General features: G+C 42.0%; 6 protein-coding genes across 9 annotated transcripts; 3 read left to right on the top strand and 3 right to left on the bottom strand.

Moving 5' to 3' along the window:
• Positions 1-29839: 29839 nt before the first annotated feature.
• Positions 29840-100838, top strand: CABLES1 (Cdk5 and Abl enzyme substrate 1). 2 transcript variants are annotated; one of them, XM_063395458.1, is made up of 10 exons: positions 29840-30490; positions 63655-63726; positions 65970-66062; positions 72765-72842; positions 82664-82763; positions 84276-84432; positions 85225-85328; positions 94870-94976; positions 95938-96145; positions 97681-100838. In XM_063395458.1, exons 1-10 carry the CDS (start codon positions 29979-29981, stop codon positions 97819-97821), a joined length of 1572 nt encoding a protein of 523 aa, XP_063251528.1. In that variant the 5' UTR covers positions 29840-29978; the 3' UTR covers positions 97822-100838. The 2 variants fall into 2 exon arrangements, with proteins under 2 accessions (XP_063251528.1, XP_063251537.1); XM_063395467.1 differs by lacking the exon at positions 72765-72842.
• Positions 100839-114356: 13518 nt separating this feature from the next.
• On the bottom strand, positions 114357-170169 carry TMEM241 (transmembrane protein 241). Of its 3 annotated transcripts, none has more exons than XM_063395434.1 (15): positions 169995-170169; positions 166449-166495; positions 164609-164686; positions 160217-160298; positions 156961-157038; positions 155547-155569; positions 153831-153882; positions 152651-152699; positions 150598-150643; positions 149306-149341; positions 143033-143067; positions 141715-141784; positions 138922-139015; positions 118461-118525; positions 114357-115079 (listed from the first exon to the last, which is right to left on the bottom strand). In XM_063395434.1, the coding sequence occupies exons 1-15, from the start codon at positions 170064-170066 to the stop codon at positions 115019-115021; spliced, it is 888 nt and encodes a 295-aa protein (XP_063251504.1). In that variant the 5' UTR covers positions 170067-170169; the 3' UTR covers positions 114357-115018. The 3 variants fall into 3 exon arrangements, with proteins under 3 accessions (XP_063251504.1, XP_063251499.1, XP_063251514.1); XM_063395429.1 differs by having other exon boundaries at positions 155547-155572; positions 169995-170166; XM_063395444.1 differs by lacking the exon at positions 149306-149341 and having other exon boundaries at positions 155547-155572; positions 169995-170167.
• Positions 170170-174095: 3926 nt separating this feature from the next.
• On the top strand, positions 174096-185421 carry RIOK3 (RIO kinase 3). The gene is made up of 13 exons (XM_063395417.1): positions 174096-175036; positions 175780-175901; positions 176730-176875; positions 177004-177108; positions 177656-177765; positions 178480-178623; positions 179513-179640; positions 180532-180717; positions 181197-181356; positions 182340-182420; positions 182509-182598; positions 182905-183012; positions 184095-185421. The coding sequence occupies exons 1-13, from the start codon at positions 174968-174970 to the stop codon at positions 184194-184196; spliced, it is 1551 nt and encodes a 516-aa protein (XP_063251487.1). The 5' UTR covers positions 174096-174967; the 3' UTR covers positions 184197-185421.
• Positions 185422-187857: 2436 nt separating this feature from the next.
• On the top strand, positions 187858-204180 carry RMC1 (regulator of MON1-CCZ1). The gene is made up of 20 exons (XM_063395404.1): positions 187858-188119; positions 190753-190829; positions 191789-191873; positions 192238-192294; positions 193391-193477; positions 194687-194827; positions 196422-196525; positions 196988-197077; positions 197720-197825; positions 199091-199202; positions 200221-200265; positions 200651-200704; positions 201015-201143; positions 201481-201587; positions 202283-202402; positions 202568-202645; positions 202804-202908; positions 202994-203062; positions 203210-203435; positions 203979-204180. The coding sequence occupies exons 1-20, from the start codon at positions 187907-187909 to the stop codon at positions 204056-204058; spliced, it is 2085 nt and encodes a 694-aa protein (XP_063251474.1). The 5' UTR covers positions 187858-187906; the 3' UTR covers positions 204059-204180.
• A 145-nt stretch (positions 204181-204325) lies between these two features.
• NPC1 (NPC intracellular cholesterol transporter 1) lies at positions 204326-230869 on the bottom strand. The gene is made up of 25 exons (XM_063395391.1): positions 230615-230869; positions 223812-223934; positions 222461-222567; positions 221688-221863; positions 220636-220803; positions 219781-220030; positions 218624-218700; positions 217595-217965; positions 217032-217258; positions 216555-216655; positions 215543-215645; positions 214406-214595; positions 213825-214007; positions 213034-213148; positions 212090-212217; positions 211860-212000; positions 211198-211287; positions 210894-211084; positions 209996-210111; positions 209313-209442; positions 208422-208622; positions 207423-207654; positions 206260-206373; positions 205326-205488; positions 204326-204697 (listed from the first exon to the last, which is right to left on the bottom strand). The coding sequence occupies exons 1-25, from the start codon at positions 230690-230692 to the stop codon at positions 204615-204617; spliced, it is 3858 nt and encodes a 1285-aa protein (XP_063251461.1). The 5' UTR covers positions 230693-230869; the 3' UTR covers positions 204326-204614.
• Positions 230870-236608: 5739 nt separating this feature from the next.
• ANKRD29 (ankyrin repeat domain 29) lies at positions 236609-268811 on the bottom strand. Its single transcript, XM_063395379.1, has 10 exons — positions 268727-268811; positions 263016-263126; positions 261205-261303; positions 259221-259319; positions 252931-253029; positions 249968-250066; positions 244181-244279; positions 243616-243711; positions 242465-242563; positions 236609-241215 (listed from the first exon to the last, which is right to left on the bottom strand). Exons 1-10 carry the CDS (start codon positions 268745-268747, stop codon positions 241132-241134), a joined length of 906 nt encoding a protein of 301 aa, XP_063251449.1. The 5' UTR covers positions 268748-268811; the 3' UTR covers positions 236609-241131.
• Between the last annotated feature and the right edge of the window lie 550 nt (positions 268812-269361).

Here is a 269361-nt window from a genome sequence, read left to right as displayed (position 1 = left end):
CAGCAATAGTCATCACCTAGATTACAAAGGATTCTCCAGAGGTATTGTAAATTAATCTTTTCTAGCTGGGATAAATTTCCATACTTGCATTAGGAAAGTAAGATCATATAGTATCAGAGACAGGGTAATACCTACATAGGTAGGCAAATCAAAGATCACCGTAAGATCCGTAGCAGTAAAGAAGCTACAGAGTTGGGTTCAACCAGTGAGAACTCTTAAAAAGAGATCATAAAGCAACCAACTATTGAAATGCCTTAGGTAAAAATAAAATAATAGAAAGTACAGATACATCTGGGGGGTTATCTGTAGATATTTATATATAAAAATGTATCAATAATTTCTATTCTTGTACTTTATGTGTGAGTGTGAAAATATATTTATAAACTTGGTGGACAGAACCATTTAAATTCAGCTGTATTTATATAGGGATGGTGGCGGGTTCTGCTGGTGGAGAGGTTGTAGCATAGACCCAAGAACAAATGTGATCAATTGAGCTGTAACACTAAGGGACACAAAATCCTTTTAGGCTGAAATTACAGGCCTTGCAGAAAAGTAGAAGAAGGTATAACAGTAGGCACTGTCCCCATCCTACCTGCTTAATTGGTTTACTTGCTTCAGCATTTCACAGGGACATATCCTAAGGAATGCCAAAGGCATAAAGCCAAATAACAATGAAAGTCTTTAGTCATTTCCATATGTACTAATACATGCTGACAATAAATTTTTACAACGCTGTAAAATCATTTCTTGGAGCAGGCAAAGACCCCATGCCAAAGTAAGTCTGGTCTCCTGAATTTTTTTTTTTTTTAATTGAAAAAAAAAATTAACAGGTGCTGCTAAAAAGTGGAATTCATGCAGGTGTCTTGAAAATTGTTTTAGAAAAGCTCTTACATGCTCTGAATAAATATTTATCCATTAAAAAAGTTTTTAACTAGAAAGGGTAGAAGACTGCTTTTAACTAGGGAGAGCCTTTACACAGTAGAAGCTCTGTCCATCAAAAGAAAAGTGGAAGCACATTGCAATTTATCAAATGTAAATTTTGCTATGAAGTAGGCTGTTTGAGAAAGTTTCTGAAAGAAATAACTATAAATCCTATTTTAAGAACTATCAGAACAAACTTTATCAGTAAAAGTGAAAGGTAAAGTAAAAGATCAAACAATAATGGGAACGTTTAAAGGTAAGATGACAAGAAAAGATGGGATTTTGCAAGTGCCTGGGAACCTTTCTTTGCAGGATGGGTGGGCAGAGCTGTTGGCAACTGAAATGGCAGAAAAGGTCAATGATGAGGGTGTTGGCAAATGGACAGGACTGGAGTCTGCTCCCATGGGTTGGAAGGTAAGATGAAACTGCTTAGTCCCTCACTACAGCATGGGACATGACACTCAAACCATCTGCGGTGGTCAAGGAGAACAAAGTAACAATTCTGCCTTGAGGCTCTAGAAAAGATCCCAAGGAGATCAGTGGGCCTGCAGCTGATGAGTTTTACAGAGTCATGGGAACTGGGCTAATTAATAGGAGTATAACAAACAAGATTTTCAGACCTTTATAAATACCATATAAATAAAAGATGACACTTTTTACAGCTGCTGTTCTGATGGCCTTTGAAGGTGTCAAAGTATGATTTATCTGACAGCTCACAACTTGTCATTGTGCAAAAGAAGTTCTTTCCTAGAGGATGCCTGTTTAAAGCTACATGACACATTACAGTGGGGTTCTGCTGAGTACCATTTTATTCAGCCTATTTGTGTTCTGAGAAAGGGTGGAGGGTTAAAAGTCTGTTAAAGTATTCACTGAGCAAGTGGAACTGGGATGTAGGAGAGGGAGGAAATTGCAGAGCAGAACCCCTTCACACAGAAGAAGGGATGTGATGGATGCTGATAAAGTCATGAAGTGTGGAAATAGCAAGGATTGCTGTCCAAGGGCAGCAGGTTTAGTTACAAGAAGAAAGGAGCAGATTGTGTCTATGAGGATATTACTGCTCCACTAGAGGACAGTAAGGAACTGCTTTTGAGCTTGAAACTGTGTAAGAATTACTCTTTCTTACCCTTTGATAGTTGGCCAAATTTAAAAATTTAAATTAATTTTAAACTTGTAGCTCTCTTGTCTAGCTCTTCTAATGCCAGAAAAACTATTTTTCTTCATCTTGAAAAGCAGTATATCAATTGTAAAAATTAAGAAACAAGAATAGAAACAGAATGATTTCTCCACCAAAAATAAGAATAAATACCAGAAGTCTAAGCAACCTTTGTATACCAAAAAGATTATTGAAAATTATAAATTTAAAAAATGTACTTAAATATTTTTATTTGCAGAAGTTTCTAATTATGACTTACCTGCTTTTTTAGAATACTCTTGAAATAATATGTATCTTTTGCCCAGGAGGAATGGAAGAAAAAAAAGGAGTCAATCAGAGCCAGCAAGGAAAGTCTGCTTAAAAAATCACTTTAAATATTGTAACATTTCTAAGTATTGGCTATCTTTGTCCTCTTCATGGCATGGCAGCACATTGTAATTGCAGTCAGCTGCACTGTCAAGAGGAGTAGACTGTGTTCTTTGAGATTCGTGGGCTTTTCCACATCTGTTGGCAGTGGGGGAAAACAATTCAGATAAAAACCATAAGCTGAAGTAGGTTCCTGTCTTTGGAGGAGACCGGGACTAAACCCAATGTTTGTGAGCCAAATATTCAATGGCTTCTTACCTGGAGGCATTACCCAGAAGTTGAGAGTGGGAGAAATTTCATCAGGTGTATTGAAGTATGAGAATCCAAATGGGAATCTCTGAAGAGCAGTGCCTTTGGGCCGTGCATCCACCACCCGGCAGAACAGCCAGGATAGCCACAGCTGTCTTCTAGTTTCCTGTCCTTGTCTGGGACTATGTCTTAGGATTCATGCTGCCCCTTCTCATTTTATAAGAGAAAACTTAGTAATCGATGCTAGGATTTGTGCATCTTGCAGTTATGTAAATAAATACTGATCCAAGATTAGTCATGACTGGAAGAGCTTGAAGACTTGACATTCATGTAGTAGGTACCCCCAAAGAAACAATAATATCTAGGAACTCATCTGTTTGACAACATCAAAAACAACCCTCCCTGGAATAGGTTGAAAACTGGAATGAGCTTCTGAAAGTCAGTTTTTCGGAATTCAGATCAAGGTAAACCTCTCGGGTTCCAGCTGAGCTTATGGCGTGCTGGAGTACAGCACTTTCTGGTGATTCTTGGCATATATTCCAGCCAGTGACATCCAGACACTGGTGTGGCTCCAACAATTGTACAGCTTCAAGCTGGTGGCTTAGTGTCATTCCCAAAAACATAAAGATGGCAGAATCATGGCTTTAGCACTTCTGAAGTGCTAAAGTCCACTCTGCAAACAATCTCAGCCTGAAAAGGAGGCCTTTGATTTAAAAAAAAAAAAAAAAAGGTTTTTCAGGCTGCCTGGAGCACAGAAGTCAGGTAGTTGGTAAAATGCCCACAGGCAAGCTATGTTTCCTGCACTGCCTATGAGGCCAACTGGGTTGCTTTTAATTTGTTGTGCTTTTGAACTTTGCCTTTCTCATGTAGAAAGGATGAACGCCTTGTCTTTAATGAAGCAGAAGGGAAGCTATGTCTGTTTGCTAATAATTAGAAACTCCTGTCAAAAGGAAAAAATATTACAAGAGCAGAAAAATCATAGGCCAGAGAACAGAGGAGAGAGCAGAAGAAAGTGATGAGGTTCTTGCTGGTGGTACATCATGGGGTATCAGTGGACTCTTGTTTTTAGAAATAATAAATATCAGCCCTGATTCTCAAAGGAAGGGGTTTACTGTGTTCAAATAAATCGGTTATGGAGTATTTGGAAGAAGAAGCTGACACTTCCTTTGTTCTGTGTATCTCTCAGTGTGGAAAGACTGCTCAGTCTCATCATGGTCTGTCTTTGTTGTGTTCCTGCACAGAGCATAAGGTTTCCAGGAGTGCTGTCCTAACTATGAAGGAAATGGAGAAAGACACTGCAAAAATAAGCCCAAGGTTTACCTCATTGTAAGATGGTCCATGCTTCAGGTTTACTTTGTTTCAATAAAACCTCAATGTAGAATGTTTTCCTCAGAATTCCTCTTGCTTCTTTACTATGTGCACTGCAATTGGCATTCCTGTATGTCACCATATAAAAAAATTATGTGCTGTAAATCATAAATTATGTGCTGATAAAATGATAAAAACAGCCTTGTCCTCTGTGAATTATTTTGCAGGTTACAAAGTGACAGCACAGGTTGGGTTGTTGCATCTTAGAACAAGGATGTGCTGTACACAATTCATTTTGATCATCAAGTTCAAAATTATGATTCCTCTAAATATATGTAAATCTCCCCTCAATGATCAATATGAGGGGTTTTTTTCTGAATTGCAATTGTCTTGTGTCTCACTCCACACTTTTAAAAGCTTCTCCTCCTCTTCAGAATATTTTTTAGGATACATCTATGGCTGGACATGTGGCATCCTGGGCACAGTGCCTGAGGTGCAAGCACCATCACAGCAGAGCTAGGGACTTCCTGGGGTCTGGGGGGAGGTACTGTGTCACATTCACTGTGAAGAGAACCTCCACTCAAGGTCTCCCACACTCACCAATGGTGGAGATAACCCTGCCCAGCAGGAACTCTGAGAAGGACGTTTGAGGACCGCTTGTCCTTGGTGGCTTTTGTCTGCATTCCAGCTGCAGCCATGAACGAGGCTTGTCAGCCTCACTTACAGCCAGTGCTCCTGTTCAGCATCTCTTTAGGAAACTTGGTTGGAGCTTAAGGTCAACATGGGAGAAAGGTTTGTTCATTACAGATGGGAAGCTGATTTAAGCTAAAAGTGTGTATTTATTGGGAAAGCATCCTCAAACTAGAACATGCTATCAGATCAGGACGGTAACATTTAGTACACACTTTCCGTAAGTGACTGCACTTGGAACTAACCAATGCACCAACAAAGTTTGCAGTACAAACTGGTGACATACATGACATATTCAGACAAGAAAAGTGAGGAAAATATCCCCAGAAATAATTGCAGGAAATGTTCCATGTCTACCTCTATTCCACAGCATTCCACTGCTACAAAGATATCACACATGTGGTGATGATGCACATTAATATATTTCAGGTACTGTACCAGAATAAATATAATATTAACAACAATTTGGAAATACAGAAGATCTCCCTTTTTCCTCCTTTCTTATTTCTAAGTGCTCTACCCAGGACTTTAAACTTCAAAGTAGAGATCAGTTAGATTTTTGGTTTGGGTTTGTTTTTCTTTTCCTTTTTTGATAGTCACTAACTTTAATACTGTTTTGGATTAATTTATTTTCAGTTACTTAATACCTTACTTGGTATTAAGTGTATAAGTATACTTAATATACTTATACTTATACAACAAGTATATATACTTGTTGTCTTAAGTTCCTACTTAAGACAACAATTTCATGTGGAGAATGCTTTAATTAAAAAAATGTAGTGATACAAAGGACAAAAGCTTTATATGCCTGTATTCCAAAGGCAGTAGGAATAGGCAGGACACAGTGCTGTGGATCAGACACACATGAAACAAGAAACAGGGGAGACAAAATTCAGATCTAGTCGTCAGCTCAAATCCATATGGTGATAAAAGCTGTTCAGTTCCCTCACAGTCATAATTACCAACTCTATGAGTCTTTTTAGAACAGTTTTAAATAAAATGAGAATAAAATAAAGCTAGATAAGAAAGAAATAACAATTTAGGGGCCTTTAGGAATATGTTTTGTGTGCTTTACTTGTGCCCTTGGGTAAATCAGTTGTGGGAAAAGATAAAGAGATTAAACACAGTCTTTGAAATTACATTCCTAATGACTCACCATTTCAGAAAGCTTGGGAATTCTAAGCTGCAATTGAAAAGAAGCATAAAATGAAAAAAAAAAGCTAACATTATCTTGGATAATGTGTATCAGATAATGAGTTGATACTCTTTTAATGTTGAACAGATGTCCTAGAAGAGGCAATTATTTTAATTCAAATTTTCTTTTACTTAAGCCAGTTTGCAAAAACACAGGTACCCTCTCACACAAATGTAAGGATGAATATAATTAGAACCAAGATGCTAATACCTGCAAGTAAGAAAATCTACTTTTTTATTTCTATTCCACAGAAATATCCTGCATCTCAAATTATAGTAGTCATGCACTTTGGAATAAAATGGCAAAGTTTTCCATTAAATGAAATCAAAAATAATTGGGTTTGAAATATTAGACTTCTTGAAGTATTTCACTCTGCCCTAGAATTGAACTTATATCATTACTGTCAAATTAATAGAAGCAGGCAAGAAAGTCAAACTCATCACAACAACCCTCTCTGAAATCACTGTGCTCTTTATATGTGTTTCTAAAGTGTTTTGCTTGCTGGATATGAAATGAATACTTTCCAGCTTGCTAGCCTGCCAAGTACACTCCATTAATTGCTAATAGATCATTAAATGCTTGGCAAACCATTCAGAGAACCAATGGGACTTTTGAAGTTTAATCCTAATAATTTGACACTTAAGCAAGGAAAAAAGAAATGTAAAAAGTTGCAAAGAATATTTTTTTAGCCATACTTCCCTCTGCCTCTTTTTTGGTTAGTAATAGAGAAGCACATGAAATCATTGGAAATATGATTCTCTTCCTCTAAAACTTGTGTTGGAAGAGTTAACTGTTTAGGAGGGCTGTCAGAAAGCCTTTTCTCTTCCTCAGCCTCTGAGTATTGACAGAGAATATTTTTTTACCAAACCTGGAAAAGCATTATGCATTCCTGAGAAAGGAATTGCATTTATGTCTCATCTGCTCCATCTTCTGCTGTGGTTAGCAGAGAGCACTGAGCCAGGGGGGTCTGGGATTAGTGGCACTTACTGGTAGAGCTCTTCCAAAATGCCATTCACCAAGACTTTGTTAAGGCTCTTCTAAGGATAAGCAAAGGAGGCTTTTGTGAAAATTTTGTCAAAGACATTTAATGGCCATGTTGTTCTGATATAATATTGTGGAAATATATGACTTATTTCACAAGTCAAAAAATGTGATCAATATTTATTTCAAAAGACAGGTATGTGCTGTGGAGACTGGTGGTCTCCAGGCTGTGCCAGTTCTTTGAAGTTACTGCATGTATGATCTTCTCACAGAACTTGGTTCATTTATAAAAAGGCATTTATGTTAAAGCAAATGTGAACTGGCACTGAAACAATTGCTATTAAAATATATTTCCCTTTGCCATGTCAACAGTTTCCAGCTCAGTATATATAAAAATAGCTCTCATGGGCTTTCTCAGAAGAAAACTTCTGCAGAATCTGCTTATCCTATGACTGACCTGGGAAGGACATGAGAATAGGAACAATAAGATTTAAGGCATTTGTTACCCAGAGACACTACAAATTATTCCAAATGGGTCTGTAGATTTGACATTACCTATTCTAGGGGCTCTCACCCATGTCCCCAAATCCCATGGCAGCTCTTTTACACCCAGCAAAGACACCCATGAGCTGTACCATAGAGTCATTCTAGAGGGAACTCTGTTATGAGACTCACAAAACCAAATATTTATTCTTTCTGCCACTCTAATTTGCTACCTAGAGGTAGCACCTTGCTTTATTTCATTCAGCTCTTCCAAGTTCTAGATGCACATCCATTTCCAGGAACAAAACTGATGCTTGCCTGCCAAGGGCCATCGATGGCCTGCATTGCTGAAATGAATCTTTTCCTTCACAATTCCCTCACAATTTCACAAAAGTGAAATCTTCCCTCACAATTCCTCATCTCTCCCATAATTCTGATCTCAGGCTTTCAGCTCAGACTAACTTGAAGTGTTTTGAAAAGAGGATTTTATTTCAAGGGACAAGAGACTCAAGATGCTCTAAAATGTGATGGAGTTCAGCAATCAGAAAGCAAGGTGCTGTAATTCACATTCCACTGTAGAAAGCTCAGATATAGGTTGGGGCACTGGCAGAGGGCAACTCCCATGGAGGGAGTTTTGTGGGAAAATATTCCACTTTCTCAAAGAAGCATGTTAACTTTAGCTCCAAGACCATTTTGGTCTACTCTACTGCCACTTTCAAAACTCGTCTATTTGTATTAATCTACTCTGGTAGCTTTCATTGTGCTATCAGTGGCTGTTGAATCAAATGCTTCAAACTGACTTACTGAATTTTAAATCCTATTGCCTCTTTTGCTGTGTTTTTACACTCAGACAAAGGGAACTACATTTTTGTATAGATTTATGCTATACAGTAGTCAAGAATAAATCATGCAAGTGGAAAATATCAAGGACGGAGTGTAGAAAAGTAAAATAATGTGATTATGAAGGTGGCTGCTGTCTCTGCAGTCCTCAAGCAGAATATCTGTGGCTCTGCACATCTCTCATGTTTTTGAAAGCTTAAAAAAATCAAAAACATAAAAGACCTGCTACTCCTTGGCCATAGCTGAAGCTGAAGGGAAGAATTTTTCAGGGAGGATTTCCAAGCTCCCACTCACTAGCCTATTCAATTTTTTAAGGCTTTGGGATAGTACAGACTCATTTATTGCTCAGAAGTGGCTTGCATGTAACTTTATATCAAGGAGGTTTGATGAATTTTCAACATGTGAAATTCCAGTGTTTTCCTGGCCTACTGCCAGCACTTCTGAGCTCTTTCACTTTTACTACTTATGTGTGTGCAATTAGGTATTTAGGTTGTGTTTTCAGACCATTCCCCTTCCCTATTTTCATTGCCACAGTGCTTTTGAGGGTCCTGATCTCACCATCAAGCCCACGGTTGTTGTATCAACAAAGCTGCAGCCCCTAAAATCCAAAGATTGTATACATTTCTGCTTTTACTTAAGCAAAGCTTCTAAAGTAACCTGAGAGGGCAAAAAGGCTTTCATATGCCAGACCTAGTGTTGTTAGGTGAGAAAAGGTGGGGACACCCTGATAACCTCACTGGGGACATGATCCCTCCCTGCCCTTTGCAGGACTGTCCCAGGGAACCCTGAGCCCCATGGGCCAAGGGTGGCATCCATCGGGGTGAGACAACAGGAGAGGCTCACCTGAGGGGTTTGACACATTATGGGGTGCAGGGAAACAATGTCTTGGGATGCAACAAACTTAAATGGTGTTATGGGGAGGAATTAGAAGTGGCAAAAGGGAAGGATTGTGGTGGTTTGGAGAAAAATGAGTAGGCAAGAGCTAAGGGATATAAGAGACCAGTCAGTACCCTTGTCTGGCCATGCCCTGCACCCCATCGCTGCCATCTGTCCTGTCTGCTCATTAAACCATGTCCAGCTACATCCTTGGGTAGAGGCTCCCTACTGTTGCTGGCAGGCAGATGGAATAGGTGGCTTGGGAGACAGATATCAAAGCAGAAATAGCCTGGGCCAGATATTTCTCCATCCCTACCTGCAAAACAGCTGGAGGAGTCAGCTACTGATCCAGACCAAGCACAGGGGAGAGTGTGAGGTCCGGGACTCACTGTGAGGCCTGTCTGCAGGCGTATGTGCATGTGTGTGTGTGTCCAAAGATTGATGAGAGCATCCAGGGCCAGCTGCCAGGTAGGCTGGGTGTCCATGACTGGTTTACAGGAGGGGTCCACAGCCTTATGTGTGTATTTCTCTGTCTGTGTTTGTGTGTTTATATTTGTCCCTGCAACTGAGTGGGGCTGGAGCCCTCTGGGGGCTCGTGTGCCCCCCAGGTGCCAGTAGGTACTGGATGGATTGGATATATGAGGAGAGCTCCTGCCCCCATGGTGTGTCTGTATGTACCAGCACACAGGCCTTTGTGTGGATCAGACACAGAGGGGGACAGGACTAAAACCCTTGTGCTCCTTGTGCAAGTGCTGTGTTTTCAGGTGTGCTGGTGTGGGCTGGGATAGAGTTGGTTTGTTCAGTGAAGCTGGTGCGGGGCTGTGTTTTGGATTTGAGTTGAGAAGAGTGTTGAAAACACAGGGATGTTTTTGTTCTGGCTGAGCAGTGCCTACACAGAGTCAAGGCCTTCTGTGCCCTCATGGCACCCTGGCATCAGGAGGCTGGGATGCACGAGGAGTTGGGAGGGCTCAGCTGATCCCGACTGAGCAAGGGTGTACTCCAAACCACACAGCATCATGCTGGGCATACAGAGCTGGAGAGGAAGGAGGAAGGGAGGGATGTTTGCAGTGATGGAGTTTGTCTTCCAAGTCACCATCAGGTGTGATGGAGTCTGGCTTTCCTGGAGGTGACTGAACACTCACTAGGTGGGAGTGAGAGAGCAGCTGAGCTGCCAGCTGGGATTAAACCACAACACCGGGTCGTGGTGTGTGGCCACATGTGTACAGGGTTTGTGTGTGTGCCTATTTGGAATCCATCCTCAACCTGCCTGCAGACTGTTTTTACCTGCTGGGCTGCTGAATCCAGCGACCTCCAATCCCACATGCCCAGGTCTCTGCTCTACTGAATGCAGCAGAATGAATGAGTGGCCTGAAGTCTGATATTTACTGAGTTTTAGTTTCTAAATGAAGGATTTTTTCTTATACAGGGAAGGCTTACAGGCACATGGGGTCTACCTTGTCCCTGCTGGTGGCTGTTAAAGGACCTGTACAGGAAAAAGTAATTTCTGACTTCTGCACAGCCACCATCCAAAACTTAGAGAAACAAATTATGGAGGAGAAACTCTTAGCTGTCATTAGTGTAGAAGTTGTAGCTTCTCCCATCAAATTTAACTGATGCAAGACCATGCCTCCAGGATGGCCACACCTGTGGGTTTCATTCTCTCGTGCTGTAAGGGATTGCACAGCTTCCAGCACAAGATCATAAGACACATGACCTGGGGCTGCAGGTCTCTCCCACTATCCAGTTACCAGGAATTTTCCACCACCATAAGGAGGTGTCAGTGATAAAAGCCAACCTGAGAACCTTCTCAGCGTCAGCGCTGACCACACTAATAAATCATTTAGCCCAGCACCTTCTGAGTACCAGCCCTAAAGCAGCAATATTTACATACGTTTCTCCAGCCCATGCCCAGATGGTCTCTGACTGTTTATGCTCCAAGAGAGCTCTCAGCATGAACAAGAAGTGCCCTGGGTGGGGGAACAGCTCAGACTTTTCACATGGACAGTTCGCATGGTTAGCTTTGAGTACTAAACAGTGCAAAGAGTATTTCCTACGAGTCTGGGAATTCTGACCTAATTCTAAACAAGTATGTGCTTGCTCCAAGCACCAAAACCATGAATAAGCACAGTAAAACCCTTCTTCTGAAAGCAGAGTGATGGAAAGCTTTCAAATTCTTTAAAATCCCTGAGACCCCATTAAAATTCCCTTTCTGACTCCTGTGTTGTGGTATCAGGCAGAAATGTCACCTCAGCACCTGCTAGGATGACAGGCTGGGTTGGCTGTGCTGCTGCTTGGAACACCTGACCCCCCGCCCAGCTGAGCAGAGTCAGGAAATTGTACAGGTGATGCCTCATGTCCTGCCACCAGGATAACACACGACACAGTGGAAGCAGGTCAGCCTTATCTCCTTGTCTGCCTTTTAGTCCCAAGTGAGACAGTTTCTCTCTGAAAGCATTGCTAAGTGTGAGTTGGTCCACACTGTCACCTTCCCTTAAAAAGGAACCATTTTTAAAGCCATGCATTGATACAGGGCAGTCCCATCAAAGGAGATGAATGCACAGATGGGGCTGTGACATGGTCCTGTGCTGGAGGCTTCAGTTCCAGCCCTAGGTTAAAAATAAAAGAAAAGAAGCATTAATTCCTGATTTCTAATGTTTTCCATGAAAGAGGCAATAGCAAACAAACAAACAAAACCTCAAATCAACCAACAAAATAAACAAACAAAAAAAAATCGACACACGGAAAACACACAGAACCCTCTGCCAAAAACAACAACAGGAAGGAACATGTCAGTTCCATAGGGCTGGTTTGGAGGTGTCCTGGAGGCAAGCTTGGGTTTACCTGATGTTGTTTGCAAGTTGTGCACACAACATCATTTGGCCTTCTCTTTCTCTGTGTTATCATCTCCTGTTAGCTTCTGTTGGAGCTGTGCTTCTGCAGGTGCTTTGATAGGCAGAAAGCTCACTCAGAGTCCTGCCTGCAGGATGGTGACAGGCATCTGTCCCCATCTGTACCACACTGGATTGACATCACCTCCCACATGCAGCTATGACCATGCTACAACAAAGCAGGAGCATCCTCTGCCTCCAGCAGCTGTTCCAGCAGTGTGAATACATCTCAACATCACAGGCCCTCAGCAGACACCACTTTTCAGCCCCCACTGACATATCCAGCTCCTAGATGGGTGTGAGTTAGGATTTAATTCCACCCAACAGCCTCATGATAAGAAAAGAGAAAACTTAGAGGAGCATAGTAATTTAAAAGTCATAACACAGAAACAGTGGATAATGCACCAGCTGCATGGACTAACATGGAGCCCAGAACAACACTGCCAGGGCCCAATACCACCATGTGATTTTCCTTGCAAGTCTTTTGTCACATTGTGCAGCACTTTGCACCCCTTTGCAGACTGGTCCCCCTTTTTCAAAAGACACCCATCTCCCTGGCTTGTGCCTGTATCCCCAATCTCCTCTCTAATGCCAGAGCACTTCTACCTTGCCTGAACTCTCTTCTCTGAAACTGGGAAGGAGAAAGACCTATCTCTTCCCATGCTTAGATAAGCACTTCCCTCTTCTTAGTTCAGTTTCTTGAGACAGCAGAGCAGCCATGAACATGGGGTCAGGGGGTCACAAGGACAGGGGAGGGAGGGGAGGAAGGTTTTGCACAGCAGCAGATGGGCACTTGTAGCTTCCAAGGAGGAAGCATAGGTCCTCCAACACAGGAGGAAACAGCAGCACAGACAACACTGCGTGATGAACTAACCACAGACTCCCTTCTCCATCCTCCTGTGCCACTTGTGGAAACAGGGAGAGAAATTGTGAGTGAAGTTAAGCCCAGGAAGAAGGGAGGGATGGGAGGAAAGTGTTCTAAGACTTGGATTTTATTTCTCATTACCCTACTCTGACTTGATTGGGAATAATTAATTTCCTGGAATCAAGTGGGTTTTGTCTGTGATAGTAGTTGGTGCGTGATCTCTCTGTCCTTATTTTGACCCCTGAGTTTTCTGTATACTTTGTTACATTTTTTCTCCCCTATCCAGCTGAGGAGGGAGGTGTTAGGGCATCTTTGATGCACTCCTGGCATCCAGCCAGGGTCAACACACCACAGCCTCTGACTATGCATGCTGTAAGAAAAGGAACAAAGATCTCTCTAGCCTCTACCTAATATTCAGTCTGCTCCCTCAGCAGGTAAATACTTCTGGAGCAGGGATTTCTAAAGCGTGTGCCAGGGAGACGGACAGTGAATCATACAGGTCAAAGTAAGCGATCAATACCGTGACTCAAATGCAAAATGGTCTGGCATGATCTGTTCCACACCAGTGCCCTGAGCATCCATGCATGCTGCAGGGACAGCCTTCCTCACTCAGAGACAGACCCTGACAAACCTCCCCTTTCACCTGGGTTGAAATTTTAACAATGGAAGGCAGCTTCAAGGTTTGGTCTATATGCTTAAAGGTGGTAGTAGGAAGAGCAGCTGCACTAAACCACTCCTGTGACTTGAAGAAAGAGTCTAGAAAAAAAAAAAAAAAAAGCGCAACAAGTGTGGCAAGCTGTTTCTTCTGCAGCACAGCATCCCAGATTCCTGAAGTTCAGAGATTTCTTGTACCAGAGGTTTTTCATTGGACTATTATCTGAATATACAGCTTGCTCTCACCCTCCATGGAGGAGGGAGGCTTGTTCCCATGTGAAATAAGCAGATATCTCAGTGGAAGTAAACAAAATATCTACAAGGGGCTCTGCCATCTCATATGCTCATCAACATCCCACCATCCTGCCCAATGCTTGTGCAGCTTAGGGTGAGCTAAAGCTGTGAGTCAATAGCAGGATCTCTGTACTGTGCATTAAAGGAAATATTTCCATATTTTCCTTTCAGATTGTGTTGAGATTGCCTCTGTGTTGTGGGCCTGACTTGGTAATGCTTGCTCACAGCAGAAAAGATCCAAGTGTCAGGTGAAGTCCCTCCTAGGTCTCGCTTTAGGTCCCTCAAGCAGAAGGGATGAGCCGTAGTCCAGCAACCACTTGAAGCCAAGGAGATGGAGCAGGCCAGCCAGCAGAAGCTGACAGTATCACAATGACTTGTGACCCACCTGGAGGTCCCAGGAGGATCTCAGGAGGTACAATGTTCAGTTGTAGATAGGTACTTTTCTCTCTGACAACCACAGTGCCAGCTTGGGGCACTGCTGCTTTCTACCAGCTGAGCTAATGTTACAAATATAGACTGTTTCCTTGAAAAATCCTCAGGAAAAGCAATCTCCTGCCATTATGCTGAGGAGGAGGAGGATGCAGTCCCCAGAGAAGCCCTGCTGGCAGCTGAAATCTGTTCACCAGAGTACCAGCTGGATAGGACAGGCAGGGGAGGAAGAGGGTTTCCTACAGCCCTTCGTCTCCTCATTTTGGCACATGCATGGCTCCAGACACAGCCTTGGATCTGTGAAGGCTAAAATTTGGTTTTAATCACATCTCTAAGAGAATATAACAAAAAGCTGTTGGAATATTTGTTTGCAGTATGAATAACTAATGAAGTAAATACCAAACCAAACTGAAACTGTTGCAATTACCCACTGTGTAACAGAGATTTTGGTTCACCATCACAGTACTTTTAAATAAGGGGGTTATCTGCACATAAATTGTAAGTATTATTTAGAAAGGGAGTAAACCTAAAACAACTTGATTTGCTCTAGGAACACATTCTGGAAGTCAAATTTCTATTTATTTACAGACAACCAAAATGAAAATATTATGTCTATTTTCATGTGGCAGGCTTAGAAAACAAAAACGGTCACAGGAAAAGCATTTGTGATGGAAAGTTACTGTCCTCTCACTGGGACTGCTCAGACTGTGAGAAGGAAAGGGGAGGGGAGAAATATATATATGTGTGTGTGTATATATAGATGTATATATTTATCAATATATATTTAGTGTGTGTTTATTTATATATATTTATGTAGAGAAGAAAGAATCACAGTCTTGGGAGAAACCAATATGAGTATTTTTAGTTAACATGAGAATAAATAATACCATTTCTTAGGCTGGAAGGGAGCAATGTGTGCACACATCTCTGGTGGGAACTGGAGGCCTGAACTATTGTAGTTTTGATGATGGCACAAATGGAAGACAACTAAATCCAGGCTCCAGTTGCCACCACAGCTCATGTCCTGAAGACAAGGAGGGTAGCTGGGTATGGATAAGCATGAGTGGAGGGCACAGTACTTCCCCAAATCTCCCATGAGAAGCCTTCAGGGGAGATACATGTTCTATGAAGACCTTACACACTGCACTCCGTGAAAAGTGACTGTTAGGACAATTATCATACTTGTCTTCTTCCCCTGTAATAAAGAGCATCTCTAGGAGAGAGAGACAGAGAGGGGGAGAGACAGAGAGAGAGCAAGCAGGTATCTCACTCAAACTCTTTTGTTCTGCTGCACCCTGCACTTCCCCAGCTTTGGTTAAGCCAGTCCCAACAAACACCAGCCCTGACCACGCTTTTCTCTCCATCTCCCCCAGGGGCTCAGCCCCTCTGTGAGGAAAGGGAAAGAGACAGGCTGTGGCCCATAAAACCAGCATGTCAAAACATCAGCCAGTGCTTTTCTAAGCAAAAAGGAAGAGCCATTGGATCCTGGCCAGGGTGATGCTGGGGGCCCACGCGCACACACGGACACGGTGCCACCTGCCCGGGTGGGTGTGCAGTGGGGCAGGCAAACCTCACGTGCAGCGATGCTGCCTGGCTTGTGGAGAACAAAACCCTCCACCAGCTCTTCCAGAAAAGAAAACAAAAGCCTTGAACAAACCATCCCTGGGCCGTTTCAGCCAGCAACAAAGCTAACAAGCAAATCAAACAGAGAAATATCCCAGCAGACTTCAACTGGCTGAACAAACAAATGGAGAAACTCAGGTTCCAAAGACCAGGGGAGCTGGGTTATGAAACAAGATTTTTGATATAAAAGGAAGCTTACAGCTATCACTGGTGATTAGACACGGAAGAGAAAGGTCACTCTGGGTGTTAGACCACACTTCACACACACACAGAGGTTATTCAATCAATATTTGTCCTGGAATCACATGCAGCAGAAAAAATTTCAAGTGAATGGTCAGCAGAATTTAATGCTTGCATTCATTCATGTTGTGCTCTTGGATGAATATGTGTTTTCATATCTAGTACAACCTAAGCTTTCAAATCCAGGAGGTTTTTAATCAAAATACAGGAAAATCTTGGAATTAAGCACTACATTTGTATATGCCTTTCAATTAAATTTTCAGCAGGACAGGAATACCCTACTTATGATTTTAAATAGGCATCTGTCATAGGAGGGAGATTGTTTGAATCTCCTAGTTCTGGAACTGACTAACAGGAAAAATAATTTAGTTAAGGCTCCAGAAAGACAACACTATCCACAGAAACCTCCCCAGGGCAGAAGGGAAGGACTTATTCCTGCCATCACTGTGTTCTCCAGCCATGCTGCTGCGCTGGCATTAGAGGTTTTATTTAGGGTCACAGCAGTAACAGCGGGAAGATATTATCCTCTGATGAACAAGCAGCTGTTACCCCCTGCCTTTGTGAAAATGATGAGCTCACGTTGAGGATACTGTTGCCTTGAATCATGATATTTTTTATCCCCCTGTGAGTTTGTCACAACAGATTGTTTGCTTATATTTGGACCAGAAGGCCATGGCTCAATTTTCTCCCCTCAGTGAGAGTTACAGGAAATTTGACCGTAGGTGCCCTAACCATGGACTTTAGCATTTGGGTGCAAATAACGATGATTAAAACACAAACAAAGCAAAACAAAGACAAAACCCAATCCTCTTGCCTAGTGACTTAATTACAAAATATTTGTGAGGCACAGAAGAACATCCAGTTTGGGTTATGATACACCTGATGGGTGGCATTCAGAAGACTGTCACAGAGGACTTAGGGGATGCCTCTAAGTCCTTCAAATACTGTCAGAGTGTGACTGAAGTAAGATATCAGTGCTCTCTAAGATTGCCTAGGGGTTAACTTCAGCTGCACAGGGACAGCTTTGGAGAGGAGAGGCCCAGTGAACATCACAGAGAGTTATTGAACAAAGGCAAATACAGGGTGGCTGCTTCAAGGCAGAGGCTTTCAAGGAGAAGTTTATTTTAATATCCTAGCTGGAAATTCACTGGAAAAACAGCTCCATCAGCCCTGGTCAGGAAGAATGACAGGGAAGAGATTATGTTCCTCTGGCAATCGGTCCTGATGAAGCTCCCGTGCTCCAGCACAGGACAAAGCATTGCCACGTCCTGCATCCGGGGCTGTGCTTTCTTCCTCATGCAGCTAACACAAAAGAAAAAAAGCAGTAAGTTGGTCTCACTGGGTTAAGGATCGCATTGGGGGACTTCAAACAGCCAGCTGAAATCATCTGCTGTGCACGCAGTGCCACTCTGCTGCCACCAGAGATGCTGCAGGAGGGCAGGGGCCTGAGCAGGGAGCAATGCCCAGGCCAGGGACCACGTCCTGTTTCTCCTGCAAACCATTTTTCTTCACCTGCGCCCCTCCTCCCCTCTAAAAACACCCTGATGACCCACGCTGGGCTTGGCTGAACAGGGAGAGGAAACTCCCTACTCAAAGCAGGACACCCTGGCACAAAGCAGGGTTTACCCTGCAAATGGGCTGGCAGGTTTCACGTGGGGATTTGTTCTTTCTAGGTTTCACCCACACGAGGCTATTGATTTTATATTTTGTAACACTTGTACGGGAATAGTCAAAGTGAAGAGAGGAAGGAAAGATCATCCATGCATTCATGGATGTGATTTGTTACTCTCAGAGCTTTGGTTCTCACTCTGGCACTGAGCACTGCAGTGCCCTGTCTCACTGGTTCTCTGCCTCTACATTGGGGCAAAACTGTACAGATTCAGGCACAATTAAAATGATGTTTCATGAGAGTGACTCGATGCTCTGTCATGTATTTCCTTAAATAGCCACAGATTTGGCCTAAAACTACTTGGCTTGATGTCCTTCAGAAATGTCCACTTCAGAAACAATTGCAAGCTGAATTTGAGCATTTGAAGTTCTGGGACCGATTACCCCACATGAATTTGTCTTCCTCTTACCTTTATGGGCCATCATCCTCCTGCTTCTCTTTGCAGTCCAGGTATTCTTTTTACAGAGCAATAAAAACAACATATCCCTCACCTATCTTGTTCTTTTGGCAAGCAAACACTAAAGGCTCAAGACCAGCAGATGGCTGTTCAAACAAATTCAGGTCTTATCAAGCCTAGAAGGGATTGACACACCCATGTTTTCACTGTGTGGCTCTCCTATGAGCTGAAAGGGTTGTTCTGAAGACAGAAACTACAAATTGTTTTTTCCAAGGGCAGAGTATGCTTCATGATAGAGTATCAAATACTGCATTTGGTCCACTGAAATGCTGATTAGGTGTCAGACAGTTTAAAATTCCTACGCATTCTTAAGAAGAAAAATAGGGAGAGGTAATAACGTCGTTACTAGAGCAGCATGAAATTTAAACCAGGAAATTCCTTGATGTTAGAAAGAGGAATTTCAACACTAATTGAAGTTCTGCCATTTTTAAACATTTCTCTATAGCCTGTTCCTCTTCACTTTTTTCCTCACAAACATGCTTACACCTCCCAAACTACACAACCACTCAGGTGAAACTGTACAGGGAGGTGGCACCTCAAGGCCTCTCGTGAGCCGCTGAGGTGGCCAAAAACACCTCTACCACATAAATCAGTGAAGACAGCTCCTGAAATGTGCTTCAAGTTTCACAGCACCAAGTGTCAATCCTACCACATCATGACCAGAAACCTCCTTGAATGTTTTTACTGGTGCCTTAAACATAAAGGTTCCTTAGGCCCCTTAGGGTTTTTTTCTTAGGGTCTCCTCACCACCCTCCTCCCTAAGGGTGACAGGAGAAATGGCACTCACAAATGGCCCCCACGCCTGTAGCACATTAATGTCTCACCCTGGCCCCTCAGAACCTCAAGTGGGGTGCAAGAGAAGCTGTATTTATGTAAGAGCAGCAGTGAGGCAAAACAGGGCCACGTGAGCAGAGATGATACAGATGAACCAGGACTAAGAACAGAGCTAGAGAAGATATTTGAGCAGTGGTTAAGAGAGATCTTATCTTGGAGTGATAGGACCTTGACGGGAAGACACATCCTTGTTTCATTTCTTTCCATAAGAAAACTGGTACTTCTGCACTCCTAGTACTGGATAGAACATAATGAGAGCACACTTGGAGTTTCATTTACAGATCTACTCTTGATGTACAGGATTTCCAACTCCAGTTAACTGTGTATTTCCCCCAACTTACAATCTTGCCTTGAAATCTGAGTTCCAGTCTCCCTCTAACTTCCAGTCCATTCATTCATTACCTGATGGCAAAGAACTGCAGGTGAAGTTCTGTTTCCCTCATATCACTTACAGACATAAAAACTACTTTGCTGGCAACTGTAGCAGCTTGGAGTTAAAAGTAAAGCACAGATATCTTTGATCAGCTTCAGATCAGGGAATGAACACTCAGAATATAGATTCAAATAAGTATTCAGCTAGCTGCGGCAATCGCTCTGGTCTCTGGTCAGCTGAATGCTTTTCTTCCTCGGAATCTATTCTTTTCAAGAGTTGTAGAATATCCCAAGTTGGAAGGGACCTACAAGGATCATTGAAGTACAACACCTGGCCCTGCACAGGACACATCAAGAATCACTCCATGTGCTTGAGAGCATTGTCCAAATGTTTCCTCAGCTCTGTCAGGCTGAGTGCTGTGACCACTTCCCTGGGGAGCCTGTTCCCACCTCTGGGTGAAGAACTGTTTCTAATATCTAACCTAAACCTCCCTAACACAGCTTCATGCCACTCCCTTGGGTCCTGGTTACCAGAGACAAGAAAGAGATCAGTACCTGCCCCTCCATTTTCCCTTGTGTGGGAGCTGTACACTGCTATGAGGTCTCCCCTTAGCCTCCTCTTCTCCAGGCTGAGCAAGCCAAGTGACCTCAGCCTCTCCTCGTACAGCTTCCCCTTGGGTCCTTCCCCGTGGCGTCTCCTTTGGATGCTCTCTAGTAGCTTTGTAGCTTTCATAGGTTGTGCTGCCCTCACAGGGCTCGAGGTGAGGCTGTCCCAGCACAGAGCAGGACAATCCTTGCCCAACTGGAGACGCTGTGTCTGATGCACCCCAGGACACAGCTGGTCCTCCCGGCTGCCTCATGTCCAACCTGCCATCAACCAAAGCCTTCATGTCCCTTTCCCCAGTGCCTCTCTGCAGAGCTTCATTCCTGTGTGCACACAAATCCAGGGTTGCCCTGTTCCAGGTGCAAAATCCACCACTTGCCCTTGCTGAACTCCATGCACTTGGTGATGCCCAGTCTGATGTCGCTCCATTCACTGTACCCCTTTGCACCCCACCTGTGAGCAGCTGCTGCTCACCCACCCCATGACGTGTTCATAATATCCAAGAGAGCTCTGAAGTTCCAGGCTTTTCTTCTACAAGCATTGCTCCCACTACAAGTCAACATTAAGTCAACATAAAACACTTAAAATACACAAGACCTTGTTTTTCAGAAGAGATCTGCATTTAAGACAAACATTAACATAAAGCCAGACTCCAACGTGCTCCCTTCCACAGAACAGTACTTAAATCAAGCAGTAGTCTCATTAAAGCAAATGGGATTCCTCCTGCAGTAAGGTGCTTTCCAAAAGGGATAGCATCACTAGGCTGCAGCTTTGACAAGTAACACTGTGGTTGCATGGAGGTAGTGAATAAGCTTTTACCACCTTGGATGTCCTAATTAGTCCTAATGATGGTTTGAATGTGACTGATTGCATCTTGCCTCATTGGCAGCGTAGAAAAGAACTATTTCAATTAGTTTTGAAAATGAGTGAATTTAGAATATTGCAGCATGCTTCATAATTCCAAAATATTTAATTTTGTGCTAAACACCAAGTTTTTAGGCAGGATTTATGCATTCCTGCTATAGAACCCTCTTGCTTTGAAGGAGCTTGTTCCCATAGGAACACAGTCACACTGGCCACATAGAGACAGCTCAAACATTTCCAAAATCAGTCAGCAGAATAATTCTGCTATGTATTCTACTGCTCTGGTTTGAGTGTATGTATTATGTCCTATTATATCTAGTTGGAATTACATGTCTACAGGGCAAAGTGAAAAAAAAAGAAAATATATATATATATACATATGCACAAACACACACACAGAGAATCAAAATCTTGTTAATTCTTTTTGCTGTGTAGCTGAACTATTTCTTTTTCTTTTCTTTTTCTCAAGGGACTGGCCCAAAAAACAGCCATCTCCAAACATATTGCAGTAAATTAGAACTAAATTATTCCTTTTTAGTTAGGAAGAAGGAATTACCAATGTGTCAAACATCCTAAAAGAGACATCTGCAGATGCACCAAGTACATACCAAGTGCCACACCAGGGGAGCTGTACCCTCCTGCTACATTGCCATTTCTTTCAGTTTCCTTTCTGACCCCTAGGTTTTATTTTTTCATAAGTTTTAGGATGGATCAGACAGGTTCTTTCCAGGTCTTACTCTTTCCAGGTCTTATTTCTTCAGAACTTAATGGATTTATCCTTTCCTTGGGGCTCAAGGAACCCTGAAATTTAGTCTTTCAAGTTGAGTGCCATCTCTCTCTTCCCTTACTTTCTTGAATGCTTCATTTATTTAACAGCCTCATTGATCTCAACATGAAAATTATTACACCGAGGTGCTATTTAATATGAGCAGAGAAAGCAGAAGACTTTGGATCTGTCTTGCCAGGGGATTGCCTTTCCATTTATGTAGTTTCCATTTGTTGCTAACAAAACTTTCCTGCCAAAACATTCAGAGCACAAATGTATCCTTTTTAGACCAATTTTTAGCAGCTTTAATTGCAATCAGACTATGTAAAACATGTACATGGCAAACTGTGCTTATTGGGGGTAGGATCGAGCTGATGCAATGGTAGCGACACATCCCCACCCCACAGGCAGCCCCTGCTCCTGGCAGACCCCACTGTGCAGCTGGGGCACCCATGGCATTCCTCTGGAGGTAAATTTGCTGCTCCTCCAGTGTGTGGCTGGACTCCCTCCCCTTGTAACACGAAGGCAAGCATGAGGATTTGGGAAGTGGAGGCAGCAGCCCCACATGAGCACCACAGCCACGGCCCAGGGCTGCAGGGAGCAGTGAAAGACCGCTGGAGGGCTGTGACGGCAAGCCTGTGATTTGACCTGGCTGATGAGAACTGCAGCCAGGCTCATGCCAGATCAGAGCTTACACTTCTGGGGAGAGAGAAGCTGCCCATCATCCTCCTCCCACCCAGACTGCAGCTGAGGTTGGAGCCATATTCCCCTGCCACCAAAGTCACTGCCATTTCACCTGCTTTCTCAGGAGCTCAGTCACTTGTGCCAGCTTTTCTGACCACCCTGGGACAGAGGCAGAGCTGACCTGGCTGGGTTTTATCATGTTGGAAATTTGCCAGTGGCAAATATTTAGCTGGGAATGTTGCTCAGGTGATCCAGGCAGGCCCTGTGCCCTATCCTGGGGGCTAGGTAAAGTGGCTGCAGACCCTTGGGACTCCCATGCAGGTGGCCCAAGGTGACAGACTGCAAGGATGCAAGCGCAGGTTTTATTTCTCCCCTCTGACTGCAAGCTTTCCACACCAACCTGCAATGAGCACTACCCTGAGGATCTTCCAAAGTTAAAATGGCTCTGAAACCTTCCCTGAAATTTGGAATGAACTAAGCGTGGTGCTCATGGGATATCGTGTGGCCTGCAGACCAGAAAATGCCACGAAGCTGAACACAAAAACCCAGCTTCTGCCACCAGAAGTTTTCCGTTTGCTTCCTTCATTTCCCTTGCAGTCACACTCCTTGAATATTTTCAAGAGGAGAAAAAAAAATCCTTTGAACATTTTTTTTCTTTTTCTTGGATAATAAATATTTCCAGTCAAGCTGAACTTGTAGAAGAGTCTCTAAAACACTTCACCAGCGTGTCCCTCTGGGAACTTTAGCTTCTATTTATTTGGTGTTTTTACTCACTGAAGACCGTGTCTGAGAAGGTGTCAACAGCATTTTCCTTCTCATCCAGCTCCTTGGTCTGACTGTCCTGTGAACTGGAGGCTTTTCTTACCCTCAGCAACCAGCAAACTGAAAAGACTTGCCGACATGAATGTTTCAGAAACCTGCAGCCTGTTTTAAAATTATCCCGAGGCAATTAAAAATTAACAGACTCTGTGACAAAGACGGATGTTCTTCCAGGCTTCCCTCTGAAATCTTAATGTCCAGTGATTCTATGCTTGATTCCAAATTGCCTCAGAATGGTAAAGAACGGGATAAATCATTGCTGTCACTTAATGCAAACCTTAAAACAGCTCTTCTTAGCAACGAGTCATTCTGTTCTACTGGAGTTAGAAGTTGATTTTTATTTACACCACTGCCTAAGGTGATTTCCAAGCCAACAGGACATTTGCCCATTCCTTGTCTCAATAAAGATGACTCCTTTTCGAACCTCACACCTATGTTAGCTTACTATGACACTGAAAAAACCCTAAAACCCAAACTCTGATTTCAAAGAAAACTGCAGGAAGACAAGGACAAACAGAAACAGGAGTTGTTTGCTGTACAAGAGCCCACAGTTTTTGTTTTTCAAGGGAGGGAGGAGCTATGTGGCCCTGTTCCCATTTAATCACTCCAGTAGGAGCCAGCAGGAGCCAGCAACAGCCACATTCCAGTTGCAGTTCCTACATGGCCACCTTCCTTGTTTTGTCGAGTTATCCTACAAGCTCACTGAGACATGGGACAGTATTTTGGCAGCACCCAGTAAAATGGAGCTTCCAGTTTAGTGTGAGTCTTTAAGGGATCCAATAGTATATAAAGCGAAAAAACAACAGCAACAGCAACAAAAAAACTCAAAACCAGCTTAAGTTGAATGAGAAACTTAAAAAATTCAAGGGTGCAAGAAAGCAGTGAGGAGGAATTCATGCTGAATGTGCAAGCCCTCAGCCCCCCTGCCATGTGCATGCATCCCACCCGAGGATGGTATTTTTTGCTCCTGCAGCTCCTTCCCGCTCCACATATGAACAGGCTGATCCTTCCTCTATCCATTTGTCCACTCTGCACCCAGCAGTCACCTCCAGCATGGCCCAGAGCAGCTGGGAACATCCCTCCCAACGATCCTGTAGTTCTGGGGACTGCATGTGCTCAGCCCCTTCAGCAAAGGAGAAAGCCTGGAGTTCACTCCATGAAGATTTATCCTCACAGGCACTGGCAGTTCTAGTTGCCAGGCAGCAATAAGTCCCTAGAGAGCATATGTGAGCTATGATTCAAAAGCCTTAAAACCGGACAAAGGTGGCTGGATTTTGACAGGAAGGGCACACTCTCTTCATTCCCCAGCCCCACCTCAGAGACAGAAGCCCACCTCCTGAATGCCTATCTCACTGTGGGGATGCTCAGGTATTTCAAAGGAGAATAAGAATTTCATAAGAATTTCTAACGTGGGCAAAGTGATGTTTTTCATGGTCCTGCCCTTGGAGCTCGCATAACCATTTTGACCAGTTTTCCAAGAAATGCTTGGCCTGAATCGGATCTAGCACAGATCTGACAATGAAAAATTTTAAGTGTCCTTAGTGAAGGTGCAATAAGTTGGAGTAATGATACAGAGGCCAGTTTTGACTTAGACTGCCCTAAATTCTTTAAGAGACAAACAACAATCAAATTGGCTCTACCACCCGTGTGTGCCCTACCAGCTTACTGATGATCTCAGGAACTCTTCAACACAAACACTAACACCATGCATGCCGCACCTCTGACATCCAAAATAATTGGCAGGTTGGGTGTCCTGACCATCCACACCTCAGCTGATCTGAGGAGACAGTCTCATCTTTGCTGAGGGCACCTGCTTCTGTGTGTGGGTCCTGCCCCACAGTCACACACACCCCTCCAACCATGATGTTCAGTGCTCACAGATTTCTCTCACCTTCCCACTACTGCATTTGAATTTGGTTTCATGTCAACTTGGCAATGCTGGCACCTACCCTGGAATGATGCAAGCAAAATTAGGTTCTTCACATAGAGGCGAGCGTGAAACAATCCTACCCAAGGAACACTGCTTTTCCAAGAAGGTGACACTCTTCTTAGTGTCAAAATTCTACTTTTCATTTAGCAAAAGTGACCCTTAACAAGCAAAACACTCAGGCTCCTGAAAAATCACCAGTGAAAAGCACAAGCACTTAGCATTTCCGAGAATCAGGCTAAATTTACAACAGACTGAAGGTTTGGGCCTGGCAGTAAAACAGGTCTTGCTATCCAGATGCAGTATTAGTCTTTTGTAAAGAATTTGTACTGTCTTTATCCAATTTCCATTCTTAACTATGGTTCTCAGTGAAATTTTTAAAACTCCCCCAACTTTTTTTCTGCCAGACACTCCTTCTAAACAGAAGGATTATTAAACTCACATTCCAAACTTTTCTCCAATGTTTCAACTGCTTTCCCCTTTTGAAGTGTAATTCTCCTCTGCAAAGTAAAGGAAAAAGAAAGTGTTTATAAAGATTGGATTTGGATTGTTTCTCCAAAGTCTTGCACAGCAAGATTAGAGTACTCACAGTCTATGGGAACCCTGCCTAGCCATGGGGATCTGATAGTGATATCCGAGACCACTGGTAATAATGATCTCTGTTCTCACCTACAGGAGCATTATCGCCAGACATCTTTGCTGAGCTTTGCATAACAGCATTACCTGACTGAGCCTGACAGTCAGAAAACAAGACTGTCAAAATTACAAGGAACAGTTGCATTTACTCCTTCTTCCCCTAGCTGTGTAGGTCCTGCAGCTCTAACAAGTACCAGTGACAATAAGAAACTTGGTTTTGTCCCCAAAGCAAGCAAGCACTGTGCAGAGGCCACTCAAGAATTAGTCTGGTGACTCACACTGGTGACTCAGGACCAGTTATTCCTGCGGAGTTAACTCTCAGTATAACACAAATCTGGCCTCTGACTCAAATCTGGGTGATGTTTTCAACTCACCTGCAAAGATTATTTTAAGCTTGGCCTGACAAACTACTCAGGACCCCAACTTCAGCTCAAGGTCTGCGGCCTTTTGGATTTTCCCATCCTGCTGGCCACACACTTGCCTTGCAGCAGCACTGCACTCACACCAGTTAAACTAAAGACAACATGAGGATTCTGCATGTGTTAACTTTCCTCTGAGGGCAGGTATGTAGAGGCACTGTTTCTCTAATCCCATTCCTCAGAATGGTAAGCTGCTGAGCTTTTGTTTTTGTCCAAACTCCGTCCACCCTCTTCAATCTCTATAAAGAAAGCCTCTCCATCATCCGTGTTAACAGGTCCCCCAAATTCCATGCTGCCTCTGAACACCCACAACCAATGAGCCTCTCTTGGCACACTGGGTGAAAAAGCCATCATGCTCCACCACTCCCATTACCACTTGTCATCTAACTGCTTACATAAGCCTGTGACCTCTGAAAAAACAACATTTACTTGCACTTGGGTAGAGCTGGTTGGTCGGAAGAGAACTTGGAGAAGGAAATGATTGAAAAAACAGTCACAGAAGCAAGCTTCCAGAATGTGCCTTTTTGGTTTTCCTTTCCACTTTGCTATTTCCTCTAGTCAACCGCTGCTTCCCCATCAAACAAAAAAGTTTCAACCAGCAAAATCAATTTGTTCAACATTTTCACATATCCTCCAGCACACAGGACTTCTATAGCTCATGCAACCACCTAAAGTTTTGTTAAGCACAGATCAAGAGGACATAAGGAACTGGGAAAAAAAATCACATTATGTTGTGCACATTAATTTAAAGTTGCTACTAAATGTATAAATAGGTCTAGAGAACTGGATATTTCTAACATGCCAATTATCTTTGTACTGTGGTACCCCACTCATTATCAAAAATAGCTTCACTTCAGACTGAAAAAGAAATTTTCTTCTTGTATGTGGCTTTCTCAAATGGGCTTATTTTCACTTGCAGTAGAAGGGATGTTTTAACCAACCTCCAGTGCAACTTTGGAAAAGACAGTACCCCCCAGAGGCAGCCTGTGCATATTAGACCACGAGCATCTGTTTGGGTCCATGGGAGTATTTAGGCTGGTGAGCACAGACAAGCTCTTTGCCAAGTGAGCTCAGCTGGATGAGCTAGGCCAGGAAAAACCTACGATCTACCCTGACCACTGTAACTTTGATGCAAGGAGGTTGATAGGCCCAACCACTCACATAAGTGTTCCTGATCGCACAGACTGTAACAAATGGTTCTGTAGAATTCCAGTGCCAAAATCAGTGGGATGCACAGGTGGACAAGGGAAGGGGTAACATTTCCCTCTGGGTCAGCTGTAGAGGAGCTCTAGAACAGAGGTTGTAGCTTCCTTTAAAATAATGCTTCCAACAGAAAGCAATTTATCCCATCACAAGAGTAATTTTGTGAAAGGAGTGCACACTTCTGCATTCATAAAAAATGTCCTAAGTTAAATCAACCTCTGGAACTTCATCTGGCATTTTGGTGGTGGCTCTCTTTCCCAGACCTGTGTACTGTGAGAAGCTGAATTTGGGAAATATACACCTGCACTTGCTTGCCATACAGACTTTTTGAGCTCTGGAGGAAAATAGACACTGTTGCTGCTGGCCCTCAGAAATGCAAGAGGAAAAAAAATCCCAGTGTATATCTCACTTGGTTCTAAGATGGGAGGCCTGAGTTTCACGACCTATTTACCATTTGGTAGTAGTCCTTGGAGCAGGGGTCAGCATTCAGGCTAGACAAGCTGTGACATTTTTCTGTGACCCAGGAGCCCTCTAAAATGTCCTGAATTCTATTAAAAGTGGTAGTCTCAAAAGAAGCCTGGAACTCCTCCATAGGAGCCAACTGCATCGGTGCCCTGACAACTCACTGGTTGCCACTGCAGGGACAATGTCTATGATCAGAAAAAGGCATTACCATCGAAGGAAGGTGGCAGGCCTGGAATTCCTCAGCCTTCCTCTCCAAAACAGAAGTTTGAAGGAGCCACTCTGCAACCACAGCGGTACAGAGCATCCTTCCAACATGGGACATGTCAGTCAGGCTTTTCTCTGGGGAGCACAGTTTAGCACTCTGGCCTATCCACTTTCCAAATGATGCATCCTTGACATGCCACAGAGACAGGCACAGAAGTACCCTCTGGTAAGAAAGACAAAATCAGTGTAAACCTCAAGAGAGCAGACTGAAAGAGAATGTCCATCTCAAAATAGTACTCACCTATGTCTCTAAGAAGGTGTGATCTGGAAAACATCTCTTTCATCCATCATTTCCCCTTCCCTCCCTCACTTCTTTCTGTTCAGGATACTGCCTGTGCAGTGTCCTTAACACAAGAGTAGCACATCCTAGAGATTTGATGCCTAAATTTGGGGGTTGTGGTACTCAGTGTTAGTAGAGGCCAAAGGTTCAGAAATAAATCCAAGCCACAGAACTCGATTCTAAAATCTTTGAATGTTCAAAATATCACTTTTGAGATACCTGGGTCCATAGCTTCCTCTAACGATGGGACAAGGTTCTCCTTTCTGATCGATCTTTTTTTTTTTTTTTTTTTAATCATCAAATTAGAAAAGTTTTGATAAAATTGTAGGGGACAGTAATCACAATATTTTGTGACAGTTTGGGATGGCTTGTGAATCATCCACCAGCTATAACTGGAGTGTAACACAAGCCATTGTAATGCTTTACGAAGAAGTGTGTGTTGCTATCCTGCAACAACCATATGTTCCTCTGTTTGCATGTATCTGTTATCCAACCCTTACATAAGCCGTTGATGAAATTATCATCACAGGACAAGCACACTTGTAGCACGCTTGAGTTGATCACAATAAAGTAAGGAAGGAATGAAGGAGCTTTATGCTGAGGTGGGACTGGCCACCCGCCCTCGCAAGGCGCAGCTGCAGCCGGAGGCAGCGTGCACACCTGCAGTCAGGTGCTCGACAGCCGTCACTTTGGGGACGACACGAGCGCAGATATTCGGGGATTGGGCTATATGTCCTTTGAGGAAAGGACAAAGTAAATGTGCTTTCTCTGGTGCAGGGGAGAGGGGAGGGTTGGGGAGGGAGTTGAAGGAAAGGCTGGGGAGGAGGTTGCTTTAATTGTTTAGGGAACCCGTGGGATGTTACTTGCACACACAGAGGCACTCGCACGCCTCACACTGCAGCAGGGGCAGCAGGGGCCGGGACAGCCCAGGCTGCCGCATCGCAGAACGCACCGTCGGCATTCAAGCGCATCCCCGGGGGCCGCTCCCCGTCCCCCACTGTCCTCCGTGCCCATCGGGCACTACCAGCGCCTGCCCTGGGCACCAGCCCCCACCGGGGAAAACCGGCAGAGCCGCTTGGCACGGCACGGCTGCGTCCCGGTGCCGCTCCCAGCGCTGCTCCCGGTGCCGCAGACGGGCCGGGCCGAGCCGCAGCCCCGGGTCCGGGGCGGTCCATGCCGTGCTCCGAGGGCCATGTGCCGAGTACTACGGGCACAGACTCCACCTTCCCCGGCTCCCGCCCGCCCCCACGCATCCAGGAAGGGAAAAAGAGGAGGAGGGAAGGGGGTGAAAGGGAAGAAAAAAAAAAAAACGAGAGAGAGGTTGAAAGGAGGGAGCTCGCCGAGACCCACCCTTCTCCCTCCTCCTCCGGGCTGCTGGCCGGGCTTTTGTTTTCCTCCAGCGCCCCGTTTCCCACACGTGATTGCCGTGTTATTGCACAGGGCGCTCGGCGGCGCGGCTGCTGCACCTATAAATACGGAGCGGGCGGGCGGCGGGGGCCCGGGGCAGCAGCGCGGCGCGGCCGGGCTGAGCGCACCCCCCGACACCCCCATGCCCCCCGCAGGCACCGCGGCGCCCATGCCCCGCCGCCCGCCCGCCTGACGGGCCGGCAGCGAGAGGCAGCGCCCGGCCAGCGCCGAGGGGAGGGGGAGCCGGCCGACAATGGCGGCGGCCGCCACCGCCGCCAGCCCCGGCAGTCCCGCCGCCGGGCCCCTGCCGCCGCCGGCGGAGCCCTGCCCCAGGAAAGCGCCGCAGCCGCCGCAGCTGCCGCCGCCGGCGCGCAGCGACCCCCGCCGCAGGCAGGCCGCGCTCTCCTTCCTCACCAGCATCTCCCTCGACGGGCGGCCCCCGCCGCCGGGCAACGACGGCCCCGCCGCCCGGCCCCGCCAGGCACAGCCGCCGCCGCGGCTGGGCAGCCCCCCGGCGGCGCCCGCCGAGCCCCCGGAGGAGGAGGACGACGACGAGGAGGAGGAGGACGCCTTCGCCGCGGTGCAGGTGCCGCCCGCCGCCTTCCTGGGCGCCGCGGCGGCGGGCAGCCGCGGCCGCCTCAACTCCTTCACGGCCGGGGTGCTGCCGGCGCCCTTCGGCCGCACCAGCCCCCAGGGCAGCATCGGCGGCAGCGGAGAGCTGGGGCAGCCCGGCCCCGCCGCCGCCTTCGAGCTGCAGCGGTCTCGGTAAGCCGCGCCGCGGGGATGAGGGATGCTCGGGATGCGGGGATAGGGGATGCGCTGGATGTCGATGGGCTCGGGAAGGGCTAGCACGGCCGCCGGGCGGCCGGGGGAAGCCGCCGGGACGGAGGCCCGGTAGCCGCGGGGCGGGAGCCTCCCTCCGCGGGGCCAGCTCCGCTGCCGTCCGGCCGGGCAGCAGCGGCAGGGATGTGCGAGCGAGCAGGGGCAGGTCGGCCGAGGTGCCCGAGCCTCCCGGGCGGCAGCAGCCGCTCGGGCCCGCCTGGGCGCGAGTGGCTGAAAGTTTCTGTGCCGCTCAGCAGTGCGGGCGTGCGGCTGCACAGCCGCCGTGCCCCGCCGCAGCCCAGCCCCGCTGCTGCTGTCACCCTGCTCTCCCCACTGGCGGTGGATTCAGCCCGCCGTGCTGCCGGTCCTGCAGACAGCAGGCTGGGAACCGGCTCTGAGTCAAGTGAGCTGTAGCCAGGTCTGGGAGCCCACAAGGGGGAAGGAGATCTTTGCGTCGAAATCCACGGGTTGCGGTGCGAGCGGCATGGTTAAAGCCGCGTCTCGCTACCACCCCTCAATAAGCTCTTTATCTCCACGCACTTTGTGTTCCTCTGGGTCGTTTCTTGCCTCCGGGTACTCTTTTGCCTTTTAATTCCCAAAGGAACAGCCTCACCTGCTTCAGCCCTCAAGCTGAGACTTATGGCTAAGAAAGTGCAATCATGTAAAAATGTGTAAATGCCTGTGGATACAAAATCACCTCCCTTCACTTCCTCAACCACATACTCAGATATCAAAGACGGAGGAGGGGAAGAAGCAGGGAAGAAGCTGGAGGAAATGACTGTGCTCCCCAAGCCCACATCGGCAGCCACTCCCACATTCCCCATTTGCCACACTCCCTCCTTGTTTCTCCCTTGGACAAATAGGTAGACTTTGAGTCACATGTTATTGCAAGGGTTTATAAGGGTAATTGAGCATGGATCGCTGTAGAAAAGTCCCTTTCAGAACCAACCAGCTTGGAGGAATTGGAGCTATTCCAGGAGAAAGTTATCTTAACTGCATGTCCCACTGCTGTGTGGGTTTTTTTTGTGGATGTATTTGGTTTTTCTTTTTTCCCTTACATCTGGTAGCTTTTTTGTGCCCTTTTCAGATGCTGTGCTAGAGGAAGCCCCACTTTCCCAAGCAGAATGCCTGCTGGTGGGTTACCACCCTTCTTCTCCCAGTCATGTGTCTCTCAGAACATTTTCTGCAATGACAACCCTCTATTTGCTCCATGGATCAACTGCACAGCCATGTCACACACACACACTCACACCCGTGAATTTCAGTCTGTGATGTGATTCTGCCCACTTGTGGGGGACAAATGACCCACAGATTATGGTGTGGGAATTACTTTTCTACTCTTGAACTTACCTGGCATTCAAGAGACTGGATTCTTTTCAACCTTCTACTTAGTAAGTTTATTATTGATGCAGAATTCCAGCATTACTTTTCTGGATTTCCAGGGATCATCCTTGGTTTTCCTTTCTTGCATGATCCTGTGCTTTGTCCTGGGAAGGATGCTTAGATATCACTGATATCACTTCACTTAGCCCTTCCACTTCCAGTCATTTTTTTCCCCTGCTCCTTTTTGCCACTTTCTGAACACTGTGCCACTTTCCTTCTGCAACCTGTGTGGTATGGTGTTTTGTTGTTGTTGGTTTTGGTTTTTTTAAGTATTAGTACATGAGAACAGAGTGGAGTTTTAAGAGGGAAAGGTAATTACTGTTCTTGTTTACAGCCTAGAAATCCAGAGTCTTGCGAGTTCAGTTGCACTGCTAGCGTGCAAACCAACTGAATGGATAGCCCAAGTCCATGGCAAGGGAAGTCACCTAAGGAAACCTTTCCAGGGTGCTCCTCCAGTCCTATAGCAGCTGTCATTTGTGCCATGTATTTTCTTGTGATACAGGCTGCAAGGAAAGTGCTGGTTTTCTCAGGCTGTTTTGTTTTCTTGAGAGCTAGATTTAGCTGTGGCAGAGACTTTGTATTACTCCACTGACAAGTGTGAGGCTCTCCATTGTGGCACTTGCTTAAAGCTGACACTGGTGTGGTAGAGCTCTGGGTAATGTCCCCTGCCTTTGCTGGCTGTCATGATGCTGCATGTGTGTGTCCGGGGCAGACTTTGGCCTGCCTTCAATAGATCTGTTTCTGTTCTGGAAAAGATATATATTTTTAAACACCAGGAACAGGCAGCTGCAGACCAGGGAGGTTGCACAGAGCTTTAGTGCCTCATCTTCTTAATGAAAAGGTGTGGTAGGAGCTCTGATTGCTGGGTTCACCCTTGGCTGCACAGAAGTTAAATCACAGGCATGCACCGGGCTGGCACAAGCCCAGGAACAGAGGGTTCGAGCAGCCCTTCTGCTGCTCTCTTAATGGAGATGAAGGAGCCAAATCCCCAGCACACAGCCAGCCCTTCTCAGGGTGACAGGGTGAAAGTCACAGCACCTGCCCAGGGACAGGCATTAGCTCATCTGAAGGATGATGCAGAGAGGAAAATCAGATTTTTTGGTAGTTCACATGTGCACTGGCTGCCTTTCCTCTTACCTTTCTGCTCTCCTTGCAGTGAGAGAGCTTGGGGAGTTTGCATGACAGACGAGTCCTCTGTGCTGAGACACATAAGTTACAATGTGAAACCTTTTTCTATGACAGTATCAGGCAAGACAGGTTGCCTTATGTTGTTATTTTTATTTAGTTTTCAGAAACCATTGTGAACATATAATCAGAGTTCCCTGGCTTTTTTGTTTGTGTTAGCAGTTTGTATAATTGCATACTAGTTTATATTTAACAAGGTTATCATTAATGTGGTTTGGGTTTGTGCTCTATGTGTATTCACAAGAAACAAGTGACACAAAAAAGGAACACGGAGCTTCTAGCTGCTTGGAGGCTAGTATGTAATTATATGTAAATGGCAAAAAATAGGCTTGTTCAGAAGTTGGCTGGTTGGTGCCAAAGGCTCCTGTCTTCCTGTAAAAGTAGCTTGTTTCAATTTGTGGTGATCAGGTGGACAAGGACATGAGTTTATTAGAACTAGGGCCAGTGTTTCTTTCATGTGAAATTATAATTCACTTCAATAGCATAATCTGAAATTAGTGATGAGTTCTGTGAAACCAGGTTTCAGCAACACTGCTTTAAAATAATTTCACATTCTGTGGATTAGGTGATTGTCCAGGTACCTGTTTTTCTATATGCCTAGAATTCTTGTTGCCACAGTTTCCTTTGGGAAAAGTATTGTTGTTTCCAAATGTGAAGTTTCCTTTTCCAGTGGCCCAGGTGATTAGAAACAAGCACATGCTTTTTTGTGTGTTGTTTGGTTTTGGAATCTTTTTTTTGTTTAGCTAAGGAACAAACTGGTGATTTGATTTGGAGTTCAAACATTGCTTACAGTTGCATTTGTCTGTGTCACCATGTCAGGTTTCAAGGCAGATGGGCAGGAGAATTCCTTCTGGGAGCAGCAGGTGCTGGGAAGCAAGGAGAGAGTTACTGCTGAGTAATCACTGGGGAGAGGTCCACTCGAAAGGACACTGAGGGTATCATGGTCCAAACAGAATTTACTGACACAATAAATCTCATTTCCTGAGTAATTCTAAAATTAGTTTACAGTTAGTAAAGTTTGTGAAAATTCAATTTATTTTTACCTATTAGGAAGGACAGAGCTATATTTGGCCTCAGTATTTACCTTCTGGAGAGAGGTAATGAAGAGAGATGCAATGAAGAGAGATGCTGCAATGGTTGACTTGCTTTGCTTTGCTTGACTTTTGTAGGGTTTGCAAAGTTCCATGTTAATGCTGGAGGAAGCCTCCAGGATGCTGTTTAGGGGTTGAATCCCGCCCATTAAGTATCTGTGGTGGAGGGCTGAGAGGTCAGAATCCAGTTCTCCATGGTCTTGGGCAGGCAGGCAGTGCAGTTTCAGCCCACAGCAGAAGATGCTCCAAAGTGAACACAGAAGAGACAAAAGAAGAGTCTCTCAGAAACAAGTGTCTTGTAGGCAGAGTCCTGAAACGGGAGCAGACCAAAGAGCTCAGGACACTGTCCACCCCGTAGGGCTATCCCAGCATCAGGAGGTGGCTTGTGAGCTGCTGAAAGCACATCAGCCCTTTTGTGTGTGATGGACACTCTGCTATTCACTGAACCTAAAGTCCTTTGGGCAGCCTGAATTTCAGAGTGATGTATACAAGCATAGCATGAAAACAGTGATTTAATGGTCTGGGAAGTCAGTGGGAAGTGCAGATGCTAAACAAAGTCTTTTCTTAGGTGTGTGACCTTGTGTACCACTGATAGCTGCTGGCTCTAAAGAAGGGGATGCTTACTGACCCCAGCTGTCACTTCAGGAGGCTGAATTCCTGTGCCACCCTGAAGGGGGCTGTTCAGCAGCAGGGTTAGGACTCAGGTAATGAGGGCTGTTGCAGCAGTAGCACAGAGTGTACAAGCTCCTCTGTGAGCCCATGTCCTTCGGCAGGAGCACGCTGGGGGGCTGGGTCCTCCCGCTCCCCAGGAGCTGTGCAGGGGCCGGCGCTGATGCTGCTGGGTTCTCTGAGCTGTGCACGTGCTGAGCGTGGCCAGCCCCACGTCACACAGGCTGGCTTTCACCACCACTGGTCTCTGCCAGCATTTCCCTTGTTCAGGGCACAGATGTCTGTGCCTCCCTCTGTCACTTCCTTTGGAACTGGTGGAAATGGGGTCATCTTCCAGGTGTTAGTTGAAGTGGTTGAGAAGCCATTGGAGTATGATGACACACAGATGGATGGGACACCGTAGATGCAGCAGCCTTGTTCCCTTAGTACACAAGCATTTAAAAACAAATCCCACAGAAATTTGCTCTGGCATATTTTAGGCTCTTATTATACTATTCAGTGAGCATCTCTGTCAGATAAAAAAGGTTAATATTCATCAGACAAGGAAAAAAAACCTTTGCTGTCAATTCTGAGGAGTAGAACAGTGGGACAGAACATGGTGTTCATGAGTGCTAGGGAATTAATTAGGGAGCTTCATAGAGGGTCAGATGCTGAGAGGCAGCTGTGTCTGCCAGAGCCTCAGGACTCTGCAGGTTGCAAAGTGAGGCAGCTTTAGAGCTGGACAGGTGAGAGGGATATATCTGGGTGGGTGCATATTAACCCCTGTGAGGAAACCTGAGCTGGGAACACATGAAAAGTCCTGTTTGTGTTGGCGGCCCTCACTGGCTACCAATTCAAAGCTTTCTAGGTCCAGCCATGCCATGGGAGGTGCTGTGGTTATACCACACAGGTGCTTGCCTGGTGTGCAGTGACCTCTCATTAGCTGTCAGGAGAGCAGAAGGAGCAAATTTCAGCAGGTTGGCTTATGTGGTGAGTGCATTTCCACTACCTGATCTTTCTTTTCACCTTTTCTCTACCAGCAAAGTTGCTGTGCAGGCAGCCAAACTGGATCTTTTCCTTAAAAGCCTGCTACACAGCTTTCATCTGTGCTACAAGAGTGTTGAAAGCACCTTGAAATGATGACGATTGGTAGCAGCTATGTGAGTCACTAGCCCTCCAGACCATCACTAAAACATAGTTCCATGGCAGATAAATAGGATAATGACAGATCATAGTTTGATGATAGCTTTTGCCTATGAAGTATGCTTTAGTCTGCAATTATTATGACTTTAAGAACTCTTCTAGGGGAAGATACTGCTTAGCTTGGAACAGTTCAAAACACCTAAAACACAAATATGAGATTGCCAAGTGTGCTCTCTAAAAAGAAAAAGAAAAAATCCTCTAGTAATTCTGTGATTTCCTTGTTTCAAAAAAGTAAATATCAGGTGGGCTGTCTGGAGACTCAGTAGTGCAAGAGAGTACGACTGAAGGTAAAGACGAGAAGCAGAACCAAATCTTGATTTATTAATTTTCTTTAATTTTTTTCTCCCTCTGATTTCAGCTGCACTACTCTTGTAGTGCAAGTTCTTCACTACCCAAATGAAAAGGCTCCTCTTCATAATTTAACCTAAAAATGCAGAAATTTGGGGTTATATGTTGGGACTTGGGTACACGGAATCTTCTGTAGGTACCAGCTCGTCCCTTGAGAAGCGTGGGAAACCAGATTCTATTTGCAAATGGGACAAGCTGGTGTCTACAGAAATCTATATGCAAATATCCACAGAATTCACCCCTGAACATTTGCCAGTACCTCTGAGGGTGTCCTCAGCCTTTATGATAAACTCTTTTCTGGACTCAGAATCGCTGTGGATGGCTGTGGGGCTGCCGCCACATACCAGACTTAGCAACGCAGCAGGTGCAGCAAGACACAGAGCTGGCTCTTTTCACAACTCAACTGAAAAAACCCTTGCCAGTTTGCTGTGAGAAGTATTCTTTCTAGAAAATGGAAATGACATAATTTGGCATATGGAGAGTATCTGCTTGCTGGCCTGCCGTTTGCAAATAACATGCTGAGAAATTTAAGGAATGGTATTTGTTTTCATAAGAAGGGCTTTTGGGGTTCATAAGAAATTTTGGGGTTGTTTTTGGTGTTTTGTTTTGGGGTTTTTTGCTGCAAGGGTAGGATAGAGAGCATGGTAGAGCATTTAGGAGAAGAAAATTTAATGGTAGTTGGAGAAAACGTAATGTACCAGTGGGAGACTTCTGGGACTCTTGGGATTTGCTTTTCAGTGTACAATATGTAGATTCAGGGGGATACATATTTAAGGAACTGTGAGATTCCTTTACAAGGGCTACTGTGTTATGTTCATAGCAACTGCTTTCCTGTCATCAATGCTAAATGTATTTTCTGTTCTCATGATGTATTTCAAAGCCAGCACTCCTTTTAGAAGCAGTGTTTCAGGGTGTTTGCCTAAGGAAAGTTTTCTGTTGTGGAAAACTGAGAAGTGAATGAGAAGTGAAGCAAAGGCTATCTTCTTTTCAGAAGAAGTTTTTTTTGTTTGTTTGGTTGGTTGGTTGGTGTTTTTTTTTGAAACCTTTCACCTCATCTATGAGCATAAAGTACAATTGCATGTTCTTAGCAAGCAGTGATGCTTCCCCCTGTGTTGTTATAGATCAGGCTAGCAATTTTGTGAAACTGAGGTTTGGGGAAAGATTCACTCACCACAACTGAAATATGTTTTACACTCATTGTCTTGGATGACAGAGGAAGGTATGTCCTCTCTGACAAGGGATCCTGAAAAGCCTGGGCTGTATGTTTACTTATATATAAAATTGCTCAGTTACATCAAGCACCAGTGTATGATGTTTTGCTAGTAAGTAAATCTCTGCAATATCAGGGATTTGACTCTATAGTATTGGTGGGATTAAAAAATGGAAAGCTAGAGAAGTTTATCATATTTTTTCAGTCAACAATGGATTTTGTTTTGGTGCTCCTAGAGGTAATCATATTACCAAGGCAAATATGATTAAGTTTTCAAATCTACATGCTGTCGAGGCAAATCAGACATAGGCACATCAGTTTATAGGTAAAGGCATTTAAAAGAAGCATAGATTTTCCTGCAAAGAAAAAAAAAATAATCCCCTTATTATGTAACAGGAAAAAAAATCTGCAGGGTGACATTATGATGACTTCTTTCTACACCATGTATCTGGAACTGAGCTGTATGAAACAAACAGGGATGAAGGACTTGAGCTTGCTTTTCCCTTTCTCCGGATTTTGGGTAGGATGCTGGGCACCAAGAATTTATCAGTGCCACTGGGTTAGCAACCTGCTTGCACTAAGCTGGTTTTTTTTTTCTGCCATCCATGTGCTGTCTGCTGTATGTGCCTTCACCCATGACTGTGCAGGTCATACCTGCAGATTTTTTTGTGTACACAAGGGACAGAGAAGTGATAGTGGGATGTGGTGGTGGTGCCAGTGCAGCCTCGGTGGGTACCAACCACAGGCACCATTGCTGTCCTTGTTGCTTGTGTCTTCTGCAGTGTGGGAAGGCTGGTGACAGGTTTCTCTCTATCCTCTCCCCTCTGTGGGGCATGTTTCCTGCAGGTGGCTGATAAGGGAATTGAATGGACAAATGTGGAAGGCTCCAGCATTTCCAGCGTCATTGTTTCTGGTAGGTCTGCCATGGGTGGAAGTGCAGGGAGATGTCCCAGCCCTCCAACAAGGTTGGATGACACAGAGGTTCATATACCAGAAACAGGAGAGGAGAAGGCAAGAGACCCCAAACTGAGCTCTCTCCCTTTTTGGTGGGAGGTGTACATGCTGGCACAGCGGCATGGGTTTAGTTTCATCACAATTGAAGGGTCAGATATTATTACCTTTGCTTTTTACAGAGATAACTCACAGCACTGCAGCAGTCTGCTGCCCACTGCAGCTGCTAGCAGAGAAATGGATTCTGCCCCCAGCTTTGTGGTGTGCCCTTAGAAGGGTGTAAGCAGCACAGCTTTGCCAACCTGCTTCAGAAAGAGGTCTGCTGAATCGGAGTTTCCTGGGTGCATGGTGCTGGATGAGGGGAGAGCAGAGCCTCACTGCCCCAAGGAGATGGGATGCCTTTGGCACTCAGAGAGGACCTCTGTGGCAGCTAGGGCATTGTCTGGTTTCATGCAGTACCCCCAGCACATGTAGGGATGGAGAAAGGGGGAGGTGAATGTCACATAAGGCCCTTTACCTTCAGGCGTGCTTGATCGCGTACGTACATTTGCGTATGCACAAATGCAGCCTGTACCTAAAGTTCATAAAGCTCTCATTGCTCCCTGATCACAAGGACATGTTCTAGGAACCTGCGCTTCCCAGCCCACTGTACTCAGCCCGAGTGAAGGGTGTAGCATAAAGCAGAAGCTAGATGTCAGCTGTGGTCTGAAATGTGTCTTGAAAATATCTTTCTGGAGTTTTAACTCGCCAGCTTTATTCCTTGTGTTTTGTCAAACTTTTATTTTCCTGTTTCTTCTGCACCTCTGTTAGTACAGATCCAACATAAAAGGAGCTGAATTTCCTCCTTTTCCAGTCAAGGTTGCAATCAGCTACACCCAGACAAATGCAGGGTGACAGAAGTATTGCCCACGTGTCCGTTGGGTGTGGTGGACGTGCACAATGGGGAGTGAAGTCCTCCTTAGGTGATAGCTACTTGAAAATGAAGACACCCATCTTGATCCTGTGACATGGGCACAGTTGAGGAGCTTTGGTAGTTGCAAGCATGCTCCCTAGTTCCCTGAATTAAGTGAATGATACCGTTTCTGACTGCAAAACATGGAGGTGTTTTTTGGATAACAGGCAGAGAGGCAAAGCAGCTTTCAGGTGCTACAGTGCAAAGTGCAGTTTGATCACGTAGGTAGGTGAGTCTTGCAGGTGCTGCATCAGGTTATGTAAAAAGGTGTGGAAAGCTCTCTGTCTGCTATTAATAGCCTTGGAAGCGTGGCCTTCAAAGCACAAACAGTTGTGTTCGTATTTTTAAAAATGAAGTTCACATAACCCTCTATCTTCAGCATTGTGGAACCTCCTTAATTTTATGAGGCTGTTTTGCTAAAGCAAAACTGGGTTTGATTTTTTAATTGGTGCTGTTCGCTGCTTTGTAGAATCCCATCTTTTAGCACAAGCTAATCTAGAAGAAGTGGCAGCTCAGAGGTGGTTGCTTAAAAAGGCAGAATTATTTACAGCAGAACACAAAGTGCCACTGTCAAGTGCCTCCATTGTGACCATTGAGATTTATTTGGAAAACCCGTATTTTTCCATGTGCATGACTTGCCTCAAGATAAAATATTCTTCTATTTTAGAAGGCATTCCAGGTACTGCAGAACTCGAGAGCAGCCTCGCAAGTAGCAAGTGTAGCAAGCACACATTTGTTTTAAGGAATTCATTGTCTGAGGCTTTTACTTCTGTTTGTTTTAAAGAGATTATTAGAAATCCTTGTTTCTTGTTTGTTCATTAGTTTCCTTATTGATTCCAGTCAAAGATAGTGCTAGGGTGCAACAGGGAGCAACTTTGAGCAGACGTGTTTGAAAATATAAAACGCAAATTGGATGGATTTGCCAGCACCTTAAACAGGCACTTTCAAGGCAGTATTTTCTGTTGCTGTCCTCGTGCTCTGTGGGAAGGTTGCATAGATGATGTGAATGGAAATGTATTTTCTCGCAGTGTGTTTGTGAGCTCGCAGGCTTCCTTCTCCTGAGAGATGTAGTGTTGCAGCAGGAGCAAGGATGTTTTTTCCAGTGCAGTACCAGTGCTGTGCTCACTGCTCTACAAAATGCCATCACTCCTCCATATTCCTTAGGAGCTAAACCCCAAGTCCTGTTTAGTGCAACAGGGCACTGCAGAAGGGTGTGGGTTGTAATTGGAATTCACTCTGTTGGGGAGAATGGGCTGAGAGCAAAGAGGCTGGTGTGAAAAAGCGCTGGTAAGCCACTGCCTGTTTGCAAAGATCAAGGCATCTGAAAATGAACAACCTCTGAATTAATTGCAGGGTTGCTCAGGTACAAATGAGAACAGGATTAGGCCTGTCTTTTCTATTTTAAGTGCAGAGGTACTATTTCCAACCCGTCAAGCGATTGCATATCTTGAATATCTTACTGGATAAATGAATGTGATAGCAACAGTCAAGGGTGGCACGGCCTTTGTGTAACTGGCAATTACCTTGCAGTCGTTGCGGTTCTTTGTTTTTTATGATTCCCCAGGAATATTTCAACATGGTTTTCTCTGGTTTTTGTTTGTTTGGTTGCTTTTTGTGTGTGTGTGTGTGTCGTTTTCATATGTTAGAAGAAACTATCTTTTGAGAGGCTCTTGACACTCACATCCACTTCCCCAAGATGAAGGGTTATGGTAGGGAAAACTTGACTTCACGTCCCTGGTGAACTGGGGAGGGATCTGTTTTCTTTTTACTGGTCAGTTGTGGACTCTCTAGATTTTCATTTTGTAATGTGGTAGATTCTGAAAAAATGGATATTGACTTTTTTTATTAAGTTGTTCACATTAACAGACATATTTCCTGTCTGTTTAGTGGAAAAGGTGAAACAGGAAAACCAAAATTTCAAAATTGTGTGCCACATGTTGATGGCAGTTTGTGAGCTTGATCAATGTAGAGGTCTGATGTCATACCCAGCATGGTTTTACCCTTGTCCAGGGCTTTTTTTAGATGTGAACATGCAGTGACTGAGGAAGTAGTGGTTTCTGTTTGTGTGGTCTGGCAAGGGGGGCTCATTTTTTTCATCAAAAGAAAATAAAAAGTGCCACTTTTATACAAAGTATAGCTGATTTCACTTTCAGTGGAAGCAATAAGGCAAAATTTTGCCTGTGACTTCTATTTAAGTGGTTACCAAATGAGCCTTCATGCTGTACCCCCCTAGAGATTTGGCAGGGGAACCACACCAAGGTTTTGCAGAGAGGGGGAGGGTGGTGGTCTTCTCTTGGTGCACTGTCTGCAGCTTCTCATCCTTGTGAGAAACACCGTTGTGTTTCTTCCTTATCCCAGCCAGACGCGAGTGGTGTTTGGGAGCACATCTCTGCATTTATCTGCTCTGACCCATCCAAGCACAAAGCCATTCCACTCTTTCCTCCATGTCAGACAAGCTCATTATTGTTCAGGTCTGAGGAGGGAAAGGGTGACAGAAGCAAAACAGCACAAGTTTTGCATAATTTGGTTTTTTTCCTGCTGCTGTGGAGGCCATGGCCCTCGTATAGTGGCACTTTGTTCAACCTTCTTCCTTTGCAGGGTCTTGTGGGAAGGACGGAAAATGCTGCGGGTTCTCGGGCAGTCAGCAACAGAAGTGCAGTTTTGGTTCCGTATCTGGACAGATTGTTAAAGTCCTGCTGCTTCAAAACGAAAAATAAAGGCATAGGATTCTCCTGTTTTCCAAACAGCAGTTAGCAGATCCTGCCAGGAGAGGAAATCTTCACAGTTCTCCTTGTTGCCCTGTCACAGGTAGCTGAGTGCTGCTCTGTTAGCACTTGCATCCCTCATTTTCCTTGTTGAATTTGTGGAGATGGTTTCCTGCTGTCGGGATCGAGTATCCCAACTACCACTGCTGGCAGCGCTACTCACTGCCCCACAACAACACCTGTGGGGAAGCCTCAGCATTGACTGCAAACCCCATGTCTGCTGCCCTCCCCACTGCTGCAGCCTCCTGAACCTTCTTGTCCTGGAAAGCATCACCACAGGCACATGGTGGTGACCATCACATCACTGGGCCGTCCCTTTCCCTGCTGACATTGTCCTGGCAATCTGCAGCGCCTGTTGGAGCGTGGCAGGGGGCTGGAGTTGTCACTGTGAGGGCTCAAACAATAGCTGTGTGTCTACATTATATTTCTTCTTATTAGTACAATCAAGAATGTTTGTTCTGTATTCATAGCTGTATTTATTCTTTGTGCATGAATAAGTTTTTCCGGTTGTTGAAGAAGTTTTCCTGTCGAGAACTGCAGCAGTTCTACTCCCAAATTTGTTGTTTTTTTTCTTTTCCTTAAAAACCTTCAAAGCATGTATGCTTGTTGTGGTTAGGTAAAAAATTAGTTCATATATTAAAAAGAAGGGAAGGAATACTCACTCCTAGGGCCTCTTTCTCTATACCCCTTCTCTCTCATATAAGTATAGAAAAGATTGTATGCATACAATCAAGTTCAACAAGTCCAAAAGGATGCTGAACAATTTGTCTTCCTGTGTTGTTATATTGTCATCAGGATACTATTTTCTTTGTGTTATTTACCCAGATATTACATTATATATCTGAAAGCTTTAAATTACCAAAAGTACTGTGCAAATACTGTGCAAAACTATGTTTCATGGGTTCCTACTTAAAGCAAAGAGAGAGAGATTTACAGGTGTACATTTACAGATGATAAAACGTAATATTTGGGGGAGGATTACTGTTTCTTTAATTGCCTGTCTGATATCCTTCTTGGAAGATTAAGTATTTTTGGTAGCAGCTTTGTGGTCTGTACCCTGTTGGCTTAATATCTGCCATAAAATGATGTAACTGTTACTGGCACAGGTAAAATTGAGCTTGTGTTCAGCTCCCCGGGAGGGTGTTGTGAATGAGAAACTGTTGTATATACATAATCCCATTAGTCAATATTGTTGTTCAAAATCCTTTTTTTTTCCCCCTTTCTTCTCTCACAACAAAGCTCCTAGGTCTGTGGTGAAGTGTTTTGTGACACATTTTTGAATGGGCCTTTTGCCCTGCATTCAGTTCTTAAATGCAAGAAGCTTTACCAGGAAACAAGAATCTCTTTCTTCTCTGTCTGTGTTTTTTCAGCTTGGGGCTGTGATGTTGAATATGCAGACAGACACACAAGTCAGATGATCTAAGATGTGTGATATTATGAGGTTATCCATTTCACATGATTAGTATCTGTACTGGAGTTGTTCGGTCTGCATTTCATGTCTGTGCCATCTAAATATGCCTTAATCCTTTTTAAGAGATAGATTTTGTGTGTTTTAACACACCCTCAAGGGTGTTATAAAGTAAATCTTCCTTGTATTATATTTAGTGCCATGTCTTGAAAGAGGCAATTTTTAAAATTAGCTTTTGTCATTGATAAAAGGCTGTATAAAAATAGAGCCTGATCTTGCAAACACTTGCAGATATGTTCAGTCTTACTTTTCCAGGTAATTTGTTGCCTTTGTCTCATAAAGACATTGCCTAAAATAGTCAAATTTGAGTAGTTTTGTAGTTTGATTAGAGCATGAGGCCCACCAGCTGAGGTTTCTGCAGAAGTGCATCATTAGTCATGCAGTTAACACCTTGGTTAAGAATACTGAAGTGCGTGAGTTTTTACAGGATGGGAAAAATTTATTGGTATAAGTAGTTCTTTGCACTACTAGGCCGGTATATTTTAAAATCCTAGAGGGAAAGTTTGAGATGTTCTTGTAAATGGATGTGTGCAATTAGTTCTTGTAATACTGAAAGCTGAATGTAGCCTGCGAGAATACTGGACACTAAATCTGAAGTCTGTGACAGAAAATCATTTTTATCCAAAGTAGGGTCAAAAGGGAATTTTTTTTCAAGGCACTTCATGCTGTATGTTCTTTTTACTGTACTTAATCTAAGAAGACACGATGAGCTGCTATCAAACTTTCATCAGCTGGTTTTACATTTAAGGGTTTTGTTGTCTGCGTAATGCTGCTTATAGAAGAAAGATTTTTTTTTTCTGCCTGGAGGTGCCTCTAGGTGATTTGGGGCAATTAAAGGGATTAGTGGCCGCAAAGCAGAGGCTCACTGAAGCAAATAGGTTCAAAATTCCAAGATTTTATTTCACAACCTAAAGAATCACCCTAAACTCAAATAGCTGGATTAAGCCAGCACAGAGATCTGCCTCTGCTCTCATATTACCCCACACTGAATTTTTTTCAGCCTTAGAAGTACACAGGTTAATTGATTGAATGGAGTAGGGGAGCCAGATTGATATTACCCATTTTCAGGGACTCAAACTTTATTTCTTTTCTTTCTGCATAAGATTTTAATATGTTTTTTTCATGATAGTTGGAGCATTAGCAACATTTCTGAGTCACATGACCTGATAAAGGGTCCCATGTCTCCTCTCCATCTTTGTGGCAGAGGAAGTCATTCCAGTATTTCCAGTTCCAAAGTCTTCCAATCTATGGTAGAAGCTTTTCAAAGTTAATGGAGTGTTGAGAAGAAGTGGAGATGCTCAGTCTAATCCCCTTGCATTCTGCCATTTTGACAAAGTTTCTAGCTTTCAAGATCAAAAAAATAAAAATTAGAAAGATGTACCCCTAAAGAGCTACATAACAGAAGGCAGAAAATAAGATTCATTAAGGATTCACAGAAATTCATGAATGTTTAATATGTTTTAGCTTTGTTTTTGTTGTTTAAACAGAGTCACAGGTCTCTCGTGCCTTCCACTTTCAGAGAATCAGCAATGAATACTGAATGCAGCATATACACATGCAGAATCCTTGTGTATACGTTTTTATGGAGATGAGGCTCTCTGGGAAATGCTGGATATCACCATGGAAGTGAGAACAACTGGGTGCATCCCAGTGCTGCTTTTAATGTCTGCTTTGGTCCTGCTCTCAAGGGAAGATGCAGCTGCTGGGGCAGCTCAGGTACCAAAATGTGCCCCAGGAGTAGGGAGGGCTGTCTGGGGAGCTGCCTCTGCACTGGCATCTCACACAGGAGGAGCCCAGGGTAAGGTAGATGTGAAGCTGGAAAACAAGCCAGCATGGCCTAATGATCAGCAGTGTGGTTGCTGAGTTTATAGGAGAAGGTGTAGAGAAACACAAGGGGAACCCGTGCATCCTTCTGGCTGTTTGACCCTGTTCTTGCATCCTCCACCCATCCAGTGGGATTTGAGGTTAGGGCCTGGATGTGTGGGCAGCTTTTGTTCTCTTCTCCTAGAAACTTGTGATACTGAAGTCCATCAGGAGGGACTTCTGATTTTATTTCTTTTTATTATTACCTTTCTTTTTCAGCAAGGCAGTTGCCTCTTGTTTAAAAAATGCCTTTCTTCTGCAGACCCAGGGGCACCATTGCCTGTCTCAAGGAAACCAGCTAGCTGCTCTGGGGCATGCCAAATCCCCAACAGGTTGTTAACCTGTTGTGAGATGGGGTGTCATCTCCTGCTGGACTGAGATGTTCAGATCAAGCTTGGAGCCTTTTCAGAATTGCCTGTTTTGTGGTCATACCGACAGCAGTGCCTGCGAGTAGCTCCCGCCTGCTCTTGCTGAAACTTGTTCCAACAGCAGCTGCTCACTTTGTGGTGGCTGTGGGGCTCACAGCTGCCCACAGGCCTGGCTTTGGGGGATCAATCCAGCTGTGTGGTGTCTGATTAAAATGCCTGGGTGTGGTTGACCTAGCAGTCTTTGACAATAACACATTTACTGACAATAGTAAAAGTACCTTGAGGACTGAGCAGTGGCACTGCAGGATTGTCCCAACAGGTAATATCAGGATGGGACAAACAGCTGCCCCTTGAACTCAAGAGGGGTTTTTTTAAGAATTTCTCTCCAGTTGTTGCTGTAATCTGTGAATTGAAATAAAGTTGTACCTCCTCCCGAATATTCATGAGATTAGGCAATTCCCTGGCCAACTTCCCAGTCCATAGCTTGGGAGGTTGGTGTTACTGAATTTCCTTTCATTTTTTATGTGTGTATGGTCTGTCAAATCATTTGCCCATGGAGTCAGAAGTTAGAGTGAGCATCTTTGAGATAAAGATAAATATTTTTGAAATTTAATACTTTGTTCTGTGGAAAGTTTAATGGACATTTTGCTATGCTCTGGAGTAGTTCACTGGGCCTCAAATGGGAATTAAAACTAAATGCTGGGAGTGACAATTGTCTTTGCATAGGATTCTGCAGTTCAGCAAAAGATGCTACTTCAGCACCCCAGCAAAACAGGCAGGGACGGAGTAGACGATTTGCAAGAGTAAAGGAGGATAAGGCTTTTTCATCCATCTTTTTCCAGGACAGAGGAAAAGAAAGTAGCTCCTGTTACACTCTCTGTATGAAGTGGAGATCAAAGCTTTCAGAAGAAATAGGTTGGAAAGGGGAAGCAGCTGTTTCCTTCTTCCTCCCACTTTCCTCTTCACTTCCCTGTCCTCCCTCACAGTTGGGAGGATCTCAGAATGATGCTGAGATTTGTGCTCAAGACTAGTGTTGTGGTGAGATGTGGATTCTGAGAGTGGTTGGGGGGTATGGCTTCATGTGATTTTTCCTACATATGCAGAAGTGCAGAGCTGGGGGCAACATTCCTGAAGCCTGCCCTAGGGAGGCGGGCTGTTGGGTGTCATCCTTGTGTTGCTCTGGGAAACTGAAATTTCATTGACATAAAAAAGTTCTCTTGACTGTTCCTGTCTAAGAATAGGATAATTTGGTGTTCCCTGGTGAAACCTTGCCACCTCCAAGTGTTTGACTACTTTGCAAAATACTTTGAAACCTTTTTTTTTTTCCTTTTCTGTCCTCCACTGGCTTGCCTGACAGCAGTGGCAGAGTACCTCCTGCTCCTCCTCTAGTTACAGCCTGGAACTAGTGGCTGAAACAATTTCTAGAGAATAAGATTGAGGGGTAATAGAGGATAGAGAACAGCATGGCCACGCTTTATATGTTATCTGTGATGCCTAACAGAGCTTTAATAGAAGACAGTTCTTCTCCACTGTCCTTGTGTCAGCGGGACACAGTACTACAAGAAAAAAAAATTGGATAAGTGAGTATTAATGAAATCTGTCATTAATTATCACCAGAGCAGACTGTGGAGAATTGGGTTGCATTTTCAGTGGATTTAAATATAACTTTGCTTATGCAATCCTGTTAAACATTGTTGAAGTATGTCACTGAGAAAGCTCATTATAATTGCTGCATAAAGATTACGACTTTTGGGGTAGATTAAAGTTTTAGCAGCAGTTGCCGTCTTTTTTGTGGCCACAACAGCAACCTGTTAAATTTGGAGCAGAGGGGGGGAGGCTGTGGGTAAGCCAGATTTTCTGTCTGTCTGGAAGCACAACATTTAAAGCTGTTAAGCCAAACCAGAGGAAACTCTGTGAACTTTTTTTCAGGAAGCAAAATTCTTCAGAAAGGAGGCATGTTCAAACAGTGGGAAACACTCTTTTGTTTTCCTGAGTATGTATCTTTTGTATCATATGTGCAGATGAATATGTATGCTTGTGTGTGTATAAAAAGAAAAAAAAATTAAATGAAACATTGGCTTCAGGCAAATCAAAATGCTCCGTTCCCCATGAAATAGGGGACTTTTTTTTTATTGTGCTGTGAATAGTGTCAAAAATAAAAGCAGAAAGTCGCATCTGGGTGTTCAAGGAGGCAGGGCTGCCTAGGCTCACAGCTTTGGTGTGCTGGGATGTGTCTGAGGGGGGTGATGTGCAGACACTGCCCTGCAGAGTATTTTATTCACCCCAGGCAGTGCTTGCTCCAACAAGACATCTGCCACTCTGAGTTAAAGCAATGTCTGCAGACCAATAGCTCTAACTAGACACAAGGCACCTGGTGTATCAGTGATTAAAAATAAGCAACATTATTGCTAGTTATTGTACGACTTGCTAGAAACCACTGTATAATAATGGTACATTTGCCATCAGATTAGGTCATGAAGCAGCTTTACTGCAGCTTGGAAAATTAGGATCAAAAATAGTCCTCTGATTAAAACTTGAGCTTCTGAAAGCTCTTCAGAGAAGAAAGATATGCAAATGCAGATGTATGGGAGAAATTAAGCAATCTGGTTATGCATGATTCTTGAATTTAAAGAGAGTAATTGATGTAACCACTGTGCTGCTCATTTCTCACAGTCACCCTGTCTTAATACAATTAAATGAAACATTGGAATAATTTGGAAATAAGTTGCTTAAAATACAATCCATAGTGGCTCAATACATTAACGTAGTGAACTTAGGAGTTTCTGTGGTCATGCAGCTGTTCTGCATGTACCAATGTCAACCTGCAACAGCAGTTTTCTTGAGTTAGATTTATGAATTTCTCCCACATTTAAAAAAACTCCAAAACTTTATCACATATTTATCAGCAGTCAAATAATTTCTCTTTAAAAGAACATTTGCTTTCTGATATCATCAGGAGTTGGTCTCCTTCTCCTTTGCCCTTTGCTGCAGCAGTATGATTCCATCAACCTCAGGGCATCCACAGGTCCCTCACATCCTGTCAGGCAGTGTTTAAATGCTGGAGAAAAAAAAGAATGTTTCAACCAATAGAAAAAAATTATTAAGTTCCAAAGATTGGATGTGATCAATATTAGCCACAAGCCTGTTTGGCATCTCTACTTGTTGAGCTTGAAGGAGCCCAGCTTGTTCCCTGTGAGTGTTTTGGATGCTGCTCACTGGCTGAGTTGAAGGAGGTACTCATAGCTGCAGTGGAGGAAAATGTGAGAGCAGCCAGCAGCTATGGGAGCAGCCTTCCAGGATACAGGAACAATTTGAGGATTGTTTTGTGCTGATCCCATTGAGGACAGCAGATCTTTTCCTCCCTTACCAAACCCAACAGAAGCTGATCACTAATTGTTTGTGTGCTTCCTTTACCTGGCTGGCTGCAGGAGGCCTTCTGCTGGTGTGATGCAGGGGGTGGTAGATGGCTGAAGAAGCGTGGTGCCTTTTGGTCACAGCATCAGCTTATTAGTATAAATGAGGCTGTTTTAAACCAGTTTGAAGCTGTAGTTTGCAGGAGGTTTGTGCAGGGGCTGACCTTTACTTGGCTCAATCTTACTTTGATGTCAGGACATTCTGCAGGTGTCCGAGGGTTAAGTTGTCCATGAAGACAGTTTCTCTGAACAGCAAGCCTGCAAGTTCTGCATGTAAGGTATCAGGGTTTGAGAAGTCTTGATGATACTCACTTTTTAAAACCTCATACCCCTTTTAGCCGAAATTCAGCACGTTGTTTGTTGACATCTGTTTAACTGATGTTTGTTTACACCTGGCCCCTGCCCAATTTTGTACATTAAAAGTGATGCTCTGTTGAAGCAGATGTTGCCTGTTGTCTGTGACATGGACTTGATTTATGCTGCTGGTGAAGGGCCATGATCATGGTGAATCCAGTTGCTCCCTGTGTAGCAGCTCCAGAAGCCTGAACCACCAATGAGTGTGGTCTTGGAGAGGAGCAAGGAATTACGTAGAACGTAAAATCAACTGATGATACAAACAAGCAGTGTGCAGTAGGATGTACCCCACACTCAAACATGATGTACCCCAGTCAGAGGTCAGCACAAGTCTTGTGCTGTTCAGAAAATTGCCACAGGCTCAGCTGGAAAGGGCAATGGTCCTGGCAGTGAGCATGCTCCTGCCTAGCTGGGGCAAATTCCCTTGCCTGTTTATCAGTGTTCTCAGGCTGAAAGGCTGATAGAAAGTGCTTCCTGATCAGCATGATAAATAGAATTTTGCATGATAATTATGTTTACAGCGGGACAGATGTACTAATAACATGTTCCCTAAAGACTTCAAATGAGCTATAAAAGAATCAAATCTCTGCTGAAAATGCTGGCAGCAGTATTATTAATTGTGTAAGTTACAGCTGATAATTGTCTTGTTTGATTTGAATGAGGCAGTCAGCTATTAATGGCTTGTGCTATGTAGTACCAAAACAGCAGACTGCGCAAAATTTGTCAGTCTGAATAATATAGTTGTATATTAGCAATGCGTCCTAATGGACTTACTCTGGTGGCTAGGGAAGGGAAGAAGTGTTCCAGTTAATTTCTAATGCTGTTTCATCTTTTCTATCAAAATACTTGCTTATGTGCCTTCAGGAAGAGAACTGGTTTTTCTTATCTACAAATTGGTTGATGTGAGACAATGCCTGCAGTAAAAAAACAAGCTGCCTTTGTGGTTATCGATGATTGAAATGGAGAATGACTAATTAGCTGTATTGTTCCACTTACCTTTTCCACAGTGGTGAAATGAATGAAAGTCTTACCCTTGATTTTTATGTGTGAGAGATCTGACTGTTGTGCAGATCTGTTACGGAGCATCCAAAAGTGTGCAGGGGCATAAAGATATACATACATATAATAGAGACATGACCTCAAAATCTGTTAGCAGTTAGCAGGCCTGATTTTTAAAATAGCAGTAAAATTAATTTCAAATCAGAAATCATAGTAAGTATTGTACCAGGTTTACAGTTAAATAAAGACCTTGTAGGTAACTAACCAAATTCAAAACCCCGCTGTTGCAAATTGAATTACTTTTTGTGACATCCTAATTCATTTGCATTCCCAAAGCACGTTTCATTCCATCTTGGGTAAGCTGAGCTGCAGATAATATCCCTGAGGGGCACAGTTCTCATAGTCCTAACCTACATCCTTGCTCTGGCTGATTAATCTGTAAATCCTTCAAAATTTCTCTCCCTTGCTATTACATCAAAGCATGCCTGAGTAAAAAACATGTGAGCAGAATCCTGAAATGTGTTCCCATAGCATGAGAAGGACTCTTTGTGTGTTTCATTAGGCCATACTTTGGGATTTTATTATGGGAAAACAGATAGTTGGTTTTCTAAAGAGTGTGAGATGTGTTCCTGGGTTAGCAAAAGAGAGCTGATGGTCTGGAAAAACTGCCTGGAGATGCTTTGTAAAAATTGTCCTTGGTTCCTTGTGACCTTTCATCAACTTAATTCATTGCTAATGAGCTGCAAATTCATTGCAGTTCGTTGCAGAGCTTTAAAATTGCCACTGAGTCAGATGACAAAGTGCCTTTTTTTATGTTATCAAGAAAAGTTCTCTGATTAAGGGAGGACTAGGCAGTAATGCAACTCTGAAAAAAAGTCACAGAACCTTTGTCTCTGAAGGCTGCTGGTGGAAGTGCAGATATTTTGAGAAGAGAAAGGAGGAGGCAGACCAGAAAAACTAAAAGTCTTCTATCAGCATAGGTTCTATCCATATGCCTGTTCACCCCAGGGAAATGGTAATGTGATTGATTTGTTCCACGTAAAGAGGCAGAGCCTTTAAAATCAAATATATCCATTTCTGCATTGACTTAGTGGGTTTTTTCCCTAAAGCCATTTAAAAAGTGCACGTATATAAAGAAATTAAACACCAACAAGGAAAAACACACGCACAAAAAGGGTCTCCACTAAAGAAGAATTAAATATATTTTTGCACCTACAGTCATGGCATTTGCCATCCCAAGGTCTGCCTGAGGTTGTACTTAGCATGGCTACAGTTATAGCCACAGCACTACTCTTCCAGACCTTGGAAATCACTCAAAGGGAGTCATTTCAGACTAAGTCAGCAGAATACACTCAGCTTTGAAAGAACCAACCACCACATCAGCCCAGGGTCCCATGCCAGGTGTTTTTCAGGTCTGCTGCTGTGATTTGCTCCTGTGCTTCCCAGATATTTGGAGACAGATGTCAGGCAGCCAGCTTTGACTGCTGGGAAGGTTTGATAATGTTGAGTGGCACTTCATGCCCTTCTGAATGCTTTTTAGTAAAGCTGTTGACAAGGGGAGGTCATTCATCAAGTGCGGGATTATGGAAGCCATCCATGCGTCTCCTGAGCCTCAGAAGAGGAGGAGGGAGATGCACTATGAAACTGCCTGTCCTGGGACTTTACAGTGATTTTTAGACTTTTTGCTCCTACCTCCTGTGTGTATAGAAGTCTTAAGTAATGTACAGGTTATGTAAACTCACCATAGCTTAGTGTTGTGTTGTTTGTTTGTGATGGGAGAGCCTGGTAACTCCGCTCCTCCAGACTTCCTGTAAGGTCAGGGTGTGACCCCGTTCTCAATTACTCATCTCTGCCAGGAGATGGGTTTGCAACTACAGTTAATTGTTGGTTATTTTGCTTTAATGATTGCTTTATCTTTTTATATGTACTATAGACTAGATCAGATTGAGGGCTCAATACACGTTTAAGTGGATCACTGTGAATGTTGAGGTTGGTCAGCCAACCTCTACCCTTCCACGCTGCATAATATGAATGCAGCGTATCATTTGGGTGTGCTGGTGAGACACTGAACGAGTTAGGAATCATCACTGAGGTTATTTGGTAGAGCAATCAGTGGTGCTTTAAGGAGGCTGCCTGCTCTTGCATCTGCCAGAGCTGCTGCCTCTGATCCTTCTGGCTCAGCATGAGGAAACCAAGACAGGGAAATATGGAAAAAGTGACATTTGTGTCCTGTGCTGCATTCTAATGTCAGTCCCCTAAACTGTCGTTGGCCAACTTTGTCACTATGACATGCTGTTTTGTCATTCTGATAATATAAAGTATCAGTAGACTCAGTCTAACAGAGTGCTGTGGCGTTTTTCCTCACTTTTGATGTGTTAATGAATCTGCTTTTAGAGTACATTAGAATAAAATATTGCAGTTGTAAGGGACCTGCAAGGATCATCTAGTCCAACTGCCTGACCACTTCAGAGCTGACCAAAAGTTAAAGCATTTTGTTAAGGGCATTGTCCAAATTTCTTGAAGTTTTTTGGTGGGTTTTCTCCCCCCCCCAAAACGATTGAAAACCGATATCTTGTTGCTGAGTATTTCCTAGCCAGCCAACTTGTTGGCACCCGCAGAAATTCAGTTCTCAATAATTACATAATTTACTAAGCAGGAGATTGCTGAGATCACATCTTATAACCCAGCACTGTGACAGTATGGGGGGAATATAAGAAAATAAAAGGCCATAAATTTGGGAACCTTCAAAGTCTGCATATCCAGCTGTTTGTGGGGTGGCAGAGCAGCATGTGTTGAGTGAGTGGGGATGGTACCTGGAAAGAGGCTGTTTTCACCAGTTAGGGAGGTGCTTTCCAGCCTCTGGCCTCTGCCAGTTGCCATGTGTGCTCTTGGGGGCGTATTGATCCTGGGAAAGGCAGTTCCTCAGCCTGCAGATGTAGGCTGCATTTGCCAAGTCAATGAAATGTTCATTAGGGTGACTGCTGGATACTCTCTGTTGTGAAATCAGGTGGGGAGGCTTCTTGGCCAGCTTCTCTAAATATCGGACACGACTGCACCCACCGTACCTTAAAAGAGAGCAATGATACAGCCACACAACCAAATGTACCCAGTGTCATGAGAATTCCTGCCATACTTCCTTACTGGAAGTAGGGGGAAGTGAGGGTTCCTTGTGGAGGTCCAATCTCTTAAATGTCACCTTTTAAACCACCATTAGTCTTTGTGCACCTGTGATAGGTTGAACCATGGTCTTCAGTCTGTAGCTGCTCTTTCACCTTGCAGAACTAAATGTTCACAATGGAGTAAACTGGTTTTTGAAAACATTTAAATTTTTATTTGAGTTCTGTACCAGGAGAGACTAACTTCAGACTGGGAATGAGCCAATTGTTGTAAGCCATGCTGAGCAAAGGAACTCAACAGAGAGAGAAGAAAATTATCTAACCCTCTGCTACCAGCAGAAACCCAGTGGCCAAGTTACAGGAAGGTATCGTACCCAGTCATGGTGGCAGAGATGGGGGGAAGGGGAGGATGTTTGCTCTTCCCAAAGTGAACAATGCTGAGTGGCTCCAGGATCTGTCCCTAGTGAGACAAGCAGGGAAGAACCGAGCTCTCCCCCTGCAAGACTCAGGTCCACAAGCCCATTGGTACATTGAAGCAGTCCTCCTGGACAGTAAGGATCTGCCTTTACCCTAATAATGGATCTTGTGGTACCGTGTTTGGAACGCGTCTCCTGTATTGCAAGTATGTTTCTTAGTAAAGCATAAGCAAATGCAATATTTTAAGTAAATACATATTTTTGAACTCCAAGGCCTTTGGCATTGAAACTGACTGTTTCAATGCATGTTGGTTCAACTGCATGAACCAACAAGTGACAAGGCATTAATTCATGTAGATGTAACAATATTTAAAATTAAGGCACTGGCCTGTTTCACCTTATCACAGATATCAAAACGTTAAGATGTCTAAGCTGCCAAATATGATAGCTGATCTCTGAACAATATACATTGGCTTGGTCTTCAGAAAAGAAAGGCCAGGGAAAGCAGGGCATTGACTGTTGGGTATGTAATGAGATGCTGGGAAAAGTGTCTGATCCCGAGGATGTTTGTAGCAAGTGTAGCCAGAACTAAAGGCAAAGTATGCACCAGTAAATGCTCAGATTGCCACCACCTGTGCCAGCATTCGTATCTCATGCCCGAAAGGCCTCATACTAATAAGCTTTCTTCTGTTCATTTGTTCTTTGTGCCCTGCTCACACAGGGGACTTTGCTTTCTCTGCGATGAACTCTATCCAGACCATTCAGTGTCTAGGATATATTATTTTAGCAGTGCAATTAATTGTACATTTGGATCTCCTCTAAGTCTAAGAATATTAAGATGCGAGATTGCAGAATATGTTCTCTCAGATAGCACATGTGTGTCTGGAAGCAAGACAGGGATAGGAGGTTGGGCTGTGGGTAACCTAAAAAAACACCTAAATGAAAGAGGAAAAGGCTGGAGGTTTTGCATGGTTATTGCATGGTTATGTATGCAGGCTAGAATTAAAGTCTTTTTTTCAGATGACTTAGTAGTGCATATCTGTGTTTCCATGTGTTCTGGTGTCTACTGCATGTAGCTTTGACTTGCAAGCGAGTTTCTTAGTTAATTACAGGACTTTGGATGTTGTGGAATACAACATTTTGTGATTTGATACTTTAGACACTTGCCCACACTCTTGGCAGTCTGTGATTTTCTCATATACTTGGTTTAAATGTTGATTCTTCATTTCCCTGGGTGCGATGCTTAAGGGAAAACACTACTTTTGAACAGAACTAAATATTCATTGTTCTGCAATGCACAGAATTTTGTCAGGGATAAGTGATACATGAAGAATCTGTTAGATTCATGTTAATCCAATGAAGGCTATTAGGGTGTGGGTTTTACTGTGACGAAAGGACATAAAGATAGACAGTTTGTATGTTCTTTACAGTGCTATTGTATCTGCTTTGGCAAGCATCCTTGTTTTCATAAGGTCAGATAATTAATCTTGTTGTTTGCTTCTTTCCCAGTTTTGAGTGTCTCTAATTAAGCTGGTGTCCATTGATGTCTTACCCTGATAATGTGTGTTAGGTTATGAGGTAAAGTATCTTCTGAAAATACAGCTGTGGCAGTGTTCAGGCATACTCAGAATAAATCACTGCACAGAAACCTTCTGAAAGCTATCACACTTCTGCAGAGTCAGTAAAGTGAAGACAGTGAATCTGTAAATCATTGGTTAAAGGTAACAGGATGCAGATTTTTGGCGCTTCAGCATCTGTGAGAGCTGTGCTGTCTTTAAATGAATCTTACTGAATTGTGGCTGTAGCTCCTCATTATGGCTTGAGCAGAGCCAACAGTATGAGGACTGGGCACAGAGGCAGCTTCCTGCAGAGGGAAGATAGCATCATTGAATCATGGAATCATTCAGATTGATCTTTAAGTTCATTGTGTCCAACCATTAACAAGCACTGCCAAATCCACCACTAAACCATGATGGTAGGTTTCAAACAAGATACATCTTTGGAGAATTGGGAATCCTACTGGGGAAGGTGCAAATTAAATGTTCCCCAGAGTTAACATGTGGTGATTGCTCTTCTCCCTAGACCAAACCCTGGGAGGTTTTTTCCTTCACTAGAGGTTTCTTGAAGTCTTGTCTTCTAGAAAGACTGATAGTGTGTCAAGTTAAATTGTGCATGATGCTAAAAAAGTCCCAAATTTCAAAATCCTGTTCTACCATAACTTCTGTTTTTCTGCACAGTTGCATGTACACATTCACACTATACAAATACTTTGTCAGTGAACAGCTTGCTACTCAGCACTTGTAGTGAAAGTTCCTTATCTCTTTGGAATGCTGGTAATCTTGATTTTATATTTGATTTAACCAGACTCAGATGACCTCTCTGGGGCATTGGGACAGGGCTGTGCTAGAATTTTGTGTGCTGTTTCAAGGATCACATGTGTAAAGCTACATAATAATATGTGAACAGAGCATTGTGTTGCATTGTGAAAGGTCAGTGGGATATTTCAGTATCATAGTGTTTATTTTCTTCATTGTTTCTTAACTTCTTTCCTCATTCTTACTTAACTCTTACTTGCATCCCACCTCTGGGATGGCAGTGTAAGAGTTTTTCATGTTGAGATGTTACCTGCAGACAGGTCAGGAGGCAGCAGTTCAAGTACTGTGTATTTCAGAGCTTCTGCCTTGGATATTGTGGGAGGGTGAGGCTTAGAGAAGGAGTTGGATGACCATATAGGTGAAATACTGAGTGCAGGGGGTATGCCTGGTTTAGGAGGAGTAGCAAGGAGCCATGTTCATGCCATAGCTCTCCTGTAACCTCTTTGTTTCTGTCCGTCTTCCTGCTTGTGCCCAAAAGGTTGCTGTTGACTGTGGAGACATTTGGCATGGCATTATTCTCCTAGTTATCACTAGATTTGAAGGTCTGTCTCCTTGCAGTGAATATCGCATGAAAGCAGGTTGTTGAGAGTCCTGCTAACTCAGGATCTCTGCTGCAAAGACTTTCTTTGCAGCCCACTGGAGAAAGCTGTGGTCTTTGTGTTAGCATCCTACCTGCACGTAGGTGACAGCTAAATGGGGGGCTCTTGGTATGTTCTCTGTGTGTCTGGGTTGGGCTGCTGAATTAACAAAATAACCCATTTTCAGCATGTGCCAGATGCTTTTAACTCCCATTGTGGGCAGCCTTAACAATACACTGTGCAGCGTGGAAGTCCTAAATGGAGTTTGATGTTCTTCGCAGATAATGGCTCTGCTGCGTAATTATGATAGCACACAATTAAAAAATGGCTTTATATCGCTTTGGGTAGCTCCTGGAAATTCTATTTCCCTTAATAATTTTCAATAGTCTCGGGGTTTGTTTTTCCTGTGTTTGTCTTCCTGTAATATTGGCAAAAGATAGGAAGAAAATGAGCTGGGACATAAGAATCCCAGTAAAAACTTCAGAGGGAGGGTGAGAGGTGACTCATTAGCGGGTCTTTCATCTGGGTTCATGCTGGGGCATGAAGTCAGGGGTCAGGAAGTGAATGGGGATTCGTTCACAGCTGATGTCTTGTATAATATTTCAGAAGAGTGTATTAATTGTCGCAGCTTAGCCTGGGAGTTTGGGCAGAGGCATTCCGCCGGCAGGCTGAGGAGGAGTTGGAGAGAAGTGGCGTTTAAGTTTCCCTGGAGTGACAAAGGGACTGGAGTTGCTGGGGACAGGGCATGGCCTGTGTCTGGCAGCTCTGCTTGTACCTGCTCCCCTGGCCCCGCAGGGGGAAGAGAGCCAGCAGCTGCACTTCTGTTCATACCCAAATCCAGCTCCAAAGGAGTTAGGGAAGAGAATGGCAAATGATAACTTACTCAAAACTCAGAGCAGCCTGCAAGATATGTTTGTAGCCATAATATTGTAATATATAATACAATATAGGCATGAATATATTTATTTGTTACTCTTAGTGTGGGTTGTTTTTTTTCATTCTTCTACATGGAAGCCTTAGATCACAATGAATAGTCTCCTTGTTTTCCTTTTACTGTTCAAGCTATTTTGGTGCTGGAAGGAACAATATGAAGCCCAAAAACACAGCCCTACTGGTGCTGTTCCCATAGAGGGTCAAGGTGATGCTCTGCCTGGATTGACCTATGGGAACTGCAAGTCCAGAGCATGCTGTGGTAGCTCCTCAGGGAGTGCTTGCAAAGGACAGGTTGGCTTTTGAGCAAGACCTCTTTGAGTCTGGAGCTGGCACCTTTCAGAGGGTGAATGGATGCAGAGGGAGACCCTTCACTTACATCTCTAGACAGGCGCTGAGGTGTCCTTACAGCTATCCTGATCTCAGTCCCAACTTCGAGTTTTATGATTGCTCTTTCCACTTGCCTTCTGCACCTATCCAGGGTAGTGTTTCTGTGTGTAGGATACATCTTTTGTGATGAAGGCACAGTGGAAATAAAGAATCCAGCATTTTCAAAGTGTCAAGCAGTCCTGTGCTATTCTGATGCTTCCAAGACACATTAGTATAGACACAGCTGTGATCAGAAGGTAACAGCCCAGAGGTTTCTGCCCCATGATTCTTGCCCATTTTTCCTGGCCACCTGAAGGGAAGAGGTAGCCCAGTGGACATGAGAACTGCCAGCAGTCTTCAGCTCTGGAAGTGTCTTTGTCCTCCCGAGTTCTCCCATCAGTGTTAATACACCCAGCATGTGTTCAGATGATTAACACTTGTGTGTCCCATGTCACTGCATCTCTGAAGGGATGCAGTTGTTCCAGACAAAGGGACAAAGCTTGTCCTGAAAGGGTGGGTTTTGTTCTGGGAGCCAGCAGTACCCACACTGCTGGCTTCAGCTGTTGCAGGTTTGTAATCCTGACAGAAGCAGAGGGAAAATTACACCCCAAACTTTCACAGAAAATAGTTGTATTTAAAATGCAGCTTTTTCTTCCTGATTTTGTAGCTGTGCTAGAAAGTCATTAGACATGGATTTGTCTTTCCTTATCTCTTGGATTATCATTGGCTTCCTTCCTTCCTTCCTTCCTGGATGAATTTATCCAGTGTTCTGATTGCAGCTCCTTCTTTTTTTTTTTTCTTTTTATCACCTCCTGTCTATGTGGCTTAAGATTTTGTGTGTTTAACATATCTGAGCTGAGTATTTTGCAGCAGCTGAGAGCAAAGATAATATTCCACTGATTGATGGGGTGGTTACAGTGAATATATTTGCAGTCTTCTTGCTTTGGCTATTTGCTGTTTTGGTTACAGACCTGTCTTATTTTACTTTTCCTTGTATTTAGTTCCTTTTTTTACCCTTGTATTTTATTTCATTTTTGCAACTGAGCCATGTATTAATCTGACTTTGGAGAGGGGAAACGAAGACAACATTTTAGCTTTTAAGAAACTTCCACAGAGATTCAGACAGCTGGTCAAAGATAAATCCAGTATGCAAGCCAGGGTCATGAGTATCTTAGAAAACAGCCATTTAAAATACCATGGCATCAAATGTCTCTTTAGTTTCTTTCTTTGGTCTGCACTTGGAATTTGATTGCAGGGTATTGGTTATTTCTGGGCACATGCATGGGGAACTGACAGCAAGGAAACACAAAAAATATTTTTGGTAGGTGTTAAAGGGGAAGTGATATTACGTGGTTTTCAAACAAAACAAGACTGTAAGTTGCATGAGACTGTGACCATTGTCCTATAGGGGCTGACCATTAGAACGAGGAGGTCATCATCTTTCCAGTGCTGAACTGCCTTTTTCTGTGTGCGTTGGCTGTGGGGAGTGAGGTATACCTAGAATGTGGTGATTAAACTAGGAGGAATTTTTTAAGGCTTTCTGTGGACTAGCAGAAATTAACATTTTTATTGAAACATCTTATTTGGTTATTAAGGGCAATTGTATTTTTGTGTGTTAGTTGACTGACATTTACTCTACAAAAGTTTTAAAGCATTTTATATTGAAATTGCATCTGCTTAGAGACCTACCCCAAAGCCTGAATCCTGTGTGAGTCACATAGTGCTGTTTTGTATTGTTCTGCATATATTCTTCCTCCACAATAGAACAATTTTCCCATAATTATTATTGAAATAGGGCATTTTTAAATACCAAGTAGGTATCAACACAGCTTTACATAAGAATAATGGTGATGTGTGATATAAAACAGTTTGGGTTATTTCAGTGCAAGTGTCTACATATACCAGCTGCTATAGCATGTTAATCAATTTTTGAAAAATAACCCTTTTAGGAGTTGTATAGACAAACCCTGGCTGCTTGCCTGAAGAGAGAGAGAGGATTAATTTAAATACTAAACACCAGTTGAGGTGATTAATTCTTAATGAAGTCAATGAAAAACTCCCAGGAAGACCCTTTCAAAAGCTTTGCTTTTCCAAAATTATTTTTTATCCCATGTGTGTGGCACAGGATGTGACTTTGTTCACAGCAGGTAGGTTCATTAGTTGGCATTTCTAGTATAATATCCAGCTGTGGAAAGCTTATAAAATACTGGTATTTAGGTCATCTTAATTAGGCCTTGAAATAGAGATTTAAGATAAAGTGGAATAATTGCACATCATTCATTACAGCCGAGCTTCTTCAGTGAAAAGAGAGTGTGATTCCTGGACAGTATGAACTGATTTCAACAGAGTTGTTCCAAATCTGCCTCTCCAGTGCTGCTTTGACGGTGCTGGGAGTTGAAGTGATTAAAACTAATAATTCTGGGGAGAGGTGAAAGATGTGGCAGTTTTCAGCTGGCTTGGGGGCTGGGCTGGATATCCTTGCTCTCACTGCTACCTGTGCCAGTACCTTCTATGCATGTTTTCTTCCTTTCTTCCTGGATGGATTTATCCAGTTACGCTTGTATTATGCTCTAGTTGAGAGGGAGCTCAGGTCTCAGTGCTCCTCTCCCAGGGTTGGGTGACCAAAGAGCTTTCCCCACTCCTTTGTGCTGACTCACTTGCCATGTAAGGCACCCAAAATCAGTACTGGTGAAAATCGGTGTGAGGTCTTTCATGCCGAGAGGGGTGGCAGTGATTCCCATCCAGCCTATGCTGCATTTGAGGTTAGCAAGCAAAAATCAGGAGGCAGCATCCCTGATGCCAGGTTTAAGAAGTTGAGACCAGCCAGGGAAGCCAGAGGACTCCAGCAGGCAACTGGATGAGCAGTGGGTGAAGTGCACATGTGTGTGTTCCTGCCACACTGCACTTCTGCCTTGTGGCAGATGCCAGTGTAGGATCTTCAAACCCATGTCTCACAAACCATTGGCAATGAAGTTGAGGATGGTGCATAACTTTGGGCAAGGAGACTCTCGTACAAAGGCTTCAGTGGCAGCTGGAATATGCACGTGGTGCTGTTCAAGCACCTGGCACCTCCAGGAAACACGACATGACTAATGTGATAGATTTCATAGGAAGAAGGTGGCAAGGTTGTACCGTTGCTTATCTCTCTGTGACTAACAACATGCCAAGTATGTCTTTTGGTGTTGTAACACCACAAGATGGGAGCGTGCCATTATTTGTGTTATTAAGCTAATGATGTATAAAGAGGTATTAAAAAGCCAACAGCTATCATCTGCCACGTCATCTACCAGTGGTGCTGGTAGCTGAAACATCCAGCTTTTTCTTATGGATCAGTGAAGCTGGAAAAGGAGGAGGAGCTCCCCCTGATATGAATTTCTCCCAATAAGAGCATTCCCGTGTCCCCTCTGATTATAGATGCTGCTGTGGGAGCACCCATAGGTGCAGGAGGTAGGTGTTTGGTCTCTTCTTTGTCTGTGCCAGCATATCCTGAAATGCAGACTTTTTTTTTTAGCATTTCAAAGGTGTATCCTATCTTATACCCGATCTTCTAAAATCCTAGTTTAGACAAACCCTGAGGGGATTTAGGTTTGCATATTTTTCCTAAGAGGATTATGCTTCACACTTAGTTGATCTGTAAATCGTTTGAGGGGTTTTCTGTGATTTTCTGAGGACAGAAAAAGCTGTGTGCCCATTCAAATTGTCCTGAAATGCATTCTGTGTGGGTCAGTGATAGAAATTTGGTGTTTGAATTAATAACAAATGGAATCACTGAAACTCAGGGGTATTGTGAACTGAAAAACATTTTGGTAATCAGATTTGCAGCACGGCTCCAGGAACAGTTGTAGCAGCACAACTGGAGGGGCAAGGGAATTGCAGGAAGGATTAGAAACTGCTTACACTGGCATCAGAGAAAACAGTTTATTGTGAAAATACAGCCCAGAAATAAATTAATGAGAGCCTTTCTAAGCATATAGGAGTGCTCATTACATTCTTGAAACTTTGCTTGCAGATCAAGGGAGTAAGGCAGCTCAGTGGGAATTGGGCAAGAAATAGTGCTAGTCTTTGAAGACTTGTATCATTCATGCTCATGAAGTGACTGGCGAGGTGCTCCGTGCCTCAGCCCTGGCCCTGGGGATGGATGGGTGCTGGCATAGCTCCTGCCAGCCGGGTGCTGGGGCACTGTGCCACGGCTCTGCTGGCTGCTGCAGCTGTTTTGACGCCCATCGACGACAGAGTAATTTCAATGACTGCCAGCCTAATTTCTCTTTATGTGCCTGTGGGTGGGCTGTGTGTTACACATTAATTTATGGTATTTGTGGTGGTTTGTGGAGGGTTGGGTGCACTCCTTGTTTTGTGCTGCTGTCAGGGTGTTAGGAGGTTGTGCGGTAGCAATGGCTGCTAAAACAAAGCCCGTACTGCAGCTTCTTCCCTGCCTGCTAGAACAGCCAGAAAGCCTGTAATGCTAAGATTTCCATAATTATTTCTTTGAAGGGGGAGGAAGGATGTGACTCAGACATAGGAAAATGGTTTGAAACAGCTTAGCTCACCTGTGCTGCTCATGGGGATAGTCAGAGCTTCTGTTTAAACTGCTGCTTTATGACCAGTGTTGCTGGCACTATCATTTTTCATCTCACTTCAGACACTCCTCACAGGAGCGATGAGATGAACATCATGGAGAAACGAGTGGCACTTGCTTGGTAGAAAGTGCAAGGAGCAAAGAGAAGTGTCCCCTGTGGCAGTGTGAAGGACAGGCAGTCTCTGTGGATCTACGTCTGCATTATTTTGTCAAAGCTCTGTACTTGTAGCCTTGCCAGCTGTATGCAGCACACGTGGGACTGTGTTAGATGGGTGTTAAACCCTTGAAGGAAGGGGAGCACAAACTGAGGAGGAGCTGTTGCGAAGCTGCAACTTCTGCTTCGCTGTAGCAGTTTGTAGGGAGTAGTTTGCTTCTGGGTGGAATCAAATAGGTTAAGATAAGCAGAAGGTAGCAATATTTATTAATATCCAAAGGTATGGCTTGGCTAGTGAAGGGTGGTTTGTGATCTTTGCGGAATAAAAGATCCGAGGACTTTTCTTGTGCCCTCTAATCCGCAGTGATGTTTGTGTTCTGCTTTCTCTGCAGACGTCGGCTCATCTCCCAGCGATCTTCTCTGGAGACTCTGGAGGACATCGAGGAGAATGCCCCACTGCGAAGGTCATTTTATTTACTCTCTCTCTGGCTTCTTGTCTGTAAAGCACATGCATGGACAGGCTTGCTCTCCCTCCTCACGCTGAAAAGTAGCTGGGTCTTCACATTAAGATATTCTTCATAGTGAATAAAAGTGTTGAAACTTCACACACCCTGCGAGGTGGTGGCTGATGAGAATTGCACATTCCCTGGCTTTAGGTCATTAAACAAAAAGGCAGTATTTAGATGAAATGTCAGGAATTAAAATACCAGATTTGATTAACAGAAAAGTTTAGTTGTCACCAAAATGAATGACTAGTCAGTAGTACCCGAACATCTGTGGTACATTTAAAAAGTATGTACAGATGATTTAATACAGTAAGTTTTTGAAGGCTAGTATTTTTAATGAATTTTTATGGTTTATTCTCTCAGAACATGCAAGCTTATTTCGGTTACCAGCGTTTCTGTCTGTGAGTTGGCTGGTAGGTTTGTGACTGCCACCCCACCAATAAATCTGCTCCCATCCTCATTATGTTGGCAGCTCCAGTGCGGTTTGGTTTGTGCATCTGGGAGACCACAGCTTTCTTCTCTGGGGACCACAGTAATTAGTCGCTAGGCAGTCCTCTGGGGTGATGGAAAATGGAGCAACTGCTTAACAGTTCAGAACCTGGCTGGTCAGTAATCTGACCAGCATGGAAAGCTTCCAGGTCAGCTGTTCGGCAAGACAGCAGCCTAAGTTTGCCTCTTTATCTTAGGACCTGTAATTCAGCTGGTTTATATTGGTGTTTAGCCTATATCCTTGTTTATCCACATGCAGATTGGCTGTCTCTCCCTACCTCGAAGCAAAGAATAGCAGAGGCTGTACCAATTGGCTTATTACCAAAGCTTGATTATTGTTACAAAGCTTACTGTTGCATGCTTACCAGCATGTTATGAAGTGTTCCCGTAAGTGATTCAAACATGTATAATTGGTAAAAGATATAAACAAAGTATGGTTTGCCAGGCAGTATTTTTACTTGCTGATTTGCAGAATTGGTGGTAGAATGTCTCTCTTGGTGCCATTTTCCTGTGAAGAAGCTAACAAGGCTAATTGCAGTCAGAGGGTGAGGGAATCTCAAGGGCTTTACTAGCAGGAGGAAGGCAGAAATGGCAGAGTGATGGAGTGCCCCTCCCGGGGTGTGCCCGTGCAGCACGATGGTGTTTGTGTACAGCGGCAGGGACTGGCACAGTGGTCTGTGGTTTCAGCCCAACATAATGACCTCTTGGGCTTGAGAAGCTGCAGAACTCCGCCTGTGCAGGGGAGAGGACAGAAAAGATAAGTTAGGGAGGCTTAGCACTGAGGGAGCGTGCTGGTGCCGTGCACTGGCAGAGGATGCCGGTGCCGTAGGTGCCACGGAGGATGCAGCAGGCGCGGTGCAGCCCTGGCTGCGCTGAGCACAGGGCTCATCCCCAGCGCCGTGAGCCCCGCCTGGCCCTGCAGCAGAGCAGCCTGAGATGGAGCAGAGAGCGCTCCACATGCGCTGTGGCTCCAGCTGATTAGAGAGAGCAAGGCTGGAAGGCGGGGGGAGGATATTGCTGCTTGTCTCATCTCTCCTCCCTCTGGCAATTTCTTTCTGTAACTGCAATTTATAAAGCGCATTCAGATGTAAAATAGATTTAAGGCTTAATGTTTTGAAGAACGATTATTTTTTTCCTGGGGTAGTTTATTTTATTTTCAGTTGTTTCGTATACTGTCAGGAATGTGAAAAGTAATATGTAGAGTTAAAATCAAACAGGAATTATCCTTACGAATAGGAGATTTTAAATCTTTCTAAAATTAAAGCATGAAAGAACTTTCCTCAATGACTCCTTAATCAATAGCTGAGGAGCATACAAGTGCGTGGGTGTTGGTGTGAGTGGAGAAAATTGCACGTTTACGAGGTTTTAGTTTGGTTTAATTTATTTTTCTTCTGAAAGCTTGGGCTAAGCTGTCATGGCAGATTACAGGAAGTTTTACTTTGCTGAGATTTTTTTATGATTTTTTTTTGCATGAAGGGAGGGGGATGTTGCCTTTTCTTATTATTATTTTAAATATTTTTTTTTGTTTGAGCTGTCACGTTTCCAGACTTATTGTCTTTATTGTTCTTGCTGATTCCTAGCACAGGGTGACTTGAATCATTTGTCTCGTCTTTCCTTCCTGCTTTTGTGTAGACTTCTTGGCGGTACAGCAGGGAACTGAGAACTTTTTTTTTCTTCTCCCTCCCCTCCCTTGCAACTGATTTATTTTTCAGATGTCGGACACTCTCAGGATCACCCAGACCAAAGAACTTTAAGAAGGTTCATTTTATCAAGAACATGCGGCAACACGACACCAGAAACGGCAGGTACTGTGCATGCAGAGGCAACTCATGGGATGTGAGGGAAGGGGCAGGATCAGCATCCCCCTGCAAGAGCACAGCCATTGCCACTCCCCACATATCTCCTGATGGTCTTTCAAATAATCTGTGAGGGTGCAGGCTGTAGTGCAGGCTCTGTCCCTCACGGAAGGACGTGTCAATGGAAGTGCTAGCCCATAGATTTTAAGACTTGTGTCTCTTTAATACAAATACCTGCATAAAAGGAAAATATGTGATGGTGTTGGAGTAAACTAGGCATAATTTGGTTGCATTTCTTCAAGGATGTTGCCAGGTTCTAAGTGTGAGAGGGGCACACAGCTCAACCTGCCTAGACCAGGTTTAGCAGTGGTTGAAGGATACTGCCAACATCTATTAGTGGATACAGCATGCTGGTAAGTGCACAGCCAAGGATGGTTGTGTCAAGATGAGGCATGGGATCGTAGATTCCATGGCAGATGTAGGAAGAAAGGCTTCCAGGGGGTGTGTGAGAGGTGCACCTGTGTCTGCAGCACGCCCTGAACTGGGATGTGCACTGCCCAGGTTGCAGCCATGGGCACTGGTGGGACCTGTACAGCAGCTATTGGCTGAGACCTGGCTCATTGCAAAGGCGTGGTGTGTCCATCAGCTGCAGCTGTAGCCATCAGCAAAATGGGTGCTCTATTGTGGTAGCATCCAGCTCAGAAGTGAGACTGACTCCTCCCTGCTTATGAAGAACATACCTGTCCTCTCTGATTTTTCCAAAAACAATTTCTGTGTGTGCCTCATGATTTTTTTCTTCTTGTTCTTCCAAATCTGAGTAGGTTTGAACTAGGCCACCTGGATTGATTGCTTGTAGACTAAACTATCCCCGTGGGAGTTGACCCTTGCGCATGCCTGTTCTTATAAAACTGCCATGGCTGAGGACCATGTATGCTCTGATGGATTGATTTGTGCCTGTAGCCTTGGATTTCCATCAGACATGGAACCACGTCAGTAGAAATTGTAGCGTTGCATTGAGCCACAGGTTTTATGAATTGAATTCTGATAGGTGGCTCAAGAAAAATTTTCTTCACCATTATTCTCACACATACAGTTGAATGCAGTGAAAGGTAGTAATCAACATAAATGTTGTACAAGGTGGCCCTGAGAGATTTTAGAAACAGCTTTTAGATCCAGCTTTTGTATCAAACAGACACGTGCAGAACTGTTGACTTGGCTATTGTCTAACTAGCTGCTGATTATTGTCTTTATAACAAATACATGTGCAATCAAACACTGAAAAGCAGCCCTTTAATTTTAGTCCATTTCGTACATAAGTAGGTGTATGCTCTGGGAATTTCTTACAGCAAAATATACTTACAAGGTATTATGCAAATTCCACAGAGAACAATTTCTGAGATGTGTATATAAAATCTAGGCATAAACTTGATAGAAATAATACCTGCAAAGGAATGAATAAATATTTGATTTGTAAACTCTTTTCTTCGTGTTTTGTAAAGACGTATTTGTAGCATATATGCAACATTTTACCTTAATTCAAAGATCAGTCATTATGTCTGACAATATAACTGAATATTTTTCTTGCTAAGAAAGCAGTGAGAAAGCTTCTGTTATTCAACTGGCTTCTTATCTTTATCAGCATACGCAGTTTTCCAGAATATTTCCACAATCATAATAAAAATCTCTTTATCTAGAACACAAATACAAGAATGAGAGACACAGTTTTGGCAATAGTTTTCATTCTATGTTCATAGAGTCACAATGATCCTAGCTAAAAATGAAATGCAGAGTTAATACTTTGTGTCATCCCTATGTCTAGCAGTAAGTAATTTGAGTGCAGGCTCTCTTTTTCCCAGCAGTCTGGATGTAGTCACTGGAGTTAATAGGCATTCTGGATGAGAAGGACCTCTAAAAATACAGGTGGATCTGCTGTATGTATTCATCCTAAAAACAGCAGTGTTTCTGAGTGCATTAAGATCTTTGGAGCTGGTGTCCTCCCCAGTTGCCTGTGACACAGAGCAGCACAGGTGTTAGATGGATAGAAAACCCTCCTGGGGCTCCTTGTCCCAGGTGGCTCAGCATGGTTGTGCAGGGTGCAGGTGCTGAGCTGGGCTGGAGTCAGGCTCTGAGCTCCCTCCAAAACCCCTGACCCTTCTGTCACAGCATGTCAGTCTTTCACTTAAGATGAGGAACCAGCTTTGAAAGCATCTACCCTGAGTATATTTTTGGGTGTAAATTTGATGTCTGGCCTTTAAAATAGCCAGTGCTTTCATAAATTGTTTTGCTGGCTTGTGACTGTCATGGCAAAAAAAGGCAGTGTGAGTGATAGCTCAGGGCTCCTCTCTGCAGTAGCTGCCCCTGTTTGCATCTCTCAACCTGTAAGGTGATGTGTCCTTGTCCTGTGGCACTGACAGCTCTTCCCCTCTCAGCCTCAGGGATGACACATGTTGAGCAGCAGTGCTCTGGGTCCAGCCTTCAGCAGTCCTGTGGCAAGGCAGGACCTGCTGAGGTTAAAATAAGAATTCAGCTTTTTAGCACAGAGAGAAAGCTCATACAGCAAAATACATGGACTAGAACTTAATCAGCAAGTCCTTGTAAAGCTTCCTGTTGATAGTTCTGATCGCTGGTTAAACTGGTTTCTTTGGATTTCTAGGTCATGGCTTGTTAAAGGAGTTAGAAAATTAGGATTTCAAGATTGTCTTAGCAAAGCAGGCTTGTAAAACAGCACAAAATAAAATTTCCCGTTTAAAGACAAAGACAAGTCAACCCTGACATAGCTCTAGCAAAGGTAGCCACCAGTTTTACCCACTTTACTCAGCAGGTTTATTGGTGATATCCTCCATAAACACTGAAGCAGAAGATTAGCAAAAATGAGCTGCTGAAATGGCAACCTGAGCCAGCTGAACACACAGTTTTACTGGTGAGGATGGGACAAGAACAACTCTAAAGTTATCATATATAGCAGGTATAAAAGCAGTAAAACAATGTTCCTCTCCCACCCCCATGCCACTGCTTTCTCAGTTTTTTGTTAGCAAACACATCTAAGTGAAGGCCAAACACCATCATGAAATGTCTCTTTTGCAGCTCTCTAAATTGCACACATATGCAGACTAAGAGGTTGATGATTGGCAGCACCCTCACAGTTCATAATAACTCTCAGCCACCTTCTAATCACTCTTGAACTTCTGAGACTCCAAAATCAGGGCTGCTGCCCTGACAGCATCCCTGGTTTGTGTGTTCACCTTTGTGTGCAGGGCAGCAAAGCCTTGGCAGCTAAAACTGGCATCAGTCAGGAATGAGAAAAGAGGCTGCAGTATTCCACATGTGGATGGTATATATGATGTGTGTATCACATTGCCTGATGACAGCCTTTTAGTGCAACACAATCAAACCTAAACAGATGCTGGGACAAGCAGACATTATTCTTCAAGTCTAACAAATTACTGATTCTGTTGAGAGCTTCAAGTGTTTTGCAGTGTACACTTCATAAAGAAGTTGGAAGATTAGCTTTTATATCCTTTGCACATTGTCAAAATTCTCTTGCAAAATAATGGTTGCTCTGAACCATAGCAATTAGTGCAACTTTTTGGTGAAATGTGAGAATTTAAGAATGAAAACCTTTTTGTCAAGTGGCTTTAAGCATGTCTAGATGGCACAATTGGAATCAAGGCACGTAAACACTCTCACACAGTTTCTGAGATAGCTCCTTCAGAGGTGTGCAGGATCGTAGATGCCTTTGTTGAGGAGCTGAAATCCAGGAAAATGCTTTTGTCCCATAAGCAATAATTTGATTTTCTTGAACAGCAATAGACTTACACCACAACTTCTTTTCCAAAGCATGCTTTGTGGCAAGTTTCTGGACTTTCTGCCCCAGCAAGCCATTGCAGGCCTTCAGGAATTTTTTTGCTTCCACGTGTGTCATCAGACCTACACATAAAATGCCATTTCATCCCTCCATGATGAGTATCTGACCACTGCTTTCCCTGCTTCCTTTCCAGTCCAGCTCCTAAAGCTGTTTTTCATCACTCTCCCTCGGCAGCTTTGCAGATGAGGTTTTGTGGCATCCTGGCAGTGGAGGCCGTGGGCTCCTCTCATGCTCTGCCTGGGAGATCTTTGTGTAAAGAGGGTCTGCTGGTTTATGGAAAAAGAGGCAATACTTGGGTCCCAAGGGGAAGAAATCTGAAAAAAACAGAGGCTGGGCTGGTGCTTTTTTATTTCCTTTCTTGTCTGATTCCTTCTGATACACACCGTTCTGTGGTAACTTCCTACTGTTGTCTTTGCTTGTGGACATGGAAGCACCAGTTTGTTTTTCTTTTAAGTATTAAGAGTTGAGTGGTATTTTTAGGGAGGTGCAGGGCGTTGGTGGAAGAGCTGTATTTCCAGAAGCAACCAGAGGGAGGGGGATAATATGCTTAGTGGGTACTGTGGTTTTCCGAATTCAAAGATGCTTTCTGATGTCAGCCTCAAAACCTGTGCCAAGTTTCATACATCAGCAAACAAGGCTTCCAGTGAACAAGCAAGCTGTTGTGAGTAGCAGCCATTCAGCAGTAAGCAGTGGCAAGCACAAAATTAATCATATGCCAGGGTTTTTTTGCTTGTGGATTGCTGTTCTCAAACGGGAAAAATTATTCCTCCCTGCTCTGTAACTCACTGCCACACCGTGAGACCATCTTGTAGGATCTGAGACATTTCCCTTAGGTAAGGAGTGAGTGTTACAGCATTCAGACAGCAATGAAATTGTACTTCATCTACTGCAGGAGAACTTCCTAAAGCTGCATGCATGTTTATTATTAGAAACCCTTCTTCATTAAAGGGTAAATCCCGCTTTGCTTTCAAGCGGGCTTTTAAAGAAGAAAATAGGATTGCTGTAACGGAGTAATCCAGGAGGAGGAAAATTGATCATTCTGCATTTTTCCAAGGATTGTGTGCAGCAGCTCTCTTGGGGAGCTAAACCTTTTCCAAGAATGATGACTAAGCTGGTCCCTTAAGGAAACAGTGTTCTAATCACAGTGTAACAGTATGAGATTCATAGGTGCGTGTGCTGGTTTTTAGACGGCAAAGAGCAAAAGAGCTTGCTCGGGTTTGTTGTATAGCTTTGAACAGTGCAGGACAAAGGATGAAAAATGCAGGTTAAATCCTCACAGACAGGTCTGTGGGACACAATGTCAGAAAAACCAATGCTGGAAAGCAGAGCAAGGAAGTGCAATAGCCCTGACAGCCAACATATAGTGGTAGGTCCTAGCATTTTCAGCACAATTGGAGATTTTTAGTAAAATATGAATAAATTCTAACACTAATCAGGTCAGAGAACATCAGAAATTGCTGTCACTCTGTCTTAGAGGAATTCGACATGGTGTAGCCTGTTAGCCAACTTTAGAGGGAAGAGGGGTCAGTTGTACAATGGTACAATTCTCCTGAAGGTAATAAGGGAAAAGGGTATATTTGTAAGCAGTTACTTATTGGCATTTTATATCTTAGTTCCTGACCAAGCTTCTCTTGGCTTCTTATAAGTCTGCATTTCCCAAAACTTCTAACTTAACTGCTGGCATTCTACTCTGTTTTATGGGAAGTGAGTCTTGACTTAAAGGTGGTTTTGATGTTGCTTAGTATGTCAGAGCTTGATGGCTGAAGGCAACAGTGTGGCTGTGGAACAGACAGGTTGCTCCAAGCTGTTTGATTTAAAGGAAATGAACTCTTATCAGAGCCAAAACCAGGACAGTATCACACAGTGACTTTGCAGATGTTGCAGAGATTTGGAGACTGGTTAGAAATACAAGGCATTTGCTCTAAGAGTGCCCTGGATTCTGAGATAAACTCTCTGCAGGCAGATGATGTATGATTTCATGTAGCCAAATCTTGGCTAGCTGCCTATGAGGAGCAAAGGCAAGCCACGCTTAGAGGAGGAGGGGTTCAGCCCTGACAATGACTGAGACAGATGTGGCAGGGAGCTGTGAGATCGGTTATGCCTGAGTGTCAATGCAACATCATAACCAAGAGGGCTAATGATTACTGAGCACAGGCTGGCAGAGTGTCAGGGCTAGACACTGATCTTAAAGGTGAGACAGGGAGATGTGCATCTTCTGAGGTCAAGGATGATGCCTGGACACCAAGAAACGTGATGGGGCAAAACTGGAGAAGACTCAAGGAGGAAGTTTGAAAACAGTGAAAGGATCTGAAAACTTAGGATGATAACAAACCTAGCCTGACTGATGGATGAAGCCTATTTCAGGAACAAGAAGCAGAGAGTTAAGTCCTTTGGTTTAGCAAAGAAAGGTGACAGCCAGCAGCCAGAGTGTGTATCAGTGGTAATTGTTGGTGTGTATCACCTGGGTTGCTGCTGAATTTGTCTGTTGACTTTCAGCCATTGTAGTGCACTGACAGAATGGTTCCATGCCTCTGTGGGTGGACTTCTTTCACGAGGAAAGCATCTGTCCTGGATCCCAAGTCTCATATTCAAGATAGTCTTCCTAGAAAACCTGTAGAGGGCTCTACTACTCATTCACTGCTCATTTGCTGTGGCACAGGCTTCAGCGCTTCTCTAAAGACTCTGTGGCACAATATCTGTGAGATGTAAAAGAGAACAGAGAAATCGTCCATTACGGAAGTTTTGTGATTGCAAATTCCTCAATGGTAACATCTATTGCTTTGCTTATTGTGGTGGGATTTTTAAATTTTAGTCTTTGATTTCTTTTATTTTCTTTTATATTTTAGAATAGTCCTTATCAGCAGCAGAAGATCCTTCTGTAGCATATTTTCAGTGCTGCCATATCGAGACTGTACCCAAGTCGGGTATGTATATCTATACATGTACTGCATAGTCTTTCTGGGCCTGCATGTAGACCTGATAAAAGACAACAGCATGATGGAGGCTAATGCTTTTACATGTCTGCTCTGAGAAGAGATAAATGCTCTTAGGTGTGTTTGCTTTGTGGACCATTACCAGGTTAAAACTACAGTTCTCAGTCCCCACTTTATTTATGTGTGTTGTGTATCTTTGATTATGAAGCTGGGGAAAACAACCCCATGAAATCAGTGTTCTTGAAAAAATGCACTTTTTTATTGTTTCTTCTGGCTTCACTCATCTTTGACAAAACTTTCATTGTATAAGCCATCTTAGCTTTCTTTTTCTCCCATGCAAACATGGTGCTACTGTATCTAGATTTCTAGAACTAAAGAAATTCTTGCATTTAAACAGAATACATTTTGATTTAATACTTTTAGTCACTGGTCAGATCATTCAGTCAGTGAAAACATTATTTTGGCCATAATGTTATTCAGGTTCATAGCAGCTGCCTCGCATCCCTTGACGTGCTGAGACACCGTAGCTCTGATAAAAAAGTTCCTTTGGAATGAATTAGTTCCCCAAAGACTGAGAAAGCTTTTAGCTCTTCCACTGAATCCACAGAAGTGGAAGAAACTGGATTTGGCTGGAAGACGTGTCCTGGCAGGCTCTGATGGCCAGCTGGGTGCCTTTAGAGGTGCAGTGCAAGGCTGGGATCAGCAGTGCTGGTGGGCAGCAGCTCTGGGACCCAGGGACAGCGGGGAAAAGCATGGCCACCATGCCCACTTGCCAGAGACCTGAGAAGTCCTTGTGGTTGACTCAGTGGCTGCAGAGCACAAAATGCATGGGAAATAGTCAGTTGATACACCGAGGGGGGTTTGAAAGATCCACAAATCATCTACAGTCAAATCTTTTCTCTGTATAAAAGACAAATTTGGCTTATATTTGTAGCCATCTATTTAGTTCTGGAGAATGATTTGTCACAATCTCCTTTTGCACCAGTAACTCAAAACAAAGGGGGATTATTTTTAATGCACAAAGGAAAGGAAGCACCTTTGTCAGAGGGTTGACTCTGTCTGCTCTCTCTTACAGTAAATTTTTTCCCTTAATTAAAGTGTGATGACACATCAGGCAAAATCTTGACAGACTGGCAGAGTTGTTCTTTGTTCTTGAGTACACTGTCATTCTTCTATGGTCATCATCCTGTGGAAATTGCCTCTTTATTGAAAATTGAACATATTTTGAAACTCTGATGACTGGTTATACCTTCCAAATTACAGCAGTAATGAGCCCATCTGCAAAACTAAATATTATTTCAGCATGTCATGTCTTGTACTGTGCTTGCACAGCAAGAAAGGCATGGGATGAGAAGGTAGCAAGTGCCAGTACACAACAATCCAACCCTGTTCCTTGGCTAAAAGGCCAAGATGTAAAAAAATGCCCTCTGTCTTCCTTCCAGAGCATCAGAGGAAGAGAGACACAATTCAGTGGCACCTTCTTCCAGGAACAGCTGGTGCAAAGAACAGATGAGGCACTATAGCATAAACTGTAGCCACTCTGTTCAGGCTGCACAGTGCTTGCTTACTTGCACATTTTGGATGTGAAATAGGCAGGGGGAGAGACACTGGATACTCCTGTGAAGTACTGTAATGACAGTGGCTTTGCTTTTAGCTTTGCTTTCTCTGAATCCCTGGATTGCTGATGTCTGTCCCTCAGTAAGATGTCCCAGCTGGTTTGTGTTCTGCAAATATCACTGAACAGGTAATGCAAAGAAACAGGTCAATGCAGGGAGCCATGGACACATCTGAAATTGGAACTGGAGAAAGCCTGGCAGGAGTGGGAGGGTAGGTTGGATGAGTAGGCAGGAGGAATTGTTCCGTGTGAGAGGAGCACATAGTGGAGCTGCTGCTGCTTCTTCAACTCACAAGCACTGTGGCCAGTGAGGAAATCTCCAGGCACAGCTGTTCTATGGAGGCTGCCAGCCCATGCTGCACTCGAGGCAGTGCAGAAGAGCTGTGCTCTACCAATGCCAGTAGATACAGTCTGCAGGAACAGATCCATTATAAAAACATGGTAAAGGCACTTTCTGAAGTCACAGCTCTGTGTACCTGTCCTGTGTGGATGGAGCAGCATCACCCCTCAGCAATGAGGTGTGAGAATTGGATTCTGGACTGTGGCCCTCACTTGCCTGCCCTCTATGCAGAGGTCAAACTACAACAACAAAATCCTTCCCCAAAACCCTCCAAACCATGTTTTTAAGTGGTTGTACCAATACAAATGGAGATCTGGGGAGAGAGCCATAGATGTACATGAGGGGATGAAGTTTGAGGTGCCCCTGGAATAAGTTTCCTAAATGCTTACTTTTCTTCCTCTGTCTAGACCAGCAGAGCAAATGTGAGAGCAGATATAACCAGGGGAAAACAGTGTAAGGAAAGCTGCAAGTCAGGAACTGAAGGAGGTGCTGAGCATCTTGCCTGCTGGCATTCCTTGCCCCACAGTATCTCTTGATGTTACAGCCCAAAGTCATCAGACCCTAGGCAGGGTTTAGTGGGGTGATGTGGTGAAGTGAAAACACTTGTAACAGTGTTCTTGACTCTGTTCTTAATTTTACAGATACACAGAAAGATTGTCTGAATGTTTGACTTTATGGCATACAAAGTCATTGTGTGATGCACAGGTTAGAGGCAAGTGCAAGTACTGCAGGTTTGGGTTGTGCAGTTGCCTCTCATTTTTCAACCATTGGAAACCTTCATGGATAAAGGGTTGCTCTTTCTTCTTTAAATATAATATTCCAAAAGATGTAAGATCTACTTCATAAATGGTGTTGAAGCTGCCTCGGTATCCACTTCATATCTTCCTTGCCACAGATAAGCATTAATCCCCATCTAGTTCTGTAGATGGGCAGAAAATTGGAGGTGTTGACCTCCCATTTTTATCAGAGGTGCCCCCTGCGCATCCCCTGAGCTGCTGTGGCACACGCCTCCTCTGTCAGAGGTTGGTCATCACTGTGGAAGCTCACAGCAAATGGAGTTGAGCCCTGATACTGTTCCACTTCCAGAACAGGGGAAGATGCCTCAGGTCAGCAGCAGGTAGCTGTCCTACCACACACACCCTCAGCACAGGCATGTGCACCCACATGCTGACCTGCTCTGGGCTGTGAGAGGATATTGATGTCATGGCAAACCAAAGAGTGAAGCCATTTGCAGATGGATTAAATAAGACTTGGAGGAATTATTCATTTGGAGATGGGCTCCAGATGGTTTGGGGTGAATTGGATTTCAGCCCTTTGAGACAGGAGACGGGGATCAGACACAGCAGATATTATCCTTTTAGCCATTAGGCAGGTCATGCTCCGGACACTGGAGTCCCTGAAGAGGAGCTGTTACAGCCAGACTCTCTGGGAATGTTCCTGAAGGTTTCAGCTCACCCCACTCCTCGGCGTGCTGTGCGCAAGGGCGTGCTGCAGACCCACCATGTGGCCCCAGCTAGGATGGAGAAGAACCAGGTTCAACTCTGTCTACCCTGGAAAAAGCAGATACCCTGGGCAGGGAAAAGGGAGCCTGTTTTCCCTTGCTTGTCTGTTCCTGAAGCTTCTCTAGGCACCACTTCTCCATCAACTCCCAAGGAGATGGTACAATTCTGGCAGTGCTCACAGATGTTGTTGAAGTTGCCCCACCTGGCCAGCAGGACGTAGTGGCCTTCAAAAATGGTCTGCATATGCTTGCAGCCAAGTGAGAGCAATCCAGTCCCCATTAGTATAGTCTAAGCAATTTCAGAAAAAGACAATGGCAATGTTTGTCCATCACTGTTAGAGGTATTATAAAGGAGGAAGAAGGTACTGTGTTGTTTTTCATCCCAAGAAAAAAGAAAGTATTGCAGTTAGTTGTGTTTACAGTTCTGATGTGTGCTTTGTTTTTCATCTTTGGCACGCACCATTATGCTTCATGATTTAAAAACATGTTTTGGAAAAGGCACTTTTTAGGCTTGTTTTTATCAATGGCAAAAGCATCCACGGATGAAATCGTACCTATTCTGGCAATATTTTTTGTGATGTTGTAATAACTCTTCTAAGAGCTTCCAAGTTGCTGTGAAGTCCTGTCCAGGAGATGAATCTGGAAGACCTGGAGGAGGAGGAGAGCTGGCAGTATGACACAAGTGCAGCACTGCAGCCTGGTTAGTCTTACATGGAGCACTCAGACCTGTGCTCACAGCGACTGACTGACAGCAGGGCTGGAGGTGATGAGCTACAGGACAGAAAACTCAGAGCATCAGATAGTGCACATCCTTATAAAGATGGCAAATTCACCTCATCTTTTATTCTTTGTGGCATTGAATTCATTAAGTGGTTAGAAAGGTACCTGCAGCAGGCATAGCTGCTGAATATTGCTGTCTTGACAAAAATACAGGTACTTGTCTGATGAAACTTGCCTCCAGCTAAGGGAAATAATGCAGTATGAGTAATCAAATGGATTGAAGTCCAGGAAACAGACCATTCTTCTGAAGTAAAGCAGCAAATCACTAGATAAAAAGAATTTGTGTCCTTCTCAGAAATGCTACTAACCAGCTTCATCCAGTTTCTAAAGATAACTCACCGCTGAATTTAACTTTAAATTTAACTAAATGCTGGCCAGAGCAATAATATGTTCAGTGATGCTAGGAGCAAGAGGTTTTCAATACCATCACCCCAAATAATATCTAACCAAAATGATTGATTAGTCCACAGACCTGGCATTCCCAACAGCCTTCTTTAGCTAAACTCTGCAGTCTTTGTTCATATTTAATGTTTAAACTGATAAGAAAATCATATGCAAAATGAGACGAAAAGAAGGACTCGTGGTTTTCTTGCTGCCATCAGTTATTTGGCAGGTTAGTGAGTGTGGAAAACAGGGCAATATTTACAGGAGAAATGAGAGCATCTAAACTGCCATATGGATAGTGCAATAAGCAGTCAGCAAAGCAGGATACTCTGTTACATTCTTCAGATGTGTTACCAAGTTCCTTGCTCTTCTTCCCCAACAGATTTTGTATGCAAGGCAGTTCTGATTAAGTCATCAATCTTGAGTGCTTTTCCTGAGCATTTATCATTCTGTAGGCCTGGGGAAGAACAACTATCTGGTTTTAGCCTATGACAGGGAAACAGAAATATCTCTGCATTTCTTTACCATTGCCCATTTGCCCTGCTTCTCACAAATGAACAAAAAATGAAACCAAGTACATATTAGCTTTACAGAAAGACACATACATCTGAAGCTTTTTTTCTCCCAATAGGACAGTTCAAAACTAATCATCTCATGTATGAATTATATAGAGCCACCATTGCTCATTCTTGTGACTTGCCCAGTTCCCTTAGATTGAAAATGACCAATAAATCTCCAAAAGCTAGTAAGTTTAAATTTTGGACTTCTACTCTGTGTTGGGCAAAACATCAGGAAAAGAGCTGGCATGCTGACAGCTAAATATCTTTGGAGAGAGAAAAAGGAGACTGGCCCATTAGAGCCATCTTTCCAAGAGGTTTTTTGCTCCTTCTCCCTGTAAATTGCAGCTGGAGTTATTCTGGCAATGCATTAGGATCTGAAAGCTCTTGATCAATTACAACAGGCAGTCTCAGGCAGCAGGAGATCTGCTGCTGGTCTGATTGGCAGTGCATCTTTTCCAGAGCTGTCATTGTCCTTGTCTCTATAAACAGAGATAATAAGTAGAAATTATTTACACTGACAGATGAGAATGGCATCTTTTTTTGATGTCTCATGAACCTCTTTTGCTTTTAGAATAAGTCTTAGCAGTGTGCGGGGGAATAGCTAAGCATAAAATACAGGCACAGAAGGCTGACATCTCTAAACAACAATTATCAGATTCCTTTTTGCAATGAGCAGAAGGCTTTTTCATGTATCTAGAAGTCTGTTTAATATTTCATGGACTCCTAAATTATTCACAGGTTAGAGTGCTCAACTGTTACTGTCATTTAAAGAGCAAGTGCCCAGCAGGAGTGTTGCATGGGACTTTGTAGATCATGTCAAAGCATAACATTTGGTTCATTAAAGAAGTGTTATACTTCCGAAGGTAACAGCATCCAATTTATACTCTGTTAATCCTGGCCTGGCTAATAAAAGAAATGATGAGATTGCTTGTTTTGATCCTTATCTATCTGCTCAGTAAAACTTTTCACCGTCTGAAAGCAAATCTGGGGTCCCATGTCACCTGATATGGTTCCAAGAAAATCTGTGAACTCTGTTAGATGGAGAAACTTTCATTTCTTTTTTCTTGGTAAGGGCTACCAGTCTGACTACTCATGAGACTGCTGGTCACATTCCAGTGCCAGAGACTTTCACTGCTGGTATTGAAGCCACTGCCTGATGGGTCCCCACTTGAATCCTCATAACCCCATTCAGACCAGGTCTCCTCTCCAGTTCAACCCCACGTTTCCCATGACAAAGTCTCAGATGTCTTGTTCCATAAAGCGATTTATTTACAGTGCAATAACACAGAAACAGCCTGAGCTGGTGCCCTTGAGGAGGATGCCCAGCCAAAAAAACCCCTGAGCTTTTATGCCCTTGCAATCTCCAGAAATCTCCTTTTCCTCCTGAGTCTTTGGCTCCTTCCCCCCTCTCTATGTCCACCCACCTTGCTGGCTCACTGGTTTTCTTCTCCCTTGTTACCCAAAAGGCTGCAGTTCCTGGCTCTCCTGTGTTCCCCTGTCCATTCACCTGGCTGGTGTCACCCACCATCACCCCCTGTGTTATCCCAAAGGCTGGCAGTTCATGGCCTCTCTTCTCAGGCTGCTGCCCAGAGCTCTGCACTTCAATCTGCATCTCATTCTGCAGCCTGTGAACCTGGCTAGCTGTACCCTGTGTATTCCTCAACACTCTGCAGTCATGGATAACTGAGACAATATGTTTAGTTTTGTGAGTAGTTTCTAACACTGTTCAGTCTTCCAGAAATGGTATCCATGAATAGAATATCTGGAGCGTGACATTGATGTAAATCAGGGTAACTCCCCAAACTTTATCAGAAACTGGGATCTAGTTTTTTGCCTCCTAATGAAATGCTATCCCTGATCTTCTCATTTTCTCAAGCTTTCCCTGCTTAAATAAAGTGGAGGTAGTAAAATTAAGTCCCCATGGTTTATTTTTGGTTTTGAGTGTCTACTTGAATTCCTTGAAGTTTCTTAAAAAGCACTTTTGGAAATAAAGCAGGAAAATCAAAACTGAGGAAGAGGAGGAAGGAAGTTTTCTTTACTTAAATGCTTCTTTGGCAAGGACTGCTGTTCCTTCTCTGCATTTTCTAAGCTCCGTTTACTACTGGATAGTGGTTTGTGCAGTTCCTCAGTCCCATCAGTAATGTAAATAACTTAAACACAGTGAAAGCTTGATTTGTTTTACCTGTCCTCCATATGCTCCTGTTTCATGAGAACCCTTGACTCTGGTGCCATGTAAGAACGTGTCCTAAAAAACCTGGTGGCAGTGGATGTCCACACTCTTGCAATGGCTGTAGCCAAACAACCGTCCTGACCCTTCCCCGGGCACGACTCACCCATGTGGAGAGGTGTAAGGGAAAGCATCCCCCAGATCTTTCCTAGTCACTCTTGGGATGTTGGGGCTGCGTGGAGGAAGCAGCTGTGCTGGATGGAGCTCCCCCCAGCAGTGGGCTGGCAGCCTTTGGGCTTGCTCTCCCAGCAAGAGCTTTGCCAAGACCTTCTTGAGCTCTTCATCTTTATTGGGGGTGAAGGAAAAAAAATAAATGCTTGTTGTGCAAAAAAATTTTATTAGCTTTTTGTTTATCATACTGATAGGGAACTCAAAAAGAATACAGTAAAGTTGCTTAGGAATTTCTTATGAGGTGTTAACCAAGATGTTTTGCCAGAGAGAGGATGTGTATAAGCCAGGATGAGCCTTTCCATTTATACATTCATAAGAAACTGCACATTGTTTAGTAAAGATTTTCCTCAGGAGAGGGAGTTTAATTCTCTGTTTTATGGACAGATTTCTTTCCAAACAGTAACACTTTATTACTCCATTTTACAACACAAGCAGTCATATACTTTCTAGAAATATAGAGCATATGTGGAGAAGGAGAACACCCCAACTGGCTTTTGCAAAACAGGGAGTGTTACTGCAGTGTTGTTCACAGGGTCCTGAAAGAAGAATCCTCTTTAGAAACATCAGAACGAGGGGGAAATGAAGGCATTAGTATCCACCGATCTTCAGCTAATGTCCAGGAATCATTCCTGTGTGTGCTCACACTTGCCAGCTCACCCTGCTCCCTGCTTCAAAAGCACTGATTTCTTTCCAGTCCTCAGAACTGCTTTTCATTTTTTAAAGCTGCTGACTCTTCAAAGAGTGGTGGATTTCCATTTGATGAATGGGAGAGTTATCTATCCATGTCTGTTAACTACATAGAAAATTTCTCCTAGACATGTTTTCAGACTTGTAGCAGCATTATTTCTTGCTCTGTGTCTGTAAGGTCTTGAATGAAAAGAAACCACACTGGTCGGATTTCAGGTCATTCAGATATTTGCTTTGATTTTGGGGTTTGGAGGCTTCCTGAGGTTGAGTGTTTGTTTCATGGATAAGACCTGCTGAAAAAGTTACAATTTGGCACTTATCTCTGTGAGAAGTAGTTCCCTTAAGCACTTTCTGCGCAGGAGCAGAGAGGCTAATACCATGCTTCTGACAGAGAGTTATTTTTACAAAATTATTAGTCCAACCCCTCAGTAACATGATATCAGGAAACAAGAATGATAATATGACACTGTGCTAAGTGAACTCCAATCAAGAAACTAAGAAGACTTTGTTGGGATTAGAAACTTGATACATTCTTTTCCTTTGTCACTGGAGCATGTTTTCCAGGAGATAGACGTGTTGGATTTTTCCATCAGTGAGTACATGACTTACTGGGGACTCAGGCATAGCCATGTTTCAGAGAAATAAAATGTGTGATAGGTTGGAGAGGAAAGAGGGTGTATTGTGTGTCACAGCAGGAGACAGCCCAGCCTGCAGCTGGGTGAAAAGCCTGCAGGCCTTCTCCTGGCCTCCATGTCAGCATCCCTCCCACATGGAATTTTGAGTGCACACTTGGATCCCAGCAGCAATTAGCCAGGAAAATATTGCAAGATAAGTGTTATGGAGTTTTATACAGGTGTCATTTGTGAAGCTCAGATTTGCTCCTAGTCTTTTTTACCTCTGCTCACATTTTGATCATGAGGCTAAAGCATGAGATACAGCCTGCTTGTCTCAGGCATCTCATTTATCTCCAAATGGAAGATGCCAGGTGGGTCAGTCCTTCTAAAGTAGATCCCCAAGTTTCCATTTCAGGGTCATGGAAAACTGGCTTTCTCCTGGCAGCCTCCAGCAGAAGGAGCACTGGGCTTTGGCCACTCTCCTGTGTTCTTGGAGGGGCAGGAATCCTTCCTGGAATGTTCCACAGGAAATCATCTGTTTCACATAGGGGAACGTGGGTGTGTGGTCTGGGAATGTGTATGCCTGCTGGATACAGGGCAGCCAAGTGTTCAGGCTGGATTGTTGTATCTCACGTGAAGTGTAAATGACTTCCAGCTCCTTCCAGTGCCGGGTTCTGTCAGAGGTACCCAGCGATGGGGAGCCTTACTCTGCACCACAGCCTGGGGTGTGAGCTGCAACCGTGAACAGCGTGGGGGTTTTCTCTGTAAAGTGTTTTAGACAACACAGGTGCTTCCCACAAGAAAAGTTGTCTGGTCTGTGCTTTGCGTTGGCATGTCTGGACTAATGCTGCACCTTATTTCAGCATCTGGTGGTGGAAGGCGAACAAGGCGTGTGTACTAAGAGCTGCTTCTGCTCTTCTTTCTGCTTCCCAGGGATATGAAGCTGGATGGTGGACGCCAGTGCCATTCTGCTGGAGTGTGTCTGAAAGAGATAATTGGTCTTGAAGGTGTGGAGCTCGGAGCAGATGGGAAGGTGGGGATGCTTCAGTTCCTACTCCCTTAGATCTTATGTTATAAGGGGAAAAAATGGCTTAACTAATAACAAGCACAAACATAACATGCAGTGTAACACAGTAGTTAAAGCACAGTATGTGCAACTGTAAATAAGCTTAGGAGAAATTCATGAGTACTGCCCAAGCTGTCAACTCAGACAGCTCTGTATCCTTGAAGAAATTTGCCTCTGGCAATATCTGAGTGTGTAAAGCATTACCAAATTACACAGCTTTCCCCTGGCTCTAGCAGGAGGTATCACTGCAGGGTATATTGTCAGGAGCTTGAGAATAATTTCTGGTCAGAATTGTAGCTGTAATTCTGTTGGCTTTCAATTGTGTTTAATAACATTTTGCTTAATATTTTTCCAGAGAGCAGGAAGACAGTGGCACAAATCTGATGAGTCTTTCAAAATCCAGGAGCTCATTCACTTGAATAGAATAAGAAAATAAGAATCTTTAGGGAAATGATCGATTTGAAAGAAATGCATAGAGGAGAGATGGTTTTAATCATAGAAGAAAACATTTCTTCCTGAAAGCCTGATTTACTTTCTACAGCTCAGTTTTATTCAGTCTGCTGTCATATATGTATTTAAAGGCCCTGGGTCAATGCTGCTACACATGTTGTGCTCACCTAACCAGGTGTCAGGCCAGACCACAGGCTGTAAATTCCTGAGGACAATCTGTCTGCTTATAAATAATGAAAGCTCACATGTTTTATTTGATACCTGTTCTGACCTCCTCGTAAACCAGTCCAGAGTCTCAAACTTGGTTTTTTTGCTTCAATGCAATGTTATTGTTGGAAAATGAGCCAACAAGAAGCAAGGCATAGATTTTTCTTGGCCAGGGGTACAAGCAGAGAATCAGTGCACTCTAAAAATAATTTTGTCACAAGTTACTCATTCACACTTAGTCCATGTTGGGGGAGTAGTAAATGATGTCCCACAACCATTGCTGTGAACTGGAGTTCACTTATTACATCAATAAGACTCTGCTAGACAAAGTCCTGAGAAAGAAAAATAGCAGAGAAAGTGCTTCAGTTTAGCAGTGTTTAAGTGATTTGCCTCTGGCAGCTGTGTGCTGAGGGACTCATATAGATGATACTTCAGTAAAGAAGCTGCTGAAATGTGCTACAGAAAAGACCCACTGGAAAAAACCTGACCAAACTGATATATTTTTAAATCTGACCCTTGAGTAGGATTTTGTAAATCCAGTGTATTAGAGCTTGTGTGTGTATGTGTGTGTTTGTTTTGCTGAAGAATGAATGCCTTTGCAAAAGCATTTTTTGCATGGATAAACTGACTGCACTGGAGCAAATGTAGGTGACTGGTTTTTATTCATCTGTGCCTAACTACTAAATCCAGAAAATCCTCCAATAATTTGGCTTCTCTTGCTTGCATTGGAATTGGAATGCACCAAAGGCATCCCACTGCATCCAGGCTGGGCTGAAAGTAACTGTGTGTCCATTCTGACTTTTGTTTTGTTTTGTTTTTTAGACTGTTTCTTATACACAGTTCCTATTTCCCACCAATGCTCTGGGGACTCGGAGGAACACGATAGATTCCACCTCATCTTTCTCCCAATTTCGCAATGCAAGCCATCGTAGCCTTTCTTTGGGAAGAGCTAACAGCACCCAGGGGAGCATTGATGCAGGTAACTTCTCAAGTAGCTTGCTTTAATATCCTTGGATACCCTGATGGTAGACAGTTATTGCAAAGGACTGACGTGTTTTAGTCCTCCCATCAGCTTAAATTAAATAAAATACAGTCTTCTGTTGTGGGTGAAGCACAATTATTCCATATTTGCTCAGAAAGCTTGCCTGTGGAGGATGGAAGTTAAATAAACAAGCACGTTGGTTGTATTGACAGCCCTGATGGCACCCAGCGTGCCTCCTCCTGTCATCAGCCTTGTTTGTTCCTCCTGCATCAGCCTTGTCCTTACCTTCCTTTGCTATGGAAAATTTACAGTGGCAACACAGTAGTCATAAGCTGAAGGTGTAAATTCCACTTGTGACCTTTGTGAGGCTGGAAAGGGCTGTGTTTACAAAACCAGACACAAAACATAAGCCAAAGCACTATATGCTTAAAATATTTTGGCATGATAAATGAAACAAATCAAAACATCTGCTTGAACAGATGAAAACTTGTTGCCGGGAATAAAAGTCACTGTGGAGCATTATATAATTCTGCAGTACTCTAAGCTCCAAATTCACATTTACCAGGTGATTTGTAAGCTCTAGGTCCTCTAAATCTTGGCAAATCATGTTAGTATAGAAAGACTTAGAGTTGTCAAGACTTGGAGCAATTTTTCATCTCTTTAAAAAATCTTGAATGGAGATAATATTGTGCATTATCTGTGAACTTGTTTGGCGCTTCTGTTAAATCTAGAGATTTCTTGATGTAATGAATCCTTTCAGAATTTCGTGTCTAAACTGTTCTTTTGTAGGTAGCGACCTGGGAGACTTTGTTGAATACGACCCAAATCTTTTAGATGATCCCCAGTGGCCATGTGGCAAACATAAGCGGGTTTTAATATTTCCTTCATATATGGTAAGTGATTCTGCATAGGACAGAGAAATTCCAGTAACAAAATCCTGATGGTTGAGGTTTCGTTTGGCTGTATTTTAAGAAGACTCTTATTTTTTTAATCTACTAATAAGAGCTGTTTGGAATGCTTTGTTCTAAATGACAGTTACTTCTCAAGACATGTTACAACAAACTCGTGGAGGTATTACAAAAGCAAACACTTTTATTACCACTGTATTTCATAAATGCTTTAGATGAAAGGCTTGTTTGAACAATGTGCTCATTCTCTGGCGTTCAGAGGAAAATTTATGCTTCCTCAAACTGGTACCTGTTACAAAACAGGAGGATACCCATTGGGGTTTTTCTGAAGTCATGAAGTTACACTGTGTTTTCATGCTAATCATTCACTCCTCTGAACAGCTTTGTTTCCCAGGCATTTATTTCACCATGGGCTAGTCCTTCCTTTAATTGCAGCAATTACAAGAAGAGTCTGTATATTTCTCACTATATCCAAACCCTTAACAATACAGACACATAACTGTTCCATGGTCTGTGGTCTAAATGTTTTGTGTGGTGAGAGACTTCTGCAGCCTATTTTTTGATTGCTCCAAGGCTGTAGATTATTTTGGCAGGACTGTTGCAAGATGCATTGCTATCATACACATGTGGTCATGTATCTGTCTCGATTATCCATCCAGAATAATAGTAGGCAGTAGGAAAAAGATTTTTTTTTAATCCCCAAAATGGTGACCTACTACTGTTATCTATATAGATACAGATTTGATAGGATTTGAAACACTAAGGTCTCAAGTGTTGCCCATGGTCTTGTTTAGTTTGGAACAGAATTCATTATTTAAGAAATGGCTGATGTATGTAAAGATACAGCCTTTGTATGTTCTCATGTGCCCCCCACCCCAGGGGTAATTTGATTTTTGGGTGCTCCTTCTTCAAAATAAGCTGTAAGTGTTTCATGTGGATTGAAGATTATCTCTTTGCTGGCAGTAATGTTCTGTATGTTGCACTCAGAGGCTTAATTGAGTTCTAAGGCTGTCTTTATGCTAGATTTTCAAATAGAAAGTCCAGAATGTCCTCTGCTTACTTGCTGCCAGTTTTCCTTTAAGGTTTGGCAAGTTAATTTTTAGCTGCCAACCCACAAAATGACAGCCTTTTATAGCAGCTACATCTGCGTGAAAAAATATTTGTCAGGTTTTGATATGGTTACTGTCATGGACAGGGAACTGTCTTCCCTCAAGGTGAAGGACATTGTTAGCCAACATCCAAAGGGAGCATAGCTCTAGCAGTCATGGCTCTGCTTCTGACCTTCCTCAGGCTGCCAATGTCTGCCAGGCAGTACAAGTCCCCTAGAATCACCTTTGATCCCTTTCTAACCTGGTGTTCTCATGGACATGGTTAATGAGTCAAAATGGGCAGCCAGGATGGCATCCTGCGAGTTCTCAATCCAGGAGTGGGTGTGCAGTGCCATTCTTCTCTGTAAGTTGGTGGACCACAGCATTTCAAAGTCTTATATTTGTACTTGTGTTGTAAAAAGGAGATGCCTGGGGATTTGACAAGGGGTATGACTAGATGCCATAAAGGTGAAAAATGGACTTCAAGGACAGTTTTTTAAATCAATGCCATTCTTTATCCAGAATATATTTGCATTGACAGGGATCTCCCTGCTTTTTAATTTTCTCTAAGAGTTAATTACTGCTGTGTCTGAAATAATGTCTTATTTGACATTGGGTTTTTTTCCGAGTTTACCTTCCAGACATCATTTCTTCAGCACTGCCTGAGGGTTTGTGTGACTCCCATCTCCCTTTCTGAAGGAAAGCACTAATCTAAGAATGGATTGAATGGATTCTTTTGTTGAGGGGGATCACAGGCAGGTGCCAGGGGCTCTCTTGGCCAGGGTTTTGCCTGCCCACAGCTGTGATGCTGTGCAGGTGCAGGAGCTGCACAGCTTTGCTAGAAGCTAAGGGGCTGATGGCTGTTCTTCAGTGCTCAGCCAAAAGATTTAGGATATAGGGTGCTGGTGCTTCCTTCAGCCAAGAGAAGGGAGAAAAAGTAGTGCTGGAGTGTCCTGGGAGCTTGCAGGTTAAGGAGGATTTTTCAGTTTAGGCAAGGTCTTGTGCATAGAGCTGAATATAAGGCCGTATTGGCTGTGTAGGAGAGTTTACTCACATCTGTTTTAGGCTTTCCTGACTCCACTGGCATTCCCTCCCCCTCCCCTTGCAGTTCACATCAGCGTGAGTAAGTGCATAATAGGCTTATAATTTCAAGTCGTTTTCTTCCCTCCCCAGTATAAAATCAGTGCACACTGCAATTAAAGCAAATTGCAGTCTGGGGCCAGCAAGAGACCTGTGGTCTTTCCTGACCATGCCCAGCCCCTGCAGCAGTGCCAGAGCTCTGCCAAAGGGGCGCAGAGGCCGGGAGCAGCCGCTGGGACTGTGGCTGCAATCGCCGCCTCTCGCAAGTGCAGCTGAGAGCGGCTCTGATGTCAGCGCCCAGCATTTCCTCATGCACAGAGAGCTGCAGCTTGTAATTAAAGTTTCGTTACTTGGCCAGGATTTAGCATTAATGCTTGACAGCTGCAAGCCTGTAGATATTCCCCTCACCCCCTGCTTATGGATGCCAGTGCAATTAATGGGGGGAAGGTGTGGAAGAGGAGTGGATGCTGGGCTGCGTCACTGCCTGCGGGATAGAGCTGCAGGCACTGATGTTACTCCCATGAGCCTGGATTGTGCTTTGCAGGGCAGGATTTCTCTGCTGGGAAAGCTCTCTTGAGGTCTGTGTGAATGCTGCATCAGTAGACACTGCAGGCTTTATCCTGAGGCATAGGACAGACAAAATGCGTGGTCCAGCTTGGAGTTTACTCAGAAATACATGCAACTAGCACTCTACGTGCTCAGTTTTTGTGGAGCCTGACTTTATCATCACTGCCATAGCCTGAGTTTATCATCACTGACATTGGCTTTATAGTCTTTTAATTTTACTGAGCTGAATTAGCCCTGACTCCTGGAGAGAAGTGTTAGCTGCAAGTCCTCAGCTGTTTTCAAGGAGGAGCTGAGCTTTCTCGCCAAGATAGCTCTGGGGAGGAAGAAGTGCTTTTGGTTTGGTCTAGTTTTGTGGTTTGGGTTGTTTTTTGGTTTTGGTTTGGGGTGGGGTTTTTTTGGGGTTTTTGTTTTGTTTTGTGTTTTGGGTTTTGTTTTTTGGTTTTTTTGTTGGTTTGGTTTGGGTGGGGGGGTTGGTTGTTTTGTTGTTGTTGTTGTGTGAGGTTTTTTGGTTTTGTTTGGGTTTGGGTTTTTTGGGGGGTGTTTTTTGGTTTTTGTTTTTTGGGGTTTTTTTGTAGTGAAGTCCCAGGCTTAACAGAGCATACATTTCCCTGTTGCATTTCTAAAACTAATACCCACAAATTGCCTGTCAGGGGCAATTCTGAAAATATTCTTCAATACTTTCCCAATACAAACTCTATGGCTTATGTTAATTGTATTAGTTGTATTTAAACTCTAGCCTGCCCTGGAGAAATTGTTTCATTTTGGGTTGTCTTTGTAGGAGAGTCTGCAATCTCTGCTGTAATATAAACAGTAAGAAATAGAAAAAAAATTCGTGCTGGGGGGTGGGGGGGGAAGGGAAACATCATGTCATGGTTAACAGATGTCTTCCTGGCTGATACTGCTAAAACAGGAATTCGTGCAGATTCTTAAATCTCTCTAGAACAGGAACTTTATCTACCAGAGTAAGCATTAATTTCTTTCTTCGAATCTCATGTAGACTAGCATAGGTACAGACTCATCAATGCCCCCCTGGTCTCTGCATTCTTTCCTGCAGAAACTCCTCCTGTGCTGAACTAGAAACCTCATTCTCAACAGGCTTGAGGCTGATCCTGCAGTGCTGCTTTTGTTGGTAACACAGAAGCACAGGAGCATGTTAGCTGGTCACTGTGCTGCCAAAACTTGCAGCAGCAGAAGAAAAGCCCAGATCAGTGGCAGGTTGACTTTGAGTGACCCTTCTGTAGCCTCAGCCCTGAAATATCCATCTATCTGCGCTCAAGGGATACATGTTGAATTAGGTTTGGGTACTGAACCACAATGTCAGTGTGTTGGTTTAATTATATAAAAACAAATTGACATCTCCACACCACTAATAAAAGAAGCATGTCACAAAATATCTGCAGAGCTGTTGCAGTGCTGCCTGCCAGGCTGCACTTGCCAGGTACTGTGTTAGTGGTGGGCACAGCCAGGCTGCATTACTTAATGTTAGTCCTCCAGTGTGATTTTAAAATTAGAACTGCTTGCTGCCCTGGCCCTTTGGTCTGACAAAAACCCTGCATGATGATACAATGCATTTGGTCTGTTCCCCTGTTCTGTCTTTCACAAGGAGCACCAAGGTCAGGCAGACTCCACTACTGCCAGCGTCCTCCAGTGCTGTCACCCTATTCTTTGAGCCACTTCTGTAGCTGTGTATTAAGTATCTCCAGACTGCTTTTTTATCAACTGCTGACCTTGTACCCAAAAGTCTCAGGGAGCAGAGGATAGCAGTGGTAGATAATCATACATAAATCCTGTGCTTTATGCATTTGATGCTATATTTGGCTGAGACTCCAATAAACAACAATTATGGGAATCATTCCAGAGTGTTAACAATATAAAATAAACTGGTTTCTATCCATGTGCTTATTTACGAAGAGGCAGTTTTGAGACTATTTGCCGTGTGAAATTCAAAATCTTTCAGTTTATGGTCCTTGAATGTTAATAACTTTGTAACAACATAAACGTCTTATTTTAGCCTTATCTTTTCCTTTTTTAGAATTTTATTTATAATTCAGAATCACTCTCATTTCCCATCGCAGTTTAAAGTCTCTTCTCTATCAGGTTTTCCTAGATGTATGCATCATAATCCATAAGTATATGAATTAGGTTACTGGCAGTTGATAGATTACATAGCTGGTCACCTATGGGATGCATTAAAGTAGTTGGATAGTGCAGAGTTTTTGACTTCTTTCCACTTCTTGTGTGGCCGAGAACTTATCAGTGACCGACCAAAAGTCTGTTTCAGATATCAGTCTTCTGTCTGCTCTCTGTGAAGTAGACTTATCAGGGGTACACAGTAACAACAGCTGAAGAGAGCCTATCATACATCTTTCGTTTTATTCACCTATTTTATTTTGATTTTATCCTTCTTAAGCTGAGAGATAGAGGCATCCAAGGCTAGATCATCTTTTACTGGTTGCATGCCAAAGTAGGATTTATTTTCAACAATATTTCATCCTGCCAGTCTTTCCAACCATTTCAGACATTCTCTCTCCTCTCGTATTTATGAAACTATATATACAGCTTTCCTGTGAGAAAGCAGCTGCTTGAAAACACTTGTGAATAACACACGAGCTGAGCTCCAAGTTCAAAACTGCCAGCCATGCAAAAAGTGTGCAGAGTAGAGACTTGGGCTGAAGCATTTATCATGCTGTCCAGGCATCTGTTAGCCACCATATATCAAGGCTTTCATTCGTCTTGTGCAGATTCCATCGCCAAAGTAAAATATACATACACAGATTGGTACACAGGGAATGTAACAGAGCCCACAAAAGGAATATTGCTGAATGCTGAACTGAAATGTGTTCCCTGCAAATAAGCTGTGAGAAACAAGACAGACGGTTCTGGATGACAGAAGTTAGAAACATTGGAGATTAGAGTATGAGAGAGACAGTTTAGTAGTTCCCAGTGCCTTGTTCATGTGTCTGACAGCTCTGGGAGTACAGAGTGGCTGCCTGGTAGGGGATAGTACTATGTATAAGAAAGGATGTTTGGATAGAGAAAAACTGTGCTCCTTTTAGGGAAATATTTGCAAACCCTTCATGAAATTTGGAGCATCAGTATTGATCTGAGCCCTGACCCAGGCAATACCAGAATTGTCCTGGACAGACAGTCATGGGTTTTTCTTCACATGGCAGCTTCAGGTGGGACACGCAGGCAGCTCAAACACAGTGGCCTAAAACAAAAAAGAAGCATAAATGCTGAGTAGGGAGCAGGCAGAGAAGGATGATGTCGTGTCCAGGCCCTCTCCTGTCAGATCCCAGATGGTCTTTCTGGGTTGCTGGACCAGCCCAGAGCTTTCCTGCACTCCCCTACTCGTGGGCAGGGGCAGCAGTGGGGGTTGCTGCTCAGTGGCAAGCTGTTTGCAGGGTGCATAAGGTGCCCTGGGCAGGATCAGCACTGGGGACCAAGATTTCTGTGTATCCTCGTGGGTGCTGTGCCCAGCAGCAGGGGTACTCAGGTGCCTGGTCAGAAACCATTTGAAAGGGTAACTGATTTGATCACTTAATAGATGCTAATCCAGCATGGCTTTTAAACTACCTCTCAACAGATATTCTTCAGGGGTATTTTCTGCCTGCCTCTCTGCTGGGCAGGGTCCTGTGTGCACAGGATGTATTTCTGTAGGTACCAGCTAGACAAGCAGCATCCTGTTCCTCAAAGTCCAGCTTCTGCAGCAGCTATGAAGGGAAAAAAAAATCAAGGGACAAAGAAAAAATCTTGCACATATCCTTTTCTTGAGAATAAGGGCAGTTAGCTGAACTCTCCAGCATGGCACTGACAAGATGAGACAGCTGCCTCAGAGCCAGTGTGTTCAAACATGCTGCCGTTATCCTGTTACATGAATCAAAACCAGCACACACCAGCTTTCATCTGGATTTCATTATTGTGATTTGTATCGTAGAGACTGTTGTCTCACAGGAAGCGGCAGCATTCAGAGTTGGAGAGGGGGAGATCCTTATCAGCAGGACAGAATTGACAAATCTCCGTGTTTAAAAATAACCGTACTCTTTACTGTTCTCAGTTTTAAGCTGTCTGCTTAGTCTCAAGCCTCTGAGCAGTTTGCTTTAAATGAAAGTTCTAAAAAGAGCTTTTCTCCTTCCAAAGAGAATTTAGCTGAATTCTGGCAAACCTCCCACAGGCTGGAGGAGTCCCAGGTCAAACAAGTCAGTGCCTGCAGAGCAGCTGTGGGGAAAGGTGCATCCCAGGGGCTGCTGCTGCTGCTGAGTGACAGAGCCCAGGGCTCGCTGTCCCTCTGCACAGTGGCCCCCAGAGCCACCCTGACACCACTCAGAGGTGAAAGCAGGTGAAACCTGCTGTCTGGAACAACTTCTATGCAGCCCCTCAGCTGAGCCCAGAGGATGGACAGGCCCTCCCTCCGCTGCTGGGCCCTTTCTGTTGGGAAGTGTTGTGCACATAAGCAAAAGGGGAAGATAACCTGGAGAGAGCTAAAGGCAAGTTAATTAAAATAAAACTATGAACAAAACAAACAGTGGGCAGTTAGGTTTTTAGTGAAGCATGAAATAAGGTGCCAGGTAGCTTTGCATGGTAACATTGACCTCACTATTTGTAGGATTGCCTGAGACAACCAAAAATACTGGTAGTTACTAAAATCATCTTTACATTTAATAGGATGTATCTGGTTAGTGCCTGTTAGCTCTGTAAGCAAGAGCAGCATGGACCCATGTTTCCATACCCTGAGCAGCAGACAGCAGTGGTCTAAATTAGATGTGGCTTGTTTCAGTGTCCTCTTGCAGCAGTACTGAGAGGAAGCCTTTTAATCCATAAAACTCCCAGCACATCTGTACTCTAGCAGCACCCAGCTTGCTGATGATCCTTTGGCAACAATACCAAGGAGAAGGCAGGCAGGCAGGCTGCAACATTCCAGGGAAAGAAAGGAAAAGGGGTAATTGTTAAGATCTTAATTCTTCTGCTTTAGAGGTCTGAACCCTGCCAGTGAGAAGAAGCATGTGAGAAGCTGTCTGCAGTGGAGAGTCACGGCTGCACAGTGAATACATACATCCTTCCAGCCTCAGCAGGGTTAAAACCAGGCAGGCCCACACATTCCATTGAAGGCTTTCCCACTGATCCTGGGCAGGGCTGGCTTCTCTTTTCCTCTCTTCCTTTTATTCAGGTGTGGCAGCACATTGCCTGCTTCAGCATCAAGGCAGCTTATGAATTTTTAACCTCAGGGGCACTGCACTGTCTGCCTGAACCTGCAGTCAGACTCATCCATACACATGCAGGGAAGCAGGTGTGGCTGGAGTGTTGATGTGGCAGAATGGCCCATGTTTTAAAACGTGTGCATGACCATAACAACACCCCAAGGCAAAAACTTGAGGTTTTCCTCTCTATTATGTTTGCCTCAAATACTGCTGGGCACTATTTAGGGGAAACACATGCTCTGCTCTGTTTTAAATTTCTAATAATTCAGTACCCTATCTCCTAAATAAAGTGCAGGAAAAGTTAGGTGTGTTTTACTCTTCTTCTCTGGGAAACAGAGAACAATATGATTGAATAAAGGGAATTGTCTGCTTTCTCTCTGGAGCCATTGCATTTTGTATTCCCCAAGCCCTTCCATATACTATTTTAATGATAGCTAAAAAAGCCTGAAAGCGTATTCAGTCAGTCTTTTTGGCTGATTCCAATTCCCATGAGGATATATTACAGCAGAGCTCCACCTTCTATAAAAGCATAACATGCAGCAAGGGTTTTGCAAGCATCTTTCCATCTCTGGTTGTTTGGTGTTAACAGCCGTTTGCCATAATACAGATTAATCAAAACCAGAAATTACAAGGGAACTATTATTTTATGAGCAGGAGAATGCACTGTGCTATCCACTGCTGCTCTCTTACACAGTTGAAGCTGGCAGGAATCTGGATGCTTGGGGACCAGGCTGTCCCCCAAGTGCCCAAGCTGGAACTCCCCTCCACTTCTGTCCAGTGGGAAAGATCTGCCAAAGCTTAGAAGAGAATTGACATTCCCAAAATAAAGGTTGGTTAGTTGTTGAACTGATAGATTTTGGCCAAGTGAATGGGGACAGAGGATTTGGAAAAACGCTATGTAAACAAAGACTAAGGGAACAAGAAAAGTGCTGGGCACCAACAGATGCAGGTGCTGTGTTGGCCAGGAGAACCCTCTGCAACTTGGGGAGATTCCTTAGGTTGTAACAAAAAGGAATAGGAAGCTCAAAGGAAATAGATTGTGCATTTTGAATGTTGTCCTGACTCTTTTGTCCATTTACTGCCTTAACTTACCACAGCATTACTGCCTTCCACTCTACTGAATGACATGTCATATAAGCTGATTACTTACTTTATCATAAATGTATGCTACAGCAGTCAAGCGTTTGTACCAGTGGTTTCTTTAAAGAATCAATTTGAGAGAAACTCACAGTAGGTCTCAGAACCACATGGAGGTATGCACCAAAATCTGGTCATCATATCAATTATTGTGATGAATTTTTTTTATTTTACAAGACTTCTCAGGTAGGTTTCATCCAGCCACATTTATCTTAAAATCACTCACAGCAATACTTGGAAGATGCTAACGAGGTATTTATTGTTCAAGGCTTGTGCTGAACAGGTCACTTGTTTTGTCAGTCACAAAGAAATAGTTGCCTTAGTTCAGACTGAATTTTCCTGTCTGCTGAAAGCATTGGGACTGACTGGCACTTGTTTGGTATTCCTTGTTTCTGGGAACCGAGTGATCTTCTTTGTTACAAACTAAAGGAGTAATTCTCTTATGACATGTTACAGACCACGGTCATAGACTACGTGAAGCCATCAGATCTCAAGAAAGACATGAACGAGACCTTTAAGGAGAAGTTCCCTCACATCAAGCTAACCCTCAGTAAAATAAGAAGGTACGTTGCAAAGCTCAATAAGGCCGCAATGTGATGCAGCTGTCTTACATGTCAGTGCAATCCCTGCTGTACATGGGGGGAAGCACAGCACTGATTGATCTTCCAGGAGCAGTGACCAGCAGAGGTGCAGAGTAAGTCAAAGGATTGCTTTGATTACTGGGATGACTAAACAGGATAGAGGAATGTGCAGACACGCACTTCAGGTGTCAAACACAGCATCTAACGAGATGAGGACGAGAGCTTGGCATGCACTGTATTAAAATACCCAGAAAAATAACACAACAGAGTCTCTAAGCTCATGGCTCTTGGCTTAAAAAGAGATGGAGGAAAGAGAAGTGCTGACTTCTGACAGAAGCTAAAAGAGTAGTTGGCTTCGCAGCAAAGTCTTAATATTCCATCTCTGTTTCTGGTGTAGCAGGCTAGACATATTGCTTCACTGAAGTAATGATAATTTCATTTGACCCTAGTGGCCAGGAGGACACTGAGCCACACTGCTCTGTAACCAGACAGTGCTGCAGTACGTGGACAGCACAGTCAGTTTGGATTTGACCAACCATAACCAGCAGGAAAAGCTGCATACAGAGCACAGTAATCAAAACGTTGCTACTAAACAAATGGTATGCAGTGTAGGACCTCCGATAAAATATTGTTGCTAAAATTGTCAGAGCATTTTTGGTTGCTTCTATAGTTTGACACAACTGTCTGTTGGGGGCAGTGAGGGGGAGGTGATGTAAAAATGTGCCATGAAATGTGCCCCCAAAACAGCATAAAGATATTTGCCCAGTAAATTATGTTTTCCTTTCCATTTGACTAAGCAGGATCTGCTTAGTCAAATGGAAAGGAAACAGGAAACAGTCAAAAGGATCTTGTTTTCAGAGATCTGAAAGCATGGCTCTTAGGGTGAAATTAGAAATGCTTTAAAACTCATCTCACAGCATACTTCTCTAATCTCTTTACTCAGCTTGAAGAGAGAAATGCGCAAGCTGGCTCAAGAAGAATGTGGTTTTGAAGAGCCCACAGTGGCCATGGCCTTTGTCTACTTTGAGAAGCTTGCTCTCAAGGGGAAGCTGAACAAGCAGAATAGAAAGCTTTGTGCTGGAGCTTGTGTTCTTTTAGCAGCCAAAATTGGCAGTGACCTCCGAAAGCATGAAGTCAAGCATCTTATAGATGTACGTATCCAGAGGACTCCAGTGTTCCTTCTCCATGAAGTGCCAGTGTGTGGTCTGTGCAAGCCTGTTTGTTTGTCAGTGAACATGCTCTCCTTTAGGCTTCCAGCTGTACAGCCAGCTAAATACCTTTTTTTGTTACACATTTTTGTGCAAATAGTAGTGATCAATGTCCTTGCCGAGGTATGGGAAGCTTGTTTGATGGGGTAGAAGGCCCTGGTGTCAGATACTCTGAGGTCTGAGGTGTATCTACCATCCTTCTGCCAATACAAGGCAACAGGTGAACCCTCAGGAAATTAATTTTGCTTTAATTATGTTTTTGAGAGTGTCAGTAAGGATTCTCCTTTGGGAGTTAAATGCAGATACTAATTTCAGATGGAGTCAAGTAGACATTTGTATTTCTTTTATCAAGTTCAGCTTTTGGGCAAGAAAACCTAAGGAAGTGTTCCCAATAGAACAGCTCACTCCAGATGTTTTTTGTAGAGTAAGGTGTTTGGTCTTCTACCCACTTCACATAAAAGAGGTAACATGGGGGTGTTATGCCATAATCTTCTGCAAGCACCAAGGTATCAATCTGATTTAATGCTACAGAAAGTCAGGCTGGTGTCTTGGTATGTGGCTACAACCAGCTCACTCAATGGAAGAGACATGGGATCGTGGATGGGGGGCAGGCCTGGACTCATGCCCTCCTCCACAGTCACAGAGCTGGGTTGACAGTCAGTTTGTTAGAAAGCCTTCTGAATAATCACCAAAAAAATCAGCCAAGTGGCAATTGGAAGATCTGGCCCCTCTTGCTATCTTGAAACATTGGTCCATCCAATTGAAAGTGGACCCACTGGGCAGAGAAGTAGCAAGCCAGGAAGATCCTAAGAGGGTGAGGGGGGAAAATATCCCTGAGCAACTGGTTGCCTACTTGTAGTATCCAAATCCAGTGAATACAGCAGAGCATATCGGAGGTTTAGTACATTACAGCACAAAAACAACTGTAAAACTCATCTCATCCCCCAAGGACAGCAGCTTCTATTACTCACTTCTTATGACACCTTCTGCCTCTGAGGCATTAAGATCAAATTGTGGCAAAATAATTTCCCCAACAGGGCGTTGTAGCACAGTCTAATGCTGAAAGGAAAACTAGAGATTTCAAGCAGTGCAGCAAATTTGCGGACAATTACAAGATACGTGTCTTCCATTACACAAGTGATTTTGATGTTTGATGAAGCCAGGAGTTTCCTGTTGCTGCAGTGGTGGTCACTGTGATCGTTTTGTATCTGCTCACAGTGGAATGAGTGAAGTGACGAATGTGTCAGAAATAGCATGGCTGGCTGAGCTCTGTGAGTTCACCTTCACAGTAAGGATTCGGTACATCCAGGTCACACAGCTCAGATTTACTAAACCTAGGGCCATGCAAGTCAATCAGGACACAAGTTTAATGACAGCAGCGTGCATGTTCTGAATGTCATTTGTGGGAAAACCCTAGAAAGGCAAACCCTCGTTCCATTTTTGTTAATTTCTTCTTTTCCCCTGGGCTGTGGTTGCAGAAACTGGAAGAGAAGTTCCGGCTGAACAGGCGAGAGCTGATCGCCTTCGAGTTCCCGGTGCTGGTGGCCTTGGAGTTTGCCCTGCACCTTCCCGAGCACGAGGTGATGCCGCACTACAGACGCTTGGTGCAGAACTCCTAGCGCTGGCTGCCCTGCGGGGAAGAGGCTCCCGACTGTTCCCGCCTGGCTCTCCCGAGCCGCAGTTACTACTGGAAATGCAAAATCAGACTCCCAACACTTCACTCTCTCTCCCCCACCAAAACAGTTTTTCTGGTTACAGGAAGTACTGCATCGACTCTCGGCTTTGACAAATTCGTGTATCGTTACTTTCTCAAAGCAGGTGAAGACTGAGCTGTTGGTAAAAGGTTCATGTGCTGAAACTGGGTGGCAACCGACCCTACCTGTAGGGACTACAGCTATAAAACAGGCAAAACTTAGAAGGGCAGCCTCCATGACCACCCCTCTCTCCATCACACAAACCCTGGAAGCCCACTGAGTGCATTCTCGTAGCGCTTTTTCTACAGACCTGCTGCAAATTCCAAGAGGACTTCTTAAAGTGAAAAAGCTTTTAAAGAAGATAACTTCACTGTGTCAAAAAGAATGTGCCAATCTATTTTTGTATCAGCAATTGAAAGTGCACTTTTTTCCTGTGGGGTATTTGTGTGTGTATCCGTGTGTGTGTGCGTGTGCGACAGCGAACTGATCTCAGTGCAGGTGGTTGGCTTAGCTGTTTCCAAGTGTATCAGTTACTGATGGTGAAGATCAAGGTGACCTTACATGTTTACTTCTTGAACAACGTAACTACTGGAAAAGTGATAAATGGGATCATTTTTGGACACATGGGGTTTTTTTATTCTCTGATATTTCCAGCATTGTACCTTTGAAAGGATTACACTACTACTACTGCAAGAGAAGGATCAGCAACTGACCTTAAGTTTTCAATCATGTTTGTGGTAAAGATGAAAGCATTAGTATAAGATTTCCATGTCATGTTTTTTAAAAATATCTTGTGTTAAGCCACATGCATATTTTTAACCTTCGCACTTTTCCCACTGTGGAGATGGTTAGACTTGCACTCTGTAGTGTTGTATTTCTGTGCTCTATGTTAGAGTGCGTAATAAGCACATTTATTGTGCTCTATCTTAAAACAGTGTTTTATTAAAAAAAAAAAAAAAGAGTAGGGCTCAGCAGTATAACGAGTGTCTTAAGGCTCCAGCAGCAGGGGCATCAGACATTATAGTTTTGGGGTTTTAATTAGGATTGACTGTGCAAAACCTAAAATCTGTACCCATTGAGATTCAGTTCCATTAGACATTGCAGTACTGGAGTTCTATGGTAAAACTTCTTGCAGCTTCCCTGGTTCTGGCTGGACACCCAGAAAGCTGAAAGGCTTTATCCAAGTTCCTGATGCTATATTCACACTAAGCTAATGCCATGCCGATGGACATTGTTCAATTGCTGTTATCATGTGGGATTCCACCCCTGTCCAATCTTCTCCTGTGCTGGTTCACTTAACAGGCCTTGCCCTCAACGTGCCCCACATGGATCCACTAAAGTCAAGTTATTACATTTGTGGTAATTTAAAAATAAATAATAGTCTCAACTGTGAGATATCAGCTGAAGCCTTACCTCTCTAAGTTTGGGAGTGCTTGCGCAGAGTATGGAAAGGGCCTGTGAGCAGAACGTAGAGAAGTGGGACATACCAGAGGATGCAAACACACTAATGCTTACTTTCTTTCACTCTTACTTTAATCAGTTTTATTATTTCCTTCATCTAGGCAAGGAAACATCCAGTTTCTTTACCAGTTTTGACTCCTTTTAATTCTAGTATGAAAAAAGCCTGCATACAATTGCTCTACAGGATCTGGAAAGGTTACACGTTGGGGTAAATGGGAATTTGTTTGATGCTATTTCTCTCCCCCCATTCTAAAGGGGAGGATGACTATGCTAGCTTACAGTTATTATTAATACTTACCTGATTACTGATATGGATACATTCCAGCAGGATTGGGGAGGAGGGCATGAAGAGAAAAGTGTGCACTTAAACCTTCCCAGTGTAATGTCCCATGTCTCTGCAACCCACGCATCACTCAGCCAGCTGCAGTGTGAGGGGAGGGGAGCCCTTGACAGCACTCTTATTCTCTCCTCCTCTTCCTCCTCCTAGCCCCCACACAGCCAAGGAATACTGGAGCCAAGAGCCTGGAGTGCACCTGAAGCATCTGGCTGCCTTTGCTGTTTTTTTCAGACCAAAAAAGCAGTGGGTGTAGTGGGGACCTGTGATGCAAAACAGTCTGTGGGTCAGCTAGGAGGGCTTCCACTCTTGGCCATATCCCTTTCCACCCAAATTGTGTATATACATTCAAAATTTGTTTCTGATCATGGAGATCTGTTTCTAATAGAGAGACCACTCAAGGCTAAGCAGAAGCTTTACCTTTCCACAAAGGCTTCTACCTTTTGCCTTCGAGTCTAATTTTTTTCTTATATTGCTTTATAGCATTGCAGGGAAAAAGCAAATTGTGATTGCAAAATGCAGACTAAAGAATGACAGTCTTACAGTAGTCTTTAGAGATGCTATTGAATCAAGCTGTCACATCTTTTGCCTTCTGTGCTGCTACCCAACCCTGATCTACAGTTTACACAGATTTCTGGGATGAAATCTGATTGCTGGAGACTTTCTGCTTTTCATTGTTACCACTGTTGTTTTGGGGGTGGAAAAGGGTTTCAGAGTGATGTTCAGTTACACATCGAATGTGAAATAAACACTTAAGGTGGTGATGATGTTGCACTGTTCAATTAGGAACGTATATAAAGCCATATGTTGCTAGATCTCAGAGCACAAAGCTTGGTCAGTACAATTATGATTAGGACAATGGGAGGATTTGCCTCCCTTTTCTGTCCAACCCTGGAAGAATTTAGGCTGAAGAGGTAGAGAAAATCTGTACCAAACAAAAATATGTTGATTATTTTCCTTTGTCTTACATTGCAATGAGTGTTGATTTACAAATAATTTTAGGTTCAACTTTAAATAGTTTGGGAAAATAATCCATTCCATATAACTTGTTCTGTTTTGAAATTATATACCGTACACTCTACCATGCAGAGTTTATTCCTTTTATAAAAAAATGAATAAAAGTTTTAAAAAAATTGAAAAACACAGACTCTTTTCCACCTGTGACAGTATGTAAAATTATTCTGTCTCTCATCTGTATGTGAAAAGGTGTTTGGTTTTGTTTCCCCCTGGGACACACAGCTGCTTATTAATAAGCCAGTGGTGGGATTGCCAAAGGACCCTGGCCATCTCCTGTTGTTCAGCTCCCTGCAGAGCCCTCACTTCATGCATTTTCCCTCCATCCAAGATCATAGCCTTCTTCCCAGACCGTTGTTTTGGGTTTGTTGGAATTTTAAGCCCTTCTTTTTTTGCAGCACCTGTAACAGCCAGAAGCAGGGTCTCTTGAGTCCCAGCTGTCAGTATGCCAGAGGATGAGGCACGGGCAGGCTCTTCAGCATTGTTCATATCTCATGACCCCTTGTTCACAGGAGAATTCAGAATATGACTTCAGTTTTGTCCAGGTGGTGGCAAAGCTGACATTCAGCCCACGTGCCAGCTGTAGTTCACAAGCAGCTGCTTCCTCTTTGGAGACTGAAAGCTGTGTTTTGGATTCATGTGTTGCACACCCAGTTGCTCACCATGTGTTTGCATTCAAGCTATGTTTTTTACACCTATGACACCCCCTACATCCAATGCCCATCTAGGTGGTCTCACCAAACATCCCCATTTACTTGTATTTTCATTCCATGTGAACAAAGTTATGGGAAAGGTTTGCCTCCCTACCTTTACCCATCACTCCAGAGACCCACAACTTTAAATCATATTTGTGACAATACAGGCATTACCATGATTTACACAGACTTCAGAACATGCAAACGTACAGAAAAATACTTGGCAATCATTTTCCTAAACTACTTTTTAACTTGCAATGGTGTGTTTGGGATACTTTGTAACATATCTAAATGGCACTAAACTTCATCTGATTGCTCCAGCCTCCTAAAATATAGAGCATGAGACTTGTGTGGAAGCAATGAGGAGTGGTTTGCTAAGAGATGATTGCACCTTCCTACGATGTTAAAGGATTTTGGCACCAGGCCCCATGATAAACATGTAAAAATACACAAACAAGGTAAAAGTAGTTGAGCGAGGCGAGAGACTGAGCAATCGGAGTAACAATGCCAACATCTTTAGCTGAGACTGAAATCTGTCCCAGGTTGCACCTTTGGGAATGGAGGAGAGTGTGGGAAGCAGACTTGCATTTAATTTGTTCATCTCCCATTGTAAAGTCTGTACTGAAGAGGGAGAAAAAAGAGGGGAAAAACCATCAGGTGCATGCTTTCACAGAATGCTGTATGCAAAGCAAAAAGGCCTTTGTGAAGTCCTAAACTGTGATGCTTCCCACTGACCTCATTTGAGCTTGTAATAGCCAGAGACCCCCACCTGAGGCTGGAATCTGATGTCCAGATGAGCTCAGAGGAGAGCTCTTCAGTCCCTGAAAGACACCAACAAACATACACCCTGCCCAGACCCCAGCAGCTAATACCAGGACCAACAGAGAGGCAGGAGAAGCAGTGCTTATAGCACGATACTGGGAAAGAGCCAGAACTGATCCTGCAAAATGGCTTGCACACCTTCAATGCAAGGCAGGAGTGGACCAAGAAGTTGCTGCTGACTTGAGCAGCAAACACTAAATATTGGCTGCAATCGTAAATTGCCCTTCCTACACATTCATCTGGCTTGTCCTACACTCCTTTCCATAATCTTGCTAAACATCATCTTAAGCCAGCTAGGACCCTTGCATCTGTTACACTGTTTAGACAGATGCTCCAGGTTTTAATTCCTCAAACCTGAAGAAGTCTTCCAGTTTGCAGTCAGATTTCACTGGTGACCAATTTCTACCTTGTTGAATTAATGTTAGTATTTAATCTAACTTGAAACTGAAATCTCTCCCCTAAGTGAACTCTGGGGCGTGGTACTCCTTAGCAGCAATCCTTAACGAAGTTCTGGAATTTAGTTAAGCAAGACACTAAAAGGAGAAAGTAGAGGCAAGAAAACCAATCCTCTCCCAGGGGCTTGCACGTGTAGTGGAGTGTTGTCTTGGTTAACAGCAATGGGTACGGCTACCTGGGAAGAAGCTGTGCAAATCGGGTTTTCAGAAACACTGATGCAAGACCTAAACTTGCCTCATTTTCAATGCAGCAGCATCCATGAGCAAGCCTTTATACCCTTCTTCCACCCAAAGGGGAAGTTTCCCTCTTCTCCATTGCTTCCCTTTTGCATCAGCTGGAGGGTTTTTACTCTTGAGAGTTAACTGGGAGAGCAAAGGACAAAGAGGCAGAAGGGCTTATTTACAAACCAGTATTAAATCACCCATGTTCAAGAACAAAGACTGGTTTACCAGGAATGGATTCTGTTCACTGATTAGAGGAATGCTGGGATTTTCTCAGATCGTAGACAGAGCTTTAGCTAAACTTTTCTTTAGTCCGACCTTCCAGCAAGGAAGGGTTTGGAGACATTTAGACTAACTTAAGCCACCTGTTCTTCCCTGTTGCTGTACCATTTACGTTGCCCATAGGGCTGAACTGTGCTGGGTTTTTACAAAGGACAAAGGTAGTGTTTCGCAGCACAAAAATGACAGGCACACCATCAGCTTTTAATCTCCCACACCAGAAGACTAAAAGAACCCTGCTCTGATCCCTAGATTTCTTCCCATCTGTTTGTGTATGAGGAATCCCTGGGAGTGCACTGGTCCGGCTCTTTCTCCTTAGCTTGCATTTCTCCAATCGTCATATACATCCAAATTAAAATAAAAAGGAGGTAAGATGGCAAATCTCAACATATTTATAGAGTGCTAAGAAAAGAGCAAGCTCACCAAACAGCAAGCACAAGGCTTTCAATGCTGGTTTGCTGCCTTCTTGCAAGGAGTGCTCGTGGCAGTCACTGGCTGGGGAAGCAGCACACTCGTGACGGCCTCCCCCAGCCCTTCACAATTCCACAGCTCTTAACTAAACAGCCACTCTGGGTGGGGAAGGGAAGATAACACCAGGAATAGATTCAGAAGAATTGCAGAGCTGAACAGTCTGACACGCTGTGTGAGGGAAGGAGGAATGGTTTGCAAAATTGTAAATATGCGGAAAACAACAGGAGACTGTGGCTTCTAGTGGTATTTTTTGTTGGCAAGCAAAGAAGCATGAATATTGGGGTGGGATTTTTGTTAAAAAAGATAAAAACCTAATGAAGAAACAGTAGCTGTAAAGTGTTAAAAAGACATATAATATGCTTTTATTTCTAAACTGCTCTCATCCCATTCAGTCAAAAATGACTGAATTGCCACCATCTGAGTTGGACCAATGGTCTAGATCGTGTTATTTCCCCAGTCCCTCCCCACTTGCCAGCACATCCGTAACCAGAAGCCTGAACCCTAGACACAGTCTTCATGTTGCCCTGCATGTGTGATTGAGAGCACAGCCTGTGAAGCAATTAACACCTGTCAATTAAACTGCCTCGTGCAGTCCTTTTTAATTGGGAAAAATGCAGTTCTGTCCCCAGTGCAGGGCAAGAGTGCATGGTGGACCTGGTTCCCACCTGGATACATTGGCTACCTCTTACTTGCCTGCTGGGATGAGACCTGGCTGTGCACCCACCCACACCCATTCAGCTTCCCTTGAAAAGGATCCCAGAGCACTGGCACAAAGGGATCTTCACCACAATTGTTCATGTAAACATTCCTAGAGGAAAAGGAAGAAGAAAGGAGAACTGAAGCAGTGACTACCCACTCACCATCATCATCATTATTGTCAGCATCATCTTCATCTCTTAAGAAGTGGCCTCTCTTCTCCCACCAGCTGTGAGAGGACTAAGAGGATGCTGAATGAACAGTGTGACTGAAATGCAACTATTAGAATCCTTCCTTCTGCCTTCAAGGTCTAAAGTGAGTTATTAGTCTGAGCTCCCACGATACAACCCAGGCACTGACTGCACCGCGGCTCCTCATGGAGCACAAGCATTTCAGCAAAACGCCAAAGCACAGACTCACACATTTGAGGTGGACAAAGTCCAACACATTTCCAAACATCAGTAGGTTGTGACAATTTCAGTTCCTTCTAGTTGTGAACATATTTTCTAGTCAAAGCTAGACTAAGTCCAGCTTAATAAGTAACCCCAAGACATTTACATCATTTACATGCAGATCTTCCAAATGAACAGCATGTTTCTGAGAGCTCAATATTTAATGCCATCTTCCAGAGTAACATCCTCCCATAAGCAGCAGAGACTATGGTATCAACATCTGGGGTGTTTCCATGGGCCAAGGTGACAGTGCACACAAAACCAACACCAGAACTGCAAAGTGCTCATCTCCCACAACAGCCCAAGAGATTCAGTAATGTTTTCTGAACACAAGGCTCTGCACACTGCCACCTGCCTACCAGGGCAGCCTGTGTATCTGTATAGAATGGAGGTGAATTAAGACAACAACCCACATAGAAGAAAAAAATGAAGAAAAAATTCTTTTTTTTTTTTTTTTTCTTTTTTTTCTTTTTTTTTTTTTTTTTTTTGTCTAGTACATAACCTTTCCTTTCCTCAAACCTGAGAAATATGCCAAGTCAGACCTGCATCAGTCAGTGAGCTTAGGAGGCATTGAATTCAGATGTACTTTCTAAGGAACATTTTTCAGATCACAGTTTAAACTATGGATCATGCAGATGGATTAAGAACTAGATCCCATTTCTTCTTTTATTCCTTGTTATGTGCTCTTCTCTTGACTGCTGCTGTTTACGCACCTTATTTTCCTTTTTTTTCCCTCCCTTTTTGTTCATCTTTTATTATTTCAATAAGCACAAAGATAAACAGAAAGAAGCTGAGGCAGTGCTGGGAGTTGGGTCTAGCTGACTCTTTCACATGGTGCATCCGGAGCTGCAGACTCCACCCTCTGTATGATTTATTTTAAAAGCCTGCTGTGTCCATTAATGGAAAATTGGACCCTGTTCAGGCTGTGATGGTGTCCATGGACAGGAAAATGGAAAGTTTCAGATTAAAGCTGCAGGAGACCAGGAAGAAAAATATCTGGAGAATTTAATTGATGGTGGCAGAGCAGTAATTGTAGACAAATATTAAAGAAATGGCAGCCTCTGACCTAAAGCAGATCCTTGGGTCACAAGGAGGGGAGCACAAACATCTTACAAGGCTACAGGGCTGCGAAATTAAAATGTTCTTCACCAGCAGGAAGTTCAAACATTTTGCAAAACTGAACACATAGGGTAGAACCACTATCACTGTGATGTTACATTTGCTAACCATCCAAGTTACTCACCACTTAAAGATGTGAGACATATCTGATGACACCCATCTGATTTGAGAAAGTGGTAGGAATCTGAGAGACATCATTCTGCAGTTTCATTAGAATAAACAGCTTTGAGAAGTCACCTTTACTGAAAACCTGATCAGACATTGGAGAAGCCAATGGAAAAGGCACATGGAAAACAATCTACACCTGGGTTGCTGCTGTCCATGGAGCAGAAGACAGTGAATCAATGAAGAAACTTTTCAAATCCCAACCAAGCTTAAAGCCCAGCAATGAGATTCCTAGGGGGAAAAATAAATACATTAAAAGCTGTAAAACCAAGCAGAATTGCAGCTTTCAAGCCCACTGTTTGATATAATAGCAATACTGTCCTCATATGATTTTTTTTTTTTTGCAGTTAACAGTGTAGCAATAAAGTAAAAGTATCACTGTAGTTATGGCTATTTATATAAGACTACTGTAGAATACAGTAGAAGGTGAAACCAGTATGATGAAATGGAAACTTAATGCATTCTACAATCACCTCCCACCCACCCCCCCCAATTCTAAAACCTTAAAGAATGCTCTAGCTGAAATCTCATGCCATGGTCTTGCTTTATTGTTTGTTTTAAAACTGTTACACGGAAAATGATGATAGAATTCTATAGCAGGAACATATTTTTGGAGTAGTCAAAAATATTTCAGGCTACTTGGTACCTTCCTATTAAGGCAAGACAGCCAAATCTCCAGCCCTTGAAAGAATTTGTCATGAAGTGAGTTCATGAAATCTCTCAGAGAGACCAACATGATTAAGAGCATGTTCCATTCTCTCCTTTCCCTAAGAATCACAAACACTTGCAAAACCTTTCCAGTCTTTACTTTTGTATGAAATTATTGCATGGACTGGGAGGTGGTGCAACATAATATTCCATCATTTTCCTCCTGCTAGCTAAAGTCACAGACTAAGAGATTCCCATCAGCACAGCCATCTGTTTACAGGAGCTGTATCTAGCCTGGAGCCCATACAAAGTGAAGAGAGGAACATGACTGATACAGCAGATTTAAATTGCATCAGTTTCAAAGATTTGGCTTGTTAGCTCACGGTGCAGAACACAGTACTAGACCCAAGTTACCTTTAGTCTAAATAACTCTCCCTGTTTCTCCACGATCTGTTGGAGCCCCAGATGTTGGCAGCAAGAGGTTACACAACCATCTCAGCTGTTTTCCACTGTATATACTTATTTAAAACTGACTTTCTATGGTTTCAAGGAAAGGTTTGAACCAGAATGTTGCCTTTGAGTCATGTTTTCAGAAACAAGAAGAGTGAAAAAACATGAGAGGGATTTTGAAGGGAAAGGCAAAGTTATTCTGCAGCTTTTACACTTATTTCTGTAGCAGGAGGTTAAAGGTTCCTCTGTCAAAATTTTCAATGGCACTGCCTTTGCAATTCAGCATTTGCTCTGGTGAGCTACACTGCTTCTCTCCAAACATTTCTGAATCACAGAGGGTTTGTTTTATGGGTTTGTTTGTTTGTTTTAACCCAAAAGAAAACACTATAGTTGAGTTTTTTCCATCTGAGAGACTGAGGTAAGCAACTTACCCATCCGGACGGCTATTCACTACAGGAGCCATTCAATTCTTTGCTCAGCAATTTTCATATTCCCTTTTGAATGCAGCTGAACCACATGAAATTCTGTTGTGTAAGGCTCTCCTTCAAAGTAGAGATTTATTTTCTTTGGTAACAGCTCATCAAGTCTTGAGGCTACAACCATCTGTGTTAGTCTCTGCACAGTCTGTTCTTATTCATCATCAATAATAAGACCAAGGAGCACCCATGCTGAAGACAGTGTGAACAGACAACTATAATAAAGAAATAAAAGCTGCCTTGCTGAAATGTTTAGCTTCTGTGTCTATCCTACATCCTAATTCTTTGACCATAACTGGAGACATCAAATGAGGGAAAACAATGAACTTCACCCAAAGGAACATAACGTTTGAAAGGAAGTTCAGCTATGTTTTCTGAGTGGCCATTATGGGAGTGATTTGCAGATCTCAGGCTTTGGCAGTGGGACAGTCGGCAGCAGAATGGAGAAGAGAAGAACTTGGATGCTGTTTGCTTCTGCCTGCTAAAATTTATTGTGTCTCTTACACTACAGCTATGGGGATGTTCTCTACTAGCTGCTGAAGCTTCCTGCACAAGTAGGGCGGGTTGTTCAGTGCTGGCACTCAATGCCTGCAGAGTCACATCATAGCAGCACCTCCAGCTTGATCTCCACTGACACTGAAATAGAGTTGTCACTTCTGTTGTTCAGCTTAAATGGAGAAACTCACTGTAAGGGCTGATCATGCTGAGTATCCTTGGCAACATGCTGATAATCTTTTTCCTGGTATTGGACTGCACACAGAGTTGCAGACTTATGGGCATGAAGGGTCTCAATTAAAATTTCTTCTGTCTGCCCAAACCTGAAGGAACTTAATTTGCTAACCTGTGAACTTGTGGTGGTAACTGGCATAGAGACCTCTTCCTGAGAAGGCAAAGAACAGACCAATTTCTAGGTGATCAGTAAGGGAGAAGTGACTCCTTAAGAGATGTTTTCCATGTTTGAAGGGAAGCTCATCCCTTGGTGTCCCAGAAGATGTGTGACAGAGAAACAGCAAAAATCCCTTTTGGTTCCTGTCTCTAGCCAGGGCTAGAGGGTCTCCACAGCTTTCAAAGGAAGGTCTGAGAAATATTTGCCTCGAGGCATTTCCCACCCCAGTCCATGAATGCTTTCTGCCTTTGCAATCTGCCTTTGCTAATTACAGCCACACAGTCCTCACAGCGGACATCTGCAAATCTCCAAAACATTTCTGCTTAACAACAACTTCATGCCTGAAACACAGTCCTTTTAGCAGAAACTCCAACCCTCTTGTTGGAGGGTGTCAGTGATACTTCTTCTGTGCTTATGCATGGCTCTCCACTTTTCCTTTCCATCTTCATTGCCTAATGACCCAGTTTCAATGTGAATAACTATTTCCTCCAAACAACATCAATCCTTCTCCTTATCAGTTTCAAAAGGGTTGTGCTGTTTGTTTTATTCAGCCAGCTTGCTCCAGGCAGATGCTGTTCTTACGGTATCACAAGGCACTAGTTGCCTGCAACTCCAGCATAAACAAACTTGTTGGTACACCAGCTTTGCCCATCAGCAGTGGCAGAGAAATCTGAAGTTTAAGTGTAAACAGGGATCAAACTCCTACAGGAAAATAGACCTGGTCTTTGATTCCCAAGCTGTACTGGCCCTCAAGTACTTGAACTAATATGAATCTTAGAGTAGAGCAACCACTCCTTCACCAGCCTCATCTATGAATGTGCAAGTTTTCCTTTCTCTCTAAGCGATGTTTGTCAGGAGTCATGAAAGGTGCAGGGCTGCTGATGGCGAACAGGAAGGAGAAAAGCTGGAGCAGTCACAGGGTGTCCCCCAGTCATATCTGTGAGTGCAGTTATGGGATTTCACCCATTGCCAGGCGGGGGCACAGAGAGAGAGTCACACCCATTTCATGATATTCTTCTGTATACAGCCTTCTCTACAGGGGCAGCAGGTTCACAGCTGAACAAGTTCTGGGCTACATGTTTTGAAATCTTAATGACAGAAGAAAAGACAAAATTTACTGATCATGGTCCCAGTGTGGCTTTCAATGGGGTTTTGTATACCATCAAACCAAGAATTTTTCGTGCCGGCTGGCTACTCCCAGATACTCTGGAAGCCAAGACAATTATTAAAAGGTAGAAGAGTAGTGTGTGACTCCTTCCCATCACAGATACTAAAGAGGAGGTAGACTCCCCATTTTGGTGTTCAAGAAGAGAGCATAACTTTTTTACCAGCATTATTATAAAAAACAGTCCATTTTCTAGAAGAAATCAAGGCTTACAGAATGGCACTTCAGTTAAAAAAAAGGGTTAAGCTTCTCAAACCAGGCAAATAATATGAAAATAGTTACACAACCTCCACTGACTCCTCCAATTCCTTTTTGGGACTAAACAGACATGTATTTGTAATACACCCTAATTAAAAAAAAAAAAGCAAAATAACAAGCCCACAAAGAAAAGTCCCAGCCCCCACCACCCCAAATCTATGAATAAGAAACACATTTTCAGAAGCAAATCTCATCCTATTTTATCTCCCTGTACAAAAGTATTTCAGCTTCAAATTTTTTCAGTCCTGCCCCCAATCTCCTTCCCCTCACCCACACCTTCTTTTCAAACCAAATGAGGCTGTCCCTGTGTCTATCCTCTGGAACAGGATTAAAGTTTCACACTGAGCCTGTCGCCTGGTTCACAGTAGCAGATGATCTGTTTAAAAGCTGTTCATTCAGCTCTGGGCAAGGCAAATTTGCCATGGAGTTTTCTTTAACCCACCATCTCCTTTAGCTTGCAGGAGCTGGAGGAAACCTTTCCTCAGCACTCAGTACAGCTCCCAGCAAGTCACTTTTCAACCATACTTAATAAAGCATCCTTTTCAAAGCATGTGCTATGTTGACATCACATTTCTTGAGTTCTTTAGATCTTCTTGTTTGAGGGTAGGAAACAAGGACATATATATGTGTGTGCATATATATATATTTTTTTTTTTCATCCACCAACTCAGACATAGGTGTTACAAAGAGTAATGGCAAATCAGAACTCTATCCCTTGCCAAATATTTTAACAGGTCCAGAGCTTCTTTTAAAAAAAATTTTAAAGGTTTTCCTATTGCTTTTTGCTAAGATCACTTGCTGTGCAGATTTTCAGCTGCTGTTGAAAGACTGGCATATATTCTCTGCCAACACAATAAGCAATTAGCAATAAGCAACAACAGATTCACTTCAGTGTTAAGCATCAGGTTCATTTAATTCATTTAATAACATTTTCTGCTGGAAGCTATGTTACAGCCACCAGATCCAGAAGATTGTTTCAAAACAGAATCCCTGTAGCCTGCATTTCTATAATCCACTTGTAGTCCATATCCAGCAGCTTTACTCTTTGAGCCTTCTTTTGATGCCACTTGGCTTTAAGTGGATGCTCTTTATGTTGAAGACCAGCCACATGCATGAGTCATGCCACTGCAGTGGATAATACAAGCCTTGCCCCAATTCCTTTGTAAGAAAATAAAAAAGACATTTGGCAAGTGTAAGCAAGGTAGGATCAAAAAGGTATGACATGATTCAGGACCACCTCTGTCAGTGGTTTGGTCAAAACCAGTAGATGTGAAAAGGGCATGAGGAGACAGCCTCCAGCACCTGCTGCCTCTCAGAAAAACCAGCACACTCCAGTTTTTCTCTCTAGTTTCATGTGTTGACAACACAAGAACAGTAAATTCCTTAAATAATGGATACTGATAAAACTGGAGTGTTTTGTATCAGCTGAGCTACAGACCCACCACTTTCCATTCAGGCATTAACAGGTGTCATTGCTTCTCTGCAACCTAAAGGATCTCCTCTTTCCTCAGAGCTGTGTGTTCTACACTTTGTATTTTTGTCTGACTGGAAAAAAGGTCAATTAGATATAAATGGTCCACCCTTGCGTATTCCTGCTCTAAATTACTTAACATGACTCTTCACTAGTTTTGCAAGAGCCATTTTAAGCTTGAATTTCTGAGGTTTCCTGCTTTGAAGATCACTTTAACAACCCTGAAGTGTGTTCTTTATTATGCAGCATCCCTCCTTCTGTGGCAGAGCTGAATGAAAGACCAGAGCACTGCTTTCTCAGGAGATCATCAGGTTTGCTCTACCCAACCCCCTCCAGTCCCCAACCTCTGCAAGCAGCCAGTAGAGCCTGCTCTGGCCACATTCTCCTCTGCTGCCACTGCCCGCTCACCCAGGGCTGTGAGGACCAGGGAGCCCAACAAGCTCTGTGTCTCTGCTCCCTTGGGTGCCACTGGTGGAAACATACACCTTCCCAAGGGCAGTGGTGGGGAGCCAGGGTCTTCTTGGTGCCCTCCCACAGCTGAGCTTTAGGTTTGTATGACCTGCTCTGCACTGGCAGCTGAGGTGTCATCTCAGGGCTTTGAAACTGCTGCAGGTCACCAATTCCTGTCTGGCATTCCCAGCCCAGCACACAGATGTTGAGAAAGGCACCTCTTGATTCAACAGCCACATGTTCCCCAAGGGCCTTCTCCCCCCCAGCTCTTGCCTTGCTGCAGGGCTGACCCTTTGACAGCTCACTGTGAGCAGCACTGAACAGCCCCTGGCTCACAGGAACCCCTCAGAGAGATGCCACACTGGAGCCTGGCTCTGCTGCTCCCTCTGCCACAGCCTGAGCAACAAGGGAGCCAAACGATGCCTTTAGCACCTCAGAACAACTCCAAATACACAAAGATGGATTTTGAAGGCCACTGAGTTCTATTTCCACCCTACTCTGAGTTTTCAGCAAGACTGATGAGCCTCATGCTGTTCTGCAGAGATCACCCTCACCTGAAGCAGGTGGGGTTGGTTCAGAGGGTACTGAACCAGTCATGTTTGACACAGGAGCCCAACTCCACTGTTATTGTGGTTCCTTGATTTGCTTATGTAGCAATCAGTTTAAACCTGCACTTTTTACTTGCCTCAAGCAGAATCTCAGAAATGCAAGCACATTGCACTAAGGCACAAAAAATGCAAGCAAAGGTTAAACAGTTCAGTTGTTTAACACACATAAGTGAAATAAAAAGGAGCTGCCTTACTACGTAGGGGGATACTAATGCACTATATGCAGGGACTGAATTCCCCCAGAGCCCAGAGAACATAAATGCCTGCTGCAGCCAAAGAAGCTTCCTGCAGGCACACCAAGATGCCCTCTGATGAAAGTGCAACAGCAATGCCGGCTGCTGGTTTGGGCTCTGCCTTTCCAGTGGGACCACCAACAAGAAAGCAAATGGGTGTTCTGCTTTGGTACAGCTATGAACAGCACAGGCAAGACAGAGGAAGAAAAACAAAACAGACCACAGCCTATCCTTGAGAGTTATGCAAGAAGAGAGGTACACAATGAGCTTTTCCCACAGCAAAGGTTCCAGCTACTATTGCAAAACCTCGGCAGTCACGCAGGGACTCTTCCATGAGGTCTTCTGGGGTCACTATTCACTTCTAAGTCAGCAGAAAGGTGGCACAGCAAGGATCCTACTGTATTGCCACAACTGGCTGGCAGAGAGAGTTCTCTGAGGAAAGCCAGAACGCTGCAGCCATCAGTGAGAGCAGTGTCTGAATTTACAGACTGGAATGCCATAAGGATCCATGGCTGGCTGTGGTATGGCTCTCTGGGTGTGAGTATGGGCCCAGCTCCTGCTCCCTATGTGGCTCATGCTGGTTTCAGGACTAGTGCTCAAGTTTAGGCACTTCTTTTTTCTTTTTTCATGTTTGTCCCTCTCTTTGCCCTTTCTTCCCAAACCTGAGTTTTACCACCTGGTAAAAAAAAAAAAAAAAAAAAAAAAAAAAAAAAAAAAAAAGCTCACTCCAAACTCAAATCAGAGTGGGACCCAACAACCACAGACAACATGCCCATATAAAGATATAAAGAGACCTTTTGTGATAAACCCAGTGAGATAAGCTTAGGTGCAATTGTAGGCCAGAGTAGTTCTCTTTCAAACTACAGCTTTTTTTAAAAATTTTTTTTTGAAAACCAACTAATCTTTATCTAAAACTCCTCAGTCACAGAAATTGTCTGCAATCATTTGTAAAATTTACCTTCAGTTATCCTATGGTGTTTTATTTGAAATGAAAATGTATCCATAATTTCAAGCCCATCTGGTGGAAATTGTTAGATTGAAGCAGATATGCCTCTGGTAACTGTAGCCTTGTAGAAACCCTGTGTCTTGTCTAACTAGTCACCCAGTTTCTACCTACAGAGAGATATGCACTTCCTAACACAGCTATCTATCCAAGAAGAATCATCTCTGTGAGGGCAAACTTTCCATTGACTATGAAGGAAACTTGATCAACTTAGGTCTAGAGACTACACTTTACATATCAAATATCATGTGAGACAAGTCCCTCTCCTCATTGAAGCTTTGTTATCAAGCTCCTTTTACCATGTAGACCTTTCCCACAGTATAAACTCATAGTTTAATATTACTTTCACATAGATTGCAGGCTTTAATATACCAAGACTAATTTCTAACAGTCATTAAGCAACCAGAAGTGAAATTATTTTAAGAACTCTTGAGATTAATTTCCTTACACTCTTTATGACATTCATTCAAGGTTCATGTTCTTTGTTTCCTCTTGCAATAATTTAAGAGACAAACCACTGCAGGGAACAGTTCATGTCCCTCCACCCCCTCCAGCTGACAAAAACTGGCAGAGTTCAAGAGAAATCTCAGCGAATGGAAGAGAAAAAAATTCACAAAGAGCAATCACTACAGATATAGAAATTTATTGCTGATTTTCCCTTTCTGCAAAGCTGTCAAACTGCCACAGTTCCAGAAGGGGATTATCTCCACAAGCCCCTTGGCCTCAGTCCCTGTGCCAGTTCAAAGAACATGATGACTAGAGACCTGTGTGTGGCAGCTTGCTGTTTACAGAACAGTTGGAGGCAAAATTCATCCTTCCAGATCCTGAATTTATGGCAGGATCTGGGCTCTGACATTGTTTGGTATGACCTGCTGTCTGCTTCAAACAAAAAAAAAAAAACAAACCACTGGGTGCATCCAGTGGGGAATGCTGCTTTTCCTGAGTTTAGTTCCCTGTGCAGGAAGCTGCTACTGAGTGGTGCTCACACAGAGCCATCAGCATGAGACAGTGCAGTTTTTCCTTTACCACGTCAATCTGATATAGTTTGTCTTGTGCTTTGAGGCAAAGGCTCCTTACCATCTTTGCCAGCTATGCTGCTCCCTTACCAGCACTATTAATAGCATAAGTTCTTTTCCTAATTAAAAAAAAAAATAAAAAATTGATCCCTTTCCTCACATTCAGTTGCACTTCTTCATTCCTGCAGCCGCTTTTTTTTTTTCATGATAGGGTCTCTAGGCTGCAAGTCAGCAGCTTGCAGGCTTTTCCAGCTGGTGAGATCTGGTTCCTCTTTATGTGCCTGTCCTCTCAGTGTAAACAAGCAATGCTTCTCCAACTCCACCGATCACAAGGCTGCAAACAAAGTATATCACAAATTTAGCATCATGCAAGTCCTTCTACTTGATACAAAAAGGTGTTATTTTATCTAAACACATTCCAACCTAGAGACAGTAACCCAGGTGATTTTTTCATGTGTCTTGCTAAGAAAATGCCGCAACCCAAAATATCTTATTTAAACAATCTCATCAGAAACTACCTTTCCTGTGTTTTAGGGCTGGTGGTATTCAGTGAAAACGCACAGAAAGGAATCTAAATGGAGAAGGCTGCCCCTAGTTACAAGAATAGCTGCACAACCCTACACTAGCAAGAACAGGAAAGGAAGGCAAGAGAGTTTGAAACTTATTAGCCTAATGATTCCCTCCTGCACTTTCTGTTTGTGTTCTGTCCTGAAAACTTGCAACTTGACAACATCAGGAGGAGATGTAAAGCCTAGCTTTTGCTGACAAGGTGAAATCTGGGAAAATCTTTTTGCTCCGGGGTGATCCTGTTGGCATAGTGAGGCCAGTAGAAATTCCTGTGCTTGCCTCTCTCGGTGAGGTGAAAGGAGCTGCCCCAGCCAAAAAGGCACATGGGCCCAAGCACTTCTCTCCTGTGCTGCTCACAGCACAGCTGGGGCACTAAGGCTGCTCCCCAAGAGTCAGCCTAGGAGCAGGGCTCCCAGTCAGGATGAGTGGCTCTACAGAAACCTTCACTGCAGCATGCTATCAACCACTCAATGCATGCAATAGTTAATAATCTCCAAGGCTCCTCTGTTATCTCTCACAGCTGACAGGAATATGGTGAGATGCCGACTCTTCTCCCCTTTTATAACAGTGCAAAGCTAAGTGTACTGACCTTTCATCTTAGCCCCATGGCTTAATTAGCTTATGAAACAGAAAATCTCCTTACTGAACTTTATAAACAAAACAAACTTCTGTTAAGTTCATGTCTCTGAGTACTCATTTTTTCCCCTTGGAAAAAAAAAGTATGTAAAGCTGAAGGCTCTTTAGTCTAATAGCATTACATTCACTTAAATCTTAGCTTTGGTGAGCTGTTTCAAAAGCCACATAATTGCCCTTGTTCCTGAGAGGAAAAAATATTGTATAACAACAGCACAACATCTTAAATTCCACAGTAAACAGCCCTGGAAAGGAGGTGCAGACAGTCTGTCACAGTCCACAGAATAGTTTTGGTGTGGAATTACCAACAAGGAGCAAAAGGCTGCAAGGGCTGCAAGCTACTCAAAAAGGGTCTAAACCACCGAGTCTGGTCACCTGCAATTGATAACAACTTCTGAGTGGGTTTTTTTTCTGGAGAGGGTTAACCCCCATGTCTTATTTCACCTCCAGTTATAAATACACCCTATGAATGAATTCCTTTGGAAGCTAAAGTTAGATAATATATTCATCATCCTAAAGGAAAAAAATCCCAAAATACTACATATGGAAGACCTAAAATCAACAGAGCCTTAGAAAATTTTTCCTGTTTCTATAGATGTGTTGTTTTCTAAATTTTTAACAGTGATTTTCAAAAATAAACCTATCTCTGACACACCATTCTAAAAATCAGACTGGCAAATATGTACAAAAGACAGAAAACTGCCCAGGCTGGTTCTGTAAAAAGATGTCTGCACCTGAACTACTCTTTAATATCACATATCTTACATCAGAGAAGAAGAATCCCTTTCTGAAGGATTTGAAATCTTGGGCATCCACATGCCCATGCAGTCCAAATTACTAGGCAAAGGGACACCATTGTTATATCTGTTCAAGATGAAGCAGAGCAAAAACCATGGCTAAATGCCAACCCTTGATTTTACCTTCAATTTACCATCTGGCAAATCCTCCAGCTTCTGTTTATAGTGGGGTGACAGCTAACTGCATTTACCCACCATTCAAAAATTAACATATGATATTGTCCATGACTACACTGGAGCAACACTAAAATCCTCAGTGATTAATGTTCTCATGAGTGCTTTGCAGCTGCTATCATCCAAGAAATTATTTCCAGACCTTGTTGATAAGCCAAGGCACTGCCAATGCACAAGCACTAACAGAATTAAAAAAAAAAAATAAAGGAAATTGTTTTCATTTTAAATTATTACATTTGAAGTGCAACAGTGGCCCAAGGGCTAAAGCAAATTTTCTATTAAACATACAGATATTCTCATCATGAATAGAAGTTTCAGTCCATGGTGGGCAGGTGGCATATGCGTCTGTGTGCTCACATTAAGAAAGGTACACATTAATAATGGTACATATTAATTCTTAGTGCACATGTCAGTAAATACAGATGTATAATGAAAGCCTGCCTCTGTAACACACATGACAGGCCTGCCCAAACACATGTAAAATACGGTGAAGAGCAGCAAGTTAATGGCCTAGACTAGGAGTGTTGTCAGTGCATCGATACCAGTTAAGCCTCTGACTGCACAGGCTGCATGTATTTCCTAGAGCTAAAAAAACACACAACTTGCTTTAGCATTTGAGACTATATGTGCCTAAAATACAGATAGGAATGCATATTCACACATAAGTAAATGAGGCCAGTCTGAACTGGAGATTCTCTTTTCTATAAGGCTCTTATCACACCTGAAGAAAGGATATGTTAATTCCATTCAGTGCAGAGCTGAATCTTTAGGATGGCAATCAAATTGAATGAATCATGAATCAAGTGGAAGAAAGGAAGCCTAAAGATTTTCAAAAATAAGTAGATTTTTATTTCCATTAACAAGTCTGTCCTCAGAGGCACATGTCTAACCCCACATTGAGATGTTATTTGCATGGCAGAAGCATTTAGGAACATCAGCCATGCTCTGTGATTCCCTTTCACTGTGTGCATACATAGACCAAAACCACTGCCTTTGAGCAAAGGAGTTGGCACTCTTTATATTACTACCTAAAAAATTCAGGTTAGGCAATTTGTATTCTGTGGCCACACTTTATAAAATCCAGATACGGCTTTGGAAAAAGTTTATTACCATTATTTTTCTCTGGTTTAATTTTATACATTCACAGCGCACAATGTGTTAGGGAAACTTGAATGCACCCTCTTGGTTAAAAAGATGCTGTCAGCAAACCTTGACTCCTGTGTTTTACTTCCAGTTCTGCCACTAAATTGCAGCATGACTTTGAATAGGTCATTTATTTGCCTGTTGGATCTATTTGCCTCACTGTAAAATGTGCTGAGTGAATTGTGGTGAGGCTTAATGTCCAAAATGTCCATGTTCTCCCACAGAGGCAGAAGAAACACTCTTCTATTACTGTACTGCATCCATCACTGCACACCTGGTTCTCCTTACATGCAAAATAATACTGACAGCAATAGAACCTGACATTTAAAAATATTTCCACATGAAGCACTGTGTGAAAATTCATCTTTACTGTTAAGCAAAAAGCCCATGTAGGCACTTACCAAGAAATTGTTAGTACATTGGCAGACATGACAAAGAAGAACGGTGATAAGCTAGCAGTGATAACCTGTTAAATTGAAAAGAAGGAAAATCACTTTGTGAACTTGTGATATCACAAATGAAAACTAAAATTCTTTTGGTGAAATTTAATTTCCATGTGTGCAGTCATATCTTCTTCTTTTAGTTGGAGAAGGTGGTATGATAGTCACACATCCCAGCTCGATTTTGACAACGACAGAACCCAGGACACAGCAGAAGCAGGGCAGGAACCAGAGCAGGGATCCCTTGTCACATATCCCAGCTGGCCTGGCCTAGAAGCCTGCTGGCTTTTACTTGTCGACAGCAGACTGGAGAAAGCAGTCAGATCCCAGGTTTGGAAAGTCTTTTATTTCTGAGGAAGACGAAAGTTTGAAATGTGTTCATAGGTGTATAAAAACCAAACAAAAATTAACAGGGTATAGGATTAAAAAAATCCAACACAACTTCAGTAAGTTTATGTTACAAATCTCTCGTTACCCCCAGGTGTCCTGGGAGCAACTAGAGACAAATGACTTTATATTTTCCGAGTGCTGATCCCAGAAACAGCTAAATCCTGACATACAATGGTCTGTAACAGATCCCTGCCTCAGCAGCTACGGAGCTACCACATCTGCAGCCCGCGTGCAGTTTTGGATGTTCTGCGGCCAGATGGATAATGTAAAATGGAAAGAGTTCAAAGAACAGTGACACAGTCATTAGATGGGGGGATTGATTTTCAGTCAACAGTTAGGATAAGCAATGCCTGTGGGAAAGGAAGACTTGGTAGTGGTTTACAAAAACTCGGGAAACACAAGCACTGAGGAATGAAAGGAACTATTTAGGTTAATACAAAATTGCCCACGGAAAAAGATGAAATTAAGAAACAAAACATTTAAACAATTATCAGCTAAGATTTCCTAATCATTGTTTGCCTAGATGACTCCCAGGGGAGACAGCAGAAACTTCATTATGTAATCTATTACTTGTTAAAGCATTTCTTCATGTGCAGTAGGGAAGCAAATGCCATTTCAGAGTAGATTCTGTACACCAGACTTGGACTAAGAGTGTGTTAGTCAATACCTGCTATATTTGTTACAATATTTTAAAAGGCAGGCTCTGAATCTGCCTGGAGTGTGATGAGTCTAGGATCACATGCAGGAGTGGCTGGTGAAGAAAGGAGGTTGTCTGTCCTCTCTCCAGCCCCACTCTATCAGTTAGGTGGAGAGGGGACAGCAACCTAAATGCAGCAGTGAGACCATGCAATGGCACGGGAGCAAAGCTGTTCAGTGGGGACTACACTAGGAGCACCTCCTCTGGCCTCTTTGGGGACGTTTCCTACTTTAGGGAGGTTCAGGTGTGCAGGTGGCTTTTTTCTTCCTAGACATTACCATGACTCCCACCATGACTGCTCTCCATGCACCTATAACCCAGGTCCCTGTCAGAGGAAATGAGGCAGGAGACAGACTGAATCCAGGCAGGATAACACATGACTGCAGACCCACTTCACCCTGCTCAGCAACCAAATTGCTGGTACCAATACAACCACAGACACACCTCCTGATACAGACTTATCTGACTTCAGTGTTTTCACACTGCCAGCCACAGCAGTGTACAACGCAGGCAATGCTGTGGAGCTCTAAGCCAACAGAAAAAGTGAGCTCCTACACCTAGGGAAAACCAAAGATATGTATCTACTCCTATAGCCTTGTATCTGCACATGTAGGCAAGCATACAACTTAACATATGTACCCAAAAGAGACTGACAGAGGACAAGGACAAGTCACACAGAGCTATGCTTCAAAACTCAAGATCATATTGCAGCTGTGCCAGTCTCATAGTTATTTGCAGCCAGAGAGAGCTGACACCTACTCCAAACAGTGGAAGTTAACTATTCAGGGGCTGAATCTTTCATGCACTTTACCTAAAACCAGCTGCAAGGCTGAATATCCATTAGTTCAAAAACAGTGCTCAAAATACATCTGCATCTTGTCCTAATGGGCTGGGTTCTCCCCTTACAAACAGTGCAGCAGATGCACTGACCTACAAGGAACCACTTCTCATTTACTTTGGTGTGAATGCTTGTGGAATTAACTGTACTGAGCTTATTTTAGGTTAATGCTAACTGATTACATAAAAATATACAATACCAATTACTGACCATGTAAACAGAAACTAACAAAGGATGGCAGTTGTGGTACGTACAGAGCACTCTTTTCTTTAAGCTCAATTCCTCAAAGAAACTGAAGTGCTGCATTTGAGAAGTGGCACAAGTTAAAGTTGTGTCACCCACTCCCTTGGTGAGTCCTGTTTATTAGAAACTTGAGAAGAGGCCAAGAGCAGAGAAACAGGCATTCAAGAAACCTCCGAAAACAGGCTCTATCGGAAACAATACACCATTCTACTGTGATCATCCCAAACCTCTGCAAAAATGCAGGCTGGAGCCTTTTGGACTATTATAGCTGAACACTGTTGTATTTTTGAGAAATTATGTAAGAGTCTCTCAGTGCCAAAGACAAACAAAATGTGGGTTGGAAGAGCGCATGAAGTAAGTGTGTGTAAGGAAAGAAAAAACAAATCACAAACAAACCAAAAGGAAAACATGTTGCTAAAATGTCTACCTTTGATGGTTTATCTAAAAGAAGAATCTGTTTAAAAATGAAAAACAAGTTTTCAGAGAAGCTAACAGTGTAAATTGTTCCAGGGGAAGACTCTAAATCCTAGGGATACAGTAGAGAAGGTAATTTTCCTTTAAGTACATTTCAGTAGTATCTGAAGTGTTTTAAGTGCACATTTAGTTTGAAAAAAACTCCCACCTACACTGATGTTCTGAACGGCCTTTAAAAAAAAAAACAAAACCAAAAAATAAAATAAATTCACAACAAGCTAAGTACAGTAATCTCTCTTTCTTCACTTTAAAGGTCACAGTTGTCCTCCTAGGCATTCGGATGCTTTAGTAAAAGGAATGATCTTTCAAGACAAAAGAAAGCAACTTAAAGGGCAAACTAAAGTTAATGATTTCCAAATATATTTTGATGCTGAATCTTTAATAGGTGGAAAGGAAAATTTTAATTAGCTATAATATACCTATTTTGAACAAAGCTCCCCAAGATTTTGACATACAGTCACTAATTCTATCAAATGATACAGGCTGGATGGTTGAGCACCAACTATTTTGGAAACAGGAATAGCTCCATGGATTCTGCCTACTTTTAAAGGAACTGTGACCAGTCAGTATTACAAAAGCTACTTTAAAAAAATTAATACCCTGAAATTTTCTTACACAATTCTGACACAGCTTTCCATGATTAGGAAAAAAATTCAAGCGTAGCACAACTTAACAAAACATTTCCATGTGAGCTGAAATTTTTCCTGAGAAATCATTTCAAACTCTTCCATGCATGAAAAATCAAATCAAAACAAAACCAAACCAAAACAACCTCCCCTCAGGATTTTTACTTAAAATAAATCATTCTGAGTTTATTGTGTCATTCCATTGTGCTGTGAAAACAAAATCCATTTTACAGGAACAATTTATTAACATGTATTTGCCTTGATTCCAGCTATTTCTGTAGTTCAAATCACTGAGTTATTCACAAGTAATTTTTAAGATTATCAAAAACCTTGACATTTCAAATTGTGCTTCCTACTTCAACCAAAACCAGTTCTAGTTCTTTACAATGTGTATCAGCATTGCAGGAAGTGTATCCTTGTAATGGATACTTCTGTGGGATCAGCTCTGAGGAGGGTGGGCTGATCTCCTCCACACAAGACATTGGGCCTGAACAGTCAGGTAACAAAACACATAAACATCAATACTCCAGTACAAGGGCTGAACAGGGACCAGGAGAAAAAACAGAGATCCACTCAGCCAGTTAGAGGTTTCAAACTTATTGGTTACAGGAGATTCCCAAATTGAGGCTGCACATAAAAGGTGAAAACTTCAGGTGTCCCCATTATTCTGGGAACCAGAGTCAGGCTAAGGTGCTATAAAACATTCCACACACTGCTATCGTTGCCATTTACATTTAACATGCTCCTATCAAGGACAACACAGCACTCAGCTTCAGGATCCAAAGAGATTCGTTCAATTCCAGAGCTCCAGAGTTTGCCCCTTACCAGGCTCAATTACTGGCAGCTAGAAAAACAATGGCATCATTGAAATGCTGGGTAACAGACTAAGATCCGTGAAGCAGAGATATCCCAGTGTGTGGAAGAACTTGTTGTGCAGCAGGGATAAATTCAGCACATAAATTCACCTTTGCACAGGAAAATAAAAGTAGGCATAGGAAAAACTGTGCTCCAATACGTTTGCCTTTTCTAAATCTGCTGTAGTGACTCCCAAGTGGAGGGAGGCACAATTATCACCAGCTTTAAAGGGTTCCTAAGGAACTTTGACAGACAGACCACTGCACAACTCATGACATGAATGTTTTCCTCCTTTCTGCCTATCACTTTATGGTCAGACAAGAAAAAATTTCCAAGAGAAAGTGAACTTTGTCTCATAAATGTTGTTTTAAGAGAATAGGGGGCAAATGGAATTTATTTTAGAATAAGAGATTAATTTAGTTTACAGATAACAAAATAAAAAATAAAGACCAGAGAATTTCTTGCTGTAGACCTTAAGAAGAGGCAAGATAACTATTGAGCCAGCTTCCCTGTTAGAGGTTTTTCTTGAATATGTAAAATCAGAAAACTCTGGTAAGTCTGACATGTGGCTTGAAAACAGGAGATGGCATCCTAAGGGTTCTTGGTCCTTGGCAATGCACAAGTTTGGGTCCTAGGAGACAGAGGAATGTGGAACTCTGCATTCTTTCCTGCCTTGCCTTCCCCACTGACCAGCTGTGGTTATACCACAGCCTCTGGAGTGTCCAATCTCGATTGGCTCAAACCAGACATCACTGCCCAGATAAAAGTGTCATTCTTGACCAAGCTGTCATGGATCTCTTTCATCCCTGACTTTACAATCACTTCAGAGAAAGGTTTTCAGGCTGCAGAAGCTGGCTGTACTGTAGATTTTGAATAACTAGCATTTCTGAGTTGTTCAGGGACATGTTGTTTATATAGCCAAGAACACAGATGAGGACATTTTCAAAATTTAGATTCTGATTTAATCTTTGTATCTGGAATGGAAAGATATGGTGGGGATTTAGTTCTGACATGACTATGATTTGTTAATATTACAACTCTACTTGTACATTCTATATAAAACTATGTTTTCTCTGAAACTTTTAAACTGCTAAGAAGTTAAATGTCATAGTTCTCACTGTGAAGTGAACACAGAATACTTTACAGAAGTTTTCTTTAGTTTGTGTACATAGAGCCAATCCTTGTAACTTCATTTTCCCAAATTGCCAAAACCTCTGTCCTTACAAAAATGTGTACTTTTTCCAAAGAGAGTGTTTTGAAACAGCTCATCAAGTTCAGTCACTCTTCAAAATAAATAATTCTATTTACCATCAAGTCATCTTCTCAAAACATAAGGAAAAAGATTCTGATGTACGTAACCTTTGTTTTCATTATGCTGTTGAAATTAAAGTAATATCAAGCTTTTTATAGACATAATATTTGTTTTGTCCCTCTTCTGCATGTTTTAAACAGCTGCTAAGATAATCATCAAAAATCACCAGGGAAATGGATCATTGTTAATGCCACTGAAAACAGCTACATCAATATAATCCAGTACTACCAAAAAGACAAAAATTACAGTAGGCAAACATCAATAACAACACATACTTTTTTTCTTGAGGGAGAGCCACTGAAATAATTTCTCAGATTTCAGAGTTACATGTCTTTTGTACATCTGTTTACTTCAGAGTAAGCATATGTAATAAGTGCACACAAAATGTTATGCCAGGATTGGAAATATGTCAAAAACCCCCAGAAGTCTTCAGAATAGAAAAAAAAAAAAGAGCAACTAATATTTTAATGCCATCATCTGTATTCATTAATTCACATTAATTTTCTAAGCTTTTAATACCATTTATCTTTGTTTACATACATTTTCTATCTCAGGTGGTCTACAAACCATTTCCATCTAGATATTCCCTGCTTTCCTTCATCCAAATTTAAGACAGCACAGCCAGATGGGTAAGTTCTCTGCACCTTAGCAAGAACACTTTCATTCACAGACATCCAGCAGCTACAGAACCAGATGAAGAGATGAAGGCAGTGAATAAGACAGCCAAACTCATGGAATAACACTGAGGGACTGGGATCTCCACTGTGCAAACCCTGACTGAAATGGTCCAGCATGTACTGACAAGTCTTTTTTGAAATAACTCAGACTTGAGAGATATTTATAGAGCAGGCGCTGACTGTGAGATTTCAAACTGCAGAAAGTCAGCAATGATCAGGGAGAGGCACCAATGACCACCTGTAAGCTCACTGATTGTGCAAGGCTGGCACTGTCACTGGAAATTTGCCATCAGTTGGCAGCAAAAATCCCTGCTAAAGATGACAAACATGGTACATATCCTCCCTCACAAGAAAGATAGGATGGGACTAGAACAAATGTCAAGTCTGATTGGATAACTGGCAATTAGGGCAGGGAATAAACAAATACAAACAAAGTGTGTAGAAAAGGTCCTCTATTTTTTCCTATGGTCATCAAACAAAATAAAGCACATTTAACAGCTGCAGATTTTTGCACAGGAAATATTTTCCATCGTGAGCAGAATTAAGCATCTGAATGAATCCTGCATGCAGAAACAGACCAAAATCCAAGTTACATTTGCTATTTAATTTTAGGTCAGCTTTGGGGATGATCTACCACAGAAATAAAAACTTCCCTGGAAGCGTTCAATTATATTGCCTATTGCAATGACAAAACTTTCAGTGAAATCATTAGAAGCTCAAAGACTTTTTACAATACCAAGGTCAATCTCTGGATGAAAAAGATAGAGCAAATTCAGGCAAAATTCCTCTGACCAACTCTCTTTCAAAGTCTTCTCTCCCTAGATATTCATTTAGTTGTATTAATCAATACAATGAAACAAAGTCTGAGACTCTTCAACTTTGTTCTGAGGGTTTGTTGTTACCAATTAAAAAGCAAGATGAAATTTGCTGCTTAATGTAAGGGCTTCAGGTGATAATGCAGCCCCTGAAGGAGCACCACTAATAAATCCACTGACAAGGAAGGGTTTCAATCAGCCACACAACTTTTTCCAAGGAAAGATAATGAAGCTTTAACCTTGAACCTTTAAAATAATGGTTCTTCCCAAAAGAAGCAGCAATGCCATGATCCTGCGTGAAGACCTGAGGAGCCCGAACAAGGGAAAGAAACAATTCAAAGGGAAATAGACTGGAGGAAAGGGGAAAGCAAAACAGGCTTCAATCTCAATTCTGCCCATTAGTTTAACACTAACTCGAGCACATCTGCAGTGTTGCTCTCAGCCTGACCGAAGTGCAGACATGGTCTGAGGGATTTCATCTCCTGACAGACTAAACTGGAGACTGTCAGTCTATGAAATCAGCAGACAATGCAAGGAGTTAGTGCATTACAGCATACCTAGGTGCACATCGCTCATAGGAGGACTCTGCTCTGCTCTTCTGAAGGAAGAAACCCCTTTAGAACCCTTGTGAAATACAAGTTGTTCCTTAGAGGACAACCCGGTGATGCTGGCACCATGGCAACAGTGGCACCATGGCAACAGTGACAATCAGTAACTTCATGATCCAGCTTTGATCCAGCCACACAGAAGTTTCTTCAGCTGCTGTAAATTTCTTTGAGAATGTTCATTTCATATTTGCCTAAATGCTTGCAAATCTTCTCTAAAGCATCTTTTTTTCTCAAAGGAGGTTTTGGTCACTCTCTTCTGCCCTTCCTTTATATTTTATCTTTCTTTTTTTTATGTATTTTTTAGCATTATGAAAGTAATGATGGCAAATTCCAAGAGTTGAGAGCACAATTAATTCCATGTATTGTGATCCAAAAGCCAGAATTTCAGCACACCTTAGCCATCAAATGCCTAATGATGATAAAACTTAGTTCTAGTGTAAATGAGTCTGTTTTTCATAGCAATAGATTCTTATAAAGCTTAAAATCACCTACATGTTATCTTTAAAATATAGAACATATTAAAAACAGAGGGAGAGGTTACATCAAATGACACACAATCAGCAACTTGACCTTGAAAATATTTACACAACAAAAGCAGGACAAAAGTTTACCTCTAGAAAAATCATCAGCTATTTTAGGGTGTTTTTTTCTTTTTTACATTACAAATACCTAAACCAATAACCTCTGTACTGCAGATAACTATTTCTATATATTAGGTTTTTGACTGTTATGGGAAAGTAGATGTCTTAATTAGCCCTAGTATGGGTTTAGGAGGAAGATAATCCTCTGCATTTCTGTGGCTAGGTACCTATATGCAGTTCCAGTATTTAAAGAATTAGGTATACATCCTCTGCTTTCTATCACATTTATGAAGATTTCTTTTCAATGCTGTTTTCTGTAAGTTCCTTTTGTTTCCAGGATTTGATGACCAATACAATCATGATGCTGATCCTGCAAGTGCAAGGTGGGACCAACAGATGGTTGCATCCTTAAAGCTTCCTCGAAGTCACTGAGCATCCTGTCTTACCAGATTACTACATGATCAATGTACAGTCCTTTCAGATTAATATGCTACAGGAGCTAGTTTTTCATCCTGAGCATCATGTGAATATCAAAAGAGCTGATGAACTGCTGTCTAACCATCATTTTTAAATTCCATATAAGACAGAAGTGGCCAAGCTATTGTGCTTGCACCTTATGCATCTCATCAGCAGTCTGGCTGCAGGAGAAAATGAACCATTAATGTTTAATTTCTTGCCTTTGAATCACTTCTAGAGGATCTTCTACCTTCACCTCTTTGAGGTATGTGGCACCTGTCTTACAGCTCTCAGCCTTACCAAGACTTTAAGGATAGCTCATAGATAGCCATTGTGACTTTTGGCCCTAATTTTCTTGTCTCTCCACTGTTGTTCTCTTTTTTAAACTTTACAACAGCCACCACAAAGATATGATGATTATTTTATGTTGCAGAAACCTCTTACAATGTTAAAGTACAGTCAGGAAAGAAGGATATGTGGATTAAAGAGTTTAAGCAATAGAATCTATGTAAGAAAAATCTCCTCTTATGAGAAACAGGATATCATGGTTATATTTACAATGATCAAAGAGGAACAAGGCAAGACAAGACTTTTCCTTTCCAACAAGACCTGCATCTATCACTTTATAAATGTATCTATATATGCATTCATATATAAATCTGTACTATATATACACACACCACAGAAATACATAAACATACATGACTGATGAGATAGGACTGAACTATTACAAGCACATTATCATTTATTCTGCTTTCCTCAAAAACAGTGAGACATTTAAAGAAAATCAAAGCTCTGCTTCTTGTAAAATACCACATTGGGTTGAAAATTATGGTAGGGATTTCTTTCTGAACATCAAGTAGCCACTTCACACTACCTTCACTCAGACATAAAGATCAGACTTTCTAATCAAAGAAAAAGCAAAAAGAAGAATCACTTGCCCTCTACTATTGGAGATAATGGCCAAAACATCCATTTCCCCTTCTAAGATTAAGAACTCAAGCAGTGACACCAATCTTCAGCCTATAACATAGCTGTAGTACAGAACCCAACTTTAACAGTACCTCTGCTCATATTTTAAATATTTCTCTTCAATGTGCCCATCTGCAATCCAGACACTGTTATTACTTTCAGAGTTCCTGTTTGAAGGACACAAAGGGAGCAGCCTGCACAATCCTTGTAATGGCTGTCCCTAAGCGTGTGCTGCTGATATGGAAACACGATCAGTCATGATTCCAACAGGAGTGTGCACAGGCACCAGCCTAACAGCAGCTGCTCAGGTCGCTTCTGCAAACAAAAGGCACAACCCATGCAGCTGATGCTTGGTCAAGTGAGGACAACAAAAGTCATTTCATGGGGGAAACAAGAAGGCCTCTTTATACCAAATAAATTTGATTTTCTTTGAATTTTTTTTTGCCCATTCTTGCTTCTTCACTAAATTTAAGACCCAACACCCCCTGTTTCTTGTAGATTTTTCATTAATTATAATGTTAAACTGGACTTTTCCTGTCTCTTTTCAGCCTGTCAAGGATTCTCTTTTGGTTGTATGCAGCCTCATTACTGCAAAGGCCTTAAATGGCTTCTGGCATTTGGCCTCTCCCCTGGAAACTCTAAGTTCAGAAGCTGACAGGGCAATGTGATTCATCATCTTGTTCATATTTTATGAATTATTAAATATTTGTGCAATAGAATAAGCATTTCAACAGCAACAACAACAACTGTAAAGTGTTCTACCTACTAGGACCACAGGCAAAAACTGGGTTTAATCAAGTATTGGATTGTGGCAGAGGATTTGGGAGAATTCATGATTCTCCCCTAATGCAGCAAGTCTGGCATCAATGGGCACATCAGAGAAAAGGAGGTATTTGTATCTTGACCTTAGTTGATACAAAACTTTCATCTCATGGCATGCAGGTTATCAATCTTTCCCTTTTTGTCCTAGAAAAAATTCCATATAATGTTTACTATTGCTGAAATTGTTCAGTCCCTGGAACCTTTTAAGCAGATCCAAACTTGTAAAAAATATACACCTCTCTTTACTTTTACTCAGTCTCAGTATTATCTTCTCTTTGAGACAGTGAATTTTACTGATCAGTAATATGGCACACTGTGTAAAACAATTACTTTTTCTATCTGTTTTGAGAAGTATTGATTTTGGGCACTAAAAAGTACTGTGGGCAGCAGTCAGCTGTACTAACCCTCTGTGCCACAAAATACTGTAATAAAATACATTTCATTTTATGTTAAGCTCACCAAGAGCTAGCCTTCTGGCATTTCAAGTTATTCTCATCTCATGAGACCATGAAGACAACTCAGATAAAACAATCATGATTTTTGTTGTCACATTTAAGTGGTGAATTTAACAGCCAAACTGACAGCTTCCTATGTATATCTGGCAAAAAAGGAACTGGCTCCTTGGGAAGGAATGAGCTCAGCATCTGCCCATGCCTGTCTTCTTCCCAAGTGCTGGATGCCCATGAGTGGGCATCAATCAGGAATGGTTACTGTAACTGCCTTGCAGGAGAGGCTGCACTTCCAAACTCCTCACAGGTGAACCACGACCTCCACAGCAGCAGCTCAGTGGTGGCTCAGCTGGCATGCGGGAGAAAAGATAAAGCTGGTTCCAGCAGACAGCGTGTACATTAGATAATACCTTCACAAAACAGACAGAAGCCTGAGAGCAGTAAATGCTCTCTGAGCAACCCGGGAATCCAACAGCAAACTTCTCCACACAGCTCAGGCAGGTGAACAACTGTGCACTCTGAAGTCACTGCCAAAACTGGCCCAAAGACCCAGATGGGGCCAAGCCCAAGACTGATGACTTCTGGAGCCCTTTGCTGTCGAGGGGGTGTTGAGTGGGATGCTGCACACATTCTCAGAGATTGCTCTTTCCATGCCAGATTGCCCAAAGTCTCATGCTGAGCACTGCAGACTGAGGCTATTCTCAGCTCAAGATCTGTGCGTTTCTTGAGTGCATCTTCAAATCCCTCCTTGCCCCCAGTGTCACAGCCGTAAGAGAACAGACCTTGTGCATGCTGCTTTTCTTATGTATGGAAAGCCCAAATGCTGCTGAAAAGGGTTCAAGTGGACTGTGAGAACCAACAAAGATGCCCAGCTTAAGGGGAATATTTTAGTGAAAAGAAATGCAATGCAATTTTCCATTGTTAAAATCTATAGACACACCTGAAGTGCCTATGTTCCCTTGTCAGCATTATCAGATGTAAAACATTTTTCTGTCATGACTAATTCAGAACTCTGTGGAGGATATCAGCAGTATCAAAATAACATAGGAAACTTTGGAATGCGTAATCAAGGTTATTTTTAAAAAATCTGTTAGCAAAAATAGCAAGTTTCCATCAACCTCTCTCCCAGATGACACTTACAGTTTTGGTATTTCTATGCATGTATAAAGTCCATTTCCTATTGTATTTCCCATCTCACAGCTCCTTTGGGAAAACCTAATTCATAAACAAACAATTCCCAGAGAAGATAACTAAATCTCCCTACTGACCCCTTTCCATACTACTCAACAATAATAACAGAGGCACAGTCTCTGTGTTGCCATTCTTTGGTGTGTTTATGCTGTTTTAGTAATGATGTAATGGAAAGAAAGTGACATGCTATTATTACTATTATTATGCTGAGGACTGCAAGGAAGAATTGGTTTTCTTCAAGGTTCTATTTTTCCATTTAAAAATGACAGCCTTTCCAGGGCTTTCTAACCATTAATTGCTACAAAAGGTCAAAATACTCCATCAGAAACTTTACAAAATGTGATACTTGAAAAAATGGTTTTTTAATAAACATTTATACAGCTGATCAATTTTGAGCAATGCCTTTTATGAGCAATGTCACAAGATTATGCACTGTGGGCCTCAGCAGTCTGTGTCCCATGCATGGGAAGACAGTGACAGAAGTGACTATAGTTCCTTTGGAAAAGAGCTGGGGAAGCCTCTGCAAGGCAGATCAATTCCCCTCTGGCCCTTAGAACAACCATCCACAGCAACATGCATGGAAAGAAAGCTGGACTCTGCCCTCTTCCTCTCCATGCTGGCTGTGTATAGGTCAGGAATGGCCCAGAGTCATCTCCTGAGATGGTCTGAAGCCTGTGTGACTTCCTTGAGTGCCACATATTTCAGGAACAGCACATGCCTTCCCTAGAGCTCTATGGCTGTTTGCTGGCTTTTGTTGAAAGTCAAAATCGAATCCTAAACAGGTGTACAGAACTGGACCGAGAAATGAATGCACTTGAGGTTTGGCAAAGAGTTGGTCTGACCTGGGGAGCAAGAGAAAGACACAGAGACCTGCTTTGGAGAGCAGCAGCTGGAGTTTCTGAAGGAAGCCACCTGAAGTGGGACACCCAGTGCCTATCATAGAGGTCAAGGCTCAAGATCTGTGAGACAGCCTGGAGACATCTCACCCATGACGGTATTTAAAAATCAACAGGGAACATTCTGAAAAGAACAGAGAACCAGTAAAGCACAAGAATGTGGCTATATCTTTTTTGTTTCTGGAAACCCAGCCTTTGCTAGCTTTGGAACCTTCTACATTAGTATGTTACAGAGTGCACAGCTCTCCCATGTAATTTTGGCATTTACATCAGTTCATTAGCAACGGAAATGACTTCCAAAACAGTTCTCATTCTTTTGACTTCTCTTTGTCACCATGATTCATCTCCTAGCCTTAGCTCTCCATATGCTAGTAACTCCAGGAGACTAAATAAAAACATGAGAGACTAGGAATCTATTATGCAAAGGAACAAATAAATCTGCATTTTCTGCAATTTAAAATTCTGCTAGATTTGAAAAAATTTACTTTTGAACTGTTGTTTTGTACTGTCAAGCATATAGAGATGGTTTGTCAAGGCTAGGAATGAAAAAGTATCTTCTAAAGACATACTCCAAGCTCACTGTTCTGCCTTTAGCTTTACATTAAAAAATATGCCAGTACCAAACATACACTTCAAATAGATATCATAATAGATAAAAGGAAACAAACTATTTCAGAGCATCTCTTAGGGCTCAAAGTTAATGTCTGCTGAGACTGGATTTATCATATTAAGCACAGCTGAAAATTGTGCTGCAATACCACCCCCAAGTCACAACACATAACTTTATGTGACCATGTCATGCCCCAAAGCTGTGTAGCTGGCTTTTTCAGTGTATACACAATTGCAGACATTCACACCACCCTCATGGTATTAAAATTTTCCACTACCTGGCAATTCAAAATCTCCAGCAACTTCTAGCTATTCTTACAAGACAGCTTCTTTAAATTGCAACAGTGCCCCAGGGAGCCTGTGTCACTTAGCTTAGTGGTCATGTAGCACACAATGAAGTTGTTATGGAGACTGATGTCTACCCAGCAATTATATGGTGTAATTAGTGTTGGCTGCTACAACATAACTATGATGCTGTCTCCATGGATACTACCCAAAAACTGGTATTTTTAAGGTTTCAGCAACTAGTCTTTTTTTACAGACCCTTACAATGCAGTGAAGTTCACACTGATTGCCTTCTCTGCTTGAAGCTCAGCTGAGAAACACATTTTCTTTTCCAAGGGATTTGCATAGTCCCCATGGTGACTCACAGGAATCAACTATGTGTAGCAAGAATAAATGTACATATTTCGTACAGTGAGGACCAATCACAAAGCAATAAGGAATTTTACAATTTTTATTTGTTTTTACCCATATATGTGTGCACATTCACATGCATGACAGTGCACAAGACAATGTAGATGGAACAAGTTCAGTTCTACTTTTATGAACCCCTTCTTGGAATCCTTGAAAACTTCAGGGTCACAAAACTCCCTCTCTCATATTAGAGATGCACTTCTAACCACACTGGTGCCACAAAGAGCTCCTACCAGTAGAGTCCAGATGGGTCTAGGACACAATTTTCCCTCTCTCCCAGGGTTTTGCCTTGCAGCTGCACAGTTTTTCCAGGCTGGGTGAGCAGAGATCTTGGGACAGTCTTGCACAAAGTGCAGATCTTTGCCGCATGAAAACGCACTGTGTTTATGGAACTTCAATGGGAGTTTATGACACTTCTGCCTAAAGCTTTATGAGGTCCAAGCCAAGAAAGCAATGGAATTTTCAGCCAAGAATCTCATTGTCACTTTTGCCTGAGCCAGCAGCATGCAAAGAAGACACTGCTTCAGTCAACAATATAAACAAGTGGGCAAGTGCCAGAAAACCAAAAACATTCTTGTTCTGGTTATGATATACATACAAAATTTTTAAACTGAATTTTTTATTTCAGAATCCTGTTCCATTAAGGCAGAGAAGAACAAGGGACAGACGTTTACTTCAGAAGGTACCCATGGCAGGACATTTTTATAAATTTCCTGCAAGTAAACAGCCCCCAGCAGAATATTTTCTAGCACTTGTATGCTAAGCAGAAGTGAGAGAGGAATTAAGAGGTATACAAATTGAAGCACATGTTTTGGCAGAGGCTTTAAGTTTGCAACAAGATGGAAAAGCATGAATTCTTTTTTATTTCTCTTGGTCGGCTTGCCCCTGGAATTACAGAAGATAAAATTCTCATGTAAAATGCTGTATGTGAGGGTACAGTGAGAACAATAAGGCTAGGAGCCCCAGAAGACCTGCAGTTGTGGCCTCTCCATTTTATGAGAAGCAGAAAAAAGAGAATTTCTGCTTCAATAAAAACATCAGTACTTTTCCAACCATTAAGATGGATATCATCAATTATTTTTGCACCGACATGAAGAGGGATCTGGTCTATCCATTCTCTTCAAGACACCATGGGGAGCAAAGAAGCCAAACCACAGACACAAAATATAAAATCCAAGAGTACAGGAGTCATTCTGAATAGCAGGAGGGATTCTGAACAGCCACTATATATTGAGGGGGAAGACTAAACCTGCTGAGGTATAAGTACAGTTGGTATACAGAACCCACAGATAAGAGATGCTTTCAGACACTCCTGCAAAGCTGCTTTCGCAATGTCTGGCAGCCAGCATTAAACACAGGATGACCTGGGGCATACACATCTAAAGTTAACAAACAAGGAACCAAAGCAGCTGTCAGAGGATGCTTTTATGTACTAGGGAGCCTCCAACGCTGTTCAGATAAATTATAGGTTACATAATAGTGCCTGGGATGTTTATATAGAAAATAGTTGCACAGTCCTGATCCAATTATGCTATATTTCCTTCCAACCCATGCATAGGAAAATCAGTAAACCTCAATGCAACCTAATTTCAGTTATTCAATTTCCTTTCTTCAGGTGAGGGAGGAAGAAAAAGAGAATTCAAAATCCACTGACCTTCCCATTTGTTCTTCCTGTTTACAACAACCTGCTTTGAAAGATTCCTACTAGAAACAAGCTGAATTCTCTACTACAAGTTTATTAGGATAACACTAAACACGACATGGGAATATCAATTCATAAGTAACCAGTATCTTGCTGAGTTTTTCCATTCTATTAATGATTTATGTTATTTTTGCTGCTTAACTTTTACAGACCCTAACAGGCTTCATCGCCAGATATAGATTGGCAACCTTAATCAAAACAAACTTACTGACAGCACTGTTAGAGCTCATTAGCATTCTCACCAGATGCTTCTGTCTGTATATACGAGCATCTCCAGTTTTTTCTTTCCAGTACATGACCCACGATATTAGCACAGCTTCCAAATTAAAACAAGAAATCTCAGTACAGCTTCAAATCCTTGCTCTTCTGGGGATTAAATCTGTGCAAGGTTATGACAAAGCATTTCATATTTCTTGGACTTCTTAAAAAGTTTTTTTCATACAGATCACTGATTTTTTTGCATTTCTCAGGAATGTATACAGAGATGACTAACACATACACTATTTGCTTTCACAGAAAAAGTGCAGAGAGTATTTTTCACTATAATTATCACACAGGACTTTATACACAGACGAAACCTGTGCTTCTTCTGTCTCTGTACACAGCAATGCTCTGACATGAAAGCTGTCAGAAATCATTACAGGGAGGAATTAAAAAAACTCATGCATTGATTAAGTTGCCGCAGCCAAAGTAAAGATCATAACAACAAGTTATGACCCAGCTTGAGTTTTTAAGTGAATGAAAAATTAGAGGGCAGGGAGGCCAAACACGTGGGCTTCACAAAGAATGTGTCCTCGGATGTGCAAGGCTGAGCCGATCAGATCTCATGGTTAATTTATTGGAAATGAAGCTGTGACAACGATCTCAGCCAGAGCTCATCAGTCACATAGGTACAAAGCATCCAAATGGAAAACAGATTTTCCCATTCTCTGCACCTCCCTAGAGGCCTGTGCTGCTGTCTGAGGACTACAGCATTCTCCTCTCTTGGCTCATTTGCAAGATAAACATATCCCAGCCTCAAACGCTGCTCCTTTCCAACTGCTGGTGAAAACTCCAGTCAGCCTGAGAGATTAGGAGGATGATCTAGGGCACTACTCAATCCAAGAAAAATGCTCATGTGGGAACGCAAAGCTGTTGTTGTAACCAGAGGTGTTTTTTTTTTTTTCCACTGGATCCCATTCTGCAAGTCCAGATACAAATACTTTCTATCTTTATTCTTTATCCACATTAATTTCCTTCTTCTTCTTTTTTTTTTCTTTATTTAAAGGGAGCCAGACACTTGATTTAAACAGATTTTCACAGTACCAGTTAAATGCTGCTTTTCTGCACTTATGATGATTTAAGATGTGACCAACACAGCCCTCGTATCTGGGCAATGCTGAGCTGGATCAGTACGTACTTTTAACATTTTCAGACACCTGCAGGAAGTAATATTAATGATCAGACAGATGGAACTCAAATCTTAACTACACAAATACATAAATTTATAGTTCCTTGGGAGAATTTTTTGGGAGCTGGTAGATCAGCCCCTACCCTTAAGGCAAGCTCCAGTTCAGCTCTTGTTTTTTGCCTGTCTGTGTCTGTCTCTGCTTTGATCCCTGTTCTAAATCTGACATATAGTGCTTCCAAACTTTTAAGCATTCACTGATTTCTAAGCCCAAATCAGCTGCATTTCAGCACTTGGAGCAGCAGTTCCTCCATGCTCCTCATGCATCCATAGATGGGTATGGTAGAACCCTAAATTAAGTCTCATAGTAATCTTTAAAACACTAGTGGAAGACATTAGGGAAACTGCTAGTGTTGATAAATTTTTTAGTGCTACAGACATATCACATGTCTTCATTATTATTGCCCTCTTCAAACTCAAGATAAGACATATAATTTGAGCACTGGGTTAGAAGCTACAACAGGAAAAGGACTAATTGCTCTGTTACAAAAACCTTCCAAGCAAGAAAATTAAACCATGCCCATTAAAAAGCAGACACTTTTAAGGCTCAAGAACAGATTAAGTTTTCCCAGCGACACAAGGACAAGTTTTTAATTGCTATGAAGGCATATAATTTCATTGACAATGGTGGCTAGAACAAACTTTGTATCACTTATATCTAGAGATGGCCAAACCCCCACAAATCTAGAAACCCTTGAACTCTGGGAAAACTTTGATCCAGTCCAGACTTTATGGCTCTGATCCACTTCAATTGGGATGGACCCAAATCTGCCTAAAATATATTTAACAACACATCTTTGCCTGCATCTTTTTCCAATAGGTCAAAAATGCCATATGTAAAACCATTTACCTTCATTCACAACACCTACTAGCACAGCCAGCTATTCCAGTCTCCAACCCAGAATGTTAAACAAAAACCAACCAAAAAACCCCCCAACAATGAACAAAAAACCACAAAACCCCCCTCAAGAAACCAACCCTCCCCTGCAAAAAATCAAAACCACAACCAAAAAAACCCTGCCAAAACCAAAACAAACAAGGAAAAAAACTCAAACAATTAAACAAAAAACCCCCCTCAAGAGCAAGTTTTAGATCATTGCCTTTGCTACCAAGGAGCAAGAAGAAAGCTAAAGTGCTAAAATCTGAACAGTCAGAATGTTTGGAAGAACTTCAAACTAGTGACAAATGCCATGTGACTTATACAGCGGGGAACATCTTGCAAAGCACAAACCAAATCATGTCACTCCACTCTTGTTATCCCCAGAAAAAAAAGGACTCATTTGACTACTGTTTGTAAAGAAGAATATTATGCAAATCTACTGTTTGTGGGGGAGGGGGGTTGATAATGTAACAGCTTCATTCACTGTAGTGGGAAAGGTGAGATCACAAACCACATCAGAAGGTTGTGGTTTTCAGACAACCCAGCTGAAAGTGACAAAACTAAGTAAAATCTAACCAGGGAAAAGGAGTCTGACAAGTTCTTTTGACTGCGTTCAACACAGAGAATTTAAAAACTGAGTTGTTAATAGATTAAATCAAGTACAGCCAGACACCAGATCCACAGATCATAGGATAATTCCAGAAGGAATGGACCTCCTGAAGGAGGTCAGACTGGGTTGCTTAGGGCTTTATCCAGTTGGTTCTTCTAAACCTTCAAAGACGGAAACAGCGCTTCCTGGGCAAAATCTGCCCTTGCCTAACTTGTCCTTGAAAAATTTTTCCCTTGTACCTAATCTGAACCTCTCTGATTATTTTACAAACCCTTGTGAATAGCCTGGATCTGTCTTCTGGATGATTTCTCCGTAGCTACTGGGTGTCTGCTGTTTCTTAGGTGCTCCCAAAAATGTCCCTCTTCCAGGCTGAACAAGCCTGGTCCAGCAGCCACTGCCCAAAATGCAAGTGATCCAGTCCCCTGACTTTCCTGGCAATCCTCTGCCAAACTCATTCCAGTTTATCAATATCTTCCCTGTACTGAGCTGCATAAATCAAAGCTCCCTATTCCAGATGTTGACTAACAAGTGCTGAGGAGAGGGTCATGATCACTGCCACGAATTTACTGTCTATTCTATTACAAGTATAGCTCAGGATACTTTGGGGTTTTTTAGCTGCTAGGGCACACTGTTAAATCATGTCCTGTCTGCTGTCTACAAAAATCCCAGGTCCTTTTCCACAGAGTTTCTTCCCAACTGTGCAGTCCTCAGGCTCTATTATTGCCACTGACACTCCCTTCCCATGTGCAGGGTTTCACATCTGCCCTTGATGAATTTTCTGGGATTCCTATTGGCCCATTCCACCCTGTCCAGATCCCTCTGGAAGGCAACCCTATCCTCCAGTGTTACTGACAGGTCCTCCCAATTTTGTGTCCCTTGGAAATGTGAGTGCACTCTCTTACTTCTCATTCCTCAGTAAAGATTCTACATAGGAAAGGACCCAGAACAGATCCCTGTGCCACTCCACTTGTCACAAGACTCCAGTTAAGAGTAGGAATCATTAACCTCTACCTTCTGAACCTGATCCTCCCATCATTTTTTACCCATCTGGTTGTCTGTCCATCCAGACAGCAGTACTTTAATTTCTATATAATAATATTGTGGGGCATACTATCCAAAGCCCTGGTAATGTTAAGGCAAATGACATCCTCAGTCCTCTCCTGCAACAAAACCAGAGAGAGTTCTGGTATTGAACTTCAGGGAGTTAGTTGTATCTCTTGGCTCAGGAAAGACACACTGCAAACAATGGCTGGTACATGTACTCACAGAAGGAGTAGTCTCCAAAACACCTTTGGAAAGTATAGGTTTGTATTACTGGGATTCAGTAGTCCAAATCCTTAGCTGCAATAATCATCCCAGTTCCATCAGACTCAGTCTACACACAGTGTTTCATCTCAGATAACGATCCTGGGATATTACACACCTGATATTTGTTGCCTCAGTTCTACGTGCAGGCTGCACAGACAGGGCCAGGAAAGCATCGAGGAGGAATAGCAAGAGAGAGATGTAGAAATTCCTCAGCTCTTCTGGGAGATGCACAGGATCCACTGTGTTCCCATGAGGGTCTTTTTCTTACCTTTGCAAGGAAACTCCAGGCTGCATATTGCCCTGAGGTTGTGCTGTTTTTTAGCTTCACTGTGTGCAGCATCAGAAAGAATCCCAACAGTCCACTGCAAGGGATGGGGAAAGCTTGTTAATAAAATCTCTTAATTTCAACTAAACGACCTCTTACAGGCATCTTGGGTTTCCTAATGAAGAACTGCAGTGTTAATCCCTTTTGGAGAAAGAAAGCTGGTGGACAAGAAGCTTACATTATGTCCAGTACATCTAGGGTTTTGTTAAGTCAGTGTCTAGAATCTGAACAAAGTAAGTCTGACATTCTTATGGCAGGTCTCTAATGCACTTGCATAACCAGAAAAGTAGAGATTATTGAAAACATGAGGTGAGATATTAACTTCAGGCATTGAAATGGCTCTGAATATCAGCAATGCTACTTTCAGCAGGAACCACACATATTTGGCAATTAACTCACTTCAGCCTCCACAGAGACTCAAACTGAAAAAAAATAACAACTCAAAAGTTTCTGCCTTAAGCTTTCAAGCTGTTTAAACTTCTTGAAGCCTAAATCCCTTCTTCTTGAAGTCAAAATACATCCCTACTATATAACAAAGAGATGGCTCAGTAGTGCTGGGCACAGGATACTCCGAAGATTTTTGATCACAATTAAGAGAATTTTGATTCTCAAGTCTTATTAGGACAGCAGTCCCCAGCACTTCTGTAGCCAAGAGTACCCTTAAGGAAATTCTGTTCCACATCTCACCAGACTTTATGGAGTTTATGAGGTTTGGCTCTGGATTTTGTTTCATTTGTGACATATGTACAACCCACTGATTGCAAACCAGTGGAACAGTGTAAACCAGCAAGCAGGGAACAGAAAGGGACTTCAAAATATGTAAGGCACAAATTACTGTGAGACATAAGAGATTACAAAGTGCTGTGGGAAGCTGTATGGGAAAGGAGATAGGATCAACACAGCAGACAGGTGGTGAAGCAAAAAGTGCCTTCACTTCACTGGTATTCTCAGAGGGTGTGCTGCTCTGGATAGTGATGCCATGCAGTTGGTCCCCTCTCTGCAGCAGCAGGAAGGGTGGAAAATGGTGGCTCCTCAGGTCAGAAGTTCTGTCCTGGGCTCTAGTATACCAGCCAAGTGCTGTTCCCTGCACAATACATGTGGCCAAGTTCCATCTCAGCTGCATGTCCACACAGGCACCAAAGAGCAGGGCAAGATAACTTCCCAGGAGTAGAAGACATTAGGAATTTTTGCACTGAGCCATAACACAAGATCCTTTGGGATGTGTGTGAAGTCTGAAGCCAAGGAAGCAGATGCTGCTTTGATGACAAAAGATAGGCCTAAACTTGTTGCAGAGAATGGAGTGCTGAGCAGTAGAGCATTCCACTCTGAGAAATGAGGGAGTTCAATGAAACAACATTGCCCATACTTTTAAGAGTCCAATAACTTAAGTTTATTCCAAATCTTCTGCCCTGCTGCTATGGGCTTTCAGTCATGGAGATGTGAAGATATTTAGTGCAACTCAAGAGATAAAAATGTGAAACAGCAAATTATAATACCTAAAATATTGATGCCACAATTGACACCAAATTATTTCATTAAATAAATTGAGCACTTTGCACCTTACTTCTGATGCTTCAGACACTCTGCAGGGGCAGTAGATTTAGCTGCATCAACTGCCCTTACCTTACATTGCATAGGTTTTCCTCCAAATCCCACATATCTACAAAGACACTAGATTATAAAATGTAAGAGAGCAACTGAGATGTTTGTTTCTCCATCTAACCATTCCTTTCCCCTTCCTGTAAGTGTGCAGTGCTATCTACTACACATGTACTGAAGGTGGGCCCATGGAGACAGAAGTGGGAAGCTACCATAGAGTAAAGTTCTAATTAAGTGAATGGGAAGATCATCTGGGCTAGACAGGTATCTATTAGTGCCTGCAGTTAGACCTCACCTTCAAGAAAAATAGATTTCACCCACCTACTGAATACCTAATTGTGAGTTACTTGTAGTGTGGATAGACCACACTTGGAAAAATATAACAAAATCTTATATGCACTGGAAATTATTTAACAATCATTCTCAATATCTCTTTTCAACAGAAAATACAGATACAAGTCAGAAAATCCCTATCAGGAAGTACTTTTGACATAAAAATATCTTTTTCACCTCTTAAAAAATACTTTATTTAGTAACAGAGTGGGGAGGAAAGACAGGATTTTTTTTTTTTTTTTTAGTTAAGATCTATGGAAAACATATTTATGTTGTCCTGTGAGAATTATGCCAACATGCAGTGAACTTTTGCTACTGAAAATAATGGAACACTGGTTAAAACTTTTCCTTTTTACCCAAACCAGCATTCTGCCAAATAACAAGAGGTACAGGCAAATAAATCCATGGACACCCATATGCTGCTGAAGACTAATGCTTAGTAATCACTGCAAACAGCAAGTTTGAGCTAATCTGACTTCAGAAACATTTGAGAGATGCTATGTACCAAAGCTTTGCTACATTGGGTAAACATTATTTCACTGGTGACTGGGAACTCTCAGGGTCAGAATGCTTCTCACTCAAGGAAACACATCGACTTTTGGCACATTTGAATCTCATGCCATCAAATGCATACCCACAGACATGCAAAGATTTATTCTTTGCAATTCTACTGGCTTATGGCAGCAGAAACTAGTATAAGTAAGGCTTTACATGCTACAAAGACTTTAACTGAGAGAATAGGCTGGAAGTCAACTGAATTTCTTATTCTGAAAACATTCACATGATCTATTATAGAGAGGTTACCTGGCACAGCAGCTGCTATGAAATCTGTAGAAATACAGGAATGGAAAATCCAAGGCACTGAAGAGATCACCTGAGGGACAAAGCAATAGATTCAGTACATGGTGGGGAAAAAATTACCCACTGTTACAAGCAATGCAACAGCAATTACATGAACATTACCAGTTTAACATTGCTTTGAGCCTTTACAGCTGACTGATTTTTCATTTAGGATGCTTTCCACATTTCTGGTGTGTTTAATGATTTCTCTCTGACCTTGCTTCTAGCCAGTTCTTGCCTTTGGTTGAAAAAGGGAAAAGGGAAAATACCTAAGAGTATTCTTTGCCAGTATTCAGAAGGTCCTGCTTAAGCAACAGCTGCCAATGGAAAGACAGGTATCACATCCACTTCTTTTATTACCCAGCATGTGATAGCTCCTACTGAAACAACAGATACACAGACATATGGTGGCTGCTTCCCCCTCTGGCATTTGAGCTCTGTAACACAGAGCATGTTGAGAGGTTTAAATAGTTCTCCTAGGTCTGGGCAGAGCTCTTGAGTACTTGCATTTCTAGGAACCCGGGCCTTGGTTGCTCTTGGTGGCAATTCCAGGAGTTCTCTGGACTTCAGGCTCTACAGATTTGCATGAAGCTCCATTTTTGACATTTTGAAATGCAGGACTGTTTGGCTTAACATGTATGTCTGTTCTGGTGGGGGTCTCCTATATACACAATCTGCACCACCAAGAAAAAGGGGGAAATTACATTTCTTTAAATGCTTCCTTCTTTGTTGTTCTGGCTGAACAAATGTCTAATGAAAGCAACAGAGGATCATCTTTACCCTCCTAATTATGAAGGTAGGAATATTAGCCACCATAAAATATCAAATTTCTCCATTTTTACCACCTAATGCGCTGCTGCTTCAAATCCTGCCATGGGCCCAAGCGATAGGATCTGTGCTATGAAAGCAACAAAACAAAAACTCTGAGGACATAGCACTGAGGACAATGCAGAGAAGGAAACTCACTTGTGGACTGCTGGGACATTGCTCTGAAGAGGACATGTTGACTTAGGGAATCATTGTTCCTTACCATGCACCACCTCAAAAACTGTTCTTTGTTGTCTGTCCCATACTGCTTGTTTGCAAAGGACAGCTAAGAACAGTATTGGGAAATATCATGCAACTGACACCAAGTTATATACCCTTCTCTCCTCTTCCTACATAATAACATCCAATTGGTCATATTCAGGGCTAAAATCCTAAGGGTTTGGTCTCTAAAAACATGCATAGAAAGCAAAAGCAACATGGGAACCTAAAAAAGGAAGAACTCAGTTCACTTTACCTGCTGGATGAGATGCAGAGGCCAACAGCACTACACTAAAAAAAAAAAAAAATTAATTGGATACTGCAGAATCTATGAGATGGGCTGAAGACAATAAATACTCAGTTCTGTGTTTGTTTTTTCATGGTGAAACTTATTCCAGTTAAGTAGAATACCTGAGACACAAGTATCAATTTAAAGAAAACAAAAGTTGAAATGTCTGGGGTCACCTAATAAAATTTCCGACCTGAAGCAGGACTATCATGAATATTTGATCTTGCCCTCTGGTTCTGTCTCACAAAGGCATGTCTCAAAAACCTACCAGCACAGAGATTCCACACTTCTCTGGGTAACTTGTCCCAGGGTCGCTCTACCCTCCTAGCTAAGAAGTTTTTCCTACTGTCCCATTTTCAAACCACCAAAGTTGCAATGTATGGTTGTTGTTCCATATTATGTTGAATACTGCATTTAGACAAGTTTAAAAACACACGAAGATAAAAGCAAGTACCACACTTTTTCAGATGATTCACACTTTTCAGATACAAGTGAACAAGAAAATCAGCTGTGACCAATTCTTTATCAGAAGTATTATCACTTAAGTTTTCTGAGGTCTTACTAAGACCTCACCCTTTTGCAGTATAGGTTGTACAGAGCCTTTTTTAGTGTTACTGATTCTTCTTGTAGATTTCTCTCTTTTTTTCCTTTTTTTTTCCTTTCTTTTTTTTTTTTCCAAATTTTTCATTCCAAATTGCTTCTAAGGCTAGAAGTCTACAGAAACATTCTGGGGCGCTGAAAGATGGGATAATTATGCATATTTGTAGAGCTATAGCTTATTCCAGTTACCAACAACATACATCCATGACAAACACTAAGGACAAGTGGAAGAAGAAGAAAACAGTATCTCAAGATACTAAGAGATTAATAATCTAGTGTCTAATAATATCTCAAGATTCTTGATAAGCAGCAAGCACTGCACTTACAGAGGTAAAAAAACATTTATTCATGTTATGAATGCTCAAGCATTCCAGACCAACTCCCTTTCCCAGTGTTAACACAGATACCATTTTCAAACCTGTTCATTCACAGCTGGTCCCAACTCTCTACACAGCCAAGCTTCCATGCTTGGTGACCTGCCCTTCCTGCTTTAGTGAAATCCAGCATCATTCAGAGTCACCTGCAGCAAAAGGAACTGTAAAGAGCATGGAAATCCCATGGCCAGGGAAGCTCTAGAGGGAAGCTTGTCACTGAAATCAGCTGTGGAACACAACAGGCTGAAGGAGGAAAGTGTTTTTGGGGGACAGACAGGCAGGTGTTTTAGCTTCACGTTTTTATAAGTCTTTGAAAAGCATCACATGGTACAGTATGTTCATATTCTTGATATTTATACATGTTTTTTAAAGCCATTATTGCCACAAAGGTATTAAACAAGGCAAAGCAGATCACTTACAATGGGTAATTTGCCCTACCCCTCCTCTCCACACATGGGTGCCCTCCCTGTAAAGGGATGCCAAGAGTAATTCACAGTTTCCTTGTAGAGAGAAAAAAGGAAGCAAAGGTCTACTGTTTTTAACTGAATAACAGAGAAAGCAGGAGACGGACAGGGCAAGGGAAACTATATCAACAGTGATGACAAGCAGGGCTAAACCATGTTTCTCCACTTGCTTTTTGAATTATTATATTTTAAACAGGAACCCACTGAGATTAGGAAATAGTCAGAGAGAAACTTCCTTCTGCAACTAAGAGGAATTGATAACCCTGACAGACAGCCCAGGTTTTGGTCCAAACAAAACAACAGGAGAAAACAAAACCTTAATTGTGAAGAGCAGGGCAGGTTAAGGCAAATGGATTAGATGGCATTACAGCTGCTCTGTAGCTCTGCTCTGAATGAAGCATCAGTAAAAAAGGCACGATGATGCTGTAAAACCAGATTAGGGATTCAGAGGTTTCTAGCAGGACAGCCTGAATATGAGGCTGCAGCAAAAACAAATCCCTGTGTTGGATTTCTCTGCTCCTCTCTTTTTTCCCCTGTACTCAATACTGAGGGCTGTGTCACTCGTGGTTTCCTTTCTGGCTGAAAAGAGGTTTTGTCAGCAAGAACAGCAATTTATGCCTGCAAAGCTGCCCTCCCCTATTGCAGAAAATCTACTGCAGCATTTTTGATTCACAAAAGTGACAGATTAGCAGCTCTTCCAGAAGCCTCATGTAGTTTTGCTGCATAGAGTAGAGCCTTTACCTCATACCTTTGTCGGTGCCATTTATTCACCATTTGAAATGCTCCTGTATCTGTTTTCTCCTCACCAATGGCTGCTAGGCCATCTGGGCATGCCTTTGTGAACAAACTTCAGATAAGGACAGATACTGGGGTGTAATGAAACACAAGAAGTGAAGTATCTCTACCTGCCTCAGCACAGGATAAAGCCCAGGAGGAGCTACAACCTGCTTCTAATACGTTTATGTCTCCCTCAACATGCCATACAGGCATTACTACCCCTCCCCTCATGCTACCCCTCACCAGCTAAGGGGGAGAAATCTGGCTTCTCCTTTGATAAAAAGTGGGGAACAGAAAGGAATAAAAGAAAATGTAAGATTATGAGAAAAAAAAAACACTAGGAAGCAGAACACTAATGCAGAAGTCAGAGTATAGAGAACTACAATATTGCAGTTTAAAGAAGGGGGTGGGATCAAGAGGATTGGAGGATTAGAGGCAAGATCTTGGAAGCATATTGACCCTCTTCTCTTCCTCCCTGCCCCAGATGCTTAAACACAAGGGAGAGGGATGAACTGGATGGGGCTGGGCACTGAGAAGCAACATTACCCCTCCCTTTCTGCATAACACAGCTCTGCTTTCCCTCCTACACTTGTTCCTGGCCTGGCTCCTTTTTTAAAAGCCACTGAATAATCATGTTGGAAGTGATGAAGTGAGAGGAATGCCAGATTTTCAACATCAGCAAATATTTCTTCAGACCTGTTTGATTCTGGAAAGTTCCCATTCATCTACATTTACTTAGGGTGTTCTTTCTCCCAAACTGTTCCAGATTTTAAACCAAGAAACAGTGCATGGTGTGTAAGGACAGCATATGTTAGGAGACTGCTCATTTCAGTTGCACTTCTGGAAGCATCCAACAGAGCCTTCTCTTTTTATATATATATGTGTGTATATATTTACTCTAACATATTGGTAGATTCTAACATCCAGTAATTTGTGGCAGATCTTTTAATCTGCTCCAGGCAGGCAGTCTGTACACTCAGTAGAGTACAACTGTGCTTTCATACTGAACTGAGAAACACTTTGAGCAGCCTCTATCACAATAATCCTATGTATTTTTCCTTGGTATTAGGAAAAATTTCTTCACTAAAAGGCTTTGGAACCAAGCATTGGAACAGGTTGCCCGGGACAGTGTCTGAGTCACCATCCTTAGAGGCATTTAAGAGACATGTGGTGCTTAGGGACAAGGTTCATTGGTGGGCTTGGTAGTGCTTGGTTAATGCACTCAATGACCTTAATGGTCTTCTCCAACCTAAAAGGTTGGATGATTTTAAATCCTATCTGGCTATTCCTACACAGCTGCATGTCAGCTGCCTGATCTAGGTTAGAAATAAGGAGCTTTAAATGCCTATTGGTAATAGTGTTAAGAGGAGAAAGTTGCGCTGATAGCAAGTTCCTTCATGAATCATAGAATCATACAATCATGCTTGTATAGACAAGACCTCCAGTACACATTAAACTGTCCTGTCCTGGAGGTGGAACTGGGATCCCATCATGGCCAGAACAGTACTTGAGAAGGTCTGAGAAAAGGAAGCAGCCTATACTTTAATACCTTCTAAATCACAAAATTTAGTGCTGGGCACCCTCTGACAGAGATAATCCACGTCTACAGTCATTCTGAGCCAGAGCCATCTGTGAGGAGTTAGTGCTCATTCAGAGAATATTCCTTTAGTCAGTGATACTTAAAAGTAGTTTTGATTGTTTTCTATAGAAATTACGTCTGTGCAGTAAAGCTGTGTCTACACAGCTCCACATGGCTCTCAAACATGCTGAACATCTTCATCTGGATTTGGAAAGCAGCAGTGGTCTCTGAGATAGCTGCATGTGCAGAGGTCTCACACAGAGACAAATCCTGCCAGTGCCTCCTGCAGCAGAAGGATTTCAGCCCCATTGGACACTGGAGGTGACACGTCATGGAGTTTGCAGACGAGGAGAGAATTTCAGCCAAATTTTACACCCTTTCAAGCATCATTAGCTATTCTGACAAAACAAAACTCTAAAAGAATTCAGAAGTCACTTATCCCATTGTTCATGGTACTGCTTGCTTTCCCTAGGCAAGATGAGATCCAAATGCTAGAAACTGTGAGCTTCTCTAACTCACAGAAATATATATACATACAGATACATAAACATATAGATATACACAGACCCAAACCAAGCAAATAAGCATCCCATTTGCTACCTCCCTTAAGCCACCTGTTTTCCAGCATGTTGCTTTGCACCATCATCTTGTAAGCTATGCTGACCTTTAAGCCTCTTCTTGGGGAAAAACTTTGGAAGCTTTGATAACAAATTTTTGCTCTTAAACAGATGTTGAAAATAGCCATCTTCCAATTTGCATAAATCCATTGTTGGATTGTTAGTTTGCTTTCTGTAAAAAGAACAGTTTTAAATATAAATACCATTGCACCTGACAGTTCCTTAGCCAGAAGTTTCTCCCTTTCAAAAGCTTCCAAATAACTTATCATACTTTCCATGTAATGTGGGACTCCTGCTCTCTGCTGGACACAAGTTCACAAACTTCAAAAGACCAAGATCATGAACTAACAGAGAAGCAGTCCAGCCCTAACTTTTCAATCAAAGCTGAAAAATTAAGACCTTCGGCCAAAATCTGAATTTAAAGGTTCAGGCCTTGACACAATTTTCAACTAAAATGACAACTAAGAGACAATCAGGCAGCTGCCAAATGAAAAATCAATTGATTTTACTCCTTGGTTCATGATTTCCCTTCAACACAGAGAAGTAGCTACCTCTCATTTTAGACTTCATAGGATATTTCTGCATGTGGCAGTATATTTGCAAATTCCATGACTAATTCTTCCAAAGTTTCAGAGAACACACCTACCCTTCTTTGTGTAAAATTGATTTGCTTTGCATTTCATAGTAGATGGAAAACAACAACTGACTTAAACAAGAGCCTACTTCAAGAAAACTGATATCCAGATATTGTCCATTAATGGGACCCTGGTGAATCATAAAGAAATAGGAGATTTGATTGAACTAAGACAGAAAGAGATACACAGTGTTATCATATTGATGATGCTCACTAGATAAATGGGAATTGAAGGGAAGCAATGGTCCTACACTGGTGTCCCTGATGTACTTCTATGAAGGATCTTTCATGTGGTCAGACAAGAGCATATATCCATCTAATCAAATCGACTAGCACAACTTCACTTTTGTTATGCTTATTCCCAACTTATGCTCTCTCTTTCATTCCTTCTGACCACAGAAGAAATTTCTTTGAATTTATTATTCATACTTTATGGTATGAATACTTCACACTTCATGGTGTTCCCAAATGACTTTAGGTATGAACCCAAGAAAAGAGGCCAATATAGCATATTAGATATGATTTTGGATGAAGGAGAACTGAATCAAGTCTCTACATGCCTTACTTGAAATAAAGCCTCAAAAAAACCCAGCAGAAGCCATGCACACTGAATGTCCTGGTTTGTGGCTCTTTGAAGAAAGGACAGGATTTTAAAAAGCAGGGGAATCTGGTCAGTGACTCAGACTATTTCACTAGCTGCAAAATAACAAGTCACTCTTATATCTCCAAATCAGAAAAACAACCAAAAGTCAGAATTACTCAATCCCACTAACAGCACTCTGAAAAATCAATTGCTGCTCATGTTCTTTGCACACAGTACTTTTGTAATCACTACCTCCTCTTCTGGCAATTTTGTACAGGTTTTATTTTCTGAAGTGGGGTATTGCCAGGGAGTTACTCACTAAATATTATTTCTGGAAGGGATAGAACACTTGTGCACGTGGTGATTTAAAAAATCATAATTAACACCTCAGTACCTCCTCAGGTATATATTGGCGTATCCGTCTACAACTGGAGCCAAAAAAATTCAGCTGCTAAGCCATTCATCTTAGCACTGTTTTTTCAGTGAATGTCCTGCTAAATAAATACATTTAAATAGTGGCAGCTGTAAGTTTCTTCAACAAGGCACAGTTTAAAATGAAAACATATACCACATAAAATCAGCTATGGTGTATCAAAGACTTATTCATTTTACCTGAATATATAGTTGATGTACTGTTGGTCTAGATCACTGGGAGAGGAGGGAAAGAAAAAAGGTGTTTTTTTAAGCAATGCACTCCATTTGGTGTAATATACAGTAATGCTGTAATATTATATTGTATTAAGTTATATAATAGACAATAAGGTTAGTATTGGGTAATACTAACATTATATTATAATTATATACATTATAAGCAAAATATAGTAAGAATTTTATCAACACAAATCAATTAATTATCAATTAACCAACATACTAATTTACACAGGATCCACACATTATTTCTGTTGTTACTGTCAGTAGGAGTTTCATTTAAAGTGAAGATAAAGTGAGACTGATTAAAATTTAGACCCTTTAACCAGAGACAGAAAATGGTTTTGAAATAAATAAGCTTATCCATGCATGTATATTATACATCATATGCAGTGTCAACATGCCCATCTCCATCCATAAAGAAAACTGCAGATTACAGATTCTGTGAACATGCATTGCCACCTGATTCCAAGACCTTTATTGTGTTGAAATAAATCCCCCCGTAGCCCCTCCAATGTTCCAATGCTAGCTCAGAACTTAGAGGGCTTTGGAGGAATATTTCATGGACAGGACAAAGGATCCAAAAGAGGCTCTGACCCCCAGATGTAGTTCAAGACATTTATTCCAGGTGGTGACCAGAGGGAAAGAGGACGAGTGTGGAAAAAGAAGGTCTTATCTAAGCTTCTCCCAGGGAGGGATAGTTGGGACACAGCCAATATTGTCAGAAAGGGGAGGAAGGGTTAAATTACGTGGTTATAGGCTCTAGGGGTCCCTGAGGGGGGAGAAACCATTCCCCAGGGGAATGTAACATTGTGTGGTTGCAGTTCTAACATGCACATGGTATTAGTGCAAAGTTTCATGGTGTTTAAGGTACTCAGCCATTCCCACCTTGTGGTAAGTCACCAGCTGCTTAACACTTTAGAGACCATGTCACAAAGGGAGATACTGACAGATTCAAACCATGCAGATTTCCACTTGAACACAGACTAACATTTCCTCTTAACACCTGTGCCAGTAATTAGGGGTTCTTTTCCAGGGCTGAGTCATCACCCTTGGATAATACACTGTTTAAAACTAATTCAATGTGCCAGTTAGCAGTATAACTATCAATAACCACATGCTGTTGTTACCAACAATAAATAAGGCTCGTCTTGCAAGAGAAGTCATTAATGATTAACCAGGAGTGGCCCAGCTCCTGCTGATCATGCAGAGCTCCCTGTCATCTCCCTTTATAAAAGAATAAGAAAACACATTACCTTAAAGATCCAGGTTTCCACAACTTGTGAAACACTTTGTAAGCACCTATAATTGAAATGACATGCGTAATTGCCATCTCGTGCAATCATTCTGACAAACAACAGCTTGTTTGGCCATGGTACTAGCAGACATGGAACCCCTCTGAATTAGTTTAGCAACACAGCACAAAGAATTCCTAAACCATGAGTAAAATGAACCCATTGCTTCAAATTAATAGTTTTCAAAGTGTTATCAGCTCTGAGCACAATCATGCTTTGTGGTTCTGCTAGTCCTTCTGAGAATATCTAGCTCACAGCAAAGGAGAGACTGTGTGTGTGTGTGTGTGTGTGGTTTTGTGTGTAAGTACACCCAGAGAAGTGTCATAAAATGGGTTCTTCAGCCCACACCATTTTGGGGGTAAGTTCTATGACACATATGTTCATCTACATAGAGCTGTTGGCTTCAAGCCATCTTTCTTATTCAAAGTTTTCTCAGCTCTAGGGTCTCCTTCACATTCATGACCCACCCATTTACCTCTTGCTAGCTTCCATTTCTGTCCTGGGTAAAGATTTGAGCACTCAGGGAAGAAATTACACAGCTTCAGGCTCTATTTTTTCAGACCCTTTCTTCAAGGCTTTGGGGTAATGTTTTTGATTCACAGAAAAAAACAGGATATGAAAGGTAAATCCAGTAGAACACTATGAAATAAATGTCATAAATTCTGCCTCCATTAGACAAGCTGAAAGGTAGAACACATATCCTTTCTGTAATGCTCTGTCTTGATTTACTATGCAGTAAGTTAGTTCATCTGTTTGCCCTTTCTCATGGCACCTACATTTCAGTTGATGGGAAATCTAATTACACAAATAACTCTCAGTAGCCATATTAACAACTCTCAAAACCAATAGAAATGGAAGGCAGGTATATTTTGAGCACAAACATTATGTTGGCACTTCCTACACATTTCAAATGCACAAAAGAAGCATTCTGAAGACTCTCTAAGCTATTTTCCACCTCTGTGACCAAGAGCTGCTCTACAAAGGAGACCCCTTGGCTTTGAGAAAGCAAAAACATCACTCATTACAGTAAACAAGAACTTGAAGTGGAAAATGCATAGCTTTTACTTCTATATCAATGAGCAAATGTTTACCAAATAACATTTGTCAAAAAAAAACCACCCCCAAACAAACCAAAAACTATTTCTTATTTGTATAACAACATTTCAGATGGGAATCTCTAGCCCTCACTAGACAGGGATACATATAAACACATTACCTCTGCCCTGCAAATTTTACAGTATGAATAGAAGAAAAAAAAAAAGAATCATCCCTAATCTGAAGACAAGACTTAACATATGAGTCACTCACTCAGTATATAGGACAGATAAGAATCAAATACAAGTCCCTTATTATCTACCAAAATACTCCAAAAGACAAAAATCTCCTATTTAAATATTACTACTCTTGTTTTCTTCAGATTCTCTGGGTCTGACTGTTTCTAGCTTTTCAGGGAACAACTACAATTTATCCAAATCAACGTTTGGTCTGAAGAAAAAGACAAAAGAAAACCTGATAGGTTATGCAACTCACTGTTAAATTTTTTACAAATTCGTATGATTGCCTAAAAACCCCCAACATTTCAACATCCTTCCTCTGGGACCATAGTCCATGATATTTTAGTATATTTTTGTCAGTTTTTAAATAAAATCTGTGTGTGCAACAAAGCCCCACGTACAAGTTATTATTTGGTGTTTTTTTATGTTTCTTCTCCCCTCAAAAACAAGTCTCTCTCAGTAGGCAACCATAAAAAAAACAACCAGAAAGCTTAGTGCTGATTAAAATTGTATGTGCATTTTCTCATCCACTGTTAACAGACTGCAATATGCAGTTTATTCTGTTGTTGTTTTCAACATAAAAGCTATAAAAAGAATGCACTTTCTTATATTTACTGATCTTCATTCTTTCCAAGTGTTTCTTATGTATAGAATCTCAATTATCAGTAACTTCATAATAAAGCTGGTTTCTCCAACACATTTACTCTTTCTAATTCTTTTTCCAGAAGAAAATTACTTACCAACACAGATCAAGTGAATTAGAGCCCATAAATATCCGTTTGGATCAAACTGCAATAAAGAACGTCTACATAAGTAAAAGCATGATCATGCAAACAAACATATTGCAATTTCCCTGCAGTTAGCTTTGCAGAGCAAGTATACTGAGTGGGAGCTGTGCTACAAAGAAAGGGAAGATGACTAAAGAAGACTAGGAAGACTGAAATTCTTCCCCTCACACTTAGAAACCTGGCATATGCCAATTACGCAGGCTCTCAGCTCATCTCAGCAAAGATAATTCTATTTCCTTCAGATGTCTACACCATTGAACAGTCTGAGCATATGGACCCCAGACTATTTAGTCTTGTATTGGCAATCAGGGACAGGCAAGACAAGCAGAGGACCATCACAAAGATTTTTGTCTTGTCTCCTGTCCCCTCTGAGCCTCTGAAGACGATAAGCAGTCTCTCCCCAGAGCTCCAGATAAACAAAGTATCCAAGAGGGCTGCAAATGGACTGAGCAAAGTAGGCCCTCTTAACAATCAGTAGGGAAAAACAAACATTTTTGAGAGGAATTCACCTGGCATATTTTAAATGGCTGCAGTCAGGTGAGATGAATTGTGCACCAGAAGTTCCTGCTCTGCACCATGGACTATGACAAGAGCCAGTGCAGGTGTAACATTTCCAATAGCCACATTTGATCAGATATATCTAGACAAGTTCCAGACTCATCTGACTTCAGAGGTATCTAAAGCAAGGAAGCAGCTTTCCTAAGTCTCCAAAAGAGAATCTCCGATGAACAGAACTTTGCTGGATGGAGCAGTCTCTGCAGGTACTTCCTCTCTTTCTCAGGTAGCTACTGAAAGTGTGTGCAGTGAATACAAAACTATTTCAGGAACTTCGTGAAAGTACACACAACTAATTCAAACCTAAGTGATTTGCTGTAAGCCCTACCAAGAAGTAAAATTGTGGTTTTCCCAGCCACACCTTCACCAAGTAGCCGTATGTCCACACTGCTCAGGGGTTTTATCATGATGCAAACACAGTAAACCCAGCAAGACTATAACACAGCAATAGGAAACATTTACAATAGCCTTGCAGGAATCCTACTCTGGCTTACCAGTGAAAGCTGCATCCCTCATATGCTAACAAGATGTCAAGCATCAAGGCCTAGCTAGAGCTGCTTCGCAAAGCAGAGCTCACCTGTGTGTCACACAAAGGAAGGCACACTGCTGCTGTCAGGAGGAACAGCACACTGTGGAGAAGAAAAAGAAAAAAAAAGCCTGCAAGACCAAAAGTTTTTGACCTGCATTTGCACTCTCAGCAAAGTAGAGGCAATTCCAGTCATTTTTACATTGACACTTCACTTGTTTAGCTTTCTTATTCTATATTTTAAAAGTAATTTCTGCCATCAAAATTTTTACATCATGCATTCTTCACAACTTGTACACAGCAAAGTTTTATGAGAAGAGAAGCAGAACAAAACACCTCAGAAGTGATAAAAACAATTTTTTTTGTAGAGAATATTTTTCTTCACTAGCCATTTGGCTTCCCTAGGCTTTCCCAGAAAGCTAAAATCAGCCAATTTCTGGCTAAATGGCTACCAGAAACTTACTTCATTAAGATGAATTGCCTGTTACGAGAATTCCAGCAAATGTGACTCCATTACAAATGGCATTGCTCCAGGGCACAGAGCAAGGTGGAAGTGACTGGTATTGCACTGGAAATGTCTTAAGGACAGCACAAATCCTCTCCTAGACCACTGACCTAGGCTAAATAAATTCTTTACCTGTGGCTGAATCAGTATTTCTTCAAGCTACATGGAATACACTGATATGGAATTTCTGTGAATTGTCACTATTAATATTAACATACAGTTGGTTTTGCAGCTTATTTTCCTACTCTCTAAGGGCATGGGAAAAGACAGGAAAAAGACTGTTAAAAAATGGTATCCTTGACAATATTCCACTGGTGAAGACAAGGCCACAGTAAGTCAGATAATGGAAACAACAGGAAGAAATTAGGAAGATAATGCCTCTAAGTACACGGAATAATAACCCACATTATCCATTGTTAAGTATGACTAAAAGATTACAAGATGTGGAGGACAGCAAATATCCATTCTTCAAGGGAATGTGGGGGCAAAGAATTGAAATTTTAATATATGACTGGTTGACTTCTGTTTGCCCCTTTTTATCTCCTTTTTGAAGCCTAAACAGCTAGGGCAAACAAGGGTTGGTAGTTGTACAGCTTAATATCACAGAATCATCAAGGTTGGAAGAGACCTTCAGGATCATCTGTCCACCACCATCATCACCCTAAACCATATCCCCAAGTGCCACATCCAGACAGCTCTTGAACACTTCCAGAGATGGTGACTCCATCACTGCCCTGGGCCATATATTCCAATGCCAAACCACTCTTGTAGTGAATTTTTTTCTAATATCTAATGTCAACCTCCTCTGATGCAATTAAAGGCCACTTCCTCTTGTCCCTTCCCTTGAGACATGGCAGAAGAGAATGACCCCCCACCCTTGCTACGAATGATTCTAGCAGAAATGGATTTCATTTACCTTTCATTTCTAAAGGAGGGAATTTTTAACTACTTTCTAACACACTAATTAACTTTTTCTTACTGTTTACGATTACGTACTGGAACTTCAAAACTTCCAAACCTTTCCAAAAGCATTGTCATGGGCACTGTTTTTTCATTTTTGTAAGGAGAAAAAACATTTCAAACTATTCAAGGAATTGTTAAAAAAAATCATTTAATTACTTGTATGTTGCAATTTAGGCTCACCGCCCACAGGAATGTGCCTTACATTCTTCATTGTTTTGGTGTGTCATTATCTGAAGCAAATGCAGAAGCTGGAGCCAAAACAAGTCTGAATCTGAATCTGAGTAGTCTTAAAAGCTTACCTACAGACTTTCAGATGAGAGGTCTGCTGTAAAAAAGAAAATATGATTAAAATATTAAAATTTAATTATAAAAATTGTAAAATAGTATTTTCTCTTCCCAAAAAACTGGAAAGTGATGACAAGTGATCTTACTGCACCGCATACATTAAAACTTCAATGAGCAACATTCAAAATCTGAGCACTACTTAGCAAATTTAATTTGATAAAGAAGAATTAGGATTATGGATCAGCCTACTTCACCTTGATTTGTATCTTCAGATTACCTACCAGCAAGTAAACTTAAAACCAGACATGAGCTTTATACTTGCTTCTCAAACTTGACTTGAATTATACCAAAACTGTGTAACATATGTATTCAAATATTGAGTTTTCCTAACTAGGTACTACCTCATAGAAATCAGTCTTGATCTAAAATCATGAAATTTTCCCAATTCTTTGATATTATCTTATTCCTGAGAAGCTTCCAGTTAGGCCTGTGCTTGCATCATCCTTGTCTGTAGTGCTTTTGTTTTTAAAGAGAGGAGCCATAAGCCTGTGACATAGAGGGAAAATACCAAACACTTGGCAAAGACACTAATCAGAGGACAATGACACAAGGACATGACATGGTACACACTGCTATGTCCCTTAGGCATAATCTTAGTGACCTCTTCTGTTTGTTAGATGAAGTAAACACTCATTTATCTGTCTTCTATACAGAAAACAGTTATAATGAATGGAAGATGCCTTTCACAGCAAGCCAGAGGCCACTGTAGAAACAACTTTGTGATGAATGATTTCCCAGTATTAGCTCACACAGTAACTCTGTAGTCAGTTAGAAAAACATTTCAAAAAAGCCTAAAAAGAAGTCTCCTCAATGCATTATGTGAGGAAAAAACCCCAGCTCTTACAAAAGGGTACAGGAGTTATTCTCCTGACTTTCATAAGGGCAGGATCTCAAGCATTCAAAACAAATTCTAAAATGCACAAATTCTAAAATTCTAAATTCCTCCTGCACTTTATGTGGAGATGTGACCTATCTGTAATCATACAATTCATAAGATCTGTTATGCTGATTAGATATAAGGGCACAGTCCTCGTTCCTCTCAGCTCAAACAATGAGATTTTTATGTGGGGCATGAGAGAGAGGGAATATTAATTTTCAAAAGGAAAAAAAAAAGCAGAACCAAGCCAGTCTTAAAAATACAGATCAGACTGGTGATATGTATTTGCAGTGTTTCATCAGCTAAAGGGGAAAAGGAAACATCAGTATAGATACTTGACAAGAGCAAAAAGCTCTCTCTGGGTCTTATTAATGAGTAGCTATTACAGTGAGTCTAGAAAAGTACATGGCACTAATGCCTGTATTAAGAGAAATTAGGTATCTTGTTCTGAGGCAGTTCTACCACAGGATTTACCCTAATAGATCAATTACCTCTTTCTGCACAAACTTCTGGAACCCGCAGGTTATGACTTCTGCCGCGTTGTGCACAGTGAGGAACACCGGGATTGGCTGCCACGGAGAGAGAACAAAAATGCCCAAATCAACCGAGGGCAATCACACACATAGGAAGGGGCACTCCTCCTAGAGACAGCTGTCCCACATGCCTGTGGTTTGTGGTTTTGTTCTGGAAGCTGTAAACCCATGCCACATCACCTAAAAGAGACTTAACCCATTCCGGTCACATGCACATGGGCACGGACATCTGTAAATGCAGACCCCGCTGCAGACCTGCTTGCTATGTCTCCCACTGCTGAGTACTCAGTCAGCTTGTTTGTACCCAGCTACCTCAGTGAGATTTGCTCCAGGTTCCTGCCTCTAGTTTTCCCTCTCTGATCCAGGATCTTCAGCCTCCACTGTAGACTGTTCTCATTTGTTGTCCCATCTCTTTGTCTGCTGGTACTAACAATACAGTGTGACTCCTAGCAACAGAATTGTGGGCAAGATGATTTTAGGTGATTGTTTTCAGTTACTGCTAGGAAGAGCTGCCCAAAATTAGGATAGAAATGCAATAGTTCATACACAAATGATGTTGAAATTATGCCCACTGAGGTATCTGGACACCATCCCAACATGAAATCATTAAGAAACAAACCCCAACTATAACAATAATGAATCAAACACCCATTGCCCTGGGCAAACCCAACCAGAATTAGTGGTTCATAATACTTCCTCCAAATCAGATCCATAGTCTCTTAGCTGGAACAGAAGCAATTCTATGCTCTGATTAGATAATCTAAAGAATAAGCCATTTTAGGAAGCAGTATTTCTCTACTCATATATGGTATTTAAATCACAGTAGAAGAGAATTAATTAATTTCTCAGTGATGTCCAAACTTTTAAGTATGAGGCGATATAAGCAGCAAATATCTCTCAAATGTGACTGCATATTTTCTGTAAATTTTTTTCTGTAATATAAAGCCAGATAAGCATTGATCATTAAACATTTTAAATCATAATGACAACTGCAGTGGATCCATAGCCACAACAGCTGCACCAAAATAAGAATGAAAATCACACAAACACAACTGGCATGAAGTTGTTGGACCTGGCTTCACTGGTACTGAAAACCATTTCTCAACCCTGTTGCTGGATAACTGAGAACATAAACCCAGAAGTATTTAACATAAAAGTACTCTGAGCTTGACTCAGTAACAGGAAATACAAGAAATACCCATAAACAAGGAAAGTTGACAGCAGAAATTACATTCTTCCCTTTGTGAAAGCCAATTTGTTGGGTTTTTCTTTCCTCCCTTCAGCTTTTGGCTCTTCCAAATGTGATTTGGAGCCAACAATGGCTCCAGTTTGCCTAGCCTAGTTAACCTTCTCCATATGTCTGATGCCTTTGATGCAAGTATTTCTTAAATTTGTGAGTGAGCTTAATGAAAAGAAAGGTTTACTGGTTGGGCACATAGGGCAAATAGACTCTGCAAAAATCTCCCCTCGTGGCTCTGCATGCTTTTTTTAATCATCACAGTCCAGAGCTAAGCAGTCCTCCTCCAGTTCTAGCCCTGAATCCTTGGTCTGGGGAGATTGCCAGCACCTCTAGGAAGAGGCACAAACAGAGATTAAAGTTGTAGCTTTGCCAGTATACAGAAGTGTTTGAAAGTGGGTCCCCTTGGATTTGATAATAAAAGTACACATAATTTCTGCTTTAGGAATAAGCCCACAACTAAAATATGCTGTTGAGAAGAGCCAATTCAGCTATGAATTCGGGAGAGTCCACTTTCATTCTCACTGTGGCATAAAATTGTTGTACACAAAGTTATTGTAAGTAGAGCTTCTATGTAGGATTGAATTTAGCTCCACTACAAGGCAGCACATAATAATCATAGCCTAAGACTGCATGTCCTTTTGTCTTGCCTTGTAAAATGGCCACAGAATTGGATCTCTAAATCCCCACTCATGTACAACAAAAGCCATTGAGAAATGTGAGATGCACCTTAAGTAAGGTTTGGGATACAAATCAAAACCCTTCACAGCCCTTCTGCCACTCCAGTGCAGTTCACTCCTGAATGACCAGAGCAGGAACAGTAAATACAGTAACTTTCAGGATGAGCAGGAATTAAGAAGAAATAACACAGAGGATGTGATTCTTAACTCCTCCACCTCCCAGGTGAGCAAGCAGAAAAGATGCTGCCTCCAAGGCTTTATTTGTGCTTCCAGACAGGGCTTTCCTTAGGTGACTTTGCTTACCTTGCACCAAAGAAGCCCCATGGAACTTCCTTTGACACGGAAGCAAGAGGAAGTACATGCAATCACGCTGAGACAAAGCTGATCTGGGAGCAGGGGGTTTCTGAGCACATGCCTGTGCTTTCCCAAGATTATTTGTGTCCAAGATAGGGCCCCAACCTTGCTCACCAGGACAGAGACATCCTGTTCTTTTCTGCTCTATCTCTCTACTGGGTTTTTCACAGATCATTACAATCAGAATCTGGTAAAAAAAGTCCTTTTTGATCCTTCTAAGGGCTGAGGAAGTGACAAGAGCAAGCTGGCTCTGGAGTTACATTAAGATGCATTGACAGAATGCAGAACTGAACTAGTGCAAGATGTGAGGTTGCAGACTGCACAACAGCAGCAAAATATTGTTATTTTTAAAAAATAAACGCTACCAATTTATTTTACTTTTTAAAAGGAAGAATATGTAATTTAAGCATAAAGCATTCAAGTTTCATGGAAGCAGATTTGACATTCTGTAAACATTTGGTAAATTACTGTGATGCAAATGAATCATAAAATGGAGTAACCTAACCCTTCCCATAATCTCTTCCCAACTTTCTATTTATTTTTCAAATCCTGCAAAGAATCAAAACTTTCTCATTGAAATGGTCTTTATCAGTTTCCTGAATGATTTCCCAGAGATCCCACAACCCCATTCCTCCTTTTGCAAAGTTACAGCTACTGATTTCTTCAGCTTCTTCCCTACTTGTACAATTCAGACCACTGAGGATCTGTTAAGCAAAACACTGAGTATATGGAGAGATGCAGAGTGCTTCAGACTGTCACAGAGATGCTTTCTGATACTTAGTAGGGTTGGACTGCTGCATTAACAATGGATCTGTTATTTAAACCTCTCCTCCCTCCTTCTTCTCAACCCAGGAATAGCATTAAATACCATGTATGAAGGGAATGTTCTTTGTTTACAAAGTAGAGGTAATAAAGAACTGCCTTCTACTGATTAATTTCTTACCAATCTAGACAGTGCCCTGGAGCCAGCATAAATAATGCCCACAAAAAGTACAGATGCAGGAAGCCATGACAGGATTTCAGACCTGTGAAAACAATTAAAATCCCATTATTTCACCGTATTCTGTTTACATACAGAAAGCAACAGTTCCTTGCAAGGAATGTAATAATATGTATATATGTACATTAATTTCAAACGTGAGTATTGAAGTTAGTATCTGATTACTTAGTATCTTCTTATTTACTAAGGGGTCCAAGTAAAAAGTTATTCATTTTGTCTAATCAAAGCAAAGAACTAACTGCAGATATATTATTTTTGTTTTACTCTTTCCCTGGCTCCTCTCCCTCCCAAATGGTTGCTTTCTCCCTTAGTACTCCCTTAAAAGTACTCACATTGGTACTAAAGGAGAGACATTTCAACTAATTTCCTTGATGTTCTGTGAAAGGAGAGAAACCTGACAAAGGAAGGCATAAAAATGGCTCACTTGCACAGACAGCACACATTTTCACTACGTACAAATACACTTGGGCACCCACACATTCATTTCTCAGCCAGATTTACAAAGCAATTCTTCCTGAAGATCAGATTGTCTCTGTGGAAGCCTATCTCTTGGGATTTCCTAATGATGTTCCTTTGACTAAGCCAAACTCCTAGACGCAGTTTAACAGCTAATGGAGAAATGAAGTCATCAGATTGATCTGATTAATTTTTTTTAGCCATGGTTACTGCAGTAGGGTCAGGTTTCAGCTCTGAGAAGGGGCTTCAAAGCTTGCACTTTTTCTGGTTTTGATCTTGTTACTTAAGGGGAAAAAAAGGGATCAGGTAGGTGGTAAATTTCAGAGAGAATAATGTAAGATTTTGGGCAAAGGAAATGAGGAGCAGCCGAGAGGTAAACGCCTGAATCAAGGGTTTCCCAGGACTGAAGGCACAGCTGCCCCATTCAGTCTTCCCAAGCTTTGAATGACAGTGGAGAAAACGTTAGTGGACAGTGCTGGTTCTCAAAATAAAACCAAACTGCTTATAGTTCCTTAGTTTGCATTACACTTCCAATTAACATGTAAGACATGAAATGTAATTATAGATACAGGTACACCATCACACTTCATGGAACACAAGAAAACAGACCACTAAACAATGAAAGCAGAACAGTATGAATGAAGATAGAACAGGCACAAAGATTCATGTAATCACAGACAAGAGAAAAACCATAAATAACACATTTCTCCGTTACACATATATAATTTTCCAAGAAAATAAAAAACCCAGGGTCATAAAAATAATCTTTAAATCCTTTTGTTGGCATAAATATTTGCTCTGGGTTTTCTAGTCACAGTCATTTTTTATAAAAACACTGTTTCTTTTGAGGTTATTGTCTTCAACTGGAATTTCATCAAGAGTAAGATCTAATACTGTCACACCTCATTACCAATGAATTCACATCAGACACCAACAAAAATACCCCCACACTATTGGAACAGCAACAGATTGAAGAAAGAGGGAGGGAATAAAAGAAAGTGGATCTGGGAAGATAAAAGGAACTCTTGATGAAAACCAAATTTCCATTTAGAACATAAAAATATCACTCTTTCATGTTCCCCACCACTAAATTGTAGGAATCCCAAGTATGTCTTCATCTCCAATGCAATTCTGCGAAATGCAATGGAAAAGGACTTCAGATGCTTTTTCCATGGTGTAAGGGTAGAATTTTATGCTGCCAAGTGGGAATTTCAGGACTGAAAAAGAATGCACGGATGTTTGATGTAACGCGTCAGCATCAACAATCTGTCTCGTATGTAAACCAATTAGCAGCTTCTCATGTTGGCAATACAGTGATGTACATGCAAAACAGGAGAAGAACTGATGAGTTTGTGGTTGTTGTAGGGCTAAATTCAAATCCCATGATTTGGAGGCAATGGGTAGGTTCCCCCAAAAAACACTTAAAGAAAGGCTCTGAGCTGCTGCTTAGCTGTGGGTGAAATGCAGCACTGCAAGAAATGCCAATCAGAACACATCAGATTTGTGTGCCTACAAGGGTTAGGCAGAAGCTGGGCAGCAGACTGGAAGCATTATGCACAAGCTGCATGTTCCTCTGTGTTCCACATAGCCCTTGTTTTGGATAAAAGCTTTGCAGACAGTCAACATTTGCTGCTTAGAAGCAATGATGGAGAGCCCCTTACAGTATGTCCTGGGGGAAGCAGAGGCAAAGCAGGTTAACCACAAAACCTGAGTGAGATTGCTCTCAATAATACATCCTTTATAGTGACGTTAGTATTCTGGACTTTAGACTAAGGGCAATGGTCTCTATGCAATGGTTTAATTCTGCTGAGACACTTTGGGATTACCTGAACTGCCTTAGAAAGTATATGAGATCAGTCCATGTGACAGAAAAACTGAGACTTTGTGAACATAAACAAATTGATGGCATTTTATTGTTTGAAGTATGATTTGAAGTATGAAGACTGGTTATGATACTCCTAAGTATCCTACACATGGACAAAACCCTCCCCTCAAACCAACAGATATTTTGTAAGGGAGGGATGGAAATGTCCATATCCCAGCGGTAGCGTTAAAATAACCTTTGCATATTATGTTTGTTTGTTTGCTTGCTTGCTGGTGAGTTTTTGGGTTTGAAGGTTTAGAGGGTTTCCATGTTTGGGCTTTCAGGCCGTTATTCTTGTTTTGGCTTTGATTTGGTTTTTTTAGTACAGGAAATAAGTGTTACAGATCTACCTCTACAAAGCATTAAAGCATGTACCTAATCTTCGTGAAGAAAGGCAGGTTTAAACTCATGCTTCAATAGCTGGATGAATTATAGCCAAAGCATGTCAATTAATTCTGGTTGTTCCATTCAGTCTATTCTAGAACAGGTATTCTGTATTAACTAAGCTAATGAAGAGGTATCTCAAGAGGGATTTCAACCCCTTTCCCTTACAGCATGCTGACATCTAGTGGCCTCAAGTCTCCAGGGTCGAAATGCGAACTAATTTTTCATCCCAGTCTTTCTCAGATAAAAACAACCTCTTCAACATCAGGAAGTGGTTCGTTCTTGTCCTCTATTTTCTTTAATGTCTTCCCAGGTTTGGGAAGACGAAAGTAATTTTTCCAAGCTGGGAAAAAAAGATTCAACTTCTTCAATTTCATGATTTGAAGCAGAAGTAATCATTAGTGATAAAAAGTTGAACTATAAAAGGACATTACTGATGGCTGAATTCTTCTAGACTGTTTTGTGAAGGCTAAATCTGCATGAAAAATATAGATTTGATAATAATATATATGTATCAGCAACTGCCAGTAAAGCAAGGTTTAGACCCTAATCCTGTCTCTGCCAAAGTCACAGCTTTTATGATATCCTCACTTTATTGCAGCTATAAAATAGGAAACTGAATTCTGTTTTCATTTACGACCTCACATTTCTGTGGTGATGTAATCACTTTTATGGACATGAAAATAGAACACAGCCTGGTTTTTCTGACATACTCACAGGAGGACATTCTGACATTTTCTGACATTCCAAATGAGGAGATTCAATTTGTCAAGCCAACTGTTTGAATCTCAAACAGAAAGTTCATCAGTTGTCACTTGCTAATAGAGAACCACTGAGAAAAAGTTACATTAGAAGGGATGTCTGGCAGTCATTTAGTCCAAACTCTCCCAGCTTCAGAGTTGTCACATTACTCAGGTCGTTGCCCAGGAGGGTTTTTAGTATCTCCTGAGATGAAGATCCAATGATTGCTGTGGGCACAGATCTTCTAAATGATACCATTTTGCACAATAAAAGAGATGCTGCATTCCATACTGCAGCATGAAATGGATCCACCCGAGCAGAGTACAGCATGACAACTCTTCTGAGTTGTGATGTCACACTCAGTTCAAGCAGTTGATCTTTGTCCACAAAGCACCACTTAATCTGGAGTTTTGTGGTTAACATCACTTAGGAAAAGGCAAATGAGCCCCACTTATGAGACACAGCTTCAGAAAAGGGCAGATCACATTTGTAGACTTCACAGCCCTGAGGCTTTTGTGGAAGGTTGTGTCAATGCTCTCAACTAACATTACCTAGGTTTCTCTTACAATACTAAGAAACAATCTAGGGAAGAGATATGGACAGATGTTCAGATAAGACATCCTTATTGTTTTCACAAAGGGCTTTTTGGTTGTCTTACCAAGGTTAAATTGAATCCACTTTACATTGGTAGTCGGTTTAAGTGCGTATCAATAAACACCCATTTAACTAACATGTGAGTCCTCTTCTACATCTGTGAAGCAGAACACCCACATCCCCACACACATCAAACTTCATTTTAGCTAGTTGATTACATCTATGACCAACTTAACTATGTTGTAATCCAGGTACAGAAAATAGGTGTTTAGCAGATACCAAAAAACCTACAGTACCTTGAACACAAATTTATCTCCACCCAGCCCAGCTTCCAGGAGATGTGAAGCAGAAGTCCACCCACCAATGTTTGCCACCTGAAATAGAGAGACACCAGGAAATAATATGTGAGGCCTAGGGAATATGTGCTAATGACTAAGAATAAGTAACAAGTAATGCACACTGATTTCTTTTACACTTTAAAATAAGTTATCAGCTTTCTTCTTCCTTAAGGTAGTGGTCTTCAGAGAGGTGTTCCATGTTTCTTGGGTGAAAACCCTTGAACATCTAGCAGAGTTCAGACAGAGTTATTGTATTACAATGTTAAATGATATTTACGTCCATAACGGGTATAAAAGTTGGTTTATTTATTATTCCCATTCACTGCAATGCATTTAAGCAATTATTTAAAACTTTTCTCACACATACACAAACAAACCAATATTCACTCTCTGCAGTACTAGTACAGTTGGACACTGTCAGAGAAGAGTGAGCTCATTTTCCACATGGATGTGGTAAATATTCAATGCTACTATCACAGCTCACTTCACCTTCTTTTTGGATGTAGATCATATGAGAACTTAAAAGCCAGGTTTCCCTGACATTTGCTGCAGGTTTGACTATGCTCTATCCAAGCCAGTGGTGAAATCCCATCAACTTTATTGTGAAGAATTTCCTCTTGTCTCAGGTTTTAAGGGCCGAAGTTTGTGACAGTTTCAGATGCTTAGGACTATGCACTTTCACCTTAGATTATACAGGGAACAAAATCAAGGACAATGAACAGTAACAGCATGAACTGAGAATGACATTCTTTTCCTCTTTGCTCATCTTTCATAGATCTAAATGAAAGTGCATCTGATCCACTTGAAAATTTTCAAGGAAAGGTCACTTTTAAAAGCCAGAACTTATGGAAAAATATTAAGATGCTGAAATGCATTTCCAAACGATAGAAAAATAAAATAACTGTGGTAACACAGATGCCATAAGGCAGTTGCTTGCCATTGAAATATGTTTTTCTGTTGATTTACATCTATTTTACACAAATTACTCAAAAGCTGGTCCCCATATGATAAAAGCCTTGTGTAAGAGACGGTCTCTCTGTGTGTGCAAAAAGTAAAGAAAGCATTCCCTGCATATCCAATTGAGCTGAATACATTCAAAATTAGTGGAGATTCCCAAGGCAATTATTCCTATAGTTGATTACAGTCCTGAGACTGCAAGTCAGGCAAAAACGTAAGCCATGCTAAGCAGCAGAAAAGGAAGTAAAGATATCCAGTGTCTGCAGGTTTTAACAATCTCAAAAATGGGGAAATCTTGGCTCTAACAGTCCAGATTTTCACTAAATGTCTCATCAACAGCATTGATGGTATATATGGACACCTACCAGAACATTAAATTTCTCATTACAGTCATTAAGATATGATAGTGACTTGTGATGCAGACTTACAAGCAAGGCTAAGCATGAAAAGAAGAAACATGGTATTTGTGAATGTCTAAAGATGGGTTTAAGGTTGGTTTTCTCCAGCACAGCAAAAGAATGCACCATAACTACACATTTTCCACATTTTCCTCCCTTCCAGAGAAGAGAAGTTGTACTGTAATTGCTACTTTTCTATGCTGAAGCTTAGGATGTTAAGGAAAATGAGAAATTATGGACTCTATATATCTCAATTACATCACCTCCAGGATGTTTAAAAATTAACAAAGACACATTAATGAATGCTTTATTAAGGCTTCCTGAAGCATGTGCTCTAGACAGCAAAACCCAGTATGGGCAAGAGGTTGTAAAGTTATCTTCAGCATGGAACAGCAAGATGTTAAAGTTGTTTTTCAAACAACAATTCTTAAAACCATACTTACCCTTGAAAAAGGGTAGGGTAGGTAAATTGCAGGACAGACAGGACATACTGGAAAACAAATAGCAAGTTTATGGACATCAAACAGCTACAGTTTATAATATTAACAAACAATCACAAGCAACAAAACATACACCAACAGTATTAATTTTGCTTTACTGTGGTAGAAAATACAAAAAAAAAGTTTAGTAATTTTTCTTGTTGTGGTGTATTTCCTCTCCCTTCCCTCATCGGGCTGCACTATGATCTCTGAAGTGCTTGACAGGCTCAATCTTGATGAACAGCATCTGGGCTAAATTCCACTTCCACTTATCAGAAACACTGTTTGCTCTCAGGGACTTAATGCTGTCCAGAGAGCTCCTGCTTTTTAACAAAGAGTCTTGGAGACTTATTTTTCTTGCCTGCATAACAACCCAAATGGAATGACATTTTTGTTATTGAACTTTCAAAGAAAGTTACCAATTCGCATTGAGGCCAGGAAGGAAAATTACTTCATCTAAACCCAGCTCTCTTGTGACTCTATAAACAGCAGTCCTGAGTGAGACCCTTTGAGATCTCCTGGACCACAGCAGGATGCAACCAGCAACCTCCCTCTGAGTGGGACACCTCTGAGAGCCAGCAAACTCCCAAGTTTGCTTCACTTGGAAGATCTCTGAAGGATGATAATAGATCCTGGGCTGATACCATCCACTCCTCAACACTCAAACCTTTGCCCATGAAGAAGGCAAGGACATCCTAAGTGAAAACTGAATTTGAGGGGAATTTTTCCCAGGCATACCTTGTATGTGTTCTTTTAGGTCTGAGTGTGTGTGAATGTGGATATGCTATAGCAAATTCATTATGAATGTTGCTGCCTTTAATTCTTAAGTACATTAGGTTTCCAAGTATGACAGGCCACTGGCCTATATTAAATTCTATATGAATCTTTTTTTAAATTGTTTAAATTAAGCTTTTGATTAATGCTATGTTTAAGTGCTGTTAAAACTTTTAGACTAAACCACTGATCAAATCTGGGGCTAAGTTTGGCAAGGGGGTCCACTATGAATACTGTGTCTCAATGTGTCTTATTCCCTTTTATCCTTACCCTTTCCTGTTCTTACTTCCATGTAGATAATTTTAGGTTAATTGATTTTTAGATTGATTGATTTTAGTCTGATTTTTTGCTGTCTGCTTTAATCATCTAATAATGATGTCATAGATGTAATAATGTAGTAATATAATAATGATGTAATGATGTAATAATGTAGTATTGATGGTAGCAGAGTGGACCTTGCCAGCAAACTTTATCATTATTTCACTTTAATATTAAATCTGCTTTTGCCCATCCATTTGCTGGTGATTCTCTGAGCAACCTGGACCACTAATTTGCAACACTTCCCATGCCAGAACTGCTAGATGCTGCCTCAGTCACTGTGGAAAGTAGCAGACACTAAGGTGCATGAGGCATGGAGTGGGCACACTGACCAATAGAGAAGGCTGTCATCTGAATTGCACTTTCACTTTCTGAAAACAGTCCATACATCACAATGAATGGAAAAGGATTAACAGGAATAAAAAGCCATAAGCACCAGTCAATTAAAATCATATTGTACCACAGAGGAAATCTTTGGCAGAATCAAGAGCAATAATCTTAATATAATTGCCTCGTTATGACTAAAGACTTACAGACTTAACATGCTTCTTACATACTGTTTTGTGTAAAATATTAAGCAGCCCATAGAACTCATCAGAGATGTAATACATGGGGGTATTAAAAAATAAAAATAAAAGTCTGTGTCATTGCTGTATTCTGCCTTGTCTGGGTCTGCATATATGGATGTTAGTGTTTCTTCACACTAAATATGTATATATGCAAATGTGAGGCATAAATACATGTCTTCCAGGTCTAACAACTTCCCATAATGAAGTACATAAATACCACTTCTGCAAAGGAGAAGAATGATTGAATCTTCCTCAGAGAAAATGAAAGATACTTGCTGTTCCTTCCAGGAGCCAGTGGAAGTTGTCAAGGGCAAAAGGAGAAGCTGAAAGCTTTCAGCAAAGAGAAAACTTTGCTGAGCACCTTGCAAGGTCCGGTTTTTAGGTCTGTGTGTGTTGCTAAGAAGCTGGCATCAGTATACAGAGACAAGGTTTATTGATTCACAACAGGTCCTTTTACACATACACCTGTCAGAACTGCCACGTGCATTTTAAATCAGGATGATCTACCTACATATCTGTACCCCTGCTTGCATTTGTGAACCACCTGTAACAACTGAAAGGTCTATATTCCAGTTATTTTTAACTTCATTGAACTAAAACCTACATTCAGGTTTGAAAATGGAGGCCCTATGTCGATGTCCCTATGACTTCCCCTCAAGCACAGTTAAGCCAAATAAATACCCTTCCCAATCCATGATGCAACCTGGCAGCTCTTTTAGCCCCTTTCTGTTTAACTAATCACTCCTCCCAGCAGTCTGTCAAATCAGGGGCATTATCTCTCCCTACTACTTTGCTTCATGTCTGGACTTCAGTCTACTTCTGGGCATCCTTAATGGCAAATATATCTTGGAACAGAAACCACTGGCCAATGCCCAGAAAAGATTTCATTTTCACCTCTGAAATGCTGCTTTTCTCTAGTCCTCCCTCAGAATATTCATACAGATTGCTTCACCAAAACTTTTTTTTTCTTTCAGAACTCTGCTCCAGAAATACAAACATGCTCTCTGACAAATAGGCTAGCACAGAGCAGTTACTCTATCTTCTTCTCCCAGAGCGAAAAAACTACTTTCAAACTATGCTTAAATGATACACTTTTATCCACAATGTGGCAATCTTCAGCCTACTTTTTCTGCTTAGACACCTCAGGACTCTAATATAAGAAATTGTTACACAGTGGAAAACAAAAGCTGTGTCCTTAAGTCTTAGGTTAATTAAGTTATCGAAGGAACAAAGTTGCCATGGAAGTTAATATTTGCTTCACTACTAAAATAATACTTTGACTATTTCACATTTTCGCCCTGGATAGCTGATACCATTGTTCCAGTTAATAGGTCCTCTTTTGGGAATGAGTGCGGCTGCCAGACACCCAATAATTAAATCTATACAGCATCAGCGATACTTTCAGTGCAGCGTAACTTCTGGTCTATAACACTTCATTCATTGGAATGACGTGATGTTAACCTCCTTGCTCTGCTAAACAAGACAACAACGGAACTTGTCTGTCATGGGAAGATAAAGATGAACAAAACTGAGCAAAACGAAACCGGCACTCTATCCGCAGTTTCGGGAGCGCACTGGGATGGGCGGCGGGCTGGAGCGCCACGGACTTTTTCACTCGTGGGTAGTCCCGTCCGGGAAGGGCTGGTCCTCCGGCTCTCCCGGAGCAGGGCAGGGAACTCAGAGGGCGCCGTCTCTCCTCTTTCTCCTCTTTCTTCTCTTTCTCCTCCTGCTCCCCTGCACTTCCCTCGCCCCCCGCTCCCGCGGCTGCGGACCGGCAGCCAGCGCCCCCGCAGCTCTCGCGCCCCGCCCGGCCCGTCCGGGACCGGGGCGGCCCCGCGGCCGCGCTCACCTTGTTGGTGAAGCTGGAGGCCAGGTAGAAGAGGCAGAAGGCGAGGCCGCCCGCCGGCCTCTTCAAATACATCGGGCAGCGCGGGCGCGGAGCGCGGCGCGGCGGGCGGCGGCCATCGGCCGTGCCAGGGACACGTCGCCTCAGCGGCGCCGCCTCTGCCGGGCCGCTGCTGCCGCCCGGCGGCCGTGCCGGGCCCGGGGCGGCCGTGACGGGCTGAGGCGGCCGTGCCGGGCCCGGGGCGGCCGTGACGGGCTGAGGCGGCCGTGCCGGGCCCGGGGCGGCCGTGACGGGCTGGGGCGGCCGTGACGGGCCCGGGGCGGCCGTGCCGGGCCCGGGGCGGCCGTGCCCTTGCGAGACCCCAGCTGGAGTGCTGCATCCAGCTCCGGGGCACTCGGCACAGGAGAGACCTGTTGGAGCAAGTCCAGAGGAGGGACACAAAAATCAGAGGGCTGGAGAAGCTCTCCTGTGAAGACAGACTGACAGAGTTCGGGATGTTCAGCCCAGAAAAGAGAGCGCTCTGGAGGGACCTCACCACAGACCCTACCAGCCTTTTAGTACCTCAAGGGGACCTGCAAGAAAGCTGCAAAGGGACTTTTTACATGGGCACGTAGTGGTAGGAGGAATAGCTTTAAACTGAAAGACGGCAGATTTAGACCAAATGTAAGTAAGATAATTTTTACGGCACGAGTGGTGAGATGCTGGAACACGTGGTGGATACACAGTCCCTGGAAGTGTTCAAGGACAGGCTGGACAGGGATCAGAGCGACCTGATCTAGTTGAAGATGTTTAGCAGGATGCGCTGCCCTGGAATGTGGTCAAGCAACTTGGATGATGCCCTATGTACAAGGCTATCAGTCCAGTGGTGGACTGAGAGTGCATCAAGCTGGTTTTGGTGTTGAATTATGGTAACAACAGTCTGACACATCAGCCCGAAATTTACATTCTGACGGTGAGGTAAAGATTTGGCAGACAAGCTGCTAAGCTGACCTAGAAATATATGACTGGCAGTCAGTCACTTTACGCTATAAAAGTCCAGCCCATTTTTATGTGGTTAGGTTCTTCTAACATATGCCTTCTTGGAGTGTGTATGAAGATTCCTTCTTTGGGTGGGAACACCCCTCAAAGTTAGTCCTTAAGGCTGAGTGAAAGATTTTGCCCATGATCCTTGGTATGGGAGAGTAACATCAATGTCTGCTTTAATAACTCTTTTTGTTAGCTTTAACAGAATTGTCTTAATATAGTTGCTTTGATAGAGTGCACTATACCATCCTATGCTAGTAGTTTTATCTTCTATAGTGTGTAGTAAATAATTCTGATTAAGATCTCTTTGTCTAATAATTTATCAAAATGAAGAATTCATTTTTATATAAATAGATCTGGTTTGCCATCATTTATCCTACAGGACAAAGTTGTACAAATGTTCAATCACACCTCTATAACTTCTTAAACGACTGAGGTGTCTATAACTTCTTAAACCAGTCTGAGGCTAAGACTGAGTTCAGCTGCACCTTGGCTCCTCTCTGAGAAGGAATTTAGAAAGCAAAGGGGTCCTTTCTGCACCTCATGGCTCAATGGGAGGGCTTCTCCAATAAACTTTATCTGAAGCTCCCACTCCCACACATGACAAGAAATCCCTGCCTATTGCAGGGGGCTGGACTAGATGGCTAACTTTAAAGGCCCCTTCCAACTGTTCTATGATTCAGTGGTGACGTGTGAACTATAAATATCCCAGGCAGGTGAGATGCAGTGAAAGACACGCCCTGTCAGGTCATGGTTACTGGGTGACCTTTAATTATGGCCTAGGTAAGCCTTATTTTTCCCAGTCCTGGTATTAGCAAGGCCCTATCTTTGCAGTTCTTACGTTGACTTTGCTCAGGCAACACGAAGTACAGTGAGCTCTCTGTACACATACACCCTCTTTTTAAAGGATAGAGCAAAGGAACCAAAATAAGGAACCTTATTTATGAGCATGGCTTAAGCTAGGGAGGGAAGCACTAAGTGGTCAAATCTGGGCCATAAAATGAGCCTGTCTAACGTGGTATGTTTAGCCTCAAAAGACAAGGTCAACAGAGTGCAACAGCTGAACAGCTGACCTGCACCAAGATAAATTCAAGTATTTTCACGCATCAGACGTGATCCTATCTGGTTTGTAAAGCAGCGGACCAACACAGACATTGATTTCCAGAGCCGAAATGTTTGGTCCATCCAGACTCACAGAGATCACTGATGAGCCACTGTAATGGATGTGTTGGAGAGGGCAGGGTGATACAGCATTTCCACTTTGCAGAGCACCTGTTTATGTACAAATGTCAAATGCGTTTTTGGCAAACAACGGCACACTTTGCATTGTGCCACAAATTCAGCCTGTAAAGCTTTAAAAAAGTTAAGTAAAGTTTATGGGTATCTATAAAGACTAACATAAGCATGCAGAAAGTACTTTTGACTTTTTATTACAGTGGGGTATCATTTTCTCACAAAATATTACAGTGATATCTCTGAGCTTTTTGCAGTATTTCTTAGTACCAGTGGGAGACTTGGGCAAAGATGATATATTTTCTTACAGCCAAATACAGAGGCAGGTTTGAATTCTTGTAGGCCTACTTATAGAGAAGGATTAAGAATAAAGATGTAAATTTCTGCCAGTGTTTATCAGGACTGGCTTGAACTACATACAAAGTAGTCACTATGGAGCTTTGCAATTATTTTGATAATATGAAAGGAAGTTTCTGCTACATCTAGATTTTTAACTTTTTATTGGGAGGTATAAATGTCTTGCAAATTATTTTGTTTACACATCATTTCACAGAACATTTCTTCTTAACACAATTCAGTTCAAAGCTTGATCCATACATATAAGAGGTCATGGGACCAAGGCCTAATCAGGAAATATTTAAGAGACTAAAATAGAAGGCTTATTTTTGAAAATTAAAAACTAATAACAAGACACAGGAATATTTAGTCACTGCTCATGACTTTCTGAATCAAAACCTATGTAAACCCATTTTCTTAATCAGTGCTTGTACAGCTGTGCAAGAATAATGATTTTTCCTAGGGCAGCAGGAAAAATTGATATTCTGCTCATATATAAAACAGTTTTATATAAAGAAGATAGAAGGGAGCATGGCAGTAATCTTCATACCCTAAAAGGCAACTGCAAAGGGAAAGAAATAATCTCTTTTCACCAAGGCTAAGTGCAGAGTGGGTAAGAAATACACTGGTACTGCGTCACCAGACAAAGCCACTCTTGCCAGCATTTGGCAGTGCTGCGGTAACCATTGAACCTGATGATCTTAAAGCTCTTTTACAACCCAAATGATTCTATGACCCTATAATGCCTTCGTGCCAAAAGCCTGTGTCATGCCTGCGGGTTGTGTGTTACAAGCTGGGTCCCTACCCTCTTCCAAATGGTTTGTCTTTTAGCTGGGAACTTTCTGGGGTAATGAATTCTGGAACAGCGTCTTAGGAGATTGTAATGTGTTACGTCACTGCAGGTTGCTAAGGACAAATAAGAGGAACTTTGTCCGACAAAGCTGATTCTTGCATGGCTTGAAAATTGATATGAATGGCCTTTACTGGGCCTGCCTGGCAGTACAGGCTTTGCTAGGTGTAAACCAGGGAACTTACTCTGAGCAGGCTGGGGGATGCCACAGAGCCTACAGAATCCCTTACCACTTCTGCCCTTACAGCCAGCCAGCTTTCCTAGGCTGGTTTTCACATTATCAGCAGTGACTCTGACGGCGCATCTGTCTGACTGCAGACAGATACCTTCAACAGCTGCTGATGAGCCAGGCCAGAGGAGATTTCTAGGCATTGCTTCCTTCCTTTAAGGAAACTTGCTCAAGTAGACCGAATGGGTTGTAGCAAAACACTATCCCGCTGCTGCAGTCCTGGAAATAGGGCATTTTAGTCACAATACTATTTTCCAGATAAACCTTACATATGAAATTGAGATGTAAAAGGCAGCAGGTCACATACAAAGTACTTAGATTTGTATCTACAGTGACTTACAGGACTGGGATCAAATTAATTTGTTTGCTTATGATTTGTTTAATTTGTTGTATTTTTTTATCTGTACCCTCAGTTACTTCCTGAAATAAAAACAAATGCCAACTATTTCATTTCACAGAATCAGTTAGGTTGGAAAAAACCTCTGAGATTGAGTCCAATCTATGACCAAACATCAAGCCAACTAGACTATGGCACTGACTGCCACATCCAGTCTTTCCTTAAACACCTCCAGTAAGGGTGACTCCGCCACCTCCCTGGGCAGTCCACTCCAATCTAATCACCCTTTCTGGGGAGAAATTCTTCCTAATGTCCAATCTAAACCTCCCCTGGCGCAGCTTAAAGCTGTGTCCTCTGGTCCTGTCACTTGCTGCCTGGAGAAGAGGCCGAGTCCCAGCAGGCTACAGCCTTCTTTCAGGTGGTTGTGGAGAGCGATAAGGTCACCCCCGAGCCTCCTTTTCTCCAGGCTAAACACCCCTTCAAGCCGCTCCTCATGGGACGTGGGCTCCAGACCCTTCACCGGTTCCGTTGCCCTTCTCTGGACTCCATTTCATCCATTTGTTTTGCCGCTGGCTTACTGTTTGGTTTGCGGGTTTGTTGTTTTTTTTTTTTCCTCCCACCGTTCCCTTGGTTACTTCCCGAGATAAAAACAAAGGCCAGCTATTTAATTTCTCCCTTTCGCGTTACAGCCAGCCCAGCGCAGGCCGGCGCTGTTCCTCAGCCCCGGGCAGAGGGGCCGGGCGGGGGTTCCGCCGCCTCGCCCCGCAGGCGGTCCCGGCGGGCTCCGCTCGCCGCCGGCGAGGCCGCGGCCGCCCCGGTGACATCACCGGAAAGGCGGGTCACCCGCGGCCAATGGGCCGCCTGACGGCCGCGGAGAACCGGGGAGGACCCGGAAGGTTTCGCAGTCGGAGCGTTGCTGCCCCGCGGAGAGAACCAGCTGCTGCCGCCCGCCCGCCCCTGCGTGCTCGATGGACTCGGTGGGAGTCGCCGCCGCCGCCGCGCCCGACGCCGGGCCGGGCCCCGCCTGGCAGAGCAAGGTGAGCGCCGTGCTGGCACCGCGGGGCCGCTGTCCGCGCTCCAGGGAGCTGCGGGAAGGAGAAGAACCGAGGCCGTGGAGAGGGCGCTGCGAGGTGGTGCCAGCACCACCAGGGTCACAGGCACCCGGCAGAGTGACCCGAGCGTGGGTTTTTGCGGCTACCGGCAGTTATCTTGTTGGTGCTGAGAGCTGTTGTGACAGCCTGATAACTGAGGTGCTTCGCTCCGAGGGAGTTGGAGCTAAGCGAGCTGGGTTATGTCGGCGGTAGGCAGCGAGTCTCAGCTTGCCTGCATTAGGCGTTCCGCAGCCGCCGCCTCTCCGAGCGAGCTGTGCGTGTCCCTCTGCGGTTTTGAGGGCATGTTTTACCATGGCTGACCTTTCAGAGCTCCAGAAGCGGGGCAGGAAGCTGAGCGTAAGCCACTGCTGTTGGGTTATTCCAAGAGAAGTTTTACGTAGGTTGTGTGTCTGCTTGTATGGAAACCTCCTGGGAAGGCTTTACCCCTGTCTCCGGAGGGTATCGACACTGACAAACTGAATTTTTTTTCCTTCATTTGTAAGTGACTATCAACAATTTTTCAACCCCAGTCCTCCCTGTTGATTTTATGAAACTACTCTTTGAGTAGTTCCCCAAGTATCTGTAGAAAAGCCCTTACAAGATTACATGACCTTATTTTGGAGCCCCCTGATTATTGTGTTGCCACTGCACAAGTATTGCTGACTTGAATAAAATGTTTACTTTTACAGTGTCCGTGGGGAGCCCCTAGCACAACATCAATATCATGTTCCCTTGCTGATGTAATGAGTGAACAGCTGGCAAAAGAATTGCAGCTGGAAGAAGAAAATGCTGCTTTTCCTGAAGTGGTTGCGTAAGTTTAAGTCCTGGATTAGTGCTCTCCGTAGTAGTGATGCCATCTTCTCTCTCTCTCGTGCATTTTCTTACTATGTGCTCAGTGCACAGCAATGTAGTAAATGATTTGCCTGTTGCCCCAAACTCTGCTTATTCAGATCTTCTTCAGTGAAGATGGCTTCCCCAGCCAGAAGTCTTCCTTAGAGTCTCTTCTCTGCTGCTCTTCCCTCCTCATTTATGTTTTCTTTGCATTTTCTGGGGGTGTTAACGCAGTCTGTAAGCTATATTTAGAGAAATGTCAGAAATGTTTTTTCCCTACCCTTTTAGGAACTGTTGTCAACAGTGTACAATATTATTTTGAGAACTGTCAGGTGTATCACCTGTATCCTCCCACCACTTGAAAGCTCTAAACAAAGACCAAGAGCTTGCTAGTTCTAAAATTGTACAAATTTTGATTGTCTTTCCTGTGAATCAGAACAAAGCAACAGTATTTGAGATCTTTTAAACTTAATAAATAAGTATACACATGCATACACCTGTGTGCCTTTTTTTTTTTTTTTTTCCTGAAGGACATCTTAAAAATATAGCTTAATGCTTCTTGCAGAATGGTAAACAAGCAAAAGTTTAAGTAAAATTTGCATCGCAAATGAGTGGCAAAGAGAAATGAAGTCATGATCTATTAATATTTAGTGTTGGCTTGGAGAGGAGGCAGACAGCTGAGATCCATTCCTTTCTGTGCAGTTCTGGCTGAAGTCTGTTGTATGGAGTGGGAAAGTGGTATAAAGCAGTGTTTCTGCTTAGATTGCTGTGTTTAATTCTTAAAAATTCCTGTTTTCATCTTATGTAGTGCTGCTGAAGGACCATTTATTACAGGAGAAAACATTGACACTTCGAGTGATCTAATGCTAGCTCAGATGCTGCAGATGGAGTTTGACAGGGAATACGATGCACAGCTCCGGCGCGAAGAGAAGAAGATCAATGGAGACAGCAAAGGTACCTTCATCAGAAGGAATATTTTTGCTTTGGAGCTATTCTTGGCACTTAGCTTAAATTGGCAGAGCTGTGAGGAACTAGCAAATCCATTATAATCACAGACATGCCTATTTGTTTTGTTTCTCAAGTCTCCATATCCTTTGAAAATTATCGGAAGGTGCATCCCTATGACAGTGACAGTTCAGAGGATGAGGTTGATTGGCAGGATACCCGTCATGATCCATACAGAGCAGGTATGTGACAGCTTTAAACAATACAGTTTCTTCAGCCAATAGACCTGAGAATGTGACAGAGTTAAATTAAGTCTTATTTTAATGTAAGGAGAGATACTGGCTACATTTAAAATCAGGTCACTTCAATGAGAGGTGTCAGCAAGAGGTTGGATGGGTAACTTCAGGCTTCTGTCTGCCAGTATATTTGCTTTAGTGGCTGAATCTGGCAAAATAACCAGTGTACATGGGAAATGTGGGATGTGCTTATCTGTCATTTATGTTTCGTTGATATAGTTATATATCATCTGCACATGATACTGAATACTCCTGTTGTAGCATGCCAGAAATGTGTCTGTCACCCCAGAGAAGACAGAGAAGTTGTAACATAGCCAAAGAAGCTATCATGCTTAGGATAAGAGAAGACTGTATTCAGATTGTACAATTGAAGTAACTTGCTCTGTTTTATAAATAAAATTATATTACTTTTGTGGATATTGGGGGACTTGTATGAGCATTGGTTATGTTTGTTTAGATGTAAAGTTCGGTTTCTTTTTCTCTCTGCTGGCAGATAGACCTACTACTACACCAAGAAGGGGTTTCATAGGAAAAGGAAAAGACATTACTACGAAACATGATGAAGTGGTATGTGGAAGAAAGAACACTGCTCGCATGGAAAATGTAAGTGAAAACTTAGGGAAACTTATTTTGTGTGTAAAACTGGAATGCTGCAATTCAGCCAAAGAACTAATGCTTGTCCACCAGTGCTGCTAGGTAGGGTGCTCACTTTTATTTTTTCCCTGTTGGATGAAAGCAATGCAGTCCTTGCTTTATTGGTTATTCACATTGGCAGTTTGAGTTTTGTGGGTTTTCTGTTTAATAATAGTTTGTTATTGAGCAATTCAAGAATTTGCACGAAACTGTTTTGGCAAAACAAAACTATCAGCAAGTTTGGCACACAAGCAAATAAAACACAAAAGCTATTTTTGAAAAGCTCAGATGTTGTGTAATCTTTCTTCTAAATAATTTTGTCTGATAAGCCAAGTAGTTTCATTTCAGTCAAGTGTTTGACTTACCCTTTTTAGTCTGTTTCTCTGTAGTACATACATTTCATTTTCTTTAAGGTAACCAGTGCAACTTCTGTAAATAAGGAAATGCTGCAAGTGCTATTTTTGCAGGCTGTTAGGTAATCTCATATCAATTTGGGCAAGACTTTGAATTCTGAGTTTAAAGCGGGATACTTTTTAACATAGTGACAACATTGCACAAAGAGGGTTTCACATAGGTCCAAATCTATCCTGTGTTTTTCCAAATCAGAACGAGAAATTTCTGTGTGTGCCAACTTTTGACATCTGCTAGTAACGATGCTTAAATTCCTATTATTTCTGCTTGTAGTTTGCACCTGAATTCCAAGTTGGGGATGGAATTGGGATGGACTTAAAGCTGTCAAATCAAGTCTTCAATGCCTTAAAACAACATGCATACTCTGAGGAACGTCGAAGTGCAAGGCTCCACGAGAAGAAGGAGCACTCCACTGCTGTATGTTTTTAATAAAGTCTCTCTGTCTACTCCTTATCTGGTGTAATAGCTAAACACTGCTGGGTAACTTCTTACAACATTCCATTTCTAGTAAAACAGCTAAGCAACATTAACATAATGTTGCTGAAGGAAATGATATCAGCCAGCTCCTACTAGAAAAAGGCTCTTTGTTTTAGCTGCATTACTGTGAGAGCCACGTTGAAGTAAGAGCAAGCAGCTACTGGTTTTTTTCTTTTTGTCTTTCTAACCTTGTCTCTTAATCAGCTATGATGAATAAACTGCCTAGAAGTTATTTATAGAAACATCCAGAGGACTAATCCTCTGCAGTTGAACCATATGGCTCCACATATCTGTCTTCATAACAAGTTTCAGGAAGATGAGGTGACCAACTGACCTAATAATTTAGGAATTTGCTTGATAGACTGTATGGGTGAGTTTGGAGTAGGGCCTCTGGTAACTCCTGATGTGGACTTCTTCAAATTTGTGTGGGGTTTTTTTTGCTTTATTGTTACTTATATCAAAGAAATACTTGGGATATTGTGATTCATGATTTGTAAAGGCTTCTTGAAAACACTGTAGAAAGTGCTGTTGAGCCACAGTCTATATGAGCAATTAGTAAAATACTCTATGTGCTGCACAGCTGATGAGAAACTAAGAGTATTAAATCATTAACTCAGTCCTGGAGCAGATTTGCTTTGGTTCAGATGTTTATTTTGGTTTGGCTTTTTTTCTCCCCTCTGTCAGTTGAGAGAAATTTTATTTATACCTTATTCTTTCCAATTATTCTAGTTGTGATATGTAAATATTCTAAACTCATGGTAAAGCTAAGAATTGCTTTATTGAATTGAGTATTCATGTCTTACCTACTCATTCTATTCATCTCCTGTAGGAGAAAGCAGTGGATCCTAAAACGCGTTTACTTCTGTACAAGATGGTCAATTCTGGGATGCTGGAGACCATCACAGGCTGCATCAGCACAGGAAAAGAATCTGTTGTTTTCCATGCCTATGGAGGAAAGTGAGTATATTGTTTGTTGCTGATGATACCTTTAAGTACAAGAGATGATCTAAAAAGCAGAAAACACAAAAAGATTTAAACTATCTTCACCTTTTTTATTTCTGAGACTTAAAGGCTGTATTCGTATATACGCAGATAATAATAAAATCTGAAAACCAAATGATACCAACCATAAAGTAAAAAAATTCCCACTTTCCTCCTTGGAGGCTATTAATGAATGGGAACAAATCCACCATGTCTTACTGTGGAAAAATAAGTACTCCTTTTACAAAAAAGAAATCTTGAGATTTTGGAGGAACTCTTTCCACTGGGCTGCCCCAGACCACAGAGCTGCTGTGAGGATCTTGGGCTACCTGAAGATTGTCTTTCCATAGAGACTGCTCTATTGTCAGCTCTATATTTGCAGTTCAGGGGAGGTGCTGTTTGTTACTTTAGGTTATCTTGAGAGAAGTGTTGGGATGCTGCTCACTTCCTGAATCCTTCCTGCCATACTGGAAGGATTGGAGTGCATTGTGGTGACTGCATTGTGTTTAACTGATTTTAAACCAGTGATGTTTGAGAAAGAACTGATAAACCTCAAATAGAGGCAATGTATTTAGAGATGTCAAGAGAGAAAGTTGGAGCTGGGGAGAAAAGGTGTGCCTTAACAAATTGGGAGAGGTAACCTATTTGATAAGCAACTTATAATCAAAATGCCAAACCCCAAACATTCATATATAAGTTTAATCATAGAATTGTTATAAACTTAAATTGGCTTCCAAATGTGATAGAAAATTAGATCCTCTCTTATATTAGAAATTGCTGTATATTGCAATGTATGCAACCCATGCATTTGTTTGTAAATATGTAAATAGTTAACTTTGTTATATATTTGTCTTTTTCCATGAGCAGTGCAACTGAAGATAAAGTTATTCCTGCAGAATGTGCCATCAAAGTGTTTAAAACAACTCTCAATGAATTCAAGAACCGTGACAAATACATTAAGGATGACTACAGATTTAAAGACCGCTTCAGTAAATTGAATCCACGAAAAATTATTCGTATGTGGGCTGAGAAAGAAATGCATAACTTAACAAGGTAAAGAAGGAAAAAGGAAGTGTAGTTGCCAAATGCCTGTCATTTTCCTATTCCCTGTTTAAGGAAGATACCTCTACGTCTGGGTATTTGACTTTTAGGCCAGAATAATGTACAACCTAGCACAGATTGAATAAGCCTCTGGTTTTCTACAGTTTAGTAAACTGTCTGCAACTTCAGTGATTTTTGCAGCAGAATATACAGGTTCATGAAGTTAACAGCTTCTAGCTGTGAAAGTGATTAGTATTCAGTGAATGTTTTTAGATGCACTTATAACTTTAGAATCTAAATTTTCCTGTATAAAATACTGTGAAATAGATATAATTATTCAGTTTTCAATTCTCTCAAACACTTTGTTTACTCTGGATCAAGTTTCTCACACAGCTCTCAGATTGCGAAGGAGACAGCAGGAATTAGAACTTTGGGGACTTTGAAGCTTTTGTTCTGTTTTTCTTAATCGCTATCTATTTTCTGATCTACAGAATGCAAAATGCAGGAATTCCTTGTCCTCAAGTGGTTATCCTGAAGAAACACGTCTTGGTTATGTCTTTCATTGGCCAGGATCAAGTCCCAGCTCCTAAACTAAAGGATGTCACACTTAGTAGTGAAGATATGAAAAAGGCCTACTATCAGATTCTTAATGTAAGATGATGCTGATTTCTTCTCCAGTTCTGGCTTGCATTTTCTTTTAAGGGAATAACTGTAAGGACAAATGAGCACTTGTTTACTTTTCAGGATGTTTACATAATTTTCAAGATACGAAGTCCAAAGTCTTATTTTGCTGCTGTTTAATGTGTGACTTTGAATCAATAAGAAATTATTCACTGAAAAAAATCTAAGTTGAATCTTAATCTGAGTGGAAAACATTGGAATTTGATGACAAACAGTTCCACAGCAAAGGAATTGTGAGCAAGTAGTCCTCCTTTTATAGAACCAGTATGTGGTTTAGAAAATTCTCTGAAGTCCTTCTGGGCTTACCAAATACATAATTGCTTAAGCACTCTCCAGTAGATGGCTCGCCCCATTTTCAGCAAACCTAGAAACTGGAGAATTAATTAGAATACTGTATGGTGGATGCTTTAGTTTCCTATTATCTCTTGGTTCAAACACACACCTGCTAACTGTCCACTCACTATTACGTTATTAAAAAACCCAACCAGGCAACAAGCCCCACAGCTTGGTAACAGGAATGGTCTGGGTCTCAAATGAATGAGACCGGTGAGCAACATAGCTGTGTTTAAAGTGAATTTGTGTGCTGGTTAGGATTCAGTCTCTACAACCCTGAGACTTCCTGTGTGACAGGAGTGAAAATTATGTGTATTTAGAGAACATGCTTATCTGTCTCCTGCACTTGGACTGCTTGGCAGACCTGACTTGAGTTTACCAGAGCAGCTCTTCTGACTTTGCCAAAGCTAAGCTCAGTGATAAAAGCTTAGTTTGCTGGCAGTTTGCCAAAACTGCAATTCCCTGAATGGAAGCATACTGAAGACTGGTAAAAATTATGTCAAATATGTGGGTGATTAGGGAAAGGTGGGGTTGTTTTGACTTTTTTTTTTAATATAGTCATGCTAGCAATATTTATTTGAAGTATAGCATTCTTCCTTCTTTAATTTGGTTTCTTGCAGATGATGCAGCAATTGTATAGGGAGTGCAACCTGGTCCATGCAGATCTGAGTGAATACAACATGCTTTGGCATGATGGGAAGGTGAGTTTGTTCTTAATTTTGGGGGAAAGGATTTCATCTACTGTGAAATACTAACACAAAGTGAATTGCTGTTTCTCTGTGACTACAGGTCTGGCTCATTGATGTCAGTCAGTCTGTGGAGCCAACCCATCCTCATGGACTTGAGTTTTTGTTCAGAGACTGTAGGAATGTTTCACAGGTAGGATCTCTTTGCCTGACAATCTTCTGTTATGCTGCATGTTTTCTAAAATACAACATATCCTAGATATATAGCAGGTTACTCTTGCACATTTTCTGTGCTGATAGCGTCCTTCTCTGAAAGTGAAAAAAATGTAGAAAAGTAAAATTACCCCACTAGAACTGAAAACTTCTTTCAGTTATGTTTATCTGTGGGTCAACAAAAACAAAAATGTAATTTTGGGCAAATGTAGTAACTGGGGAAAGTCAGAGGAATATTTTGTTCTCTGTAGTAAAGTGTTTAACGTGTGCTCTTTGTATTGACTAGTTCTTCCAGAAAGGAGGCGTGGCAGAAGCACTTAATGAGCGTGAACTCTTCAATGCTGTCTCAGGTTTAAATATTACAGCTGACAATGAAGTAGACTTCCAAGCAGAGGTATGGTTTTCTCTAACAATTTTAATTTTGTTAGCTGTGGTAGCTATTATTATACTGTAACTTTCCACATTTTGTTTGTGTGATTGGTGTCAGCAAAATTTCCGCAGTCATTCTGCATCTCTTTTTAAAACCTTGAGTATTTCAACCTAGTACAAACATTTACAGAAACTCAGATTGACAGACCCTTTGCTGATCCCCATGCTCCCAAGCAGAAAAGACTTCATGTTAAATGTAGTTGATTCATTCCAGCATTAAAGCATATTTAGTGATCTATTTCAGTATAAAAGCTGTTGTCTTGCCTTACATACATTAAAGATTGTTCAGCAAAAGGAAAGGTGGGTTAAAAATAATTACTCTACCACTTATTTTTCATGGTTTAGATGTTAATTTATTTGAATTTAGAGTTTAGGCTAGCATTTTTAATTTTGAAGCTTAAAATCATGCTAATGTAAATATGGACTTAGGAATCTTTGGTCACTGTTGGTTTTTTTTGGTTTTTTTTTTGAGATTGTAACTCCTCAAGGCCTGCATCCTGATACTAGATTTAAAAAAACCAAGTTGTCAAATGTTTCATATTTTCTAATTGAAGTAAGGGCAATATGGCAAATCTGCTCTCCCTAATTGCTAATGATATTGCAGACCTGTGCTAGTCCAGCATGGAGTAGGTGGGAGCTGGAAATTAGGTGACTCCTGGGGCAGGTGGTCAATGTAAGAAAGAGATAAAGGGAACACAGTGGGACAGTTCCACAATCTCTGTGTCATTGGATAAAGGCACACTTCTGTACTTGGAGGAATACAGCTGAAGTCTTAAGAAATCATCCAGTCCTCCCTGCAGCTGGTGCATTTAGTTATGTAGCTTCAAACTGTAAAGGAGCGCTGGTCATTTCATTAACTTGTTGAGAACAGATGTTTCAAGGTGTACCTGACTGTATTCGAGCTCTTACATGTGACTGAATCTTTGAAATAGTAGTATTTTACATACCTGCTCTGGCCTCAAAAGCTGTTTTTTAATGGTGTTCAGAAGTGTTCTGCTGCTGCCATGGTTTAATGATTTCAGCACGATTTTATTTTTGGCTCTCTAGATTGAAGCTTTGGAGAAGATGAATGAAGATCACGTGCAGAATCATGGAAAGAAACTGTCAACGTTTTCTAGTGATGGAGACCCACCTATATATGATGAATAGCACTGAGTTTATAGCAACTGACTAAACAAGACACAAATTTACTGCTTCTAACTATGTTAGTGCAGTGCTAAATGTCAACTGCCAATGTCAAGAGAGTGGTTGGCTGGGAATACCAAAATGGAAAACACAGCAAGCATATGGTGATGCCTCAGTGGTTTGCTTTTTTTTAACTTGTCCCACACATCAGGCTGGCACTGTGAGAATGGACTGTCACTACCACTTTTAACAGACTGACAACTTCACCAATCGCCCAGTTACATTAGACTAATGTAGCTCAGATGGTCATATTTTGCATGATTCAGAGCTTATATATCTTTTAGTCTAAAAAAACCTTAAAAATCATCTATATTGTCCAAAGTATTTAATGGGAAAGCACACTTAGAAGAGTCCCTCTCTTTTTTTTCCTAATGCAACTTGGAAAACTAATTAAACATTGTGTATGGACACAATGTCTTTCATCCACTAGGGGCAAAATGTAAAGGCAAACTGTGCACTGCAATCATATGAAAACATTAATTTAGCAAAGTAATATATTTATAAATGCAAAAATCTGGACTTTTTCATTTGAAGTACAGGGAATGTGGCTCTAATTATCTCTGTAAATACTGTTGGGTATTACATGGGAAACAGAATTGAATCCAACCAGCAGAGGACTTCCTTGGTGATGTGTCAGGAAATTGTGACTCAACAATGTATAATAAAGAGTCAGTTCAGGTAGCTTCACTCTTAATACACAAAAGGTTCCAAGAACTTGGTGCAAGCCAAAAACAAAACTATAATAATCCTGTGTCTACCTAGGATATCAGTTTGGAGCATCAAATGCTCTTGCCCTAAAGATAATCCTAGACAAATTTGAGTATTCTTTTTGCACCTGTAAGCAAAAAACAAAAAAAGATTTGTTTAGAAATAATGATGACTGGTACTGGTTTCCACAGTCTATTTAATGTCAGTCTTTTTTTTTTTTTTTTTTTTTTTTAAGCAACTTCTAAAAATTTACTGATGTTTCTCTCCAAAAAACACATTTAAAGATGAACTGATGTGGTGGGATAGTTTGGAATTAAGGAATTCTAATCAACTTCTTTTTAACTGATTTCTAGTTTCTGATGCTGCTCTTTATCAAGCAGAATATAGTGATGCTACATGTGACCTTCTCACAGTGTGCTGTGAAAGTGACTTTTTTATCTCTTTGTTGGAAAACTGGTGGTGAAGTAAAATCTTAACATCTTGTGGTCTTCTTGCATGGTTCTTTGCATCATGGAGGCCCTCATTGATCTTTGGTGTTTCACTAGAACAGTCTTAGGATAGGACTACACTAATTCCTTACAACAATATAGAAAAGGCTGTTTGGGTGGGTACTGCATGAACAGTAAACAACCTTGTTTTGGCCAGTTTCATCCCAACACTTGGATCCTCTTCCTTTTTCTAAATCAGACAAGTATCTTGCATTTACCCCTTACTTTTGAAATGAAAGTACTTGTATCTTTTGGATACTTAAGTCTGTTCCAAATTTCTCAGTGAAACAGTTTCCCAAAATAATGGTATCATGGAAAGAACAGACTAGGTACTGCTAGGGAAGTGCTAATGTCTCCAGGAAGACTACAAGCTGCTGTTGTCAAGGGTAGCCAGATCTCCTTCAGAGGAGAAGACTTTTTTAAAAAAAAAAAATTATAGTCCTATTCTTGGCTTATAACTAGTTTCAATGTTCTTAACATTTCTTAGGGGAAAAAGAGTCTCAGAACAGTTGCTAATGCTAATAATGCTAACAGTTGCTAATAACAAGAACCTTAAAATGTTCTTGTATAAGGAAGATTCTGATTGCTACAGCTATTTGCATCTAGTGAGAGGAAGAAGGCAGAAATAACAGGAAGTGAGGGGAGGGTGTTTTTTGAGTTACTTTTTGAAATAGGGCCCTGCTTGTATCTCTATGCTTGGACCAAAGCCTCAGTTATTACTGTCATTTTTAATTTCTTGCTAAAATCTGTCTAGCACGAGCTTGAAAACCCAAACACACCCCAAATAAATGAAGCAATTTTCCTTGAGTCTAATTTAAAGCTATTGGGCCCAAATATATGATATATACTGGTTTATATATTTTATATATTAATATATTTGCACTTCCAGCAGTAAAAGTTGCTCAGGAATCTGCCTTGATTTTAAGACACCTGGGCATGTTTTCAAGTAGTTGAAAACAAGAATTTGCTAAAATAAACACTTTTCTGGACTCCTTTGAAATAAAAGGTTGCAGGATTACTATTGGGCAAATAGAATCTTATTTTTGAAATTGGTCAATAAGATTTATTTCTAACAGATGACTTTCAAGTTTTATTTACTTGTCTGCTGATATCCCCTCAAAGATACCTCAATTTCTATTTCAGTTGTAGGAAGTCCATGCTGTTTTTTAGAGAAGTAAGAGAAGGGTAAATGTCAGTAGAATTTCTTAAATTTTCACGCTGGATTAACTAAACTTCTGGCTAACAAGCAATAAATTTTGTTACTTTGTAAAAAATGACAAACTTTAAGGTACTTCAAAAGCTTTGGATATACTTGTCATCTCCAGTTAACAGCATTGTTTGATATTACAGGAGCGTTCTGCAGGATAAACAGCTTGTTGCAATTCTTAGTTGTGACTTTGGTGGCTCTAGTCTGATGTGAAATTAGTGCAGGAAGAGTGACTGGGTCACAAGTCATCCAACAGTTGTTTGCATGATACAGTGTTAGTATCTGGCACTTGAATTTTTATTTCTACCATACTAAACTCTGCTACCATTTTAATCTGATTTTTTTTAATTGTTATGATCTTAGTCTTTCCCCCCCCCGCCGCCTTTTTAAATTTTCCTTTCTAAGCTAATAAGCAAATATGTAATTGATATTCTCACACAATTTGTAGATCATAATGTAGAGCTTACAGCTAGTGAGCTGAGGCATTTGCCAATGCGTCAACAGAAAAAGTCCCATTGCTCTGTTGTTGTCCAAACTAAAATACATGATCAGCATAAATGCTGAGGACCAAGCCAGACTTTGACCTCCAAAATGCTTTATTAATATTTTTCCTGAACTGTGTTACAACAAGCCACTACAAAGTAGTTTCCTGTGGAGGAGCAGGATCAATAGTGCCAGTGATGATGCAGTAAGTGTGGACAAATAAAGGCAGATCTCGGAAGCTGTTGTTTCCTTTTTTTCTTCCACATAAAAGTTTTGGGTTTGTTTTGGTTGGTTGGTTTTAAAATCACGATAAAAGATTGGGCCAAAAGCCCCATCCTGCTGCTGTGGCCTCCACACTTGCTGAAGACAGACAGGGTTTTTGCTTGCCTAACCATTTTAAAGTCCTCTTCCTTTGCTTTTAAAAGCAGAATAAATCCTCCCAGCTGGAGCGGTGCCCTGCTAGGTGACACTGGTTAGAGTCAGAGCTTACCCTGGCACCTTAATTCCCTTATTTGCCTCCTCTAATATGTGCACTCCTAAACATTTCCAGTGGCCCTGCACTGTAACTGTGCTCGTTCCCGCTGTTTGTTTTTCCCCGCCTTCCCAGGTTTCTGTTTTCATTTGTTAATCCCACCGGTGCCCCTCACACGCCGGTGCTCGGACCCGCGGGCCCCTCTCTGCTCCCGCTCTCCCCGGCCCGGCCCGCGGCGCCTTTAAGGCGGGCGCGCGCGCGTCACGCGCGGGGGAGTGTAAACAGGAAGCGGCGGCCCGCGAGCGGGGAGGCGGCAATGGCGGCCGCCGGGAGCCGCCCGCCGCCGGCCGAGGACGAGGCGCTGCCAGCGGCGGGAGCGGCGGCGGCGGCGGCAGCAGCAGGAGGAGGAGAAGGCGGCGAGGGGCGAGCGGAGGGCGGCGGCTGCTACCTGGCGCTGTGCGCGCGGCCCGTGCACTTCGAGAAGGCGAATCCCGTGAACTGCGTGTTCTTCGACGAGGCCAACAAGCAGGTGGGGGCGGCGGGGCCCTGCCGCGGGCCGGGGCTGCGCATCTGGGCTCGTGGGCTCGGCCCGGCCGCTGCTGCTCGCCGGCTTGGCTTTGGTTCCCTGCCCGCTTTGGTTTCCTCCCGTCCCTCGGCTGCCGGGCGTGAGCTCGGTTGTTCCCCTTCAGGACCTGTCATCGTGCTAGAGGCGGTAGATTTTTGGTTTTTCCTTTACCTACTTATTAGGTTGGATTTCACCTGCCTTACTCTCACTGCCGTAAGGTCTTTCTGGAATTCGTCAGAGTCAGCACTTTTCCTTTCTGTTCCAAGTGTCCCCACATGACTGGCAAACTTTGTCACTTTGCTGTTAGCTTAATTTCCCTGAATTTTTCACACCCCTTTCAACTCCTGAAATTCAATATGTTCATTAAAAAAAGAAGAAGAATTACAGCTTTCCTCGTGGCACAGACCCAAGCGGCTGTTTCTTGGCCTTAATATCCGTATGGGCTCCTGAGAGTTCAGCTCAGTACGGCTGGAAGATCCACAGGCTGGCTGTCCTGAGGCTTATACAGCCGTGGATACATTGCACTGCCTGGTTCCTGTAACCATTCTTTGACCTCGGAACTCATGGAGTCAGATCCTTCAAGCTTTCTTCCCCATATAGCTGGCATGCACTGCCCCATGTGTGGACATGATCAGGGGCATGTTTGGAGAGGGAGCAGTATTTCTGGGGTGTGTTGCTTGCTGTTGCACTCTGTTCAGAATGATCACAGAGCCATTTTGGTTGGAAAAGGTCTCTTGAGTTCACTGAGTCCAACCTTTCACCAAACACCATCTTGTCAACTAAACCAAGGCACTGAGTGGCAAATTCAGACTTTCCTAAAACACCTCCAGGCATGGTAACTCCACCACCTTCCTGGGCAGCCCATTCCAGTGTCTAATCACCCTTTCAGGGAAGAAAATTTTCCCAGTGTCCAACCTAAACCTCCCCTAGTGCAGCTTAAGGCAAAGTCTTCTCGTTCAGCTGCTGGTTGCCAGGAGAAGAGGCTGAGCCCCAGCTGGCTACAGCCTTCTTCCAGGGAGTTGTAGGGAGCAATAAGGTCACCCCTGAGTTTCCTTTTCTCCAGGCTAAACAAACCCACCTCCCACAGACTGCTCACAGGACTTGTGCTCCAGACCCTTCCCCAGCTCCGTTGTCTTTCTCTGGACACGCTCCAGCCCCTCAGTGTCCTTCCTGAGCTGAGGGGCCCAGAACTGGACACAGCACTCGAGGTGTGGCCTCATCAGTGCTGAGTACAAAGGGACAATCACTGCCCTGGTCCTGCTGCCCACACTATTGATGACACAGGCAATGATGCCACTGGTTTCTTGGCCACCTGGGCACAGCTGGCTCTTGTTCAGCTGCTGTCATCCAGCACCTTCAGGTCCTTTTCCATTGGGCAACTTTCCAGTTAATTCTTTTTATTAATCATTATATTTGAGGGCCAGTTGAAATACCCTGTCAGGAGACACTGTATCATAGTGTGGAGGTGATATAGCTACATAGAAACTGGTTGTTGAGAGCTCACTTGAAAGATTCATATTTTCCAGTGTAAATTTATTTCTCTGTGTTTTCTTCTTATCTAAAATAGTTTGATTCCCAGTGTGTCTCTGGATCATTTGTAACTAGCATTTCAATGACAGTTTCTTAGGTGAGAGACCTGTCTGTGCAATCTTCTCATCTTGCACAGATTAAGAGAGTGTTACCTTCATTTTCTATCTCCATAATACTAAGAAGAGCTAAACTAAGTATTTAACATTCTAGTAAAGCTGTGGACTGGTGTGCATTATAATCTTGTCACCTGTATTTCCTGCCTGAGCATAGCAGACTGGCAGCATGACTGGTATTCCAGAACAGTGTCCCCATCACCCATCACCCTGATCTGTGTGCCTAGTGCTGCTGCACATACAAGTACCAATAAGGCATTTGCCTGACTTTCTTTTTCCAAGCTATGTAAAGTTTGTAAGAGCATGGGGTTTTTTTGGGTTTTTTTTTTTGGTGGTGGTGGTGGTTTATTTGTTTGGGTTTTTTGTTGTTTTGTTTTGTTTTTTTAATCCAGCTCAATACATGTCATATCTCTAGCAGGTTTTGTACATGTATATGTGAAGTTGAGCTAAAGTAATTCTCAATTGCCAGGACATGTTGGTTGAAACTCCTTAGGTACATGAATACCTACAGGTTACTATTAAAGTATTCCTATTTAATAACGTGTTCTGACAGGATCAGGCCTCTGGGGCATTGAGTTACATCTCTTCCCACTCCCCAAGCTGAGTTCCTTTCTGTTTTAAACAACGCCCTCATGTCTTGGATACTTTTACTAGTATATGACTTAGGAAAATATAAAAGAAACAAAGCCAAGATAAAGGCTTACAAAGATTTTTACTGATTTAACTTGCCCAGTAGTTAAGACTATGCCTACAAGACTGTTGCAGTACCAGGCAATCTCACAACTCTCACTTGGAATTCCAGATTGTCTCAGTGTGAACTGGCAGATCTGCAGAAGAACAAAGATTGTGTCTAATAAAAAAATTAAAAGATTCTATAAGAGGCTTACAGAAGAGAAAGAAGGTGAAGGTTATGACTTCAAAGGAGCTAAATATATGTTTTAAACTTTTTTGTAGGTTTTTGCTGTTCGATCTGGTGGAGCTACAGGAGTTGTTGTCAAAGGTTTGGAGGATAGAAATCCCATTTCCTTCAGGTAAGGCACCTTTATCTTGGGATAGAGTGATGCAATCTTCAAATTATGTGATGCTTAGTCCTGATCCATTATAATTCAGGCATAAAACTTACAAGTAGTTGTGATCATATTTTGATTTGTTCTTAGATATAGTCTTGCAATTAAGAGGGTATGCTTTTCCCTTCCTATGGTCTGGGGGGAAAAGGTCATTAGGCTGTGGCTTCTTTTTTTTAAATAACAGTCCTTTATTAAAACATGCTATGCATATTGAGAGAATGATTCCTACAGCAGCAATTACTTCCTTTCTGTTTTAAACAATGCCCTCATATCTTAGATACTTTTACTAATATCTATGAGCAATAACTTATCCAGGTCAAGTGATGTCTGTCATTCAAGCATAATGTCCAAACCTAGATGTAGGTTTTTCATATTCTGTTCCTTGTTTCATCTGAATTGGCTTCTTGTATGTCTTCCATTTATTGTGGAAACATTTTGCAGACTATGACAACAGTGAACTATTTTATATATGTCTCTGTTAAGAGTGATGGCTCTTTGTACGCTGCTGTGCATATGTAAGGCAGTATTCCTTTATTCCATATCCATCTAAATATGGATGAAGCTATTTGTAATCAAGATGTGTTTAATGTGATCTCTTGGATATTGCATAGGGCCTGCCCTGAAAGTTGCTGGGTTTATTTTATTTTTTTATTTGATTACACTTGTCAATCCCGAAGGAGCTGAAAGTACTTAGTAAACTTCTTGATGTTCCACTGTAATTGATGTGTTCAGGGCTTCTGAAGAGTGAGCTGCCATTTTCTGTCAGTCTGGGTCTTGAATATATTAGTCACGCAAGAGTAATAATCTCTATTCAAAAGCATTTGCATTATACTTTTTTCTCTGTCCTTGTCTTTTTTTAGGGCATATTCTTTAAGAAACTATTTTAGATTATATTTCCATAACTTCTGTTTCTTTCTGTATAGGATGGAGGACAAAGGAGAAGTGAAGTGCATCAAATTTTCCTTGGGGAACAAGATCCTGGCTGTGCAGAGAACTTTGAAGAGTGTGGTAAGAAACCTGCACCCTGCAGCTAGGGAACTGGAGCTGGAAATCCTCTGCTTCTAGAGTAAAATTCTTTGAGACAAATGTTCAAGAAGTCTGCTGGCTAACAATAGCTGTAGTGAAAATTCCTCCATCAGCCTGAGAGGCTGGGCAGGCAGCATTGTTGTCTTGCTAGGAGTATCATTTAAAGAAAAAGTGTCAGGGGGAACCAACTTTGGCAAGGGTGAGGTGGAACATAAGTCAGGTTTTTCTTCTGTATATGTATCACATCCAAAACAATTTGATAAACTAATACCTATTCTTTGGTATCTATGTATGTATCTTATCTGTGCTTCATAATTGCTAATACACTTAATGGGTGTTTTTGCAGGACTTTTTGAATTTTATTCCAGATAGCCCTCAGCTAGAATATACACAGGAATGTAAGGTGAGTTAAATGTCCCAAGCTTATATGCTTAAATGAAACTCCCATGTCAGTTCAGCTAGCAACTACTAGAGAACAAATTGAAGTGCCTTTCATAACTCTGACATCAAGGAAATGAGATATGTAGGCGCTTCTGTCTGTTGAAATTGAGTGAACAAACAGGTGTTAACAATACCAGAAAAAAGCTTCCCTGTCTTGTGAATGTAATTGTTTCCTAGAGGAAGCAGAAATGCTGTGGGGGCAATGAATGTCAAGGTTTGGTAATGAGAAGAGACAAAGTGCTGATGGTACAGAAACAGTGGACAGTGATTATATTAGTGCCAGATATGTTAATGTGGATGTTCTTTCCTAATGTCACTAATAAATATTAGTAAGCTATTACTAGTTTTCGTATTGTGTTTGCTATTTTAAAATAATCCTTCTAATTTTTGATGACTATTTACCAGAAACAAGTACCATTGTCATTGTTTGGTATTTTCCAACTTTTAACTAAAACAAATTACGTTTTTGGGCAATAGAATGCTAAAGTAAATTTTTATACATCTGATTTGCACAGATCCTTTTATCCCTGTAGTCTTTAAGGCTGAAACACTGTCTGCTTCATTATTTAAGATTGTGAGTTTAAGTAAACCATTCTAGCAAAACCTTTATGGTAATGAAACTTCTGAGTGTAATGGTAGTAGATTCTGAGTGAAGTCGAGGCAAATTTTTCCTCTTAGATTTTAGTTTCTCTCAACATCTCTTCCTACTTTTCATGTCAGGAACTCATTGAATTTGCAGTAGAGTTTGAAGCAGAAGAACTTAGTTTTAAACTTAATTTTGTCTAGGTTAAAAGGGAAATTTGATTGTATAATAAACTTATAAATCTTACATGCTGCCAAAAATCCAGGCCGTACAGTGATTGTGTTCATGTGTAGTTTGGGAATGCTTTATAAAAGCAACTGGTGCATGCTGGGTGTCTGGTTGACCAGAAGTATTAACTCCAGAGATTGGATACCTAAATTGCCTTTGGTCTTGTGTTCTTCATTTAGTAATATTAGCTTACCTGAATAATTATTTTTCCAAGTAAAAGAGTGTTTGTTTCCTTGTTTGTTAAAAGACAAAGAATGCCAATATTCTAGGATTCTGCTGGACAAGTTCTACAGAAATCGTTTTCATCACAGATCAAGGAATTGAATTCTATCAGGTAATGCAAATAACTGCCATAGGACATGCTTAGAGATTTGAAAATGTAAATTTGCAACAGCATATTTGAATTCTTTTCTTGCTCTGTAACTGAGAAAGTGTACTGCTGCAAAAACAATTTCTTCCATTTGGTTTGCAGACTGCAATTTTTGAATTTTTTTAAGAGGAATACATTTTTAGGGCAGGGAAAATTTATCACTTACAGGTTTTAAGACCTTGTATAAAGGAGTACTCAAGTAAGCTCTGGGAACTCTAGATTAAGAGATGCTCTTGGCTTGCATGGAAATGAGTATTTAAATCTAATGTGAAATATCATTTCATGCAAAACAAATCAGCATTGGGGAAGATGTGTCAATGCTTAAAATGTGGCAAAGAACTAATAATTGACTAACTAGTACCCTTCTGCAACTCACAGCTTTCTCCTCTGTTGACCTCATTGAGTTCCTCTGTGCAATGTGTAATTTCCTTTGCATGTGTTTTTAAAGATGTCTGATAAATAAATAACCCTTCCTAACATTCATGATGAGGGATATTTAAACACCTTCTAAAAAAAAAAAAAAGTTGTGGATTTCCTAATAGTTTCAGTCCTGGAGCTAAGACACAGTGTTTCTCACAATTACTGTTTCTAACAACTTGTACTAAATAAAGTAACTGAAAAAGCAGTATTATTTCCTGCTGATTGAGGGAGAAAATATATCTTTAGCACCTGAAAGGATTATGAATGTCAACCCTGCAGGTAAAAGGACCAAATCAAGTGTCTTTTTAAAGAGATGATATTTAAGCCCTTAGAGAGTTGATTTTTAGTTCTCAAAATAAAAAAGATTAAGGAAGCTGAGAGTTATTCTTATATTCTTGCGAAGGCAGCAAGAATATAAGAATAACTTTTAAATGAAACTTTACTGGTTGTATCAAGCTGGATGTTTTCCCCACTGTGCACAGAACTTAGATCTGGATGAGTGGCAAAACACAGCATCTTTGAGTTCATTAGGATTTGATGTGTATTATTTCCTTAGCTACACAGTAAAGTGGGGCCTCAGAGATAATTGTCAGGTTTCTGTTTTGTTGGTTTTTTTGGGTTTTTTTTTTAATTCTAGCATGGTAAATGTCTTTACACTTAACTGTTTCATGCCTAACATTCCTTGCTCCTGTACATTACCATTTATGTTGTTGGAATCCTGGTGATAATATGATGCTAACATTGTGTTTCCAGGTATTGCCAGAGAAACGAAGCTTAAAGCTTCTGAAGAATCAGAGTATTAATGTCAATTGGTACATGTATTGTCCAGAGAGCTCTGTTATCCTTCTTTCAACCACTGTCCTTGGCAATGTCCTGCAGCCATTCTATTTCAAGGTAAAGGAATATGTTCTGAACTTTTCATTTTTCCTAAACTGCTTCTTCATCCAAATATTCTGTTGCTTGAATTTCTTCCAAGAGGTGCATGTGTTCATTTCCTTGTATGACAATATCAAATCTATAAGGTAGCTCTTAGGTGATGGTTTAGAATTAGGAAATTCACTCTTTCTTACATGCTCTTTGGAAAGATGTGTGTCCAGACAAGGCTGGACAGTTGACCTTGAGAAAGGAAAGAAAAAATTGGTGGTAACTAAATATTTTACAACTTGAATGTCTTTAAAGAAATTTTTTTCCACTTAAATAGGTATTTATGATTTACTTTTAATATGAACATTTGCTCTTTGTAGTATGATAAAGAAAACATAAGGGCCTTTGTCTTGTGGTTATAATTATAACCTTCCAAATATGACTGGATGAAAAAGATATAAAGAAAAAAGGTAGCACTTAAGAAACAACCCTGTCCCAAGCCAGAGAGTGCTTTGTCTACAGTAGTTCTTCTGGTGTTCTTCCCTATGGGCAACACTTACTGGGAAAATATTTTTCTTTATATCTTGGAATAAGTGTGTTGTGAAAACCAGAATCTGTTTTCAGTTAATGATGCAGTCAGGTGATTTTAAAAATGAGGAAAGGACTACAGCATTTGTCTTGTTCCTATCAATGGATTAGGAATATTTCAGTGGCAGTTTAAGGAAAGAGATTAAAAAGCATCTTATTCCCATGGGTTTCCTGGTTTGTGTTAATCTTGTGTAGGGTCTGTACTGCATCCTGAAATGATGTTCCCTTAGGTGGCTGGGAGGAAACTACTAGCCTTTCACAGTTTTCTTTTTAACAACTTAGGCTATGGTTCCCCCTCCTTCACATTTTGTGTCAAGTTGTAGCTTGAAGCTAAATCATTTTTATATTGTGTTCAGAAGGTAATATTTAAAGATCTCCTGAGAAAGGTCCTGTACTAAAGTAATACTTGAAAACTGAGATCTAGCAAAGAAAATAGTCAGGTACTATCCACACTTCATACTCAATAATGAATCAGTAAGAACAGGAAGTGAATTTCAGTAGAAGCTTTGGAAACTGTGAAAACTTGCTTAAATATGAATTCCATAGAGAAGAGGAAGAGGAGAGCGGAAGCAGGCGAGGAGGGCAGGAGAAGAGATATGCTGTAAGTATAAGGCAGGAAGTAAGGGACACTGTGACTGGTAGGAGGCAGTGACATTTTCTCCTTCCTGGGAAGCAGTTATTTAAGAGTTGGAGAGTATACTTTTCTGGAAGAGGGAAAGTAAATTAAGAGAAATCTGTTTGAGACCTCCAGACCAATTGTACATTGGATTTGCATACAAATTTGTCTTGACTGAATTAAAATAGAAATATTTTTGTAGCTGAAATCATAAATTCAGAGCGATAAAGCTTCTGAAGTTACAGAAGTGTGCGATAAGAATGACTTGGGGTTTTTTTAGGGAAGCAAGCACAACCCCCTTTCTTTTGGGCTATGACCGCCCTTGGCCTCGTGGCGGCGCTGGGGATACAGCGTTCGGGCGAAGGCGGCTCATCCTTTGCTGGTTCAGGTCGTGACAGTTCTTGTTTTGCTGTTTAACAGGGTGGGACCATGTCAAAGCTATCCAAATTTGAAATTGAGTTGCCTGCAGCACCCAAGTCATCCAAGCTCAGCCTTTCTGAGAGAGATATTGCTATGGCTACAATGTAGGTATCTCACCCATCAGGTCCTTCTGGGGAAGGTTTGGGAATGCTGGGAGAAGACAAGGACATTACAATGGTTGCACTTGTTTCTTGTTTTGGCAGTGCTGTTGCTTTAAAGCATTTCAGTTACTACCTTGAACAAAGCATCTAAACAACCCCCTTGGGGCAAGGTGGGGAAGGGAAGCAAATGGAGGAGTCTTACATGAAATTGTTCTGGATTACCATGGAAGTTTGGATTATGTTTCATTTTTTAGTTGATATTTTGATAGAGGAATTATTCACAAATCCTGACTTGCATGAGTATGGGCCATGCTTTGTGATTTATCAAGTACTGTTTAATCTTTTAATTAAATGATTACCTGATTTAGGTAATCTCATCTCTTCTTTTAGAGACAAACATTTTATCTTAAGAGACTGGTAGAGCTCTTAACTGAAAATAATGCATTAATCCTGTTGTCTTGTTAGATACGGGCAGCTTTATGTTCTCTATTTGAGGCACCACTCCAGGACTTCCAACAGTACAGGAGCAGAAGTAGTGCTCTATCACTTACCCAGGTAAGAGCAGAATGAAGAATGTTAGTTGCAGTTCACATCTGTGCCAGGATTGTGGTTTAACCCCAACTGGCAACTAAATACCACCAGCTGATCCCCCAGCTCTCCTGGTGGCAGGGGCAGGAGAATCAGAAAAAGTCAAAACTCATAGGTTGAGGTAAGAATAGTTTAATAAATGAAGTAAAGTAAAAACCAGTAGTAGTAATGAAAAGTGCGTGGAGGAGGGAATAAAACCCATGAAAAGTAAGTGACACAGTAACAATTGCTCACAGCCCAGCCTGTGCCAAGCACTGAGGTGTGTCTCCTGGCCAACTTCCCCTACTTTATATATCGAGCATGATGTCCTAGGGTATGGAGTATCCCTTTAGCCAGTTCACATCTGCTGTCCTGGCCCAGCTTCTTGCACACCTGCACACTGGCAGAGCATGGGAAACCAAAAAGTCCTTGACTTAGAGTAAGCACTGTTTAGCAACAACTAAAACATTGGTGTCTTATCAGTGTTATTCTCATACTAAATCCAAAATACAGCACTCTACCAGTTCCTAGGAAGAAAATAAAGAGTCCCAGCAAAACCAGGACAAAAAGACATCTTTTATAGTCTAAACAGGCTTGTTGACCAGTTCTCATTTCTCTTTGTTTCCACAGAGAGGGCTCTTGTAAGAAGACACATATTTTAAAGCTGAACAGAACTGGGAAGTTTGCACTGAATGTAGTGGATAACTTGGTGGTAGTACATCATCAGGATACTGAGGTCTGATTTATTTATTTTGTGTTGTTGCTGTAACTTTGAGAAGTTAGAGGCTGATTTTAATAACCTAGTAATTTAATTTAGAAATTATTTTCCTTTGGGCTTAGCTTGGCTAAAAGCCAGAGTATTTGCAGGAACAAAACCATAACATTGTAAGAGATGCAAGAGATTCAAATTCAAATTTATCCTTTTATCCTGATGGGCTAACATATAATCAGAACTGCTGGTAATGCCTGCTTTTTTCTTACACTGTTTTTCTTTTTGTCAATTCCTTATGATGCTTTGCTGCTGCACTGTGTAGACTTTTAAGGCATAATACAAAGAGGTAGAGTTAAATTGGATACTAAATTATCAATCCTGGGAATCTTATCATATCACAAACATTTGAATGATAATGTTTCTGTGACCCAAATCTTGTATGAACACAAACCTTCTTGTGCATCTGGTAGCATAGGTAAAACTTCATGTCTGTAGTCCCAGCAGCAGGGCTTGGTCAGTGGTTAAGCTAAAGTGGTACTTTGCTCTTAACTTGGGAAAAGGACTTCTTGTATTATCTTCTCTTGGACAACTTCAAGAACTGGGACACATTTGGAGAATTAGTTAATTTTTCAGTTATATTTCATGTCAATTCTACACATTAGCATTTAACCCAGAGCACTTCCTCGCTACCATTTTGGTCAGGCTATAAACGTGACTACAGAAACCCAGAGAACATGACTCACTTTGCCTTTGGGAGACACCAGTAATTGGAGTTTCACTGGCAGTGGAAGCAAAGCTGCTTTCCCTGGTGCTCCATACTGGGGAGAAGTGTTAGTGACTTGAGTTGAACAAGACTGAATGGTACAAGTATGAGGGTATCAGAGGAAGATAGACAATTTTCCTCAGAGTTTCTAGCATCCTTAACTATGCAGTGTCAGAGTCATGTGTTGTGCAAGAAAGACTGAGAGAGACTTTTATTCTAGAGCATGTAGTGACAGTTTTAGGGGCAGTGGTTTTAGACCAAAGGGAGATAGATTTAGATGGGATGCAGCTTTTTACAGTGAGGGTGGTGAGACACTGGAACAGGATACCCCATCGCTGAAAGGGTTCAGTGCCAGGTTGGATGAGGCCTTGAGCAGTCTGATCAACCCCAGTACATCCCTTCCAACCCCAACCATTCTATGGTGCTAACAGAGAATAATAGATGGAAATGTGAAAAGCAGACCGAATGCATGTAAATGGGGCGTGATTCACAGTCATCAATACTAACTTCCTCTTTTTAATTACAGACTTCAGTTATATTTGACATCAAGCTGAAAGGAGAATTTGATGGGTCCACAACCATTCATCAGTTTGTACTTCCTCCTCGATCAATACAACCCTATCAGATACCCGTAGCAGGTAGAACCACTGAATAACCTAACACTTAGCAGGGGTACTTAAGTGTAACAGCTCACAGACAGGAGTGCTTCAGGTTTCAGGAGGCTGGTCACTAATACTTCAGTTGTACATATTTGAGAAGGTGAGGAAGGAAGAAGGTAAGAAGCAATTGAGCAGAAGTTGGTGTTCCAAATGTGTGCCAGCTACAGAAGAGTTGCTCTTTAAGGTGCATGCTTCCTATAGTACTTTGCTTTTACACTTGAAAAGTGTTGGGTTCGGGGAGTTCTTTGGCCGTGGCTCTCAAAGCTTGTGGGTGGTGCTCAAAAGCACTTCATGCTTTTCTGGCTTAAGTAAGGACTGGGTGATTTATGAAGTTAGAGGCTAAAAGACAATACAAGCTCAGGTTTGGGACCAGTTTAGAAGTCATGCTACAATCAGTGTTAGGACTTAAATGCTTACATTCTTCTTGGATTACCTTTCTGTTCTCCAGTCCTAGAAGTGTGACAGGAAGTTACCCTCGAGCTAGGAGTAGAGAAACAGCCTGAGCATAGTTCCACTAGCAGGTGATAAAGCAGTGAGGTTCTCTTTGTAGAAGAGAAAGGTGCTTCTGTACTTCTAAAATGCTTCTATGCTTCTAAAAAAGATTGCACATTAAAAGCTCTAAAATCTGATAGCAAGTATGATAAATCTGCAGATGGAGATTTGTGTTAAACAAATGTTAGGATCAGCATGTACCACTTTTCCTTTCAAAGAGTATGCATTTAAATACAGCAAATGGAGCCTGCATATTTAGAATTACAGTACTAGAGCTGGAATATTTTTGCATGCATTATTTCACTTGGCTGAAAAATAAAACAACCATGTTTTGCCTTCTCAGTGTCAAATTTTCTTTGTAGATCTGGCTACACAAATGGCTCTTTCTTTTTGACTAAATGCTAGAGTGTTACAATCAGTACTTGCCGTTTTGGTATAAAATACTTGGTTTAGGAGAGCTGCCAGACTGCTATTCTTCTTCACCTGATTTTATTTTTTTCTGCAGGCCCAGCTTCTGTGACAAGTCAGGCTCCCGTTCTGTGTAAACTCTGTATCCTTTAAATCCTCTCAAAAAGAACCTCATATTCTATGTAACAAGCAGGGAAGAAGGTAACATTTGTTACTTTGACTCCTTAACTGAGCAGTTTATTGTGCACATGTACTTCAAGCCAAAATAATACACTTCATAATAGCCTCATAATGCTTTCACAGAGTTGCAGTCTAGTATAATACCACATTCCTGATTATTTGAGATGTGGATGAAATTATTGAATAGGTACACCATAAAATTGAAGATGTCATTCCAAAAACATGGTTCAAAACTTCAGAAGTGACAGTAAATGAAAATATGTTAATTGGATCTGCTTCTCTACAGTAGTGTAAATTCAGGAGAAACAGTTTAGCATCAATGTTAATGTTAAAACCTTAACATTTAGATTCTTCTTCTTGGATTGTCTTTCAACCTGATATTATCATCAGTGCAAGTGAAGGTAAGTGGTGAGCTCTTGGACCCTACAATATTCAATATCAGGAGGGCTAGTTTACACTTTCAGTGCAGGAAGCAGCTTAAACCTGAAGTGACTTATTAGGTACATCTGCTGAGTTGACTGCTCTTGGTGGTGATAACTGAGGATTAACTATCTCTGCTACAACTTTTCAAGGGTAATGTTGCTCTAAAATATGGGCTTAGAAAGGCAAATAAACAACCTCAATGTGTTTTTATTTAAGGGTGTCTAGGGTGTTGTGTGTCTAGGCTATACTGTACAAGGCAATTCACTTTGTTCACTCCTTCAAATCAAGGTTACCTCTGGAGTCTTCAGGTGAAACTTGAACCTGTAGTTAACCTCTTGCTAGATAAAGGAAGACTAATGGATTTCCTTCTCCAAAGAAAAGAATGCAAAATGGTTATCCTGTCTGTATGCTCTCAAAGTAAGTTCAAGTGTGTTTTCTGTATCTTGAAATACTGCTTATTCGTAAATACTCATCCAAGTTAGCTCTGCTGTTCTTAGATTTGAGGTCACCTCTGAAGCTGCCTTGGTCCTTAGAACATCATTTGCCTCAACTACCCTCAGTCACTATTCTGAAGGAATTTAAGAGCATGAAAAATTCAACTTTTCCCCCACTTCAGTTCAAATACACCTGACATGATTGAAAGTGTTCCTTGAAAATTAAAAATTAGGTAGAGAATAGAGATCACCTTTTGAAAAGGGCAACATTCAGGTGTCTAGTTATTTCTCCTCATAGTTTTTTCTTTTTATCTTTTCAGTGCTCAGTGAGCCAGAAAGAGGATCACTGTCTGTGATTGCAACTGTTTTTGACAAACTGAATCATGAATATAAGAAGTACTTGGAAGCTGAGCAAAGTTACACCATGGTAAACCACGTTAGCTATAGCAGCTTACAGAGACAGGACAATGCTGTTAGCTTTTCAGGTGCCATCAAGGTGAAGGCATGCTCCTTTCTACTTAGGAAATTTGGGCTTACCCAAAAAGGTCCTGACTGCCTCAGGCTCACAAGTAAAAGTGAACCGTGGAAAATGCACCAAGACCTGCACTTGACACCTGTGTAGCAGGTGCTGCACAGCTCACCTCCAGAGTGAGGAGTTAACATCCCCCAGTGCTGGAAAGCACAGAGAAGGTAGAAGCTGAAAAAGCAGCTCTGAATCAGTAACTAATACCTTGGTTTCCAAAGCACTGATTTTGCTGCACACTGTATCATGGCAGTCCTGACACATCTCAGTTACTTCTGTTGAAGTACCAAATTCAAGCAGCAACTCAGAGTACAGCCACGAAACTCTTCTAAGCCTGAGGGCCTGTGTCAGTGTAGTAATCTCCTAGCTTTGTGGTATGTAAGAGCAGCTGCATTTATATAACTTTTAAAAGCAGCTTTAGATTTAATGTGAAAGCTCCACTGAACAAGATACATCTAACTCAACCACAGATACAAATTTCCTTGGTAACAAAATAAGCTTATAGCTGTGTTTGAAACAGGAAACTGTACAACTGAAACTGACTCGGAACTGTACTACACTAGAGTTTTCTTTTTAAAAGACTTTTTTTTGTCTCCTAGGTGGTAGAAACAGGCCTGAGTAGAAGTAATCCTCTCCTGAAACGTCCTGTCCGCACTCAAGCGGTTATTGACCAGTCTGATATGTACACACATGTTTTATCTGTTTTTACAGAGAGGAAGGTAAGTTCATTTTAAGGGCATATTTGGCATCAGTCTCAGATCAGCTGACTTAAGTTAACAGCTTGAAATTGGCTGCAGGATGCTTTGTCAGGATTAGAGTATATTCTTATGGGGTTATTAACAGAAGCTATGCAAGTTCTACCTAACACTTTCTTCTTTGTCCAGGAAGCACCTCACAAGTTCACTATAGCTGTCTTGATGGAATACATTCGCTCTCTCAACCAGTTCCAGATTGCAGTTCAGGTAAATCACTTAGGTGTTAGGTACATTACCCCACTCCATGAAAGTGCATGCAGTTTTAGTCCAGTCTTGGTCACATGTGTAAGTTCCATCTTTTACTTTTAGACTGTAAAAACACATATAGAGACATACCTTTGATTGTCTTCTTCCTACATTCACAGCACTACTTGTATGAGCTGGTCATCAAAACCCTTGTTCAACACAACCTGTTCTACATGCTCCATCAGTTTCTGCAGTACCACGTGCTCAGTGACTCAAAGCCCTTGGTATGTAAGACAAGTAGCTCCAATAAGCTAGTGAGGGAGGTGGGAAGTCTTCAGAATTGTAAGGTTGTTTCTACTTTTGCCCTAGGCTTGTCTCTTACTGTCCCTGGAAAGCATTTACCCTCCTGCCCATCAGCTCTCGCTGGACATGTTAAAAGTAAGCATTTCGGACTCTAGTAACTTCATGGCCCATGAGGGTTAGACTGGTCAAACAGCTTCCCTGACCAGGCTTGAAGTGATTACCTAGCATCCATCATTTGCATGTGTTAGAAACACTGTCTTACAGCTGTGGTTGCCTTCACAGAGACTTTCTACAGCAAATGATGAAATAGTGGAAGTTCTGTTGTCCAAACACCAAGTTTTGGCTGCCTTGAGGTTCATCAGGGGTATTGGAGGACATGACAGCATCTCAGCCCGCAAATTCCTGGATGCAGCGAAACAAGCAGAGGATGAGATGCTTTTCTACACCATATTCCGATTCTTTGAGCAAAGAAACCAGCGGTTACGAGGAAACCCCAGCTTCACACCAGGTACACAATAAGCAGTTTGACCAAGATATTCCATTGTGCAAACACAACTAAGACTTCACTTAGTTTTACTTCCAATCCAGTTGAGTCTGTATCAGGTGATAAACTCCTGGCACATTTTAGCCGGTATTTTATACTCACCTTTAAGCACAGTTCCAGCACAGTTCCATTGTTTTATGCTACAGTTCTTTCTTGAAAAGCCAAGCCAAACTGCCTAGGCCAGCCTCTCTAGACATCACTTACACCAGCAACATGTAAGCAGCAGACATTCTGTAGACACAGAATCCCACCCCATGTTCTTGTATCTTGACAGCAAAGGGCTCTCATGGCTGTGAATTTGCTGGTTAGATCCAGGAACTAGATCAAACATCTGCTTCACCTCGAGAATACCAGTCAAAGACTGGAAATACCTCAGTATTCCAGTGCTTTCTGTTCTGCCAGTACTCAAATGCATTAAAGATAAGAATTAGTATCAGTAAGTGAAACTACACAATCTTGGTTATTGGTTTGAGTTGTAAAGTGAACATGGACTTTTGTCTCCCTTAGGTGAGCACTGTGAAGAACATGTCACCTTCTTCAAACAAGTTTTTGGAGAACAAGCTCTCATGAAACCCACAACATTCTGAAAGACTCTTCCACTGAAATGTATAAACTTAATTTATTGCATTTAAGTAGATTTTTGAACTACAAAATTGCTATTTTATAATAAAGTATATACAAGACATTTTGGCAAATAGTACTAAAAATATTACAACTTGTGATGGCTTCCCTCTAAAAATAGAGACAAAAATTGCATTGACCTGCATTTAAAATTAGTGTCAGTGGTTGAGCAGTCCATTCTCATACACATCACCCCAATTTCATTGACAAAATGGTATTCAACTCTCACCACAGCTGGTTTAGGCTTCTGAAAGAAAAAGATGCAACCTCTTGAAAACAGAAGTGTTTTAGTAGTCGTATTAACACATCTAGTTTTAGTAATACTGTTACTTGCGCCACACTTAGCATTTCCTGAGTTTAAAGCTATGTCCAAAGCTGCAGCTGGTATCTTCTAGTTGAATCTGTGCAGGAGTCAGGTCTGTGGTGGTTACAGTGTGATAGTCATAGAACATTGCTGCGCTTCAGTTCTTAGGAGTTGGGCCTAAGCCCCAGTTCAAGCAGTCCACTGAACACTGTTAAAAACTAGAAGTAGAGGAGTCTCTCCCGTTCTGTACCTCTGGTCCTCTCTTGTGCAGCACGAGTTTTAGCTTTATTCACTGATGGGCCTGAGAGAGAGAACACAGTTATTCAAAGGCTCCACCTGTCAGCTGACCCATCATCACAAAGCACGCATGATCTTACTGTCTAGGGCCAGCTTAGCATTCAGACATGGGCTTCTGCTCAGCTCTTAATAGCAGTCAGCCCCAACAAAGGCAGTGGTAGATGAATTCCAATCACTCTTAGCCCTTTAAAAAGGACTACACTATACACATGCATTTTCAAATTCAAGAGGACAGTGCTTGGACCATCCCCACTACAAGGCAAGATTGTTCCTGCATTTGCAGGAAGCAATGAACCACAGGAGGTTTGTTGCTTCCACCCACCATCGTGTCCCTGGGTTGAAATGTACTCCTGCTGCTCTCTGGGGACCACAGGGGCCCAGCAGCCACCTTCACAAGGCACAGCAAAGTGCAACCACATGGGCCAGGCTGTGTTTGCTTCAGTTCAGCAAGCCCACTACAGTGAGCCTGCAGTGCCACCAGTCAGCCTGTGCTTTCCAAAGGACAGGCCACTCCGATGAGAGGCACATTCACGTGCTGCTTTTCATCTCTGCAAACCTTCCCATGTCATGGGAAGTCCACACACAGCTGTTTGTGTTTGAAGTATGGTATAGAGCAGACTGTCACATCTTACCTATGTAACTAAGCAGAACTGGAAGAAATATCAGTCCATGTGTTGCTCCCAGCACAACCATAGCTAGATACATCCTGAAGTAGAATACCTTGAAGATTTGAGATTTGGAAAAAGCCAATACTACAATTCCTCCAAATTTGGTCAGCGTGATACCACTGAAAACCTGGCAATAAAAAAAAGTGTTTAAGTGCTAAGTAGGGGTTTAGGTAATCCATTTTCTTCAAGTATTTAGCATTTGGTAGCACTTCTGTGTAAAGCTCCTATATGCAATATATCTCCTGCCCTGCCAGTCTAGAACCAAATCAAGATGCACTCAGGAGAAGAGTTCATCTTTTTGGTCCCACAGGACAGGCTCAGTATGATTAAAAATCCACTCTGATCTGTGCAGCCACCTAATTAATTTTTGCTTCAGGCAGATACAAGTGAAAACCATTACTTAACTCACATTCCAGTGAAGTTCTGTACCTGGGTGTGGTACACATGTCACACGAGCTGTCCATTCCAACCCCATACAGGTCACTTAGTCTAAGACAAATGACATGACAGTACTGCCTAAAGACTGAGCCCTGCTGGTTCTCTACAAGCTCCAACTGCATCCCACATTCACAACCACCTTTCCTAGTCACCTCTGACTGTCTGGAAGAGAAGTACTTGAATTTTAATGGGACAATTTGAGGTTTATCCAAACTACTAGTGCAGCTAAAGCATTTAACTCTCCTCTACTATTAGGTAGTAGTAACATCAGATTAAAAATTAGTCTTCATTGCTCCTATTACTAGTAGAAGCCTATGCTGACCTTAAGAGCTTCAAGCATTCCAAAAAGAAAAAGCAAGGCCATCTTTATGGACTTAAGGCTGTCACCTATGACATTGCTTAAAATACTAAGGCTGTTACTTGGCTATTTGTTTCCCCTCCCCACCCAGCAGATACTCACTGAGCTGCCCATGTGAGACAGAGCTTCTTCTGCACGCTCCACTCTGCTGCCCTTGGTACTGATGGTGAACGCTCTTGTCACATGACTGCAGAATTCCACAGCAATACCACAGCTCTGGAGGGTGAAAGGAAACATGTGAAAACATCAGTTAGATGAGCATTTTGATGGCAAGTTCTCTAGTCAGAATTCTGGATGGACTAGAAAGATTCCTAGCAGCTGTCATCAGTCCCAGGCTTAAAGTACCTCAGGAAGTTACAAGCTTAGTGTCTCTTCCCAGAGGCTGCTGCAGGCACTGTGTGGTTTACCACCAGTCATTCCTAACAGGCAATCAGACAGGAAGTGGAACATGAGATTGTTTCAGAGGTCAAGTTTCCTGAGGTTGAAGCAAGCTGGCGTTGATGCAGTGCATGCAGTGAACACTAAAGATTAGAATCAGTTTACAACTATTAGCTGCAATAACATTGCTTTAGAATAACACTGAATATACATCCTGATTTGATACTGTGACAATTCAGCTGATCAATCATTTACAACACTAACTGAACACTTGGCTAATCTTAGCCTTCTCTAGTAGACAGACTTGCTTGAACATAGATCTAACTGTAACATGGCCCAGCAGTTTACACGAACCCTCAGACCTGCCACAAGCCTCTAGAGAATATGGTAAGCCAGCACAAGCAATAGCTGCTTGCTGGAGCTAGTTCTGGAGTGCTTTACCAAGGCTCTCTCTGCCCAAATGATTTCATCCACTTATGCAGGAACAATACAGGTGCTAGCACACCACAGATCTACCCTGCAGAACATAATTACAGCAGAAGCCTTAAGACAAACCAATGCATCCTCCCCTTCAGCACAAGCCACCTGTGTTGAGGTGGAGCAGCACCTAGCCTAGACAGCAGCAATGCAGCTGTTGCTGCAAAACAAGAGTGACCTCCACCAGACAATGCTGCTTCAGTTCAATTGCTGTATCTTGTTACTACTAGGACTAGTTGTCAGAATGAACTTGTTTTCTCTTCTTCTAGATGTGTTAAGATAGTTCCACTACTGTTCAAAGGCCTGTCAAAGTTTAGTAGCAGAATACTGCTCAGTATTACAAGTATATATGTAGCACACAGAAGTGCTCAAAACTTGGAAACAGAAGCAGAGAGGTCTTGTTGACTTACCATGACAAGATTAACTAATGAAACTGCATTCAAGCTGATGCCCCAGAGCCACATCACTCCAAACATGTTGACGATTATCATAGCAATAGTTATTGAAACCACAACAGCAGCCCATACTTCAAAACCAAGAAGCACGGTTGTCACCAGAAATATTGATCCCAAAGAGACACAGAGGTTAAAGATAGCATCGTGCACAATTGTCAAGTATTGTTCATAGAAGACATAAAACACACTGTCGATAAAAAGAGAGGTTGTCATTAGCCATCTTCCCTTTTACATGCTAATATAAGATTAGCTTCTGTGCTAGGGATAAAGTAGTTCCCCCAAGAGAACCTGGCTTCCTTGTATCAGTGGAATGTCATGTAACAGCCAGCATTCTGTAGGAGTTAACTCCTCACTAACACTTCAAATAAAGATCGTGGCCTCAAAGTCAGTGTAATTCCCACATTTCAATATAAGCAACTACAGTAGTTAGCAGTAGATAGGTGCTCAGATCCATCGTGGTAACTGCAGGAGCTACTACAGATGGACCATAAGTACAGGTAGGACTCTTTGATGCAGAGATCACTATTTCAGATGAACAGATACCAACTCCAATTCAATTTTAGTGTGGTACTCCTATACTTGACATTGCTGGTGCACTTGCTTTACTTTTAAATAACTTATTTGAAGTCAATACATTCACATTACAGCTTGCAACTACCCATGTCAACATCTGCTTATGTTTGAACTAGAAAACCCTACTACAAAAGGTAGGAAATGCCCAAAAATGGAATCAGATCTACCTTTGCAGTGAAGGATTTAAGTTAATTATCAATGACAGTAGAAAGAGGCCAGTGCTGTGGATACAAATTATATCTTCCCAGTTTTACTAGAAATCCCCAAGTCTCTGCACTACCCTCTGTTAGACAAAACTCAGGTTCCTAATATGTTATTAGCTAGCACCTTTTCTGCATTGCTCAAGTATTTGTCACCAAGGCAAGAAAGATCTAGCCATACCTGTAAGGAAACACCCGGTAGTTCTTCTCTTTGATGCCCATGGTTTCAGTTATATTGTCTGCTATAATTCGAGCTTTCCTCATAGCATCAATAAAATCAGATGATGTTTTCAGTACAGTATGGTAAGTCATAAAATAAGTGGCTCCAACCTCAGTTTTGTTGTTTATAAAGTTGACAGCAGAGTTATACGCAGCATGTCCTCTGTAAAAACAGGTACATATCAGATGTCAGCATCATTCAAATTTATTAATTTTTATAACGTATAATCTGATGGAATCATAGAATGGTTTAAGTTAGAAGGAGGCATAAAGATCATATAGTTCCACCTCTGCCATGAGCAGAAACCCTTCCACTAGACTATGGTTGCTCACATCCCATCCCACCTGGCCTTGAACACTTCCAGGGATGAGGGACAGCTTCTCTGGACAATCTGTTCCAGTACCTCACCGCCCTCAAAGTAAAGAATTTCTTCCTAACATCTAATGTAAACCTACCCTCTTTCATTTTAAAGCCATGCCTCCTTGTTTATCAGCACAACCCCTTGTAAAAAGTCCCTCTCCAGCTCTCTTGTAGCCCTCCCTTTAGAGGGCTAACAGCTGGTAGTTGTTTGCACCAGTTTCCAAAACTACAAAAGCTTTAGAGCACAATGCATTTCAAGACTGCACAGGATATTCTAGAATGGACTGACCACAGACATTGTCTCTGTACAGGAAAAGCTGCTGTTCCATTTAGTTGATGATGCTTCTTTTTTTTTCCAGAAAACAGTGCAGAATTGCTGAGATGTTAGTATGGCTTTTAGGAGGACATTAGATATCTAACCTCCAGACAAAATCCAGAGCAAGTATCTTTGACACATTGGTCTAAGCAAGGTCTGTAGAATAAGGCTCTTACCCTTTGCCACATTTAGGATTAGGGTTGTCTGACAGGAACATTGGCAAAAAGGTCATGAAGTCTTCACCCTGTGGTCTCTGCTTGCCTTCTTGAGTCAGTGGTCGACAACGAGTGCAGGATGGATCACTGACTGAAGAAATACAGGAAGGTGGTCACCTACAGGATCAAGTATTCTTTTTCCTAGCACTAGGAACTTTTGACTTGCACTACTATAGGATGCAATTCCATAAAAAGCATTTTTACTGATGAACTAACTGCTCCATCCTGAAATGCTGTATAAGATTTGTAGTCCTTCATTTGATTTATTGCTACTAAAGCAAGGGCTGAGAACTCTTACTTGTGCATTTATCTCCATTAGATCCAATGAGAACTACACCCAGCTGAAGTACCTCAGCAAAAGCAGAGCACTGAGTTTGTGTGCTCTAAGAAAACCAACAGAAGGATGAGAATTTTTACAGCAAGTTACATTGGCTATCTAGGTAGGCTGTTTTCAGTCTGCAGCATTCCAGTAAAATATTTAAGCTCACTCAAAACAGCAGTTCAAATAAATTAAGAGGAAAACTCAAGAGGTTCCTACTTAGAGCAGGAAAAGGTATTCACTTGACTCATACCATGAGAAAATGTTTTGGCTGTGAAATCTATAAACCAAGCTAATCCACCAGCAACAAGATGAATGCCAATACCTGAAGCATTGCAAAACTGTCCAGTGGTATTGTAGACTCTGCAACAGGATGACTGTGGCTTCACCCAATCAAAGTAGTCATCAATCCAGGACGATGGGGCATAGCCTATCCTTGTGCTAACAAAAATAACACAATATATCCATCATCAGTAATTTTATGTTTAATTCCAAAACATATCGCTTGATCTCTCCAGCACCAACTTACACCATGGCAACTCCTTCTTGTCAAATCTACTCAGCTCCTCATATAGTCCCATGCTCCAATACCCCATCCAAGAGCCATAACGCTCAGGTAGCTCAGAACACTGCAGCTAGAAAACAGCAGGAGCTTTTTCACTGCATCCTGTTCTACTGCCAAGCTCAGCTTTCTCTTCTCCTGCCCACTCCATTCCCTGTCCTTTTCCACACTCTGTTGTCTCCGTTTTCAAGCAAAGTTCCTCCTTCAGCTAGGCTGAAATGAACTACAGTGGAAGGAACTGGGAAGACTTCCTTGAGTTGTTAGCTGCAGATAAAATTTCTGTTTAGCCTCCCTAGGCTGGCCTAGTTTATTCACCAGGTTTAGAAGCTGCGCATGCAGCCATTTTCTGGAACATCCTAACCCTGCTGAGAGGTTTTCACAGTTTTTCTTCCTATCATTCCAACATTCCTTGAAGGATCAAGCCCCTTCTCCAAACCCAAGTACATCAATGTATCCCACCAGTCCAGATAGGTTTTATCCTCACTCTAGAAGACTGTCACAACTGATTCCAACCCCCTCCCTACCAAACCCACAAAATAAAGCAAATAAAACAGAATGTCAGTTTACAACCAACAGATGAGCCTGAGCTAAATCAGGAGGTCACATTGCTCAGCTACATCTCTTCCATGGACCTATGCAGAGACAAGCATGAAAGACTTACTAGCTACCAATTTCTGCAGCATTGAAGACTTGCTGGACAAGTGAGTCATTATTACATCCCATTCCACCACACACCATGTTCTGCCCTTCCAAAGAGGTGTAGTTGTGTCCTTCTTCTAGGACAAAATAGACAGGAGGACCCGCATGCAGGTACTTGCTGATGTGGCTGAAGTAATCTATTACATAGGAGTCCTTCAAGGGAAAGTTTTGAGTTACTATTATGGGATGTTGAGGTAGCCCAACAAGTTATCAAGGTTTCAATTCAGCCACAAACTGCTGAGCAGTGACACCATCATAAGACTTACATCAGGCATTGAGAGAGACTGATCCAGTCCAATCTCTACATTGTGCATAACTGCTGCACTGAATGACAGGATACCCACAAACACCGCTATCTGCAAAAAAAGCAAATCCATGCAAGTGAGAGCTGTGCAGAAACAACAGGCAATAGGACTCATTTGTTAAGCTAACAGGAACCATGCAAAGAGGCTCTAGTTCAAATATGCTGCCCAGGCTTAATACAATAGTGGTAGTAAAACATAGCTACTCAGAGGTCTCTTTGAAACTGCAAGGAAATTTAGTCTTAGAAATCAGCAGTGAAAGTTACAAATACCTTCTGTAAATAAGCATGGTAACCTTAAACTGAATCCCAGAGTCAGCAATAATGCTTTGGTTCAACACAGTGTAGAAGCCAACACATGCTGATTTTTCTACAACAGCTAAAGTAATTTGTCTGCAATGCAACTCTTTAATCTGGGCTTTGAACAATCCATGATCAAGACTCTATTTACTGAAATACTTTTGCAGTTACAAAAGCTTATTTCTGTTCTTATGCTGAGAACAAAAATACTAGAAGCTTCATCTATTTCACTGTATTGAAGATTTTTCTTCCCTATTTAGCCCCTCAAGCTCACTGCTCTTTTGCTCAAGTTTAGATGACTGCTTACTTGAAATACATTATACTTACTACTATTGGTCTCATCCAATCCTTAAGCAGATATGGAGAAAACAGATTTTTGAAGAACAGAAATAACATGTTCTCAGAACGCTGGACTCCACCCGTTTCTTCACTGCTTTTGATGCAACACAGAATATCCAGTCTATTACTCTGAAAATGGATTAAATGCCAGAGTTAGAGCAGCTCTGCAGCTGTCATCACCCCCATTACCCTGCAGTTACAGGTGCACCTGTACTTGCCTCTTGACGCTTAATATCCAAGCCCAGGAGACTGACGAAGCAAGTGACTTGAAGAATGAAGTCTATGAGCACAGCCATTCCAGCAAACAGGGAGAACGTGCGAACCGCTGGCATCGTAGACAGTGTCCCTGGAGGAAGTGACCCAGTTTGTTAAGAGAGCTCCCTTCTCCTACAAATGCACAGGCATTTTCTGGACAAACACCCAGTTTAAGTGGTAGCCTAATAGCAGCACAAAGAGCCTTTCTTTCCAGAGCAAAGGAAACAGCCCATACCAGCCTGGCTGCCGCTGCTGTCTAACCTGTTTAACAGCACTGAGGCTGTGCAAAGGACTAGTTCTAAGCCATTTCTCAATTCCAAATTTAGGTGCAGACTGTAACAGGGCAGTTATGGAGTGCTGTCAGGCAACATCTTGCTTCAATATTAAGCCATTCCAATGCAAGTTGATCCAACAACAAATTACACTGCAGGTAAACAAAGCCATTATGAAAGAACGCCAAATTATACTTGTAGGGTAACAAAAGATTTGCCTCCAGAACGTTGTAAAGTGAGCCTCAAACACAAATCTGTCATAGGGGCACTTTTCCAACCAAGAGGCATTTTGGCAAGATGACTAAATGCAATATAGGAGTTCATATACCCTGATATTTGATCTAATCCTAAGGTCAAAATCAGACTTGTCTGTCACTGTAAGTCAGTAAAAGCCTCCAGTCTTTCAGGCTGAAAAGCGTGATAAATTCAGAATTGGATCTTTTTAACTATGCCAGACTCTTAAAGTACTCCACTGCCTATCCCCAGCAGAAGTTTAACTTGATGGTAACAATGAGCAACTAAGCTAAACTGCCTCTACAAATTCTTACTTTGCTTTTATATTTTAGTATTGCATTTATTCTTGCAACACCCAGTTATGATAAGGCCCTTATCTTCAAATATTAAAGGAGGCTTACCAAGAAAGAATGCCACAGTCTCCGAAAATGATGAGAGAAACATACTGGGTGCCACATCTCCCAAGACTCTGCCAATCTGTTTATCCAGAGTTTCACCCTGAAGGCGTTCATCTCTCTGTTTAAAGGCAATAATTTATTTTTAGGAATCATGCAACTTATAAAGCTATTTCATGTGGCTTAAAAAAACCCAAAACTTTAAAATATCCTAAACTATCTTTTGTTGTTTTCACTGCATTAACAAGAGTTAGACAAAAAACAGCTGAGACTCTCTAAAACAAGAGTAGCCTGAACATAACTTGTTGTTTTGCTTCTAATTTAAAATATAGTACTAAGTTCAGCACTTCAGATAAAACTACACATTTGACAGAGGCAGTGCCAGTTTCAGCGGGTTATTGAACCTGTCAAATGAAAAAGCTGATTACCCACTAAGACAGTGTCAGAAGTCCCTAGCTTTAAGCATGTAGTTTAGTTCATGACTACTACTTACAATATGCTAAAATTACAAGTGATGGGAATACCAGTTGAGTTCTACAACTACTTTGATATCAAGCAGCAGTAAGAAAATGCAGAGACATAAATTGGGTTTTTTATTGTGAAGGTAGAACATACACAGATTCTCTGCTCTCTTCTTGTGAGATTATAGAGAATCTTGTCTTGTGAGATACCTTGTGAGATTCCAGAGCTGCTCATATTGAGCTGAGCACTGGAATGCAGAAGACTTCATGCTCCGAGTTTACCGCCTTCAGAAATGACAGACACTTTCAGAAAAGTTTGTATGAAAGAACAAATACCTGAAGTGTCTGAACCATAATGAAGATGTTGTCCACTCCAATAGCCAGCACCAAGAAAGGAATTACTTCTATCACAATCAGTGTCAGTGGGATTCCAAAGTAGCTGAAAATACCTATAGAACACGCTACTGAGCTCAGTACAATCAGGATGCCTGCAATGCCCAGAGAGATCTTTGAATCCACCTAAAAAACAGTTGTACTGAACGTCAGCCAAACAAGTCATGTCATCCCACAGAACAGATTATTGCAAAGGCAAAAGTAGTAGTTTAGTCTAGGTAGTAGAAAACTTTTCAGGGTTTTTTTTAAGATCTAAATATTAAAAAAAAAAACCAACAACTTTGAGGCTACAAGTCCTAAAGCTGATGTTAATTGAATATCAAGTGAAAGAACTGAGCTGAGACTATGAAACACACATGAATTGTCTAGGACAAGAACAGTGTACCTCCTAACTCCTGCCCAAGGAGGACTCAATGCTCTAATAAAAAACAGAACATCAGCATTCTGCAAAAATAGTGAAGTCATTTACAGTTATCAGCAAGCTCTAGCTTTAGTCTTTATAGTAAGGGAGACTATACACATACCAGCAGTCTTCTACAGCTCTGGATATGTCCCAAAGCTATTGAGATGTACACGAACATCACGATATAGCTTATCAACACAACGCTAACATCACTGTTGCTTTCGCGTTCGATCTCATCTTCAATGCTCCGCTCAGCAGAAAATGATATCGTTAAGTTTGAATTATTATAGTTCTTCAGAAAGTTAATAAATCTAAAAAAACAAAACCGAGAGGTTGATCACACTTTAAAGGATAACATATCTTCCACTAGAAATACTTGAAAGTCAGTTGATGGCAAATTGACATCATCTGTGTGGTACAAGAGTACACTGTGGCCAGACAGTACTTTGAGGGACCACTCTCAGTTTTAAGAGAGGTTCTGGCTACACATACCTAGAACTCTGCTGTAAGCACTAGAAATACGCTATGCTGAAATATTTTCCATGTTCTGCCCAGACTTTGAGGACAAATAGGTATCTTATATGAACTATTTCAAACTCTAAGTACAATTTTCCTCAAAGCCAGACCTAGGAATATACACATGAAAGATGACTGCAGCTTAGTCCTAGTACTAGAACAATTTATTAGCCCTTGTTTCAGTTCCCCAACTTGAGAGGTGGTTGTGACACAGGCAGATGCTTGTCATACTTTTGTCACAAACCTTCTAGTACAGTAGTTTTATCTGAACTGACAGCCAAAGGAGCTGGCCTGTGTAGCTCTTCAAGGTGGTAAAGGGGGCGAAAGCCTTAGATGTTCATCTGGATAACATTTTTAAAAATTAAAGGTAAAGAACTACAGCATCAAGCTCAACCTTTCCACTCACAGCCAATGGTCCAGTAAATTAAAGAGTCCACCTTTGTAATTCTAGCCACAATAAAATATATCAAATCCTTTCTGAAGTTACCTATTGGCAAGAACTACTGAGCTAGATGTTCACTAAGAGGACTAGAATCTATGTCTCAGAGAAAATCAAGTGAGGCAGACAAAGTGAAGGTCTTATGACCAGCACAGTCTGTTTTCAACCACTTTTGCTGCCTCTCAAAACACCCCTGCAGTTATACTGAAAAACTGTCAGTACACTGCAGGTGTTCCTTTTTAATCTACATTTAAAGCTGCATAAAGTCATGTATGTATTTCAGAACACAGGAAGACTGCTTACTCTTTTTCCCATGCCAAGGCTTTCATCAGCTTTTTTGAGTCATTGTAGTAGTTGTTGACAGGAAAAGTAATAACAAGAGCTGTAGCATTATTATAGTTATCACCTATAGAAGGAAAAAAAAAGTTTGCAATTAAAAAAATGTAACTTACATTCTAGTATAGCAGATACAAATAAATGTAAAAATCAACACTGCCCAAAGCAATCCCATCCCTACAACTCCACTGAACACCTCTGAGTTCTCAAACACACTACCAAAATAAGAACAGAAGATAAGCACTCCAGATTACATTCCAGAGTAATTATTCATTGTTTAACATGCTCATGACACCCCAACATTAAACTGTTGCATGGTTAGACAAAGAGCTACCAAATAATCACCGCTTATGGCTTTCCATCTAATGAGAAATGTGGCTTCCTAAATACTGTACCTCTTGCATATTTAGATTTTACTCAAAGCAAATACAAATCCACTACAGTTGAATAAAGAAGTACTTGCCTTTAAACACTATTTTAGATATAATAAACACAAATATACTACCAAATTATGTTTACTTGGATAAATTACTTGAACAAAATCCTGGCTTCAGAGTAATTATGAAAGTATTTCCTTTGTGAACACTTTATTTCTTAACTGCTTTGTCAGATCAGTGAAAAAACTTTATTCTAATTAAAAACGAAATACACATACATCCCAGCATGTCAACCTGAGCTATTTCATGCCTTTATCTTTTACCAGGCCCAAAACAGACCAAACATTTGTCCTGCTGACAAGTGTGTTTCAATTACAGATTGCTTGCACTCTGCACTTCCAGAGTAGTCTGCCTCCAATCCTACCATTGGTCTACTCAAAACTTACTTAAGACACCCTTACTTACTGAAAGTTTAACAAAACTCCAGTTTCTCTGGACTGCATTTAAACACCTGTGTTAAATGAGAATGCACATTTAGCACCAAGAACAGCACACAAGTATGTACTCTCAGACTTATACTGCAATAGTGCCTTGCCACTCACCATCGTATCCTCCCAACACCAGCCATGGAAATACAGGTCCACCAAATGTTCCTAAGCAGGGATCGTGAAGCAAGCTTGTGTCATTCAGTGATGCTGGAGCCCTAAAGAGACCACCAGCAATTATTGTTAGCTGCTGCTTGCTGTGCTGAGGCACAGCACAGAACAGCAAAAAGCTGTTGCGTTATAAATGAAAATCAAGACAAACAACACGAGACTGCTACTGGTATACTGCCCTTGTGCTAGATTAGCTTTGGATTTAAATACAGTTTTAAAGCTGTCTGCCTTACAGCCTTTAAGACAAGGAACACCTTCTAATCAACAGAACTGTAAACTAAAGGGAAAGCTTAGAAACTGGTCTTCTGTTCAGAACTCATCAGAAGCATTGAAAACATGTTTAAGGTAAAGCAGAGCCAGCATCCACACCAAACCAAGCTGAAGAGACAACTTGATTAAAAAACATGCAATTGTACTGCTCACCGAACACAGTATAAGAAGTGAGTGTGGTAATCAGCATAGACATAGAACTCATCCCCAACAGTGTGATCCAGAACAGAATGGCTGTTCTGAAAGTAGTTCAGTACGCTCAGGATAGTGCAGTTGTTGTTGTAGGGAGCAAGAGGAGCCACGCAAATGTCCTTCAGCATTACAGTCTCATTGTCATAAGAAGCAGTTATGTTGACAATAGCATCCTGCAAATCCAGTACCTTTAATAAAAACAAATCATAGTTTAAGAGCAGCACAAGAAAGGACTTAAGTGCACCCTATACTGGTGCCAGTTTCCAGAGACAGAGGCACATGTAATGTGCTAGAAGCACATTACAAAAAATTATTTCAATGTTCATACTATGAACTGGGACTTAGCTTGCAGGTGTCTCTCTTACAGAAAGGTTTTCAGCAAAAGGCTTTTATGGTAAGGCTATGACTTTTAAAATGAAAGCGAGTTTTTTGATGGATACATAACATTGCAGGCAGAAGCCAACTCCATGTGGTTATACCTGTTAAGCATGCTTAGGTCTTTGCTCTTGGAAAGTCCCAATTACCTGATGGAGAATATCTTTGGTAAGGGGAGGCCCAAAAGGTACATCTTCTCCTGATGGGTAAGGTGAGTAGGTGTCTGGGTGGCTCTTTGGTGCTTGAATAATAACTTGTTCACTGCGGAAGAAAGGCCCAAAGTGTGTGTCAAAGTATTCCTTCTCCTTCCGGGCTTGGCTGCTTGGGGCTGACCAGAGATCCACAGGATTTGTAGTTGCTTTAATATAAACAAAGCCTGAGCAGCACATTGCAACAAAGACCACAGAGAAGAGGATAACAGGACGTGGATTTCTGACACAGAAAGCCCCCCATGATGTAAATGTCATCCTCAGGCCATTCTCAAACCTTTCACCAAGCCTTTCACCACAGGTAATGTTTCCTGCAAGAGCAAGAAGCAAACAGTAAATGTTTGAGAAGTCAGGTAAGCGGCATTTTCTCAGAGTCCACTCAGAAAGATGAAATTTTATTCTAGCTCTGTTTGTAGGAAGCACCAGAAGCTACATCTTTACTGACAATCAGACCCCGGGACCAATCCCTGACTGAGACCAAGGGGCAGAAAACAGCTTGTACCTACATTGCCTCTTGTAATGTAAGGTTGTCTTTGACAAAAGCAGGCGTACCAAATAAAGGAAGAAGCAGCTAAAAATATCTATAAACAATAAAACAAGCTACCTCAGCTGGTACACAAGTTAAACTATAGTTTTTTCCTAGCGTGCTTTAAATGGATACATGGATGAATCAAAACATGATCAAATTGATTTTAGCATCATGTTGCCCTCCCAATACCTCTATGACAAAGCCCTCCAGAACTTTCTTGGAGCTTAGCTAGATCCATTAAGGGTGTACACAGGGCTTTCAGCACCCAGTAAAATAGGGTAAGCACTACTTTAAAAGAGAGATGCTGGCCAAAAGGCTGAAGGCCCTCTAAAGAATGGACTTTTAGCCTAATAAAGCTAAAACTCCAGAGCCCATCCATAGGAAAGGGATGCACTTAAGCCAAGTTTGTAATAAACCTATTACTCTTATCCAAGACATACCATTGTCACGGTGGGAATTCACAGAAAAGGCTACATTGCTGTCGATAGGGGTGTACTCCGAGACAAAGTGCCGCCTCCTGCAAGGCAAGAAACTGGATTATCCTGCTTGTCCAAAAAGGCATCTGTAATGTCTGTACCACAATCTCCAACCCTGTGATCCTTTGGAACAACATACAGCCATGTCAGCTGCCTTGATAAACTTTTCCAGCTTACATCAAGCACAGGTTCTTTGTGCACATTTAGAAGATCACTAAGAGAACCTCTTGAAATTGAAGAGAACCTCTTCAAATTTATCCTAAGTTGATATTTGCAGGAGATTTTTACATTAGAAATATGAACCAGGCATCTCAAACACACTTAGCATTTCGTGTTGACCACTAAAGGAAAGGCTGCTGAGCATGTCATAAATCATCATACCCCCTATCCTTTTCCACACAGATTTAATTCTTATTACAGAGCAATTTCAGTTTTCTGGTCATAACCAAACAATTATAGAATCAGAGTGGTTTGGGTTGGACACAAACGTTAAAGATCATCTAACTCCAACTGCACTGTCATGGAGCAGGGACACCTTTCACTAGATCAGTTTACTTCAAGCCCCATCAAGTCTGGCCTTGAACACCTCCAGGGAGGTGTTCAAGTGAGGGGAGTCCTCACTTCTCTGAGCAACCTCTTCCACTGACTCACCACCCTTACAGTACAGTACAGCCTGCCTTCATAGGAAAGGTGCTCCAGCCATGTGATCAAGGGTTATATGATATAATTACTGGAAGCTCTGCTTTCAGTTAATTTTTTTCAAAACTGGAGACTAGGAAAAAGTATTCATGACTTAATTTACAATAGGGCAGTGACTGTTTTGTTATGAATGTGTGTTTTCTTAGACTTCTGCATCCTTAGTTATGAAAGATGAAGAACAGTGTATGTGATTCTGTAGCTAGGAATGCTACAACAGATGTGCATCAACTAAACCAACTTCTGAAATCACTTTCTACCAGGTGGTTTTAGCTGTTAGAGGACTTCCTGTAAGTATATGTGGTATCTGCTACAGAACATGACTTTTGGCTGGCTGAAGTCAAGACATAAGCATCTGACCAGGGCAAAGAAGTTCTCACGGATAAACAAGTGACTTGCAGAGCTCAGTATTTTGAATGCTTTACCTGTAACACCAGACTCCAAAAATTAGGGCAAAAAATATGAGTAGAAAGCCCATGTATGATATCCACATGATGACATACACAGCATCCAAACCAAACAACAGCCAAGGAGGAGGCAATGGAGGGGGTTGAGGTTTTGGACCACAAACAATTGAACAGTCCTGACAGCTGCATGGTCCTGTTGAATCGTCCACGGACTCATTACAGCCTTTGGTAGCGTTATTCATTGGGCTCATTCCATGGACAGGAACATCTACGATAAATCACAAACTGCAGAGTCAGTTTACCACCAGGAAAAATTCAGACCTTCCCAGTTAAGTGAGTTAACCCTTTAAATTAAAGCCCACAGCCCCTATGTAGAGCAGCATTTCTTCGTCTTACAGATGAAGAATCCACTGCCTTTTCCACAGCGGGTACCAACTATTTACAGTTGTCTAATAATTAAATGACTGGTCATGTCTATAACACTTCAGTCTGTAAAAGTAATAAGCACATACTTATATCATCCCAGCAATGATTTGTCATCCCCCTTATCTATTCAGATTGCAAAATGTGCAACAAAAATTTCATGTTAAAGAAATCCTCAAAGATGAGGGTACTGCTCATTTCGCACAGAATAAAAGTAGCCAGCTGCCTAGGATCTGTCCATCATTTGGTTTCAGAGATTTCTACAGTAAAAAGCTGTATAGAAAAAAAGCACAAAGTATGGTTTCCAAGCAGAAACAAACAAACAAAAAAGTAAATTAATCTCATATTGCAGACTTTCATTGCTGGACAGCTGTTTCAAAATCAATATTCTGGCCAAAGAAGCCAGCCTTTGACAGGAGCTTCAAAGGCAAGGACTATTCAGTTTCTTACCTGAAAAGATTGGAATTATGCTGAAAGGAGTTTGCCCATTGTCTTTACTAAACATGTACTCAATCCAGTTGGTTGCATTGCAGTCCTTGACATCCTTCCCACACAGCAATCCCAGTGCTTTAACATTGCTTGATGGGGCCTCCACATCTTTGCAGGCATTGTACATTGCTGGGAAGAGTCATTACACCAATATTATAATTTGAGCAAGCATTCCAAGTATTTCCAATATTACAGATTCCCCAAGTTCCAGGAACATACTTAGAGTTTTCAATTAGAAACATCTTAGGATAGTGTACTAATGGTTTCAGTTGTATTTATAGTATTCAAGGTTGCAATGCTTTGTTACAGCTACCTTGCTCTGAGAAAGCCACCCAAATCTGCATTATGCTAGAACCTACTTCTCTGCTTAACAGGAAACATTATCTAATATTTTCACAAAAAGCTATGAAAAGCATTTAAGGTACTTTCAACTTGTAGGCTGTATATGACTTCCAAGTGTCTCAATTTTATTAAAGGGTACTGCAAAAGAATAAAAAGACTGAATTAATGCTTTAAGCTTGCTACAAAACAAAATACAAACCAAATGTATTGTTCTCTAAAAAAATCTGATTTTGACAAAGGACAAGCCAGTCCACTTCAAGACTGAGTGCCTCTTAGAGAACCATCGTAGTACATAGTGTACAAACTTTATTATCATGCTTGCTAGGCTGTTTTAGTATCAGTTAGGCTTTGGACATTGAAGATTTGGCAACAACTTTATTTTTCTGACGTTAAGATCATCAGGGTTATCAGCTGTAAACCATTTATATAGATGTTCATCCTCAGCTGAACCTTTAAAACAGTGCTATTTAACAGTGTCAGAGTAATGTCCCCTGCCCAGGGAGAACTTAAGCGTTCCATAAGTTTTAAGGTGAACTACTGTTACCTATGTGATGACTCAAACTTCAAAAAGGCAGTCAAAGAGATGTTTTCCCCTCCAAGTTCTTTCTGAAAAAGCACTGGTCTTGTTACCTGAACAAAAGCCAAGGCAAATTAACACACTGTTTACTCACCATTTGCAAACCGATCTCCAATAAAGTACTGCAGCTCTGTAATGCTACTTTTGTTCTCCTTTAAAACGGGATCATAATAAGGTATGGTGCTTGTAACATTCAAAAAGTCAGACTGATTTGGACTACAAGTCAGTTCACAGAAGAGGTTTATCAAGTTGTAAAAACACGACGGACATCTGGGTAGAAAAGCCAATGAACAGCAATCAGATTAAAAGGTAAAGGTGCTATGTAGGTCAAGTCAGATATGCCTTGCAAACATAAACATTCTGCTCAGAGTGACAGAGCTAAGTGTTTAAATTCTGTAAGATTTTTATCAGCAACACGACAATTGTTGTTGGTGCTACAGCTGAACAACTTTAAGCACCATAAATAACTAATAAAATTGCCTGTCTCAAATAGCAGATTCAAATAATTTGACTAAAATTTGAAGAAAATCTTAACTGTTGCTAGGAGGAAGACTTCTTAGACTTCTTAACGTCTTAGAACAAGACCAAATGCTACTTTATGTCACCCTCTTCTGAAGGTTTCATTAGATAAAGTAGCTTGAGACAAGCTAAAGGAATGTTTATTCTAGCAGCTAAGTCAATCCAGACTGCAAGTAGTTGTTTCATGACATAGCCTGCTGCTATAGATGAGAAAAATCACTCCAGCAGCTTGCTCTAATAATCATTTAAATGAAATTACCACTTTTTCCACAGTCTTCCACAGCACTTGAAGACAAGTGCTTTGCTATTCTGTTACAAAACTAGTTGCTTTGCCATTTATCAGCATACCTGGAGAGAAACTGCAGAGGCAGCTGCAAGTTATTTTTCAAAGTCTGAAGCTGATGAACATCACAGCAAGTGCTAACATTGCCAAAGAATAAACCTGGACAGAGTTCCTTAACAAAAAAAAAAAAAAAAAACAAACAAACAAACAAAAAAAAACAAAAAACAAACAACATTGAGATCTAGAGGAAAGGAACAAAAGGCATGTTTAAGACTTCAGAACTCATTATAATCATGGGCTCTGTGTCAGCATATTTCAGAACACAGTAGCTGTTGCTGTGGGAGACACTTAGGAAAAAAACAGTCCAGCAAACAAGATTTTTGTTTAGAGACTGGAGAGAAGAATCACTTTTTTCACTTCTTTTATTTAAGGCAGTACTTCCTTTTGAAAAGCTCCTTCAGATGATCTTTAGTCACCAGGGTCTATATATAGAATGATAATGGCACTTGAGCCTATTGATTAAGAGGACAACACATGTTATCCAAGTTGAAAGTATTCCTGCAGCTTATCCTCTAGTACTCCTTCTGGACAGTATCAGATCCTGAAGTCTCAGAAGGCAAGCCTATAACCATAAAATCACTTCATGTTCAGTTTATAGAAGGGACAAGTGCTTGTAACACAAGTATAACTGACAGTAACATCCAAGAACTGTACATTAAGTCTTCAGAAACAATACACAACAGTAGTTAGCTCACCTATATATTTATTGAAGTCACTCCTGTCACCGGTCTAACCATTGTTTAATTCTGTAGTTATTTCACTCTTTAAAGCTTTGAACTATGGCAAATCTGGCAATATCCTATGCTGTACATGAAATATATAAACTCTATTTTGACTGTGGTTTCATTCACTTTGGCAGCTGAAGCCCAAGTAAGGAAATAGAGTCTCACACTAGGTACAGCTAATTTTGTCCAAATTTACCCCATTTGAACAAGTATTAGTTAGTACCTTCCTTGATCAGGAATGATCATCTGAAGGAAAATAGTTTAGTCTTGTTCTTTAGAGATCAGAAGGGAATAACTGTGGAACACATATTTTGGGAGACTCTTCAAAAAAGCAATCTGAGTAAAGAGTAATCAAACCAGTGAGGAAAATATGCAAGAAAGTGAACAAATCCTGTATTTAAGGTTTTGTCTGTGACAGCCTCTAGTCATACTTTGGAGACTTCTCCTATCTCCGAAAAGAAACTGAGGTGAATTACTTTAACTCAGTTGCACATGAGAAATCAGAGATAATCTGTCTAGTTTCTCATCAGGTTAGGACGAGAGATCATAGCACAGGTCCAACAGAACCCAACACAGAATTCTAGTGTTGGAGAATTATTTTTTTAACAGCAAACCTTCAAGAGAACCTCACCTGCATTAAGTCATAGCCATCTTCTGGTAGTGCTATGGGTGGCCCATCATAAGCACAGTTGTACCTCTTGTCTCCAGAAGCAACTCCACATTCTCCATACCAGACACACGTTTGTGGAAGCACCTAGTCAACAAAACAAATTATTAACTGTAATAGTTGCCAGATGTCTCAGCTATTGTAGAACCCATGTGCTACTACTCCAAAAGCCACTTGCAGTCCACATTAAGTAACTTCCTGCAAATTAAAACATCAGTTTGTACTACGTAAAACACCCATTGACAAAAGCAGGTGTTTTTGCCATGGTTTACATCACCACTGATCTTCAGCTCAGCTCTCCACCCGCCCTTGACCATTACAGAAACAGGAGGTGCACTGCCTACAGTTAAGATCAAGTATAAGAGTTACTTAAGAAAAACATAAATCAATACCTCAAAAGCATCTTCAAGTACAAGGTGATACAGAAAATAATTTGTTCACGCAGGACAACAAAATAACTAGTGGGTTAAACTGTCACATTAGAGCAAGAGTCAGTGCACATGGAAAGAAACTCATTGCTTATGTGCAATTTCACTTCCTCCTGCCACCTTTTGATCCTTCCTGAAAAGTCATTACAGTGACAGACTGAGGAAACAGCAGCACAGAGAGGATTCTGAAACAGAACTTCATAGCTCTGCACTTGCCATATGTTTACTGTCACAATCTCAAAGGATACCCTCCCTCACCACTTTCAAGCCTAAGCATGGAACATTTAAATAGGATTACAGTGCTAAGAAAAGAGCCTAATTTTAAAGATGTTTTAATATAAGCAACTATTGAAAATTCAGAAAAGTTTTTGGTTTTTTTATTATGTGCATTAAAAAATTTTGAAAAGGGGCAGTGGCACCTTGAAAGTCTTTCATTTTCGTTCAGTGGTACTGATACTGAGACATCTGAGATACCAATTAAAAATATTTATTCTGAAAATTAAAACATTTAATGCAATAACAAGTTATTTACATCAAAAGCTTTAATACAGATCCAAAGTTTTCCTAACATCTGGCTGCAAGCAGAAAGCAGATTGCACAAACATTTACTATATTTCTTCCAGCTCTGATCAGGAGTTTGCTTAGTACAGGTTGAGAGATAACTGACCTATTTTGATGTCCTGAACAACCTTGACTTAGCATTTTAGAGACACCATATGTTGCTGCTGCAAGGACAGACTGCTGTGCTTTGTGCTTGACCATGAATAGCATTGTTTACTGACCAGAGAGGCCCCTGAACAGTTGTCCTGACAATATCTAAAAGCTACTCAGAAACACAGTGCCTCCATAAAATCCATTTTTGTGCTGAAAAACATTGACCGTTCTTCAAAAAGTACATCAGCAATTGGTTGTTTACCAAGGACAATAACCATCACCAATTTACCCATCCCAACATTTGTTTATTCTTTAACCTAACCAGGACCTATATTAGGCCAATTCAAATTACTCACTTCAAGCTGGAAAAGTCAGTTTAAGTGCCACTTATCTAGATCCCCATTTTATTTGTTTATTCTAGCATGTTTTCTAGTTAAACCCACAACCAGCTGTTAAGTACTACAATATTCTATGATAGAAGCTGGAAAAAAACCCCTTAAGATTGCACTTATAAACATTGAATGTTTAACACCAACATAAGCCACAAAGTCCAACTTGCATAACTTGTAGACTATTTCTCAAAATTACATTGTTCATGCACAAACTAAATTTGTTCATGCATCAAGTTAATCTAATAAGTTTTTACTACTTTGATGGAAATTTAGAAGTCATCTTCAACTCTGTTTCCTCACATCTATATGCCCCATCTTTAATAGCAAACAGTCTACTCGCAGTGAAAATTGTTCTACTGTTTGTATCAGCATCAGAAATTAATTGTCTCTTCAAGAGGAAGCACAGATTCACCACTATTCTTGAAAAAGGGCAGGGAATTTGGAGCTGCTTTGCACTGCCCGTGAGAAAAGGATTAGTTATTTCTTCAGTATCAGGCTGGCTTCTGTGTTTAGTCTAGAATGGTTTGTAATCATCCTTTCTAAAAAACACTTTCTGTGTTTCATTACATCTTGTTATCTAACACTTCTTATTTTTTAAACACACAAACCTACTCTTTAGAGAAAGACTTAGCTTCTTCCAGAGTGGAATGTGTGGGAAAACTAGTAATGCAGTTTAGTTACAAAAAACTTATCAGGACACTTCTTGCATATAAAAACTTGATTAAATTTCAGCCATCATGTCAGTCTGACTGATAGTTCAATTGTTTTAAAAACTTCATCTGTGTTTTAAGGCAGCAATTCCTTGGTTATAGCTACATGGATACCAAACAAAATACAATCTCTCTTATGTCTATGAATTTACCTACAAGGCTTTCTGTCATCATTTTCAGGATAGAACATAAAACAACTTACTTGCACATGACACCTGGTAATGTACCAAAAAGTATCCAGCTAAACACAAAAGAAAAATAAAGCAAGACAAAGTTTGGCCTAGTATTAGTTTACATTTGAATTTGTGGATAAAGAACTTCAAATCACATTCCTGAAGTTCCACAGCAATAAAACATACAATGGAAAAAATAATGTTTGCCACTCAAACTTTCAGCCTGTTTAAGAAACAGATCAGCTGCTTTAAACTATTCGAAGCCCACTTAGGCCTAGAACTGCAAATCTGAATACTCTGTTTCAGTATTAACTCCAAGAAAGCAGTTTCAGAAACAGCTTAAGATTTTACATTTATGCCATGACCTAGCAGGCTTTCCCTAAAAAAAAAAAGGTGTGAATTTGTTCCCTGAACCAGTTAGCTTTGGGGATTCTTGATTTACAGTGGTTGAACCAAGTCAATAAGCCTAAAAACCACCAAATCACTAGACATCAACAGGCTAAATTGAACAACACAGCTCTTGAACACTAACAAGTTAATAGCCTGCTTACCATTGAGTCAGCCCCAAAATATGGGTGAGGGCTGGTCTCCTATGGCTGAGGCAACATTCAGGGACACAAGTAACGACTCCACTACCACAGATAAGATAGAGCTGACAGAAATTCTTCCCCCTGGAAACCCTCTAGTAAAAGCTAGATTAAATTACTCAGTAAGACTAGCACTTTGCTCTTTCCATTCTTTCAGAAGAACACACCTATGAGGGTAGGGTGAGATACGGATGAGTAAGTGTGGTTGTAAATAAGTCACAGTTAACAAAGCTGCTGCTTGCAGGGTCAGACAATTGCTCACCTGGGTATTACGTTTCTTAATTAGGCAAAAGCCTAGCCCCAAAAGTAAGAGAAATGCTGTGTTGAACCCAACTGTCTTCTAAACAAGGCAAAATACTTAAAATACTCCATAAGTAACACGGGGCTCATTTACTGGTTTGGGGTTTTTTCTGTGTGTTTTCCTTTTAACATGACTAAGTACTTCATCTATTAAAATGGGACTTTCCTAAGTGGTTCATAAAGCAACAGCAACATAACCTTAGATTAAGGCTGCTCCTTCCTTCCTCTAGAATATCTTAGAAACCACTTGTCAGTACACTAGTCCTCAGTATATCCTCAGAGTTCAGAAAACTGCATTCCTATTTCTGACCAGCTTAGTCTGTTTGAAGAGAAATTTCACCTCAGGCCAAGGCTCCAGGAGCCCTCACAAAGAACTTGCACATGCGCAAGTACGGGCATTCCACAAAAGTTCTGTTAGAGCCTTGTAACAGAACTAGTGTTCCAACAGACCATAAACACATTTACTTCAGCCCAAGCTTCTTCAACTGCAGGTTGAAACAAACCGATAATTTTTGATGCTTCCAGCAGCATTTGCTGCCACCACCACCGATGAATGCATAGCTGTTAAGGAGACAAAGAACAATGACGATGCTGTGCACAGAAACAGCAACTGTTTGTGGTCTTACAAATACCAGATGACAAGTGAACACTGTTTGATTCTTCAAACTAGGATTAGTAATGTATGGAAAAGGCAAGAGCAGCAGATACAGATGTTTCCCTTTCCTTCATGTAGGATGATGCATCTGGGATCTTGCAGGGCAAGAAGATCAATCCAGGAAAGAGCACACTCTTCCCCAGCACTCCCTTAGTATCTGCTATTTCCAACTAGGTTGAGAGTTCTAAGGAATCACTACATCACCCTTAATAAATGGGAAGATTGGTTTATGGAAACAGGTGACCAGGTCAAGTTCCAAGATCTGCCCCAGAAGTTGCATGTTACCTCACAACTCTTCCTGTGGGGGAGAGAGATCCATGGACTAAGGGAAACTTTACAGGTTTAGTTCTTACTCTTTGTCACTTTCAGTAATTTGTTCAGAGGCAGCCAGTTCAGAGCCATGCCTTATCTGCCAGGCTGCTCCTGTTCCTTTGGTCACCAGCAGTAGCATTACTACTCCTGGTTAGGCAAAGCAAGCCACAGTTCTGGAGTTATCCAAGTGTATTTCAGATGTCACAGTAAAGTCAAAGTCAAGCAGGAAGAGAAAGCTGCAATAACAGTAATAATTCAGTACCTGTGGGGACAAGCTGATGCTACCTGCAAGGATGCATGCATGATCAGCAAGTGCAGGGCCCCCAGCTAGCAGCTGTCTGCAACTAAGTCCATCTGCACTAAAACAGCTCTGATGTCCTGCAGGTTCATAATAATACTGCACAACACCTGGATTGTTTTGGCTACTGCCCCACGAGGTACTACTCAGTTCTACCAGTAGAACTTTAGTCATCTCTCCCCTTCCAAGGCAGCGTCCTCACTCACCATCCAGAAAGGCTGAACAAGTCACTCCTGATTTTCCAGGAAGTAATTTAGGTGAAGTGGTTACTGTCTTGTTCTGGAGCTACACTGCCATCCCCAACAAGGAAACTGCTCCAAACAGACATTTCAGAACTTCAAGTCCCAAATCAGGCAACACCACACTGGCATGAGCAGCACTTGTCATTAACACTTTCCCACGGGATTTCAGAAAATCGAATATAACCTACAGCTTGAGATCCCATCTGCTGATAGGAAACTCGTATCCAGCCTTGATTAGCCAGTGATTTAACAGCTTGTGTTTTAGTACAATTATACAAAGATCAATTGCAACAGTGGCCATTAAGCACACAAATACCATCTAGTGCATTAGGACATTCGTAAGAAAATGAAACAGCAATGGATAGCTGGCAGAAATCTTGTATCATGCACTGTTCAGGGTGAAAGATACAGGCTGAACACTTCAACTTCACTGTGAACGTAATGGAAGGACTGTGAGCTGAAGTGCCACTCCAGTCCACAGACTCCTTTGAAACAGAAAAAACCCATGACACATGGCACTTTGGATTACAAACATCACATCTGAAAGCACAAAACCATTACACCACCAGTGTGAGGTGTGAGGGAGGAAACAGTTTACCTCCACAATGCTTCTCTTCAGCAAGCATCTAAAGCTACATAGGCTCAGTCTAACTGAAGGACCAGCTTCTCTTTGAAAGGTATCAAGGGTCCTCTTTGTAAATAAGGCTTAATGGTAAAAATCCCCAATAAAACAAGATTCTGTCTTCTTACATTACACAACTGAGATCTGCATGGTTAGAATAATTTTGCAATGTTTACTTCGAGGGACCGCAAAGCCTCTACAATGATTTCCCTAAATATCTGGGGAACTTGTTTCAAGTTCCTGTAGGTCAGCATCCTCCTGATAAGGAAAGCATTCTGGCATTTCTTTACCAGCCAAGACACAACTCACTGCTTTAAGATGATATCTCCCTCCAAAAAATATCACACAAAGGCACATTGGTTAGGTGTGAAGTATCATTACTTACTCATCTGAAGATCATGAGTCACTACTAACAATCACCTTCTCCAGTGGGAATAGAAGAATGAATTCCTCGTTTTATGTTCAAGCTCTTAAAAAAGTTTTTGTGAAGAGGATGTGAGAACAGCATACACACAAGATGACAAACTCCTATGTTTAAAAAGGGCTAATCATAAAACTCGACCTAGAAAGTATGTTTTCAACACAGGCAGGGAGGGAATGAAAGCCAGCCACTGAGGCTTACAAGACACTCCTCTTTTCTCCAGAGGAATGTGGATTATCCCGCTCCTATCTTGCACTACAGCATAACAAAACAGTACTGAGGAGTGAATGTTTTACCATATTTTTTCCTGAAGTTCCCAAGAAGTCCAACATACTCTAGTCCTCGATTTTAAGGAAATATGTTGTCTTACTACCGGCACATGAATAAACATTTCTCACTCCGCACAGATCATCACTTCCAAGAAGCTATCACCTAGCGTAAGTTACACCCCAAGCAAAGCGACCCAGACACCGAGGACATCTGCAAGCCTCTGCCGAGCATGTGACTGCGTGGCCACTCACATGCACCGGGCATTGCATAACCAGGGCACGCCACGGGACCGCGGCATCCCGGGGGCTGCCGCTGCCGGGCGCGACCGCAGGCGACGGGGACCGGGCAGGGGCTGAAGTTCGCGGGTGCTCCCCGGCGGCCCTGCTGTGCCCCCGGCTGTCAGCCTCGTCCCGACGGGGACCAGGGGCACGGCAGAAGGGGGGCGAGTCCCACCGGGGACGAGGAGGGGACACCCCGGGACCTCGCTTCAGCTTCGCGCCGCCCCGAGCCCAGGGGCCTAACCCGGGACGCCGCCGCCCCATCCGGCCCCGCCGCCTGGGACCCTCCCGGCCGCGGGATGCGCGGGGAACACCGCGGCTCCCCCGGCCCCAGGCAACACCCGCGGGATCCCGCTGCCCACCCGCCGCTCCCTCCCCTCCCCACGATGCCGGGAGGCCCGGCATTCCCTACCCCACCGACTCACCCCCGCGGGCGACAGAAGCAGCAGGACAACGAGGAAGCCGAGGCCACCTCGCCCGGGGCTGCCTTGAGGGGTCCCCATGGCGGCGCGGGCTGGAGCGCGGGTGACCGGCAGGAGCTGTGGGCAGCAGCACCGAGCGGCGGCGGATGGAAACAGGAGGAGGGCGCCGAGGAAGCCGCGCCAGCGCAGTCTGGAAGGGCCGCTCCCGCCTGCCCGGGCGGAGCCGCCAGCCTCTTCGAGGAGAGGCCGAGAGCCGCCCCAGCGCCGCCGCCAACCGCGACACGGAAACACCGCCCCGGCACCGCCTCCCCAGCACGGCCTGCCCAGAAACACCGCCCCGGCACCGCCTCCCCGGCACGGCCTGCCCAGAAACACCGCCCCGGCACCGCCTCCCCAGCACGGCCTGCCCAGAAACACCGCCCCGGCACCGCCTCCCCAGCACGGCCTGCCCAGAAACACCGCCCCGGCACCGCCTCCCCAGCACGGCCTGTCCCGGCGGCGGCGGGCGGAGCGCCCATCACGCCACGGCGGCTTCGCGCCGTAGCGGGCGCGGGGGCGATGCTCTGAGGGGCCCCGGCGGGAAGCTCGTCCCGGTGTGGCAGCAGAGCCGTGCCCCTCCTGGGCAGACCAGCCTGCCCAAGCTGCATCGGCAGCCAGGCAGCGGCATCGTCCGGGCGCGGGAGTGTTAATCGTGTAGTTTGTAAATATCAAAACTCGCTTTAAAAACCTTTGGATTTGGCAAAAGCGCCTTAATTTGGCATCCACGCCACCGATTCGTGATTTCTAAGGAGAGGTCTCGCAGCGCCGTGCAGCTGCAGTGGCCGGGAGCCCGGGCTGCGCGGCCCCGGCTGTGCCCGCTGCCCGCCCCGCGCTGACCGCGGGCGGCCTGAGCGCTGTCGCAATCGGCAGCTCTGGGAGTGCTGGCCGCGCTCTGCCAAAGCTGTCTGTGTGTCCGGGCTCGGTTACCTTGGGCTTTGCTTGTTTGGACTCTGGGATCAGTTCGGGACCTGGCTGGGAGGAGGCACAGTAAAAGCAGGGCGTGAGGAATTCCCGTGAACGCAGTCTCTGATTTCCCCACCACTTCAGTGCCTTCCCCGACGCTTTATTGCCTTTCCAGACAGGTAACGCGCATTGCTCCGCTGGAATACCACATGTAATTTAGCTGCTATTGCCATCTGCTGACGGAAACGCGGACTAGTCCGGGTGTCAGAGCCTCACGGGCTGGCGCGTTGGCCGGCAGCCTCCTGAAGTCACGTAACCCGACTTTCCGCTGGGAGCAGCACCCGGTTAGAGCAGGTGGCTCAGGGAATTGTGCGGCTGTGAATAGCTTCAGAGATGGAGACTGCACAGCTTCTTTGGACTAACTCTTCCACTGACTGACCACACTTGGAGTAAAATGTTTTTCCTGTATCTAAAGAGATTTTCCCGTATCTAAAGAGATTTTCCCATGTTCCTTCTGGAGGCTGTTGTCTCTTATGCTGTCATAAGCCTATGGTGCCTATTGAGAAGAGTGTTACGACTCCTTCTCCACATCCTCCCGTTTGGTAGCTGCAGTGATTAGTTAGATATCCCCAGGGACAGCTTTCTTCTTTGGGCTGAGCAAACACAGCTCACAGCTTCAGCAGCCTCGGCTGTTGGGGTGGCAGTAAAACAGATTTTGCTACAGTATGTCAGTATCTTTTTTGTTTGTTTCCTTTTCTCTGTGTGTGTGTGTGTGTGTTGTTTGGTTTTTTGGGTTTGTTGTTGTTGCTGTTTTGGGATTTTTTTGTTGGTGGTGTTTGCTCTGGAGAGTCTAAACCTGGACACCACTCCAGCTGTGGTCTGACATGTCACGAAGAAAGAACCCTAACCCTTGACCTACGGACCACCCCTTGCTGATGCTACAGCTTGCTGACTCATGTTCAGCATTTTACCCAACCACCCTGTTCTTTTCTTCCAAATTGTTTTCCATCTAGCCACTGACCAGCTTGTATTTTTCTGCAGGATTACTCCACTCTAAATGCAGGACTTCGCATTTGGCAAGTGCCAAACAAAGCTAGACTAGTTATATTGCGTTTTAAATTTCATGTCATAAATAATTAATTTATTCAGGACTATGCAGTGTGATCCTAGAAGCAGGAGAACTAGTTGCAACATTTTCCAGGCACTCCCCTTAAGCAGAGAATTCAGTGGGCATAGCATAGCAAGGTAAAAAAATGTAAGAACCTTGTTTCAGTGCTTGTGAAAAACAAAGTGAAGGACAGCAAAACTGACTGAACGGAAATGCTATTTTTTTTCTGTATAAATTACATAGTGAATATGTGATTTAAAAACAGAGCTGAGAGAGAACCAATGTACAGTGTTGTGGAGCAAGCAAGAGGGAAGCCACTGCAAGGACAGTTTTCACCAGAAAATAATTAAGTCCATAACATCAAACTTGTTACCACCTACAGCACAGAGAGAAGGGGTAATATTTTAATATTTATCTAACCTTATAAATAAATATTATAAATATCTCTAGATGGCTGACTAAATTCTCAGTGTCACTCCAGTGCAACCCCTCAGAGTGCTGCCTTTTTGCACTCTCAAGCTGAAGTGGTGTAGGTATGAAGACCAATTAACAAACACTGAAATCTTGCGTAATGGCAGATGCTGAAACTCAAACAAGTATCTGTTTTTATGTGGCCTCTGTACCCTGGCAGCCATGCGAACAGAGCAGAGCATGCCTTCAGTCCTGCTGCAGCCATTGGTCTTGGTCATGGCTCTGTGCCAGATTTGGGGGATGAGGATGCAGAGGTATACCTGGCAGCTCATGGGCATTTAAACACAATTGCGTGAGTGTTATCAACGACAAAGCTGGCACCATTAACTGTGTCACCTTAAGGTTATCTCGTTCTTTTTGGGCAGGGAAAAAGTAGCCCTGAATAGTTAACCTGAGTCAACATGCTGACAGCAGCTCATTGCCTTGTCTGTGATACAGATTGCCTGAAAGAGAACATTCCCATTCCTGCCTGCTCCTTCAGGACATTTATCAAGTTCTGTTTTATAAGGTTCCCTTTTAAACCCAGGATTATGCATAACTATTATGGACTTAGAAGGTTTATGGGAAAGCAGATAAGCAAACTTTTTCTGGTTCTCAGCAGTGTATACAAAACAAAATTTTCCTGCCTGGAAGAAGAACTTGCTACTAATTCATTGAACAAGTCCTTTCATTGTCCATTAGGGTCCAATCAGCCCTTTCCCTCACTGGATACACTGAATGGTGTAAAGCTGCCAGCCAGAAAGCTCATGGGAAATAACCTCATGGTATTCACTGTCTTTGATGGGAAGTCAGGAGTGTTGCCTGCAGAGGTGTAGGCTTTACTGTGTATCCATCCCTTTATTCAGTGCAGAAATGAAACCTGTGTTACCACTTCCAGTAGAAACTGAACACATAGTGGTAATGACCTTGCAATTTCTAGATGGCAATCCGTCTGTAGAGTTACTTGTGCCTACCAGTGGAAGGACAGTACGTGACTGTTTTCCAGCAAAATCAATTAAAATGTCAATTGCTGTTTATTCTCCATAATTTATAATGAGCCTGTATTATTTCTATTGCAATAACACCCAGAGGCACTTGCAAGGACTGGGAGCTATGGTGAGCAACACCCTGCACAAGCACATGGGAAAGCAGGGTGTTCTCCTTGGGGATGTCTCGCAATCTGTGTGCAGACAAGCTGCAACAAGTGAGTGAGAAGTTTCACCCAGTTTCTCATACTCTGGTTTTTTGTAGACTCACTCAGACAAAACCACTGTAGCTTCTTCCAAGACTGTTTTTCCAGCTAAACCAGAATAATGCTAGTACTAAGGAAACCTCGTGTTTCCTATTTGGTGTTATAAACGAATCGTATTCTTTTGATCAACTCTCATTTGTCTGCCTCCCTCAGCCATGGAGGCCTGCTTGGCTTTTAATTATACACTACTCAAGGTACCTGTTCTTTTGGTCAGGTGCTCTTGGCTTCAGATTAACCATTTGATATCAAACCAGTGAGGGGGCTGACAGAAAGGTGTCTGATGCTGCCAGTACTCACTTAAACATGCAAGTAGTGTGTCAGGTGATGCTTAATCAAGTCTGTTTATCATCTTTTCATCTTTTTATCTGCCCTAGTGTATTTTTCTTCACCAACTTGTTCCAATGTGTCCTTATTTAACCTTCAACAGTTCTATAGTCACTCCTTAAATCACATCCTTTCTACATTTCTCACTGAAGTCATTGAAACTTGTTCATTTTCGTTACATCCAGGTAAAGTTATTTATTGCATTTTAGCAAAAGCTTGTGACTTGAATTGAATCAACTCAATGTTTGTTCCAGCTTTGCTACAAACTTGCTGGATGAAATGGGCAGATCCCAACCTAGCCACTGCAAGTTCTTCTATAAAGAGGTGCCAGTTGTGTGGCAATATGTGGCCCAAGAGCTCCAAAACCAGGTGTCAGCCACTGAGCTGTTGAAATAAAACACTGTAGAAGGGCAGCTTATTATTGCAGCAAAGTCTGCAGACACTCTGTACTTATTGCTGTGAACAAATATGTGCAGTGGGTCCTCATGCCACTGTGCATAAGCACTGATATGCTGACAAATTCGAAGTTTGACCTACCAACAGCTGTGTATGGCTTGTATTACCATCACTTTACTGGGCCCTTATAGCATCATGCTGCCACATGGTGACAATTTGCTGTCCAAGTGAAGAATATGGGAAGAACTGTCACAGATTAGGTAGTGCCTAAGGGCACTACCAAAATCTGATTTATCAGGAAGAACAGGAGATGGTTTTCTGAACTACAGTTCACCTGGGGAACAGACTGATTTTGATTCGAAGACATTTTGTCGGTTTTATATCTGTTTGTCCCAGTGAGTAGGGTCTGATGCAGTAGCATGGCCAAGGCACCACCTGCAGAGACTGTTCTTGGAGTCTTTAGGAAGCGGGATTATTCTTCTGCCTCTTATGCAATGTATTCCAGGAAAGCAGCTCAGGAGGTTGTGATATCACTTCTCCAAGGGGATTATGAGAGCCTATCTCCGTATACTGGATGTATGCATGCATGTGCATAGACATACCAGACAAGAACATATCTGTGCAATGCATATAAAATTGCAGACTGTTTCAGGTCTGCACTGTAGGTTAGTGTCACGCTCCATCTGTGCATCCAAGCCATCTGCCATTGCAAAAAGTTGTGTCCCATGTTCCTTCCTCACTTAGCTATGTTCCCCAACAGCACATCCCAGATCATTCTGCTGATCCTTTTTCCCTGGCAAGGTACAGCACTACGCAGCTCTGGTGCCAGTTTTGAACCAACTGACTTGACATTTAAAGCAGGACATTAAAGCATTAGTCCAGTTAAAATGCCTTCTCAACCTTGTGAGAGAAAAATGGATTATCTAGAGACCACTTAGTTAGCTATGTGTCTCAGATTTCATATTGCCAGTTGCTAGGCATATGGTCCTGTTATTGATCCCATGAGAGTTTGCATCTCTCTAAGTCACAGAGGAGGTGAAGCAAAAAGTGTATTGATTCATATATTTTAAGATCAAAAGAGACTATTATGATCACATAATGTTAGTTCCTGTATATCATATAATTTCATCGAGTAATTCCTGCATCAAACACAAAATGTTTCAGCTGATACACATCTTTCAGAATGAAAAGCAATTGTTGAGGGTTTTTTAACTCAAATGGTGAAGGAACCATCTCAACAATTTGTTTCTGAAATAATTATCCTCAGTCTTGAAAATCCACAGCTTGAAATTTGAATTGTCTAGTTTCAGCCTCTTGATACTGTTTTGATATGCTTTCATGTGCAAAATTGAGGAGCTTTTCACTCCCAGAAATCATCCTTTGTAGTGATTTAGGCCGTGAACAAGTCACAGTACTTTCCCTTTATATTCTCTGAATAGAGTGAGATGCTTTATTGAGTTATGGCCATAGGAATTTTTGATGATGAGTTACTCAAAATGTAGCTCATCACAACAGAAAACCCAGGGGTGCAGTACAATATCCTGTTGCTGGGAAAAAGAGCCTTGTGTATTACCTTTGGTTAGGCTCCTAGCAAACATTAACATTCTAATACCAATGACTCAAGGTTCCCAGACAAGGGCTGTATTTTATGTCTGTTCTGTGTTCATATCAAATGAAGTACAAATGGGCTGGGGTCTGTGCTACCTGGTTTTCTGTCCTACAATTCTGAAATTTCTGAGAGGCCAGATTTGGTTAACTTGTGGATTTTCCAATAGTCACTAAGACTGGCTGAAAATGGAGGTTTGAATTATTCTTGCAATTAACTCTGACTCTGAGGCAGATAATCATTGTTGTAAAGTACATTAAATATGACCTGCAGCTATTTGAGCTCATGCTCTAATCCCCTCAACTCTTCTAAGCTAAACAAAGGTGGGTGAATCAATAGTGAGATGGTTTCCTTCCAGGAGAAGATGATCATGTGCAAGTCAAGTGGAGCAATATTGCCTTTTGTATCATTACTGAATAGATGCCCCTGCACACTGCACTGCAGTAATAATCTAAATGAAGAGCTCCATGTGTTTTGGAACCTATGAGGCTCCACCACTACTATATCTGTGCTGGGATGTCACTTCTCTCTAGACCCTGCAGGCTTTTCCTTGTGCTCATCCCTATCACACAATGGCTTGCTACTAATGAAATAAATGTAAAATGCCCTATATTTTCCCTTGACTCATTGGTGTGGCCTTTTGCTTGATTGCACATCTGTTGTACTCACTTGCAGATGATGGGAAGTCACCAAGCTAATAGCACCTGCATAAATGTAGAGGGGACAGCAGGCTGAGCCTCTGGCTCTGAATGTGCAGAGAAGCAAATCCGAAATCAGTGTGCTAATGGAGCTTATTCTTTTGGGGTGTAAGATGGAGATATGTATGATATTAAAGCAACCCCAAAACCCAACTCAGAAACAAATTTGTCGTGTTATTCTGTCCCAGCTCTATTTCACATCTTTATATTATATCTATCTTCATCCTGTCATCTATGAAACTAGTTTAGTGCCTCATAATTTCTAAATCTGAATGTCTAAATTTACTCCTTTCTGTTGACATGAACTGATGAAGAGCTGCTGTATTTCATTGGTCAATGAATGAAATATTTTGCTTCCTTGCTTTCCTCGGCGATGCATTTTGGAACTTACAAAGATCATAGTGTCTGTAGAGCACTTGGAAAACCTTACACAAAAGGCACCAGAACTTTGCAAAAAACAACTGACAATATTAGTGAATCACTTCAGCCACCAAGGGAAAATAGGCTTCCATTTTAATACAACAAACAAACCACAGCAGTATTTACTGAACACTTTAAAGATAACAACAGCTACAGAAATACTAATAATTATTAAGGTTTCTTTGTGAAAATATTAATTGCATGGTGATAAACAGTATTGCAACTTTAGAGCCCATATACAGGCAGATTAAGCACCTTTGGGTTACAGGGAGCCCAAAACTGAAACCATCCCTCTCTCCAAAGGCTCCAAGATGAAACAAATGCTCCCAAAAAGAAGGTTTCCATGCCAGAAGTCTCATGTTGGTTGAATAGTGTCTTTTCTGAAGCTAGACTCAACTTCAGCCTGAATCAGGCAGAGAAAGACTTCAGTGCCAGTTCCCCATGACAGACCCCCCCAGACAGCCTGTGGGTTGTATCAGCCAGCACTAACAAGAGCAAGAAGAGACCAACAAATCTCTCCCTTCAACCTGTGCTAGCTCCACATTTCAAATGTTGTTCAGAAGTAAGAAAAGCCCGTAATAGCACAAGATCACTCAAAAAAAAAAGACTTGGTAACTGCATCCTCTCAGAAGGTCAGTAAGGGATACAGGGACCCAGATGGTTTTCACATGTTTCAAGAGATCCCCAGCTGCAGTGACCATTCATAGAGGCAGCTGGACACAGGACTTGGAAAGTCCTCCTCTAAGTGGTGAGGAGCAGACATGCATCTTCCCATGGACAGACACAGTTGAAGAAGCTCTTTGCTGAGTAACTGCTCCCTTTGGGATGAGACAACTCTGCCAAGAAAGTACACCTGGCAGAAAGGAAGGGCCACCTGTAGATACTGGATACCTGCATTTGTTGTCTCAGCTTCCTTACTTCAGCTGTTGCAGGACCACTGTTGGCTTGCCTTTTCCTCTCTCCTGTGCTCTGCTATCAGGAAAAAATAGGAGATTCTCACCAACAATGGATGCTTCCACATTTCTTAGGAGGACGGTGTGATTACTACAGCCTGTCTGATATTAAGAGTATTTATTGCATAGCTACTGAAGACCTTCCAATGATTATTCACCTCCTTTACAAATATGAAAGGGCTTTTCATCTTGAGAGTGTGGTTGTTGCCAGTTGTTGATTTGTAGAAAATTTAGGGTGAAAGTTCAAAATTGAGGCCAGGCTGCCCAGAGTCCCTCTGCTGTTCTCCAAAATAGTATGTTCATCTTCAGCCTACTGGAGGCTCCAAATAAACCTGTCCTCTCCAGTGTTGTTTGTTAAAGAAGTTAGCGTGCACTTCCTTGTAATGCTGTGCAATTAAAGAACCCAATAAGGCTCTTGAGATTTCTGCATGCTCAGTATTTTTTAGTCTTTTGCAGAACTTAACCCTGGATACAGTCATCCTCTAAGCTTCTTGCATAATTCTTTGGTTCTGTACCAGTTCATCTGCAAGTTTCTGTTAGGCACAATATTATTTTAATTTAAAAATACAGCAGCATAAATTACCTAAACAAATAAATTTTTCTTATTACATTGTTGGAAAACTTAGAGCTTTCCTATTTAATGCAGAATAGAAATTGAATAGGAGTTCCAGCATGCAAGAAAAGGTACACCTGGTTCTGTTCTCCTCACCAGAACACTGACTTCTTACCTAACTTACTCACAAAAAGAATTTCTTTATATTTTGATAATTCATATGGCTAATTTGCAATACATAAGCTACATTCATTTGTTTTAGCTCACCGACAGATTTCCTTCTAACTCACCAAAGCAAAAGTGCAGCAATTCAGCTGAATCCTAGGCAGACATTTCTTAAGCAAGAATTATATTGTGTCCTTACAATCTTCCTTGCCTTCAACTTTTAGAGCAATTCTTCAGTAATTTGCCAAGGTTTGAAAGTAGGTGGAGTGCCTGGATTTATGTACTGAATTAACTTTTTACCTGAACTTATTGTAAATAACTCTCTAATATTTTTGTGGCTAACAGGACATGGTATATACTGTTTATACTGCAGAAATGACTGGGTTTTAATGGGGTGTCTTAGAGCAATATGGTTAAAACATACCTTCTCACAAACCACCTGCAATTTGCACTGCCTTCCCCACACAGGCACTAGTAGCACGTCTAAATGTCTTAACCACAACAAAGGCCAAAACTGCTGTTCAGACTTCATTTTCCATGTCTGCAATAAATAGTGGGCCTGTTCAGGTATGGCTACGTGTCATCCTCTCACCAACTGTTGAAACACCTGTACACTGTGCACTTCTCCCTTAGCCCCTGCCACAGACCTGGGGAATGAGTGCTTTGCATAGTAGCTGTGGGTGCTAAACCATAGTGCCACATATCTGGATGCAGAACATACAAATACCACCTGTGTAGCATCTGTGCAGTTTGTTGTGCCTGACAGCTGAGTTTCTGATGTACTTGCACCTGTGGAAAAATACCCTTTTGGGAATGGCTGGTTTGCTCAGCAACCAGTCCTCCTCTACCCACAGAAATCCGCACAAGGTTGGGGGAGGATCCCCATAAGCTGCGTAGGCACCGCAAAATCAACTGCTCTGTTGTGTTTCTGCTTCTGGACAGATTGGCAGATCAAGATGCTGCAGCTTAGAGGACATCCCCTTGCCTTTTCTTCAGTTGGTAGCTTTTGGCATCATTTGTAATACTCTTGATTATTTTTATGGAGCTTCATGTAGTATCAAAAATGTTACCCCAGCCCTGGGCTGACAGGAGAACTTTTGCTGTTGTGATGGCTCAGGCGGCATCTCACCTCCAGTCTCACGTGGCACTTGGAGGTAGAGAGGAATGGCCACTGTCAGCAAAGGGAGGGCAGGGGTGTCACGGGGCTGCCCCATGACCTACTGAATCCAAAGAGCTGCAACAGGCAGATTAAGCACCAGGTATCCTTCTGGCACACGGGCCGAGTGCTCCCTACCCACACTGTTACAGCTGTGGCCATGACAGCGTGGGGATGCGTGTCTGAAGCAGCAGGGGTGCTCTTCTGTGCCAGGATGCATGGGGAGCAAACATCAGTGCTGGAATGGGTGGGATCCTGAAGGACAGGCAGGGCTGCGGTGCAAAGGCAGCCCCGGGGCCACCCCCTGCTCTCGTCACGGTCCCGCGCTCAGCGATGCCGGACGGAGGTCCCAGCCCGTGGCCACCCTGTGACAAGGGCCTGGTGCATTCAGGGAGCGTGTGCTGAACAGGCTAATCAGTTCTGCAAACTAGGATTACTGTCATGCTACTTGTGGTCAGGGCACATTTCTGTCAAACCGCATCTGCCACAGGGCTGCATTAGCTTTTCCTTTGCTTTTCCTTTGCACGGAGGAGTCGGAGGATGCGTTCATTTTTTGTTAGTTCTGCTGGCAATTCATTTGCCTGGAATAAAAAACCCCTGAGATTAGCAGAAATGAACAAATATATCCCAATCATGGTTGAAAGCATTACACTCTACAGAAGATTGTACTGGTCATTATAATCAGACATGGGTTTTTTCTAGTGTTGTCTCCACCACTGCTGAAGATACCTTAGGAAACCATCTTTCAGTGTTCCAGTCTCACTTAATTCTTCAAGACAATCTCAGAATGGAATTTGAGTGACAGCTTATTTTGACTGTCCAGGCTAAATGCCCTTGGGCTCCCTATGCTTCTGCCACAGAAGTAAAGGAGAGGATAGCTGCTGATTTTTTGGGGGAGATGAGGCAGATCCTCTTGTACTAATGTCCATAGAATTCCAAGGGATGACTTAAATTGCTGTGAAATCGTTATGCTGTAAGGTTGGGAATAGAACATGAGTTTCTTGTTTTTTTAATTTATTGAATACAATTTTGGTAACACAAAGTATTTATGATTAATCCAATTCTGAAAATCAGTAATTCTGTCCTGCAAATATATTCTTTCATGCCAAATGGCATGTGTAAAAAATTTTTTAAAAAATCAGTAGGAGAGGTTTCAGCCACACACTTTCTTCTACTGCATATCCTGCAGCTGCAGATCATTATCAGTAGCAGGAAAATCTTGTACATTTTCAGGTTACAGTATAGACCCAAAATGTCTATTAACAGAGACTGCTGTGTGAGTGGCATTAACTGTGCTGCCATCAAGTAGAATGATACAGAAATTAACAGCCACAGATTTTATATTAAATGACCAAAATATTTACAAGATATGTGCCGGATTACCTCTTTTACAAACTTTCACTCACCCAGTCATAAACCAGAAGTCAGTGCCAGACCATTCATTGACAGCCTAACAAACCCATATCAAAACCAGCAGCAAAGAGTTCAGATACACGTCAGAAGAAGACAGTCTCAGAAATTATCAAACATGTAACATTAAAACACTTCACAGGATAAAACCGTGGTAAGTTTTCTGTAGAAAAATTGCTGTTAGGAAAAGAATGCAAAACTAATTCAAAAAAAATAAGAGATCCACGTAAGATATGGGAAAGATGTGTGTAATTTGGGATTTTTTTTTTTTTTTTTTTTTTTTTTTTTTTTTTTTTTTTTTTTTTTTGTATTGGGAATGCCCTGAATTCCACACAGAACCGTGGTCTGCCCCCACCTCGATGGCACACAGGGCTGTACCCCTGTGCTCCTCGCCGGGGAGGACGGCGTGCCCAGACCCACCTTGTTCCTCAGGCACGGATCTGCTCCTGCCTCAAGGAGCAGCGCCACTGTCCTCACGTTGCCACTCAGGACGGCTGCATGGAGAGCAGAGGTCCCGTTCTAGGAATGCCAGTGGAGGGGTTTGTACCATGCGTGGGAAGAAAAGCAAAAGGCAGTGAAACACAAAGAACAGACCTACGAGTGAGACAGAGGTAACACGGGAGAGATTAGGTCATCAATGGCAAAGGGTCTGATTTTGGGTGCTGGCAGCCGAGTGTGATGTGAAGGAGGTGATTTCAAATGCTTTAATAAAAACGAGAGTCAAGTTCACTTTACCACAGCAGTATTTCCTTTTAATAATCACCCTTGTCAATAGATCAGAGGTGACATCAACACAACACTTGTTTCTGCCTGGCAAAATCAGCCATTAACAAGTGAAACAGAAGCACAAGCAGTAATGGAAGCCATCTGTGCATTTTATCTTCCCTCTCTGATGATTAGTGTCCTCAGTGTCAGGCAGATGATTGGTGGGGGTTTTTACGGCTGGCCTTTTGTTTGTGGTTGCAAACTGAGAGTTCAGATATGTGTGGAAGCTATTTCATACTCAAAATTAATAACTAAGTTGATGCCACCTACATTTTCAAGTATATTATGTTTGCCAATCATTTGCATGCACAGAGGCTATCAAAGTATGTGATTTATGGACACATAAAATTAGGTTGGCCATTAAAAAGCAGCTTCCAAATAGCTGTTACTTTTCAAGCCATTTTATGAATTCAGAGGAAAACAAAATCAAGTCGAGAATCTGCTCACAACAGATCTTTTAGGACACTATTTTGCTGACTAAATGCAGTAGAAGGCTGGGTATAATGTTAAAACTGTACAGTCAAGAGTAATCTACTTACAGTAGAAATAAAATCAAGTAACAAAAAGCAGAATTTTTTCTGTGACATAATATGCTTCCTCATTCCAAGAATTAAATTCACAGTTTCGTTTAAAAAAATTTGTGAGTGGCATTAAGGCTAAAAAGGATAATTTCATTTTTGTCTTGACTTTTTTTGTCTCAAACTCCTATCATCTTCCACTAGAGCAGTCATAAGTGTCAGGTCTTTCATCAGACCCTTTGTCTTCTTGTGTTCAGCCTGAAAACATCTCAGTGTTTCACTACTAACCTTCAGCAGACCAAGCGTGGGAGAGAATTTCAGCAGCTCTTCTATCACATTGTTGTAGCCTTTAATGGCAGCCTTCAGTAAAGCAGTTGTACCATCCTTTAAAAAAAGAGCAATGTCATAAATGCTTGCCTGCATTTCCCTTGCAGGGGAAGCTGGAGGGGAAGAAAAAGCCGGACGGGAAATGCCAGCTCTCCCCACACATCTGAAAGGACAATCTCCTCTGCTCATCACCTTTGAGGGGGCACCTCCACAGCATGTGCTGCTGCTTTTAGGGTACCTGGAGGGTTATTCCTCTGGAGAGTGAAAGCTTCAGGATAAAATGAACCAGTGACACCATATACCATCTTTATCTCTCAACTGCGTGGACATTTCCATTCCCTTATTCCAGAAGGTCCCTCCAGGAAGCTGTCCCAGACACAATGGGAAAAAGGAAACCTGTGGTGGGACTTTGCAACCTGACAAACAGGATGGACTCTGGAGGCACCAACCTCCATCCAGGCTGCCTTACAGCCCCCCAAATGAGGCATGAAGCTGCAGACAGAGCGCAGGAGGAAGTGCTACTCACATCGCGTGCGGCGTCTCGCTCAGCGCCCCGCAGCAGCATCACTCGCACCACTTCGCTGTGACCCATCTGCGAGGCAATCCACAAGGGAGCTGTCCCATCCTGCAAACAAAACACAACTGCTCAGGGCTTCACTTCAGTGCTCTGTGCCCTCTGATACTGCCCAAGCTGACTGGAATTGATGTACTTCAGTTACTCAGTCAAATCCTACAGGGAGACAAACGCACAGCTGTGTTCAAACCCAAGTGGTAGATTGGTGGATCAAGTTAGAACTGCTTCAGTTTGTGGAGTACAGCCTCCCTTACTGCCCTCTCTTGCACTGTTTGCCAGAAATGTGCATTGCTCTGTGAAATTAAAGCCCAGTAAGGCACCAGCCATGCCTAAAATACACAGAGAAGTTTGAAACATAAGGGCTAAAGCTATCTTGTGTACTTTGAACTCTAGGTGATTGGATAGGACAGAGGATACAGACAAACCTCAGCATGCACAGGCAGATTTGGCACCTGGGTGCCTGCACATAGGGAGTGAAAGTTGTTTACAGAAGCTAGAGAGCAATTCAAGGTGATCACTAACTTTCAGTATTAAATTACATTATTCACCCTCAGTGAATCTGATAAAAACATCCTGCCTTACAGTGAAGGTGAGTATTTGTGAGTATTTCACAAATTTTATCTTCAAAACTCCACTAGAAAACAAGGCAATTATCAAGGGATCCAGCATGAAACAATCTGCTTTGGAAAAGTTGTCCTATGCAATCATTTGAGCACAAAACCTCAGAAAATAAAATGCACATTCAGAGTAAGCTAAACTTTGTGATCCATTTCCCTTGCAAAGGCGAGTTGAAGCACTAGAAGTATTTCTCATTGCAAGTAGAACTTAGTTTTGTGTCTCTTCCTCTTTTTGATTCTAGATAGCCTAATTTTCCAGACTGCAGGAGAAAAAAAAATAATCACAGACCAGCAGTTATGTGGTGCCAAACTGATTCTCATGAACCTTTAAAAAAGGCTTTGTCTGTATGGACTTCAACACAGAAGTGAGGCCCCACAAAGCAGAGTGGCTGCTTCTGCCTTTAGGGCTTGCCAGTTCCCCTCACCACTCTCCACAACCTGAAGTCTTGGCTCAAAAGAGGAAGACGAACTAAAATGAGACTTCAAAAACAGCCTTAATGAGAAGTTTCAGGAAAAATCAACTTTTTACATTAAATAAGATATTGCCACCTTGATCAAAGAAATAGTCTCACTTCCTAGTGCCAGCTGAAGCTTCCTATGACTTGCTCATTCAACTCAGAAAACCATTGGTAGATCAGTTCTCTGCTTTCCATGGACTAGTGAATGAATCCTTTCAAAAAACCAGAAAAGTTATTTCTTCCTTTGATATAATAATCTGGGCTTCCCTTTTTCTGATTCTGAGAAGGAATAAATGCACATCCTGAGATTTTCAGTATTCTCAAGTGGTGAGGAACATGATCTTTGCCTACCTTTGTATAATTTCTCTATAAATGAACTCATGGAAATTAGAGACTGAACTCACTCTGGTATATATCCTGTTAATATGAGTGTTGTTTGTGATCAAAAATAACAAAGGCTGTCTTGTATACAGAGTATGTGATGTTATTTGATGGCAAAAACTGTCCCTCTCCAACTTATTTATTTTTCCTACCAGCAAGCTGACACTTCATATTTTTATAATCTCTCCCCACCAGAGGGCTCTAGAAAATAGCAATAGGTGCATTGAAAAAGCCTGTAAAACTCAGAAAATATCTGAGAGCAGCCTACACAATTTAATCTGTGTGAAGAACCAATGCTGTACAAATCCATGCTTGTATTTACACAAGCAATGAAAACATAAGCTCAGCATAGGAAAAAAAGCAGCTTTTGTTTACTCACAATGAAGTTTGTAGAAACACCCCCTATTTTCAGGTATAAATGCAAAGGAGCAAAAGGAAATGCAAATGCTGGGTAATATCACTGCTGTCAGACATTATCCTCAGCACCCCAGCTAAAGGATAGAGACAAAAGTACATTATGGAGAAGAGTGGCTGTATTGAAGGACTTAGCCTGAAGAGAAGAAAGACTGTGAAGATAATGATGGGCTCACATTGACTATGGTCAGCTTCTTTCTCTTAAAAAACCAGCATCTAGCACTCAGGTTTATGCAAATATCTATAATATTTATGTGGAGTAAATGAGGTTTCTGTCCATTTTCATATTTCTGAATGACGCAAAGCCGATGCTACATTTTACTAAGAGGTCACATGAAAATTCCTTCAAGCCCTAGATATTAGGGCTTGAAGATGAGTCAAGAAAAACATGATAACAGGGAAAGATGCAGTTCAAAAACTACTCTCCTTTCCTTGTCCCTCTGCCTACCCAGCAGACTGCAGATCATTGCATTCCTAGAATAATTTTAAATACCCCATATGTTTGAAAAGTGTTCTTTTTTCCATATTTGGTTACAAGCTTGTATATATGGACAACACCTTATTATATCCAGCAGCCAGAAGTTCCAAATATACTCTGACTGAAAATATTAATGCTCTTTCTCTTATCCATTAACTAATGACTTCATCTTGCATCTTTGAATCTCAACTTTTGCTTATGGCTTGAAGTTTTAGAAAAGGCCAGATTAGGGTGGGAAGTGAAAGACCCCTCAAATTTCCAGTAGGTATTTCCAGGGGCAGACAACCTCTACTGTCAGGCTACTTAGTGTCATCTCCTCCACTGCTCTGCCCATTAGACACTTGCACTACTACACCTAATTTGCCAGTAGCAAATTGCTTGCTTGCTGAAGTGCACCCTGTATAAATTTACTGGCTTACATATATGTGTAATTGCATGTCATGTACTAAGAAAAAGGTCATTAACTTTCAGGTTATTTTGAATCTGCTTAGCCAGCCAGAATAAAGCCTGTTGGGACATAGATTGCCAAAACAACATTGGCAAAGAATCTTACAGCTTTGTTTTGTAAGTTGAAGAAGCATAGAAACATCTCCTGTAGCAGGCTTCAGACAGTGCCCTCAGCTCTGTCTAGACAAAAAGATGACAAAAGAATTCCTGCTCAGCTTCTCAATATTGGCAAGAGCAGAAGGCAATTACAACCCAAGAGAAAGGACATTGCCAGGGAAGAAACTTTCCAGGAAGTTTCACTATTTGGTCTTGTGAGACCTGAGCTGAAGGGCTTGCACAAGATCATCCAAAGTGCTCTGTGGTGTCAGAAATACCCCCATGGGATGGGAGATGGGACACCAGACCGAGGAGGAACCAGTACCCACTACAGCAGCAGGAGGAGATGTAGAAGGCAGATGCACGTGTGCAGGTCCATGGATTAAGCCACCAAATTCCCAAGGTAGAGAGGAAAACTTGGACACCATGAGGAAGGAGAAGATGAACTCACACCTGGCACTCTGCAGCCCTGTATTTGAGGTAACGTTGCCTGGAAATGTTTTCTACCACAGTGAGAGCAGTGTAGCTTGTAAATGAGAGTGAGAGTGGTCTGGCATTGAAACTGGAGCTACATTCCTCATGACCAGCACACCACCTCCTTACAAAGTACAAATCCATTTGTTAGTAAGAAAGAGACTGAAGTCCATCCAACCATTACTTGACTAATTAAACAGTAAAAATGTTCCATTTGTTAAGGAAATGCTTCAGATTACAGTGGGCCCAAATACAAATGCCATGCACTTATCCAGGCATAATCTTAGCAGGGATCGGAGGTACCCTCAAGCAAGGAAGGTCTGTCCTGCTGGAGATGGAACAGAGGAGCCAGGAGGAACATTCACACAGAGACAAGTCTTTGCCTCAACTAATGTTTACAAATGCCTCATGAAACATTGTGTGGTAGAAATTGGATTAGTGAGCTAAAAAAATAGTGTCAGAAAGAATTAGCTGTACTATAATTACAGATAGCAGAATGCAGTTTTAATGGCAACAGGGTTCAGCTAGATCTAAAGCTCCCCAACCCTATTCTGACTTACTTAAAAGGCATTAATGCATACCTTGGTCTCTCCTTCTACACTGAAACTTTAGACTTAATTAACACAGCTTTTAACATTTCTTAAGCTTGTTCTAGGGTGACAGTGTGGAGGCAACCTAGGAGCAGCTGAGGCATCAGTCCAGGGGGTAGCTGCCAGCACAGCTCTGGTGCTCAGAGGTGGGGCTAGGGGCAGCAGTTAAGTCACTTAAAATACTAATCCTCTTTCCTTACACCACAGCTAGGAGAGTGCACAGACCTACACATGCAGCAGAAGCATATAGATCAGTGTCTGCTGCCAGGCTATGATTTGTCAGGCTTTTGGTGCAATGAAAGGAAATACTGAAAATACCTGGCAGAGCTTGTCTCATGCCACGTTGTCCACTGTTATTAGAGTTTTTGCACTCATTTGCTCTTGCCTGCTGCTTTTTCACTTGCTGCAGTCAGTGATCACAGCCACCTGGCTGACATGCATGACTAATTACAAGGACAAGACCTTATCCCATCAATTTCAAATGTGCAGTGAAGACCCAGGACAGCTACCTTGCCTGCAGGGTTTCAGCAGACCACAGGCGAGGGTCTCTCAAAGCAGGTAGAGAAACCAGACATTTCTACGTGCTGGGTGTAAACTCCACCTCTGGCTGTTTAGGTACTGATTTTAGAGTCAGGAAACAGCTAAGCAATTAAGAAACTCTTTTATTTGGAAAGCAAGAGAGCTTTCATACATGTCTCTGTATACCATGTACCTTACCTGTATACCTTACCTAACTCCAGCATCCAGTGATGCACAGTGGATCCAGCCCCTAATTCCCTAGAAGGGATCTCTGAACCAGCCACAAATCTAGCTCACGCTTCCCATTTAATGATCAAAGAGCAGCTCTGCTGCTTGCAGAGGAGCTAATTTCATGCTTACAGCTGCTGCTGGTTGTATGTGTTTGCAATATCAGGCCCACTGGAGTGACTAGCTGGATATGGGGAGAAAAGCTTTCCATGTGTATCAAGAACTTCCAGAGATGAAGGCAATACTCATGCTTGAATTTCAGAGTGCACAGGAATGACATAAAGTAAAACAAACAAATAAACAAAAGTAAAAATAAAAATATTTGTCAAAGATAAACTTTGATACCAAAGACACGTCTGAAAGTATGGAGATTTCAAAAGATACAATTTAGTACTGCCTCCTCCTAGAGCTCCCAGATTTTCAAAAACTTTTCACACAGTTTTCAAAAGAACTCAGGGATGTTGTAGGCTCAAAAGTAATGTGGTACAACACAAACAGCTCTGTAGTTGCAAGAGGTAGTGCAAGGCCCTTACATTAACATTTCATACAGCTGGAGGGTTTTCTTTTTCTTTTTTCTTTCGATTCAGTTTGGTGCCCGACCCAAACATGCATGTGGCTCAAACCCGTTTAAAGGAGCAGTCAGTGGTTTAATCTGCTCTAGGATTACAGAATCATTTAGGCTGGAAAAGACCTCTGAGTCCAACTGTTAACCCAGCACTGCCCAGTCCACCACTAAACCATGTGCCCAAGTGCCACATCTGCACTGTCTTTTAAAAACTTCCAGGGATGGTGGCTCATTGGGTGTAAAGTGTAGATCTAGAGCAGAGCTTTCAGTTCCAATTCCTTCAGAAATGTCTGAGGTATTAATTTCAAAATCATATTACCAATCTCAACTAAAACACAGAATGTTGTCACAGCCACGAATTGCCTTCCAATGAAATACCTCCACAGGAACTCAATGCCTGGAGAAAATTCCACTGTTAATTTTCATAACTATAAAATTAGAACCCAGCTCTGCCCTGAAATGTTGACCATACCTGTCGTGGCTGGTTAACCTTTGCTCCTGAAGAAAGCAACAATCGGATGACATCCAGATATCCTCCTTGTGCTGCCAGGAAAATTGCAGAAGCTCCATCCTAAGAACAAACACATCTGTCTTACACTGCATTGAAGTAAAGCCATTTTCCACACAGAAACAAATCAAACTAAATTAAGTTCTCTAGTCATTATGCTTTGTAACAGCAGATACACAGCCATACTCAAGAAATAACTACCAAAATGCAAAGTCTAGTTCATAATAAACTGTGGCAACATTTTCATTCAGTATGCACAAATATTGGCTCCCATCATATATCAAATCCAGCATTAAATCCCGTGTCTGGAATACTGAGAGTCTAGTTCACTGAGGCACTGAGCTACATAACTAGAAATTAGTTCCTGTAAAGCAATGTAGGTTCATTTAGCTTTCATATGTTTATGCTGAAGTGTTCTGCTACATGGATACATGGTGGAAATGTGTCAGGCACTTTGCAAGACTGCAAACCCCAGTGCTGAAGTCTGCCCTGGAAGCTGAAGGAGTAAGACCTGTGCCATAATACTGTGCCACCCCAGAAACCATCATGCTTCTGCTAGGGCACATCTTGTAGAAGGACTTCACCTGTAATACAGTAACCTTAGAGTATTTCATAGCCATATCAGAAACCAAATATTTCCTGCAAAAAGCTTGTGAAAGAATAAATTGTGAACAAACACAGAGCTTTATTTTTCTTTGACATGTCTTTCATATGCAGATGTTCTCAGAATTTTGCTTCAGAGAAACCTCTTCCATAGGAAAAAAAAAAGTCATATTTCATTAAGATTTTGATGGAAAATTTTCAAACAGCATTATAATCCATCTAACCAACTAAAAGTAGAAATCTGTATTGAGGGTGGGAGGTGGGACAGGTGTTTACCCATCCTACATCCACAGCACTAAGCACAGGATGTGCCAGGACAAGTTTTCCCAAGAGGCGAGAATCTTTTAGTTTAAATAGAGACAGGAATTAACCCCTTTACTGCATCTCAGCTGTGCAAGTACACCTCCCATGCCAACTCAGGCAGGTGCTTATCACAAAATACAGGGTATTCTAATGAAAGCCTGCTGTTGACCTTATTGGCATATCACTCTGTTGGGACTAAAAGCTGTTGCCTGCAGAGAGTGTGCTCAGCTACTCTAACTGAAAAATTCAGCACAGACTTGGTGAAGCATGAGCTGAATATAGTACCTCAGGGACTGAATTTAGGATGTTTGACATTGATTTCAAGACAAATGTCCTGGTAAACAAAAGAGATGTCTGCTGGAACTATTAATGCCTGTCCCTGGGCCCTCTGATGGGCTGTTTTCTCCAGTTGCTGTGTGAGCATATGAAAAAACCTGGCAGTATCAGAGCTGTTGCAGGCTTCTTCCAGAGACAGTGAACACTTCAATTTAGAAAGTAAACAAGGTTGTGTAACATTTAAAAAAGCTCCTTATTGTAGGATCAATCAAGATGGAGAACCTTGCATTCAATGATACTCATTTGATTTGAACTGATGCTGTAACGAGAATGCTTTTTTGAGACTATAACTCATTTCTGCAAGAAATACTATTTAGTCAGGGTGTTCCTTTGTCTCTTGCTCTCCTGACCCTTCACATGAATCAATTTTAGATTAAAACATTGATCTTGATGGTTTTGGGAGGAGTATCCAAATATATGCTCAAAATCCCCTTCCATCTGGCTGCCAGTGAAGCTGCCATCCAGGTACCATGACAAATGCAGCTTGGCTCACAAAAAGAGCTAGACAACACTTTTTTTCAAGAGATCATATTCTTATTTTATTACACAACTGTTTCTGACTGGCTTTGCCCAATGTCTGTGAGCAATAAAAATACATTTTAAAATCCAATAGCAAATATTGCTCATTTCCAGGAGAGACAACAAGGAAGTTATTTTACTGCTTTGACCTCTGGGTAAGAGTCTGCAGGTGTGGCAGCATAGCTATTTTTAAACTGAGTGGCAGCCCCTGGGATTACCCTGCAGAGGGATGAATCACTGCCCTCAGATCAGAAAGACAATTCCTATTTGCACAACAGCAAGGGTGGGACAACCCTCTTTATAAATGAGGGGTGAGGCAGCACTGGGGTGGGGATCCCTGTATGACCACTTCTGCAGTCACCAGCTCTCAGCTCCCCTGCAAGCCAGTAAGAACTGGGAGTGCAACAGCATCCTGCAGATCCTAAGCCAACGGAAACAGCTGAAAAAACTCATATATCTTGGAGAAACAACTTCCTCTTTGTCAGTCTTGGGTGCCCTGGGGTAGGAAAGAGTGGTGGGAAGCACAGGCAAAATCTGCTACTCGTTTCTGTTGAATGCCGAAAAGCTCAACTTATCTGTTTCTCCGTTAGAGTAAATTAAATCCAGAGCTTCATTGGTTCAATCCAACTTTCTGAAAAGTCAACTAAACAACATCAGTTCAGCCATTTTAACCTTGCTTTGCCCAAAACACTGGCAAACTGGAGATTCACAAATACCAAATAACATAATTTTAACTGATATTAAAAAATGTTTTGAAGTTATTAAAAAATTTTAATTTTTACTATTCTTTCTGGCAGAAAATGAATGTACTTCAGAGGCTGTAGAGTTACTTGTTCTTCTGTGAATTGTGGTAGAACATGATATGCTCTTTTATCCAAGGCTAATGGGTAGCACAAGTCTGTTCCAGCTTTGCTACATATCCTCCATACAGATCATGAGCCAAAAGGCAGCCAAAGAATCTTTTCTGATTTTGTGCCACTTCTCTCAGCATCACAAAAAGCAGACAGTTAACAGAATCTACAACTTAGAGGAACAGAGTACTATAAAACTGCAGCATTTGGCAAATGCCTGTCTGTGCTGGAGCCAGGGTGTCTGCTGTTGTCCAAGCAACAGCACATTTGTTCCACCACCACCATTGTCAATATTGTGTGTGTCAAATAACTCACGTAGAGTTGATCATGAATGTTGGCGCCGTGCTTCAGCAGAGTTTCCACTACTTTTGCATGCCCGTACTGACAGGCAGCCAGGAGAGCTGTGCCTCCGTCCTGTGAAAAAGCAAAGAATGGGTACAGTCAGGTGAGAGGTCAGGTGCTGGGCTGAACATCACCATTAAAAAACGAGCCAAACTCTGAGACTTTTCTGAATTTGGCTCACAGCAGTTCTGTAATGAGTAGCTACTGAATCTTTCATAACTTTAAAGCCAAGTGTTGACATGTAAATCTTTCAACTTGGCTCAGTCACTATATAAATTTTTTCTCCTAAGTTTTTTTAGAGAGGGAAAGGAACGAAGAAAATTCTGTTTTTCGTTCCTCATCTTCTGCCTTGCCATCCTTAGAAGCTTTGTTCCTTTCATAACTCCAAGCTCCTCCACGTCTCTTCCTTTTACAGCCAAATTCCTCATGCCTGCCAAACTCTTCCACCGATGGATGGACAGCACACCTCTCCACTGCTCCAGAGTCCATTGATCATCTGCTCTTCTGTGGACAGAACCTTTGTGCCCTGTTTTGTTCTGCCTCTCATTGGTGGATTGTTGGCCTGAAGCTGAGTAGAGAGGCAGTATTTTAAAGTGTGCTAGCTGACTGTGGAACTGTGAGTCCGACCAAAGGCATGACCGCCAGGGAAAGCACCGCTACTTCTGCTTGAGATGCGATCCCTGCAGGTAGGACCAATCCCAGGCAGCTAGAGTTGCTGCACATCACCACTAAAGGGAGACCTAGGCACATGCATCAATCCCTGCTTGTGGAAACATTCCCTTGGGAGCTAGCTGAGAAGGGAAACACCTCAGTGTCACTGGTGATTGACTCCAAACCAGCTGAAACAACTGAGACAACAAACGTGGGTCTTGCCATCTTACATGTGCTGTGCCCCACTCAAAAATTACCAGTATTTCAGACACAGCTATGGAGAGAAAGTTCTCATCTTCTGCCTGGGATGGCACCATGCCATAGCGCAAAGACGATGCACATCCCAAAATGTCCCCACCACAGGTCTTCTCTCTCCTCCCCTGCCTTCTCCCAGTCTCAAGCCCCTCCTCCACAAGATAAGCTATCTTAAGTATTTCAGATAAATACGGTTTCTGGAGCTGTAATTAATGTGGACACAACACTGTGATTTGGCCTAGAACTGTTCTCTGAAACAACTCCAAAGTTGTCTGAAATTTTCCACATAGGCAGAGAGCCACAAAAGAAGTTAAAGCTTGAGTGACCAAATGGATCTTTTATAATGAGAAGTGCCAACCAAATTTATTAATCAATGGTGCAATTTAATGGTTGTAATAGCCTTGTGAAAACTCAAGCTCTGACATAACTGAACTAACCCAGAGGCACTGTTTATAGCTACCCCCAAAACCTCATATTCACCCTTCCTGCCTACAACAGTGAAAAGAAGAGAAGGCTTGGGTGTCAGCAAAGCCAGAGATGTGAGGCTGTTGTGAGGCTGACAGTCTAGGAACTGCCTATTAATTCTGGATTATTTCAGTAAAGACAGTGTGTAATTAGGTCGTTGGAGTTAAGTTTCTCTTATGAGAAATTAGGCTTTCCTGCCAAATTAAACTACTGTAATTTAATGGGAACTGCTTGAACAAAACACAAAAGCAATCACAATTGTGCTTGGATTAAAAAACACTATATACACACTTAAAAGACAATGGAAAAGCTAATAGCTTCATTAAACCTATTTCCTCTCCCTAACCAGGTGAAAGCCCTATTGCTCAATTGACTTACCAGATCAAAGGGCTACAAACAAAACAAAACAAACGAGAGAACTTTTAACGACTTTTTCCCTGAACAAAGTTGAGAAAGAAAGGTTAGTAAATTAAGAAGAGAAACTATGCTATCCAGACTGAAGGTCCTCTGTCGAGAGGCAGGCAAGGAAAAGTTTTAGGAAGCTTAAAAATACGGTAAGTTCTCTGTATAGAGAGTAAATAGACATGTTCAGTTGGTTGCATATGGAAGAAGTTTGTTTATTGCTTTATGGTCCGGCTTTTGTTTTGTAAAATTCTTGTGTTCTCCACAAACTCCTGTTATTTTTAGAAGATTGTTTGGTTAGTATCATAATTCCTGTAGGGAACCAAGTGACAGGTCCTAAATAAAAGGCAGGCCTGCAAAGCTAACCACAGCTGGCACAGCAGACCTGAAGCCCAATGCTTGGAATCCCAGTGTGTGATCCCACCTTGGGAGATGTGACAGCTTGGCATTTAAGAATGGCAACACTCCCTCCTGACATGTCTAACTAATTCAAAAAGGGGTTCCTGACCAAGTGTTTGGTCCAACCCAGTACACAGTTTTAGACAGATACATTTTTTTTAAAGAGTAACACAATTCCAAAATACACCATTTGGATCCCTCAGACTAAAGTGACCAAGTTTTCCTAGACCAGTCTGATCAGAGTCCAGGGTTTAGAAGAGGAGCATTGGATGGTGCCCAATTCCATCTGTCCACTCTGAATCAAATATTTACTGCAGTGGAGAGAACTGGGTAACAATTCCTGGGCTCAAAGATCTGGTTCCTGATCAGGAAGACAACTGAGCTCTGAGACCTGCTCTCCTGTCTGCTATATGAAGCTAAATACATTCAACAGAAGGGATTTGGATTCCTCTGCATGCTCTGAGTTGGGGGTACCACTGTGAAACATCAGATATACACCTTTCTGTAGCAAGGGAAGCTGGGGGCCGGAAACTTTTCCACTGACCATGTGATAAGACAGCCCTTAGTTAAATCAAGGAATTGTCAAACAGTGCGAAAGTGCACTGCTTATTAGTAGGAGCAAACTCAGTCCTCCTCTTCCCTCTATTGAGCTTCCATCTGGTTTTCTCTTACACTTTACTCCATCAAGCTCTAGCTGAAGACCCCAATGTTTTATAGACCATAAGAAAAGCAGATAAGGTGTAGGGCATTTAAAAAAAAAAGTAAATGATGGAGCTTTAACATCCCTGTCAGCTACGTGATTACCTCTTTCCTTTTTGGCTTCAGCTAAGTAAAAAGCTGAAGCAGCGTCTTTGGTACTGGCAAGCCTCTTGGAAACTCTGAGCAGGGCAGCTGGACACGTGAGCAAGCACTGAGGAGCTCCTGGGGGTATCACCCCTTCTGCAGTGGGCAGGAGGCCACTGCGCAACCTCTTCGAGATGGCACATTGCCTTGGGTTTACTACTTGCTCATATCCTGTTTTCCTGACACAATGATGCTTCTATTAATCCTGCACTGCAAATATTTCCAGCTCAGATAGGAGCTGGACTTTTCCCAGCTACCTCTGCAATTCTTCCCCTGAAACAATTTTTCTGTCCTCCCCATAGCCTTTCCTCCTCACTGCCAGCACATAACAGATCTGCAGTGAAAATACTTGGAAAAGCAGCACTGGGTAAGACCACACTAAGTGGTGCAGACTTCCCTGTCTATTTGCCAACCCCCTTCCTCTGTCACCATCACCTGAAAGTGGCTTAGAATTAATTATATGTTGTTTTACCATCTCTTAAATATGGTACAGATGAGGAGAACTGATCTTCTGCAATCACTGCCTGCTGAAAAACAGCCTCTGACATACTGTTCAACCTGCAGTACTGCTCAGAAAACGTGCCACCAGCTTTTTTAAGAACTCACATGCTTATCACATCTATCAGAACAAAAGAAAAACGTTTCAACCTATGTTAAATATTTCTATGGATGCCAGACTGGGGCAATGCAGAATAATATTAATAACTAATATTATATGTAATAATTATGTAATAATTAACTGTCAATAGTACTATTCAGTCTCTTTAGAACATCAGCATTTATTGCCAATTACTTTATTACACTATTTTAGAATAGTTTTACTTTATCTGCCATAGCAAATATCAATTCTAATGATGCAAGACTTAGCAAGAATTGTATGCCTGTATTAAGATAGTTCTCCGGAATTCTCATATATGAGTAACAAACACAGTAATCACCATTTACAGATAAGTGCATGAAAAATATGTTGGGCTTTGCATTTCCTTAGTTAAAGTCTCTTTTTTCTAGAATACATTCAAATTGTGTGCTTATTCCAAATACATGTCATAATTTATAATAGAACTATATATATATTCTTTGCAAATGGATTCATTTTGCACTACCCTTTAAAAACTGGATCAGCCATATCTTTCCCAGTGCTGCTCCCAGATGAGTGTCTTAGTGAGAAAAGGCCTTGTCCCTAACCTGAAAAGGCATATTTTATCAATTATATTGTTTCTGGGGTTTGGGAGAGATGGCAGAGCCTGTCACCTTGGTCACCTGTTAGCAGACTGATGGAATTATTCCAAGCTATGAAAACCACATTATTAAATCAGAAGATTGAACTGATACAAAGCCACACTAGCGGGCCAGTGGAAGATGCGGACTGTCCATTTACTACACCTGACTGGTGCCTCCTGCCCAGGCACATGCTGGATCATGCTGCTGGAAAATCCTCTCACATGTACATCACACACCACTTTCCCATGTTACTTCCATTGGGGGCTGGTGTTATCTTTCAACCAGCTTGTCTGGACGTAGCAGAAAGCTGTGGCCTGGAAAGGAAGAGCAACCAGCAGTTTAAAAGATACTTGGGATTGGCATCTGGGTTTGGAAGCAGAGGCAGGCAGGAAAAGAGGGACTAGAATTAAAGTTTCAAGGTGAGCAACAGTAGACCAAAGATGGAAGCCATTTGGAGCAGCTGAGCAGCTGAACACAGGAATATTCTTTTATAATTTAGATCTTTGTTCTCTTTTATCTGTCCTAGCGTTTCACATCAATATATTTTGCATGCTTCATAAAAGATTGTATATTGTCATAAAGGATCAGACAATTTCAAGCCTGCTGTTCACCTCCTGGATCAAATCCTGGCCTCTTCACAAACGCCTAGTTTACAGGCTGTGGAAAGATTGAGTGAAGATGTAACTGTCCCTCTAGACAGAATGAGGTATTGATTCTCTGACCTGCCAGCTGAATGCAAGGGAAGGTGACCCCTCTGAATCTTGCTAACCCCCATCCACACCCTGAAATAAAAGGCAGAGAAGCAACATTTATTTTAATGTGCAACCTTACCCAATAAATTTATCCCACATGAGATTGTCCAGTACTTTAGGATACAGCTGTTGTATTTAACACTGCCATCCCCTGCATTGCCAAGTTTCACAGCTGCACTCCATGTTGCATTAAACAGCCACAATTTCATTCATGCTTTTATTACTGATTGCTGCTGTGGTCAGAGAGTGGCTCACCACAAGCACAGCTCCCTGGGGTATCAGAATCCTACTCTATGGGCATGTGTGAACTCTGGCCACAAAACATCAGGAATGTTAGCTCCTGGAGCTGAGTTTCTGATGTTCCACCAATTCCCTTAAATATTTAGACCCTATCTTTCCAGGGACTCCAGAAAACAGGTATGGATTGAGAGAATCATTCAAATCACAGACTAAAATATCTTGAGAAATTGATTATTGTGGGGTAAGAACTATTGCTTCTTCAAAGACATCCCTAGAGATCCTAGGGTAAGTGACTGGCCAGTGTCCTCCTCCCCAGATTATGGGAACGCTTCAAATTGTAGCCAGTGTGTAAAGGGTACGTATCTTCAATGAAAATATGTTGCTTTCCCCCATGTTTGCTGAAAGCAGAAGTGCTAATACTGCCTCGGGCAAAAAAAGCTGTGTTGATGTACTGCTGTCAGTGATGAACTGCTGATCTTGCTGTGGTTGACTCCATGAGAGGTGAGGAACCCAGGCCCTACCACCTGTGCTTTTGGGTATTTTAAGAAGATTTTGGAAAAGAACCTGCCTGAACAAGGAAATAAAAGCTCTGAGGTGCATTTCATCTTCTTGTCCCAGATGGGAAATTGGGAATTTACGGAGGACTGAAAGCATTATACTCTTATGTAGCCTATGTGTCATGCAGAGTGTTGATGAAATATAAGTTCTATGCAATCAGAGTACATAAACACCTAAATACCTACCTGGTATGTACAAAAAGACTCTTTGATCTTCTGTTGGGGGATGGCTTATGAGTAAAGACTGATATCACTATCAAGGGACCTTGATGAACTTATGCCACTAAGTCTAGGTAGGCAAAGCTAGTCCAGAGTTAATATTTCACAATGTGTTGCATTACTCATATTACTCAAAAAAAGTTCACGTGAGGAAACTTCATCATTTTAATGCTGCCCTGTCATGTTTCACGTGAATACAAGAAACCCAGCCTTGACTGTCAGAATGTATCAGCATGCAAAAATAGACCAATCATCTTACTTTATTCTTAAATTCAGTGGAGGCTCCAAATGAAAAGAGAAACTTCACTACATCGTTGTGGCCTTGCTGTGCAGCAAAGAACAGAGAAGTTGCACCTGACTGTAAAGGAAAAATGGATTAAAAGCATAACAAATACGTAACACACTTGATTGAAGTATAGACATTTCAAATTAAAAAGTATTGAGCTCAATCGGTTGAATATCAGCTGAAAAGACATGATGAATTTGAAGACTCCAGAGGACACCAGGTATCAACTCAGTCTTCTTCCCATTGTACTGAAAAATCTGTCCAAATCTGTCCAGCATCATATATTTGTGAGAGAGAGAGAGAGGGAGGGAGGGAGGCAGGAAGGCAGGAAGGCAGGAAGGCAGGCAGGAAGGAAGGAAGGCAGGAAGGCAGGAAGGAAGGAAGGCAGGAAGGCAGGAAGGCAGGAAGGCAGGAAGGCAGGGAGGCAGGAAGGCAGGCAGGCAGGCAGGCAGGCAGGCAGGCAGGCAGGAAGGAAGGAAGGAAGGAAGGAAGGAAGGAAGGAAGGAAGGAAGGAAGGAAGGAAGGAAGGAAGGAAGGAAGGAAGGAAGAGGCTTTCCTAACCTTAGGCTCTCTCACCCCATGTAGAAAGCAGAGGAAATGGGAGCTACATGTGAAATCCACTCCAGTGCCCAAAGCCTTTACAATAGTACGTGGTGCCATTAAGACCATTTCAGAGCCTGCTCTCCTTGGGACTCTCACTTCCCCAAGCTTCACAACTTCAGAGCACAAGAGCACTGGTTGGAGTGACTGCATTAATTTGCAGAACAGTGCCATTGGTCTCTACTTCTTAAACTTCATCTGTTTTGTCTCCTTTTTGCAACACAGTGATTTTGGATTCAGTGTTTTTCTTTTTGTTGGCCTGTTGAATCAGTATTTCCTGAGTGATAATCAAGAGCAGCTCCATAAAGCTGTTCTTAACTTTTCCTTTGTTGCTTCTTTCCAAGTAATGTTTACCTAAGGGAAGGGACATATTTTAGTACATGTTTTGCTAGAACAGGACCCCATTGAAAGACACTGACAACCATGGTTAGAGCAAGTTTAGGCCAGTAAGTGCAAAGACACCTACATTGTCAAACATGGCATTCACTGACTCAGTCACATGCAGATGTCAGCATGAGATAATTGCTCTGGTTCCAGGTAACCAAGGAAAGTAACATTGGCTTGTACTGTTGGAACAATGAGCACACTGCTATCCTGCATGACCTGCCACTATCCCATATAACTTCATGCCCTCCTTAAACTGCTCATCTCTTAAAACCAGTGGCTGTCCCAGAGCAATTCTGCTCTTCGCACAGCCAACATGCAGACCAGAGCAACTGCAATCCTTACAACCATCTGCATGGATTATGAGTGAAAGGCAATTTCCCCAAAAAAATCAGGTGCTGATGTCCCTTCTATGCTGATGTCATGGTGCAAGACATGCCTTGAATGCCAAGCAGAGATGCAGGGAAGAGTACAAGTGATAAAGCTGTGTGACTGCTACAGATGAGTTGGCTCAGACTAAAAGGCAGAAACTCCAAAACATACAGAGTCAAAAATAATCCCTGTGCTAGCAATGGCACCCACTCCATTTTAATAACCAGGCTGCAAGTCAAAGGTAAAGGTATTATTATCTATCCCATCTGGAGAGCTGTTAATTGTTGTGCCAAAAAGTAAAACTGCAAATACGTAAATGGCATAACCCTGGGGGCTTACATCCCAGATGTAACTGACCCTCACCGACCAGATGTGCTGAAAATGTTTGATGAGTTATTATAAATGTACCTCTGGCATCTGATCTTCTATTGCAAACTCCAGATATCTGATTCTCTGATGTCCTCAGAACAGAGCCTGGTATATGTGTTATAAATACACTATACAGCAAGTGACAAAGAAACAATTGGCAACAAGCAGCAGACAACACTTATCATTTGTAACAAACCAACAGTCACTTAATCAAGCCCTGTTTGAATCCTACCTCTCTCTGCAGATTGATATCTGCTCCTTGCAACACCAATTCCCGTACACAATCTATGTGGCCATAGTAAGATGCTACCATCAGAGCTGTTGTGCCAAGCTGGGAGTAAGGAAAAACAAGTCAGTACCTTCAACAGACACCTATGGCAATGAATCAGGCTGTCTAGATGAGACAGCATCTCTGCCAAAAAGCTGGAGGGAGCTTACCATACCTTATTGTCCCAAAATAAGTGCAACAAGTATAAAAAGAATAGGGTTTGTTTCTAAACAGCTTTTTATTCTCTTTTTAATAGAGAATCCCAAAGTTCTGTGCATCATTTCCAGAAGAATAACCTCAGACACAGGAGCTGAGTGACTCAGCTGAGTCACTTAGAATTCTGAGTCATAGTCAGGAGAAGGGGCTGGATGACTTTAGCAGTAATTCCCTATCCAAATAATGACAGCAAACTCACTCAATGGCTCTTCACATCATAAGAGAGAACTTCCTGTACAGAAATCTGTGTTCAACTACCTCAGTACACTATAAGGTCACTTTCAGTGCACAAAGTAGGATTTATATGTAGGCACTGTATGGACAATATGCAGAAACCACAAGCATAAGGATGAAACACATCCTTCAAAACCATTCACACACAACAGCTCAATTTAAAGAAGGAATGGGTGACATTACAAAAAAGAAACATGCGGTCGTAATTGTACAAATATAATTTAGTCTAGAAAATGTATATGTCTGATACAATTATTAATGCAGTGCAGTGTGAAAGTTCTTGTCCGAAGTTAGCTTTCTTTTAAGAAAAATGGACAGTAATGACTTTATTTTTTCATCCTGATCTCTGTCCTGTTTACTACAAGCCTCCATTTGAACAACCTTCCCACCCTTGTCAGAAGAACAGTCATAGCACCAGCTCCAGAAGTTCTGTAGGACAAATACTTGCCTACAGGGCAAAAATGAAATGAAAATGAAAAGAAAGGTTAAAGTCAATGGGCTTAGAAGATCTCTTACACTTTGAAGGTATTCAAAGTGAGAGAAGCTGCAGCAAGTTCATGTTTCGGGCTGGAAGTGGCATTAATCCTTGCCAACACCAGCATGACTCCTTGTCAGTCAGTCCCAATGCCAAACAAAAGAAACCTGGAACTTCTCAACCTCCTTTTCCCCTTGCTCTTTGACACAGCTTAACATAATCACGTATCTCACCATGTGTTGTAGGCAGAATAGAAAGACCTATTCATTATCTGTTATTAACCCATTTCTAATCTCAAAACTGATTTCCACCCATGTCAATTACAGTAAGGAAATTCCCATGATATATGTCATGTGTCTGGGCTCCTCTTGCTTGGCAGTCTTGTGCCTTCACATTGGTGCCCAGTCCAGAGATTAGGTGGAGGAGGAAGAATTTAGGAGGCCAGCAGTTGTTCTGATTATGAGAAGGTCTGCTCGCTGACAGAATCATTGCTACCTGGGCTCAGTTGAGCCAGCTCTTCCCTGTGATCTATTACTACCATGACATTTCTTTGCAAAGAGAAGCCCGAGGTGCTAGGATCTGTGTTTTTAATGTCAGCACCACAAATAACTATGTAAGACACATTTTTGAGTGCTGGCAAATTCTTAACCCCTTGCCGCTGATGTAAATCATCACGCTATTTTAACCTGTTTCAAGCTTGATTACTGACAGGAGAAGGTTTTAAATCATCCAGAAGTACCATGAGACATTCATATGTTTCATGTTAGATCCCTACTACACCCTCTGCACGGTGGGCTATGGAAAGGGATGCCAAATGAGTGCTGTGGCTGTAGGTGCATTGTGTGCATACGCTGTCTTTGCAGTCCACATCTACTCGCCCACTGTTCAGCAGCAGCTGGAGGAGAGCCAGGTTTCCTTTTCTTGCAGCCCAAAATGCAGCATTGGCAAGTGGTGTTTCTTTCTGGTGCAAAGAAGGAAAAAGAAAAAAAAAAACAGAAATAAATCACATTGGAAAATACATTGGGCAAGCGTACACATTGCATACATTCTGCATTCAAGCAAGGCAAGTTTCAGCTTAGTGTGCTGTTCTTTCAAACCCAGAGCACTGAAAGGAAGCTAATTTCATTTCCTTTTGCAATTAAAGAGACCAGTCCTCCTGTGCTTCCTTGTGTTATTTCAAGTCTTCCTTGTGTCCATGGCAGGCTGTGTCTCTTAGATTGCTCTGTAATGAGAAATGATGATGCTAGGCCACATCCACAGAGAAACATCACAGAAAACAATCTACTTGGGCATGCCTGTATTGTCTGCTTCTGTGGTGGGGCTGGCCACAGCTAGGCTGAAGCATCCTGCTGCCATGTCCTGCTCCAGGACATCCTCTTGGGTTTCAGATTAGCTCCCTGTTATCTCCTTCTTTTCTGCACGCAAAGTTCCAATACAGGAAAAGTATTGCTCATGCATCTCCCAGACTGCTTGTTCTACCTCCTGCCTGTAATTAACACCCTGTGACTGTGGGCATGTGCAATGTCTCCTGGGTAGGAGTGAATGATGACTGCTCCAGCACAGGAAAAGGACAGAAAAAAAAGACATGGACTTTGCTCCTACCCTCTTTATCTAATCAACACAGACAGCTGGCAATATTCTGCCTTGGCAGGTAAACACTGTCAAGGGTGAAGTGTGGGGGGAAACACTGTGATGGCAATGATACATATCCTAGAGCAGGCTCATGCTGCTGATTTTTTAATAAGGGCCCAAACCACTTACAAAGGAGTAAAGCACCACTTCACCAATAGTCACCCCAAAGCAGAGTCAAAAATACCCAGGGGCATTGCTTTCCAGTGAACCCTGCCTTCAGGATAACCCAAAGAGAGTGCAGAGTAGATATAAAAGTCCATCATTCAGCTTCAGAAATGACATAGGCATCTCTTGTCTAAATGTCAATGCGCACATGTAATGTGGCAGGGAATCAGGATCCAATAGTTTTATGCTTTATAATTAAAATGCACATATACAGCACAGTTTAAATTGCTTCCTTCACTGACAGGAAGACAATAAACTTTGCTGAAACCAGCAGACACAAAAATCATGAATATGAATCTATCTCAGGTCTGTCAAAGTGAGCACTTTCCATGGGTTGCATTTTTAATATTAATAGGCTGGAAAATTGGCAGCTGTTTCAGATGAGAGATGTTCCAACCATTCAATAAATTACAAGTCACTTCCTACAAATTGATAGTGGTATTTCTTGTACCAGCACACACAGGGGCAGGAGTCTGAACATTTTAGCAAGCACAATTAGCTAAATTCTGATCTTCTTTTCACACCTATTGCATTTCCCTGGAGAATCTGTAGATAATGTTGATTAAAGTAGAGACAGTGGTTTATACCCTCCTTGCTGGCAACACTGTACTATCTTCCTGTCTTTACCCTTAGAACCACTGAAATTTTTTTGTAAAAGCAAACAATTGACCTAAACACACAGAAGTTCATATTGCCCTTTCTGCTCTGATTTATTAGATAGATATTTATTTATAGAGCTGGCAGTTAGAAATATTGTCTTATTGGCTTTGTTATTATAATATTCACTGGAAAGCTATTGCAAAAGAATTATGTTTAGACCTTGCAGAATGGACAATCAAATTCCTCACCCTTTATTGTCCCAAACTATCCCTTAAAGTTTCAGGAAGCTTAGAGGTATGGCAATACATCCATATAGGGAAAGATTTATTTAATCCACCCCAGTTTTCACTACAAGGGCTCAATAGCAGACTGAATTTTATTATGACTCAACATACACCACTACTTTCACTGGTCAGGTAGGCAGGAACTGGAATCCATATTCAGGAATTCCTTACCTGTTTTCACCAGTTCATGTGAGAAGAGAAAAGAACTAAATGTCCAGTGTGGCCCTGGAGGGGAAGTAGAAGTTCAAAGTCTTTGGGCTTATGAGTCATAAATTCCTACCTCTTTTTCCTCCCCTGTAAGTCCTACAGTAGCTCTCCAGCAGAGTTGTCCTTTTACTTTGGATCAGACCCAAGGAATGGAAGAACTCTTCAGTGTTCCAAGGACACATAACTAAGTTTTTTTCCTATTTGTACTGACTCCTATTAAGCATTCTTACTTCCCCTTGTGCCCTTGCATTGCTTGGGATTCCTTGTATAAAAGTAGAGTATACAGCACACTCAGACCATCAACCATCCAGTGATTAGATTAAAAAAAATCAGATGCAAATCTGAGCTATTTTACCTGCTAAGGTGAATGAAAGTGCAAAATCATTCAGATGATCTGGGCATCTTACAAGAACAGCCTCATTGTATACCATGTGGCAGTTTATATCTCTGTGCTCTTCATTTTCATCAGCAATACTGACATCACTGGTAGGCAAAATGTAAGATGGCACTCTGGGTTTAATAATCCAATTAATTGAATTATTTTTGAGCAATAAATGGGTTTACAGCTGCAGGATGTGATTGCTGCTGTTTGGTTACAGACTTACTGAGTCTTGTCTCATCATACTAGGGAGAGGTAATGTTGAACTTCAAGAGATTAATTGGACAAAATTTTCATGTAATTCTTATCATAAAGCTAGACAGCTGCCAAAGCATCCTCTAAGTAAACAACTAATACTCAGCACTGACAGTCTGGGAGCAGAATGTAATAAACATTTGCAAATGATTAGCTAATAGCTTCCATGAAAATTGCTTGTTTCATTATGTCACTTGTGCCAGCATCTTTCAGGATAAAAGTTCCTTCACTTCATCAAGTTCTCTAAAGTCTTATTTTAAAATCTGGCTGTGCTAATAATTTTAATTGTTTTTATCCTTTTATGAGAGCCCAAAGATGAAAAGCAGGCATTATATTCATGCTGTATTGACATTAGAAAAAACGCTTTTTCAAAAATTGCCTAGAGGAAAATATGTATTATATATCTGACAAAACCATTTCTTTGCAGGGATTCAGAAAAAATGAATTGTGCTAATGTATCATTTCAGGAATATTGAGGGAGAAAGTATAATTTAAATGCTGTGACCTCCAGCTCCTGCTCCCTGCCCTACCTCTGATTTGCTGTTTGCAGAGAAAGGGCAGGTGACAGTGGGGTGACCTCTGAGGAGGAGGAAGAGTGCAGTTCTTAAACAAGGATCTTGCAGATGAAAGAAAAGAGGCAACAGACAGAGAGAAAGAAAAGAAAGAAGAAACAGAATGCTAGTCCTCCCACTGACTTGTTCCTTGTGCTGGTAAAAGACCAGAAAATTCTCTTTTCTTTCTTACTTTCCAAGCCAGTCCTAATGGGAAGGAAGAACTGAGTAAAAAGTTTTAAGAAGAACTGGAAATCAAGACCAAGCATGGTGGAAAAGGCTAGTGCAACTTAGGAGCAGAGTTCTTTATTAGATAGCAATATATCCTACATGAAGGATCCTGATAAAAAGGAAAGGTAGTTCAATATATAAATGAACTAGGCAGGCAAAATGTGGTAGAAGAGAGGATATTTGTGTAAGAAAGAAAGATAAATGCTATGCCATGGGTAAGTAGGATAATAAGATGGAAAATGGGAACAGCCAGTGGCAAATAGGTAGTAAGAATCCAAGTTAAGTTCATGATCTTCTGATAGAAAGAGAAAATTACAAATAAAATGTCACAGGAAAGGGAGAGAAAACACAGTGAGGAAGGTATGGTCTGCAGTTCTCCAGAGGGAGGGGAAAGCAGTGAGCTACTTGGAACAGGAATACTTGAGGGAATACAATGTGAGAAATGGGGCACAGAAAAGGAGCTGATAGGGACAGAACAGAAAGTGAGACCTGAAGAACAAGTCAAATAAACAATGAGGCGAAAAAAAGATAAAAAAAGCAAGAAGAAACTGCCATCACCAGGAACATGGGGCTCTTAGCGTGGATACTTGTGAGTAATGAAAGTGGGAAAAAACTCACAGAGACAGAATGAAGGGACAGAACAACTAAGGAAAAAAAGAAACAAGGTGTGAGACCAGTGCAGCACCAAAAAGGGGATGATCACAGAGACTGCACTCCAGAAAGCCAAGTGTATCCTGGGCTACATCAAAAGAATCAAGACGAGCAGGTTGAGGAAAGTGATCCTCTTCCTCAGTTCTGCTCTGGTAAGACTGGAGTCCTATGTTCAGCTCTGAGGCCCCCAACACAAGGATGTGGACTTGCTGCAGCAAATCCAGAAGAGGACCATAAAGAAGATCAGAGGGCTAGAGAACCTCTCCTGTGAAGACAAGCTGAGGGAATTGAGGCTGCTCAGCCTGGAGAAGAGAAGGCTCTGAGGAGACCTTAGAGCAGCCTTCCAGTGGCTAAACAGGACCTGCAAGAGAGATGGAGACTTTTTATAAGGGCATGCAGTGATAGGACAAGGACAAATGGCTTTAAACTGAAAGGAGGTAGGTTTAGAGTGGATATTAAGAAGACATTCTTTACTGTGAAGGTGGTGAGGCACTGGAACAGGTTGCCCAGAGAAGCTGTGGATGCCCCATCCCTAGAAGTGTCCACGGTCAGGCTGAATGCAGCTTTAAGCAACCTGTTCTAGCAGAAAGTGTCCTTGCCTACGGCAGGGGTCTGGAACATGAAGGCTCCTTCCAGCCCAAGGCATTCTATGATTTCACCATCAAGTGTAAGACTGTGCTGCCCTTGGAGAAAAGGTTCTCTGCTGCCTGCCCCGGGAGGGCTTTAGCTGCAGGTGGGAACCACCTGCTGCACCACCATTGAACTGACACGGTGCCACTGAAACACAGCATTCCAGGGGGGAGATACCCTGACTGGAGTGAGGCAAGTACATGGAATAATCCACCAGATCAAAAAATGCAACACAAGCAGTAGGGCAAAGGACTGGCACTGAGCTGCTGATCAATAAGAGAAGGGCAAGCACAGCATCCAGGAAGTGCATAACAGAGAAGATGTACATCCATCATAAATATTATCTGTTAACATCATTAGTAAAGTGCTGCTTGCTTCCCTCTTTGCCAAATCATCTTATTAATCCTTTTTATTAGTCCTTTGAAATGACTGCCTTTGCGTGGGTTTGGATGGAAGAAGTACAAAAAGTGACAGGAATCACAGCTGGCAAAGGGAACGAACCATCCTGGCTTCAGTGGCCACCACAACCTGAAAGGAAGAGCACGGATAAAGACTGCCTCCTAACTATTACACAACCAGCACCAGCGGAGATGGTCGTGAAAGTGAGGAGGAGGCTCCTGACTGCACCAAAACCCACAGCACGGAGCCCGGCCACCCCAGAGCCAGCGCAAAGCTCCGCGGAGGCTCGCAGTTTATGTAACACGGGGCACGCACCCCTTGGGGCGGTCAGCTGCGAAAGGCGCCCGCTCCATCACCTGCCACCGCAGCACTCCCGGGGCACCCCAAAGCCCGGGAGCGACTGTTTCCTTTCCTCCCGCCCTACACTACCCTCGTTTTCCCTAAAAAAATAAAATCGATCAATCCCCAAATCCATGGATGCGACAGAGCACTCCGCGGGCTGCCGGCATGACAAGCGCAAAGCGGGAACCCAGAGGCGCATCCCCCCGCCCCTCTCCCCTTGAGGCGCCCGGCTCACCTTGAAGGACATCCTGCACATCGCAGCGCTCCGCCTCCGCCCCGCGCCGCTCCGCGCCCGCCCGCCCGCGCCGCTCCGCGCCCGGGGCTGCGCGGGGCCGGGGCGGGGCGCGGGGCCGGCGCCTCCCTCCCGCAGCACCTTCTGCTCGTGGGGCCCCGACTACTATTGCTCTGTAAGGGTCCTTTCTGGGGCGGGAAGGGAGTTTGGTATTATTATTATTATTATTACCACCATCATTATCATTATCATTATCATTGCTACTGTTCTTGTTATTTAGCCGAATAGAATGAATTCTATTCGAACACATACTATAACAGCATACAATTTTATATAATTACAGGAAAATATATTTTATTGTCATTTTTGTTGCTTTTAATGATTATTGTTGTTTTTGTCAGTAGTAGTAGTGGTTATTTAAAATGGGCCCCTGCTCCAGCAGCATCCTGAGAAGGCAGCCCCCAGGGTGGGGGGACCCACACCACTCAGCCTCTGGTTCAGACCTCCAGATCAGGCCTCTGCAGCTCAGGAACAGCACTGACATGGCCCAAACCCCAAGCACCCTCACCACAGCCCTAGCCTCATCATGGTGCTAATGTCACCTGCATAGCACCACTTTTGTATTTCACAGCTCCTTC

This window comes from Prinia subflava, chromosome 1, assembly GCF_021018805.1.
Source record: "Prinia subflava isolate CZ2003 ecotype Zambia chromosome 1, Cam_Psub_1.2, whole genome shotgun sequence".
Lineage (NCBI taxonomy): Eukaryota > Metazoa > Chordata > Aves > Passeriformes > Cisticolidae > Prinia > Prinia subflava.
Note: the sequence above shows the minus strand (reverse complement) of the source record. Positions and strands in the feature narration are given on the sequence as shown.

Coding starts and splice junctions, on each gene's coding strand:
- ANKRD29 (XM_063395379.1), bottom strand. CDS start 268,747: ATGTGCAGGATGTCCTTCAAG. Junction 261,304..263,015: donor ATGTGGACTGCAAAGACAGC/GTATGCACACAA, acceptor CCTTACTCCCAG/CTTGGCACAACAGCTCTGAT. Junction 241,216..242,464: donor ATCCGTGCCTGAGGAACAAG/GTGGGTCTGGGC, acceptor TTTTTATTCCAG/GCAAATGAATTGCCAGCAGA.
- RMC1 (XM_063395404.1), top strand. CDS start 187,907: ATGGCGGCCGCCGGGAGCCGCCCGCCGCCGGCCGAGGACGAGGCGCTG. Junction 199,203..200,220: donor CTATCAGATACCCGTAGCAG/GTAGAACCACTG, acceptor TTTTTTCTGCAG/GCCCAGCTTCTGTGACAAGT. Junction 201,144..201,480: donor CCTGTCTGTATGCTCTCAAA/GTAAGTTCAAGT, acceptor TTATCTTTTCAG/TGCTCAGTGAGCCAGAAAGA.
- CABLES1 (XM_063395458.1), top strand. CDS start 29,979: ATGGCGGCGGCCGCCACCGCCGCCAGCCCCGGCAGTCCCGCCGCCGGG. Junction 72,843..82,663: donor CGAGACTGTACCCAAGTCGG/GTATGTATATCT, acceptor TCTGCTTCCCAG/GGATATGAAGCTGGATGGTG. Junction 82,764..84,275: donor AGCTCGGAGCAGATGGGAAG/GTGGGGATGCTT, acceptor TTTGTTTTTTAG/ACTGTTTCTTATACACAGTT.
- NPC1 (XM_063395391.1), bottom strand. CDS start 230,692: ATGGGGACCCCTCAAGGCAGCCCCGGGCGAGGTGGCCTCGGCTTCCTC. Junction 212,001..212,089: donor TGGATATTAAGCGTCAAGAG/GCAAGTACAGGT, acceptor ATCCATTTTCAG/AGTAATAGACTGGATATTCT. Junction 204,698..205,325: donor AGTTCTGCTTAGTTACATAG/GTAAGATGTGAC, acceptor TCTCTCTCTCAG/GCCCATCAGTGAATAAAGCT.
- TMEM241 (XM_063395429.1), bottom strand. CDS start 170,066: ATGTATTTGAAGAGGCCGGCGGGCGGCCTCGCCTTCTGCCTCTTCTAC. Junction 157,039..160,216: donor CCAGGGCACTGTCTAGATTG/GTAAGAAATTAA, acceptor TCTCCGTGGCAG/CCAATCCCGGTGTTCCTCAC. Junction 141,785..143,032: donor CTCTGCATCTCATCCAGCAG/GTAAAGTGAACT, acceptor TTTGTCCCTCAG/GTGATCTCTTCAGTGCCTTG.
- RIOK3 (XM_063395417.1), top strand. CDS start 174,968: ATGGACTCGGTGGGAGTCGCCGCCGCCGCCGCGCCCGACGCCGGGCCG. Junction 179,641..180,531: donor TTCCATGCCTATGGAGGAAA/GTGAGTATATTG, acceptor TTCCATGAGCAG/TGCAACTGAAGATAAAGTTA. Junction 180,718..181,196: donor GAAATGCATAACTTAACAAG/GTAAAGAAGGAA, acceptor TCTGATCTACAG/AATGCAAAATGCAGGAATTC.